This window comes from Pelecanus crispus, chromosome 1 (assembly GCF_030463565.1).
Source record: "Pelecanus crispus isolate bPelCri1 chromosome 1, bPelCri1.pri, whole genome shotgun sequence".
NCBI lineage: Eukaryota > Metazoa > Chordata > Aves > Pelecaniformes > Pelecanidae > Pelecanus > Pelecanus crispus.
In genome coordinates this window covers 212,093,383-212,360,462 of record NC_134643.1, presented here as the reverse complement: position 1 = coordinate 212,360,462, position 267,080 = coordinate 212,093,383, and the positions used below count along the sequence as shown (strand labels likewise).

The following is a 267,080-nucleotide window of genomic DNA, read 5'->3' as shown; positions in this document are numbered from 1 at the left end:
GACAGTAGTTGCTGAGTGACCTCTCCCTGTCCTTATCTCAACCCATGAGCTTTTCACTACATTTTTTCTCCCCTGTCCAGTTGAGAAAGGAAGTGATAGAGTGGCTTTGGTGGGCACTTGGCATCCAGCCAGGGTCAACCCACCACACAAAGTATCTTTAGCCTGTGCCAATATTCTCTTCAACAAGGAAAGTTATAACCTTATTCTGACTATCTATGAGACTATCAAGGAAAAGCTTCATACATATATGTGTTCATATATTTCAAACAGAAGGGCTTTGAGAAAGTAAAAGCCGTAATATTTTACACTTCAAATATATCAATCACTTCCCATGTTTAAGACTTAAAAATCTTCATATTTTAATGGTGATGTCTTTTCACACTACTAAGCATTATACCATTACTGTATGCATACTCCAGAATCACACTTAACTGTCTATCGTACAGTTACATGATCACATTAACATGTTTTACTCTCTGGGCCCATTACTCCATCAGTACAACACAAAGCAATTTAGATCTCCCCCTTCTACTTATAGCCAGATCGGGTAAGGGAAGGCAACTCTGACAGATCAGTGAACATCAGTGGTGAAACTCTTTACTCTCCCCTAGCTACAATTTTATGCTCCACAATTTTAGAATATCAACACGTTAGAACTTGTCATTTTTTTCCAGTACATCTATTAGCTTCAGTAACATAATGTTGTTTGTGTCCTGGAGTGTATGTGTGTGTGTGGTGGTGGGGGGGAAAGAGATGATGTTGACCAAAAGTGGTTTAATTCCAGTACAAGAAAATATATTTTTTCTTTGGAAACATCTTTAAGTCTAACTAGCACCAGTTATTTTTTTCCCTTTTAAATTGTTCCATATTACACAGTCTTTAAATAACTTTAATAAGGAATTCCTTCAAAATTCAGAAACGGTGCTGGATGATGCAACTCACGTTATCACACCAGTTTTCCTAGCCTTCAACACTTTTGCTTTGCTGACTGCCTGCTGACTGTGACCAGTAGAGGGCATTTTAGGACTGAGTTATGTGAGTGCGAAATGAAAAGACTAGCATTGCTATCAGAAACAGTAGTTCGCTCGCATTGGAGGAGTGTATGTTTGAGAAGCTTAATAAATATTTGAGTATAAATTGTAGTGTTTTCAACATAAATAGCAGATCCGTAGTACTTAATAAAATAAATGTCACATATGACATTTTACTTAAGAGCAATGTTTTCAAACTTGTTTATTTTGCATACACCAAACTATTGTAAAAATGATGTTTAGACAGTTAAATGCATAGACACATTAAAACTTTATATAGAATACACTTACAAAGCAGGGGGAACATATCTGCACGGAAGTCAATGGCTGAAAAATTCCATTTTAGCAAGCAAAATGCATATTTCAGCAATATTAACCATTTAATTATGTGTTCTTTATTTAAATTGTGAGATTTATATATCAGGTTAAAAACTGGGTTTACATATCAGCTGATTAAAACCATGTCATAAGTTCATATTTTCTTAAATGATACAGTTCTTCAGTAAAACCTTGTGAGTTTCAGATGCGGTTCTTCAAAATCACCTGAAAATCTGAATTGAATAAATATGATAATGTTTAATTCCCCAATTCCTACAAGTTAGCACAAATGGGAGCAAGTGCTGAAAGTGCAGCCTTACTGGATGGTTTTAGAAGGTGTACACCCAAATCTGTTCACCCAGCTCCATGCTCAATTACACTAACTGGGCTTTTCAAATGTGATTATTCAGTTACATGCCTTGATTTCAGTTTATAGTTCTACTAATGGTGCTTGTGCAACTTTATACAGTCTGTTTGGAGTCTCAAGCTACAGACTCAGCAGAGTCAGCCACAACTGTGCCATAATTAACTGCTTCCTCAGGTTACAGAGTTCTAGTTTATAAGGGTGAATGACAGAGCTTCCACCGCAGTTTCTACAAGCTCAGACTGAGGACAGAGGAGGGACTTCACTAGTAAAGTGATATCTGTGCTGTCACTGTACAAGGATGTTGTCTACTAGGCCCTGGGACAAGGTTTAGCCATGGAAGAAGGTATTCATCATACCCTTTCTTTAGCCATCTAAGATGTAGAAATTGTAATATGACCTAGCTCTCTGTGGCTGTCATCTTCCACTGCACGACAAGCCACCCTGTCAGAAGCACATATTCAGGATCATTCAGAATTGAAGCAATGGTACGAAACATGAATTCCCACATGCAAAGTATTATTTTGGGGGAAGAACAGAATTCAAGTTGCGAACCTTCCTAACTTCAATAAAATTGTTGGGTTCCCCCCTCATCTACTTTTAGAAGAGAAACAACAAAATATTTCAAGTTTTCATCATGCTAGTAATTTAAACAACCATTTAATGTCAGATGTGCTCTGAATAAATTCATTTAATGTCAAAAGTCTCTGGAGCCATAACAACTGTATGCTGGCCACCATCTGTGGTTGCACTGCTGGCTGGCAATTATTTGGTGAGGTGAAAGTAGCTATGTAAAAAAAGAAAAGTTTGTGACCTTGCTGAGTTTTCCACAGAAAAGTGCAGTTTTCCAGTCTACATATTTCCATACATTTTACCACCAAGAACCTGAAAAACCTGTTCTCATGTAAATCTGTCATGAAATAATACCACTTTTGGCAAGGCACACTCCTGGGGGAAATTCCCAGTCAAATGAGCACAGTGATACTGATCTAATGAAAAGAAAACTGTAATAATGACAGAGAGGAAAAAAAAAAAAAGGAAAAAGTCAAATGGCTACTCAAAGGTATACATGCCTGACTTTGGGGGAGAGGTAAAAAGGGCAAGGGGCAGAAAATACACACACACAAAAAAAAAAAAACCAAAAACAAACAATGAGGTGCTTCTCCCAGGGTGGTCTGCCTAAATGAGAAACCTGCTTAAGGTCACCTTCAAACTCCACCTAAACATTTGCCAGCATTTTTCAAAGCTACACCTACACTGTGCCCCTAAATCACCAGCACAAAAAACTTAATATGGATTTTCAGTCACTTGAAGTGACAGGAGACCATGGAGTTCACAGCACTGGATGAAATACTGGTTTTCTGAAGCTAAACCCTAGAAAAGTGATTGTAGTGGGAGGAAGATCTCTCAGGTGTAAGCTCACCTCACATTCAACGCAGTTTGCCTCCTGGCTGCCAGCGAGAGGGACTGTCCCACTCTCCTACCCACACTGGCTGTGCTTCCTTCACATCTAGTCTGGTGACCACGATGCCAGAGGGTGAGCTGCAGCCACTCCTCACTGGCAGGCAGCAGCAAGAACAGTCTGCTCCACAGGGGAAGATAAGCAGGAGCCAAGGATGACCATAGTACAGGCAATGTCCTTACCAACCAGGGCACAGTCCTGCTGCACCTGCATAGCAGTCCCACACACAGCATGGTTCATCCAGGCAGCCCAGTCAGAAGCAGAAAAGACAGCATCAGAGTGGAGACAATTCTAAAAGGGAGGTCTGAAGTCCATCCCAAAGACAGCACTGGAGACAATCAACATCAAACACAGGTCTGAATCCACCCAGTAGACAAGCCCACAACCTACAACACAACTTAGACAAGAATCAGCTGCCCAGGCCTAAGCTTAAGATGAGCTCCTAGACCAATGGGCTGCAACTATGGGTGAAGGTCCCAGGTGAGGCTGGTCAGGGCAGTTAAGGCATATTAGTTCTCTCAAGGCACTGACATTTGCATCGCGGAAAAATAAAGTACTAAGGAAGGCTGAACTGTCACTAGGAACGCTTGCAACTATAAGGACAAGTTACTTGGCTCTAGTCTCTTCAGTGTATGCACCAAGTACACTTCTGATTTATAAATTAAAATATCATTTGAAGAACTAAATTGATGAGCTTATCCTAGTCTCCTATTGCTGAAAACAGTAGCTAATATTGACACCCTGACTCCCTCCCACTCAAGTTTTAGGCAATGATTCATTAGGGAAATAATGGCAATAATGCACTGATTTATGTCCTCTTATCTGCTGGCAGATCTTGCCAACTGGAACTGTGCATTGATGTCTCACATCAGTGGTTGGAAAACATGATGAGGCATTTACAGCTGTCCTTTACCCCATGGTTAGTAAAAGAATAACAGACAACTGCTCTGTTAAACCTGAAGAATATGAGCCTGCTTGAGAGGACCTGAGTAATTGCCATAAAGGCAGGAGTTCAAACCAATGCAGGCAGACAACTTTATGGAATAAAGCTCCTCTGGGAGGGTGCATGTGTGTGTCTGCCTGTGTGTTGAGGGGAAGAGTTCTTCTAATCTGAGAAAGGAACAAACAACAGGTGACTGGTCTACAGTTAGATTTTTGGATACAAATAAAATTTTTGAGGAAGACAGGCTAAAGGTAGAAGAATAGAGGGGTCTGGAAATTCATAGGCAGGCCAATGGGCTTACATGACATTTCAGTGGTTCTTAATTTTCAGCCAAACAACTTCAGGAGGAAGACTAGGAACCACGAATCTCCAAGAAAAAAAAAGAGTCAAAGACAATTTCCAGAGGGATGAAAAAGGAGGTGTAAAGAGTGCAAGGTCTGTCATGGACACAATTTTAACTTCAGCTTCAAGGGACTTCGCTCTTGAAATGGCAGCAACTGTTCTAAGTTGGATGTCTAATTCACTCCATGTAATGGATAGGGCATGTACAGGTTTTGGAAAGGCATTCACAGCAAGCAGTATGCTGGGTATAGCAGTGACTAAGCTAGGGATGGATACAAGAATCTGACCAAAGATCCATTTTCTCATTGCTTTTCCTCCAGCATCTTACCATAGAGAGGGAGAAGGACTGAGATTTGCGAAGAAAGCAAGCAGGCACTTTGTGTCCCTGCTGGAGACTGGCACCTATCCAGCTCCTGAGTCTTCAGCCACCACACAGGCATCAGCAGGGTCGTAATTCTCTTTTCAAGCTGTGGGACCAGAGGGGTGCTGAGGTCACCAAGTCCTGCCAAATCACCTGATGCATCTCAGGATGCAACTGAGTTGTCAGTGTTGTTGATGCAAATGCTTTAATACCAGGATGTACCATGTAGCAGTTCTGCCAGTAGGCAGCTGCCTTCCTTGGCAATTTGGATCCTCACAAGTGCCCAGTCCTAGACAGAGATTACAGGACAGGACAGGTATCTACCCACAAAGCATGTCCTCAGGGAAATCAGACCATCACTTCCTGCTAGAAATCCAGCACAGCCTCCAGATGGATGATACCACTTCCTTCACCTAAATCTGGATGGAAAAAATCAAGCTACTCCCATTTAGATCACATCTGCATTTTGTTCCAAATGTCTTATAGCTCACTCCTCTAACAACACACCAACTTTCTTCACAGACTACCTACTGGTGTCTGTGGTCCTCTTAGCAGTCAGGGTCATCCTTCCTGGCGTTGTAACTCCAGACTGTTGGAGGACTTGGGCTTCATAGAAGCCTTCAGAGTACTTTGGTGTGAAAGGAGAGGTATGTCTTCCCATCAGCTCAAAGGTCAGGGCATGTAAGGAAGGTGGACACCAGGCTCTTGCTTTGACTATATGTAAGGAAGAGGGGAAGCAGCCATTAGGGACATGTGACAAGAATAATCGGAGCTGGAGGTCTTAGATTCAGCAAGGCACATGACTGCCCAACTCTGCAGGGGGTGGTGGGAGATGTGGGATGAACTCTGGACCTTGGGGGGCTGTCAGGGCACTTTGGTACAGTTATGCATCCAAATCCTTTGGGAGCTGGACTGCAGAAGATACTTAATTTCAATGTAAAATATATCTAATAAAACAGAACACAATACAAGGGGAAAACTTAAAATCACCCAAGATGCCAAATAACTCTGTGTAAACATGTGCCCTAAGAGGGTACGTTCAGATGAATCAATGAGATCCTATTTCTCAGGAATTAATAATAAAGGTTTCTTACTATGAGGCTTATAATTCTAACACTTTCAGCAGAGTGCAGTCACCACCTACTTCAAGAGGAAATTCAAACCATCTTACTTTGATCCATCAACATTTCCCTCTACCATGCCAAGGAGGCAGAGGAACAAAGCAAATGAGGAGTCTCTACTCCTTGCTTGTTGTGGGGAAATACATAAATTGGAAATAAAAACTGGAAAGTCTGAAGATATTACAGTAATAGAGGCCATAAAAAACAAGCTAAAAAGTCTTGTATTTCTTAAATGAGTCAGACTTTTTGGCAGCCTCCCATGTAAGTGGTGAGGCCCAAGACTGTTTACCTCATCAGATAGCAAGCAGACAAGAGTAAGTGATTATTAAAGATATAAAAAGCCCAACATGAGGTGGCAGCAAGGGACGGTCAAAAGCAGCCAGTCTCAGTGTAATGAAAAATATAAGGCAGACAGCCCACGCAGACACTGACTACACAGAGGTTCAAGGACTGAGAGTGTCACCAAACTGGCAGTAGTACTTCAGGTCTGTACAAATACACAGAACTCTAGCTGGACGTTGTTTCTCCACGTGTAGAAATACTTCTTTATATTAAACATAGCATTGGGATACCAGAGAAAACAGAAAATGTTAAGCATGTAAACCAAAAGCAGCAAAATCATGCCAGCACAGCAGCAATTTTATACACAATTACTGTAGCATATTACAGGTTTGGTAGCTGAATCAGCAGAGCTTTCAGAACAGAAACCCATGAAATGTAAATCTGTGTAAAGCTTATTTGCTATCCCCCATCACTTATTTTCTAGAGCTACAAAAATCTGTTGGTGAAGACATCTGAAAGACGTTGTTAGACATAGGGTTTTGTTTTATGGTGTGCTTTAATTTCACGGTTCTAACTTTTTGGTTTTCCATGGTAAAGATCACAACAGCAGTACACTAAGGAAACTTCTTTCTTTATTGTGGTGGCCCCTTTTTCCTGGATCATCTGATACTTTTCAGAAAATGGGAAAGCCATGTATTTTTCTGGTAGGTGGTGTACACCTCCATGGAAAAATCACATTGTTTGTTAACATCCTAAGAAAGTGTGACATTCACTATATTAATGTAGCTCTTGTTGTAGGTAATATTTCAAAAACATTTACAAATGTCCATAGAAAAACCTAGAAATACTGTAATTTCTTGCTCTAAAGACTAGAGAATGCTTACCAGTAGACAGAGAAAAATTTTCTCCTCAGTAAACCATTATTTGTGCATAAGCTTTTTCTGAATAAGGCAGAGAATATATGTTCAAATTAATTAGCATGAAATTGCAGGTTTTTTAATAGAAAATTAAAAATAAATCAATCAGAAACTGGAGATTCCAGCCTGAAATAAAGTTTAGAAAAAAACAACAAAACACCAGAAAAACAAACCTGAATTTAGCTATAGCTAAGCAGCTTGAGATGCACGGTTTTGCATTCATACCAAAAGAAATAACATATCAGTGCAGCTGATATATGCAAGGCTCAAACAAACAAAGCTCCTTAATACAGCACTAGAAGCAGTCATGTTTCTAGTTTATCTTGCCCAAGGGTCATCTTTTATATTTCCTGGAGTCAAAAAATAATGATTTTCTTTCCAATTAGTGTGAACTGCTGTCTGTATTCACCTGCTATATTGTTCTACTGGTGATCACTGGTTTGATGCATGCTGGCCAAGCTGATTCACTTTCAGAACTATCTATCTCATTTAATTTAAGGAAGTGAGAAAATGCCAACAGCTGTAAGAAAGGGATTACCTGAAACACTGAATCTAATTTAACAGAATTGTTTCCCCCCCCTGAATTTCACAGATAACTGTCAAAATAGCAATGGCACTAAAACTATTTTCAGGCATAGTGATTCTTTATAGTTACGCCTGATTGTTATGGCAAAAGAAGCAGCAAACTCCCCAGAGTTATAAAAATCACATGATTCTTCAAGAGCAGCCTACAGTTTTTACTAAAGCATTATTTTTACATAACAGAAGCCAAAACCAGCTTGACTTTACTTTTCCATGTAATCTATCCCTTTTTTCAACATTGTATACATTTGTCATCTTTTCCATGTTTTTTTAAAAATAACAAAAAGCAATATAGTATCTGACCTAAATCACATGGGTTTAGGACACATTAAATGAATTACAAACATTAAAACCATAGGATACATTAAATGAATTACAAACATTAAAACCATAAAGACATTTTAAGTAAGCTTTTTCAAAACTGCCTGAAAATTTAGGGCAAATGATTGTGTGTGTTGTCACTACAATAAAAGGAGACCTCACTATCTTAGCTTAATTTCCAGAAACTGCAAGTAGCAGGATAAAAACTGAGGTACTTATATGCCATTTCAGGAAACCTAATCAAAAAGCTTAGATGATCCTTCATGCAGGAAGCACCTACATGTTACCAGTGAAGTTCCCTGTGGTCCTAAACTAGAAGACGCCCACCACAGTATTTTGAAGTACGAGTCCTATAACGCAGTCTTCAAAACTCTTGCCTAAATTAGTGTTTAAGTTTCTTCAGTAAAATTTTCCGCGGCTCTCTGGTTTGGTTTCTGCACATACCCAGACTATCAATTGGCATGGCAAAGCAGGCCTATAGGTGCTTCTGTGCTAACCCTTATGGAAATAATCAGTTGTGTTTTTAACAACACAGATCGATGGTTCAGCTAAGCTAACGCATTAGAGTAGTCCGACTTGATTTCATTTTCCCCCATTTCCTGGCACTGGTAACATTTTTGTAGGGTTACTTCTGTGCTAGTGTGTCTTCCCTGATCCCCTGGGGTCAGGCCAAGGGGTGGGCAAAGGAAAGGGCAGAATCACGCAGCCGTGAGCAGGGGAGAGCACTGAACTGCCCCTTTCTCAGGAGCGAGCTGCAGTTCAGCTTAGATGCCACATTAACTATACTCGTGCGTTGCACTGTAGACTTGAGTAACAGATACAGACCAAATCAAGTGCTCTACCAACACAGTAAAACTAGTCCTTTCATAAAAGAAAATAAGACTAATTTTTTTTTTTTTTTTTTTTGCATTTCTTAAGCAACGCCAGTTCAAACTGACAAGAGTATTTTCTGAAAAGCAAGGGTATCCAGACTTCCAAGCCCTCCTCAACCTAAAAAGAGTTTTAAACTTTTAACCGTCTCCCTCCTCAGGAGCACTCCCTAACACAGCTCTCCCATCGTCCTGCAGCTGTGTTACGACCTCACAGCGCGCACACACAGCTCCAAACATCCTACACAAGGGGATTTGATTTTGACCTGTGCTCCATCATGTTCTGTACATTGCTTTCAGGGTCACTGCAGCATTTGTTTTTTTGTATTTAACATGTGATGCACGAAGCATCCTGAAAAGCAGTCTGCAAACTTCATATAGGATGAATGCTTTAATCGCTCAGATGTTCACTTTACCCCAGCAAAGTCTGAGGTTTTTTCCTCAGTATGAAAGCTTTAGAAAAGTGGTATGGGGACATTTGTGTACATTTACTCTTCAGAATTTTTATAGAAAATGCTAACCAGAAAACAAGCAGGCATTTTTGAATTTTAAATACTAGTTGCAGCTTGAATCAGCACAAAATTTATCCTTCATGGAATGAACACTAGCATGATTAAACCAATTCCAGGAGAATGAGTTGTTTTGTAAATATATGATAAAAAAGCAGATGCATTAGAGCCAGGGTTGGTGTTTGCTTGTATCGTCGTAGCACTTACAACCATCTGTAAGCATAATAAGCATCCCACGCACATTTGCAACAAGGAGACAATCCTTGACTGAAACAGTTTATAGCTAACGTTAAATTGGAGAAGTGAGAATAATGAGATTATAGGCAAGTGACATAAACAGATATGAAAACAGAAGTCTATGTTGTTTAGTTGCCTAAGGAGAGTTGAAGATCTACTCTAAAGTAAAAGCTGATACCATCATTCCGAATATTTTAGATGTGAATTAAACCACTGTTAAGGCACAAATCCACATGGAAAAAAATATCCACTAAAGATCCAGTTGTGAAATTAAATTAATAGTAGACAGGAAAGTGATATACAAAGAAGTGGGATAAGATGAGAAAGGTAATAGCTAGAAAGCAAGAGATCTGCAGGTGTGTGTGAAGATCCTGCCAACTCAGCATTCTGCTCCCCCACACTTAAGGCCTCCAATCCAGAGAGTGCATCCTAACAAAACCTATGACATGATAGAGATCACACCTTCAGGCGAAGATGCTTAAGTATAACAAGAATAGCTGTTTGTGGGAGGGCAGGAAAAATTTCCAACGCAAAGTAACTTCCTTTAATGAGTTTCCTGTTAAATAGGTAGATGATGCGACCTTCTGCCTACAAAGCTCCCAATCAACATTTTTTGTTCCGCATCACATAGCACCAGAGACCAAGTCCAGGGCATGTCCTTACTGTTAGAATCCACAGACAGGCCTTCTCTTTGGACTAAGCAAGTGTCGTGGTTTAACCCCAGCCAGCAACTAAGCACCATGCAGCCTAATGTGTTTTTCTCAATCCCTTTGGAAGCAGAGCGCAGACCCCAGTTTTCTTTCAATTGGAGGGGTGTTCAGTACACTTGGAATTGAATGCCCCAGGGGTGGAAGCACAGCCCCGCCGCTGGGCACCAAAAAAGGACTGTTGTGGTTTAACCCCAGCCAGCAACTAAGCACCACGCAGCCGCTTGCTCACTCCCCCTACCCTGGTGGGATGGGGGAGAGAATCGGAGGAGTAAGAGTGAGAAACACTCCTGGGTTGAGATAGAACAGTTTAACAATTGAAATAAAATAAAGTAAAATAGTAGTATTAATAATAAGACTATAATAATAATAGTAATAATAATATACAAAGCAAGTGATGCACAATGCAATTGCTCACCACCCGACGACTGATACCCAGACAGTTCCCGAGCAGCAATTGCTGCCCCCTGGCCAACCCCCCCCAGTTTATATACTGAGCATGACGCCATATGGTATGGAATAGCCCTTTGGTCAGTTTGGATCAACTCTTCTGGCTGTGCCCCCTCCCAATTTCTTGTGCACCTGGCAGAGCATGGGAAGCTGAAAAGTCCTTGACTGGCATAAGCAGTACTCAGCAACAACTAAAACATCAGCGTGTTATCAACATTCTTCTCCTACTAAATCCAAAACACAGCACTGTGCCTGCTACTAGGAAGAAAATTAACTCTATCCCAGCCAAAACCAGGATAGTATGGAAGACAGCCTTTTGGCAGAAGCACTACAGATTGGCATATTTCCCCTTGATTTTCGGATGAGAAATACTGTTTCTTGGGCATATGTCCATCTCTGGTTCTGTTTGGACTCTGTCCTGTCTCTCTGCCTCAGCAATCTGAAGCCATAAGGCTACCCTTTCTTTTGAGAAGACCTAAATTATGTGGTTGGAAGATTCTGCTACTGCCTGGAGGATATTGTTTCATCATGAGCATTACTATTTCACTCAGACCTCAAACTGGTTTTCCATGTTTCTGTTATCACAATACCGTATGATCACAGCTCTTTTCGTTGGCTTTATGCAATCATGTTTTTCATAAAATAGAACCTGTTCTTCATTAAAAGGGCATTACATCAGTTTATTTAAGCAGATGAGTGAGAATTGTACAATTTATCCCTAGTACTAATCTCTTCCACAGAATCATGCTCACACAATCACTAAATTTACCGAACTGCCCATGAGAACAAGAGACAATCACGATCAAGAAGCTGTAGCTCTAAATCCAAATTCAAAAGGTGTGAGTTAGCTCCGTTCTCTGTTGCAGGCTTCCAGTAAGACCTTGAACAAGTCATTTCAGTCACTTGCCTCAGCTCTCTTTCAGAATGGTACCTTACTTTCTCACAGCACTGATAAGGCAAAGCTGTGTCTGTGTAGGCTGACTACCTACTGCAGTCACTCTGCTTTTTTCTAGTATCCTGCATGATAGATATTATCAAAGCACAGCAGCCCGGCTTTCAAAATAGAGCCTCTAAAACAGTACAATCCTCATAAAAGACATCTGAACTTATTACACAGTAGCTTCTAAGAGATTTCCACACATGAGCCTAGGATAAAAGAGCCATTAAAAATATTTGTGTTGCGTAAGTCAAAGACATACTGGTAATTACACTACAAGCTTGCACGTGTACAGAATAAAAAATTATATTATTAAAACTATTAAAAACTTTACTGCTAGATACATGCACAATAGGGAAGGGTTCAGTTACATATGTGATCGTAGCTTTACAATTTCCCAGTCTCTTAAATACACAGATAATGGTAATGCTTCAAAATGTTTTCTTGAAAAGACAGACATAATTTGCTATTGTGAAACTCCCTGGCTGCATGAAATCCTACCACTCTTCTCATGAGCCATGAAGACAACTCAAAGCTCAGCAGGATTTCTTCCAAATCAGGGTTCCCACTCCTTTGCATCAGATCGAGATGCAGAAACTGAGTGATAAAAAATGTACAGCATTTTTCTTCAAGCACACTGAATGAGACCTCTCTTTGAAGTGGTAAGGATGTAGGAAGGGGAAACGTACTCGTTTGTCCTAGATACATAAGGTTAAACACTCACTCTGAGAAATCAGTGAAAACCTCTCTCTGCCACAGCAACCAACCACCCTTTCAGAGTTTCAAGCCACAGAAAATTCTTCATCTGCAGCAACTGAAGTACTTGGACGAAAGAGTTTGAGGTATTTTCTCAACAGAAACTTAAATAAAAGAAACACTGAAAAAAATCTTAATATGTGGGGAAAATATACTTTCTATTCCAGTAACCCAGTGACTTCAGCTCAAAATTCCAAACTAGGTCATCTTTGGGCAAAGACAGGTTACTCAATGGGTATTTGGGGTTAGAATGACAAGACCAAAGTAGCAGATGTTTAACAAAGCTAAAGTGATTAGATTCAAAGCCCACTGAAAACAGTCAGAACTTCCCTTGATTTCAATAGGCTCTCAATTAGGTCTAATTACACTTAACCTTTGAAAAGATGACCAAGAACTTGTAGCCTTGCAACACAAATGTTAGGATTTAGATTATGTTTTCAGTTCTTAGTGAAGCTGATAAACTCCCCATGGCTAGAAGCTATCAGTAGGAGATAAAATGGGACAATTCAGAGAGATGATGTAATCTAGAGATATCATACCCTGAAAAACAGGACCTAGGCAGAACCTTCACAGATTTGCTACTTTACACACAATTGGCATTACATAGGGACAAGGATGGACTAGACAATTTTCTAGGAAAAAATGCAAGTGCTCTATTATTTATAGCTTTTAAGAATAAATGAGACTGTTCCAACATTTAAGTATCCTTAATCCTAGCCATTTTTTCTAGTGTAACCTGAATCTCTCATGCTGCAATTTAAACCAATTATGTTTTGTCTAGCTAAACCGAACATGTAAAACAGCTACTTCTCTCCTCTTTCAAGTAGTCTTGTATCAGCCCTCAGTATTCTCTCTGTATACAACAAACTCTACCTTCCTTCAACATTTCCTCGTTTCCTAGAACTCTGATCATTATTACTGCTCCCTGCTTATCCCTCTCCACCTAGTCCACACTCTTCTTGAACCACCATACCTGAGAGGACAAAGCAGTCCAGCGGAGAGCTTATTGTTAAAACGGAGCTGCTACAAAATGTGCCTTTTCACCATGATATAACATTGTTAATTCAAGTTTGGCTTGTGAATCTGCTACAGCCTCAAGATTTATGTAGAACTTCTATTTAATATATATAATATAATATAATATAAAAACTTCTATTAAAAAAAAGTTGGTCCTTATCCTGTATTTGCACATAACTGTAGAATACTGCACTTATATTAATTATATATATATTATATATTTTTCTAAAATATATTCTATATATTTTATAACGTGTATTATACAGCAATATATCTAAAATATATTGTATATTATATAATTTAAAAGATATTATTTATTATATTTTTATATACGATTTTTTTTTTCAGGCCTTTTTTCCCCAGGCCACTTTCTCATTGGAACTACAGACCAATTCTCAATAAAACTGCAGAACCTTGCATCTTAGTGCCACCTACAAATTTAATAGAAATATTGTTTGCTTGAAAGGGAACTAAAAAAGTGGATGATTTTTGGACAAATTTTATTTTACAGAGTAGTCTCTTTCTTCATAGCAGTATTTCTTTTAGATGTGTTTCTGACTAGTAGGAAAGAATTAAGAATTATCTTTAGGGGTTGATCATTAAAAGGCAAATGTTATTATTCTAATAAAACAAAGACTGCAAAAGTAGTTAAATAGGGCAAGAGTCTTCAGAAAAGCAGATTTCAGCAGACAGGGAGATGGTAACTAAAATAATTTTGTGAAAAAATTTGAAGAAGAAAGGAATACAGGTCGGATTACTGAAAGATTATTTTGTAAACCAAACTATTCCATAGCAAAAGACAGATAGCAGGAATAGCAGAGATGATTATGGCTGGACATATTGAGAGCTCTTCAGTAACCTGAAGCAGTGAAGAATGAATCATACAAAACCTGAAAGCCAGGATGAACATAAGAAACCAAGGACATATTGATAAAAGCTAATATGTGAGGGGATGTAATGTGGCATAATTGGTTATATGAAAAAGTTTTAGAAGTAAGCAGTAACAGGAAGACAAAGGGAACAGTGAGGACATTACTGAGAAACAAAAGATGCTGAGAAAGTGAAATACCTAGAAGATGGAATACTAAACCCCTGGCATGGATTTGTCAAGCACGGAAGATATTCAGCCTGTTTAGTTTCCTCTTTTGACAGAATAAATGGCCTAGTAAATAGCAACGTGCAATGAACTTCAATGTTAGCATAATTTTTAAATGTTGGCCTGCACTGGCATCCTGAAGCACAAGGCTAATGAGTCTTAGCATCAGAGGGGTATACAAGCAGTTGGAAAAACTCACTTTTAAACAAGTAGTTCTCAGTAGCTCCCTGTCATGATGGGAGAACATTGCACAACTGCCAGAGAAATCTTTTCAAATTCAAATTTTCATCTATTGAAACCAGTCATGATGAAATAGAAAATACTATTGGTGAAAGGATCAGAATTTAAAATTATTTTGACAAATCAGTAAGATAACTAGCTTCATCTTACTGGGTTTGGACCAAATAGAAGAACATAATAATGTACAATTGTGAGAAAATAAAATACAGAATACAGAAAATATGGAATAAGAAACATTTAGCTAGATGGTGGGGACAGAAATAGGCTAGCGTTACAATGGTTTATACAGTGATGTCCTTCCAAAGAGCCATCTCCTTCTAGGATGCAATAATGGGAATGATCCTACTAATCCTACAAATTCTGCTTTGATGACTTTTCATGGGAAATTCTGTGTCTGGTTTAGGAACTACATGTCTAGCAAGAAACTAGAGACAATTCTTATTGGGGAAAAGAAAAAAAGGAGCAAGAGATTTTAAAAAGAGGAAGAATTTTTGGAAAAAGAACAAAAGGCAGGGAGTTAGTTTGTTCTAGAAATGAAGATGGAGGAGACATGGTAAAACTGTCAGAAAAAGGACTATAATCAATTGTTCTTCATGTCCAAGGGAGAAGAAAAAGAAAAAATACTATTGACAGTAAAGATTAAGGTTGGAGAAGCTTTTCAGCAGGGTGGTGAAACACCAGAAGATACTATCTGAAGAAACTAAGAAAATGTCCTTATTGAGAACATTAATAGGCAGTTGAGTTAGTTCTCAGGGATGGTTTAGGTACACTTGATGGAGCCTTAGAGAGGAAATTCGTACTGCGTGCTCCCTTTGATACTCTATAGCCTTAAATGTCTATGTTTTATGGGAAAACACACTGCATTAAAAATGTGGGGAAGTGAAGGAAGAGAGTCATTACAATAGGCAAATTACACAATATTCCTTTTCTAGTACTAGGAGGAGACAGCAACAAAATACATAATCTTTATCAACGTCTAATTTAATTTTAGAATTCCAGATTAGGAGCATCTGTTCCCTGAGGTAGCTGTCTTCAGCCAGTATCATTTGCATAATTACAATGCTAGACAAGGACCACATGCAAGCAACTCTACATTGAACAGCAAAATAGCCTAGCAGCAACTTCGATCACAACTTAATTTCCCATGGCTCTGAGCAACATCAGATAGTTTTGTGGGCCATGTGTACCACAGGTTGAGGACAGATTTCAACAGGTATCTTCTCTCCCTCTTCTCCCAAATAGGGGTCTATCATTGACTAGTGCTCCATTTTACATTACTGATATGAAGAATGAAATCTGGATTGGTTTACAACACAGCAAACTTAATTTCAATGCTTCCATGCTATTTTCCATTCTGAATTTTATCAGTTACATGAAGAATTACCCAGGTTAGCTATAATAGCCTAATTTAATTGGGTTTGAGATGTGTGACTTGTTTATTTTTAAATATGTTTGTAATATATTTGACATGACTATTAATACATTTCTGATTATACACTTTATGAAACTGCTACTAAGAAAAAGCATTTACAACAAAAAATGTGTAGGGATTTTTTTTTTTTTAAAGAAATGCAAAACCAACAGGACTTCAACTCAAACCAAACAAGTTACCCTGTAGATTATAGTACAAGGAAATATAGCTATTCCACTATCTACAGGAGGGCTACCCTGTTGTTCCCTTAATGTAATGAAAACATTATGAATTAAACAAAAAATGAAAACACTGATGAGAAAAGGACAGAGTTCAAAGAAAGTGCATATTTCCCTTGTTCACATGAAGATCTATTGTGCATTCATAGATGGAGCCATGAAAAACAGACTTCACTTACTATTTGATTTGGTTTTATACTAAAACAAGAAGCACTTTCCTACTTTTTGGCAGTAAACACTTCAATAACTTGGAAATTATAATGTAACTTACATATTTCAGAGGAAGAAGGGAAAAACCCATGTCATAGCAGTTATCAATTATACAGTAAATGGAAAAAAAGCTAAAACCAGAGTTTCTATATAAAGACAGAATAAGAATATGTTTAGCTAAAATATTCTTGGGGAGTTTAATGCTGCATTATATATCTTTTATGCGTTTGGGGATTGACTGAAATAGTTATCCCTAATTTATTCTAGTATGATCATTTTGCTGTAAATCCTCAAGGGGACACTACTATTCTACAATAGGTATTTTAGTAAACTTCCAAGTGTAGACAAGTTTATGGAAGTAACTTGCTTCTGGCCCATTAATCTGTCTGTTCCCCTACCTGTAAGAAGAAAAATATATTTCACTGAATGTATTTTGTTCTGAACCGGGCCCTAAACACCCAGAGTCATAGCTTGTGTCTTTCACCCTAGGACTGCTACTCAATGGCTTTCACATAAATTGCTTGACTAGTTTTTAGAGAAGAATGGGACTAGAACACATCCTTGTAGGCTTTAATCACTAGGCACAGAAATTATTCTTCTCTTATATGCCATAAAGAATACCTCTTCCCTGAATTCGAGCAGAACACTTATTTAGATCCATGAAAAAATACTTAAAGATTTAGTTCAAAATGGCATTTGTTGGGTGTTTTCTCAATCTTGAATTGCATTACTTTCTAAGTAAACTTTTCTGCAATTAAAGTTAGTTTTCAGGGGAGAGATCACTTTTGGTAAACCGGTAGTTCATGTGTCATGCAATATTTCTATCACAATGTTTAATTTGGCCAAGTCCAGATTTATCTTTTGGAACTCAATCCAGCCTCTTACTTGGCAAAATGCTTTCAATGCTTTATGACTGCCAAGAGGCTCACAACACTTGCCCTTTGGATGGGCATTTCAGCTGCGTTCTGTCCACACAGGGACGTATTAGCAATGGGCCTACCCTGCTTGTTACAAGTGCCCGCTGCCAAGAGTTGCTACTGAAGTCACCTCGTTTCTCACACTTGCTCTGCTAGGGCAGACCTAGCAGATCTCAACGCTTCCAGAAAAAACTAGATGACACTGTATCACAAAAAGACTTCCTGAGCTTTTTTTTTCCAGTTATCTGCTGAGCCAATCTAAATGCAAATTATGTGCCAGAGAGTACTGAAAGCTAAGGATTTAAATCTTCCAGTGAATGGCAACTGATGTGATACATCCAGGAGCTCCTCGCCCTACTGACTTTTGTGTCATATCTTACTGACAGATATAGCAACGATAAACTAATCTCTTTTTCCACTGAGTTAAACAGGATGCAGGTTACAATTACTACTTCAAATTTACAAATAGTGAGGTATGAAGATTAGTTAGAAATTAATAAAGACCTTTCCTTTAAAGATCTTACGTACCGCAAACCATACTATGAAACTACTAGCTGGAGAAAACGATGCCATCTCACTGCCTTGTATTCATAGGTCTGGTTCTGCTCCTGAAAACCAAGAACCATAGCAAAGACTTTATGCGTGATCCTCTACCAGTTATCATCTCCTGATGTCTGTTACCACTACACAGTATGGCTGCAATTGCTATCTAACTAGTTTTCATACAGTGGAGGGACACATGATAGAGAAGACAGCAGAGATGTCTGTCCACTTTCCCTCTCTTGCTCAGCTTTCTGTGCCATCTCTTCTACCACGATCTTCCAAAGTGACTGAGCTTCTTTCAGGTATCTTCTGTTATTCCTGTCTCTCAATGCCTGTACAGTCCGCAGTAACCAGAGAAATCCACTTTGACCCAAACATTGTGCAAAGGCATTAGCACAGGGCCGAGTTGAATATACCCTGCCTTCTAGCTCATCTAGCACCATGTAATCACCCAATGCTTATCTGGTGGAAACTTGCAGCCAGTTGACTAAGGGCAGGACCAAGATTTGCTTACATCTGCCTATAGCCTGTTTCTTCTTTCATGTTCAAAGTGATACAAGTGACAAGGCTAGTGAGGATGGCATCCACTTATGGAACCAGATTATGGATGTTGAAGAGTAATTCTGGATACCAATGTTAAAACTGAGCTTCCTCCTTTTCACCTTGATTGTGATTTTTAGAGTCCCATTGTTTACTTACTTACATCCAATAAACTACAGTAAATAAAATATCTAAGTTACTTACAGGATAATACAGACAAGAGGTATAACAGAATCCCAGCAAAGAATACGTGAATCAAATTTCAGTTGTTACATTTACTACCTCTCAGAAGCTTTGCTTCCAGAGTGAAAACTAAAGTATGGGGGTATTTCTCTATAGTATACAGACACGGAAAGTGACCCAAAGACTTTTCATGCTGAGTGGAGCTCCCTAAAGCTGTCAAGAAAAAATGTGAGGCAAGGCGTTCTCTGAAGTTTCACCCTTCTGGAGATGGACACTGTGAATGAAGACTGCAGGTACCTAACATCTAGTTTTCCCACTCTGTAGGCAAATGCTTTAACTACTAAGATATATAAATGAAACTGCCGGTCCTCGTTACCTTGCTGTGATTTTTAAGCTGCCACATCTACTGCTGAGTAGCCTTCATCTGCTCAGTCACTTGTACTGTATCAATCCCATCTGGAATTTGGGAGCTGCTTGTCTAAGTGTCTGTGACTCACGTGATTTTAGGCACCTACTTCTTCAGGTAAATGCTATTTTGAGCATACCAGAAGGCAGAACCACAGCCAGTTAGGGAATATTCAGATTCAACAGAGAAGTACCCAGGAGGCTTAAGCAAACACAGTGTAGGAGTTACTAAACATGATTTTTAATTTCAGCTTTGAACTTCACTGTTTGAAGCTTCTCCAAACCACTTGGAGCTAGCTTATATATTAAAAAGACTACAGTTTTTTCAAGAAAAATTATTGATCTGTAATTATTGATTGCAATCTGAAACACTGACAGGAATGCACATGTGAGTAGACCTTTGTGCACAGAGACCAATATCTCAGGATACAGCGATCTGTACATACTAAATTACATGGTTAGCTTCTAAACTATGATTTTGGCTAGCTACTCTCCTCCTCTGACAATGTTAACTTGCAGTAAAACAACCCAAAACAACAAAACAAACAGAACCCATTGGCAGCTATATCATTTAACAATCAGTTAACAACACGGAGATTTGATTCCAGAGACAGTAGTATCACTTTCAGTTTATACATACAAGGAATTACGAAACTTAAACTTGCCTGGTTCCTTTTTATTTATTTTCAATTTTTTTTTAATTTATCACTACTAGCCAATATAAACTTAGCATCTAGAATCTTAATTTAATAAGGAGAAACTGAAAACTTTTAATAGCATTTATCCTAGCAAGTTACTGGGAATCTTGACAATTCCCATGAAGAAACCAATGGGAAATTTAGATAAAACAAGATCTTTAGAGAAGCTAAAATGAATTCAAATACTCTCAAAAACTCTAAGTAATTGCTTGAGCGGCGTTTTCTATGCTATTAATATTTTCTGTGCTATATAGGTACAGAGCTAACCTTGTACCATTGAGCAGTTCAAGTGGGCTTACAAGCATCAGTGTCCTTGCATTCTTTTGCCTATAATCCCACACTCTCTCAAGGGAAAGCAGCAGTTTTCAGAAGACAGAGCAATGCCACACAGCTCTATAAGTAATTTTCCCATAATTGTGTATATCAAGGCAGAAGAAATAACAAGGAAGTTGGCAGAGTCTCTATTCTAAAATATTCCCCTCTAGATAAGAGACACTCACGGTCCTTGTCTGCATTAACTGCTACATTAACAGCATCTAACAGAGCTAGGTAAAGCCATAATTTTGAGGACTGCATGCGTAGCAATTTCCTCACTGTATAAGCAGGGGACACACGCTGCAGTAAGTGGTACCAACACACACCCCTCCTTTCCTCTTCCCAGGCAACCTAGCTAATAGGACCCAAGCATCCTCTAGAGTCAGAGTAGGGCCATTGATTGGAAATTATAGCTCCGTGTTTACATTTAAGATGAAGGAGAAATCTACAATAATTGATCTGACCTCATTAACATGTAAGATTTTAGGATAAGCCTAGAATAACAAACATAGAAGTGGATGAAACAGGACAAAGCTCCCCAGGATTCAGAAAAAAAAAAGTGTCTTACTTTTCATTCATCTCTTCACAGCTAGTGATAACATGAGGCTCACTCATTTACTAGAGCCTTCTACTTAAGGGACTGGTGCTTCTACCTACTTAGTTGTCTAAATGAGTTGTCATTCAGTATAGTTCACCCTCTCCCAGCATACTGTTAGCTTTCAAGAAAGATGCTTTTTGGTACATCCAGCCTTCTCCCCAGTTTCTCCCATCTTTTGAAGTCCTGAAACCTACTGTTTCTACTAGGGCCCTGTACTAGAATCTTCTCGGGGGGAAAAAAAAAAAAAAAGACAAATACAGTTATTTCCTGCTCCCTATAAAGCTTGGACCTTTTATACTTCCCAAATATACCTTCAAATACCTTGTTTTCTTTAGAAAGCAATAAATTACAGGGTTCTACCTAACTCCAACACAAAACGCGTACTAAGGCTTATCTTTTCATCAAGACATTTTTGTTAGTTAACCTCTCTGCAGGTGTGCCAAATCACCCGTTAACCAGATCCTCGTCCAGATGCAGCCATAAACACTCATTAAGCTCACAGGTTAACTATAAACCTTTTCTCTATCAGTGAAAGATAATGTAGGGTTGGGTGTACATCTGATCACATATTGCTTTATGAAACAAAGATCATTCTTAGCAAATCTCTTTCCTTAAAAATAAAAGGTTTTCTGAGAAAAGGGAATGGCTATACACATGAACGAGTAGGATTTTTACATGGTATCTGATATACTGTATGCTGGGAAATTCTCAGTTCAGCTAAGAAAGATGTGGATTACTCTGAGAAACATAAGGAACCAGTTAAATGGGTAATGGTAAGTTACTTTGAGGGAAGATGTCAGGCTGGAGGGAAGTTCTTAGTAAGTGTTGCAGAGTACACTATTAGTATTGGTCTCATTAATATTTCCATTCATGATCCTGATACCAATAGCAGCAATGTGGTTATGGAACTTCTGAAGATGAGAACATTATATAGTAAGAAATGAGTCATCCTGATTACCAGAATAATTGCTCTGAACTAAAATGCTAAGTACATGTTTTTGGGACCAATGAATATTTCTGCTCTAACTTTGGAATCTGCTGGTTGAAAACAGAGGAAAAGAAAGATCTATGTGACTTAGCGGAGCCACAGAAATAATTTCACCATGAAATAGACAAATACAATCTTCATCAAAGGTGTTTAGTGCAGTAGCGTAGTCTGCAGCAGCGTAGTCATTAATGTGGCTGAACAAGGTGTTGCGTCTAATTTCAGTAATCAAGTTAAAATGAAATAAAACTTGGAGATGTAGACAAGAACCATGAGAATGAGGAAGGAAATTAGTATTTGACTTTATGACAGAAAGCTTTGTTTTATGTAGCTGTCATATGGAAAGTTTAGAGGCGACATTATTGCATTCTAGAACTACATCCAAGAATAAACATGGTAAAGGACAAAGAATCTTTTCAGCTACAGGTGATGCTGAAGGAAGAACAAGTGTGCCTAAAACGACTCTGTGAATATACGTAGGCTGAAAATTAGGTTTTTAATAATGAGAAATATTCTGTTTGGAACATCCTTCCAGTAGTTCAACTGGATTTTAAATGAGGTTTATTAGTTTACAGATGATATTATTACATGCTACTGCCTGAAAAAACAAGAAACTAAACTTGTTAGCCCAGCAGTCCTTTCCAGTCTTATTCTTCCTATTACTAGAAAAAGAATTTGTCTCAGGCAACATGTTGATGAGCTGAGTTTTGTGATCACTGTGAATTAAGAGTCTTCAATGGGTCTATTAATATCAACACTGACAGCCAGCTCAGAGATTGTCCTGTGGGCAGGAAGTCTCAGCCTTGTAAAAACAAAGAATTTTTTTTTTTTTTCACTTCAACAAATTCTGCAGGCCACATGGTTAGAAACTGCAGCCTCTTTGCTGCATTTCTGACACAAAAATCTATCATGAATATGAAGAAGTGAGTTTTGACGAACGGTTAAGAAGTTTGAAGAGCAGAAATTGCATCAAGGAACTACAGCATGCAGCAGCTTTGAGCCTTCCCCCATTTTCGCATTAAACTGCATAAACACGGAGACTGTGAATGATTTGGTAGGAGCGTGTCCACGGCTAACAGAGAAGCATCGCAGTCTTCTTGAAAGCTATTTTTGGCAAGCAGTGGACTGTCCTGAAGTACAATTACTTTTATGGCCAGTTTTGATGGTTGTTTCCAACGGAGTTATTGCCGACTTGAAGATGTGTTTACAGGCAGCTCTCCTCAAACCCAGCACATACATTTGTACACATACTTGCATACTGACACGGTACGTCTGGAAAAAACACGCCACATAAACACACAAGGATCGTCCAAAGTGCTTCTGTTTGCTGCGATGAGCCCGCTCACGTACTCGGAAAGACAACTTCGCTGTAGCAACCGGGCTTGCCGTTTCCTGGTGCTCCTCTTCAGGATGGGTCTGGCTCAGCTCTGTGCCCTCACAGCAACCAAGCGCCACGGCAGAACATGGACGTGCCTATCTTTTCTATTTCCTTGGTCCCTGCCTCCTCCCAGCACCCAGCTCCCGCGGCGCGGAGCGCTGCCCTGCCCCAGGCCCGCACAGGCCGGCCGGGGCCGCGCCGGGCTGCCGCGGAGGGTGCCCCGGAGCACGGCCGGCTGCCGCCCGCCCTCCGGCCCAGCGCCCGCGGCTCCCCCAGCTGCGGCCGGAGACACCCGGCCGGCAGCCCTCTTCCCGCAGCAACGGCGGGCCGCTCCCCTCCACATCAGCCTCAGACACAAGCCGGCCTCCTCCGAGCGCACGGCTCTAAATACCCCTCAGCCTCCCTGCCCCCGAGGTGGGTCCTCCTTCCCTGCCTTCCTCCGCGACTCCCAACGCCCCAGGCAAAGGAGGAGGCGAGCGCCGGCCCCCACAGCGCCGTGCGGGCCCTCCCGCGCCTCGTCCCCCGCCGGGCCAGGCCGGGGCCGGGCCGAGGCGAGGCCGCTGGAGGGCAGAGCGCGGAGGGGGCGGCGGCGAGCGGGGGGCGGGCACTGCCGGGGCCGCGTCCCCGGCCTGTGAGCATGCCGCGCCGGCAGGAGGGCGTCCTCGGCCGGGCCGGGGGAGGTTCAGACCGAAGTTAGGGCCGGGGAGGGAGAAGAGGGAGCGCTGCCGGAAGCGGCGGAGCGGCGGCGGCGCTGGGAGCCCGCGGGCAGCATGTAGCTGGGTGACAGCCGCCGCAGCGCGCCGCCTCCGCCGCCGACGGCCGTCTGCCTCCCCGCCGGTGCGGCGGGCGCTGAGGGGCTGGTGCAGCCGCTCGGGAGCCTCGCCGGGGAGGCGGAGGGGGCGGCAGCAGCGCCTCGCCTCGCCTCGCCTCCTCTCGCCCGCTTTCCCCTCTGCCCTCGGCGCGGCCCTCCCTTCGCCGCCGGCCGGGGGGCTGCGGCCGCCGCCGCTGCCATGGGGCTGCCCACGCTGGAGTTCAGCGACTCCTACTTGGACAGCCCGGATTTCAGGGAGCGCCTGAAGTGTCACGAGATCGAGCTGGAGAGGACGAACAAGTTCATCAAGGAGCTGATTAAGGACGGCAGCCTCCTCATCGGGGCCCTGCGAAGTGAGTCGGGCGGCGGGGCCGGGGCGCGGGGGAGGCGGGGGCGGCGGGCAGAAGGGGCTTCTTTTGTTTGAATGGGCGCCGGGAGCGGGCTCCCCTGCCGGCAGCCGCTGGGAAGCGCCTCGTAAACTTTCTCCCCCGCTCCCTCCCCGCCGCGCTGCCTCGCCTCGCCTCGCCTCGCCTCGCCTGCGGCGGGGCTGGGTGGGTTTCCCGGGGGAGCGGGAGCGGGGGCGGCGCGGGCCCTGCCCCGGCCCGGGGGCCCAGGCGCGGCCGCCCCGGCGGGCTCAGCGGGCAGCGCGGGGGCGCGGCCGGTGCCGTGGGGAGCGGGCCGGTGCCGTGGGGAGCGGGCCGTGGGGTCCCGCCGTGGGAAGAGCCCAGCCTCGGGGCGGGGGGCTGAAAGTCGCGGTGTGGGTCGCTGAACGGACCAGGCGCTGCCGGGGTCGGGGGGGGGCTCGTTCTGGGTAGCTAACTGGGCGTCTTTAGGTAGCGGAGATGTCCGTGATAAATGGGCAAAGCAAGACGCTGCAGTGGATTTATGTGAAGAGAGCTGCTATTTCCCCCACCCCCTGTCTTTATGTCGTAGTTTAACTTTTATGCGTTTTGGAAGATTATGGAAGCAGAGATGAGGATGAGCAGTTTCGTGCTTTTAAAGCCCCGTGATTTGAGCGCTGACAGCTCGCCGGGGCGTGAAAATGGCCCTGACGCTTTGAAGAGCGTGAAGTGAAAACTAGGAATTCCCATGAACGTTACTAGACTTGGCTTGCCCTCCTCTCCTCTAACTCCTTGCCACCTGCGTCTTGTCCTTAAGTCACTTTGGAGCTCTCTTACCTGTTGCCCAGAGCTTTCCTTCAGGTAGAGCAGAGAAGTACTGTGCTTCTCGTGCTGCAAGGTGAGATACTCAAGGAAAAGAATCACTGTAATCCTTAAAAATACCTGCCACATCGACATGGTATGCTAGTTTTTGTAGGGCGAAGGGTAGCAGTATTGCTCTTTATGTGGACAAGGGAACAGGTGGTAGTATGTGCTCCTTGGCTCATAGGAGTCCTAACTGCTGCTAGCCCAGAGGCTAAACCCAAAGTTTGTCTCTACCTGCACTAGGAGGTCAAATTGTGAAGATTTTGTTTGGCCAACAGTAGGATTGAATGTTAATTGTACTTGTCCATGCATCAACTATATATGGTTTATTTACAGCATTGCATTTACATAAAGCAGCTATCGTCTTTTTGAGACTCTTCATGTAAGTGCAGGTATTTCTGGACACATCTCTCTTCTAGTGAGTAGCTGGATACAAATCTAGTATCTTATGTGAATTTGTATTAATTCACTAAATTCCTGTATCCATGCCCACAGAATGTGAGATGATAGAATACACAGAAAATGTGCATGTGTGTATATATAGCTAAAAACTCAATGATACAGTTTTCTTTCCAGAGCAAAAAAGTTTAGGTCTTTCTCTGCTAAATAGCTTGCTCCATGAAACAGGAAGTTTGAGCTTGTTTTAAGTAGTAAAAATGTAAGTTTGATAAAAACTTACTATTACAAACCTGCTCCTGTAAGATGGTGTGCACAAATAGTAGTGACAGGTTAGGATACCGTATGGGTACTTTTTTTGACCTGGACTAGCACTGGAGATTGACTGCTTTTTGTTCCAGGTCAAATATGAACAAATACAACTCTCCTCCGAAGTTGTCAAAGACAGACTGCTGTAGAAGGAATATCATTCGTGAGAACTAATTTAGACCTTGATTCTGAAGTGACTAATCCTATTATTTTTGTGAAGAATATTTGTGAGTCCTTGCTAGATTTAGACCCTGTATCTACATGTTTAACAATTCTCTCGCTCTTCGAGGAGAAGCAATATTTCTCCCTCAAGTAATGACTACTTAACTTGCAAGTTCTCCTGATTTTCAAAACTTTTTAGTTCAAATGTTACTGTGTTTGACACAATGCTTATTGTATTCTCTGTGTAATTTTAAGACACTGTGTGCTATAGTGTCTTTTAGCCTTTAGGAAAAAAAGGTCTGCTCTTGAGTAGTATGAAATATTTCTCCTTTTGTTCATTTCACATCCCATAGTTTTGTGACCATGCCTTCCACAGAATACTGCCTCAGTCAGTCCCTGTGTTAGGACAGCTGGGGAAATGTCTGGATTTTTCTCAACAAAATAAAAATCCTGGCTTTATGTTATATAGACTCTGGTGTAGATGCTGCAAGGACAGTGTACCTGTTATGGCAAGTAGCACTATTGTATTTTTCCTAAAGAACTTTTGACTCATTAGAGCACACTAGCTACTCCTGCTCAACTTTAAAATCAGTGGAGTGTAAAATACTTGTGCAAGGCTTTTTTTTTTTTTAAATTATTTTTAAAATTCTCTTTGAAAATCTAATCAAATGGGAGTAAGTAGTTGATTTCAGTGATGAACTCTTATGATTTGGTCTTGGAATATTTAATAACCTACAAGCCCTGGAGAACAACAGGCATTACTTACCATATTTTATCTCTTTAGGTGATCTAGGATTTTTCATTTACATAACATTTTGGAGGATCAGTTCTGTTGGGGGGGAAAAATCCAGGCTGTGTTGCAAAGCTTCAGTGGAAATGAGTTTTGGAACATGTCCTTCCTGACCATGTTCAGAGAGGAGACCGTGAGGCTGACTTAACGTAGTTAGAATACTATAATCTTTTAAAGTTACCTAAATGTAAGATATTATATGAAACTACAGTATGTGCATGGTTTTTTAGATGGAATTAAACTTCTATATTACAAAAGTTACAAAATGCTAATTTGTGCACAATCCAGTATCTAAGAAGTTACTGTAAAAATGCAATGTTTATAAATACCTGACAAAAGATTCCACATAAATTGAAGGTAAAACAGATACACTTAAAGTAGCATGCGAACGCTTTGCATTTTAATTGTTGGAGTGGTCCCAAGATAAGGTCAGACTTTATTTTAATGTGGTTTTGCTACGTTCATTCTGGAGAATGGTGCTTTCCAAAGCAGTATGTAGAGCTGTAATACTGTGCTCCATGAAGCAGCAGCTGACTATTATGAATGCAGTGAGAGCTGATAATGCTAGGATTGATAGCAAATCCTCAGCAGCCTTTTCCTAGTGTTTTTTCCCACTGTTTCCTTCTCTTTCTAAATATGTGAGATTCTGGGAGTACCCCAGAAGAGCACGGATTGTATGGTCCAGTTTAGTTAGGTGTTAGCATTGCATTTGTATGGCCATTGTGCCTCCTTCAGCCTTGTCCTACAATTAGTATTTGCAGTGAGAGACTAGAAGGATTTTCGTTCTTAAATCAAGCAGGGTACTAAATACATTACTATCTCTTGAAAGGCTTAGTTTGTGCATATAATAGATGTTCCTATTACATTAAAAAGTTACGTTTTAGTAGAGATTTAACTCTGTGTGTAGGCACAATTAAGTAGGGCCATATAGTTTTCTTTGGTGCACCTGGAGGAGGTTTTTCTTGTTAACTTATGAATTAGAAAAAAAAAAACCCAACCTTTTAAAAAACCCATTCTCCTGGTACAATTTGCCTTCTTGATTATTAGGTAACTGTTGATTTCATAACTTCTTCAGGCACCTAATTTAATAAATCTTTCAGATACATGTTTAAAGTGCATATGCTTAAGTGCTTCACGCAGTGAGGTCCCGCTGTAGCTGGACTCCTGAAGCAGAACTGAAATTTTTCCTTCTCATCGATTCCAACTTGTTCTCAGTTAAAACATCAAGTCTAGTCTTTCTGTACTTTTTGCCAGTAGTGTACTTCGTAATTTCTTTGTAGTTGCCTTCTGAAGAAGCAACCTAGTCTAGGGTATTGTCATATAGATTATATAGGAAGTTTCATTATAGCAATACTTGTATGCTTTTAATTTCCATAATAGGCCTACTGTTCTGCCAAAGTTAATGAATATTGTATTAAACAATCCAGAAAAGTAACATGCATCTTGTACAGGTGATCTCATGGCTTATTGCTGTGCCTTCAGTTTTTCCCTCTGATTTTTGAGGCCTTCTCTCTCCATCTTAAATCCTGTTTTAACAAGGTCATGTATTCAAAGATGAGTACTACATAAATTTTGGTTTAAATGGTTGAAAGTTCAGTGGATTTGCAGCTGTTTTAAGTAATGCTATACTTTTCAAAGTGTTTTAATATGATGCAAACTAATGCAGAGCTGTGGTGTAATAAAAATAGGATTTAACAGATATCTTTAGGAATTTGTAATTTAGCAGCAATCATTAGTAGTTTTATTTTACTACTTAACACATGGAGAAACAGAGAAACAGGCACAAGATGGAAATACCATCTTTTGTGGGGGGTGTGAGGGGATATTTTTTAACAGGGTTTTATAGAAATTCCACACAGAAAAGACTGTCTTGAAACTGGTTTGACATACAGTTTTCGGGGATGATTTTCTTCTCTCGTAAGCCTAATTATAAAAATACAGTGATGAACCTGGCTATGTATATGGAAATTTTGGGGGTTAGCTGGCTGGAAAAGAAAAAAAAGGACAAAATTACAGCATAAGAACCTATGATCTTGTTATCTCTCTTGGGACTTTTTTTTTTAATGTAAAAAACCCTCCTTTGTATCTTTCCAGAGAGATGCATTTTCCCAGATATCTTGGACTCACATATTTTCATAAGATTATATCTTTACAATGTCTTTTCCAGATTCTAACTGGAGCAGGACCGAGTTCATTGAATAACAACTGCTGAAGTTTGGTAGCAATCATTCTCTTTTATTAATTTAAATTCTAAGTAAAACAACTGATTCTTTGTATTCCCTATGTGATACTATGATGACGAACATGGAATTAAAAAAAGTATAGCTTCCTAGCAAGAATTTGAGAAATAACTCACAGTGCCTTTGAAAATTGATTGCTTTTAGTTGTTTTAGTCATATAATACAAAAATGCATAACTTGCCTTTCATGTTAGGGTTGGGTGAGTGGCAGGGCATTGCAGCACGTTACGTTTCTTAGTCTCTAAATACATGATTCCCCTATGAATTAGCAAAAAAAAGGTTTCCCACTAAAAGGAAGTTGAAACTTGGTAGTTGACATTAATGTTTTGAAGTCATCTGCTCCCTCGCTGTTCTGTTACTTCTGATAGGCATTTGTACTGTCCAGAAGCTCAACTTCTGCTGATGTCTGAGTTATCTATGGGCTACGGACGTAATTTTCAAAAACAATTCCAACAGTGTTCAGCCTTTTATGCAAAGATACTAACGATAAGGTGGTTCTTGGCCAGAGAAGGAGTTTAATTGCTTCCTCTAGTGTTTAAAACAGCTGCAGTCCATATCATATTTTCTTTAGCCAAATATATATGAAGAAAACAAATACTAGTATGTAGTGGACTGTCACAGAGCACAATATTTTCTGTCCATCACACGATGTTTCATTTTGGACCAAGAATCACTGCGAGTGAATTTCCATAGTCAGTAATGACTACTGTGTTAACTAAGTCCTTGAATGACTCAACATGGGTGTTCTTGTGCCTTAATATTGAAATAGGTATTCTTTAGAGAAATTTTGTAATTGGATGATGTCAGGTTACCAACGGAGTGGGTTTGAGTTTCAAATGCCATATGAAATGATGTCTCTGCTTTAAGAAAATGTTGCACAATTTTTTAAATTAGGATTTTCAAACATTTAAACTGATATCTGAAAAGGTCAGATTTAATCTGTTTCTTAGTGGGCCAGTTGGTTTGTTGTCTACTACATGCTTCATTTGCTCTGAATAAGATAAATGAATTCTATTAATAAGAGACCATCTGCTTCATGAATATTGTCTTTACTACAATGGAAAATATGATGCTATGGTCATGGAACTTGTACAGATCTCTTGGGTTTTCGTGGGCAGAAGTGCTACAGCAACTTGCAGTTTCCTGTAATAGTAAATAACTTCATATTCATCCTCTATGAAAAATACAGACAATACAGTCCTCCTTTCTACTGAATGATATGTAAAACAGTGCTATGTCTTTGCCTTCCTATTTTTTCCTATAGTCTCAAAACTGTAATTACAAATAAATTTGGAATATAGGAGAATTGAGTATTAGGATATCATGGATTTCCTTCGTTAAATCCAATCTCCCACTATTGTTACCTCATGTAGTCCCTACTTGTCAAACTCCATTTCAAAAAGGTTTTTATCCTTACTATTTCTGCTAGAAGGCCATTCTAGAACCTTGACTCTGAGGGTTGAGTAACTCATTAAAAAATTTAATCTGGAAATTCTAACTTGTTTATGCTCATTTTCCTTTCACTGCACTGTTGTTTACTTGGATTTGCTTGGGGAATAATCACATCCTTTTCCTAGACTGAACAAGCTGTTCTCATCCTCTCTCCTAAGAGCTTCTCTGTTTTTTTTGTCATTTTAGTAGCTCTTTTCTAAGCTTTTTTGAACTCGCTTTTAAATGTTCAGGCGATTAGAAGTAAAAGTAGGGGAAACAAAAATAGTATAATAATGTTCACAGGTTTGATCTTTACTCATCGTATTCTGTGAGAACATCGATCATTAAATGAAGTGAATATTTATGGTCGTCTTTTGACTATGTGGTGCTACAGATTCCTCAAGTGTATGATAAAAGGTGAAAAAAATCTCAGAACCTTGTAAGTAGTAGCAATGAAGTAAATATTAAACTGAAGAAAAATAGCTTGACCTTATTCCGTATTAATATGAGATTGAACTTCTGTTGGGCAGTAATCTAACCTCCCATTGACACCCTTTGAAGTGCAAATGACTTTCATTAGAAAAGTAATATATTTCACAACACATTATGAACTCTGGGCTATGTTACAGTATAGTTTTTGAGATCACTTGGAAGTTACCAACTTAAATCGCTTCCCCATCCTGAATTATGGAAACTTGTATTTCATAGGACACCAAAAGCTTAAACAACATGTTGTTGTTCTGCTGGTGTTTTGCTTAGTGTAATTCAGGCATGGGAAAATAGTATGGCAATTCTGTGTGTCTTCAGAAGTCTTATCTTCTTTTAGCTTAGTATTCAAAGCAGGATACAAGGTGCTGCAATGCCTAGGTCATATAGTTGGTTCTACTACTGATGTTACTTGGTATTTTGCAGGTTGCTTAAAGAAGAGGGGTTTGCATGTTTGTGCATTGTAGCGTCTGTTTTGCAAAGGTACTCTTGTTCACTGAAAGACATTATGTAAATGAAAGTAGCTATCGCTAGTAGGATTATTTTTCTTCTGTAAAGAGCCTTTAAGTCAAATAAACATCATGAAAAATAAAACAGGTAACAACAAGAGGATCAATTTGTGATTTTTGCCAAGAAAGGTTGGACCACGTGATCCTTGAGGTCCCTTCCAACATGGTATTCTATGATTTGATCCTGTGGAATTACAAGGACAAATAAGCATCTTATTTTAATTATTCTTTGCCTTTTGGACTTTAGGAAAATCTTTCTTTCTTCCTTTGGTTTCCTGTGGGTGAGGACACCTCAAACATTTTTTTTCTCTCCCTCCCCCACCTTTTATTTTCCCTGTCTTTCCCTCCTTTGCATAGATGTGTCGGTAATGCCTCCCTGCTCTGTGGTAGCAGCCAAGCTCTCCCAAAGCCAGGGTGGAAATGTTAAATCAGATTGGTCTCAACATCAGTTCTTGAACAATATTGAACAAAGACATTCCTCTTTTTGGGTGTTTGCAGCAAACCCTTTTCCTAGTTGCTTCTTATCTATACAGCTTCGGTGTAAGTTCTCATCTTCTTCACTGTAATTATTAAACTGCTGTTGTAGCTTGATATCATGTGCTTTACTGGTGACTAGTTGATTAGAGCTATTGTGGTTTTGGGTTTTTTAAAAGTAAATAAATCTTTTGCCTTGTATAAGAGAGATATCCACTGATCTGATGCAGTTTACCTTTGATAAATCTGTGTTGCCTTTTACCCTATTTTTCTATCAATTTCTAAGCTTTTAATTGTTATTTTCCTTCAAACAGTGTTCTAAATAATTGATTTATTTTAAGGTCAACCTAATGGAGCATTTTTGTTGGATCATTGTTTCTTAAATATAGGCATATATTTGCTATGTTATGAGAGCAGACTCCTCAATTCAATCAATTTAAAAATCTTGGGTACCAAGTCTTTTGTTTTCATGTGTTTGAGTTTTAGTGTTAAATTGTATCTGTCCTAACCCATGTTTGTGTTTATAGAGCTCATTCTTTTTCTTATTTGTGTAATAGTGTGATAATTTTTCATTTTTAATGTACTCATTCGTATGAATTTCTCCTGCTGTTTTCACACTGGTAGCACTGTTGAAGATTTAGGTTGAATATTAATTTTAGTTTGGATCATACTTTAATCTTTAGGCTGTATCTGTTTCTGTGTCATTACTGTGCATTGGCTGCCTTTGCTCTGTGTTACCTTTCGGCTTTTATAGATTAAAAAGCTGTTTCTCCTTACTTTGGAAATTCAACTTTGGTTTGTCTTTGCACAAAATGATAGTTTTCTAAGTATCAATGTGGTTGCAAAAATATCCTGAATTAGGCTGAAACTACCCAGTGTCTGGTGAGAGTGCCTAGGCTTTACTTGCGGCTGCAGGAGTGCCACAGCGTCACACTGGGAGCTGACTCGGCTCTTGTGCTGTTGGGAGTTCCACTAGTTTCTGGTACCAAACCTGGTTATCTTAACTTCTTAAAATATATCAATATGCAGGTATAGTTGAATACTGATTCCACCCTCCATCACCCCCTGCCCAGTGCATGATCCTCTGCTTGCATCTCCGTATCACTTCTTCAGTCAACCCTGATTTCGTGGCGTTTTATGGAGCTGCTGGTCTTGTAACTAACATGCAATTTCAAGGTAACTCATGTTGTACCTTTGCAGTTTCTCCGTATACAGTCACATCTAAATTCAGATTCCCTTAATTACTCAGATCTTGCTTTTCTGAAATGTGGAACTCTTGTTACAGGCTTCTTTCTTCCTCTTATTCTTCTGTTTAATTTTAAACTGAATGAGCATATGATTACTTAGGTTATTTTGTCAGACAGGTTTTTGTCAAGTTACATATTCATGAAACTTATCACAGTCTAGAGCAGTCCCTTACTAAACAAACCCGTGTAGGAAGGAAGGCTCACAGTGCATCAGGTGAATTGGGATGTGAATTTGCTTTTTCCCCCCCTCTACTTCAGAACTGTGGTCATAGGTGTTGTCTGCTGGATGTCACACTAACTGTGCAGTAATTTTGAATTCTTGTAGCTTCTATTCTAGCACCTCCATCTCTGCCCTCTCCTGTGAAGGGTGGTTGAGCTGTCCAGTAGTTCTCCCAGAACTTCTGACCAAAGGAGGTTACTGGAAAGCATCTGTCTGAAGCTGCATTTTGCTGGGTAGTTTTAAGTCAGCTTGACCGCTAAACAAACAGAAAACCCCCAGAGCCTGCCCCTTCCTTTTTTCCCCACTCTCAGACCTTGTTTCCACCCCTTTCTGTCCTGTAAGTGGTATTAGCTTTGCTATTTGCTCAGCTGTGTGCTCTACCAGATCAGGGAGCTAAACTAACTGCTAATCTTTGCTGCATGTATCCCAATTTCCTGATTTGGTTCATTATGTACCTGTGAAAGTGCTCATCCTGGCAGAGCACAGGGGAACCTGGGAATGGAAGTGATTGTGGAAGTTGGTGGATAGGAAGAAGAATAGGGACAGGACATTAAATTATTGTTTGATGGCAGTGACAGCACATCAAACTATAGCCAAAATTAATGTAAGAGTTTCCAGTGATAGCTAAGTCACATTTGTCTTGTCTTCTGTAATAATCCTATTCTTTGGAAACTAAAGAGGTGTGACTTCTGAGGTGTGCTCTTGTGGTGGGTTGACCTTGGCTGGCTGGCCAGCTGCCCACCCAGCTGCTCTCACTGCCCCTCCTCAGCAGGATATGGGGAGAAAATAAGATGAAAAGCTCTTGAGTTGAGATAAAGACAGGGAAATCACTTAACAATTACTGTTGTGGGCAAAACAGACTAGACTTGTGGAAATTAATTTAATTTATTGCCAATTAATAACAGTAGAATAATGAGAAGTGGACTTGGTAGTGTAGGTTAATGGTTGGACTGGATGATCTTAAAGGTCTTTTCCAACCTAAACGATTCTATGATTCTATGATTCTAAAAACACCTTCTTCCTCCCCTCCATTCTTCCCAGGCTCCACTTCACTCCAAACTCTTCTACCAGGATCTTCCCCCTGAGCAGCACAGGGGGATGAGGATTAGGGGCTGCAGTCAGTCCATGACACTTCATCTCTGCCACTTCTTCCTCTTCATGCTCTTCCCCTGCTCCAGCGTGGGGTACAGTCCTCCACTAATTGATCCAGCATGGGTCATTTCTACAGGGTACAGTCCTTCAGGAACCGACTGCTCCAGTGTGGGTTCTCCACACACCACAGCGCCTGCCAGAAAACCTGCTCCTGCACATGCTCCTCTCCATAGGCCACAGTTCCTGCCAGGAGCCTGATTCTGCATGGGTTCTGCATGGGTTCTCCATGGGCTGAAGCTTTCTTCAGAGCACATCCACATGCTGTGGCGTGGGGTCCTCCACGGGCTGCAGTGTGGATATTTGCTCCAGCATAGTGCTCCACGGGCTGCAGGTGGACAACCTGCTTCCCGACGATCTTCTCCACAGGCTGAAGGGGAATCTCTGCTTCAGTGCCTGGAGCACCTCCTGCCCTCCTCTGACCTTGGTGTCTGAAGGGCTCTTTCTTTCCTATTTTCTCACTCCTCTCTCCCAGCTGCTGCACAGTGGTTTTTAACTTCTCTTAACATATGTTATCACAGAGGCGCCACCAGTTTCTATGATGGGCTCAGCTTTGGGCAGCAGCAGGTCTGACTTGGAGACAGCTGGAACTGTCTGTGTCTGACATGGGGTCAGCCCCTGATGTCTTCTCACAGAAGCCACCCCTGCAGCCATCCTCCCCCGCTACCAAAACCTTGCCATTTAAACCCAATACAGCTCTTCTCCAAGTACTTCCAGTACTTCTGTCTTTGGAAGAGACACCTTTTGGTTCGTCTTCCATCAAGCAGCTGCCATCCAGATGTTTGATGACATTTGTTTGATGACAATTGTTTTGTTGTTGTTGATGGGGAGAGGTGAATTTATGAAAGGAAAGGAACAGGGGAATGAATTGTTTAAAAGCTGCTAAGGTTTGTAATTCTTTTATAATAAATCTTAGATGAGGTGGGCACTCAGCTGATCTGTTTACTTTTCTGTGAAAGATAGAAGTCTTTATGATGACCGTATCCTGCTTTCTGCAAAAAATACCAGGGCAAGAACCCAGTTGCTTCTGGAAAATTATCAAATATAAAAATAGTCTTCACTCTTCTTCCCCAAGTCCTCACCCTTGCCCCTGTCTCACTGCCGTGCAAAAAGAACACAAATTCTTGGTAAAACAAACAATAGGTAGGGTAGGGTTTCACAGTAAAGACATTTTCTTTTTGAGTCAACTAAGTTCTTTGGTTGCTAATTGGAAGTGCACAAGAAGGGATAACTGGCTGAATTTTAACTTTTTTTTTTCTGCTGCAGTAGTTAGATTCATTTCAAGAGGTGGCCAAATGTCAGTGTAAACATGTACTAATCAGTTCTGAAAAGCTGCGGTTCTTAAAAGAGCAGGTCACATTTAAATGAAGAACCAACAGATTTACAGTGTTGTGGTGGTGCATGCTTGTGTGCAAAAGCCTTCCTAGATTACTGGTGCAATAAGGGCCTTAGGAACATTGCGACTGCGCCATTCAGAAAGTGTACATTTCACTTCATGTCCATTCCTTGCATCTTCTCATCGTCTTCTGTCCTACCTTATTTGCCTTTAAGCTTTTGCTTACAAATGATGATGAGGAGAGGAGGGAGGGAGAACCCAAGAACTCTGCTTTCTTGGGATGTACTGTTTTTATAAACTGTTATGTTAAAACCATGAATATTGTAGAGGGGTAGTATTTTCCCTCTAAGGCTAAAATGACTTACAAGTTGCAGGAAGCATGCAGGTGGAACTTGCTGCTTTGAAAAAGACTGCTCCAAACCTGAGGTTACCTAGTAAAAAAAATTGTTCCCTTCTTGAACCTTTTCATGTCTAGCACTACCACTGCCTGTAAAACCAGCTGTATACCAATACTTGAAGAAAAAAATTGAAATATGCTTCCTTGTGCATCTTGAGAATTACTAGTTAGCCTAGATAAGGGGAAGCTTAGAGGGCTACGGAGGTTGCCTTCTTGGAAACTATGAAATAAGTAAGACTTGAGCTTTACTGTAGGAGAGGTAAAATCCCTTTATTTTGGGGAAAGGCAGAAATTGTGAGAACATTTGAGAGACTGCTGCAGCTAAAACCAACGTGTGTATGAATGCCTTCATAAAGTATTGTCAAATATTTTACCTTCTAATATAAGCTGTACTAACTTGTATACTTCTATAAAGAATCTGTTTTAGCATAGACAAAGAAAAACAATCTAATGGCTCCTTAATAAAGGAATAAAGTGATATAGTTAGCTTATAATAAAGATTTTAGTTTGCTCTGTGTACACAGAGATGCTTTTGTGAATCTTGTTTCGTGGTATGTATTATTCACATAAAAGTCTTATTAATAGCTGTCAGTCAGCACCTTCAAGAGTTGGGGATTTGCATTTCACAGTATCTTATGGGTTGGATTCTCCATCTGAGTTGTGCTTTGAGAAGCCAGACAGTGGAGACCAGGCAGAGGTCCAATAGTTCAAAACAGACCTGAGGAAAAGAACTGCTACCTTCTGTTGGTAACAGATCCAGTTAAACAGGACTTGGTTCAAGCCACAACAAAGTATGTGGGGTTAAAATAATCTTTGGGAATACTCATTTTTGATTAACCACATGCACGTACTTTTACTGAAATGTAATATGGCTAGTACTACTTCCCCCTGCCCCTCCCAGTTTCAGCATATTATTTTCCAAGCTTGCTGGTAAAACTAGGAAAAAATAGTGCAGTTTTGTAACCATCATGAATGCCTGAAGAGATGTTTTTTGACTCATAAACCTCCATCTAGGAATTACTACCTGGGTATATTGTACAGATTGGATATTAGGATATGTTACCTTAATTTCCTAAGTTTGTTCATGTAATTCAGTACAACTGAAGTAGCAAGGAAATGAATGCACTTTCAACATAGTTTCTCCTTGACAACTGCCAGTACTTTGCTCTAGTTTGTAGAGGGAATTCTCTTGCTGCTGCCTTTTGTTTCTAAAAAGTATGGTGAGACTTCTATGCTGGAAAAGTTGCTTTTCTTTTTTGAGCGTTGACAATAAAATCGTTAGAATCACAGCAAATGCCACTCTTTGTCCTTGCATAATCTGTTTGGGGACGTTTTCAACAAGTCAAGAAATAGCGAATGTGGCATGCCTACAGGCCAGTTAACACTTACTGTGAAAAGCAGCTGGTTGGTGGAGGAGGAGGATGAGTATATTTAATAAGCGGAACATGGCCTTGCAGACTGACAGATGCCAGAAATGTATGATCTCTGCAAGTATAAGTTGAAGGGTTTTATGGATATTTGCTGTATTTGTTACATTTATGGGTGTTGAGTCTGGTCCTGCTGCTTGTTTTCAGGAGAATGCTAAAAAATTGTGAAGGGTCAGAGAAGACCCTTTGAACATATGAAGAGCATATGAAAATGCTCAAGCTCCTTGGAAACTACAAACACCATAAAACATATATTTTTCTCAGTTGCTTAATCTGAAGAGAAACTTAAAAACTTATTTATATTGCAGAAAAGAATCTTGATGGAGAGTTTCTCTATCTAACAGACCAAGGCATATGAAGATCCAAATGTTGGCAGAAGCTATACAAATTAAGATTAGAAATGTGCAACTGTAAAGTTAGTAAGATATTTCCTTAAGACTGTGATGGTCTTTTCATTGCTGGAAACTCTCAAGTGTTTGGATTCCTCCCCCACCCACCCCCCCCCCCACCCCCCCAAGGTGCAGTCCCGTTCACTTATACCTGTTGGACTTGAAGTATTAAGTCCTGAAATTCCCGTTCAGTGGTAGCTGGGCACGTTGATGGCATTGGTTCCTTCTTGCCTTAGAAAGAAATGTTTTCAGTCTACTTTCAAGTCCTCACACATGTACATTCAAGTAATGTAAGCTTATGTGGAACTTTGAAATCTGGGAAGAATACATCCTTAAGACATTTTATAATTTAAGGTTTGTCATGTTTTAAAATGCTTTCAAGTGAGGCCTCAGATGGTTCCTTCTGGTACTTTCTTTACTTCGGTGTCGTCATTGTGATTTGAAACAGAGGTGTTATGCTGTAATAACCATCTTGGGGGGCGGTTTTGGTGGTGTGGTGCTGGGTTTTTTTAGGTTTTTATGTTTTTTTTTTCTTCTTCTTTTCCCCTTCCTAGTTTTGAATACTAGACTGGATGGCTTATTTTAATGTTTATACATGCATGTGCAAATATACATTGAAACAAAACCAAACAGTTGAAGTTGGTAATACTACCTTTATCTCCATGTATACAGACACTAAATAAATATGTTCAGTTCAAGTTGCTATGCTACAGGTATGTAAAGATAGCAAAACTAACATTTTTGAAAGGTCCTTAATGTTAGGAAAGTGGGGTTATGAGCTTAGCTTTGTTAGCCTGTTGAGATATAAATTGTCTGAAGTACTTCAAACATGTTAAAATTCTCATAGTTGTTGTATGTATGTTGTTTTGTCATCTACTACCATGACTGATTTAATCGGAAAGTAGACAGATACACTGATTTAAAAACATAGACATGTGTCTCCAAGCAAATTCTTGTAGGCATAAATGTGAGGCTTGGCAACAGACTTAATGAAGTTTTCTCACAAATACAGTTGGTATGGTTGGCTTTTTGCTGTATGAGCTTAGAGCTGCTGCATCTTCATGCTGTTTGGGAGCCTAAGGTCAAATGAGAAATCCAAAATATTTCATTTTATGAAGAGGGGTGTAGGCACAGCAGTACATTTCCTGTTTACATAACCAGATCTTCTTTGTATGCTGAGAAATTTCTTGATAACTCAAAAATGCTGCATGAGTGTTTCACTTTAAACTGTAACGTTTGTTGCTTACCTCGTTGAAGATGCCATTATCTGCACCCTAGCCAGTATGACACAACTTATTTTCCCGTGGAGAAGGGAACTGAGATGATGTTCATCTAAGTCTTACCACCTTTTGTTTATCCCTAGATTGCGGGATTGAAGATGAAAACGTTAAGGACGTATTTAAGCCATTTGTTTAGCATTTCTTTGTTCAGGTTTCATTGGGAAGTGAAAAAATACAAGTTTTCTAACAGGTACAATTTCCCCATTCTTTTTTCCCCCATACTCCAAGAGACAAATTGGTCCCTGGTCTAAGTAAATTTAACCCACAAATTCAGAGGATCCACACTTCCTTTGGTTCCATACAAACTGAAGAACTTGCGATTTTTATATTCTTGTACAGTATTGATAACTGTACATAATACTACTTTTTCTGTTTAGTGCCTTCTCTATGAATTTGAAATACAGCAAGTTAAAAATGTGATTATTCTTATTTTATTTATGTTGCCACAGCACAGCAATGATGTAATTCTCTGTTTTGTTGACTCAGTTCTTCTACCCTTGTCTCTTAATGCAACATATCCCAAATCTCCTTGGGAGTCATAATCATCTTAAAGTTACAAAAATAATGTTGCAAATCACATCTTTTTTTCCAGCAGCTTTCTGACAGTTTCCAAATCATTTGCCAGTAAAATATGCATTATGCTGTCACAATTCCTGTTGTCATTGGCACTCCAGAGCCTCTTTGATTTGTCTTTTGTGAGAAGCTACAGTTTTCAATACACCTTGAGACATTAAGACTATTTTACAATAAAAATTCATTTTCATGCCTACTTTTGTCACTTGTCTTGAGGAGTCGTTATGAAGCACTGAGTGTCTCTGGATTAAGCATCAATCTTGCAATGTTTTTTTGCATGTTTAATGTACCCGAAAGACTTTCATGATATTTTGACAAACGCTTCTCTTGTCCCTTTGTAAATCAAAATGGCACTTAAACAATGATATATTCGTACAAATGGAATTAAATACAAGTCAGCCGTGTTACTGTTACTGGTGAACACTAGTGGGCTGGGGAGCAATGTTTTAGTCGCTTGATGTTTTGGGGTATTTTTATTTTTGTTGTTTGGGGTTTTTTTTAGTTTTTAAACATACTAAGTGATTCCAATCTCAGTAGTTTTTTTTTTCCTCTCCCCTCCCCCCCGCCTTTGCAGGGTATGCAGGAGGAGCTGAGTACAGTGAATAGGGACAGGGACTATGAGGTTCTGTACCAATGGGAGTTGGAGTTTCTGCGTATCAAATCCCACGTCTGGATTCTTGGCAGATATAAAAATTAGACCAACTGAATGCCCAGTTCTTGCTTTCTTCTTGTCTTTGTTGTCCCACAGTAAAGTAAAGCCTGTGGTTTTGGGGGATTTATCTTCTTTAACTTCTGCCCATCTTTGTATGGGTAGTAATTTTGTATGCCCTGTCTTTTACTGTATGTATGCAGGTGCTGAGTAATTTAAGTGGCAATTAATTATCACGGGGAATTTCACTTCCATCTCAGTTTCTATATATGGCTTTAGTTTAAAATAAAGAAACATTATTATCTATAAATGTGTTTAAACACTGTTTTTAAAAAGTGGTTTGAATTTGTTTGATTTGGGTACTTCTAAAAAAGGCATTTTTTAGTGTAGGAGGGGGATCTTAAAACAGACGATTAGCACTTTTTTAATAAAATAGCATGGAAGGAGTTAAGCTTTTTTTTTTTAAGCTAAATAGATTATTCAGATAATACTTATTATCAAGGCAGTAGAACTTGTCATACTGCTATATGTCATACTGTCCAGTAGAAATTTTGTCATACTGTTTTGTTAAACTTACATTAAAAGTATGCTGGCTCTTTAAATATGAAGTATGATACTCCATTAACTCCTTATTCATTCCAATGTAAGGAATGTATTGTGGATTGTATTTGTGCCTCTGAGAAATTTAAGAGGAGGGATTTATGGTGGCTTTACTATTTGAGAGATCCAGAGCTACTGCGTGGAATTTGGTCTCTCCAAAAGCTAGTTTCTGCTTCTAAAAGGATGTCAAGTATATGGAAAGTTGTGGGGTTTTTTTTCATAGAATCATAGAATGCTTTGGGTTGGAAGGGACCTTTAGAGGTCACCTAGCCCAACCCCCCTGCAGTGAGCAGGGACAGCTTTAACCAGATCAGGTTGCTCAGAGCCCCGTCCAACCTCACCTTGAATGTTGCCAGGGATGGGGCCTCCACTGCCTCTCTGGGCAACCTGTGCCAGTGCTTCACCACCCTCATTGTAAAAAACTTCTTTCTAATGTCTAGCCTAAATCTATTCTTCTTTAGTTTAAATCCATTATTCCTTGTCCTGTCACAACAGGCCTTGCTAAAAAGATTGTCCCCATCCTTCCTGTAGGCCCCCTTTAAGTACTGAAAGGCTGCCATTAGGTCTCCTCGCAGCCTTCTCTTCTCCAGGCTGAACAACCCCAACTCTCTCAGCCTGGCCTCGTAGGAGAGGTGCTCCAGCCCTCGGATCATTTTTGTGGCCCTCCTCTGGACCCGCTCCAACAGGTCCATGTCCTTCTTGTGCTGAGGGCTCCAGAGCTGGACGCAGCACTGCAGGTGGGGTCTCACCAGAGCAGAGCAGAGGGGCAGAATCACCTCCCTCGACCTGCTGGCCACGCTGCTTTTGATGCAGCCCAGGATACGGTTGGCTTTCTGGGCTGCGCTTTTCATGCACCAGTATCCCCAAGTCCTTCTCCGCAGGGCTGCTCTCAATCTCTTCATCCCCCAGCCTGGATTGGTATCAGGGCTTTGTGCGTTTGAATCCAGGTGTCCTGTTAGGCTCCACAGCAGTCTGTGACAGTGAGCGGGGAGTTTCACGATTTAACTGTGCGCTGCAGGGGCAAAAGTTCTTCCTTTCTTGTATGCCTGCTGCTTGGTTATTTTATCTGATGATGGCAATTTTTGTTCTATGATAAATAATAACTGTTGCCTATATGCATTGCCTGTCCTGTTCATGTGGGTTTGGAGGTTTTTTTTTTTTTTAAAGACCTTTTTTTCTTTCTTCTTCCTTGCAAGTTTTGTTCCCCAGCTACTCTGAAAAGTTCTAGTCTGGTTAGTTTCTGCTTTTAAATAACCAGATCTGTCCCTCTGGTTGTCCTTTGTCGACCTTCTTTGTGCCTTCTTCATGGTAACTGTGCCCTTTCTAAGATGGATTGCAAGAAACTTCATGGAATAAATTAAGGCGTGAATGCATCAAATTACAGTATTTTCTGCTTTGTGCTTTCTTTTTCTAATAAGCCTTAATATTTTTGACTGTTGCTGATCATTGATTTGACACTGTAAAACAACTGTCTACAGTGATTCCAAGATCTTTCCAGAGTATTAAAGCTAATGTAAATCCCATCACTATGTGGATGTAATTGACATAATTTTTCTCCATGTGCATTAGTGTGCGCTTCCTAAATTTCATTTTCCTCTATCTTCTTACCTCCCTGACATTTAAGGTTGTGACATCCTTCCGCTGCTTTTCAAAAAAGGAAAAAATGAACGCTGATTATAAACATCTATATCAGCAGCAAAATATGTTACTCAGTGTTAACACCCTTTTCAAATCTGATCTCCAGATTTTTTGGTGGCTCTGATAAACAGTAAAGCTCCTTTGAGATCCAGAAAGGAATTATTTGGCAGGAAAGAGAAATGTCGATAGTGATAATACAGAAAATCTACTGAAGTTTGATTCCGTTATGAGAAGCTGCAACCCAGGCAAGCACTTATTGCTGTCTTTATGCACTGGCAGTTGCGAAACCAGTTTGGTAGGTCTATCCTGTGAGATTCCAGATCATTGAATATTTTACTGGCTTAAAGCCCACATTCTCTTGTGTTTCTTTTGAGATGAATGCTCTTGCTCAGCTGGAATATGCACTTTGCTGAGTTCAGTACATAGCAGAGCTGAAGCTTTAAGAGAAGAGCCTTGTGCTACCTTCCCTACAACTCTACTACCGCCCTACCTTGGTCCTTAAATGAAAACCTTTGTTTGGATTGTAAAATACTACGAGGGTTATGTAGGTTCCTAATGAAATTTTCAGGAGTATGGAGGAACAAGAGCTAAAAGCTCTTGAATTCTCACCGGAATGTGATTTTTCAGAAATATGTATCTCATCACTCAAAAAGCTGTTGTGCAAGCACCCCTTGGTATTCCTTTTTTTTTTTTTTTTTTTTTTTAATCCAGATGAGTTATATCCATTTCAGGGAATAGTCTTCATTAATGTCTTAGTCATTTTACTGGTTCTGGTATTGTGGGGTTGGTTTTTTGTTTTTGTCAATGAATAGAAACACTTCCTGACAATACCAATTCCAACTTATGAAGTATTTTAGAAGAAGTTATGTGGGATCTTTTTGGAGCTGTTGTGAGCCATCTCTGCTGCTGAATGTGAGTGCGAGGGCTCTAGGCAGCCACTTTTCTCTTGTCATTATGTACTGTTTGTCAAAATACTGTATTGAAACAAATACTTAACCCTAAAAACTGGTTTTGAGACCCTTGGCTTTTGGACTATTTCTCTTTCTCCATTACACCCTCCCTAGAAAAATAATAACCCACAGACAGAATGCATATTTTTATTTTCCTCCGTAACTTAATAAAGCTTGAGAGTGTCTTGGTAGTTATCTGCAAATATTTGAACGGACAACAGGAAGGGAGAAGTGATTTTGGAGTTGTTAGTCTGTGTTGTCTGAGGGATCTTCCTATTTACAAGTCACAATTCTGATGAATTTTTTATTAAACTGAATGCTGCAGGAGGGGCAGTCTACTCCCTGTAAATTATGCATTCAGATGAAGGCAATAAAAATGGTTACTTTGAGTAGCTGTTGTACAAGCAGGTAGGTTTTTGGAAAGTAAGATGACCATAGCATAGGAAACTAATTTTGTCCTGTTTGTGCACTGAAGAGGTTTTGGACTAACGTGAAGTTTCCCAGAAGTTGCAGAGAGAAACTCAGTGTTAGTGCTAGCATTTGAAAATGGAGAGGTATTTGAAAGGCTGGTGTGGGAGGGGTTCAAGAAGAAAGGAAGATCTTTGGGGGCTTCTAAACGAAGCAGAAAATGTCAGCTGGGTTTAGTCTTCAGGGTTCCAGACAAAGGGGAGAAAGTAAAACCATCTCTGATACCAGGGGTTGCCCAAACCGGGGCAGTTAAGGAAATACTAATCATGACAGTACAATATCCATGTTTCTTCTGTGCTTTCAGCAAAAGGTTAGGCTTCTATGCGCCCCCCCCTCCCCCTACGCACACACGTTCTGCTTCAGGATTCATTCTCAGGACTTGTTCTCCTTTGCAAGATACAGTCCTGAGGAAGAATTATATGTATTATGCCTTGCAGGGAAAAATTTGTTTTAGTAATTCCATACTTAAAAACCACACGAGACTTTCTCCATACCCTTGGGTGTGAACACCCAGGAGATGATGATGAATGTTATCTAGTAAGATAATTGCCCATTATGGCTTTTAGGTGTACCACTAGGAATTTTTTTGAAGATGTCAGAATCTTGTACTATTAGAGACTTAATAGCTCTGTTTATCTTTTAAAATAAAAAATTCCATAGCAAAAAGAGTGATCCTAGAACATTGTGAAAACATGTTCTGCAAAGGATGCAATTATTTATCAAAGTTAAATTTCAACATAAATACAAAAGTATATTATAAACATGTTCTGTCACTTGTGCATACAGATTCCTGCAATGCTTAATTAAGTGATCAAATGCTGGTTTTTAAAAGCCAGATAATAAATAAACTTTCTGTCTGTTACTTTTTAATGCAGACTATATACTCTGTCTCTAGTATCTCTGAGTTTGTTACAGCAATCTTCATTCTACACATTATTTCCAGTTAATGTTAGGTGTATCATTCTGTTACTGTACAGTTCTTATTGAAAGAAAAAACTGTATCTTGTATTTTTCAGATTATCTTTTGTTACCTTGAATGTTGTCTGTGTTGCATAGCCTTCTGCATTTAATTTTAAAATAACGTCAGTGATAAGTTTTATCATGAAGTGTTCTATCAGGCCCTGCTGCAGTCATGCAGACAATGGTGATAAGAAAATATTCAGGTAACTGTACTGTTTTAGACTATTGTAGTAAATGTACTCTTATTTAATTTTTCTTGCAATAATCGTTTACAGATACACCTGAAAGTTATCAGAGCTTCAACCTGTAAGTCTTAAGAAGCCAAAAGTGTCTCAAGCCCTTCTGCTTTGCTTATCTGTGGGGAGATGATGAAAAACAGAATGTGGCTCTTACACTCAGAAACGTGTTTTGTTTTTTTCATTCAGTAGCACAAACCCATGACTTTTAAAATCACTTTGTTAGGTGTATTTTGGAAAGCTGTATACCAACTAGTAAAGTTAGTGGCTGAATAATCTCTTAGCCACTGGCAAATTCAGTTCAAGAAGACTTCTTAAGCCAAAAACTTTACTAAATTTTGCTACTAAGGCAGAACTTTTGAGGGTTATGTAGTGGATTTTGTTTTTCTTTGATAGAAGAGAAGTTTCATTTTTCATGTTAGAAATAGGAGGAGGAAGGGGTAAAAAAAAAAAAAGGCAACCTGAGTGTCATTGCTGAGAAATTGGCACTGTAAGTCACAGTTTTTGTTTGACTTAGTTGGTGCTCTTTTTCTTAGTAACTGTGTATGTATCTTCATGGCCTCCAAAACCAATAGGAAAATAATGCTCAATGAGGCTATTTATGTCAAACCTTGTATTAGTTCTGTCATCCATATTATTTATGATTACTGCTTCTCACACTAATTTTGAGCCCAGTCTTTACCCAGTTTATGATTAATATTCTACAGTGGTCTTTTTTTATTTTCTCATCCAGCCTTTATGAAAATTGACAGCAGAACACACAAGATTAATTTATATATTTAGCTTGAGGGTATAGTATCAAAGTTAATCTTATTAGCTCTTTGGCTGCTAAGTAATAAGCATAACCATCTTGTATTGAGGTCGCTCTGATTATATCAGTGTTCTGCATTCTTGTCTGTGCAGAGTGGATCGTAAGAGTATTGTTTTGTATTGAAAGGTGCTTGTAAAAGGATTTAGCGAGTCTGTCTTTGTGAATAATTGGCTTGATAAGAGATGTTATGATACATTGTATGTTTAGGGAGCCGGAGAATCACAGTCCTTGATAGGTAAGCTATTACAACAGGCAGGAGGAGTCATTATGGTTGTCTTGACAATGTGTAGATTGGGGGTCCTTAACTCAGAAACAGTTAACAAACCAGAATGACTCCTTTCGAGAAACTATGTATTGCCCTACACGTTAGACCCAAAGATATCTGTAAAACCATCTGCTTATTGGATGCTGTAACTTTAAATAAAAGAATTAAAAATAATAATTAAAAAAATAACCTATTTAGTGCTATGTATTTCTCCTCTTGCAGCCAATATTTTAATGTGCTCTGTTTGGTTATATCAAGGAAGCTAACATGAATGTTTTGGGAAGAAGGTGTTTTACTTGGCTACTCATGCAGTCTCTTGAGTAATTCAAAGATCATAGGCTGTTCATTGATTCATATTTGCTTACCTGTTCAACTGGAGATGAAACAGGATTGCAGTCAATACACATTGAGCTCTGAAACGACCTTCCATTGCAGTTAAACACTTTACGTGCTCATGAAAAGAAAAAATACTGCTTTTGGAAAGCAGTGTCCAAAATCCAGACTACCATGTTTATGCTCTGTCATTTTGGTTCATATTGCTCGTTGTAAACAACAAGCGTTGCCTAGACTAACTGAAACTTTTTTCCCTACAGAGAATTCCAGTTCTGTTTTAAAAAGAATTGATGATTTCAGAACTGAATCCAGTTACAGAACTTGTTTGGTTTTAATCTTGCTAAGACATCCCATGGTTCTATGAAAAGTATAACTTCATGGAAATGTTCCCACTTGTGTTAAATGGAGGATAGAGAAGCCAATATGTTAAGTGCTGCTGGGCTTTTGAAATGGAATCTACAACTCCTTTAAGCCACTTCTCATTGAGAAAAAGATAGAGGAGGGTGCGCTGGACTGGAAATCCAGCCAGCCAACAAACTGGGAGCCATGCAAAGCCTGTGTTCCAAGTGCAGCTTCTTACGGCATGCGGGAGGGAAAATGATGTTATGGTGATGTCAGGGACATTCTGCAGTCAGTCTTTGGATACAGTCCTAGGGTTAAACACCAGATTTTGCTCAATGAGTACCTTAGTAACAAATATCTGGTTCAGGCACAGAGCATTTCTGTTTTTTTCTTCATCCTCCCAATGAATTATTGACTTATTGTTGACTTTTGAACTGTTGTGGATGGGTGGATATTTTCTAAAAGCATTGTTATCAGCTATTCCAGGGTTGTTTTGTATTGTTCAAGAAGGAATTTTTCCCATTTGTCCTGGAGAAAACCTGTCCGGGCTTCCTCTAGAACTTGTATGCAAGCAAAGCAGCTCTCTATTTTCTGTCTCTTCAGTATTCCTCTGAATATTGATTCTCGAGATTGAGCTATGATGAGGTTAAATTGAAATCTTTGTTAGTGGGAATTAACATGATTTTGCAAAAGAGAAATAAAATTCTGCAGCACCTGGAAACTAATGGAAACATTTCATATGCAGAAACCCTATATTGAAGTTATTCAAATGTAGACTGTTCTGATTAAGAAACATCAGAGTTTAATCATGCAAGCCTTAATTGTTCTGTCCTGTTTTTGTTTCAGTCTTCTTTTGGTTTTTTTAAAGATGCTAGCTGCTGCAGCTGGAGTAACTGGGCATTCTGTAGGGGCTGCATTAAATGGATCAAAACAAGGTTGTGTTGCCTTTTTTCTTCTTTTTAATGAAATTAGGGTTTTCTTCTCTCCTTCTAGTATAAAACTTCATTTTTTAAAATTATGCCCCCTTGGAAGAAAAAAGTTGCAGGTTTTTTGGGGACAGGGAAGTGTTAGGAGTTGCATTCTTTCCAGCTCTGGTTAGCATCTCCTGGTCTGAAGGAATGGCATCTGGAATAATGGGCATGAAGCAGGGACCCACAAGGGTCTGCCTAATCACCAGTTTAGTGTGTGGCCTTAGGCAGTCTTGCTTTCAGTGTCTCCATCTGTCAAATGGGGCAATGATGCTGCATATAACATAGAAATAGCCTTCTTTTACTGTCTTTGTAGACTTGGCTTGCATGAAGACTGAGATAATTCTGTGTCCATTACAGGATGTGGATGGTATGCAGTAAGCAATAGTGGGAGGAGGAGAAAGCAATACTGAACTCTGAGGAAAAAAACAAGTATTGAATAGCTGTCCACATAGTGGCCGTCCTCGTGCTAAGAACTAAGTTAGGAAAAGTTTTGAAAAAAGAGGGTGAAGATAATATGTGTGTGCAAGAACAGGGAAGGAGTAAAGCTGTATAATCAGTCTTCATTGAAGCCATTTGGGCTTGGTAGCCCGAATCAACTTTTGTCAACTATTTGTTTATTAACACAGTTATTTTTACTGTTAAAAGTTAATGCTTAGCATACCTCATAGCACAAATCACTAAACAAGTCCTTGCTGGTAGAACTTCAGCCTTGTAATATGACTAAAGGCATAGCGGTCCACCTCCTCTGGCTCTGGAGCAGTTAAAGACAATAGAGCCTCCAACTACCCATTGTCACTTATCCCCTGGAGAACATCTCCCATGGTTCAGCCAGCAAGATAGAACATCTTCATGTTCCTTAATTTTGCAGCGTTAACTCAGCTCTTCCTCCTTCGTTGTTGTCTGTTGCTAAAATAGGTGACCCTAGATAGGTGGTTAGAGCGTGCTTACCCATGGAGGTGTATTGGCTCATGCATGAGGGTGATAACCTTTTACTAGCAGATGGTGGTGATCAACTGACATGTCTTGAGTCATTCAAGCTATTGCAAAAAGTACATGGCCAAATCTTCCTACAAAGTCTGTAAGAATGACCATGCTGGGTCAGACCCGAGGCTTATCTGGCATTATGTCCTGTCTCTAGATATGAGTAAGTGCTGTGCTGTGAGTCCTATTTTGTCTCTCCTGCGCAGTACTGACTGCCTAGGCTACTGAATAAGAGCAGGCAGAATGTAGTGATGTTTCCGCTGCCTCTGGCAGTTTGGGGCTTGAAGATTTCCTGAGCAAGGGTTTATGTTTTTAATAGCTCTCAGTGGATTTTTGTTCTGTGAATTTGTCTAGTCCTTTCTTGAACCCACAGAAATTTTTAATATCCACAGCATCCGGTGGCAGGGAGCTTCATGATTTAACTACACATTTTACAAAAAGGCGTCGTCTTTCTTTATTTTGAGCTTGCTTCTTGCTATGTTAGATAGCTGTTTGTTTTCACTTTGGAAGAGGGAGCCACCTGTACTGCTTGTGATTTTGTAGAACTCTTACGGCTTCCCAGTTGTCTTTTTCAGGCTGATGACTGAGTGCATTTCTTTAAACAAGATATTCTTACCATTATTTACCTTTGCTTCATTTCCCTGTACCTCTCCCAGGTACTTTGGGATGGTGTCAAGGAGTACGACAAAATCTGTACATAATATTTAAATGCAGGGGTCTAATGGATTGATGGAGTGGCATTAAATGATATTTCTGTTCCTGTTCATTTTTCCCAATTCCAAATAATTACTAATATTTAATTTGATTCTTGACCGGACCCAAGTGTAGAGTAATGGAACAACCTAGTTGTTATTTATCTGGTTTAATGACAAGGTCTCATTTGTGAGTGATAATAGTTAGTTCAGAACTCATTACACATGCTGTAATATAAACATTACTGGTACTAATGGATGGTAAGAGTATTAATTAAAGGATATCACTCTGCCAGGAAGATAACAAGAGGATGTTGTCATATGTTCCTAAATCTTTTTGTGACAGGAAAGTAGAACAAAATTCCAGAGAATTAAAAATTGAAAAAAACAGTAAATGAAATATGTAGAAGCCTGGTTAGTCCTTCTTCCAAGTTATTTGACTTATGAAAAACTAGGCAGACTTCAACAGCAAACAAGATCATTAAAGCTTTTTATTTTTGTCTGAGAAGTTAATTAAGTAAAAGAGTCCAATGAAATGAATGTTAGGGATATTTCTCTTCTTCCTGTAAAATGCAAAGAGCCTGTTCTTTGAAATACTTTTGTATGTAGAGAGAAATTTAATATGATCACTGCTTTTTACAGGGCTTATTTCTTGCCCTCTTTGGCTGAATGCAATAAAGCTGGAAAGTATGTAAGATAAAAAAACTATTTCGTAACTGTTAAGAAAATAGTCACATGCAAATTGGAGTCAACTCCAAACTCCTTGGGAACACTTGATTCCCGAGCTGTACAAACAGGAGCTCACCTGGTGAAACAGATTTGTAGTTCTGCATTTCATTATTTAATGAAGCATATTTTGTTTGGCTGATTTTTTTTCCCCCCCATTATTAACATGTGGGTATTTTGGTAACAGATTTTTGAGTTTAGGATACTGCAAGTGATTGAATTCAAACCCTCAAAAATGTATCTTTAAGGCTTTTAAGTGCTTTCATGGCTCTCATCTCTGCATTTTCTGAGTTCCTTTCATATTTTGAAGGTAGAAGAGGGTTTAACTAGCATATTAAGCTAGCTGCTATATAAAACTGATGTGTTTGCTATCCATTCTCCTTAAGTAGTGAGAAGTAGCTATAGACATTTAGTGCCATTTAACTTCACTGAACAAAATCCTGCTTGATTTGGGATCTCAGTTCTGTCCTCCGTGTCTGGAAGTGCGTATCTGACTCCCTAAACAAATGTTACTTACAACTGTTGGCATGTGTGTCTGTGTTAGGGGAAAAAAACCCACACAACCCTGTTATGTGCAATATTGAAGTTCATGTGACTGTGATACTAGTTGTCTGATCAAAGGAATCTAATCAAGTGTTGTATTCCTGAGCTCTAAGAGCCTGAAAGAATTTCATATAGAAAGTGTTTCATTTCCTTTAAAGCAAAGTGGTAGTATTTTTTTTTTTTTTTAATGAGCTAAATATACACATTTTAATTTTTTTTCCCCTCTCCTCCTTCTGTTCTTACAAAACATTTTACTTTGTTGCCCAAGTGCAGAAAACTTTGCCAGGAAGAAGGGTGAGCAAAGCTTCTGTTTCCCATGACCCTCAACTCTAATGTTGTTCCAAGAGCTCACTACTTACAAATGCCTTGATAACTGCTTTCATTCCTTTCATCCCTCCCCCGCCATCCAGCACAGGCCAATGTGACCGATCCTCCTTTGAGCAGCTCTCTTTGCAGAATGGGGGAATCTACTTAATGTAAAAATCGTGGCACATAAAAGCATTTGAAGATCTATTGCAGAAATTTTTACAGCTAAAGATCTGCATGGTAATTTCTGCAGTGATTTATTCTTGGCTTTCCTAGAAGCAGTTTCTTAATAGCTTCCTGTTCGTACCAGAACTGAGTAACCCCATTTTTTGGTGTGGGTGTTTCTCCCCCCCCCCCGGATAGATATTTGGATAGGGGTAGTTGTGGGGAAATTGCATCTCATTCTACACATACACGTATACGGCACAGAACTGGCATAACTGATCTTGCCCAAATAGTCAGAACCGTGGCTCCTTACAAATGCATTGCAACGTAGGCTTTAATTGTACTGTGAAATTATATTATCATATATTGCTTTGTGTTTCACTGTCTGTAAACAGGAACATGCATTTTTAAAATTTCTGTGGATGCATTGTAAGGTTAAGAACAAACAGGGAAAACTGTATTTTAAAATACTATTAAAAGACTGTCCAATGCACCAATACCTTACGTTGCACTAGAAATCTGGGAATTCCCATGTTTTTACTGGCAACTCCTTGGTTGCCAGACAGGAAGTCATTCTCTGCTTTTTCAACCTCTGGCAGCATCTGCTTTTAGTTTCTCTGTCCTTTTTTTGTGGTGCTTCTTCGCCTGCTCACTGCTCGCCATCTGTGGGATGTGCCAGGAGGAGTGAGAAATGACACAGCAAGCCTGATAAACTGTGTTTCAGTGAAAGAGACTGGGGGGGTGGCAAGACTGGGCTGTGGACCCAGCTCCCTGGAAAAGGCTGACACTGTTCTGGGAAATAAACATTCATGGGGTGGGGGAAGAACATGGAAGATCATAAAAGAGCATTTAAAATCATCAGAAGGAGCAAGAGAAAGTATGTTGAGGGTCAAAGCAAATTTGCAGGGAAGAAAATTGAGGAACCTAGGATGGATAATGGAGTGGTAGAAAACTATGCAGGAGTTAAGTTAAAATGATATAGAAGAAGATGTGGAAAACTAAGGAAAAAGAAAAAAGGTGTAGGGGAAAAAGTAAACATTCTAGCTTTTTCCACTCATTTAGGATTCCTATATAATCTTACACTAAGGCTGCTGCTTTAAGTTGTTTGTCATTCAAATGACCATTGAAACAAACCTGAAATTAATTGTATTTGTAAAAGGGAGGAAAACTGGCATGTGTGCAGTGTTTGATGTTGGCCAAACAGTTCCACTTGGCTCTGTGTCCTTGAATTGGATATCTTGGTGTGCTATCTACATTAGTACTACAGACATCTGAAAGAGGTTGTACACTTACATCTGAGGTTTTAGAGCAGCCTTGAGTTACACCAACTTGAGATGTTGCACAAGGCTCTCACCAGTATTAATGTTAATATCCTTTTGTAGCGTGAGAATTAGTGTATGACCAAGACTACGTGAACAAAAGATTCATCATGTGGCTCAGCTACATCATCTTGTGCGCCACCATGACCCGGATTCTTTTGGTGTACATAGTAAGTTGGAGACCAGCAAACTGCATCTCTCAGGAAAGTGTAGCAAAATGTACTGAAAGGCAGTAGGCTTAGGAAAAGAATGGTATACAGCCCTCAACTGAAGTAAGCAACTTGAATGTCAGATAAATCTTTAAATGAGGAGGGTGAGAAGTGATTATGTACTGTATGTTATATCAGATGTAATCTTAGCTTCCTCTCAGGTATGTTTCATGTGCTTTACTGAGTGGTTAAAAAGTTAGGTTAAAGAGCTGAGATCTTCCCGATACAGAACTATAGAAAAGTGTTATCAGTGGACGCAGGGAAAATATTGGAAGAGTATCGGTAAGTGAGTACTGATTTACAGTTACTTGAGAATGGGGAAATATGCTTGTTTTCAAAGATTTATTCTTCTCTTAACAGAGAAGAAATATTGGAATATTCCAGTATTGGAAATATTGGAATCCTTACTGTGGATCTTGGTCAAAAAGCTTACTGAATGAAAATAAGCATATCTGCAAAACTGCCATTGTATAGAAAAGTTTTGGTTGAGTGTAATTTAGAGAGTTATTATAATATGCTACAAATAGTACTAAGGTATACCCTACAGCCAATCTTTATAATTTCAAAAGTAAAATGAAATCAAATGCTTTCTGAAACTTTTAGCCGTATTTGTGGAAAATATTCAAAAAATTGCAATTGGTAGCAAAGGAAAATTTTCTGTTCTGCTTTTAACCATGTGATTAGTCACTTGTAAAGGTTTTATTGTTGCATTAATTCTGTGAATATGGTTTGATGATTGGAAGGTTTAGACCCTAGAAATTCCCTGCATAGTCTTGTTTTCTAATCAAATGCAGCAGTATTGTTGAATAGTCTTATAAACTAAAATATTGAGAAAGAAAGGATTTTGTAGCAATGAGGTAATGAGAAATAAAATACAAGAATGTGGCAGTATCGAAACAAAATAAAATGACACCACTTAATATGGCAAAGAGCTATGAAGTTATACGTGTACCTTAACTTTAGAGAAGCAGATGTGCAGTACATACTGTGTGGTGTCTGCCACATTGATGGTTATCGGGCATACATTTTTAGTTGCATTTTCATTCTTTCATGTATTTATAACTGTGCGAAGTCAAAATGAGTTGGTCGTATAGACTTTACAGCTTTTGCATACTAAACTAAAATTCACTTCTTTCTGTTCTTCTAACTATGTGAATAAGGTTAGGTTTCCACATCTACAGACAAAGTGAGTTGGAGTATGGAGAGGAATAGTGAAAAGAGGGATGGAATATTACTAACATTGTCTTTTGAGTGTATAACGTTATTTGGTTCAACAGTTATGTGTCTGGGAAGCTTTAGTATGATTTTATCAAGTAAGCATGCAAATGTGGCCTAAAAAAATCCCCCTCTCATTAAACATCAGTGTTCTGTTCTTGGGGTGTCTTCTTCGAGAATGTGTTGGATTTAGTGCTTAACCATAGAGAAATACTAAGAATATCCAAAGTACGGTACGAGTTTCTAACATAAGGAAGTTGGGACTTAAAAATATTGGTATGAATAGCTATGAAGTTTGTAGAAGATACGGACTTTTCAACAGCTCTTGCATCATAGTGTTAAGAAAGTGGGGATTTTGTTGCAGTTGATCAAGGGGATTTCTCAGTGCTTACTAGAATGAGAAAGTAAATTGTCTGCTTTTCTCATGGAAATATTCACGAGTAAGAAAACGACAATGAAAAATTTCAAACTGCTATAGTGTTTTATTTAACCCCAGAGGAATGCAGCAATGCATGGGCTACATGTTGACATATTCTGCTGATGTCCTTTCCCTGGAGATTATGAGAAAGAAGTTAGCTTCCCTGAAATTAAGAGCAAAACTTTGAGCCTAAGGTGGAAAAGTAATGTGGGATTGTTGGGGTAGGGGGTTGCTTATTTTAGTTGCTTATTATTGTTCCATGAATAGCAAGTTGGCAAAGAATATACACCAATGAAGCTAGCGAATAGAAGGAATAAAGAGTTCATTGATAGCAACACTGGAAAGACTGTGTCAATACAGAGCAATGGCCCTTGTGCTGCAAAATCTTTGGCACTGGGCACTGGATTCTGTATTCCTTTGTGGTCTTTTCTTGTGGCTTCTTTAGAAGGCATTATGGGAAGTGGCCAGCATTAGCTCCATCTGCCCCTTCAGATAGCTTCTCCTCTGTGCCAGCTTGCCCTGTGTTTTGCCAAATTAAATTCTTCTGCAGAAATTTGGAAAAAATGTGATCACTCAGAAGAGGAGAGGGGTTTTTTTTTCTTTTTTTGTCATCTTTTCCTATGACAATCAGAAAAGTTAATTTGATCTACAAATTAATTCAGCTGAGAAATAAAGAATAACAAGTGTCTATGTATGTAAATAGTTTTGTCAGATAGATTTCTAAAAATAGAAGTGCCATGGACAATATTCGATGCAATGGTATAGGCTGTGAACCATGTGGTAGGAAAGACTCTAGTATTGAAAGCCACTTGAAACGAAAGATGGCAGAAGCTGCATCAGCTGACTATGCAGATTTTTGTGTGTGTGTGTTTAAAAGGCATCTTAACATGCATTTTAAATTGCTTTCTAACTATAGGCGATATGGGCATGTGTTAACGGTGGTGATGTTTTATTAAGCTGGGGTTACCTGTTCTGGCATCAAAAACCAGAATTCTTTTCATGTATAGTGGAGGGAATTAATTGCAGTACTCAGATACGTGCCAACATTCTCATGCTCATTGTTGCTGCTTTGGGCTGGTTTGTAAGTCCTTTACAGGTCCCTTTGTTCTGACCCACTGTCATACACATTATGAAATTGGAAGATTTTCTGTACATGACAATTACCTGTTGCTGTTGATTTTAATTTATTTTTCATTTTAAAGCAGTAGTGAGTGATGAAGAGTGGAAAGAGGTGAAAATTGTGAAGAAAATTCATTTTGGTCCTGTTTTCTGAATAAGACCAACAACTGTGAAGCTGGGATTTTTAATGAGAAAGCCCTTAAGGCAGGAAGAAATTTGAAATATAGTAGTGATATACGCAATCTTGTATGATCACTGCTTTTAACTGCTTAATCATTCATACTGCCTAAATATAATTGTACTGCCAGCTGCTGTGTTTACAGTCTATGATGTGGAAAAAGATGTCCCACTGTGACGTGTTCTAGTTACAATCAAATTGACTGTTGCAAACACAGAAGCTGTTGAAGTTCAGTGCTTCTCAGTGGGGTGTTCTTGTTCCTCCAGCTTATTTCTGGCTGTTGATATAGCTCGCCTCCGTGAAGCTCATTCTCATATAAAATAACAAAACCAAGGCAGTTCACAGTTCATCTTCACAGTAAAGAAGCATGTCATGAAGTTATTAAGGAGACTTGTATCTCACAAGTATTTTTCTGGATAAATAGTGTTTTACAGATTTGTATTTGTAATACTGGAAGCCCTTTTTTCACTTATATGAATTTTTAAATGTTTCCTTGCTTCTATCATTTGGTGTAGTAAGAACACTGCAAATCATGCTCATTGCTGCTGTTTCACAATAACAATGTCTCCATTATAAATATATTTTTTCAAGTGTTTAGATAACTTGGCCAGAAAAATTGTTTATAGGATGAGAGTTGCTTATGAAATAAATCAAGAAAATAAATTTATTTGTAAAGCAATTAAAAAAAACCCCCACAACAGTGTCTCATTTTCAGGTACTGAGGAGTAAAAGTCAATGAACTAGATAAAATGGCATGCTAAAATGCAGAGACCCATTTATCAAGTACTCTGGCAATATTGTTCAGTTTCTGCTGTGTTTTGTTCACATATTACAGCTCCTTAATGCTCAGTTTTGTTGAGTAGCTTGCATTTTAATAAACCTATATGTCAGTGCATGACCAAATGACATAGTTCATCAAGCATGGCACCGCAATGCATCTAGTCATATCTGGCAGCGGAGTCAAACTGCCCGAAGGTTTGAAACGCCGAAGGTGACTGTATGTGGTCTCCTTTCCAGTCTTCAACCGTCCTGAAATTCAGCTGAGTGAAGAATTGCCTCTAATATCCTGCCAGTTCAGCCATTGCCCCTTTGCTTCTGCTGTCTTTGAAGCCGTACAGTAATAACTAGCTTTGTGTCAGATCACCAGATATGTTGCTGTTACTATTTTAGCCAGAGTGTTTGAAGTCCCATTTAGTGCATTCCAGCTGGCGCTCAGGAGTTCATTTAGGCACGTTTAATCTTCTCGCTAGGTTTCAACTGCTATTTTTCTTTATTAACCCAGTGAACGATACCAAGCTTTTCTAGGATGATTGACACCAGTCAGGAAGAGTGTTGGTTATTGGAACTCCATTTGGTAATGAAGTCATCTTTGAAGGTAAACAAGTGGAAAGACTTTGGCTTTGATGTATTTGCTGAGAATAGTTTTTTGAAGGCTCTTGCTAAGGTAGGGATATGGGTCCTTTGCAAGTGCATAAAGTTTCTGCTTTTGGAGCTTGTTTGACTCCTGTCAAAACCTTGGGCTTTCTTCTTTTCTTCCAGTCATCAGACTGGCAAAAACAACCAACCAACCACCGTCTCACCCCAACCAAAAAAATTCTTTGTGCTTACCAACTTGTAGAAACTTTGTCAAGTTTCCTTATCTGTAGAACTTGATCCTTGCTGTGAAGGGCTGTGCCAAAACTAATATACTCGTTCTTTTGTCCTTTAGGTAATAGCATCCATCGTTTCATCACTTTGTTGCAATGTATAGTTCTCTTCTCCTCCTTAAGGCTCAATACAAGAATTTATTTTATGATCTGTTGAACAAATCTAGAACAAGAAAGTTGAAGAAGAATTCTAGTAATACAAAGGGACTGCATCATAGTTTTATCATCCTGTATCCAGCATGTAAGGTCCTATCTGAAGCCTAAAATAAGTTAATATATTACAGTCTAAATTAAATCCTCCTTTTTGGCAATTTGAAACAAAGTGAATCTTGAACAAACCTGACTTCTAGGATGATGCAGAAGGTTTTTTCTGTATTTGTATTGGATAAATATGTGTTAAGCAGATTAATCAAAAATATAAAACTTCAGGAAGAAGTACAATAGAGTAACACATTAACTGATTCCTCTGCGACTTTCCTGAATGGATGATGACTTCTGTTATTCTTTCATTAGCATTATGATACTGATGGCTGGTATTATATGTATCCATGTTTAATACTGGTGTTATATTCCTTTCTTGTGGTTAAGCTGCAATTATCCTTTTATTGTTTCCGGTGACATTGTAGTATGCTTCTTTTAGTACTTCCTCTGTCAGAGCTCCACAAAAAAAAAAAAAAAAAAAAAAAAAATCTTGCTGGCCAGTTGACTTGCTTCAACCCTTACTAAAACAGGCAACCCTGTCTCAGTTGTCTCCTTCCACTGACTGTAAGTAGCGTTTAGATGGCTACTCTTGACTGTATGCCTCACTGCAGAAACGAACGGAATCCTCCTTTGGAATTGGGAAAAACAGGGAACAAAAGGTGCAGGTTACTGTCGGAAAATAAATGTTAACAGACTTGCCGGTTAGAAATTCACCCCTCTGGTAACTGAGGGATAATAGGGTGCGTTTTCACTCTTTCACTGGCACCCAGAGAGATTATTCTGAGTGCCTACAGAAGAGCAGGGGCAACAACATTTATGGTATCATTGGGACTTTTGAGCAGCCGTCCTTCCCTGAATGATAGAGTGTACTGTCAGTCAATAAAGCTGATAAGGTTTTTACATAACTTAGAAGATCAGTTGACTCTGCTAAGTCAAATATCCTAGTTCACGCAGACTCCACGAAAAGAGGGACATGACTATCAAGATGTACATGTTAGACGCTGAGTAAGAGCAACTCTTGTAATGTCACATAGCTTGCCAATGATAAAAAGGTGATTTGTTTGGTGTAGTGATTTACCATCCTATGTGTGGAAGGAGCAGGATGTATTGAGGGCTCTCAGTGACATTAAGACTCTGGGACATACAATGATAAATGACATCTTGTAAAGCTGGACAAGGTCTCTGCTCCATCTCTCTGCTCTTTTCATTTTTTGTCCAGACAAGATAAGATGGTAGTGATGTCATGTGCCTCTTCTTGACTGGCAGTTGCTTTTAGATCTGATTTAATTCAGTTTTGAATCTTTGTATCTCTTAAAAGAGGCCTGCTTGTGGCACTAGTACTTTCTGTGATGAGGTGAATTTTGTAATCAAGTAAAGTGATGATGCTCCTAAAAAAGAAATTGATAAATACAACTAATTGTACCTCTTGGTCCAAAGTTGGTGGTTCAACTGCAATGTTGAGCTTTGAGTTCTTACAGAGTAACTCCTATTACAGACTCTAGGAAGCTATCCAAGTAAGCTGAAATTTTCTGTTGAGTAATATATATATATATATTTTTTTTTTTTAAATATTTGCAGGTAAAATTAACTTTGTACAGAACCTGTAAATTAGCATCACAGGAAACATCTGACCTTGGAACTTCATTTGATTCCTTGCTACACTGAACAGCTTTAACCTTAATATGGTATCTTCTAATACTTTCAAGCTTAGAATAGGTCTCACATAGAGGCAGAAATCTCCAAATGGTATCATTCCGGATGATCTTATCAAGATATCTTATGAGCTCTGTAATTCCTACTACAGTCTTCATACCCTCTATTTCCAAGTTAGGTTAAACATACCTCCTTCAGGTTCAAAATGTATAAGCATTAACACTGTCTGATTTGCTGACACAGTGAAAGAGATCAGCATCTGTGTATGAGTAATCCAGGATATAAAATGGAGACTCCACCTTGGATATTTTTATCATTTGTTTTCCTTTCCCTTGACATTTGTTCCACTGAGCCCTGCACGTGTGGAAGAGTGATAGGGGAGAGTCCATGATCCCTCATTTCCTTTCACGTTCACAGGGATGCTGGTCATCGTGGGCAGCTATTAGATTGTCCAGAGGAAATAAATCTGCATTCCTATTAGTGACAGTTAGTTTTTACATTTCAGCGTACTTGCAATATAGAATCTTTTTCATTGAATCACATTAAGGCCATGTTATTTCTTTTGGGATAAATTGGTATGCAGCAATTTTATAGAGGGGTTTACAACTCAGTGTAGTAACCTGGTGAAAGAGCCAACAATAAAACTGTGATTCTTCCCTTTAAACTCAAAGCATCCTGCTGCAAACAAATTCTAACAGCTGTAGAACAGTCAGTTACTTAGATATCAAAGATGCTGTATTTGTGTAAAACAGTGCTTCAGCTTAGAAAGATGTTTTGTTTTCATCTGTACAAACAGTAGCAAACACTTTGTGTTTAGCATCTAATTTATTAATACATTTAATAATACAATATTCATGTACAGCACAGTAGGAAATGCTCGGTAAGGGTGCAGTAATTCTGGGGAGCATTCTTTCCTGTTTTCCATCAAAACAAAAAAAACCTTTTTATCAAAAAGGTACAGAATTTGTTTACCCAATTCTTTACACCCTAGTTATTTATCAGATAAACATATGGAATTCCTTACTAATAAGAGAAAAAATCTGTTCATGTCTGCATTGTCTAAAGACTGCTGGTTCTCTTATTGGACTGATGCACTCTATAGCTGCATGTAAAAATAAGAAAGCAGCAGGCACTGAGTGAATTCAGGGGTAGGGTAAAATCCTGGTAGGGATTCTGTTGCTTGATAGTGGTTACCTTTAAAAAAAAATAAATTTCAGTCATCTTACTGTGTGGATTCTTATTTTGTAAGCTTTTCAACACTTACTTCATTTAGGATAGTGGAATGGTTCTTACTGTTGGAGATGGTTCATATTTAAATGACACTACTCTTTTTTTTTGTGTGTGTGTGTGTGTGTGTCTTGATTTAGGACATTAGGCCAATTTTTGTATTTTTATGCTAGGTTTTATTCCTGCCAGGAAAATTTTAGCTTCCTAATTTTGTGTCCAGCATTGAGTAAATGAGTATTTATGGCTTTACAATAACAGAGGATTAAGGGAATCACAGAATGGCTGAGGTTGGAAGGGAACTCTGGAGGTGGAGGGAGCCAGTGGCCCAGGACCAGGTGGCTTTTGAACATCCCCAAGGATGGAGACAGATACATGATGCTTTTGAAACAGAATTTATGACTTGGCTTTTGTTCATAACTTATCCTTACTATGACTTTTGGTTAGATTTAGCAGGTACTGGAATCTTAATAGCCAATTTTCTTAGCCTCAAAATAGATACCATAGATATGTCCTCTAGGACATAGAGAATTGTTGCTGGTTTTCTGGGCTCATCTGGACTGGTAGCATTTTTAAGTCTTGACTAAGTTAATTCCTTATCACATTCATCTCTGCATTTGTCATTAGTATACCTAAAAAAGAAAAGAACAGGTTTATGTGGTTACACTGATATTCTGTATTTATGATTTCTTTTTTTGTCGGAGTGTGTACAATTCTAATGAAATTTTATGCTTTGAAGTTTGGATTGCTTTGACATTTCTTTGGTCCGAAGGTCCACTCTATGTGATTCAGTGAAAAGAGAGCTCATAATCCATGGACAGCCTTGTTTGATTGGCAAGCACTTGCGGTTTATTTGGTTTTCCCTTCAATTTCTTTTTACAAAGCTTTTATATAACACTGTAAAATGTTTTAGTGTATTAGAATAGTTAGAATATAATTGTTTTGATAAGGTTTATGAAAGAAACTGTCGTGAGATTTATTTTAATCTTCAAACTAATCTGGCACTATTTTAAACAAGTGGTCTACTTACATATGCAATTTACCACTAGACATTAGTTTCTTAGAGTAATTTCTTATTTTTCAAGAAGTATAACAGTTCTTCAGTTGTCAACATCTATTAATGTTTGAAATCTGGCATCAGAGTGTTTCACAGATTTCTGGGATATCTCAGGTACTTTGGTTGTGAAATGGTGATGGGGATTTTTGAATGAAGTTACTGTCCAAAAAAGATACTAGAAAGGAAACTTTGTAAACAGAAAAAATGTTTCATGCAGAGATGCAGGAAACCTTGCTCCAGTGAAGTTGTAGTGGAGTAATTCTGATTTCTCTCTCTCTCTTTTTTTTTTTTTCTTTTTCTTTTTCTTGAATTTTAGATTTATCCATGGCCGTGCAAAAATTTTCACAGTCTTTACAAGATTTCCAGTTCGAGTGTATTGGAGATGCTGAAACTGATGATGAAATTAATATTGGTAAGTATGTTCTGTGCTCTGGTTGTAATAACATTTTATATTGCTTCTTATATATTTAATATGGTATCACAAATATAGTGGGGCAGTTGACAGGTTTTTTTTTTTTTTTTTTAGTGATGCTTATAAGAAAAATAGAAAAATTCCAATAAGTAGAAATCATGCAAGACTAAAAATACATGTCAAAACACTATGTCTTCATGATGTAGCTTGGTTCATTGTAGAGGAAAGTATTCAGCAGTACTTTGTCAACTGGGTCAACTGTGAATCTTCTAAATTCTGCTGCTATTTTTAATTTGCAACCACTTTTCATTGGGATACTAAAAGGTACACAAGTTTCCTATGAAATAACATAAGTCTGCAAAGGACACTTAAATGCCTAGTAAGACATGGGAAGTATTTAAGGGTCTAAAACCAGGAATATGTTCTTTACAACTTGTGCATTCCTAAGTATATAGTTGTCTGAACTTGCCAGTAAAATTTACCAGCTGCTTAACATTCTGCCTCTGCGCATACCCAGAACTTCTGCATTTGCAGAACTGAACAGCTCAGCTTGTCTCGAACAAGACTCTTTGATATCATCAGAATATTCTTCCCTCAGCAGACTAATCCTGGAAACATTTCCAGGATTCAGAAATTCATCCACTCTTTACTTCAAGGCATTGCCGTGGTTGCAGTGATGCTTTTGGGCAGTAGCGCAGCAGCTGGAGTACTCTAGCTCCTGTTGGTGAGAAACTTGGATTATAATCCATCTTCGGAACAACCAAGTTCAGTGTCATGAGTCTTACATACCACATGGCCCCCATGTCTCTCCCAAAACATCTCAGAGGAAGGAAGATGGTTGCTGAAGAGTAGTTGCTTCTAAAAATAAATTATTTGGCAGTACAAGAGGGAACGTAGGACTTGTTAGTATTTTTTAAAAAAGATCTATGTAATGCAGAGAGGAAACTCAGATTCAGGCTTTTCCAAGTGTATCTCTTGTAACCTATTTTCAAGTCTCCTCTGTCTTCAATATTTCCCTTTTCCTGACTGAGTTACTAATCATTGGACAAAAGGTCTGAGCTGCTTGCAAGGTTTGCCTCATCCTCACCCTACAACATTGTGATAGTTAGGAGACTGTCATCAAAGATGGCTGGTATTTGGTCACTGTCTTCCACTAATGTTTGGCGGGGGGCAGGAGCGGAGGTTTAATTTTACTGACATATAAAAGTAGGGGAGTGAAACCACTGAGCTGCTTCTACTCAGATATAAAACTGCATACATTCTTCAGGTATATCAAGATTGGAGAGAGACAAAAAATGAATGGTGTGTATGCGCTCTTTGGCATTCTACGTATTATTTCTTGGCTGTTAAAGTTAGCTTGTACGTATTTTACGCATTTAAACTAAATCTATAGTATGTCAGTTATGTGTCTTAGATTTGGTCAATAACTTTTTTACAGATATAGGTTTTGCATTTAAAATGAGGTGACTGAGGACAAAGACAACTTTCATTTTGCTTGTAACCTAAATGTAGCAAAGACAAGACATTTTATTGTTTGGACATTAAACAGGCATTTAAAACTATTTAGGAAAAAAACAGAGTTCATGAAGCTTGACAGCTGATTTATTTCACTTGGAGCTTCAAAGAAGGGATTTCTAGCTTCTAAAGCACCCATTGCCTGATGGATTGTCATGTACATCAAAGAAGCTTATAAGAGTAAAAGGTAAACTGACAGGAATCAAATTCAAGTCTAACAGAGCTTGAATGATACTGTGTGTTTTTATAGGGTAAGGCTCAATTTTTGATCTCCCTAGAGCAGTGACCTAGAATTTATCCATATCTTTAACATGCCCCAACAAGCTAGATGTTTGCTTATCATCAAAGACAGCTTTGTATAGATGAATCCTGCTCTCTGTGCCTCCGTCTGCCTTCACCTCCTTTTTTTTAAGAATATCTACGACTGTGCAGGCCACTGGGAAGTTTTACTTCAGTCTGCAGTGATACTCTGACTTGGTAAGTTTTGTACAAAACCACCATGTACATAGGGGCTTAATACAGGGACTACACTCTGAAGATTTTAAAATACATTTTTATTTCAAGCTTAGCATTGGAAATCCATCCTAATCCACTTTAGCATTGGAAATTCACCCTCTGAATAAGGCTTCTGTCAGGATGTGATTATTTCTGTTAAAAAAAAAAGATTCACCTTTTTTCAAAATTGAAATTTAAGTGGGGTGTGTTTTTTTTTTCCTAGTATTTGGAACTGAGTTGACAGCTCCATGAACTTTTTTTTGAGGCAATACTAGAGTTGAAGGTCTCTGTTCAGTAACTAAGCGCAACATTTTTTTTTTTCTTTTTTTGCCAACCTGATCTCTAATAACAGCATTGGGTTTTTTTTGCATTTCCTGTAACCTGTGCCTTTTTAGATGCTCTCTTTATACAACTCATCTATTCCAATAAGCCCATTACACAAAATACATGAGAAATATTTTCAGTTAAGCTCCATGACACACTCCATATAAACAGAATTATGATGGTGTTCTTCATATTTATTTTAATCCATCTATTTAATCCAGTGATTTATTTGGGGTTTTTTAATTTTCTTTTAATTCCTGTCTTTGATTTCTAATTTTTATGATTTCTTACTTTTTATTTACAAATGTTTAGTTCTTCCATAGAAGTAGTGGTGGTGTTTGACAAAAAAAATCTTACATGTCTCTTTGTGGCTATATAATGCATTTTAGGTAATATTTCCATGTTGCTGCAAGTTACCCAGATTTATCTACGTAGCCACTTTCAGATATAATGAGCCCAGTTTAGAGTCAGACATTTTGTGCATGGCTTGTAAGCTATTCCCCTGACTTTCTTGAATAAGCAGACTGGCTTGTTCCTCAAATCATGTAGAACTTCATATTTTTTAAACTGTGAACATCAAAGGATTCACGCTGTAAAAAGCTTTTTCAGATTTTCAGATATTTGGCAGCAAATTGGGTTTGGGAAACAGTGCTCCCCAGCTTTACTAGCTTTTCTCATTAAAAAATAAACGGCTAGCAACAATTGCCAGTGTTGTCTCTTCCTCTGTTTTGAAATGCACATGGCAGCATGTGATCTGCAGCAACACAAGGGCCATAATATTTGATAGGGCCATACTAATTGATAGTAGAACATGGATATTAGCTCCAGTTGCATGTGATTCAGCCAAGCTGTGATTTTTTTGTGCAATTGAAAAGTTATGCAGAAAGTGCCATCTTTAAAGCAAAAACAACACAATGAATGACAGTGAATTGTTAGCACTAAAAAGACATAGTAATGAAGGTTTGATGCAACTTACCCATACTCTAAGGAGGGTGTTGCTTCCTCCATCTTACTAACAACTGTGCTTTCCTCAGTCTGAAATAGCCAAGACTTGACAACACTTTGCCATTCACTCTTTTACACTTACCACCCTGCACGCAGTTACTCTCAGCCCCCTTTGCAATTTATATTTTGCACAAAGATTAAATACTTTAAATTGATAGTGAAAGAATGTAAAGGAGGTCAGTCATTTGTCATGCCCAGTGAGAGTTTTGTGCAAAATAGATGCATGATCTTCACATGTTTCAAACCTTATAGGTAACATAGACTGTTACACAGATGGGATAGGTGCAAAACCTATGTTTTTAATGAACAAGTGTCTTTCCCCTCAGTATACGCTGTGCAGGCATAAATTTTGCGAGGAGAAGGTTTGCCCAGCTCCTCCTTTCCTAATATTATCCAGCTTGTGTCACCTGATTCCTTCCACAGGAATCTCCCAGTTTTTATTCTCTTTTCTTCTATGTTATCTGGATTGTGGCTGATAAAGATGAAAACAATAAATATAGTATTTAACTCAATGGAATTCTGTCTTGTTTCTTTAACAAGTTCTTGTCTATTTTGTATTTTGGCTACTTATAGATCAGTGAGATTTAGTATCATTAGTGTAAGACCATGCTCTTCAGAATTAAAGGAAACCAAGACAAATAAATACATTCTGATATTCTGGTATTTTACTGTCTGTTTTTTGTTAGTGTGTGCTATTTAGGAAAAAGCACTGAAAGGCATATGTATTTCACTCTGTCACTGCTGGTTTTGAATTTTTTTTTCCCCTGAAGAGAATTATGACAGATGTTTCAGGTAGCATCAGATGCTTGATTTAGGAATGTAATAGGATTATGATGATCTATGAAATCATTATTAATAGAGCCACAAGGAATAGGTCAGAAGTTCTAAAATGTGGTATCTTTCCTTGTGGGAACTGAATTGTCCTCTTGCTGCTAGCAGTTGTGGCTCATGTGATCTTTGCTGACTCACACCTCAAGTTGTTCATGGGATTATTAAAGTTGCTAGCAACTAACCATCTACAAAACTGCTAACTCCTACCAGGCAATTGTGTTGTATACAGCAGTTAGTTTCAAGTTGAACTTTGAAAAGTCAACTAAAAAGTACTGGGGAGAAAGAACTTTAAAAAAAAAAAAACAAAACCAAACCAAAGCTTTAATAGTGGTTGTTTGTTAGAGTCCACTGCTGTGTTCTTAAGGCTCTCTTGTTTGAGTTGAGCAACGATTCCTCAGTCATCTTTTTTGCTTGTACTAGGCATCCACATACACAATGCTTTTGAGTTAGCAGCTGCTCTGCCCTCTTGGAGAGCCTGTCAGAGGACAAGCATCCTGTCATTCAAAGCAGCAAATAGCTCTGTCTTGGGGAAAATGTGTATAAAACTACACAAATAAGAGAAAAAATCAGAACTTTTCCCTCCCCCCCATCTCTTATAACAATGTAAAATTGGCATTAAGAGGTGCCCAAATCCAGTTTTTTTAATGGTACAAACTGTGCCTGAAATGCTCTATTAAAATTAAAAAAAAAAAAAAAAAAAAAGGAAGAGAATGTATAGGAGCTTTATGCCTGCTTAAAGTGTGTAGAGACAAATCTTCACAAATCAGTCTGTGGACATTGCAATCTCCAAGTTAGGAGACTCTTTCGGAGCCACTCAGAGGCTAATTAGGAACCTCAGAAGGTGGCTGTCAGGCTAGTCACAATTTCAAGCCACTCTGTGTTGTTTGTGGTGTGCAATGGCTTCTTGAATTTGCCTGTCTGTTTCAGAATTATTTATTAAATGCTGTTGAGACGCCTACGGTCTGAATCACTTGGATATCTTACAGGTCATCTCCTTAATCACTTGAGGTTAGCTTTGATGTTCGAGAAAGTTCTTTTTAGGGTTAATATTCTACCTACTTTGCACTGAATTCCCATTTGTAACCAGGTTTCTGAATGGAATTACCAAATACCATATACCAAATAAGTCTAAAATGAATTCCAGGGGCTTAGGTCTACTATTGCCTTACCCAAACCAGGGAAAGAGGAGGATCTTGTCACCTAACACCTGGAGGGCAGAGTTCCGGGGGTGGGTGTTTTTTAGTGTAGGCATCATCCCAATAACTTTTGTAGTGCTTGAGTTTGTTGACCTTGTGGAACATATTAGAGACAAGCCTATTTACAAAAGGTGTTTTTTTTAGATGGGTGGGGAAGGGTTGAGTCCTGAATTAGCATAGAAAGCTATTTGTGACTGAGAATGAATTTGCATACAAAGATTGTATGCTGTTTTTCCACAGTAATTACCTGCCTAAATTTGCCAGCTCTTTTTCCTCCAGTTGAAAGAATGAATTTTAAGATTAACTTTTTAGGTGACCTTCAAAGCAACTTTGCATAAGCTGCTTTTAAGATCTGAATCACAGGACAGAGTTCTTTGGTATTCCTATTGGACTATTTTTATCTACAAAAGTTAAACAGTAACAAATTATGGGAGGAACTCGGCACAATCAGGGTGTGAAATGCCTGAAGTATTTGTTTAAAATCTATTAAATCTGTTCCTACCATTAATTTTTTTTTTTAATCCCTGTTGCATATTTAAACAAATGCCACCTCTTTCCGGAACGCTATTGTTTCTTGACTTCAAGAAATGAGTGATTTTATGCTAGTGCTGGGATGGCATAGAGGCTTCAGAACACCAGGCTTCTGCACCAGAAAGAGAAGGCTGGCATTTTGTTGTCCTTGCTCTGGAAGGTCAAATGAGACTGACAAAGCAGGGAATAAAATAATGTTGCAATAGGCCTTTATCTTTGCAGGAGGAAAGGGTAAAATAAGATCAACAACACAGGCCTTATTTTTTCTTCTTCTCCAAGATACATATCAGAAGGTTGTTAGAATTTGCATGCTGCATTCCCTGTTACCTTAAGATGCGTATTCAAATGAAAAAAATTAGATTGGGGTGGCTGATGCAGTTACTGCCCTTCCTGTCTGTCCTACCCTTCTTCTGTAGCAAGAGTAGCTGGATGTGAAGTAGGACATCTCATGAGTCACTGCAGTTTACATCCTGGTATGCTAAGGGAGTCTAAATTTCATGCTAGTTCATTTTATTATATTGGACTGCAAACTGTGGTGTCTCAAACTGCCACTTGTCTTGGAGCTCATGCTGTTTACAGAAGGAGGTTGAGGCAGGCAATGGATAGCAATAACTTTCGTTGTCCTGGTGCATTCCACTAAGGAGATTAAATGAGTCAACATTTGATCTGAACAGCTGAGTAGACAAGTAGACAAGTCCATGCCATTCACAGATCAAGATGAAGTATCTGTTGTGTCCCTCTCACTAATAGTTTGATCTCCTGGACTCTTGTAGATGCATTCTAGTTTATTGTCCTCATTCCAAGCCTTCAACACAGCTCTTCTTCGTTCCTTCATCACTCAGGTTTGTTATTTCTAGAGTTGGGCATCCCAATGGAAGTATGAATGCCTGTGGGAAGACAGTCTGAGGACTAGAGAATTGCCTTACAGAGTTGGTTTGAAAATAACTGGTATGTACTTTTGTTGCATATAATATGCTTCTAGTAAAAAGGCGTAGCACTTCAGAGTTGTCAAGTTAGTTTACCTCTTGAGCAGTAGGCACTTGTTTTCAAAAACAGGTAGTGGTTTGATCAACTCAGCTTTGAGATGTTCATCTTCTGGTTTGAGCAAATAAAGTGAAGGATTTATACTTTCTGAAATCAAAATCCTTAGTAGAGATTAGAGTTTTAAGCACAGGAAGTCCTTGATCTCTTTGTAGGCCTAAATTCAACAAAGCAATTATGGCAAACCAAACAGTTGTTGAAGTATTTGGTGATATTTTTCCTAATTAAAGTGTTTCACCATTCAAGTAATAAATGCACTCAATTTTACAAATTGGAAAAACAGTATTAATGATTCTCAGCTGCATTCTGAATACGTGGCTTTTCCTTTTACTTCCCCTATTTCAGCACCCGCAAAGAGCCACACACAAATAAGGTTTGTACAGCTGGAAAGATTGAAATATCTTTTTTTTTTTTCCCTTCCTTTAAAGTATGGATGTGCCTCTGAAGAATCGGGGATTGGCAAGCCTGAAATATAGTCATAATTACTTCCAATTCCTTTGTTTGTGGAATGCTAGGATTGAATATTACTTTTGCAGCTTACTATATTGTATGTTGCCCAGTGGTTGCTTCCCACATTGTCTTGTTATTCAGCTGTTCAAAAAACTTGAGCATGAAGTAGCAATTGTTTTCTTAGAGTGTTCATAGTGAATTTATTTCATGATTCTTTCTAGTGGGATGGGGCGGGGGCAAAGGAAAGCAGGAGAGGATTGAAAGAATCTCTGATTTAACCAGAATCCACCTTTGATCTTACCTGTTTCTGAATATTCTGTGGCTTTTAAAGCTGTTCTTCCTCTGACAGGCTATGGATATCCGTCAACTCTGGAGAAGTCTGATCTGTTCAAGTCAAAGGTTAATGGTTAATTTAGTTAAGGTAAAGATTAATTGGATTAAAGGGACTTTTACAGCATAGGAAGTTATGCTGTTAGTTTCAATGGGTGCCAATTCAAGCCGTTAGAGTTTCAAAGTAGGTCTCCAGAAGCACTTTAAGGTCACTTCATACCTGTTGGACAAAAGATAATGTATTGAATATTGTTCCCCACACCGTGCTAAGCTATGCAGCTATGGAGCTCAGCCACAGGATGGCCGTGCATGTGGCTCCATTAGGTGGAAACGGGCTGATTTGTCTTTGGCAGATACGATAATTTTAAACCCTATTTTGTAGTGGCATAGAGAGGCAGTATTTCTTAATAACCAATTACTTAAACCTGTTATCTCTTTATTCTGTGAGAACATGGTGAAAATAGAAGATTATAGAAGCCTCCACTCCTTCACAGAACTGCAGAAGGAAAGGAAGACACAAGAAAAGTGTTTTACTAATTTGTGAAAGGGTTTTGATACAGTGGTCTGTGAGAGCAAATGACTGCCTGGGAGATCCATTCAGTCCCATGTTCCTAACAAAATGGAAGAAATTGCTTAGATGATTTAAAATGTTTCTGCTGTCACTTCAGGATGCCACATTTTGGGAGAGGTGCTATAGGCTAACAGAGTCTAGAGTGGGCTTTTTCTGCAACAGCTCTACTAGTGTTGTATTGAAAAATTGTGTTGAAGAATTCATGCTGCAGAAGATAGATAAATTTCCAAAGTGAATGATACTTTTTCAAAATATTTGCTGCTTTTATAATCAGAGTAGAACACTAACACAAGATAGATAGATTGTAGCTGTTTTATTAGTAATGTGTTAAAAGTGGTGGTGGTGTTTGAATAATTGTTTGGTGTAGGTTTGTTTTGGTTTGTTTTTACTAATGTACTGTGGGATAGACAGCCATTATAAACATTAAAAATCTTTCAGGACTCTAGGAAATGTCTTGCCCTTATTTGATCCATTTAGAATTTTCTACTTGTATTTGCTTTGTGAGGTCCTGCATGAGTAGGGCATGGCAATTTACTGATATTAAGTCAAGTAATTGGATTTATTGAAATTGTGTACCATTCCATATCTTAAGATTACCTCTCCAAGTATTGTGTTTGACAAGTGCTGAGAGTGGATCTGGAAATTCTAGATAACCTGACTTTCTTACAAGTTGTCTTGGTTTGCATATAAATGTGTGGCTTTTTCTGTAGACTTTTGTTGAAAAGGAGTGGAGTGGAAGGTGTAAATGTCTTGGCTCGAAGCATTGCTACAACTTTTGTACAAGTCTTGTATTTGTTTGTTTAAACATTTGTGACACAATAGCCACGTTTTACAGCAAAGAATTCTGGAGTATGATACTGTTTGTAACTGGATTTAGATAGTTATGCTGACAAAGGTTTGTTTCAATAAAATTCTCTAGTGGGGAAAAGGACTTCTAATAGCAGCCCTACATTTTATGCTTTACATATGTTTAGAAAAAAACCTTCATAAAATACCTTGCTATATTTGCTCATTAAGTTTTGCAAGATGAAAATACTTTTGAGTTAAAATTCCAGTTGCCTAGGATGGTATGTACCTATTATACTGTACTTGCAAACACATCTTGCAAAGCTTTGGGCTTTGATTAGGCTCAGATCTTGATTTGTTGCCTTACAGTGTTCACATATTAGTGTGCACTTTGAGGCACACGTGTATTGTGCTCAGACAGGAGGTTCCGATGTTACTGTGGAATTTGCTGGCCTCTTCTGCTGGTTTGTCTTGCCTTCATAGTGTGACAAAACCCAGAAGACTGGTCAGGGGAAATGCTTGTGCCTGGTATACGGCCAGCAATGGAAGGGCTTTTAAACATCTGCTCATGGGGAACACTCCCTAAAAAACATACAGGGTTTGAATGCCATAAACCAGGGAGACTGTTAGTGAATCTGTGATAGTTTCATTGCTGGTTTTGTCTTCATGGGGAATTTGGAGCACTTATTACCATCTTTCTGTCCTAATACTGCAAAGAGCCAATATGCTTCAAATTATGGTGCAGAGGGCAAAATGCCACCGCGTTTACTCTGAGTTTACACTGCTTTAAATCAAATGAAGTAGAGAAAAGCCTTGGGGTTTGTTTGTTTACTTTTAGTTGCACAGATTTCAGTAGCTGTTCTCTGATAAAGTTCTGTGCTTGCCAGTATATAGCGGAAGATGTGATCATATTTGGAGAACAATACGTAGTCCTTGAAACATAAATTTGGGCATAGAAGTCTTAATTTTGTCATTTTTCTTGCTTCCTCATTTGTGTAGATCCTGTGCAGAAGTTTTAAACCAGGCATTTTTAATCTCTGTGACTCTTTGTCTCTTATCATACTTTTCCTTCCTGATGTATAATGGATGTTTGGCAAATTTGGATTTATTTTTGTAAGGCAGCACACTTATTTTCAAGAATTGAAAAAATTTGGCAAAACACCTTTCCTCCCAGTTCAAGGTGGGAATTGCCACAGGAAACAAAATTACCACTGTAAGTTGTGCTCCCTGGGAGGATCTAACTCTTACAGCAACAGTTACTATTTATTTTTCTTATGGGCATGTCTGTGTTAAGTCAGGATAAACCATCCTTGACATTGTATGTGGTTTTTTTCTTTTTAATTTTTAGTTCATCAGAGTTGAAAATTCAAAGTAGGCAGAAATTAAAAAAAAAAAGAAAAAAGGTTTAAAGTAAGTAGAAATTGCTTCAAAATCTGAAAGATCGTGGTACTAATTGATTAAAAAAGCATTTGATTAAGCCCTTGCAGAGTTTACTTACTGGATTAGTTATGGAGCAAATAGTACAAATGTTCATTTATTGAGTCTGAAATTGCCTCACTTTGTCTACTCTAAGTATGTCTTGATTCTATCACAAGAGCAGTACAGACCAGACAGAGTTGCCTCTACCTTTGTGTACATTCCCAAGATGGAAGCCTTCAAGGAAATTTGTGGTTATTGGGGCTGTGAATTTAAACCACTGTCTGCTGGCAGAGTTTGCTGTCAATCTGAGAGTGTCTTTTGGGGTATTTCCATGTAATTTTAAAACCTGTACACTTGAATCTTTGCTTCAGCCTGTGTCTTTTACTACCAGAAGTACATCTCTTTGTATTAAAGGAAGGTACAAATAGCTTTTTTTTCCTGTTCTTATGGAGGTTGTGGTAAATGTAAACACAGGCTAAAGGAATGCATGAGGTCCTTATTAAAGATCTATAAAATCTGATACCCAGATTATGGAAGTAAGAGAAACCAAATGGAGGATAAGGCAGCTCATCCAGTATTAATTTTCCAAAGTAAAATGAGACTGAAAGCCCATGAAGAAATGAACCATTATCTTCCCATTGTAACTTCTTTTTCCACACTGGAATCTTCTATCATAATTTATCTTTTGACACCAATACTTGTCTTAAAGTTAAAGCACATCTGATGTGCTGTTAGCTTACAGACTGAAATTTACATAAATGCCTAAGCAATATTACCTTAAATCTAAACAAAAGAAAGCAGTTACCCTGTTTCCTCTAATATCTTGCGAATGAAACCCAGAAGAGAATGAAATTGGTAAGAAAAACAACGGTTTCAAATCCTGCACTTCTCTCCCCTTCTTTTTTCTTCTCTTCTGCTTTCTCAGTAAATACTACTTATGATACTGAGCTCAGTCTTGCAAACCGAAGTTTCTCCAAAAATGCTGCTACTTGGAAAGTGAGGGAAGTGGACCTAGGGTAAAAGTAGCAGAGGATATAGCAGCAGCCAACAAAAAATGAAAATGTGAGCAATAATTGGGAAGATTTAGCCAACATGTATTTGCCCAAATATAGCTTTTCTGAAAATCTGTTTAAAAAAAAAAAAAAACAAAAAAAACCCAATAAACTGTTTTCTGTAGGAATATGTTGCAGTTGTCTTACACTACTATTTTTTTTTTACTTATATTACAGTGATACTCAAGCCCAGTCAACATTGTTTATGAAATATTTATAAAATGCACAAATTACTCTTTATTTCTGTTTGCAGACTAAAGTGTTGATCCTGCAGCTTGTTCCCTTTGGGCTAAACTAATTCCATTTAAAGCTGTAGATAATTGTACACTTTTAATGTTTCATAGGCTTTATTCAGTAGAAAAAAAGGAAGAAAAAGAATTGTTAACAAATCAGTCCAGGCTGTGACAGTGGTAAAGGAAATCCATGTTGTATAAGATAAGGCTATATTTAAATTCATAGCCAATGTATTGAAAGACAAAGAGAATGGAAGGCTTTGGAAGCCTTATTTGAAGACAGTCCTCCTTTGGATTTACATTTTGGCATGTTGAAAACTTGCCATAGTGGTGACGTTTTGAGACATCCAGTTTAGTTATTTTCAGATATACACTACAGCTCCTATGTGGCTTTTATGATATCCACAATTCTTGTTAGGTAGAAAGTACTGAGAAAGCAGATTATTGGCTCTTTGTTCCAGATACTTGTGGTGGTCTGTCAGTGTTAATTGGAAATTTGTGATTTTTCTGTATGATCAGGAAACCATCTGTTGCTCCTCTTGTCCTACTTCCCACCCCCACCCCCCACATGGCTTAAAGCCACAGAAAGAAGGATGGAAATTTTATTTGATGTTGTGGTTTTTTGAAAAACTGCTTGAAATAGCATTTGTGGCTGCAAATAATGCTAGTCATTGAAAGCTCTGGAAATACGTCTGTGAATTAGTAACTATTTAATAATATATTAACTTTCATTTTAGAATTGGAAAAGAAAGTCTCTTCTCCCAGCACTCATGGATCTTACATTTATTCTGCTGTGTCACTGAAGTCTAGTAAACAAGTGTTAATCCTTAGGAAATTTCCTTATGGGTCTTAGGTCCATCTTGAATTCTGATTCGGTAATGTATTACTTACTGGGAAAAACTCCCTTGGAGGCTTCAGTTGAAGTTCGTGCTCAAGCATGACTTCAGAGCCTGCTATAGCACGTCTGTGCTAGACACGACCAGTTCTGGAGAGAGGATGTACTTGACTGACCTTCCTGCCAAAGTGTGTCGGGAGCAATGTACAGCACAGTCCTGGCATTTCCCCAGTCAGATCAGGAAGATACAAGGAAATCTCTGACAGGCTTGCACATTTTCACCTCTTATACAGCAAGATGTCGTAAGAACAAATGACATAGTTCTGTATGTGTATTTTTTCCATGCCGGCATTCATGTATCTGAAGATAGTGGTGATATCTGCTTAGAATACTATAAAATGTTGTTTAGTGTACTTTTAGAGTATTTAAAAATTGCCTATGCGTTATTTAAGACTGCATGTGTAAGTATAAGTTAAACCAACAGTCCATTTCACAGAAAAGAACATTTATTTTTATTCTGTCTTCCACGGTAACTTTCCAGTCTATCTTGGGTTGAACATTACCATCCAAAAACTTGGCTTTATGTCTTTGAATTCAATATTGGCCATATAAAACTACTTCTAGGTTTCATACATGTTGTTTTCCTTTTCTCATTAAATATAGGTGGCATCATACCTATTGTATGTAACATTTAGTAGTGCAGTGTGAACTCTACTCTTTAGCATTAAGCTAATTATTGACAGAGTAGCTTCAATAATATCCATAGCCATGCTGTTTTAAGGTGATACAGTCTCTGCACAAGTATATAACAAAAACTTCATAAAGTTTATGAAGTACATGGGTTTTTTTCCTATGAACCACTAGGTTGATTTTAATGCAGTAAACCAGAATTCCAGAGCATAAATGAGGCATATTTTTAATAATGCATTCTATAAACTCAGATAAAGAAATTTTTATCCTTTTTCATTTCTCCCTCATTCACTTAGTCCTACACTAAGCTTCAGTTCTCTTTTGATTATACGAGTATAGTTGTTTGTGGAGCTGTACCGTATGTTTGAAATGATAGTGATAAAAAAACCAAATTAAACATGCATCTTTTGGAAAAAAGGACATTGTTGATTTACACTGTTAAGGTTTAAGCTGTTGGTGCTGTTAGTTTGCTTCCTTATGAAGCAAATTAATTAAAAGAATTTTCATTTAAAAATAAAGAGGGTGGGTTTTTTCTTTTTTAAATAAAATAATGGGAGCTATTTCTCCTGAACAAGGGAAATTTTGCAGTAAATTATAGCTGGGTTGGGAACACTCCAGAGAAAACAGCTCACAACCTGTTTTAGTTGTGATGAATGAGACCACAGGTGTACAGCCGGGTGCATATGCAATTGTTTTTACTTGTTGGGCATTGCTTTTCACAGGCATCATTTCCGTCATGATGCCAAGTGTATCTTACAAGTCCTTTAAATAGCCCTTAAATAAAAAGCAGACTGTAAAACTATTTAGATTTTGTAAGCTAGTATCTCCTAATGACTTAGAATAAAGTATTAAGGCAGCACTTTGTTTTGCTTAAAATGGCCCACCAATAACAGTAGAGCTTTTTGAAAATAATTAAAAATACATTCGTATTTAATACAAATTAGGTTACATATTGTACTTCATATTATTGGTATGTTTTCAGAATTTTTTTCTTATCAGCACATTCCCATGACATTTCCTCTTGTAAAATACTTGACTCTTCCTCCGCCCACTCCCCTTTGTATTTACAAAGTTCACTTTAATTCTTCTCTCTATTCTGATTAAAAAAGGGGAGAAAAAAAATAAAAATGTTGTAGCATTAGTAAGAAAAGATTGTGAGGCCTGCATGTAATTCTCAGGCTTCCTGACAGACAGCAGTGGGCCAAGTCTGACGCAAACGGTTCTGATTTTTAAATCTTCTGGTTTTTAACGACGCAAAAGCACCTCAGATTATGAGTGTTAAATATTAGTTTGTTTCCTGTCGAGAGCTGGGAGTCCAGAATTAGGTGCGTGTACGCTGTGCCTCGGGGTCACGCTGCCGGGCCGGGTCCCTGCCCAGCTCTCCGGGGTGTCCAGCGGCCATGCGGGCGAGCCCTCCCGGCGAGCCTGGCGCCCCGCGGTGAGCTCTGCGCGGTGCATCCCTCGTCTGCCGGGCCGGTCCCCAGGTGAGGTCCATCTGTCACCCGTCTGCAGCCAGAGCGGGGCTGTGAGAAGAGGGGAGGAAGGGAAAAGTGTACGCTGGGGAAGGAGGAGTGAGGGCTGCCTTGCCTTCCCACTACCACCTCCCGCTGCAGCTTCCAGCAGAGGTGAAGTTCTCTGGGGACAGACCCTGGCTTTAACGAGGTCAGACTGAGTGGGGGATGTACGGGCAGATGGGTGTAATAACATGAAAGGCTCAGAAGTACTGCAGTGCTCATTGGTATCGTAGAGCTGGCAGGGGTAAAACGTTTTTTGACGTTACGTAGTGCCATTGCAAGGGCAGAAGAACCAGTGGGGTCACTGGAGACACCCATGTTGCTGAGCTCTGTGTACTGGACGTGCATCCTTCATTACAGTCTGAGTTACACAATGTACTTGTTCTCCCTGTGCGCCTCCTGAGCTGGGAAAGGATGCTCCATGGCTTCGTGGGCATTGGCTGGCACAAAAAGGGTGGGCGTGGGTGTTGGGCCGCAAACAGTGGAGGCATAGTCAGTATTGACGTGAAGGTGTCTCTGCAACGAAAGTGTCGCTAGGGTCAGGAGAATGGTTTGTCGTAGTGCTGCTGAAGAGTGTAGGTTTGTGCTCTTAGTGAAACTTTGGCCTTTATAATCCCCCCAAAGGTGGGGCAACAGGGAAGAGAATCATAGAATCATAGAATCATAGAACTGTTTAGGTTGGAAAAGACCTTTAAGATCATCCAGTCCAACCATTAACCTACACTACCAAGTCCACTCTAAGCCAATCAAGGGTAGACTAGACTAAACCATGTCCCCAAGTGCCACATCTACCTGTTTTTTGAACACGAAGAAGATGGAAGATGGAGACGGCTTCTCAGTCGTTAGCTGAGGCACTGTATAGGGGACATATTAGTACCTTTATATTAGTGTTAAGCATTGAGGAAAATACTGATTTGCACACTTACAGAACATGTTTTTATAGTTTTTTTTCTCTCTGTCCTGGTTTTGTTTAAATCCTAAGCAAAAGTTCTGACTTCGAAACTAAAAACCCCTTGGTTCTGCCTTGAAATTAGGAAGATGAATCAAAAGCTTCTTGTACTGTTCTTTCATTTTTTTTCTTCCTCCACACAGTTTCCAGTCATCCTTCTGCCCAGTTTCTGCTTCCTGCTGTTCTTCCTGTACTATCTCTTTGCTCCTAAAACTCTGAATATTGCCTGACCAGAGAGGACATTTTTTGTCTTCACAACTGTACTGCTTTTACCTGCCTGTCCCCCACCCTTTCTATCTGATAGATAAAGTCCTGCTCATACCTTGGGGCTGGGAACTGGCAGTATTTGTGCTTGGCTGTGGAAAGGTGTAAAGTGTTAACTGTCTCATTGCAGATGATGAAGAAAAAAATTTCATGAACCTGTGTTGTATTAAGGATGGTTTTAATCATGTGATCAGAAACTGAAGAGTACCATAAGGCTTGATGTGAGTAGGGAAAACTTAAATTTCAGTAGGTTCTGGATCTGCTGTCCTCACAAAGATACAGTGCTGGGTATAATCATTTCTCTTTGAAATAGTTCTGTCATTCTGAGTGGCTCCACAGTAAAAATGTGAAAAAAGGAGGGGGAATGGAGTTTTAACATGTGACTGCAGCAACACATCATCTTGCGGTTAAAAATGACCAATTATTTCACTGAAATAATCTGGAAATGATTTCTCTTGCTGGCTTTACTAGAAAGTCAGCTGTTTTTCTGAAATGCATCCTAATTCCCTGAATAGGTAATAAAATTCAAACAATATGTTTATCTAATTTATTTGAAAAGATTTTTTTTTTTTTTTAATGGTGGGTAAAGAATCACTCTGCCACATGTGCAAGGGATGAACTGGCTCTGTCCTGTTTTCTACAGGAAAGGATCATTTCTTGTTAAATTTTGGGGGATATCAGTGTGAAAATAAGAAATAGTTTGCCCATGTATGTTTGGTTCATGTTTATTTAGTTTTTAGGGTTTTGTACTGGGTATATAGATACTCTTGAATGTAACACTCAAAAGATTTCTTATCAGGTAATTTAACCAGTCAGTTCATTATCTGTTTCTTTACCTGGTTTTGACAGTTGGGATATTATGAGCTGACTCATGACTTATTATGGCCAGCAGAAGCAGGGAAGTGATCGTCCTCCTATACGTGGCATTGGTGAGGCCGCACCTGGAATACTGTGTCCAGTTTTGGGCCCCTCACTACAAGAAAGACATTGAGGTGCTGGAGCATATCCAGAGAAGGGCAACGTAGCTGGTGAAGGGTCCAGAGCACAAGTCTTAGACTAGTAGCTGAGGGAACTGGGGTTGTTTAGCCTGGAGAAGAGGAGGCTGAGGGGAGACCTTATCGCTCTCTACAACTACCTGAAAGGAGGTTGTAGTGAAGGGGGTGCTGGTCTCTTCTGCCAAGTAACAAGTGATAGGACATGAGGAAATGGCCTCAAGTTGTATCAGGGGAGGTTTAGATTGGATATTAGGAGAAATTTCTTCACGGAAAGAGTGGTCAAGCATTGGAAGAGGCTGCCCAGAGAGGTGGGGGAGTCACCATCCCTGGAGGTGTTAAAAAAATGGGTAGATGTGGCACTCTGGGACATGGTTTAGTGGGCATGGTGGTGTTGTGTTGATGGTTGGACTGATGATCTTAGAGGTCCTTTCCAACCTTAATGATTCTTTTCTAGTTTTACTTTCATTAAAAAATAATGCAACCACCAAGCCAGGAAACATGAAATTAATTATTACTTCACCCTTAACTGGTTTAGTGTTGGACTTGGTAGTGTTAGGTTAATGGTTTGACTGGATGATCTTAAAGGTCTTTTCCAACCTAAATGATTCTGTGATTCTATGACTCTAAGAGATTGAGTCAAGTCAGTGGATAGCAAACTTAAGTTCTTGATCTCAAGACATAACTGTGATAAAGGCTGAGCTGGTAAGTAACTGAAAGTCAGTAACTGAAAGGCTCAGCTGGTAAGCCTGAGTTGAGTTCAGAATTTTGTGCAGGAGGTCTAGAATTTCTTTTACTTAAAAGATGGCAAAATTTTCTGGTGTTTATGTTCTCAGGGAAAAATATTAAAGGAAAAAGCTGGACACCCAACTGGATGGACATTTAACTTACCAGGTGTATTTGCACTAAACAAAGAGCTCATGAGTAATAACGGGAAAAAAAGGATTTGTCAGCAAAGAATAACTTAGAGGTCAAGATATGTAGGTGTAGCAACTGTAATAGTTGCAAAAATAAACTATATAAGGTCTTGCAGAAGAAATTGGAACAAAGAGCGAAGTGTTCTTCAGCTGTTAAAGAGAGCAAGAAGAACACAACAGTGACCTCTGCAACGTCCAGATGGCATAAAGGATAAAAACTTTGGGTACGGTCCAAAAAACTAAGTAGCGATTCGTGAATGCTGACAAGTTAAGGCAAGCTAGGTGCTGGTTCCCTCTTAGAAGATACTGGACCATAGCAGATTCTCTAGAAAATGTACTTACTTCCTTAATTCTTTGAGAGAGGATGAAACCGTATTATTGGAGAGTGACACATTTTATAAAAACTCTTAAGAAGATGGAAGAATAGCTAAGAGGAGAAGAGTTCTGTTAGCATATCCTCAGCAGTGTATGTTGGTTAACTGTGAAGACTTTTTGAAGCCTGCTCTTTTGAGAAATTCTACAGTTTTGTTTCCTTTGGGGTTTTTTTTGGTCTTTAAAAGATGATTTAGATAGCTTCTCACAACAAACTTGAGGCAGTAGGATTTCTGAATCTGCTTTCTGAGATCAGAGCAAGAGCTACTTAGCTCTCTTCACACGATAATTCTCTGGCATTTTTGTTTGTGGAACTGTGATGCTGAATTCCGAACAACCCATATGCTCTTGAGAAAGTAATATAAATGGAAAGATAGATTTTTCTAGAGAGATTTGCACCGCTTGCTTACATGAGAATAAAGCCTTAAGAGTTTTTGCAATGTTTTCCCATTTCTTGTCCTCTTTTATGGGTTAATACTTTTATTATGTTTCTTTTGACATCCTCTGTAGCCCTTTGACTTATACTTGAAGACAGTTTTGAGCAAAGACTCTCTCACAGTTGTAACAGAATTCAAAGCTTGCTTGTAAATCAATTATCTGTTCTCATCACCTGAGAGCTTGTCCTTGCAAAACATAAAGCCAAAGAGCTGCTAAACCTAAACATTTGACATAAGTAATGCATTTCTTCTAAAATGTTGACTTTCAAATTTTTACCTGAATATTTTTCATAGTTCTTGCAAATTTGTTGTTGCACTGTAATAGGAGAAACTCAAGATTTCTTTGCAGCTTCTTTCTGCGAAAGTAAGTTTTGTGGCTGATTGTAGAATTCTTTAAGACTGATATTTGCACATTTCAGGAAAATCAGTTTGCCATATTCCATTTAAAAATTTATTTTTTAAATACTCTTAACGCACAGGTTATTTTCCTTTGTTTTTTACCTGCTCTTGACCTGCTGCTCACTTCAGTCTCTACCTCATTTAATGACTACTGATTTCAGTGAAGTACTATATAAGAACAGTGTCTTATCACTACAACTTAAATCCAGATAATGGTCTCATCTGGTGTTAAAATATAATGTTGACCAGGACATTCTTTTTCTTTGTATTCATTTCAGCCCAGTCACTGAAAGAGTTTGCTCGTCTCCTGATTGCTGTTGAAGAGGAGAGGAGACGACTGGTAAGTTTGCTGGCAATCATGCGTTGCATTGGACCTCTTTTTATATAAAATAGTACTTTTTTTCTATTCCTCCTGAAGTATTTGTTTTTTTATTATTATTTGTGTAATAGATGTTAAGTATTTCATAATCACTTGATTCTGTAAAGGCAGAAATGTGCTAGCACAGACTGCAGCAGTTTTTAATGGACTGTTCAGCCAAATACTTTTGTATCCATTTAGAAACTGTATTCTCACAATTTCTTCCCTCCTCACTCCCCACCCCGAAATAACCTCTGAATGCTGCTGTACTTTCCTTTCTCCCATCTTATTAGTCACAAGGCACAGCAATAAAGTGAACTGTAAACTAAGAGCTTATACTGGAAATGTAGATTGGTCTTTATATGTAATGAAATACTTTTAGAGTATTGTCCAGTGAATGTATACTAGTAATCCAAGAATATGATAAATAAGTGGTAAGAAAAGAAACCAAATTCATCACCTCTGAGAAACTCTTGCAGAGTACATCAGACTTGTCAGATTTGTCCTTTGTTATGGTATCTCACTCCCTTTGTTTCCATACTGATGAATCTACAGTATGCTTTCATTTATATTTCTATTCAGATGTAGCTTTGTTAAAGAATTTAAGTATATTCTTGGAGAAGTATTTTTTTTTTAAATTCCACATAAGCAATGAAATTATTTTTTTTTTCTTCCTTGGAAGCCAGTCATGAATAAAGAAGGGAGGTAAGGATTAACCTCAGCAGGGGGATTTTTAAATACTGTGAAAGTTTAACTAGCTCAAATCCATTCAATGACTATGTTTGTCCATGTTTTCTTTCCTCTTATGAGTACTTAGAGGCAAAGAAAACGATTTTCTGACTCAGATTGGAGGAAACTTATTAATCCAGGAAGAGTAATACAGAAAGTTCTCTTATTCCAAAGAGTAAATAACCATAGAATTGGTCTCCTGCTAGTTCTGTTTACATAAATATTTTAAAGTGGCAAAATCATAAACATTTATGTGGTACAGTTGCATAGTTAATATCACCTATAAACCTATAAAAGTGCAAATTTTTGCTTCATGCTAATTATTTTTTCTTGGGTAGATGGAAGAGTGAGATGGTGACCATTCAGTACTTATCACCTTAAAAGATGTTTACCAGAACACTTATTAATTACTTAGCTAAACAATGTTTCACATAAATAGTTTTCCAGTTTAGGTTAAAGGTTATTGTGAGCTAACTACTAGAAAAAGGAGAAGCAATGAGTAGGTAAAGGTTTTATTTTTCAAACTGGTTACTCTTTCATAATACGTATATGTAATTTACCTTGATTTTATCTTTCTTCCTGTTTCTTTTTTTTTCCCTCAGAGGAGTCACTCCCTTTTTCACTTTTAGAAGTATCTGGGCTCTCTGTGGTTTATAATTTGATCTTTCCATGTAAAATTTTACTTCATATCTTGTAGGAAGGCCATTAGAGTAAAAGGGGGAAAAATATTATTAAGTAAAAAAAGACCAGTCAGGTAGAAAGATACTTTTTGTTTTATTTCAGTGTGACTTCAGTGGGAATGCATGAATTGTATAGCTGAGCTGTTGGATCCCAATGCAGGGTGAAAGACTTGGGTGAGATTTCAGTCTCACGGAAAAATATTTTACAAATGGCTATAAGTTTAGTACAATGTCATCATCAAATCATTGTAAACAAAGTGGCAAATAGTGTTCATGTGTGGAGAAGCTGTTCTTGATGGGAAATCATTTCTGTCCAGCTGTTCACTGAGTTTGAAATAGCCCCATTCTGTTTGTTTTTCAGACTGAATGCTCATGCTGAGAGCATCGATTGCACACAGTTATGACGGTAGTGATATTTTAATAAGAAAATTCAGAGAACTTAGAATTTCTCTGGTTTTAAAAAGTTTGATCTGCCTGTTGGTGGAATTTAATTATTATTGAAATTAAGCTTCCTAAAATATTTGTTCCTGGTAGAGCCAAATGCAAAAATGAGAAGCTGAGGCTTGAAAAAATACATACACGATAAACCAGTCACACCTAGACCTCTACATAGTTACTGTGCCCATGCTATTCTTTAGTGATAAATTTTATAAATGAAAGAGAGAGTTTGGTCATCTTTTTTTCTGTTTTCTGAGTTTATGTCCAGTGCCACACTGTGATGGCATTTACATGATAGAGCTGCTTTCCATTGTGTGTTGTGCTGCGTTACTTACTGACCTGGCCCTAGGTCACAAAGTTCTAAATGCTCGGTAAAAGTAGCCAAAGGGTTGTTGCTGTACTAACTTCATACAGTCGTACAAACTGGAGATCCTGCTATGATGCGGCGTACTGACTTAAAAGATTGTGTCTGGTTTTATTTAGAGGCAAAAGACAGGCTCTCCTGACATTTTTCCCCTAAAACCCATTGATTTGCAGCTTTTCATGCTATAATGAATGTATTTATTGTATATTATGGTATACGTCTGTATGCTGTAAGGGCTTAGAAGCTTAAAACCAAACCAAAACAAAAAAGCAATACAGAAAGTATCACCTTTGTCGAAGATCATAGAATCATAGACTCGTTTAGGTTGGAAAAGACCTTTAAGATCATCCAGTCCAACCATTAACCTACACTACCAAATCCACACTAAACCAATCAAGGGTAGACTAGACTAAACCATGTCCCCAAGTGCCACATCTGCCCGTTTTTTGAATACTTCCAGGGATGGTGACTCCACCACCTCTCTGGGCAGCCTCTTCCAATTCTTGACTACCCTTTCCATGAAGAATTTTTTCCTAATATCAAACCTAAACCTCCCCTGAAGCAGCTTGAGCCCATTTCCTCTTGTCCTATCGCTAACTACTTGGGAGAAGAGACCAACACCCACCTCACTACAACCTCCTTTCAGGTAGTTGTAGAGAGCGATAAGGTCTCCCCCAAGCCTCCTTTTCTCCAGACTAAACAACCCCAGTTCCCTCAGCTGCTCCTCGTAAGGCCTGTGCTCTGGACCCTTCACCAGCTTTGTTGCCCATCTTTGGACACGCTCCAGCACCTCAATGTCTTTCTTGTAGTGAGGGGCCCAAAACTGGACACAGTATTCCAGGTGCAGCCTCACCAGCACCGAGTACAGGGGCACAATCACCTCCCTGCTCCTGCTGGCCACACTATTCCTGATACAAGCCAGGATGCTGTTGGCCGCCTTGGCCACCTGGGCACACTGCTTGTCTTTATTCTCCAGTTCTCTTTCTGCAGTTTTATACATGCCATCATAGAATCCAGAGGTCCCTGTGAGGGCCGGTGTGCCATGCTAGGTGCTGAACAGATCGCTAGTAATAAGAGTTTCCTGTTTTGACAAACTTCTGATTTAACTGTGAAACCTTCAAAACATTTTCTGCCTGTTTCTGAGGTAGTATGGAGCATTATGCATACGCTTGGATTCCTCTGCTAGAAGCACTTCAAGCCAGCCAATTTGCAGATTAGTGATGACTTTAGAAAAAGTTTTCAACTGACTGGAAAACTCAAGACAGGGCATGCAGGTCTTTAAGAATTTGATTTCCTTTACTTCTGCATAAAAAGAGAAAACTTGCAAAAGTTTAAAAAAAAAAAAAGCTTGTTCTTTGATATTTTATAGAAGGCTTGGAGAAAAGCAGCTAGTCAGTGTTGAGAGTATTTATGGATACACTTCATCATACCATTTACAACTTCCTTTTAATTCTTGATGTGTATGACAGTAAAAGACAGCATTGTATCAGCGAATGCTGGATGTACGGGAATATGGAATGACAGATGTTAATTTTACTTACCAGCTAAAGATCTTGTTTCCCTGCATTGAATTCTATATTATTAATTTATGAGCATGCATATGGGTGCATGAATCAGATTTGATTGTGGCAAGTATATATTCATATCCCCAATTTATTTCTCATCTGATGCCTATTAAATTGTTCATAAGTAAAATTATTTTTTTTGTTTTGGTGAGCACAGAGAGGTGTGTTGGAGTGCTTCCCACTGAATATATAAATTAAGTGTTTCCGATGGTCAAGGAAATAGTTTGAGAGGTGCTTAGCAAGTCTTCTGTCCTTCTTGCATAAAGAACCAAAAGGAACTTGTTTTTTTCTTTAGAAGCAGCTAATGAAACAAGATGATATGAACAGTATTACTGGGAAAAACACTGAAGTGTAAGGTTAAATAAAACTGTGTATCACATAAGTATTCTGTTGTGTAAAGCTTTACAGTCATTATTATTGGCAACAGTAATAATATGGTGATTATTATAAGTCAATTTCTTTTATCCTTGTCTTTTATTTCTTGATGCTAAAAAATTGACCGTTAGTCTTAGAAAAAACAGAGGTCATGCACCAAACATTTCCCGTTAAAAAGCAAATAAAGGAAAAAGTAACTCGTAAGACATCTTTTATGGTATACTGCTTTATGTTTGATATCTGTCATTTCATGGTGGTGTTAGTTTAATGATGCTGTTGGTAAATAGTGCATTAAAAAAACAAACCAGCCAAACAGCTCTGACTCTTGGGTTTTACAAGTAGCGTACCAATAGGATAAAAAGTCAGATTCGTCCCCATTGCCTTTCCAATGACTTCAGCAACAAGCCACCAGGGAATGTAAAATAATGAGCTCTATTTCCCAGTGATTATTAGGGAACAATAGAGATGCTCTAATTTAATTTCATGTGAATATTTGGTTCTATATCAAGGGAACTTACTTAAAATAATTTCCTTCCGCTCTTGCTGAATTTACATTGCTTCTGTTAAATAAGCGATATGCTTTTTTTATTTTAGAGATTCATGCATTATTTATGTGTCATATTCATTTGATATTGTTAGTAAACTTTATAACAAACAAAAATGTACTGGGAGTGATTATAAGATACTAATTCCTTTTCCTTTCATAGGATTATGCTGTGTTGACAACAAGAATAGATGAATTGGTTCATGCTACTGATTTCCTCTTCCTTGAGATCCCCTATCAATTTGAAGCATTGAATATGTTCTCTTGAGTGTTATGTTATCCTGAATGTAACTCCCTGATTATTTCTGAAAGTTTACTAAACCCTAAACTGAAATAGGCCTCTTAACTGCTACATTCTTTGCTGTTTACCCAAGTTTTTATGGGTTGCTGGCAAGTGATGAATGGTCCCAGAGCTTTTCTCTGGCATCGTGAATCAGTGAGATGTGTATGGTTACTTTGATTCCTGACCAATATTAAATACTTAAGGGGATAGTACAAAAATTCTGAAGTGGATAGTCATGTACTATGCTCAATGACTATTTTTCTTTGTAACATCTGTCTCTTTGTATCTTACAATCTTCATGCTTCAGAGAGTATCTCGTGGGCTTTTTTTGTATTAACTGGATGTTCTCATTGTGGTTCTGTATTTGCCCTCATACAAGGGGTCCGATGCTATCTGCTTCCAGGGAAGGCATCAAAATAGTCAGTTTCAAAAGCTGCACTTGAAGAAAAATAAATGAACTATTAAAGCCAGCTATCCACGGAATGGTACATAAAATCAGATACCAAAGGACACAGCATGTTCTTGAGCGAATTAACCTTTTCCCTATAATGTGAAATGAGTTACAGATTCCATCAGAAGAATAAGCAGTCTTCTATCCACAGGTGCTGCTTATTACTTAGTTTATAAAGGGGAGGAATCATAAAACCACATATACTAGCACCCTGAGACTGCAGAGCATACACCTGGCACTTTGGTTTACATGAGCACTCTCTTAAAATGACAAAAAATAGCGTGTGGCGGTGTTTTGATATACTTGGTAACTGCTTTCAGTGCTCTTCACCTCTCACACCAGTTTTGGCATTTAAATTAATCTCTTCGGTAGGAACCTGCCTGCGAGGAGACTGTCTGAAAGCATGTCATTACAAATGAAGGAACACCACCACAACTAAGAGGGTTTCTTCTCTTGTTTGTTTGTGTTGCCCCCCCATTTTTGCTGTTTTAAATTAATTAAAAAGCACCTCAAAGGTGGTTTTTGGGGGCTTGTTTTTTTTTCCTTACACTTAAGATGGCCTGTACATATCCTATTGAGCAATTAAGGTAGCACATACTATGTTGTTAACCTAACTTCTTTAGAAAGACTTTCTGAATTTGTGCATCAGACTAGTAATTTGGAAATACCCATTTCCTAAGTAACTGAGCTTTCTATTGAACAAGGACCAGTAAATCAGCATGGAATTGTTTTGTTATGAAAATTATTTTTACATTTATTTATGTATTACTCCCCTTTTATTCCTCCTACCCTGGTATAGTAGGCTACATATTGGATATTAATTGCAGAAGAAATCCATCTCTTTGGTAAATGGAATTCTGCAAGGTAGGAAAATACTAATTTGAGTGGTTTTGTTCATTATGTGGGGTTTTTTTGTTGTTGGGTGTTTTGGGGTTTGTTTTGTGTGGGGTTTTGGGTTTGTGGGCTTTTTGGGGTTGGTTTGGGCGTTTGTTTTTGAGTTGGTGTTCTTGGGGGTTTTTTTTGTTTGGTTTTGTTTTGTTTTGGGGTTTTTTTGGACCATCAGCTTACTGCCCACTGGCAGTCAAGCTAAGTTTTAGAAATCATTAGGAAAATTATTGAAAACAAATCACATGCCTTCATAACCTTTTTGGTGAACCACCATTTTGAATACTTGCTATATGCATTTCTGGTCAGAAAGCATTACATAGACTAGAGGAGATAGAGATATAGGCAACAAGGAAGGGTAGACACCTGGAAGCTCAGGATGAGAAAAGACTGTCTACAAGGAGGAATCTGAGAAGCTTGAGTTCAAATAAATTAGATCAATGTTATTTGGAGACCTGGGATTCATTAATTTCAATGACATATCTCAGCGCCCTTTAAAATTTTTGGCAGATCAGACCTACTAGTCCTCAGCAACAGGTTAACACTTCAGCCCTTTTTTTTCTTTTTTTTTTTTTCTTCCCTTGCTGATACAGTTGTCAGTCTTACTTCCTAAGAACTAACCAGAACAAACATTTCAAGTCTTACTTCAAATATAACTAAACATTTCTGTTACTACAACCCTGCTTGCTACCTGGCTCCCCCATTGCCTTTTCTCATAAGAGACTCTTCTGCTCCACTTCCTGATCTGAGCCATTTGCAAATACCATGAGAAATAAGTGAAAAGACAAAAGAAAAAAAACCACCTCATCCTTTGTTCTCCTGTTATTGACTACATCACTAGGAAATTTATTCTGTATGCAGGGTAGAGGTATCAGTGCCAAATCTCTATGTCCCCATCAGCAGAATTTTTTCATGCCTGGAAGTGGACAGGAAAGGCCTGCAGAGTAGGGCAATGCATCAGGAGATTATGTCCTAGTCCTCTTTTGCCTTCTAGACAAGGGAAGTTGGGATCTAAAGGACTGGTTTAGGAAACATCTACTTCTAAGAGCTCAAAAGGGTAGTTGCTTTGCTAGAAGAAAACCAAATCTGCAACATTTAAGGATAGCTGTGCCTCAGAGTGCAGAGATTGGTGGTTGCTGCTTCATCCCTTTTTACTGTAAACTGCTCCTGGAAGTCTTTGGACAAGCCATGGATACTTCCTAGTGTTGGAGAGCTTAGTAGAGTATCTTCAGCCTCACTGTCGTCCTGGTTCCTTTTCATCTTCCTGGAATTTGTCTCAGATCCCAAACTGTGAGAAAAGCAAGTTTTGTCTATACAGGTGAAATTTGTCTAACCTATGGTTGCATGTACACTGTAGTCATCTACATTTTTCCAGTCTAGACTGACATTGTGGAGTCAGTGGAGGGAAATGGGAACTCTTCAGATATTGCCAGCCTTAAGTAGAAGCTTGAAAAGTAAGTTACTGACAGTGTGTGCATATGTTTCTCTTCGGGACGTGGGTGTATTTTTACCTTCTAGATGGTTAATTTGGGCGAATCTTCAATTTTTGTGGAAGATGCTAGTTTATGCCATTTATTTTAGTTTATAGAATAATTTTTGCTTATGTTTTTTTTGCCTCTTCTGGAGAAAAATATGGTTTGTCATTACCATACATAATATAATATGAATTCTCATTTGTAAAATATGTAATACTGTTTTGTTGAGGCTTTTGCCTGTTAGCCTTGGAAATTACTGCAGAAGAGGGAGGATGTAGACAGCAGCAGTGTATGGTTTTTTGCTGTGTTTTAGCTCTCGAATGGTTGGAGTAACTGTACTACAGAAAAATGTAACTAATGAATGGTTTTCAGAACCAGCTTTCTGTCCCAAATCTGAGTCACCTTTGTGTCCCAACTACTGTCAATGTAAAAACTGGGAGGTAACTCAAGCGGAGTTCAGTGACACCTGGAAGAATGTTTTTGTGTTCATATTAATTGCAAATTTCTAGAGTATTTCTTGGACCACTTGAGAAAATGCCCAGTCTTCCTGTTGTGTTGGTACAAGTATGTGCGTAATGAACATAACTGGAGAAGTGATCCAGCTGGAAAAATAATTCCTTTGGCCCTGACTCTCTGTCAGCTCCTTCCCCTTACTTCGGTGCATGCAAAGAAAATGATGACTTTCTGGGCCAGAATTACTATCAGGAAGATAGTAATTTCTTTGATATAATTGCTATCAAAAAGATATTTGAACTACGCCTGGACTTGCCTACAGATGTTATCTGTGACCACTGTAACTGATAAATGAAAGCAAGAAGTGATAGCCACATTTCTGTCATGCAGGCTTCCTAGAGAGCAGATCTGCAACGTGATCCTTTGGTGTGTTCTTGTTGAGGGAGAACTCACAATGCCGCTTTCCCCCTTGCTGTGTCTTGGGCTAGAAGGAAGCCTGTTTGCTATCTTTCTCTGCACCACTCAAGTACAAAAATATACATGTTCAGTGAATGCTCCTTAGCATTTGTGCTCAATTAAAAAGAACCCCAACAACAGAGTGATAAAAGTAAACAGATCATGTTCTGTTATCATTAAGGTACTTTAACTTCAAATACCTATATGTATTCATGGAAATTTCTGAACTTTCCCCAAATGAAAAACAGATACTAGGCCAGACAATTTGAAGATAAAATTATGGGTGCTCTTAGTACAGAGCATTAGCTGTCTCTTTCAGATGACGCTGCATCAGCTTCATAGTTTTCTCAAGTAATAATGTCTAGGAATACATATGGAGCTCTTAGTATTACTTTTCAGTTTTATGCTTTGTACATTCCTAATTTGTTTAAAGTATAGTTTTAATTTCTCTAATAATTTTCATTCTTTAGAATAATTTATTCCATTATTTTTGTGGAAATGAAAAAAAAAGTCATCCTGTGACATTTGATTATGATAACATTTAAAAGATAAACTGATCTCACTAGAAACTAGTTGCAACTAGTCCCTCTCACATCCATGTTACTGCCCACCTGTTGACATCTGGGTTTGAAAATACAGATCCCTGTTTTCTTTAAGTTTGCAGAAAATACTTCTGGAATCATTTTGCTGTGACAATAATGCCATTAATACAGAATTTGCTCAGAGCTTTATGATGATGATGAACCTACTGTTCATGATTTGCACTGTGTTTCTTAGCAGCTTTCTTTTTTCTTCTTTCTTTGAAAATGTGAATTGTTTCCTACTGATATAAATGTCTACAGAGAAGAACTGTAGCATATGCAAAGCCTTTTGTACCCTGTCCTGCTGAGCTTGGTCATACATAATTCTGTTGCCTTGTGAGCCTACCAGTTGAGGAAGAAAGCAATCTAACTACTTTTAGAGACAGTCTTTGCAATTTTCCAGGATAGTTGTCGTACAGTTGAATTGTGACAAGTTATTTTCTTGTAGTAAACATTTTTTCTCAGAGGTGTGAAACTGTAGATGTCACATTTGTCTCTGCTGTTTTCTGTTGGCTGGCATCAAACTGGGAGCACTTGTCTGTCTTAATGGGATCAAGAGACTGTGAATAGGACCTGGGATGATTGTTCAAGAGGAAAGGAAAGGGGGGTGGAGATAAGGGGCTTCACTAGCTCTGATCCTTGTTTACAATACTTCTTAACACTCATGTACCTACAGCATCTTATACAAACAGTATACAAACCCTTAGTAAGAAGGCTTTGATAATTAGTATCCTTACAGTATTTGCTCTTCAGTTTTCTGCAGAGAATGGAAATGAAGAGAATCCATTTATTTTTAAGACCCAATGTGTGTTGCAGGAGTACTACACTGTAGATTAATGTAATTGATTCAGTTAACTTACAGTTTCTCCTGCTTTCTATATTTGGGGTGCTTGTATTTGTATTTACCTCCCTATGGATATGTGACTAGGAAGGTGGTGGTATGATTGCTCCTTATTACAATATAAAATTATTACAGGGAGTCTTTAATCTTTGGTCTATGAAGCATTTTATTAAAAGATTTAATAGCTTGCTGTACACAGTCCCATGATTTTTACAGTGTCCTGGTGAGCCGGCTTGGTGCCTTAGTAGCATTCTTTGCAGTTCTTAATTGACTAATCAGCAGTGACTGCAATAAAAATAGGAAGTGATTATTGAAAACCAGTCAGTAAAACAGTAACTCATGGCCAAATTTCTGAAAATTTCTGGTTTACTTTGCAGCATTTTTCAGTTAGGAGAGAACATTCACAAAATTATATTGGCTGCCATTCCCAATTTTGAGGAGTATCATAGAATCATAGAATGCTTTGGGTTGGAAGGGACCTTTAGAGGTCATCCAGCCCAACCCCCCTGCAGTGAGCAGGGACAGCTTTAACCAGATCAGGTTGCTCAGAGCCCCGTCCAACCTCACCTTGAATGTTGCCAGGGATGGAGCCTCCACTACCTCTCAGAGCAACCTGTTCCAGTGCTTGACCACCCTCACTGTAAAAAATTCCTTCCTTATATCCAGTCTAAATCTATTCTTCTTTAGTTTAAATCCATTATTCCTTGTCCTGTCACAACAGGCCTTGCTAAAAAGATTGCCCCCATCCTTTCTCTAGGCCCCCTTTAAGTACTGAAAGGCTGCAAGAAGGTCTCCTCTCAGCCTTCTCTTCTCCAGGCTGAACAACCCCAACTCTCTCAGCCTGTCCTCGCAGGAGAGGTGCTCCAGCCCTTGGATCATTTTGGTGGCCCTCCTCTGGACCCACTCCAACAGGTCCATGTCCTTCCTGTGCTGAGGGCCCCAGAGCTGGACGCAGCACTGCAGGTGGGGTCTCACCAGAGCAGAGTAGAGGGGCAGAATCACCTCCCTCGACCTGCTGGCCACGCTGCTTTTGGTGCAGCCCAGGTTGTGGTTGGCCTTCTGTGCTGCAAGCGCACCTTGTTGGCTCATGTCCAGCTTTTCATCCAGCAGTACCCCCAAGTCCTTCTCCACAGGGCTGCTCTCAATCCCTTCATCCCCCAGCCTATATTGATATCAGGGGTTGCCCCGTCCCAGGTGCAGGACCTTGCCTTTGGCCTTGTTGAACCTCATGAGGTTCACACAGGCTCACCTTTTCATCTTGTCCAGGTCCCTTTGGATGACATCTCATCCTCCTGGCGTGTCAACTGCACCACTCAGCTTGGTGTCATCTGCAAACTTGCTGACGGTGCACTCAATCTCACTGTCTATGTCATTGATGAAAATATTGAACAGCACTGGTCCTGGACCCCTGAGGGACACCTCTTGTCACCAGTCTCCATTTGGACATCGAGCCATTGACCACTACCCTCTGGATGCAACCATCCAGCCAATTCCTTACCCACCAAACAGTCCACCCATCAAATCCATATCTCCCCAATTTAGAGAGAAGGATGTTGTGGGGGACTATGTCAGAGGCTTTACAGAAGTCCAGATAGATGACATCCGTTGCTTTTTCCTTGTCCACTGATGCAGTCACTCCTTCATAGAAAGCCACTAGGTTGGACTTGCCCTTGGTGAAGCCATGCTGGCTGTCTTGAATCGCCTCCCTGTCCTCCATGTGCTTGAGCATAGCTTCTAGGAGGATCTGCTCCATGATCTTCCTAGGCACAGAGGTGAGGCTGACAGGTCGGTAGTTCCCAGGGTCCCCCTTTCTTCCCTTTTTAAAAATGGGCACAACATTCCCCTTCTTCCAGTCACCAGGGATTTCACCTGACTGCCATGGATTTTCAAATATCATGGAGGGTGGCTTGGCAACTACATCAGCCAATTCCCTCAGGACTCTGGGATGCATCTCATCAGGTCCCATAGACTTATGTATGTTCAGGTTCCTCAGGTGGACACAAACCTGATCTTCCCTTACAGTGGGAGGGGCTTTACCCCCCTGCTCCCCATCTTGTGGTCCATCAGCTCAGGAGGGCTGAGGAGAGAGGTTGCTGGTGAAGACTGAGGCGAAGAAGTTGTTGAGCACCTCAGCCACCTTCTCGGTCTGTTGATACTAGGACACTATTCTTGTTCATCAGGGTGGGTACACATTATTTAAACTTCCTTTTCTGGCTGACATACCTGTAGAAGCCCTTCTTATTCTTTGCATCCCTTGCCAAATTCAGCTCCAGCTGTGCCTTGGCCTTTCTGACCCCCTCCCTACACAGCCGGGCAGCTTCCCTGTACTCTTCCCAGGACACCTGTCCCTGCTTCCACTGCCTGTGCAGTTCCCTCTTGCTCTTTAGTTTGACCAGCAGGTCTCGACTCAGCCATGCTGGTCTCTTCCCTTCCTTGCCTGATTTCTTACACCTGGGAATCGAGAGCTCTCGCGCTCTATGGAAGGTGTCCTTAAAGATCTGCCAGCTCTGTTCCATTCCCCTGTCCCTAAGGACCGTTTCCCAGGGAGTCCTTCTGACTAACTCCTTGAAGAGCTGGAAGTTTGCTTTTCTAAAATTTAGGGTCCTGACTGTACTCCTCACTTTTCCCCTGTCCCTCAGGAGTGTGAACTTCACCAATGCGTGATCACTGCAGCCCAGGCTGCCTCCAGTCTTGTCTATCATCGAGACAGACAGATGAAATCCTTCCTTCAGTATAAGTACAAAATGAAGGGTTAGCTGGAAAGCTGCTTGCTAGTTCTTACTTTATAAATCCAATTTTTTCTCATTTTCATATATTTATTTCATATTGCCTGTGTTTCAATGCATTTGATCTTGCATGACAGGACAGCAACTTCCCAAAGTGTTTTGAGAGTCATTCACTGAGTAGCGTGGCTGGAATGAGTTTATTTTAATGACATTTTAGCCTTCACAGAAATGCAGGTAATTGCTATTTCAGCTTGTAGACGCTTTGACTTTCAAAATAGTCACTAACCAAGTGTCTTCTCAGATGACTATTGATAGAGAAAAGAGAAAGATGTTTGCACTTCTAAAAGTGTTTTAAAGGAACCTGAGTTTTGATGGATCAGCTAACTGTATAGCCTTAAATTTTTATGCATTTATTTTGTGACTGCCAAAGGGAGGGAATGGAGTTGCTCGTAGCAGAGGGTATGTACTGTACCCATTACTAGCCTGTAATAATGTCAGAACATGCTGTTATCTGACAATCTACCACTTAATTTTTTTTTTAATGGATTCTGCACTTTTTTGGTGCAGAATTTATCTGCACTTCTCCCACTAGTATGAGAAGAGGTACTTGATTCCTACAAAGAATACATTTTTTATTTTTTCTTCATCTAGTCTGATCTCAGGAATAGTTTGAAACCCCTGTATTTCCTGTTCTTATTCAGTGTCCTGGGAAATGTGATTTAAAATGGATAGCAATACAAGCACTTTATGTACCAAAGGGTATGTAGAAACAAAGATGCCTTTATTTAAAACAAACACACACCAACAAAAAGAAAAAAAAACCAAAACCCACCTTTTCACACAAAAGCACGTAAATTATGTTTTTTAAAGTCAAGGCAGCTTGATACTCTCCCTTGGGGAACCTGTGTAATCTGCATGGGCCCATAGTTATATTACACATGAAGATGTTTTATTTGAAGTGTTCTCATTAGGATGTTGTCTTAAGGTTTGCAGAACACTTAGATTGCTTCTTTTATTCTTTTCAAATGTCTGTAGAAGCTCAAATGATTGTTACTTTGACAAACTTTCTTAAATGCCTCTCTGCTGGGCAAGTGCTTTTACTTTGAACTGAGGCTGAAACAGATTAACAGTTTTGTCTGGTTTTTTGGCAGCAGTGCCAGTTTATTATGTACCCATTTCAGAAAACTGACCTGGCTAAAAGCAAAACAAAATAAATTTTTTTACTGGTTATTTTTCAACCATGTTGCCACAGACTGTTTCAGCATCAGAAGAACAGAGGGCAAAGGACAAAATCAAAGACAGCATGAAGAAGCAATGCAAGATCATTAAATTCTGTTTAAGCTAGCACCACCGCCAAATAAATGCCTGCAAATCTAGCTCTTGGTGCAACGTTTGTTGCAGCCATGCTGTTACAACTAGTTGTGGTCAAGGAAAGAGGTTATTGTTTTGGTGGTAAAAGGAAATTATAGTAGAAATCTGGAAGCCATGTCACATGGTCCTGCAGAAAGTTTTTGAATGATGGGGCCACAGAGTCTGGTAGCCTTAAAGGTCGAAATATTGTGAGAGCTTTTTCTTTGGATACCTGTCCTTCAGTAAAAGGCTACCTGTAATGAAAGCATGCTAGACTTTTTTCTCCCCCTAAGCTGGCTCTTACACTGTGTTGGTATCATTTTACAAGCTAAATGAGAACTTTCTAAACTGATTTATGTTGTTCGTCATATTTGCATGAGAGCAGAAAAAAGGCTAAGAAACCTGTATCCGATACTACTTCTAGCCCTTTTGCTCTAAATGTCTTGTCTTGACACATCTTATTCCATGTCCTGCATCCCTTTCTTAATTTTGTGTGCTGTTCCCAGCAGGCTCATTTTGAATTTTCACCACTGACAATTGGCAGAAGCTTCTAAATTATAGTTCTTCAGCATTTAAGGCTTAAATAACCTCTGAACATTTTACAGTAAAACTTTGTATGTATGTGGCTATAAAATTGTATTTCACAGTAGGAAATAAATTTAAATTTTTCTATAACTTCATATATTGTATTTTCATATTTCTTTTATTGTTTTGTCTGTTTTTTAAAGGAACATCTTGACCTTTTCCTGTGGCTGTAAGGAATTAGCCTGAACAGCTATATTGCACGTTTCTAATTTACTTTTTAAATTTCTGTTGGGATACCAGAACGCTGTACACAAACAGAATTAATTCTGTCAATAGCATGGACATATCAGAAGATTTTCTATGGATCCTGCACTTATAAAGGTTAATTTATCTCTGAATAGTTCAAGTCTATGGCTAACCTACCTTTCTTCAGAAAATATCTGAAATGTTCATACACGTGCTTGTGTTTCCTCAAAGGATACATACTTCCAGTCTTGGAGTTAACAGTTCCTGGGCATAGTACCATTACAAACAGCTCAGCTGACTTTGGCTTTATGCCTGGACATGTTCATTCATGAAATAGTTGTTAAAACAAAATACAACTTCCAATTACATTCATCTCTTAGAATAGCTAGTTTCCTCAGCACCAGCTTTTTCTTTTTTAAATTTTTTTTTCCTTTTTTTTGGAACAATGATTCTGGGGGTTCGGTCTTGTTGGTGCTGGAGAGATAACGAAGAGTGGATTGTTTGGATACTGCCATGGCTCTTGTATAAAGAACCAGACCGGCACAGAAGCAAAACATTTAACTATCAGAATGCCTTTCGCAGTGTTTTATTTCACAGCAGCTGTGCAATATAATGCAAAGTGATTCCAAATAATAACAGATAGTAGAGGTTAGTAGCTATTAACCCCACTTTTGCAGTTACTGGAATTGACCCATGGAGACCTGCAGTGAAGATGCTCTGGAGTGTCTGTGGATTGGCATGTGTTTACCACATATATATTCAGGTGCACCCATTTTGTATTTTAAGCAGTACTAGTAGTAACTGGTAAGACTTCCAATAAGGGGGACCTGCTAGTATAAAATTAATTTTATGGGCCTGTAATCAGATATTTGTTTCCAAGGTGCCTTTTCCCAAAATGACAAACCAAGAATAATACTTGTTATGATAATGACTATCATGAAAAGGAACAGAGTTTCCAGGTTTGTGTTTTGTTTTGGTCTTTTTTTTTTAATAATTAAAGGGTGCGGTTGTTACTGTCTTTAACATAGTAGCAAAAGTTACATTTGCAACCAAACTGGTAGAAGAAAATTTCACTAAAGATCAGTCTAGCACAGTATCCTAAAAGTGACAAAAGCTGTTATGGGACCATCAGTCCTGGGAAGACGGTGTCTCTTCAAAGCTGTGATAATGTAATTGCACTATCTGCTGTAATTTGGAAGGTCTGACTTCTAAATCAGCTTATAAAACTGTTGGGGTTAGTAGCACCTAAAATACAATACTGTTTTTCCCTACCATAATTATTAAATAGGTTTACTGGGTCTAAATATACTGGTAATAAAATTTTGATAGTTGATAACATTTATATTTAAACCACAGTCATGACAAATGGCTGTTCATTTACACTGCAATTTACACAAGCTAGTGGTAGTATGTCAAAAGTATTTTCATAAAGTTGTATGTAAGTAGTTTGTACATCCTTTACAAGCCTTTACAGTGTTCTGATAAGCCAAACAAATCACAGTAGCAGAAATATATTAATACTTTCATGTTGGTAGCAGTTTAAAAGCAAAAAAGATCTTTCTGAATTTTGACTCATAGATTCATAACAAGCCAAGATTTTTTTTATGGTATATTAAAAAAATATGCAGTGTATTTATTGTTCTAGGTTAAACACTACTGTAAACATTGTCAGAGTTTGAATAATTGTTCAACAGATTGTAGATACCTAAGCATATGTGTAGATAACATATGTATAATTTTGTCTGCTTCCATATTTGTGTATTTATCCTCTTACTATTACTTAGGCATTTTCAGAATCTGTTGAGTGTAAAAACAATGAGCTGATGAAAGAATGAGCTCAGGATCTGATACGGGGTTGGTTTTTTTTCAGATGGTCTCATTTGCATTTTTTCTGCACAAATTCCTAAAAAGAGGGAATTTTAACTTCTCCATTTGTACATTATTAGCAGAACTTCTGTTTCTTTGTGTGAGAAGTGTGTATGCTGCTTACCTCATCTAGCTAAGAAGAGGCAATCATCTGACAGGAAGAAATTGGGAGAGAATTTAGGCTGAATGTCAGGAAAACTTCCTCAGGATGAGCTACATTGTGAAATACTTTGCCAAGGAAAATAGAACTGTCTAAGGCACAAAAAGATTGAGCCAAGTGTTGGAAAATGTAATGTAGGAACAGAGTAAGTACTTTGTATTACTCAATAACCATGCATCTTCTTAGCCTGAACCATGGTTAATCAGATTGTTGTTAAGTATTGTTTAGTAACTTACTTCAAAGATGCTCATCATGCTAATGGGCTAAGAATACCATGTATTTCTCAAGAAGACTTCCACACTCTCTTTTTCAAGGTAGGGATTATGGGGGAAAAAGGGAAACAGTCAGGAGTTGGACAACCTCTATTTAATATCGCTTTTCCATTTGAATTTAGAATAACGTCATTAGCCATGACATTTTCCCAAGACCATTTTGTGTGAGGCTCTAAATGGATTGATTTTAGTATTTAGGAGCCTACATTTCTATGGAGAGTTCTATAGCTGGCCATTTTTGTTTGTTTGTTTAAAGAAAATAAATGAAAGGAACCACTAAGTCAAATATAACTTTTTCTGGCAATTTGGAAAATTTAAAATAAAATCATAGCTCTAGTATACATTTCTGCCAACATATTTTTATCCTTCACTGTTAAACTTTCATTTAGGTTTGTTTGTTTGTTTGTTTCAGTTAAAATTTTGGGGTGTTTATTCTTATTTTGGACTCAGAAGTTGCTGATGACATTGGGGCACTCAAGCTCTTGATCTCTTTTAGAAGTCTGTTGCTAAAGAACAGCTTGTCTGTCTGCCTTAATGTCTCCAGCTTCTGTCTAGGCAGAAGGCACCCACACTCTGGCTTTCTGGTTTTTTGAGGAAGGCATATTTAAAGTCAGTTTTAGAAATTCTGACAAATAAAGCTTTTTAAAATAAATGCTGTGGTGAGACTGACAACTCAACATCCCTTAAGGGATAATGTGTGCTAATTAAAAAACATTGGTTTTACTTTTCATAGTAAGTCAGAAAGTTCTTACTTTGATTGGTTAAGTGTTTATTTATTCTTTTATTGATTTCCAACTTTCCCTTTACATCGTAATGGACCTCACAAGGAGGCCTCTTCAGGGTGCATTCACTGCACTCTGGAGAAGTTTTGTTGACATCTGCACAGTGAGGGAAACAGGCCTGGCCGCAAAATTTACAGATCAGAATTTGGAAGAGCAAAGAGACAAAGTAATAAACATAAGGAACTGATTTGGGTGACTCTTAAGTAGGTCTAACAGCCAGAGTGAAAGTATCTGGGAAGGTTTAAAATAGGGACTTTGTAAAGTAAATCTTGTTGCTTATTTGCTAAGATTTATCTTAGTCAGATAATTTCTGTAACTGTTAATGCGTTGAATGTTAAAAAAAAGTAAAAAAAGCCACAAAACTCTCCACCAAAACAGAGATTCCTTCACTTCTTAATTGAATATCCCATCTCAGTTCAAGAAGGTTTGGTTTTGTTGTGTTTACTTTTTCTTCACCAGGAAAAAATATTTTTCTTGTGATAAATGTTTAAGAAGTGAAAGATGCCTGTAACATGGTAAAATATATACATTTACCAAAGTACTCAATAGAATAATTTCCCATTAAAAATGTTGTGAAGCATAAGTATACTTGAATTCTGGATCTATTTTTTCTTAATTAGTTCTGTGCTCCAATCATGCTGTTTCCTGTGTTTATGTAGCCATTTCCCCCTTGATAATATGTAATGTAAACATTCAAGCTGAGGATTTTTTTTGTTTGTTTGGAAAGCCATAAAGGGAGGAAAAACCAGAAAAGTTTCCTTCTGCTGGCTATCTGAAATGGCATTCTCAACTTGTCTTTTGCTTTCATTATGATTTGAACTCTCATCCTAGTCAAGAGACATGCACTGTTTGTATTAATGGTAGTGATAAAAAGATAAATACCCAAAGTTCTAAGTACACAACTGAACTGTTTTTCCTTCATTGTGGTTGTGCTTGCGATTACTTTATCTTTTACAGTTTTCACTGGGTTACAATCCTTGGAGTAAGCCATAAAAAGAAATGGTATTTCTTACCGGATGATTAGTTACTATCATGACCATATCAATTGCTGATTTATGTCTGTCTTCTAAACATTTTCAGGGGTTTGCTAAAGAAAAAGAGAAAAAAGAAACGGAGAGTTTGGTTTTGGTTTGGTTTGGGGTTTTTTTTTGTTGTTGTTGGTGGTGGTGGTTTGGTTTGGTTTTGGGTTTTTTTGTTCTTTAACACCAGGTAGTTCTTTTTCTTCCAGTGATATAAATAGTGCCTATATAGTGTAGATGGAATACACAAAGCAAAGGATTTCTCTAGTTAAAAGTGTCTAAAGTGCTGTGTTCAAGTTGTTGTCTGTCCTTCACCTCTGGATACAGGGTAGTTATTTTTGAACACCAGAATTTGTTGACAGACAGAAACTGATAATTCTGGTGAAAAATGGAAAACCAATAGGAGGAAAAGGGTGTAGCTCTTTTAGTTATGAAACCTACCAGCTTCAGTCATCTTTGTAATTCTTCATTGATCAGAAAAAGTTAAATGCATTCCTTAACGCTTTACATAGATGGAACCATGTATGTAGAAAATAATTCTCCTGACACAACTAAGCAGCAAGACTAAGAGACAGGAGAGAGTAAGAGAGATGGGGGGCAGAAGGGACATATACAGAGTTTCCAGCTCATGTTATAAGTGACAGTAGTGACAAAAACCCCGCTGAGCTCTTGCCAACTGAAGGGAAAACAGGAATATAGGACATAGACAAATCAGAAGTGTGTCCTTATGCGATGGAGTAGGTAGCATGCATGGTCTTTGTTATGTGAAATTATTTTGGGGGGGGGGGGGGGGGGGGGAATCACTAACTTCCTGAAAAGAGATGAATGAAAGCACGGGAGATACACAAATGGAGCCCCAGATGTGTGCAGCAAACTTGTCCCAGTATGTTATCCTCTAGTGGGCTTTTACAATCAATTACAAGGCATAAGTCAGTTGGGTTTTTCCCCTTTCCTTTTTAGCTTATTGGCCATTAGCTTCTGTTAATCTATTTAAAACTCCTGTAGGCTTAAGGTGTGAATATTTTTCACATAAATGAAAAATATTGGGGGAAGGGAAAACCTTAATGTACAGTGCTTTCTGCATTTGAATTTTACTTTACAATGGTCAATGCATGTAGTGTTCAGGTATTCATAAGCAACCAGGTTCTTTGCAGTGTCTACTCACTGCTCCAGCTCTTCCGATGAAGTCGCTGGCTGTAAGCGTGCCTGGCACTCTGGAGTCCTTCACTGCCTGTTCAGGAAAATGTGTTCAGTAATGGTTAACATTGCATTACGGTAAGTCAGTCCATTTAAAACCCCAAATCAATGAAGTAAGTGAAGAATAACCAGTTCACGCCTTTTGGCTTCTGATTTCTGAGCATACTGAAGATAAGACACTCCAATGCTTCGTAAGACAATCAGTACCTAGCACAGGAATTTTCGTAAACATGTTCATGTGAGAGTTTTCTAGTGGATCAACATATCGTAGAGTCTGACTGTGAATGTATTTTACCTTCCTGTTGGCCAAGAACTGTTTTCAAGTTGGTCTCTTCCTTCTGTGAATTATATGAAACAGTATCGGAGTCCCTCCTCCCCATTAATCAGAGACAGATTTAAACATCTTGCCCTTTAGATTCCTGACATTAACTCTTTGTAGCTGAGCTGAAGGAGTGATGGCGAGTCCCTCTCTAGGCAATCCCTGGGCACATTTGGTATTTTCATAATGAGGTCACATGTCCTAGGTTAAGGATTATTTTTCAATGTTAGGAATCCTGAGTTCTGCTTTTTGCCTTTAGTGCACAACAGTAGCTATGTTAGTTACAAGAAGGGTAGTCCAAACCTTCTGGCTTTTAAAGATTACTGACTCATGGAGGCGGTTTGCAGATTGTCCTGTTTGTTTAAAGCTATAATGAAAATTGTGCTATAATGAAAACTTCCTACAATGGATCTAGGTGCCCTATTTTAGATGTATAGCTGTGGCCTGAGAACCTGAATTAAAGATCATAGAATCATAAGAATCATTTAGGTTGGAAAAGACCTTTAAGATCATCAAGTCCAGCCATTAACCTAGCACTACTAAGTCCACCACTAAACCAATTAAGGGTGAAGTAATAATTACGTGTTTCTTGGCTTGGTGGCTGGATTATTTTTTAATGAAAGTAAAAACTGGGAATCATTAAGGTTGGAAAGGACCTCTAAGATCATCAGTCCAACCATCAACCCAACACCACCATGCCCACTAAACCATGTCCCAGAGTGCCACGTCTACCCGTTTTTTGAACACTTCCAGAGATGGTGACTCCACCACCTCTCTGGGCAGCCTCTTCCAATGCTTGAGCACTCTTCCTGTGAAGAAATTTTTCCTAATATCCAATCTAAACCTCCCCTGGCACAGCTTAAGCCCATTTCCTCTTGTTCTATTGCTTACTACTTGGGAGAAGAGACCAACACCCACCTCACTACAACCTCCTTTCAGGTAGTTGTAGAGAGTAATAAGGTCTCCCCTCAGCCTCCTCTTCTCCAGGCTAAACAACCCCAGTTCCCTCAGCCGCTCCTCATAAGGCCTGTGCTCTGGACCCTTCACCAGCCTTGTTGCCCTTCTCTGGACACGCTCCAGCACCTCAATGTCTTTCTTGTATTGAGGGGCCCAAAACTGGACACAGTATTCCAGGTGCAGCCTCACCAGCGCCGAGTACAGGGGGACAATCACCTCCCTGCTCCTGCTGGCCACACTATTCCTGATACAAGCCAGGATGCTGTTGTCCTTCTTGGCCACCTGGGCACACTGCTGGCTCATGTTCAGCCAGCTGTCAACCAACACCCCCAGGTCCTTTTCAGCCAGGCAGCTTTCCAGCCACTCTTCCCCAAGCCTGTAGCGTTGCATGGGGTTGTTGTGACCCAAGTGCAGGACCCGGCACTTGGCCTTGTTGAACCTCATACAGTTGGCCTTGGCCTATCAGTCCAGCCTGTCCAGGTCCCTCTGCAGGGCCATCCTACCCTCCAGCAGATCGACACTCCCACCCAATTTGGTGTCATCTGCAAACTTACTGAGGGCATGCTCAATCCCCTCATCCAGATTGTTAATAAAGATATTGAACAAGGCTGGCCCCAAAAGCCCTGGGGAACACCGCTCCGTAGTAAAGGTAGTGTTACAGGAACTTGTTTACAATTCTGTTGATCCATAAGTTGCTTGAAGTAGATATGACATGCTTCGTTTTCCAATTGGTTCAGTGGTGCTGTCAGTAGTAAAACACAAATATTTTATGCTGTCACTATAAGATAGTAGTCCTCTGAATACCAGCAGGGAGAGTTCTGAGCACCCCTGAATAACTCCTGGATACTTTCCTGCCCATAACCACTACACTCAAGAATCACCAACACCTTAAATTTTACCAGGGAGCAGGTAAAAAAGTTTTGAGCATTAATACGCATTGCATAATTCTATCAGCCTTCGCATGGCATCTCCTAGAGCACCTTACAGAGCCTAGCTAGGAGTTGAGAAGGTCTGAATAGCCACTGTGAGCTCCATAATTGTACAGAGGACTGGTATCCTAAACTTTCATATCAGTGCATGGATGCTACGAGTTTATTCTTCTGTTGCTGCTTAAGTAGCTGGAACAGCAACTGACACAGTAGGACAGGCAGGCTGGGACTAGCTTGCGCAGACACTGTTAGTAATTCAGCAAAGTGCTTTTCCTTGCATGTGCTTCAGTAATGCAAAGTTCAAGCAGCACTTCCACCCTCCAAACTTTTATTGTTAATGAGGGCCCTTTATTCAAATCTGTTTCTTGGCAAGACATACTGTGAGAGGAATGAAGTCAATTTTGTTAAAAGTTACTGTGGGAGGGCAGTAACAGCATTGTTAAAATCCATGTCTGGGCAATTCCTGTGATACCGTTCTTTGCATCCTAATTTCCCCATGAAGCCTAATTAACAACGTGCTGGTGTTTACATCTTAATTCAGTACTTGTGATACTTGGGATAGTGTTTGACATTTGGAGTATAGATTTCACACATGAGAAGAGCTGTGCAATTTTTTTTTATTATTATTTTTTTCAGGCTACCAAGGCAGAAGGGGAGAAATAAACAAAGATGTAGGGAAGAGGTTAAATTTTAAAATGAATCATTTTTGTATGATATTAATTTTGGAATTTTTTCCCCTACCACTTCAACTACATTATAAAGCACAACCTGTCTGAATTTGTTTGGGCCCCTTTCGTACACAGATGTTTCTTCTGGGGAGTATCTTATGTTTCAACAAAAGCAGGACTCCTTTGCCAGTTTGTATGCTGTGAGTGGGAGAGGAAGTTATGTGCTCACTCTGCAAGTGCTTTCAAGTCTAAGATCTGATGTCCTTCAGTTCAACACATGTAACTAGTGTGCGTTTATTAATGGTCATAAAACTAGCCATGCCCTTTAATAATTAAGCTGGATCTTTCTGTCTTGATACCAACCTCTGGCATTCAGTTTCTCAAGACCATTACATCCTACTAGTACAATCTAATTTTTATTTCTTGGGATTCTTTTCAGCTGCTTTTTTTCATTTCTCCATTTTCTTGTTTATCTTGTAAAATGTATTGTGTTGCCTTTCTTGAACACTATTTTCATTTATAGTATTTGTAGATTATAATAGCTAAAAGTATACATTTTGTTATGTAATCTCTTATTTTAAAAGACACTTAGAGTGTAAATTTTTGGTATAATAGTTTCATAAAAGAGTAAATATATTTTAAAAGTCTGTAGTAAAAACTTGAAGACATTTTTAAACATTAGCATCACATGGTTTTCCTATTGTAATCCGACTTTATAAAATACTATTGAATACGATGGTAGGAGGAAAAGATAGATTTTGACCTTATTTGGGTCAAATATTTGACGTATTTAACCTATTCATTCAATTATGTAAGAAGAAAATTAAATCTAGCAGTCTTTTGAGATTTGCAGTAAAATAAAGAATTATGAGAAAATAAGAGAATATCTGACTTCATAGATATATATGTTTATACATATACATGTGCATATGTATGAAGCATGACTTTTCTGTAATCCATTTTCTTAAGGCTTTGTTTTGTGCATCTTGCGGATGTAAAATAGAATTAACTTAAAGATGTTTGTAGCAATTTCACTTCAGCAGTTCACAATGCTTGAAAAGTGTGTAATATTCCTCTGAGAACAAATCTGCTTTCTGTACGGAGATGGCATTGTATTCTACAGTGTAAATAATTTTTAAGGCTGTCCGTAAAACATATTAGACATCCCATTGCCACTACATCTTATCAGAAGCATTTTTTTCCACTGGGTATGTGGCAGGTTTGTGGCCTCTGACTTTACTGTTAGTTGGAGTGATTGATAATATGTATCTGCTACACTTTCTTAACTCAGCAGGACAGTTTGAGCATCAGCTATTGAAATGTCTTTAACAGTAAATTTGGTTTGTCAAACCAGACCATTTAGTAGAAGGTGATTATAAAAAAATGCACTTTTTGTTCCACATACAAACAGTGAGAATTGAGTAGGTTCTTCTTGGTGCTGCTGTTGTTGTGCTTCAAGTATTAGTGATCTGACAATGCCCAAGAATCTTGTGCTTATGACCAAAACAGATTAGCATACAAACATTAAACCTTAACTACTGTAAAATAACAATAATTCTGGGAGTTTAAATATAATGATATTTTCTCTTTAAATATTTATAAGGCAACAAAGACATTTTAAGCTTCCTGCAAATTCTCAAAAGTGGAATTTAAAACAGATGGAATGAATATTTAGCTTTTCCCTCCAGAGACATCACAGGCAATGAATGCATTGAGTGAACAAGATAGTTAAAGGGAAACAGCATTAAAAAGAAGTATTAAATGAATGTGTAGGTGGCATACTTATCTAGATATGCCAAACACCATTTTTTCCATCTTTAAAAACTTTTAATACATGGAAATTTTGTGGCTAACTTTACTCTCTTTTGCCTGGAATGATAAGTTTAGCCAGAAATAATCTGCCTCATTATGCAAAACAAGAACTGTTGAGATGCATGTGAAACTTGCTGCTGTAACTTCATGGTACAATTATTCTCATTTAAGTGCTTTTTTTTCCTTCTCTGTGTGTCTTGTCATTCACTGAGCAATGTCTAAAATCAAAGTCCAGCCTTGCAGTCATTAAGTATTGTCTGTTATGGTTGTGGTTCATGAAGAGATGAACAACTCATTAAGAAAAATAATCATAAGATTCTTGAAGTCATTTATAAGACCTGTTACTTCCTGTATAGTTCTATTAAATATTTGTTCTGTTGGGAACTTGTCCTGTACTTCTGTAAGACCTTGCCATGAGGTAACATAATGATGTTCATATGTCTCTGGAGCAGCGTTAAGTGAATAGGGTCAGATGGTGGGAGCTTCTGATTTCTGAAGATCTGTTTTTTCTGTTGGTTTCCATACTCAGCTTCAGTGAGCTCCCTGGATGAGCCCTGTCTCTGTCAGACACCGGTTAGCTGCCACGCTCCAGAGTCAACTGGTGAATCTGGTGTCTTAATACCCATTAATGCCAGAAAGCGTGAGTAGCAGAGGCAGCATGCTGTCATGGGAATCTGTGACGTATTCCTGAGACTGAATGAAGTCCCAGCTTAAAAAGAAGTGATCCGCAATGACAAGTTTGGATTTTAACAGGCAGAATAGCCTAGATCAGATGAGCAGTTTTGAACGTACCTGTTTCAGCAGTCCACCCATATATTGGTTGGTGATAACTGTAATAACTATGCTAGAAATTAATTAAATAAAAGGAAATCAAGAGGTATAAAAATATTACTTCATTTTGTGCCTAAGAGTAAGGCATAATCTGTATTACCTAATAAAATAAAATCTAATTTATGTGTTCCCTATTTAGCCCCACTTCAGAGTTAAAATGTATTTGACTATTTTTTTCTTTTAAATTCTGCAGCAAGTAATTTGTTACACTGTTTCATTGGTTGTAGTACTTTGGTAATTTATTCTTCATCAGTTTGGGAGTATGACTGCATTTTAGTTCAGCTATTTGGTTACGTATTAGGAGTGCCATATACCTTTGTGAGTGTAACTTTGGACTGTGAAGTTAACTTGACAGTAACCTTTAGTGAATCCTGTAATATCTATAAAGTTTATGCTGTCTCTGCTGAATCTTGCTGCTTTCTGCTGAGTGAGAAGCGACTCTTCTGCCCATTCCCAGATTTCTTTGGGTTATTGCATAAAACTTTAAACGAGTTTGCAGTATCCCTGAATGATGGAGCAGCCTTAAGGCCCAGTGGCCCAGACGTTCATTTGCTTTCCTTTGGGAACATCTAAATAATGTTTTATTTAGGCTTTTTACATCTGCTCGGAATTATCTTCATGGAAGCAGAATAGCAAACTTGAGTTTGCAGAGAACCTGGCAATTGCATGATGTGATGCATCTTGTCTGAAAGGTGTCCAGGAAGCACAGATCACAGGAAGCATTTGCTCTTTTCTCCCTGCTGATTGGGAAGGGAAGCTTATGTGGCTGTATCAAGAGCAGAAACTCTGGATATCTAATGTTGAGTGACTGAGTTAATTGCCTGGTAAGTTCTTGAGACTCTGTACTGGTATCGTTACTGAGATGGTAATGTCCTCTGTCAGATCTTGCTGTTGGCAGTGCATGGACTGATTCATGAGGGGACACTTAAAAGTTCCCAGATTCTGTGGGGAGGTGGTTATTTGAACTCAAAAATACTTTTTTTTTCTTTCTCTATTCTCTTAATGCCAGTGCTCAGAGTTCATATTTCTCTGTTGTTACTTGGCCCCAAAGGAAGTTAACCAGTGTTAGTACAGAGTGGTCTCAAAGGTCCAGGGTTTTAGGGTCATTCACAAGACTTGTCTTCTGGGAGGAAGGAAGGAGCTTCTGCTCCACAGTCATTGCACACACAGAGGATATTGCTGCCTCCTTTCCTTCCAAGAGAATCAAGTTACTGTTTTTATGAAAGGTTGTACTGGACCTTGGCATCTTTGAGTGCTAAAGTACCATAAATGCTGTTGTTTGCCATAAAGATGGAGATACCACAAAAAAGGCAAGATGCTGGAGAGTGGTTGGGCTGTATTTGATGGGTGCTCGCTACGTTGTACCCTCATCTGAGAGAGCGGAGGTCGTCTTCACCTTGTTTAGGAGCATGTGGAAACAGCTCAGAAAGCATATGCTTCAACTTTGAGACTGTTGGGTGTATAATGAATGAAATGAGGTGTATATAAACACCTTGCTAATGATTCATGTACTGATTTTATGAAAATATTTTAAACTTAATTCTTTTTAATTACATGCTGTGCTTAAGAAGATAGTGGATAGTTTAAAAATGGAAAAAAAGAAGATAGTATGATGGAGTATTTCTAAAATGATGTGTACTTACTCATTCCTGCCAGTGAGCTCACAAAATGTATTGATTGCAAACTGTAATATTTTCTTCCTTGCCTGGTACTTGGGAAGGACAAAGGAGACTAACAAATGGGAGAGAGAACCCGAGAGGACCTCCTGGTATTTGATGTTCTCCCCAGCTTATGAGACAAGGTCGCATCTGGTTAGTGATCACAAAGATAGTTGCAGTACTCTCTGCAAGGTTTGCTTGTTTTTATACTGTACTTAGCAATCTTCTTAGCATGAGTGGGACTGTTTGTTCTTTGATTTCATTTATTTATTTTCTTTATTTTTTTTATTTCTTTTTCCCCTTCAAGTGCAGTCCTGGGAGTAATCCTTGAATTGGCTTCCCTCAGCAAGGTCCTTGGCTTTTCTTTGTTCCATTTGCACACAAAATAGTACAAGTACAGTCCTGGTGCTTATCATGCTTTCAAGAATGATAAAATGTTTCTTTTCCTTCTCAACTTGGGAATGTAATTTCTTTCTTTTAGTACTAGTCTCAGTTACAGTTGGTGTGATACTCTCTACCTAACTTGCCCTGTAGCTTACTTGTACTGGAGACTGGTGGAGAAAAAAGCTGGTGGAGTTAAAATTAACACCACATTGGTAGGCTATTAATTTTCTGATGGGTCTTATTCCCTCTGGAAGAGGAGAACAGTGTTTTTCGCAAAAAGAAATGAAAAAACTATGACCATGTGTGGGGTCTCTTTGTATTAAAGAGTAGTATCATTACCTTGATGTGTGAGAAAGATGCACTGCCTTGCAATATGCACAATAATATAAATTTCTGCAATAGCTTGCTTGAACTGAAGTGTTTAACAGAACTGAACCTCCGATTTAAAAAATAGCTTTTAAATCTTTATTTTCCCTTCTCCTTCAATCTCTAGTTCAGCAGCACATGCCTCCTGGAATTTTCTTTTTCATCTCTTTCCTTTTAAATTCCTGCAATGTCACCATGGTTAAGCATCGAGCCACAGGAAGGGCAGCAGGTCAAATTGAATGCTTGGCTAATTGCTGTGGGATTTGAATATATTGGGGAAATAAACTGCAGAGTTGGAGGTCTCCTACTTGCATGGAATTCACAGTGTCCTGAAGGAAGAAAGCCGCATGGGTGGAGGGGAAGAATGAAAGCTGGCTGAGCACAGGAGTGGCGAGCCAGTGCCTCCAGCAAAGGAGTCCTGCATGGGTGGAGTTAATGCAAAAGTGACTATTGAAGTGGAGAGCTCTGACGGTGTTAGGATCACTCTCTCCTACAGTCCCCACCTTAAGTTTTTCCATGCCAGAAAGATTTGAGGTTTGCAGGAGAATCTGGTCTTGGTCAGGATATGGGATTATCAAAATTCCATCAAAAGTATCCTAAACTGTCTCAGATCTTAAGGTCGTACCGATGATCTACTTTTCAAGATCAAATTTAGTTCTCCATAAATGAGGTCATGTGCTTTTCTAGCAGCACTTGCCTCTCTCTCAGTATCACTCAAAAAACTGGGTATGCCACCAGTTTCTTTTCAGATGAACCTTGAAGGATATCACTTCCCAGCTGAAGGGGAAGTTCAGGATCTCCTCCTGGTTCATACAGAAGTGGATACAGCATCTGTACTTGTCTCTAGCTTTGGCAATTTTTCATAGCCTGGAAATAGAAAGAGGCATGGATGGGAGCGGAATGGGAGTTGATAGCCAAGCATTAAAGTACTATGGCATCATTAGAAGACACAGAGGTAAAAAGAGAGACCGCTCTTTCTGTAGGACATTTGACACTTAAATATGGATGCTTCCAACAAAACCCCTATGTTACTTCATCTCTTCGAAAATAAGTATTTCTGTAATGGTAAGTATTTCTGGAAGTGAAAAAAAACCAGGACAGAATCTGATGGCAAATACTTTGAAAGCTAAAGCTTTCAAATCTAGTTTGTCCACTCACCCGTAATTAGATGTTCTGAGGGAAAAATGTATCAGGACAACTTTATTAACCAAGACCCCTACCAAGTAATTGCAAAGTCAAGATACAAGGAGCTGTTGATACAGGCCACAGACTGAAAAAAGTGTTTTTTCTGGCAGATCAGATGTTAGGAATTGCTAGGAATTAGGGGAAGGGTTTCAAATTAAATTATTTGGTTTTGTCCAGCAGAGCAATATGTTTCTACTTTAGAAGTGCATTACTATGAATATATTAGCTATGAGATTTGTTGCCTTCTTTGAATGAATTTAATTGGTATTTTCTAGAATTCTTATGCCAACATGAAGCAAATTAGTGTTTGTCAGCATTCAGAATTCATGAGTCATTTGGTACTTCAGGGAAATGAGTTTTATTACCCATATGTAAGTGTGATAATTCTGTGTTGCTTTGAAAAGTACTTGTAGCAGATTTGGAGCAAAAAATGCTTCCCAGATACCATATAAAAACCAAAAGTTTTTCATAGTTCAAGCATTTTACTGTAATTCAGATAAGCTTGATTTAATTCCTAATTCTGTCACTGCAAAAGTACCTCATTTGATCTTGTAATTGTCATCATCTGGCAATTGGGAATCCTGTTAACTTAATTCTCTTTGTGATCTACCTAGTCCTTAACCCTACAAATAAAAATACAAAGCTCAAAATGTGTTAACTGTTCTTGTTACTCCAATTCAACATTGTAGATTGCCAGGTGAAGCTCAAAGCTTGTAAAGCACTTCAGGGCTTAAAATTCCTGTGTCTGTATTGTTAGTATTTAATAGTGAATAAGTAGCTGCATCAATGTTTTAGTTAAATTTCTGTTTATATCCACTGGTCCTACCTAAGTAAAAGCAGATGAAGGAGAATGATGCATGTACAGTCTGCATATCATACACTATCCCAAATTCAGGGCTAGAAAACTAATTAGAAAACTCATTCAAAAAATTAACACTGACTTGAATTTAAGAAAATATAGAAATGGAAGTGTTCAGATATGTTTACAAAAATTTTATTCTTCCCTTTCTAACATGGTATAATAATTATGATTCTCATAAGGATATGCTAGTTGATCTTGAATTTTTTTTCTTCATTCTACTGATAATTGAAACTTCTAGTAACAAAGAAAAGTTTAAAAAATTGCTAGTTGAAAATGTTTCCAAGTATAGATATGGAGTTTCTCTGTGATGTGTGAAAACCACAGTTTAGTCTCATTATCGGTACATTAATTCAATTTCACAGCTAACTTCTGGAAGGAAGCAAGGTGGTTTGGAAAGATGGAAGATCATGAATCAGAAAAGACAAATTAAGGTGCTTCACCATGTTGGCTGGAAGGCTGTCAGAGCATATTCAAATGTTGCAGTTATGCAAACAGAGAATGACCTCATAAGTTGTCAAAGCTGGTTTAAAAAAAGTATATTCAATTTTTTAAATGTTTCTTTTTAAGTATTTTTTTACAAATTGAGTATGATTTTGGTGGTATTCATCTTAATGGTATTTTTATCAATAGTGCTAAATAGAGACAGTTATACGTACCGAAGTTAAAAAGTTGATTAAGTTTTTTAGTTTTCAAAAACCTGCTTCTTTTTCACTAGATCTAATATAGCGCGCTCAGTTGTCAAAGTAGTATTTTCCTATTATGTCTGCCTAATACTTGTCTAGCATCTTAATTAAGATGCCAAAAGACTGATGAACTGCCGTTAAGTTAAAACTGCATGATTCTTTTTTTTCCTATTCTTTTTCTGGAGGAAGACTGGTGCTTTTGCCAAACAAGAAACAATCACATTATTTGATTAACTGCCACATATTAGCCATGCTGGGAGCTGGAACTGTGTGGCATTCAATAACTATTGGATTAAGAAAGTATAACTTCTCTAAAGGTGTGACTAATCTGAATAAGCTTTTGAGGATAAGATCTGTATTTTAAACACAACATGGATTTCTGAAGTTGCTATTTACAGAAACCATTACATTCTTTTTGACATTGTTTGCCTGTTCCAAGTGTCTGTGATTTCAACCTAGCACAATAACTGAGTAGGAGAGGGATTATCGTCTTGTCAGGAAGCTACTCTGTTAGGACCACAAAGTGAAAATTTCAGATTATCTAAAGTAATCAGATTTCTATGGAAATGGTTGTGGGAAGATGAGATTCCTAATTTGGGGGGAAGGGAGGGGCCATATGCCAATTTGTAACCCTTAACAAGGAAACTCTAATGGAAAGTAATAGCAGTGACAGGAATCGGCAATGAAAGGTAATGAATAAATGCATGCATAAAGCACAAGTTCTTCTTTCTCTATAATTTTCAGTTTCCAAAAGCTAGGCACACAACCTGGTGGAAATCGGTGGGAATCTTTTCACAGCAGAGCATTCTGGATCTTGTAATACCAGCTGTTGAAATGTGTCTGCTGGGATTCTCTCTGGAACTTTGGTGTGTTTTCCCTCCCCAAAGCCAAAGCCCATTACTTGCCTAGTTCCTAGTTTTGCTGGGAGGTGAATTGCCACATCAGGGCTTTTCTCAGTATTAGCTTTCCACCCAGGGATGAGCTTGCAGCATGTTCTGTTGATGTGGCTCAGCAGATGTCCAGGCACAGACCCTGACTAGATGAAGCGCGTGACATCTTTTAATTAGCCTTGAGATGCCCACTGTCCATTCCTAGTTGCGTATATAACTGCGAGAGTGAGTAACATTGTGTTTCAGCCTAGTAAAGCCGCTTACTTCCCAGATGACTCTTCTCAGTGCCGTATGCTTCCTATGAATATGTTCTTCCACAGTGTTTGAAGCAGGATATTTTATTTGCTTTGCAGCAGCGTTGAGTGAGGCTGGTAGTAGTTTTGTTTCAGTCATTTTAAGGCTGTCAAGAGGGCAATATATGAAGTGAGGTCTCCTGGTGTGGTGTGGAGGCTGCCTAAACGTGGTAGCGTTGAGCAAAGGGAAGAGCCATATTGGGCTCCACGTAGAGTTAGTTTGAGTGGCAATGACTAGCAACAGGACTAGCAGCGATCACTGATGTCAGTAGTAACTACTTCAATAATACGAATGTCTCTCTTGATTGAACTGTGAGGTATTTAATATATTGTTGCTGTATATAGTAATGATTCTAAAAGGCAGAGAAAAAACTTACTTTTGTATGTGAAAAAGAAAGAAAACATGCATCCACACTTCTGTACCAGTGACTCGAGCAAACCTTCGTGATTTCTCTATGTGCCAAAAGCCATGTGCGTGCTCTGTAAGCTATCAAAACTTCCAGCTGCTGGTTCCAGATGTATGCACTGCAATTCTGCCTGATTGTGGACAAGTCATTTAACAGTTTTGTACCCCTGTTAATTTTAATCTGCCTTGCTTAATGATCCTTGGGATAGAGGTTATCTTTTAAGTTCATGCACTTTGCCTTGTAGAAAGTGTTGAGTCTCAGTTAGATTGCAAGGTGTTGCCTAAAATTCTATATATTTGGGGGAAATGTCCACTTGGAGAATAACATAGCTTTGTAGTCTGTTCCAGTCAAACTGATGGAGTATGTTGAAGGCAGTGAAAACACTCCTCCTCATCCTCAGTGCCTGATTTTTACTTTTAAATGTAGCCCATTTTGATCACTGCATTATTGAGCATGCCAAGTGTTGCCTTTGGTGTCTTGGACTTTTTTACATTAGGATGTCAGAGAGAGTCTTGACTTTTCCTGAAACTCTGCCCTTCTGAGAGATATGTGGTGATTCTGTGGTCTTTCGAATTGTAATGTTAGGTTTGGGAGGAAAGAAAATGTGTTTGTGTTTCAATGGGTTTATTCTATATGTTTATTATTACAGCCTTTTGGGAAGTTTTTGTGCTCAATTGACAATGTAACTTATCAGCTATTGTTATGGAAGAGTCACAAGAGCTGTATTCATTCATATTTGGCTTAGGTACGTGTTAACTTTGCCCAGACGTCCGAACCTGCCAAAGCCCAAATGTGGAATGTCATGAGTATGGTAAAGCTGACTGGTGAGGAGAAAAAAAGCTATTCATGCAGAAAACCTAAAATATTGCCTGTAGTTAGTATAATAGAATATTGTAATGTGTTTTATTATGCTTTATTTCCAGTGTGTTGGCAGTTTTCAGTTTCTTCTGATTTTTCTGCAGTAAAATCAATTCAGTTGGTTATTCTGCCTGTCCCTAAAAGGCATATGGTGAAGTCATGTTACCTTTTTTTAGTGAGTGGCATGATGGCATGGCTGGCATTTGTCTTTTGCAACATGTGTGTTTCCAGCCCAAATGACTAGGGACTACTTTGGGTGGTCGCTGCTGGGAATGGTCTTCAGAGAGGGGTTCCCAGGACTGGATTTACACTAAATAAACAGACGCCATGAGGGGAAAACTGTGATTCATTAGGAACTCTGGTTTAGGTTAAAGTGATAAAAATAGCTGCAGGACATCTTAAATTAGTTTAAAAACCAGAAAAGTGAAGGAATACAATCTAGAGTTTTTTGTAAATTGTCCACTTTTCTTTTTAGAGTTCTCTGCCTTACCCTCCTCTGTTCAGTATAACAAGGTATATTATCCAAAGAGATAGCCAAAAAGATTCAGCTGTCAAAGATTCAGATTCTGTAAACAGAGGCTTGTTTTAGGCAGTGCTGTCAGTACTACTATGTTTGTCATCTGTTATGCTAAAACATGTTCCTGGAAGTTTTTGTTTTCTATTCTGGTTTTAGGCAAGATGCAAGAAAAGGAAGTAAAATACCAGAAAGGCCTTCTATATATTGCAGATAAACTTATTGCATCATTCATTACAGTTGTTTTAGTTATTTGTGGAAGTGTTCCATAATAGACCAGTTAATGTGTGTTGTATGTTTTATCTAAAGAAGACATAATTATTTGACTTCTGCCCATACCCTCTTACCAGAATGTTACAGACGTGAATTTTTCAGTCCTGCACATTGGCAGAGTTACAGTGACTCCACTTTCTGCAAATACTCCGTATTAAGAAGATATGCTTTATGTTTAACTTTGCAGATCCAGAATGCTAATGATGTGCTAATAGCACCGTTGGAGAAGTTTCGTAAAGAGCAAATAGGAGCAGCAAAAGTAAGTGGCTGTGGAAACAATTCTTTTTCATTTCATGTTCATTTGAGTTTATCAGTGTGGTTTGAAGTCTGGACTGAAAACAGGCATTTGTATTCAAACATACTTGATGCCATCCTCATTAATGTATTAGTAAATTATACTGAATTCTTTGCTTCAGAGAAGGAGATGATTTAGAAATGGAGTTTAAAGACTGACTATATGCATAGGGTACAGCTCTTGCTACTACTGCACATTCTTACCATCTGGAGTTGTGCTCATCTTCTGATGTCTGCATTTACATTATGTTGCATCTTGGGTTAACCCAGAACCGCACAGAGGGTTCAAACAGCTGCTATGGGTGCAGCGGCCCGCAAGTGGCTGCTGTATGAAGACCAAAAGAAGTCAGCATGCTTTAGGCATACTCCCTTTCTGACTCTGCTTTCCCTCTCCACTTTACACTTTACACGGCTGATGCAGTGCAGTGTTTCATCTTCATATTGCCCAGAGATTTTCCCATGGTGGAAGTGCTCCAGTTAGTGATTTAAGCCAGTTCTCTGGTCTTAAGTGTTACATCTGTGTTAGAGAAACAGTGCAGGTTGTCTGTATACCAGGGTTCAGTAGTCAGCCCAGGAAATAGATATACTGGGGAAAAGGATGTTGGAACGAACTGTTGGTCTAGATGAGCTATTTTCAGACTGATCCTGGAGTCTTAAGTGCTTATCAGTGACTGCTTTGATCACAATCTCAGAGAGATGCATAAAGGCTGCAGTAGTCAGTTAGAGATATGGCTAATAACAGTTCCATCTGTCTACATAAATATGCTAGTTCTGAAGCATTTTGCATCTTGTATTAGCACTCATAACATTTTCTGGGAAAATTTCCATTTGTAAGGTTAAACGGGTACAAAAAAAAAAATCTCTTTGATGTTGTAGCTGAGGTTACGTTTGTGCTGTACTCAAACAAGCTCAGAAGAAGAACAGAGCTATTGGAAAGAGAGACTGAAGATTTATACTTTTTGTACTGCTATTGTGAATGTGTAGCAAACAGATGAGACTGCTTCCGCATAGGAACCAAGTAAATGTTTGAGAAGAATTTTTGCTGTGAACTTGAGGTCAGATTTCTCTGAAATGGATGTTCTTTACTCTCTTGCTTGATATGTTTTTGTGTACAACTGCGTTCTTCTCTTGTCCCACCCCTATGCTGCTGTGAGATGCAGGGCTGGGAGTTTATTTACCGTGCTGCACAAATCAGAATTTAATCCCAGCACAAAATTATTTTTAGTTTTCAGTAGGTTTTAGTTGCGTGGTTCAGTTCTTCGTGTTACCATTTCATTCCATATTCCTATAGTTTAAGGGATATCGTTCTTCTCTGCAGAGAACCCTCTTTGAAAGCCTAACCTGCCGTCCTGGTATATCAGAGACAATATCTGCAAGTGGTTCACAGGGCTCTCTGTACAATGGTATAAGACACTCATACCTCCTTTGAATATATCGCTCAGTAGATGACAACACATATTTAATGATCTAATTGAAGATGACTCCTTTGTTTTTTGAATCAGCAAGTACTTAACATTAAAGGCAGGGCACTACAGGACAGGTTGAGTCCTCTCTGTTTGGTATATCACAACAGCTGGTTTCTTTTCCATATCCCTTCCAGATAAAATACGGGCATTTGCCCATCTTATATAACTTGCGGAAACAGTGATCATTTTGACTTGTTTGCTGTCACACAACAGTGTACTGAATGAGTTCAGGAGAGAGCCTGGCTCAGCTAACTCTTATCCCAGTGTCTAATGCACTTCATTATGCAGTGCTCTGTGTGTTTGGGGCAGTCCAGGATACTGGCTTGACACATTGATAACATAGAGAGAGCTCTCCCAGCTCATTGTTTTATAAAATGTCAAATAAACTCGTATTTTCTTGCACTGCTCATGGAGTTCAACTGTCAAGCTCAAAAATGAGAGATTCAGATCGCCTGCATAACCCAGATTGCGATACAAACGTTCACCTCCAAATTGATTTTCATCAGCGGAAGCAATTACAGTTGGCCTTTAACTAAATGGAATCAAAACAAAGAAGTGGGATATTAATTACATTTAATACTGTTTTTCTAGTAATTACAAAATAGCAACATGTGATCTAGGAATAATGAGACCAGTATGAAATAGAGTAGAAATTTGGGCTTTCTGAAACTCATTGTTAGTAAAGTAGAGAACATGGTCAGATCACTCACCTCCACTTCCGTTCATTGGGCTCAACCCTTGAGCATTTATGAACTCTTAGAAATATGGGATGAGTTGAGCTTGGCAGTTATTTATCTGCAGTTAATGAAGTTTTGCACAGAGATTTGGCTCTTTGAACTCCTCTGGGGCGATCTGAACTGGCAGCCAAACAAAAAACATAGACTCTTTCTTGTTGGATTTCAGCAGCAAGTTTCACAGGACACTGAGAACGTCACTTTTTGTTTGAGGTGTTCTCTAAGCATGCCAGCTGTATGGACCATGTATCAACTGTTACTTTTTGCTCTTGAAATACCAGGTTTGAGCTGTTTTTTCCCCTAGTATTAACTTACAACAGTGGGTAGAATTATATTCATATCAAACCCAAACCTGCTCCTGTTTCTGTCATCCCTCTCCCCCCCAAAAAACCAGAACAGAAGCTAGAGGTGCAAGCATCTGTGATCAGCCTTATGCTGGGAGCCTGTACTTCATAAGCAGTGGTGAGTGTTGGATTCTCCCTCTTCTAACTGGACTTTGAAATTATTAGTTCTAGTACCCTGTTAGGCTGTGTTTCCAAATTTTTGGAGGAAAAAAATTATTACATAGTTGTGTTACCAATATACATGATAGGAAATTATATTAGGCACTACTGTCAGATTTTGGTGAGGGAAGGATTATGAGAGTGAGCGCTTAAAAGTACTTACTGGGCTTTTTTCTTTCTTTTCAAAAACACTGGATAAAATTCAGCTGGAGATAAAAACAAGCAATCCCCCACCATTCCACCACACACACAGAGAAAAAAAAAAAAGAGAAAAATCTTACAAATTAATGACAGTTTTCACTATGACAATCACCATTTTATTTGAGTAGTAAGTAATTTAGCAAGTTTTTTACTACCGTGATGAACTATGTAGGACTATCTGATTGTTGTGTTTAATATAGACAATGAGAATATTTTGTTCTTTCTCAAAACTGTATCAACTTTAGGCAAAAAATATGATCACAGAAATCAAAGAGAATATGGAGGATAAAATATATCCTGTTGACATTACAAAGCTATATTTCAAATACAAGGACAGCATAAACCCAGAGTGCAAAGTTCAAGTGTTTTTGGAACGTCACAAGAATAACATTAAAGACGAGTTCTTCACATGCACTTCAAAAACTTGAAGGTTTGCAACAAATTTGAGAAACGTTCCCCATAAAATATTAGTGTTTGTAATCAAACCAGCAATACACAATTCTGCATCACTTGCTCTTCTCGATTTATACTACTAACTCTTCTGTTTTTATTGCACATATTTCAGTTCTTCCTTTTCTGTACACACTCAGTTTAAATAAAGCTGAGTTCTCTCCAGAGACTACACAAACCCAGCTTTGCATTGGATAGCCTGTTGATTTACTCCATCTGAGTTTAAAAAAATGACCTCTGCAATTATTGTAGAAACGCGAGCAAAAGCCGGGTGAGGTAACTGGGAAAGGATTTCAGGCACGAAGAATTTTGCCTTATTTGGTAAATGTGGTTTGCAAGTCCCCAGCTGGTAACTTTGGTGAGATCATTGTGTGATGTGTTACGTACAGTAAGGCCAAACTTTCATGTTTCTTTTTATCCATTGAGTACAGTATTTAGCAATATTTGTTCCAATGTTCGTTGACCTTTAGTACAACTTAAATCAGATCAAAGACAACAGAAGCAATTTTGGTTTTAAGACTTAAAAGGAGAGTTTTGTTTCCTCCTTACAATTCCATCTGTTTGTTTCATAAAATTATTTATTTTGGCCAGGAGGATTATTTTTTATTATTTTTATTATCTAGTTTCATTCATTCATTCAAAGCTGTGGATTCCTTTCTACTTGGGAAACAAATCCATGTTCGCTGCTGGGATTAATTTTCCTGCATCTATGTTCACATCTATACTCACATGATGCAGGCATGCAGGAGCTGGCATGCTCTCTCTGTATTTTATCTGGATTGTCCAGAGGTTGAGGAGCATAAACCACACACCACCCCCACCCCCCCATTTTTTAAAGTCTGTCAGAAAGCTGTCAAAGCAGAGTTTTAGATAGCTATCTAAGATCAGTTAGAAATGCCAGAATGCCCATTTTGTGAACTGTTTTCCTTAGTAATCACATTATAATCTCTATATATAGATTCTATATATATCTATATATATATTAGTATAATAATCACATTATAGCACTTGTCCTTTAACTAAGAAAAATGAATGACCTTGCTCTAGTAGGTATGGTGGAAGGTGTTTCATCGTAAGCAGCATCTGTTACTCACGGTTTAGTACTTGTGTCCACTAGTTTTGGGATATTTTAATGTCAGTCTGAACCATAGAGGGGAGCGGGCCAGGGGGAGGAAGCAGAAATAGAGGCCAGGCCAGGTTAATTGATGGCCAAATGTTTTGAGTTAAAATGCAACACAGTTTCCTAAAAACGGTTACTACCAGAGTTACCTGATATCTTTTTTTGATAAGATAACTTATTCTGTAGGCAAGGAAATGCAGCGGAACAAACCTATTTCTATTTCAGCAAGGCCTTTAAAGCACTCTACATGAAACATTATAATTTAGTTTAGATGGGGGTTAGTATAAGAAACCCGATCTAGCTGAGGAACTGGCTGATGGGGAAAGGGCAGTGAGTTTTGTTTATGGGAGAGACTGTCTGGTTAGAAAGAAGTTACTAATTAGAAGATCCCAAGGGGCAATTTGAGATCAGTCTGTTGTTTTATTTTCAGTAATGACCAGGTAGAAAAAAAATCTGGTGTTGCTGACACAGCTTGGGGTTGCTGTAGGTTGGGGGTATTGCCAAGATAGAGGAGGAAGACTGGAGGATTAGGAAGAAAGTGTAAGATGAACTGACTGAGCAGGAGGAAATGAGGCTACTCAATGGTCATGACACAGCTGCAAACCAAAAATTCTGCTGTACCGATAAAAAGCTCAAGTGGCAGTCTCTTTAGGGATAGGCTTTAGGGATCTATCTCTGGTAGATAGAGAAGTACAAATTTTCTTTAGATTTCCTTTTACTTATATAAATCCTTGAGTTTTGGATTAAGTTTGTGAACTGTGAAGGAGTTGTAAATGGCATTTATAAATACATTTAATTCCAAGGCATTGGTCCTCGATCATTTTTATCTGAGAAATAATTTGGAATATGTTGTCTAATCTGATATTTTACTTAAACTAGTATGGACAGATGCAAGAGAAATTAGGAGGCTAAGCATAAAAAAATATTGGTTTTATAATGGTAAATTTTGTTTGTGACAGTTGTAAGAAAAGTTGAAAATTCAAAAAATTCTTCAGATTAAATGTTGTTAAAAATGTTTGTTATTTCATCTTGATTTTTGCTGTTTCCCTCTGGATTTCAGTGTCTGCATGTAGAGTCTTCTGTGAATTGACCCAGATCTTAACATTTGGAGTAGCTGGATTGTTGGTTTATTAGCTGCAGCTGTCTACTTTTCCCTTTGTAATTTGCATTTAATGAAAATGTGTAGTATAAAAATTATTTTAAAAATAGATCAAATGTGTTTTCACAAATATAGCTATTCAAATAAATTTATGGAAACAGGAAGCTGTGAAAGACCTGCACCAATTTGGTAATCTCTATTAAAATTATTTTTTTAAAAGTAGAAAATATTTGTAGAGCTAGGGTATGACTAGCCACTGCTTCTTTTACACTTCTATATGTGAAATATTTGGGAAGTTTCAAAAATAGTGGTGAAGAGCCTGGTGTGCACACACTTCATCTTTTCAGGCAGCCTTATTTTCTTCTGCAGAAAGCCAAACCATTAAGCTGGGAGATACCTCTGGCTGAGCACTTGGACCCAGAGGTTTTCTGAAGCGACTAACCTACTTGAGACAGCTCTGGTCATTCTGGAAATGCAGCAAAACTATTTTCTCATTGCAGTTTACTTCAGTTCAATAACTGTTTCATTCAAAGTTGAGAAATTTTTAGGAAGTTAACAGAAAAAAAAAGAGAATGAGAACAATCCTAAAAGCTTGTTTCATTTCTAGTGTATTTCTTTAAAAAATAAGAGCAAAACCTCAAATCTCATAACTAAAAGATTATGGACACAGTGATTAAAAACTGTCAGTTCAGTCCATTAACTGCAGGTGTTTGTTAGTAAACCAGTTAATATTATGTGCAGTGTGGTTTAATAAATTCTGTTAAATACATTGTTTGTTAAAAGTTAGTGTGATTAGCTTGAAGACTGACTAAAACCAGTTTCTGAAGCTGTGTTTTTTCTGCACTTTAATAAAATTCTAATTTGCATCCAAAAGAAAACAGATATAAATTAAGGGTAAATAAATTGGTCCTCTGTAGTAAATAGGAGATGTAATTTACTGTGTTCTGCCATAACATTTAAGAATTAAGGCTTAGAATAAATGTATTAATCAGTGGAATTGTTTAAGTGAGTATGCACTGTATTTTTGTTGGCAAAAAGAACCATTTATTTTTAAAAAATCTACACATAGTAAAACAAAAAAAAATAAAAAGGTAGCAAATATCAGCCTTCCTACTGGAAAACAACAAAAAGCATAAAAATGCAAGAAAATATGCACATTTTCTAATTAAATTAAGGCTTTTTTTCTTGCTAGTTTAAATCAGCCCACTGTAATCCGTGTCACAGGAAGGATTCAGGAAGGTTGCATCCTGACCCCGCACAGCTGCTAGAATCCTGCTGGACTCCTGAGCCACGATTAAAAGTATGAGCAAGGGCATTCACCTCCAAACTTAATTGCCAGTTCACAGGGGAACTGAACTTCTTATTGAGTGCTTCGAGGCACAAAGGCTCTGGCAAATATTTTCAATTTAAAAAAAAAAAGGCAGCTTTTCTCAGTCTCAGTAGGGTACAGTAGCTCCACTCGTCTATTATGTCCTTTCTAGCCTTGCTCTCAGCCGCAACATGGAGAGGATTACGTTCCACACCTGAAAAACAGGTCTCACGGTTGTTGATGAGACTCTTCAAGAACTTCAAGGAGGATTTAAGAGAAACAGAGGTGGTGGCCAATTGCCTGTGGCACAGAGCAGGGCCGGACCTGGAGGAAGCAGAGAGTTTAGTATTCTGCTCCCTGCACAAGGCCTCGGTCTTCATGCAGCTAGCCAAAGGCACCTATTCCCGTGCCTCGCATGCTCAAAATAAGATTCCACCCTGAATTTTGGCATCCTTTATCAAACCAAATTCATCATGTTTTCAGAAAGGCAGCTGCATTCTATTACCCTACAGGGATTACTTCAGAGTTTTGCTCGTGGATGTTATGTAGTGCCACAGCTGTGCCAAACACTTAAATCATGAGGCTTTTTACATGGATATAAATTAATCTGTTAATCTTATTCCGTTATCTGTTGGGGTTTTCTTCAGCAGTCTTGGGGAAAATGAAGATCTCTTTCTCCATCGCTTTCCCTTCTTCTGTGATGTATTTAAGATAACAGAGTAAAAATAGAGCTATTACATTTGGGCATTACTCAGATGACGTTGAGTCTATGGGTCTTTATTCCACACCTATGGTGGAGTTGCAGTTTCTGTTCTAAATAGAAAATCATTTGATTGGGACAATTGGCTGTATCGCCATAGGTTTCCCTCCGTCCGGTATCTTGTTCTGTCTGCGCAGCAGATTCTGCAGGGGCCTGGGAATATGCACACTTGCACTCTCTTACCATTGTAGTAATTCTGCTTTTGGCAAAAGAAGCTTCAAATAGCTCTATTCCAAAGCATAGTGGGTGGTAGTAGCTGGAAAGTATCACTTCTGTACTGTAAGAAAAGATGGGCAACATTACTTGAAACATTAACGTGTCTTGGTGTAGATACAGGAGCACCAAGAACTCCATCTTTCCACCAGATGAACCAGCTTCATTATTTTGGGATCTTTCAGGCTACAGTAGCCACCACAGAACCATTTGTTCCTGTGGAGCTTGCAAAGAAGGGGTGTTTTGATGGTTGTTTTAATGAGAAGATCATCCCTCCCTAAGAAGTAAACTGAGAGCACTGGTTGAGCTTACCACCACCACTGGGGAGGCATGACTCTTCACCCCAAAGTGATAGTTTGTGTTCCTTTATCAGTGTTGTAAGAGGGACTCTGAAAATAGATGCTTTCAAAACAAAACAAAATAACTTCTGACATTAACCCCAGACTGTTTCCTTTTTTTTCTCTATCTGTAAACAACACGGCTTCCAGCTGTATGTATTAATCTAAAAACTTTCTCATAGCACGCCTCGAGTTCTTCCGCCGATCGGCATTGCGGTCCTGTTGTGATGACGTGGAAGGTGGCGTGGGACTGCGGGCTGCGCTGAACGTGCTGCTGGCACGCTGTAATCAGGGATGTTGGCTGATTGGTTGGCATAGATGGGAGAGAGATTCCCAAAGAGTGTTTTTTAAAAAGAAATTACTATTTAAAAGAGAGATATTTTTATCTTCTGCTTTTAAAATAAAGCAGTGAGTATGTGACGTTGTAATCTAGTCTGTCTGACAGTCTAAACTGTCAGAATTGCTTTATTTGAGTGACATTATAGTCTTTGCAGCTTTTTTGCATTTTCTTTGTTTTAAGTGCACAAAGGAAGGAAGATAGTTGCTAACTGTGTGCAGATGAGATGGCCGCTTCATATACATTTCAGTTTACTGGCATACCAGGACATTACTGAAATACACTTCATTTGTGAGGGAATCTAGCATAGGAAGGGAGAACCTGAAATGGCAGTGTGCCTCCATAGGGAGAAGAGCAAGCCAGTGCGGATGGGAGGACCAGGGGTGAGGAGAGCAGCAACCTCAGGTGCGGGATGCCAACAAGGCAGCTGCTCAGGGAATGGCGTGATGGGAGACAGAGGAATGGAGAAAGAGAAGCAGCAATGGCAGGAAAGGGGCAGTGTTGGAGACCAAGGGAAGTTGACTAGTGTAATACAGTTTTAAAAATTGGATGTTCTTTTTGTAGTTGGGAAGTTCACCCCTTTGACTGTTACAATGAAAGCAAGTCTTGCTGTCAAGTGTGAAGATCATGCTACAAAAGCTGCCGTGCCTGTAGCAGCCTTGTGCTGTGCTTGTACTCTGCATAGCTGGATACCATATCATTATGGTATCATTTTTAGTCTAGTCTACCCTTGATTGGCTTAGAGTAGAATTGGTAGTGTAGGTTAATGGTTGGACTGGATGATCTTAAAGGTCTTTTCCAACCTAAACAATTCTATGATTCTATGATTCATTAGCATTTCTGTGCACTTATGTTAGTAACTATAGAGCCAAGTCTATCTTCTCTGTCCTTAGTGTGAGAACTAGAGAATAAAGAAAAACAAAGCTCTCTTCATTCTTGGTGCAGCATTGGATAACAGGTTGATATGACTACAGAACTTGAAAGGCCAACTTCTAGCTGTCTACGCATGGGTGGAGCTGAGATTTGTTGCTGCTTAGTCCAGGTGCTGGCATGGAAGATTAGGCAAAAATTGGAGCTGCCTGTTCCCCGTGATTAAGACCAGTTCACTTCAGTATTATCCATTGTAAATGTGGCTTATCTTCTGTCCGTGAAGTCCATATGTGCCACCGTTTGCATCAAAGAGTCAGCTACAACCCACCAGCCCTATGCAATGTTGTTGTGTTACTGTAAACCTTCTTTTCTTTCTGTTTGCCCCACTTTGTCATCTGAACTGAACTGAATTTTGGGCGTATGGAAATGAAGCAGAAACAATAAAAGGCATTCTAATTTTTTTTTTTTTAATGAACTTTAGGAAGCTCGGTAAGCTCACACTGGAACTAGATAATGAGAAAAATGTACTACTACTTTCTATTCATGTAGAGAAGGTCTCCTCTCCAGCCTGATTTTGTAAGCATTAATGTTAACAGGTTTCCATGGATAGTGTTGCCAGCTCAGTGACTTCAGCGTTTTGAATATTCTAAATCACAACGTATGTTATTGCTGATTGCCTGTTACTTTTGAAGAGTAGCATGCTCCAAATCTCAGTTGACTTCTTTCCTTTTATCATTGAAGTGATGCCTTAGGATTGGGTTGTGTCTTTTGTTGTCATTTACTTTCTACTCAGCATATATGGCTATATTGATTTCTAACAAATATCTGCATTGCTTTTGACATGAGCAGTTTATTACGTATGACTTTTGATGACGTAGAGAGTTATTTCAAGCTTCTTTCTGAATTCCTAGAGAGCATGGGTTGGTTACTTTTTTAAATCATTTAAGGTCACAAGCTTTTGTACAGGAACAGGAGACAATAAAACATTTTCAATTTCAGAAAACTCTTCTAAACTGCTTCAGAGAACAGTTTAAAAAGTCAGTTTCTGCTGTTCTAGGGAAATTCTTCATATCATTTAAGCAGTAACATGCTAATATCCGAAGTGAGGTATTCCAGCAAAAAGACTTCATATTTAGTAGACAGTAAAAACAATAAAACTAGATTATGTGTGTAGACTTACGAGTCCTGCTGTTTGGGCAGGGATTTAACAGATTCCCAGACATCTAGCAGCTACTCCTGGAATCGGCAAATGCCAAATAAACTTGAGACAGCTCTGCAGCTGAATAACAGGGAGTCTAATGTGTCCTGCTTTGCGACCTGCCAGTACTGGCAGGTTTGCATGTCTTTTCACAGCAGTGCTGGGAACTTTTAATATTTTTTTTCCATTTCAAGAGAGAATTTTTTAGAGAGAAACAAATGACATCCTGCAAACACATTTGTTAATTTAATAGTAACTGCTTCTTAATTTGAACAGAATTTTAGATCTCATAGAAATAATGAAACTTCTTTTCTGCCTTTTTTTTTTCTTTTTTTTTTTTTTTTTTTTTTTTTTTTTAGTCTTCACTGGTAAGTATCTTCTGTCTGCACACGTTTGATGGAATTAAATAGAGAAGTATTAGCAAATGGCTGTAGGATTCTCTTCTTCCAGGAAACACTTTTGAAAGTACCTGATATTTCGATCTGTTAAGGCAGAGGGGAAAGAAAATTTTCTTCAGAATTTCATGAACCTGAAAGTAAATTATCTCTTGCAGGGTTATTCAGTATTTTACACAGATGTGAACTCCATCCTAAACTTAAATGAGTTTTGGGTTGTTTAAAGTATGTTTTTAGTTTTATGCATAACTTACCTGATTTTAATTGAGGTTATTTTTTTAAACTGTCAGTTTTTAGTATCTGCTTCATAGCTTTAATGCTGCTAAACACTCTTGTGTTCCCAGTTTATTGCCTTGTTATACTTCATAGTTGCAATATGTTCTCTTTATTATAATTATTTGTGTCTTACACCATATTCTTTTCTGGATATTCATGGTTTGCATACGGTTGTTCTTTCTTAGTAAAGAATTGATTTAAAGATTTATAGTTGTTAGGACATTTAATTTTCTACATGATGCATTCAGCTTCAATGTGGAAGTGTTTTCACTAGCAGTTATGAGTAACATATGTCATAATTTATGACTGTATGAACCCTATTTTATATTGAGCAGCAATCATTTCTCTATAAACTATGATATAACTTTCTTCCACTTCATATTATTTGCTAACAATACATAAATGATGCCCTTTAACCTCCTAGCTTTTGCACAGATTTGGAGAAACCCTATAGCCTCACGATATGTTAAATTCTGATTGGGAGGAGAAAGAGGAAAGGAATTTTATATGCCCTTTTCTCTTTTCCTTTTGGAAAATCTCTTTTGGCCTTATCTTGAACTGTAAACATTCACATAACAAATCAAAATCTTTACCAAAAAGAAATCCCCCCATCCAGACATCTATCAAAATGCAGTCTGTGGTCTCAGATGCCTATGATAATTTCACTTTTATTACAACCAAAAAAACACCACCACCACCCCCAACCCACCAACCACCGCCATAAGAATTCTAAGCAAAACCTCAGGCAAAATAAAATGGAAGGTGAATTTATTTCTTTTCTCCTCAGAAGTTGTGAGACTCTGAGATCTCACATTTTCCAGAAAATCCATAGGATCTGAGCTCAAATCAGTCTTTCCAAGACTAAGTTGAGTTTATTTTTTAGTCTACAGTTCTACTTTTCTTAGTCCTACAACTTAGTAAGAGATGATCCCCCAAATTTACATCTCCAAACAAAATTCCAATTACTTTGTAGAAATACATTTTGAATTTTTGTTTGGAAGGTAATGAAAAAGGTGGCTTTGAAAAATATATTTGAAGTCTAAAATTCCAGCAATGAACCATCTCCAATGTGTTGTTAGAAAGGGGATGTGGCTTTATGGATCTCAGTGGAGTTCACCATTGCCTTCAGTTTCTTCCACTGGCAAATGTGCCTGACTCGATCTATATTTGAGTCTTATTATTGCATTTCTCTGCCAGTTTCTACAGTTTCTGCATCTCAGCTTGAGCTGGTGAGAAAAATATGTACTAATATTGGGTGGAGGAAAAAAAGAAATCATCACAGCCATGTTTCACAATGTTCACTTGTTTCCTAATTAACTGAGGGATTCTCATTGAAATTTGTTCTCCAAATAGTTTCTTTGCAATGTTTTCTATTTTCATTTCCTTTCCTGATCCTTTTAAAAGCACCTCTTACAAAACATGTTTATTTTATGGTTGCACAAGGGTATTGTTATTGAAAATGAATGTGAACTAAAAGCACAGGGGTTGTTTTGCTTTAAAGATTAGCATGTTAAAGTTTCAATATGAATTCTGGGACAAACAAAGAGTTAAAATACTTTATTTAGGGACAGATGTAAGATTTAGCTAATGATATGCTAATAGACAACTGTAACACCAAAAGTCCTTGCAACGGGAAAAAATGGAAAGAAATGGGAAGGATGGCAAAGGTTCTTTATGTAAAATTGAGAGGAGTAATTTATATAATAATTCTGAAGATACATATAACAATTTTGATGTAAAATACTGGACACAAAGTAGTGGCAAACTTAGACCATTAAAAAAAAAAAAGTGATTTCTTGATGTTCCCTCTAGAAAAGAGAAGTCAGGTTCAAAATACAATAACTCTTTCTGCTTTACATCAAAAAATAGAACTTGTGGTTGAGATTTGTAGGAATCACACCAGTGATTCGTTGCATGCATATGATTAGTTACAGCATAGAATCAAAATCTTTCTGAAGAGGAAAAAAATTATCTGACTCAATTGAGTCACCTTTTTAATAATTGATGTCTGATCTTTTCACAGCCATAGATTTCTGTAAAACAAGAGCGATAGGTGAACATCTTTTGAGTTAAACTTCTAACAGGCACATATATAATTAGTAGTATCTTGAGCATAATTTATTTTTGAAAAGATAATTTTCTATTTCTGGAGATGGTCTAATCAGTTTTGAAATAACACTATGGAGGAAAAGTAAGCAGAGAGAACAAAACCAGGTATTAAACCTGGATCCAGTATTATATGACTTGACTCTGTCAAGAGGGTACTGGAAGCTAGTAAGACTCCATTACATGCTGGAAGCTGAGCATTTGGTTACGGGCTTTCCTAACGGGGTTGTTAGAAATCTGAGCCATTTAAAACTGTAAATATTTTTGAACTGATTTAGTGACCTGCCTCACCTGAGAATGGTTAAACAACTATGGAGAGACATTCACAGTGCTTAGAGTCCGCTGAACTTGATCTATGCAAACGGTATTGATGACTTAAACATCAGTGTAAAATATGTCAAGGATTAGTGTTTTGTAATCTGTCTTTTTCTATTGCACCCTCTTAATTATCTCACATGTTTTTTTGTATTTTCTAGCTGATATTTTGACAGAAATTATTGATAAGCTTCTAGGGCAAAGAGGAAGAATGAGGATTACTTGCAGGAAAGATGTGTGAGGAAGAAAGATAGCTGGAGGCTGAAGGGAGTAAGAGACATAGTACAGAGGTCAGGAATAGCATTTTCTTAACGGCCACGTACCTTAAGCGTTCTGTCATGGCTGGTGCTGTCTGTTCTGGTAACAGTACAACACAAGTTTCTTATCCAGCCACATCGCTTTTCTCCTTGGCGTTTGATCTAATGTGGAATCTAGAGGCAGAAGCAATCCTCTGTCTCCTAAGTTTTGAGGAGACAGTTTTACATGGAAACTTTCTTTGTAAACCTCCTGGCTTGTGGAAAAGCAGGATTCTCGGTCTCACAGGCACAGATTGCTGGGACCAGGATTCAGATGATTAATTTGGGCAGCAGCTGTGTATAAGAGTGTTTTGAGGATTGCAGAAGAAGAAACTAAAGCTGGAATGAGGTAAGTCTGTGACTCCGCTTAGGATGCGCCCAGGCGCTGTGAGTCACCAGCTGAGTGTGTGAGGTGAGAGTTATCTTGGCATGAACTGAGTGTTTCTTCTCTTCCAGCAAATGAATCACCTACATCTGAGTGTATCTTGTTTTTGTTAATCTTTATGAAGTAAACAGTTTTCAGAGGCTTCAGTACATTCAAATATGTGGTTTTTACTGGCATAGCAGAGGATGTTTCAAGTGAAGGGAACTCACTCACCTGTTGGGGCCAGTATTTTCTAGACTTCCCAGAAACATGTCTGAGTGATCAGTACAGTGCCAGAAACACTGTCCTGCTGGCACTGCATCCTTATTCCCAGAAGTATCACCAAATAAAGACACTAATAGAGTCAAAACGGCCAAGTGATCTTTATTCTCAGCCTACTTCTGTTTATTCTCCTTACTTTGTCCACTTCCAGCTTTGAAGGGAGAAATTTTGTTGTGTTAAAATCTGGAAAAAAGGGAAGAAGTTAATAGGATGTGCTGCCCCTGGAAACACTGTGCTCAGACTAGAAGTTGTCCTGGTATCAAGGAAGCCCCAAATTGTTAGTTTTCTATTTACTTTAACTGATGCAAAAACTGTGAAGGTAGCGGTTGAGTGGATCACTGTTACAGCACAGAGATACAGTCTAGGAGGGGTTCAGCAGTGCTAGCAGAAGACCAAGAGAGCCTTCAAATTCTGCGTGTCCTCATGTATGGTGCCACGGAGATCTTAATGAAGCTTCATGTGAGATACAAGATGCCTTGCAACCACAATTAGTTCATCTGAATATTTTTTTTTGTCTTGTTCTTGGGGGTGTTGTATCTGTTTACATGTGATCATTTACTTTTTTTGTGTTTTCCTTTTTACATATAAACAGAATAGATAATGTGATATGTAATTCACAAGTTTTGTTGCAGATGTTAGCACAAAACATAAGCAGCTGGATTTGGTACACTGGGAACCACATTAGATGTATGAATGGATCCGTCTTAGCGTTGACATGCATTTGACATGCTGTATGATAGAACAGGAGTTATTTCAGATGGCCAGGTCCTGTTTTCACACCTTTCTCTTTGACTATCACCAAGCAGCTTAGACTTCAGACTCTTTTCCAGCTCTTGTTAGTAAAGGTTATGTTAATGTTAATGTGAGCTCAAGTGCCTGACCAGAGTTAGGATCATCCATTACCTGTATATCGGCTTGATTCTGAGTTCATGAGGCAAGAGGAATACCTACTACTCATATCAGAAATCTATTAGGGAAGGAACTGGTGCTGACCCAGCTGGGCTGAGTGAATCCCAGTCTGACACTGGTAGTCCTACAGGAGCTTTGCCCATGGCTCCCTGTCTCCTTCTTCTGGTCCGGCCTCTGAGGCAGCAAAGGCAAGCACAACGTCAAGCCCAGGTGTGCAGCAAATGTCCTCTGCACCCAGCCTCATTGTCAAAAGCCATAGAAAGTTACCTTCTGAAGTAGATGGTCTCCTGGATAGGGTATCCACCACTGAACTTCAGCCGCTTCTGACCAAAGGCTTCAATATTGTCATTAGGCAGAATCCTGTCCCGAAAAAAAGAAAGGAAAAAAAAAAAGTAATTATCTTCTTATTTTTCATTGCATCAGTTGAGTTTGCCCTTGACTTGGGGATTTCCTCGAGGTGGTGACTTTGCCACCAGTGTTACTTGGATTTTAAAATAGTTCAGTTAATTTTTTAGTCCAGCACCTTAACATCATTGTCTCAGAAGATAACACAGTATGCAAGTAACTGCACCTTTTATTCAAAAGATACATATCTGTGGTGTATGATCAACTGAACTTGATTTGTGTTTGTGACCAAAGGAGATGTTGAGATACTCAGGCTGGTCTTGCTTAATCATAAAGACCTGACACTTGAGTATTCCCCAGGAGAATGGGCTGTGGAACCAACCTGTGATTTCAGTCCTACAGAAGTTAATTTCTTGGCTAATCGGTCATTTGGCAAGTCCTGCCTTCTGCCTTCTCTCTCTCTTTCAAGAATGTGTTTGGGAAAGATTTTGGGAGGTAATTTGTATGCCTTCTTTTCCCTTTCTAGGCAAAATACAAGCTTTTCTTTTTCCTTTCTTCATTTTTGCCTTTTTTCCTCATATCTGCATAACTGCAATTAAATAAAGAATGGCATTGGAATTTTTCTGTACTGTAAATTAATATTTTGTTGGGTCAAGTGTCTTCCCTATGACATCTTTTGAAGATACTTCTGTTGTGAGGTAATGAGAACATTAGATGTTGCATATTTTTCATACTAAATATATTTCAACTTTTTGCAGGATGGAAAGTATACGATGTGTTTTATAAGCTAGTATAATTGCCATTGTTAACTTTAGTCACTGGAGCTGATTAGTAAGTGGTTTGTTGTTTCAGCTAGTTGATAAGTTTTCATTCATGGCATTAAATTCTTACGTCTATTTCTTACTTCTCTGACTGACCTGACTTTCCCATGATATGACAAAGAAAAGCAGGGTGGTGCTACAATGCAGGCTAGTGATTTGGTTTTTTATATAACAATTTCTAGGGAGAAAAGGGTCAGGAAAAGAATCATTACTGTTCTGAAGATGACCTGATGTTACTGCGTTATGTCCAGTAATTAGTTTTTCCACCATTAATAGCTTTTGCACATGTGTCAGTAGGACTGGTCATCTTGAGCTTTCTTTGTTTTCTCAAAATATTCAACTTGTTAGTCATTAGAAAGAATCATTAGGACTTACCTAAGATTGTAAAAGTCACTGGCAGAGGGTTCCTCTGAATTAGAGGATATAAATTTTAGAATTAAAAATTATATTTTTATCATTAGTAATACTCTGATGGGATATTTACTTTAATCCCTTCTCCTGTTTCCTGAAATTTGGCACTTCCTGAAAAATGGAAAAGATTTTGAAAAAGCTGTCTTTTTCTTAAATTTTAGATTTAAATTTCAGAATATCTGATTTAAAAAATTTTGAAGGATAAATTGTAAATTAGATTACAGAAAATATTTCTTAATTTACTCATGGCAGTAGCTTTCTTTTGTATTACCATGTGTTAAAGTAGCCTTACGGTTGAAATGTGAGGATTGTCTGGACATGATGGGAAAAACAAGAGGAGTGGGAAAGGAAAAAGGCAGGATAACTGTTTTAAATGAGACAAGCTTAAATATTCAGGCACATCAAAACATTATTGGAAACAGACTTTTGGACCAATTTCCTTTTGTAACCACGTATGTGCTTTTCCATCATCGTCATATTTTAAGAGTGTGGGTGGAAAATAGGCGTATATTAGTCTTAAATACAAAGAATAGGCCTGTATCACCATCAAATTTGTTACACTCACCTACCTCTTCCACAATGTTTTTATTCAGCAAAGTCAATGTGACAGGTGTGTACATTTATAAAACCTGCAGAAGATTATTTTGCATTAAATGTCTGCTTAGCAAGATAGAACCTACATAAAACCTCATCTATATTTATTATGGGAAACTATATGAGTCTGTTGTATAGGTTTATTATTTATGGGAAAACTCCTGCTTAATATTGCATTTAATAATTGAATCACTCTTCCCAGTATCTTCAGGTCCAGTTCAGAATTAAACCCTAAACACATTGGAACGAACAAAAGTGGCTTTATAACCAGGCATATTTTGGCACCTGTTCTTTCTTTTAATTTAAGTTAGCTGTGATATTTAGTCAAATACTTTACTTGGCAATGTTTTGTTTTTCAGGATGGGAAGAAGAAGTTTGACAAGGAAAGTGAGAAATATTATTCCATCCTAGAGAAGCACTTAAATTTATCAGCAAAGAAGAAAGAGTCTCATTTGCAAGATGTAAGCACTAAACACACCCTTACCCGGTTTCACATTTGCATAGAGATCATGATAACAAACTGGTTCTCTTCAAGACATGCTGTATTTTGTTAATGTGAAATTGTGGTGATTTCTTGTAGTCATGCTTCTTGTGAATATAAATTATTGAGTGGAATTAATATGACTCTAATGAATTAACTATTTGAACAAGACAATGTTCTACATGTCCAACTTCGTGTGCTTCAAGTACAGCTAACGTTTATTGACTACAACAACAGAATTATAATACTACAATAAAAATGTGACTTTTACAAGGTATATGTGGAATATTTGAAAGTCAAATAATTAATTGGTTTTTTTGCGATTTAATTCATTACTCAATGAAATTGTGCTTGTTTCACATAAATTTTAATCTGGGAGACTGAACTGAAACCACTTTAATAATGCTTTTTTATGCTGCTTTTTTCATCTTTTTCACCTTATTCTGAGATTGCAGCATTGTGCCCTGAAATTGTATCCACAACTTAAGCTTTGAAGAGTCTGTATGGCTAATTCTTTCTGCTAAAGAAACCAAAACATGAAGACTTTTAGTTTAACAGGAGGATGCCAGGGCTTTTCAGTACACTGGTAAAAATAATTATGATTTGTCTTTGAGGCAAATTACAGTAAAACCAGCAATTTGATATCAATAACACTTTGGGATTTCTACCAAAAGTAGTTAAAAATTAATTTGATGGGGTTACTGTTGTCACGGTGACTGTTAAATCATGGGGATTAGTTTGCTGATGGAGTTTTCACAGAAGATGTGACCATCACTCAGTCACGAATTGTAGGAATTTTTTCATGTTTAGCAATAATACTATAATTTGAAGTAAATGAGGGTTAGCAATTCAGAATTTGTAGTAACGTTTATACTCCTGAATTGTCACAGCTATCTATATAATAATCAGTCTTGATAACACATTAGTTATGTAGAATTGGTTAATTGTTCCATTTGTATGTCAAAGTTTTGTATGTACAGCTTTCACTTTTCCTAAATATCCTGTGTATTGATGAAGAAGCAGTTCTGTTAGAGGCTAAGCACCAGCTGAAAAAAAAAAAATTAATTTCTTACCAAAATGTGGAAAAGTGAACTTAAGCACCAATTTACTCTAGAACATAAATAAAATAAAGTGTTTTACTTGAGACGTGGGAATAATTATAGTCTAAAAACAGCAACTGAAGTGAAAAGTAACAACTGTGAATCTAATAAAATGTGGTAGAGTAACAATGGATTTGGCTTAAATATATAAACTAATGGAAAACCAGAGCAAATTTTTCCACTGTGTCCTTAAGTGACATCTCCTGGATTTAAAGTCTTGTAACCGAGGCTGAGTGTTTTGCTTTTCTGGATGCCCCACTTGTAGAGCATTTAGGGCACCACTTGTCATTTCTGTCTTCCCAATTTTTACACAGCTGTAAGTGTGCTGAATCAGCAACATAGACCCACTATAAGTAGAGAGTACAATAGCAAATCAGTACCAAAAATATTAACCAGGGAGAGTTTTGGCCTGTATCTGTATCATAAATAAAAGGAGGCCAAACACCCGTTCCTGGCCTGAAATCCAAGCGATAGCTGTTGACTCACATCCAGAGTGATTCGGCTGAGCCACATTTATAGCCCGTATGTCCAGGAAGAGTTCGCTGGAGCAGCCCACAGCAGAGCCAGGGCACGAGCAAAGAACGGGATGGTGCTGGCGGCTGGAGCTTTAGTGTTCAACGCAAGTGGAGGGAAGGCCTTGCCTCAAGCCGATGTCATGCATTTAGTGAGATGGGAATACTGTTTTTTGACTGCTACTGTCACACTGAAAAATACTTCTTCTTTTTTAACCCGCTGTTTCTTTGAATTGTTGAGGTTTCCTGGTACCTCATCACATTATGTGGGTTAAAGAGTACTGGAGCGAGCAAGGAGTAGTTCTGGTATTGTATTGGGCAATTTTACATATCTCACTCGAGTGCAATTGAGAGCACCTTAATTAGGCATCTAAAGTTTGATGGTCTGAACATATTCTATAGAGAGTGGTTTGCATATATTCATCTAATTGAAATGTGTTGGATATTTTAAGAGCCTGCAAGACTGCTTATACAGTTTACATAGACGATTAGACTTTTTTTTCCTTTAGCATCAGAGAAGCTTCATAATACTGTCTTTTCACTGCCTATGCAAGTCCACAGTGGAGCAGAAAATGGTCAGAATTGAGTGATGTGAAAAAGTTAATAAACTCCTGATTTTGTTTCTGTGAAATCTGTTCCAGAATCAGGCATAAATATGGAGCAAAGGCTTCGGTCTCCAAGCTTATGTGAAGTTCTGGTATACGTTTCAGTGGTATCCTGCATCAATGAAAATATTACTCGCTATAACTAGATACCATACAAGTAGAGACTCAAAATCATATCTATCAAATCTTTTTATTTTTTACATGCAGTTTGAAGTCATAGAAAAACATGTGAAAATCCTTTCAGCTTTTGAAACTTTAAAATCACTTTCAAAGTTGTTCTTGTATCTGAATCCTCAGTGTTCACACAAATTCATAAGCTTCTACAGTAGATATATTTTGGAAAGTATGATTTAGTCCCTGTACACTAGTGGTGATTATGGCCTTAATTTAGGAACCCATCCATATTTGAGGTAGCACTTGCTTGTCATAAGCATGATTACAACTACAATCTGCTTAAATGCCGTTCAGAATAGAGATGGATATAATTAGGTGTTTAAATACTTTTTCTGAGTTGAAGCCTGAAAGAGTGCGTTTCTACGACTAGACTCTATTATTTGCTTACAATTAAATGTGAGAGCTGAGGTCTGTCTCAAGTGCTTATTGACTGCACTTCTGTGAATGAGGGCTTGCTGGATCATGTCCCAAAGTAGTGACACCTGGTTCTGTTCAGCTATGTAGCATTGCCTTTGTGATATATTTTTTTGTGAAATAAAACTATTAACACAGAATATCAAAGGAAACGGTAGCTGAATGCACTATATGAATGGCACATGGCAGAGTTAATTCTGTGGTAAAGCACTCGATTACTGGAATTTTGAGTGCTTGATTTCTGCTTCATAATATTAGGTTTTGTACATAATTTCCTGATTAGTTTTTTATAGGCATGGGAAGGAAATGCTAGCACTGAATCATTTGAAACATATCGTTGAAGCCCATGCTTTGAAGTAGTGCTACAGGGAAGTGGATCAATATTGCTAAGAGCCTGTGTGGCCAAATCACGACAGTATCATGTCCTTAACTTAAAGAAGCAATGTTAATTGTATATGGTGCTATTGATGACCAAGTTCTGCCTGAAGGAAAACAGTACCTTTTTGCATTTGTACTGTTAAAAGTACTAAACCTCTTTTATGATGTGTTTGCTGTTTTAATGTTTGCCATCAAGCAAAGGCATCATCTAGCTTTTCCAATTTTCCTATAGTTGTTGTTTTTAAAGCCTGAATTGAACTAGAGAATATACAGAAGTATACTGCTATGTTTTAAGTGGCATACGTCAAAAATAGCTGAACTGTTTTTACTTGTATTGCCGATACTAGATAAAATTTCTTTTTGACCTAAGACCAAAACATAACTAATGCAGCCCAAAAGGGATTTGCTTGAGAAGATGATTTGTTACAAAGAAGGATTAATTAAAATGGAACCTACATCTCTTCTTTAGGTATTATCCACATACTACACTGCTTGTCTGTTAGGTCCCTCTCCCATGGCTTGTTTAAATTGAGAATAAAAGCCTATTACTCTTTTATCAGCTGGTAAGAGTTAGTTGTTTAGGCAGAAGACTTTGTTTTGGTTCTGGATCTTCACGTCGGGTGGTATTATTCAGGCACTTCTGACAAGTGTTGCCTTGTAGTTCTTGCACTTGAAAATTAAAACGTGAAAAGTGATTGATTTATGAGGTTAAGGATTTAAATATGTTTATATTCCAGGAGCTTGGGACTCACACCATGAAATAATAAATTGCAAGATGTCATTGTTAAAGACAGTCTATTTAAGAAAGAAAATACCTTCTTGGGAAGGTATTTGAAGCTGAGAAATAGATATATTTCAGTGCATGTGATTCTCAAACATTTCAGTAGAAATAGTAATCTTTTTGTCTCTCCTTATTTCCTATCATACTCTCTTCTATTTCTTTTTCTAAACTTTCCATATACCAGGGACACAGTTCCTCCTGCCACCTTTCTTTGTTTCCCTCCAGGCTCTCCTAAACACTAGAATATTAAAGTGCAAAAAGGAATAGGAAACCAAAAAGTCATGGGGAAAAGGCATGAGGCTAAAATGTGTAATGTTAGCTTCTTAAAACTGTGTTTAGCTATTTTAAGTAGGTATTCTAATTTTCAGGAAGAAAACTGAACCCCATGAAGCTTGTAAAATAATCTTATGGAAGATCTGTTCGTTAATGACAAAATCTGGTTTTAAAGCAATCATGAGAGTAAATTAATGTTGTCTATATTTCATTTTGTCTTTTAGGCAGATACACAGATTGACAGAGAACATCAAAATTTTTATGAAGCATCATTAGAATATGTTTTTAAAATTCAAGAAGTACAAGAGAAAAAGAAATTTGAATTTGTTGAGCCTGTAAGTTTTATGTTTTATTTTCTTTGGAATGCATGCATTTAAAGCTGAAAATTAAATTTAAAAATCTTTTTTTTTTTTTTTCTTGCTTTTTAAATTGCGGTCGCAGGTTGTTTGTATATAGACAGACATTAAGATCTTGGCTTGGGCACTTTCAATGTTTATTAAAGGTTTATGTAAGAGTATCATATCTACTGTGAAGTGAAATGTCTGATGACTTGGAGTGTGCATAACATTTTAATGGGACGACATGTAATGTTGAGTCTGTGCAACACATAACGGGTGTTTCCTAATACCATAGTTTAATGGCTGAAATTTTGAGCCAGTTTTGGGGTTTAAATAGTCCCTGTAGGCAGTGTACACATATGCTTTTCTGAGTTATACATGAAATAAAGTTAAAAATAAAGTTAAAAAAAAAAAAAGTTAAATAAAGTTAAATAAAGTTAAAAGGATAGGTAAGTTTATTTTTTTGTTGGTGGAGTCATTTGTCTTTAGTTTACTTCGCACATAAAAGAAAGCATATGTTGACACGCCATAAAAGAGGAAGATAAAGTTGTGTTTCAAAGTCCATATTTAGATCTGGGATTTTCTCCTGGACTGTTTCTACCTCCCAGCCCTATCTATCTTCTGGGTCAGTTGGTACCAAAAGCTGCTTCAGTATGATGTGCTAGCATATTTCTGTGGCATATTAGTAGTATTACTACTGTTCATGTCATACAGAACTAGCTTGCCAATTACTTTAGTTAGTTAGTACCTGTAGCCCTTGACAGAGAACTTCCAATGTCATCTGTCCCTTCCCATTAAGCGTACTGAGCATAGTAGAGCATCACTTGTGAAAGAGGAACATGACAAGTATAACTTTTTTTCTCTCTCCATGCCATCTCACAGCTTCCTTGTAACTAACCAAAGCAGCACTCTTGGCTGTGAAACTGGTTGAATTACATCTCTTAACACCCAATGTCACCAAGAGGAGCTTCTCAGATGCCTCCTTTCCGTGAGATGAGAATGTATTGTGTAGTGAATGTTTGACATTGATGCAAACTAATGAACCTGGATTCAGCAAGCAGTACTTACAGAAATCCTGTCTTTATGGCATGCAGCTGCCAAATCTTAGAGATTAAAACTTTGCTCGGATTCCTAAATAAGAACATTCTTCTACCTGTCACAGATTAATCCAGAGTGTCTCTACTTCTGCAAAACTCTCACATCCTGGAAAAATCTAGCAATCTTGACCTAGCTCTGACCCTGGTATAGGAGACTTTATGGTCCTTTAAAGTAACAGAAACTTTCTGTTTTGAGAAGACTTTGTACATCGGGAAATACTATTGTGCAATTGCATGTAGTTAAAATACGGCATCTTTCATCCTATGTGCTAGACAGAGATGAAAAATAAATTTGATTTTATGTATTTTAGCTGGAGATACCAAGCTTTATCCTTTTGACCAGGAGCTGTCCCCATACTATGTCAGCCATCACAGCAGCAGCTATGAATTAGCAGAATGAAAGAGCAATTTGTCAGTTCATCAGTGCTGATACTGAGCAAGCAAGCAGGGGAGGTTACTGGTAAACTCACTGTTGTGGACCTGAGTATTTTTGTCACCAGGTGTATAGTAGGTAAAATTTACTTTTGAGTGGATCAGTTGCTATCCTGTGTCAGATCAGTAGGCATTTTAGCCTGGTATACTGTTTATTTATTGCACACAGGTACAGGGAATACTCTGGTGACTGGGTAATGATAGCCCTTGCAGGCAGTGTCTTCTGACTCCAGGTGTGAATATTTTATAATCAATCTGAATATAAATGGAGCTTAAATTATAACATCAGTTATAAAATTTTGAACCTTCAAAATTCTTATTTTTTGTTTCTAGTCTGTTGCATACAACATGCTGGAATAAAAGCATTTACTAAAACCCATAAGGCAAAGCATGCCAAGTAAATTATAATACACATCAGCAATACTATGAGACAAAGAAAAAACAAAAGTCTTCAAAATAGGCTTCTTAAATTGCATAGTTTATGTGAGTGATGTTGGAAATATGAGCATGTGCTCCTAGATGCAAGTCCTTATCAGGCAAATACAGATCATGAATTTAAACTTTTTCTTGAGGACAAATTAGTGTTAAAATTTACTTTACAGCAAGTTGAACAGCAAATCAAAGTAAGTGAGAATAATTTCTGCTCCTAGCTTTGCCCTTGTGGGCCCAGAGAAGTTAGTCCAAACCAACTCAGCTTTCTGAGGATGTTAGGTTGTTAGGAGGAATACAGACTCCTTCCTAGAACTCCACTTTGTCCCTCAGCAATGGCAGGACTTCCTTGGCCTGTAGGAATCAGGGCACAGAGCTCATAAGCAGTAAACTATCTGAAATGTGAGGGTGGTCCATTAAATGTCATGAAAGCCCAGAAGTGTTTATTTGAAGGAAAAAAAAAAAAAAAGACCCAACCAACAAACCCTGCCTGTAATTGCATGCAGTTCCATGAGACTTCACTGTGGATGTTAAACTCAATTTCCTCTTGCTTGGATTTTCTACATTATTAACTACATTCACTTTAATCTGATGGATAAGTACCTTCTGGTGCTATCTACTTATAAATAAAATGAAACCAGGGAGACAGGGACTTCTGGCTGATGTGCTGCAGGCCAAAGGTTAAATTCCTCCCCTATCCGAAACCTAAGTACAGTCTTCTTCCTGTGAGAATGAAATGACCAGGCAGTCTTGAGGTCACCAGCTCTACATAAAAATAAATAAAGTCTCAAGAAGTAGTTGGATTTTGTTTCAGGTTCTGTGCTGAAATCCTCGTGGCACTGGGGTAGTGAGTAGCATTGTATTACGGAGTTCAGACCTCGCTTTTTATTGATGTGACTGATTAGATACTCAGATTGAGGTAACTAAGGCACTTGTTGAAATGAAAAATTGTTGGTATGAACACATCAGGCATTGTATGTGAAGTTTGGTGAAACAAATCACCTCTTTACATGTGAAGACCACCTCAAAATACATTCTGAAAATCATTTTTGAAAGAAAAAAAGGCTGGTTTTCTTTTCTTTATGGTTTAATATAAATCTCTTTAACATTATGAGCCTGCCTTTAGCAGGAGTGCCACTTGTAACACCAGGAACAAGAAAACCCCACTGCGAGCATAAGCCTAGGGCAAAAGTCCTTGGCTTTTAGATCTCCTCCGTGCAATGCTATGGCTGTGCCTGTCCTGATAGAAGTGGTTACGAAGATGTGTTAACAGCACAGGCCCATTGGGTACAGAGCGTTTTCTGATCCCTGTTCTTCCACCACTAGTGACACATACATAGAAGTGAATACCATCCTCAGTGGCAGTTGTTTCAACACAGACCTTGAATAAGCTGGTGTAGGACTTGCATAAAAAAAGCATATTTTTACTTTTCTTATATTCCTCTTTTTCTAAGTACTCAGAGAGTATTTGACCAAGAGAACCTCAAGGCCAGATACTCTGCAATGCACAACTGCTAGAATACCTGAGCAGTACTTTGACTAAAATGCATTTAGATTTTTCTCAGGGGTTTTTTGCTGCTGTTTTTTTGCTTTCTGATAAATTCAGCTTTGCTGCCATCTTGTGTTAAATATTTTCCTCCTCAGTATTTCTCCATGTATTCTGTAGAAGTGTTTTGTACGGTGGAAAATGGTTTTCTTTGAGTATTGAAGCTGAAATTTAAATGGTTTATAGTGCATTCTCCAGAAATGCCCTTTAAACTCGTCTTTAAAATTCAGGCATAAGCTGACATAACGAAACTTTCTCCTGCTAGTTCCTTTATTGTAATTTCGGTGTGCTCTAACATTCTGCTCTGGCTATGGTTTTGCTGAGTGCTCGTATTGCTCCTGTAGTACTTCTTTAGATGAAAGGGGTGGGTTTAGCAGCAGGCTCCTACTTACAGGTTAAGTTAGTCCACATCCTGTTGACTGAAACAAGTCAGAGTAAGCACAGGAGTAGTTATGCTGCTGTACCTGAAGGAGCTGTAGTTGGGGACGCAGATGAGTAACTGGATCTATCTGTGCACAGGGGCTTTGCACAGCTGGAGCCAGAGCAGAGCCTTGGTTGTAATTTACTTACTTATTTTATATTTTACTCATAAAAAAGGAAGATTAGGTTCTTTTTCTCTTTCTCCCCTCCCCTCCCCTCCCTTCTCTGCTCTTCTCTCTGCTCTTCTCTCTGCTCTCTTCTCTTTTCTAAATTCTTTCTACAATTACATTATAAACCTTAAAATTACAGAACTCTTTCTATCCATTTACATAATTGGAGATTTTAAGATAAATTGTTGTATTTGGACCTTCCTCAGAACCACTTGAATAACCGACTTGCAGGTCCAGGTCCTTAGCTGAGATAATGATTTAAACTGGGCAGATGATCATGTAAAGCTGAGACAATTTACACTTGACTGTGTTGCCTTCATTTGTTTGTTTGGTGGTGGGATGCGGTTCAGGAATTCACACCCATTGTAGAAGCCCCACAAAAAGTGGCTTTTATGCCCAAGGATCTTCAGGCTCCATGACCAACTTACTGGACAGGCATGGGCTTTCACCACTTTGGCCTGAGGCCAGGGTTTCATCTGATCCTGCAATACTAGTAAAAAACAAGGGGGGAGTCCTTCTCCCAGCTATGCCTTCACGCTTCTGTTTGCGCCAGTGCTGATGTTTATTAACCTCAAACTGCTTTAACTTACTAATGCAGCAAACCAGCAGGCTCCCTGAGGCAGAGATGCCTGCTGAAGGGCTCAGTAGTGCCGCAGCTGGCGTAAGGATGTGCAGGATGTGTGACAAAGCTGAATGGGGAAAAGGAGGAGGGAACGGGAAGGGGAGACCAAGACTTGAGTCTGGTAGCAGCAAGTCATCATGTTAGCTCCTCTGCCCAGAGAGCTGCATCCTTGATCTCTCATCTGTCAAGCTGTGGAATTTTGTACGTTAACGGGTGTGGAATGTCTTGTGATGCTGGAATGGATGGGGCTCTAAAATTGCAAAATACTATTTTAGCTATTCCCCTGAAATATGTGTTACCTTAGTACAGCAGTCTCTTAGTGAGCAATAGGAAAGAGGGAGGTAGAACAATTTAACTACGTTTCTTCAAGTAGGGCTGAGTGTAAATTTAAAGAAAATATAAACACAGTAAAAGCTACATTTTTAAGCTGTTTCACTTACCATAATCTATGGTACTGGTAACACGAAGAAAAGTGCATTAAATATGAATGATGGCATTTTTGTTGCCCGAGTCTAGGCTACTTCAGTAGTCGATGGAGAGAGATAAATGTTTCCATTGGATCATTCATCCCATCCTGAAAGAGAAGTCTGAAAAAGGAAAAAGAATTATGCTCTTGAATACCTGTGGTTTTTTACTAAGTTAGGAGGCAGCCTGGACAGCCAGTTACTTAGCCTAGATGATTAGCTTTTCAATGGCTGTAATATCCTAAGATAAATCTGTCCTGTTATAGCTTTTGTTATTGTACATTCAAGTTGGTTTTTTGTTGTTTTCTTTACTTGGTTGTATGTAAGCTAAATTATATGTTCAAAGAAAATAGTCCATAATAAAAAATTAAATGCTTGCTATTTAATAGCAGGTAAGAAGACTTATGGCAATATCAAAACATTTTTTAAATTTAGAACAGAATAAATTAGAAGGCTTTTAAAACTAATAGGTGGTAGGAATGCATTAATTCAACAGCTAAAATCAGCATTCAGAAAATCTAGTTGCACTTTTTACTACTTAAACATTATTTAAAAGCAAACTTTAAAAAGAATTTTCAGCTGGATACATACTGACTTCAGCTGTTCTGTTGGAGTCAGTCACAGACATACCAGATAGAGTTTGCATTTTGTTCAGAGCAGGAAGAAATAGTCTGGATTTCTTGTGTTGTATTAAGCTATCCAAAACATACTTTCAAGAGTCTCATTTGTAGAAAATAGGTCATAGCCCAAGCAATTACTATGAAGAAAGTGAAAAAATATTTTGAAGAAAAAAACCTTGAACTCTGAAAGTATGAATTTGGAAAATGCACACCATCAAAGACTCCAGCTGAAATACTGGACAAAATGTCTAGGACAGTGAATTAAATTATTATGGAAATGACAACTTCGTGACCCGAAAGCCTGTTTAACACCTCTTTTTTTTAACATCTTACCATGGATTCCGTGCTCAGCAGAGCTTTGCTATTGCCAGTCATGAAAGCTTAGAGCGTTCTAGGAGCTAAGACACAGAATGGTTTTTGCTGATGGTTTGCTGTATTTTGCTGCTGAAAACTAATAGAAAATCAACCGTCCTTAATTTTTTCTTTCTAATATTCACCTGAATAGAAAAATTGTGTAGCAGTTGCTAAGAACTATTTTTTTCACTATTGCAGGGAATACCTATTCCTTATAAGTTAGTTTATGTTCTGTTTTATTCGTGTTATATAGCATTAAGAGTGCATGTTAAAAATATATAATGCTTCTCAATTTTACCTTTTCAGCTCTTGGCCTTTCTTCAAGGATTATTTACATTTTACCATGAAGGATATGAACTGGCTCAGGAGTTTGCACCATACAAGCAGCAGCTGCAGTTCAATTTGCAGAATGTAAGGATGATTTGTATTTACACCATTTTGTTTGCTAATTTAATTTCAGGATGTTAAAGTAGACTCATAGCACTTTATTGGAGCTCTAAATCTTGCAATGTTTTAGTAAGCTGGAATGAAATTATTATATGAGTAGGCAAAAGTTATTTTTGGTAAGTTAATGTAATGAAGATTCCTGTGAACAAATAACTTTGGAAAAATTAATCTTCAAATAGTCAATTTGTGATTTCCAGGTCAAAATTTTGGGAGCGAGAACCAGAAAAGCAGGACAGCAGCCAAGTTTTGATTAGAAAACACAGCAGTCCTGATAGGTTTAAATATGTGTAAATGCTTTCCTGAGAGTGGGGACTGTCTTCTGGAGTAAGTGGATGTCCCAAAAATGCTCCAACTAGTATAGAATGACGCAGTTTGTTTCTTTAAGATCACATTTTGCCACAAAAAGCTTGTCCTTCTGTCTGCTAGCTTCCCACTGTATATAAAGCATACTTGGGAAGCCATGCTCTGGCTGTTCTCTGGATTTACTTTGTCTGCATCAGGAAACTGGTGGAGCCTTCCTCCATGGTGAGCAGCTCCCACAAGTGTTAAGTTCCACTGGAAGAAAGGATCTGTTATTTGTGTAGAGAGTTACTCTCAACTGAGCAAATGGATCTTTTGCTGTAGATTGGTCTGAATTTGCTAGTAAGAGCCATACAAGATTAACTGTGTCCAGAAATTCCGTAGCTTTCAGAAATAACAAAAACTCATTTAATCAACATACTTTTCCATTCATCATAACTGCTGTATACAAGTGTATATTTATTTCACTCTCTAACTCAGGTGTTGCACTTCCAAGGACATACAAGTAGGCAGATACAAAACAACTTTACACCTGATTTGCATTACAATCACTATCACTTGCTTTTAAGGCAAAAAGTGAAGCTCAGCCTGTTAATATTGGGCCAGACCTACATTTTTCATGACAAGTAACTTCAAAGTACAGAACAAATTAAAAAAAAAAAGTGAAGGAGTTCTATCATTTACTCCAAATGCTGTATTTTGGGGTGACTCCATTTCTTTTCTATTTCATTCTTTCAAGAAAAGATACACAACAGAAATTTTTGTAGCTCCACTGGAATCAAAGAAACTACAACAGTTTAGAAGATCTGACATCAGCTTTTGTGGATAATGCCTTGGCCACTGAACTTAGGGAATATGCAACAGGTCTGGGAGTACAAGAGCACTTTACCGTGCTCAACTACTATTCCCTGTGGGTTTCTGGAAAATAAAACACTTGACATTTTTCCTGGAGCATCTTGCTAATAGAGAGGCATATGTTGGCTCAAAGTTGGAAGACGACATTGCCTTAGCACTGTTAATGTAGATCTGCATTCTCAGGAGTACTGCACTCTTCCAGGTTTTGCTGCAATTAAACATGTGCGGCACACCTCTGTAGCCCCTTTCCCTTTATGTCTGTTATTCATATGTAGGTATAGATCCCATTTAAAACACTGCTTGGGAAAACAAGGCAAAACATCCTAGATGATTAACCTTCTCCTTTTGGATTGAAATGCAAATGTTCTCTGCAGAGCATCTCAGCCCCTTGTCCTTTGAAGTTCTTCAGTTTGCTACTAAGACTCTTTCAGATAAAGGCACAAGGGGTCAGTGTTGTTGCACAGCACAGTTTCAGTGAAAGGGTGAAAAATGTGCTTCAGTCCAGAGATTTATCTAATATGGCAAGTTCTGAGAGGAGCATGAGCCCACAGCACAGACCAAAACTGGCATTGTAAGTCAGAATATGTTAGTATTGTCCTGGTTTCGGCTGGGATAGAGTTAATTTTCTTCCTAGCAGCAGGCATAGTGCTGTGTTTTGGATTTAGTAGGAGAAGAATGTTGATAACACGCTGATGTTTTTAGTTGTTGCTGAGTACTGCTTATGCTAGTCAAGGACTTTTTCAGCTTCCCATGCTCTGCCAGGCGCACAAGAAACTGGGAGGGGGCACAGCCAGAATAGTTGATCCAAACTGACCAAAGGGCTATTCCATACCATATGGCGTCATGCTCAGTATAGAAACTGGGGGGGGTTGGCCAGGGGGCAGCAATTGCTGCTCGGGAACTGTCTGGGTATCGGTCGGCGGGTGGTGAGCAATTGCATTGTGCATCACTTGCTTTGTATATTATTATTACTATTATTATTATATTGTTATTATTATTATTTTACTTTATTTTATTTCAATTATTAAACTGTTCTTATCTCAGTCCAGGAGTGTTTCTCACTCTTACTCCTCCGATTCTCTCCCCCATCCCATCAGGGTAGGGGGAGTGAGCGAGCGGCTGCGTGGTACTGAGTTGCTGGCTGGGACTAAACCACGACAGTATCTATCTATAGAAACTGAATTATTGAAGGATTTTTTCAATTTCAGTATTAATTATGAAATAGTTAAACTTAATCTCTTCTTAAATATTATATAAGTAAGACTTGAAGTTGTAAATAGACTACAGAGGAGGAGGGAGATGTAAAGTTAGGCAGAAGGAACAATGTATTGTGATACTAATTTTTATTATACATCAGAGAAACATATACATGAAGATATAGTGGGATACAGTATATCATTCACTGCTGTTACACAGAAGTTTAAATTCTGGCTTTGGATCTAGATTCACAGCTTCCTTTTGCCAGCTGGGCTATCTACTGACTTGTCACTCAGAGCATCACCCAACCTAAGACTGAAGTGAAAGATGTAGGGAAAGACAAACAGAGGACAGTGTTCAGGAAAAATTGTGTTCAGCCTGTCTGTTGTAGCTGTCACAAGTACTCCTCTCCATTGCAATGTGTATTAAGGTCTTGGAGAACAGTTGATCTGAACTGCTGTTTCTGTTCTTAAAATTGTCCAGGTTAGAGCAGGAGTAGCTGTAGGAGTAGCAGAATAGTGGCGGACCAACAGCTCTTAACAGGTCACCATGTCCTAACATGACCTGTTGTCACTTTCACTGTTTCAGCTGGCCAGTGGCATACTTCGTATGTCCATTTGGCTTTGTTTTCTATAATTTGATTCAAAGTCCTGGCTGCTTAAAAGTAGTAATTAAAAATTTAACAGACAAACAGAGATAAGCTCTCACAATGGGGACATTCTTCCTTTCAATGGCATGTCCCTCTGGAAGGTGTCAAAATGGCGTGTGTTAAGTTTGGTCTGAACTGATACCTCACCCTAAGGTTATCATCTGAAAAGTTCAGAGAAGAATTTTAGCTTCCTTTCTAATAATAGCCTTTGTCTTCAAGAAGAAGATTTAACATGTGTATTATTATAGTACTGTGCAACTCCATGAATGGCCCACAAAAAGGGGGAAGTATTCACCAACATATAAAATCCTGAGAGTATCTCTCTGACTAGTCAGGATTACAGTCCATAAGATGACTTTGCAGAAACATTACAAAAATCTTCATTCTTTTCTGTTACCTGTAGGAACAAAGTGTTCAACATCTGGTGTATTAGTAGCAACCTATCAAACCTCTGGCACCTCATAATAATTCTCCTTTACTATACCGTGCTAGATGTGTGGAGGGAAACCCTGGCGTCACTGAATTAGATAGGAAAAAATGTCTATTTACATGCATATAGATACCAGCAAATATGAAAAACCCGCCTTTGTACCTAATTGTTTGCTTGGCCAGATGCCTGGTTAGGCACACAATATGTAGGACAGACACAGTCCTTCCATGTTTTTGGCACAGTTCTTCCACTTGTGACCTGTTTCTTCCCTAGCATGTCTATGTTACACTTAACTGTGGTGTTTGCATAGTCCTATCAAAAAACGTTCATGACAGTGCTGGTAACCTGACTGTTCTGGGTGTCAGCAGCTGTGGACGGTAGATAGAGATTACACAGTACATTTGTCTCTTCCTTGTGTGGAGAGGTCGCAGCCGTCTAGGGACATTAGCCTGGCATTAACCCAAACTCATGTTTTCTGCACTGTACTTCAACTGGTTCAGTGGGACTTACTGTTTCAGGTTTGGGGCTATGCTGTCAGCAGCTTCTAGTTTAGCCTGGCTTCTGTCTGTGTATCCTAGAGTACACAGAGAGAAGGCCTGCATCTGTCTGCAAAATACTGTGCGAGCATACCTAAAGTTATGAAATTACTTCCTTTCTGAGGTTAGTGACCTGCAGAAAGAGGATTGTTACTATTCTCAACTATGTTTCCTTTACACTTGTGTGCTTACGTTGAATTCTTCATTAGTGTTACTCCTAGGCTTCTAGAGCAGTGAAGAGTATTATTTTTTTTTCCCTTTTACGTCTCTAGCAAATGCTTCTGCTGGTCTCTAATACAGTCTCCTTGGAATTATTAATAATTAGTTCTTCATTGGTTTTTAGTACTTACATGAGATAATGTGGCTTTTTGTTTGTTCCTTTTTCCGGGTATTAGACACGGAATAACTTTGAAAGCACTAGGCAGGAAGTAGAGAGACTCATGCAAAGAATGAAATCAGCCAACCAGGATTACAGACCACCAAGTCAGTGGACAATGGAAGGCTATCTCTATGTGCAGGAGAAACGTGAGTAAAACAGGCGTACCTTTTAATTTGATTTGAAAGACACAGCAAAAAATGCAAGGACAAGAAAATGGTTTAGTTAGTAGAACAACACAACGGCTATGTGTTTGACCGTCTGCATTCCCATGTCAGACTTGACCCCACTTGACCTCAGTTTTGAGGATATCTTCTTCACTGCTTCTCTTTTGGATGATAACTTAAGAGACTACATGGAGTTATAGATATATGATTTTCCAAATAACATCATGAAATTAATCTTTATTCCGTATGTGAGCTAAAAGAAAGAAACCTCAATGCTTACCATAGTTAACCTCAGCCACTTTTACCCTCACTAGCACTGAAAGTTTTAAGAAGACCCTCTATGTTTTAATTGAGTAATAATGATAAAAGAAACCTGTGTTAAGTGGAAATTACACTGAGCCCTGCTAATGGGGGAAGGAGAAAAGGAGTGAAGCACTGGGCACATGCTGTGCTTTATTAAATAGTGAGAGGCCAACTTGACATCCTCTTCCTGAAAAGAAATTTGTTCATTAGTTCATTCTGGAGTAAGAATAACAGGGTCTGTAATGTCTGTGTCAGTGGGGAAGGTACTAGTTGTATATTTCCTTGTCATGCAGGTTTACTTTCCTACAACCCTCATCCCATAGGCTCTTGTCAAATTATGGGCAACTGGGTTAAATGTTTGCTATTCTTGAGAGTAAATCCTGTATGTATTTATTACTGATATGCATGGTGGTAAGTATGTTTTTTTGAAAAAAAAGTCACTAGGTCATAAATTGTTTTCATCCAGATGGATAGTCATGAGTAACAGATTAAAGTTGCAATGCAGGGTGCTGGCTATAAACTTTTTTTAACAAAAACCAGATGACTTCTAAACTCATCTAAAACTGCTTTGAGAGTGCTCATCCTTCTATATATGCTAAAAGAGTTAATGAAATGCCATCAGAGGAAAAAATTATTTAGAATAATTATAGATTTTATTTTGCTAAGTGAAAATAAATTAAAATATAAGAACAGAACAGCTAATTTCTGAGGCTGGATGACCAGTCAACTTTCAATTCATGAAGTTACTTTCCTGCAAAACGCAGGCAATGGGAGAACTTTCTCTGAGTCAGAGTAACAGACTGTAAATTTCCACATCTATGTTTCTGTATTGCCAGACATGCCACTTAGGTGATTGATGCAATCTCTCATATATCCACCACTTTTGTGGAAGGCTACATTTAGAACGCAAAGCCATTGTATCTATAGCAAAACTACTAGGTCTGTTTTTAACACCTGAACTGTTTACATTTAAAAAAACCCAAACACAAAACCCTTAAAATACATTTTTTTTTTATTTTATTTTTAAACTTAGAGCTCTTTCAATGTAAAAAAAAATTAAAAGGTCCAGATATACTGTACTTTGAAAAAATCAGTATCGTATTTTTCCCATTAGTAACTCCTGTCAAAATGAATTGGAAAATCACATGTGGATTGAAAGTATCATCTAGTCCTTTCCTATTCTGAATTTACACGGTAGTTACAATACTGCATTATATATATATGTCTTTTGCTTGCGGCAAAGAGCACGTATAAATACCTGTATCTAAGCTAGGTTAGCATCCAAAGTTTAAAATACCATTGAGCTTAAGCTCAAGAGGGTTTTGCGTTTAGATTCACTAAAGGTTCACAGCAATGCCTGAGCAAAGCTCTGGGTAATCCAGGAGTGAAAACATCTTCTGCATGAGAGATCCTATACTTTGCAGGAGGATTAAGAAGTGGTGTGGTGTGACCTCTCCAGGATAAGGCACTTAGGTGATTGATGCAATCTCTCATATATCCACCACTTTTGTGGAAGGCTACTTGGGGATCGCTGTACATTTCATGTATGGCTATCTGAATTGAAGACTAGTGAATCCCTAAGTACATTATACTTTGGTATTGTGAGTGGGTGCAGTTGCCAGTTTGTGGACACAGTCAGTTGTGCACCACTGTTACAGCCACCTCTTCCCCAGCAGAACCCTTTCCAAGGCATAAAAGGCCAATGTTTCTTGCTCTCTCTGCCAGCCAGAATTTTATCCTTCATCTCTAAACTACTGTTGTTTTAGAGTGCACTGTTTCTTTCCTTCCTTTCCTTTCATGTAATGAAATCACCCTCCAGTGTTCAACTATGTAAGATTAAATCTGTCACTGAGCCAATGCCATTCTACCCACTCCCTTAAGGTAACAGGTAGATCCTATGACACTACCAAAAACATTTGTTACCTTTGACAAGAACTGTGAAAGTAAAGGGAAATACACTCTGACTTCATGACCTTGTCCAATTTTCTGGATCTTATACCAGACTTCAAGGTTTCCCTCAGAGAAAGGATGTAATACTGAATCCTAGTGCTTCACCTGGGTTGATAAAATCTTCAACTATATTTCCTAGGTGGAAAAATCCTCAGGATCTTGCCTGTCTCCTCCCTGTCTACCCTAGTGAAATGCTGTTACCCATCCAGTTGCCAAAGAAAGTCAGTCTGCTGGAACTTTGTTGGGCAACCTCATCAAGCTGAAATATTTGAAAATTATACCTGAACAACACATTCAAATTAAAAAATTATGGGAGTTTTTGATTTTGTAGGCTACATGTGGATACTGTTATGTTTCATTTCTCTATCTAACTCCAACTAAAATAGTCATAAAATGCCAAATTAATTATTTTTAATACTGTCTCTCTTTAATCTAGGACCTCTTGGATTTACATGGGTAAAACATTACTGCACTTATGATAAAGGAACAAAAACATTTACAATGAGTATAGCTGAAACAAAATCTGGTGGAAAAGTGGTGAGTTGCACATACCTGAATACATACATGAGTTGTATATTCCATCTTTTATGTTAAGCATTCAGGAACTGTTAAAATAAAAAAATGTGATGAACAAAGCATAAGGCTGTTTTCATGAAGCGGTGCATGTCTTACATAGCATAGATAAATATTTAAGTAAAAATATTTCTTTTAAAAGGTATATAAACCACATATTTAATAACTTCTCTAATGTGGTGGTTCCAAATGCATAGGAACTCAATCACATTTGCACAGAATCATGGAATGGATGAGGTTTGGAAAGGAGCCATGGAGATCATCTAGTTTAATCTCAATGCAGGGTCGACCAGAGCAGGTTAGCGAGGCCTGTGTCCAGTCAGGTTTTAGATATCTCCAAGGATGGAGACCCCGCAAAACTCTGTGAGCAACCTGTTTCCGCATTTGATCACTGTAAAAAAGCTTTTTCTTAAGTTCAGATGGAATAACCTGTATTTTAGTTTGTGCCCATTGCCTCTTGCCCTTTCACTGGGCACCACTGAGAAGAATGACTCAGTTCACTCCTTCCCCTCAGATATTTATAGATAAATCACCCATATGATCCCCCCTCTCCAGGCTGAATAGTCCCAGCTCTCGCGGCCTCTCCACATCTGACAGATGCTCCAAGTCCTTAATCTCCTTGGTGGCCCTTTGCTGGACTTGCTCCAGTACATCCCTGTCTCTCTTGTACCGAGGAGCCCAGCACTGGACCCAGCAGTCCAGATGTGTCCCACCAGTGCTGAGCAGAGAGTGAGGATCACCTCCCTTCACCTTCTGGCAGCGCTCTGCCTGATGCAGCCCAGGAGGCCAATGGCCTTCTTTGCTGCAAGAGCACATTGCTGGCTCACGGTCAACTTGTTGCCCACCAGGACCTTTTCTGCCAAGCTGTTTTCCATCCTGTCAGCCCCAGCCTGTCCTGGTACCTGGGGTTATTCCTATTCACGATAAAAGTGCCGGCCCCAGTATCGACCCCTTGGGCATACCACTAGTGACTGGCTGCAGCTGGACGTCTGCTGTGAGCTCAGATGTTCAACCAATTTTCAGTCCACCTCACCATCCACTTATCTAGCCTGTACTTCAGCAGTTTGTCTATGAGGATATAGTAGGAAATGTCCTACTGTAGTAGGACGTAGTGTTGAAAGCCTGGCTAAAGTTGAGATAAACAATATTCTTTGTTCTTCCATCATCCACTGAAGCATCCATCACATTGTAGAGGGCTATCAGGTTGGTGCTGCATGATTTCCCCTTCTTTAAATCCATGCTGACTACTTCCAGTCACCTTTCTGTCCTTAATATGTTTGAAAATGCTTTCCAGGATTATTCACTCCATCACCTTCCCAGGGATCAAGGTGATGCAGACTGGCCTGTAGTTCCCCATCTCCTTGCTCTTCTTGAAGAGAGGAATAACATTTGCTTTCTCCCATTCCTCAGAAACTCCCCTGACTGCATCAGCCTTTCCAACATTATAGAGAGTGATGGTGGCCAGAACGAGGAGTTAGTCAGCTTTATTCTTGACAAATCTTTCTGTCTACATGTGAGAGTTGACAGAATTATATGATATTCATTCTGGCATGTAACATATAATCATGTTATATATGCAGATGTTTGTAAAGCTTTGAATTTAGGGAGTTTTCTGAAATACAATAGTTAAATAACAAATATGTGACAGAAGGCTATTAACTGTCTTACTTTATATACAGAGAAATTATTGTATATGTTCCTAAATAATTTTAATCCCTAAGGCATGTCCTTTGGATTGTTCATACAGTTAAATTTAAGATGTGAAGCCAAGGTATATCAGCATATTGCATGTGCTAATTTTGTTTTGTTTTGTTTTATAGAATGGCCTTGTCACAAGCTCACCAGAAATATTCAAGCTAAAATCTTGCATCAGGAGAAAGACAGATTCAATTGACAAACGTTTCTGTTTCGATATTGAAGTATTTGAGAGGTTTGAATTTTTTTCATTGTGTTAACAAATTGAAAAGAATTAAAAATAGAAGGACTTGCAACTGATATAATTATTCCTGTAATAGGAACATGTATTTCTCAATATGCTTGTATCCAGACAAACCAGGCTTTCCAGACTTAGTACTTATTTGTTCAAACCTGGTTTTCTAACAAAATTCTCTACATTGCATATGTGTTTTCTTAACTACATTACGTTTGCATGCAGATACAAGACAGATTCTTACAAAACCTGTAACTACCCTCTTTTAGGAATAGATCATAAATATTTTTATAAATACTTATTAATAAGCATATTCCGTACCAGTCTCTATTTCTTTGAGAAATGTATGATAGCACATAATTTGTCTTTTTTGAAAATTACTTCTACAATTTTTTTTCACTTATTCCTGGATATTATAACTATATAAGATAGATGAAAAGAGCTTTTCTGTATTTGAAGCATGTGTACACAGTACTTTGTAAAAGTATTTTTTTCAAGCTTGGGAATAAAGAGAAGTATTGAATTAATTTTTCCCTTAAAATATGATAGACTCACTTTTGTAGTTGTTCTCTTAAGAAATACTTTATGACTGTTACTGTCATTTTAAATTCCATTCAGAACTGCTGTTTTTACATGATAATTTTGAGGCTACTTCGGTACTTTGAAATATTATACATTGTTTTTCTAAAATAGACTTCTGAGTGAGTTCAGGTTTAAGAAATAGAAATTTTGTATGAACAAATGTTGAGACTAATTGGTCTCTTGAAAGCTCCTAAGCTTGAATTGACAGGTTGAGTTTGAAATTGGTAGTTGTTTCTTTCTAAGCAGAATTGCATTTTAGACACATCTGTGGCAGTCCCATTGTAACGTATTCACGAGTGTTGTCCCTTCTCTCTCCCTTACTTTACTAGCACATCCACAGTTCAACAAAACTGCACAAAACAATTAGTTTCACCTGCAGTTCTTCAAGTTCTCATCAAAGAGATAGTGATAGGCACTTTTTACGTGCTCTTTGTTCCTTTTGGTCATTTTGATTGATTACAAATGCACATGGCCTGTAAGTTAAAGGTACTGTGGAAACTTGGACATAAGATTGAAAGGGGAGTAGAATATAAAGTTACTTGGTCATTATTGTAAAGATATAACTTTCACAGGCTGATAGACAGTTCACTTTTCCAGTTGATTTTTTATTCGGCGGGGAAGTAGTGAATTTTCATACAAATCAGCAGAGGAGATGAGTAGACAACGAAATACCTAGAAATATTTGGTGGGAGTTCATATACAAGGGCGCCATTAATCTCTTCTGAATGTCATGTTGGTAAAATGTGGGTTTCCCCTGAGAATGAGAAGATGCAGTGGCTGTTACTGATGTCAGTAATGACTAAGAATGTAAGCAAGTTCACATACATTCATAAACACAGTACTGGAATACTGAGGATTCAAAAAGACTGTGAAAAGTGCTACATTTGAACTAATTTTAAACTCAAGACTTAATATTGTTTACTTGGAGTATAATGTTGGACATCACCTGCAAAATACAGAAAAGCTTTAAAAGTAATAGACATTAGTAAAAGATAAGTTTCCTTAGTAACGTGAGGGTATGACTTTTCATCATGAAAGAGCTCTATTTAAAAATGTGCAGCTACACCGGTCTTCAAAATGTTGTGGCAAGATTTTGTGGTTAACTTCTGTCTCCAAACACCTTATCCCACAGAGCTGATTCTCTCCTTGCATTATTATATGCAACATTGTGTGAAACATTATATAAAATACTATTTTATTAAAACATTGGAAGACCGTGCAGACTGATGTGCATGTCTCATTTCATGAAAGAATCATGATAACTGAAAGAAACCCTTGTGAACAGCTAATGGAGAACATGCACTGTGAGCCCTTCTAATTGACATAATTAATTTAAAATTTACTTAGGTGTTTTTCACACCTACATTCAGCTCAGACTTCTTGTAAAAACTATTCTAGAGGTTACACCATCTCATTACTACTGGAGCTATATAAAAAGGTAGCATCAAAAAGTGTGTTTCACCTTGAATGTAATTTTAATTTCTGAGAAATTACCAACTATTTCAGTAACTAGAGAGGAAGTTAAAGTTACTTAGTTCAAAATGTGTTTGAGTTGGTTTGGGCTTTTTTTTTTTTTTTTTTAGGAAACTAATATTGGGGGATTATAGTGTTAGATATTTCAGTGTTAAAACATGCTATACAATGACTGCAAACTTGGCTGACAGATTAAATCAGAAGCCTGCTTTTAGCTCTGGGTATCTCTAAGCTTGAACTAAAATGACACTCAGGAATTTCTGTTCTTTCTGTACATGCTGATCAGGGGACTATAAGTATAAATGCAATTTTCCAACTGAAACATTCAGCAGTAGTCACAATAGAAAGAAGAAGAAAAAATCAGTTTCTATTTCTAAAATGTTTTTGTGAAAAAAATTCCTATGTAAGAATCTGTGAGTGGGTAGCAAGATGGAATATTAAAATGAAAATAAACATAGAATTTAAGAAAATAGAAAAACAATTATACATCTTAATCTGCATTAACTGTATCTTTTTACACTTGTGACAGTAGATAGTAAATTAAATACTCAGCTTGGCATTTTTATGTATAAGGGCAGGGCTTGCTCCTCCTTGAATAGTTTGGTGTATGTGTGTGAACGCACATTCTGATATTTTATATTGTCCACTTGCTTTCTTGTATGCTTTTTAAATACAAGGTGACAATGTAGGTCCTTTGGAGGAGGTGGGAAAGGATGGTGGATTTTTGGTTATTTATTTTTATGACAGAAGATGAATACCTAGTAGAAACTATGGTGTCCTTTACTTGTGAACCTACCATAGAAAAATCACAGTTTTGGACAGTCTGCTGAAAGTTTTGAGCAGAGACACACTACACTGGTGTGGGAGCAGGATTTTTAAAATGGACTGTCTCTTGGGCATTCTATGTTGGCAAATCAGTGAATTAATTTCAAAGCATTTCTTAAAGAACTCATTTGCCTATGATCACAAATAGAGACTAATTCTTTGTATTTATACGTCTGTTTATATCATTATTCCAGGAACAAAGATCGAAATTGGTTCCCTCATCCCTTCACTGGTTCCCATGACTCTTTTTCTATGCAATGTCAAAGCTTCGTCAACAGAGAGGCTATGCCTCTTTTCCAACTTCTACCATAGTGGTTAGAGCACAGCCAGCAGAAAAAACTGGGGTTTTTTTAATCCTCTCAAATAAAAAATTCCTGCACCATGACAGTACTCAGCTCAGTTGGCTTTACATCTCTATACTTGAGATACTGTCTCAAAGTGCTCTTTTTAGGCAACCGTTTTAGGGCACTTTTCTTTTGACTAACTTTGGATATCTATTTTGGGATATGGTGACTTTTAGATTAAAAGTACCTACTCCATTTGCTGTGAAAGGAACGTAGATAACCAGCTCAGGCATAGACATACTTAGTCAAATTGAGCTGATGTATCTTGCCCTTAGGTTTTCCATCCTAAGCATCTCCCCAGTGAAAAATGGGTTGTATGGGATCCCGTTTGCAGGTGTATAACTCATCTTGCAATGTGGAGGTGCCTAATACCTATTAGAGGGTTGTAGCACTTAAGACTAGGCATCTAAAATTACATGTTGTAGTACCAAACTTTTAAAAAAACAGACCTGTTTTTAAATCTGGCTCAAAGTTACTGTGTTATGTCAGAAGCCATCAACTTTCTTTAACTTATCTCTGTCTTTTATGTATTCACTTCATGTCAGTATGCATTTGGAGTCTGACTTTGGATACTGTTTGAGAAAAATAAATTAGTAACTTCAGTATATGTGTATGTTTTTGACAGACCTGGAATCATCACACTGCAAGCTTTTTCAGAATCCAACCGAAAACTCTGGCTCGAAGCTATGGATGGAAAAGAACCAGTAAGGATATATTTTCTTTTTCTTTTCTTTTTTACAGTTTTGTGGCACACATATTAAAGAAAGAAGCTAGTATGCATTTCAGATACTCTGTTACAGTGCAGGCAAATACAGTTCTGTTCTTTGTGAGACACTATTGCAAATACGCAGTGAAGATAGGTACAAAGTGGAAAAGTGGAACTATTAGTGACTTTAAGCCTTTATTTATATATTATTATTTTATGTTAGGATATTTAATGTTTAAGTAATGTGATAGCATATTGTCTAGTAGAATTCATGGTTCAGATAACAACATTTGTGAAGTGGTAGCTTCTGCACTGGTAAAGACAAACTATCTTTTGGGCAGCACCATGGAGTGAAGAATTAGCAGCATCTTAACAGGCACTGCAACATGAAAAGAGAGTTGAAAGCTACTAAGAGACAGCCTTGTCTGAGCTTTCTTCCCACTGTTAGTCTGCTCTTAAAAGTCACTGAATGAGGGTGATACCAGACCTGTGTCCAAGGGGAAAAAATGTTTCATCAGTTTTATGAGATAGATGAGTGTTTTTACAAGCTTCTTGCTTGACTGAAACAGTACAGCAATTAGATCAGTAGCTGTATTGAAATTTAACCCATTTGGAGTCTGCAAATCTGACTTCTAACACATTTTAGGTGCCTATAAATTTAATGCTCTTAAATCCCTGGTCAGTCTAGAATCTCAAGGCCAGCCTGAATAGGTTTTTGGGACACATCCCACAGGCCCTCTGCCTTCTCCCTAGAGGTTAAGATGATCAGGTGTGTAAAACTGCAAACACAACCAAAACAGTGGATCTTGCTCTCTCCACCTGCTCAGATCCTAGCACAGGGCTGTTAACCTGGGGGAGTGCTGCGGGGTAAACATCAAGAGAAGGTGGAAGCCGAGATTGGCTTTCCCCCAGCAGCAAGCTAGTACACAGCATGTTGCAGCTAGCTTAAGAACTACCAACAAACCTGGCAATAAAGAATTTAAAGCAGAAACATTGACCTGTTGCCATTTTTTTTACAGATCTACACGCTGCCAGCCATTATTAGCAAGAAGGAAGAAAGTAAGCTCTTCATTTGTGTAGCATTACCAAATATTGCTAGATTTCTGTAATGTCCTGGTTCTGCACATGTGTGTGTGTGAGAGATTAATTATTTTACGTTTTCTTTCTATTGCTGTGAAATAACTGTTTGTTAGATTGCATGATTGGGTTACACAAAAGCACATCCTAAGCTGTGTAAACTGTGAGAAAGCCTTCAACTCTTGTATTACTATCAAACATAAATTGGAAGAAAAATTTATTGGCTCCAAAGCTACAATATGTTTAACAAATTTATAAGAAGTTTCTATCAGTAGTCTGTATACCTAAATGTAAATACATGCCAGTGTGTTGAAATAATATCCCTATATAGAAACATAGAATAATTTAGGTTGGAAAAGACTTTAAGATCATCAGTTCCAACCATTAACCTAACACTGCCAAGTCCACCACTAAACCATGTCCCTAACCACCACATGTACACATCTTTTAAATACCTCCAGGGATGGGGACTCAACCACTTCCCTGGACAACCTGTTCCAATGCTTGACTACCCTTTCGGTGAAGAAATTTTTACTAACATCCGATCTAAACCTCTCCTGGTGCAATTTGAGGCCATTCCCTCGTGTCCTATCACTTGTTACTTGGCAGAAGAGACCAACACCCACCTCACTACAACCTCCTTTCAGGTAGCTGTAGAGAGCGATAAGGTCTCCCCTCAGCCTCCTCTTCTCCAGGCTAAACAACCCCAGTTCCCTCAGCCGCTCCTCATAAGGCCTGTGCCCCAGACCCTTCACCAGCTTCGTTGCCCTTCTCTGGACACGCTCCAGCACCTCAATGTCTTTCTTGTATTGAGGGGCCCAAAACTGGACACAGTATTCCAGGTGCGGCCTCACCGGGGCCGAGTACAGGAGGATGATCACTTCCCTGCTCCTGCTGGCCACACTATTCCTGATACAAGCCAGGATGCTGTTGGCCTTCTTGGCCACCTGGGCACACTGCTGGCTCATGTTCAGCCGGCTGTCTACCAACACCCCCAGGTCCTTTTTGGCCAGACAGCTTTCCAGCCACTCTTAGAATCACAGAATCATTTAGGTTGGAAAAGACCTTTAAGATCATCCAGTCCAACCATTAACCTACACTACCAAGTCCACACTAAACCAATCAAGGGTAGACTAGACTAAACCATGTCCCCAAGTGCCACATCTACCCGTTTTTTGAACACTTCCAGGGATGGTGACTCCACCACCTCTCCGAGCAGCCTGTTCCAATTCTTGACCACCCTTTCCATAAAGAAATTTTTCCTAATTTCCAACCTAAACCTCCCCTGGCACAGCTTGAGCCCATTTCCTCTCATCCTATCGCTAACTACATAGGAGAAGAGACCAACACCCACCTCGCTACAACCTCCTTTCAGGTAGTTGTAGAGAGCCTGTAGTGTTGCATGGGGTTGTTATGACCCAAGTGCAGGACCCGGCACTTGGCTTTGTTGAATCTCATACAACTGGCCTTGGACCATCACATCTTTTTGATTTTAGGTGTATATGCACCTATTGCACATACACCGAGTAATGAAATGAGTATATTTAAAGATACTGTGAGACTTATTTGTAGAATTGTATTAACATTATATTAAGACATATATGTTATTAACATAATATTATATTAACACAAATATGTAAAAATAATTTAAATATATGTGTGGGTGTACGTATCTCAGAGAGAGAGAGATGTGTCAGATATGGACGTACGTCTTCATTGGAGGTATATTTGAGACTCTGGAAATCTAAAATTTAAGCCACTACGTGTGGGTTTTTTATGACAGTGTTTATTGTAATGGTGACAAATATGCTGGTTTAAGATCTTTATTTAGCTAGTTAGAGCAGTGAGCATTGAAGATACAACAATTAATGAGAAAAACATTCACTTGAAAATAAGCTCACTAATTAAAGTCAATAACAAAGATTGTTTTCCTATGTTAGCATTTTGTGAGCTGTTACATGCATGTGCAAAGAACAAAGAATGTTGTTGTGTTAAAACCAATGAATATATTCTGTTCATAATGTAGATTCTGAACTCTTAAAAGTATTTTCCTCAGCAGAGGGAAGGGAGTACGGTAATGTCATTTTAAAGCAACAAGCTTTTAGCTGTATGTACAGAGGGACTATTGATTTCTGAGAAAGACAGTAGAATATTCTTCTCCTAATGATACACTAGTGATTAGAAAGGTAAATTTTGAGTGCTAAGGATATATCTACAAGAATACTATTATAGAATAAGTATCATAATCTCGTGGATAGGTGTGTATCAGTCCACCTTGACTAACATGTGAATGTAGCTAAACACAGAGATTTTGTGTATTGAAAAGTTAGAAAAGAATTACCTGTTTTTCTTTTTTTATAGTGTTCTTAAATGAAGCAGGTTTCAACTTTGTGAGGAAATGTATTCATGCTGTAGAAACAAGAGGTTTGTATTAAATCACAAATTATGTATTAGATTATTATGAGTATTTGTTCTCAAATATTACTTTCATTAATTCTACATGTCTTACAGCTGTGTTTTGGAGTGTGTCCACCATTTAGTCTGTACTTTTCACATTTTATCTGTGTGCTTTACACTTAAAACTGTTGCCACAAGTTCCAGCAACAGTTCTTAATGTATTTAAGTGGGCTTTTTAAACATTTTCTGTAACTTCATGTTGTTTAGACAGCTTAATAAAGTTGCACACATCTTTAGTCTTTAATCTGTGTGCACTGAATTGTGCTTTCTTGTGGTAAAACTGTAGGGATCCTCAGCTCCCAACTTTGGCTTCTGGTGTGAAACCTGAAGACCAAAAAGTGGCATGAATACTCTCTGCTGGAACATCTTTTTTGCAGAGCATAACTCCTATCATTTTATTCACTCATTTTGCACATGGTTTTTCCATTTTTTTAAATGTTTAGAAACTAATTTTTGGTAGTGAGAATGTACAAAAAGAAAAGAATAATCACTGTATTGATGAGGTGATGTCTTGCAACTCACAGCAAGTTTTTAATTATCCCCTTTCAAATGAAGAGGTATGGCTGTATCATCTTCCATAAAAAGAGGTAATCTTTTCCTGTCCATCCACTGAACTGTCAGTATGCAACTCTCTTCTAATCCAAAAGCTGTGTGGTCTCTCTGTGCCACGTTGAGCTCAACATGAATTCAGTTTCTCAGGTAAAAATGTTATGTAGCTTTTGAATCACTGCTGACTCAGAACTTGCATTTTTTTGGAGGGGGGGAGGTTTCAAGTAAAACACCTAGGTTATCTAAGTGAGATCAGACTTGGAATGTTGTTTTCAAAGGAAAAGTGGGCAATTTTTAAATGGTAAGACCTGAAGTAGGGAGAAGGGAAGACTTTCAAATCCTGCTGATTTTAAAAGGCAGTTAAAAACAATAAAATTGTCATCACTGGAATACTGAAATACTGTGTTATGAATGTCACACTTTCAACATTAGTAGTATCTGTGCTATTACAAAAACCCCAACAATTGAAACTCATGGGTGAATTGGGAGTTGACTGTCTCTCTCTATTTTGCATGGGGATAACATATAAATTCTCAACTGCAGTTTTGCAACGGTGTACAGTATATGTTTTTATTTTGGGTACAATCATTATTTCTTCTATAAATGTCAATCACATCTTGATTGGAAGGGATGATGGTCTAAGCAAATATAGGTGCATAGTAATTCCGCTGAAGTCTAGGTAAGATAAACATGTTGATGTGTAATGTGTTGTAAGACTGCTTTTGGGTCTTATTTTTCACTTTTCGCAGCCATGTCCTTGTTGTTTGCTAATATGGTCAAAAGGGTTCTGTTAATGTAAAATTATGATTAGTGTATAGTATGGCATGGATTCAGTGGAATGCATTTCTCTATCCCAGAAGAGAATTCAGTAGGGTAAAGCAGTACTCAAGAATGTAATTGTACAATTTTCCATAAATACATTTAGATGTTTTGAAAACATACACCAAGGATGCATCAGCATATATTGAAATAACCATATTTTCATTATTTTCATTGTGCTTGTTTTCCCAATGTAGGTATTACAATCCTGGGGCTGTACAGAATAGGAGGTGTAAACTCCAAGGTGCAAAAGCTGATGAATACCATATTTTGTAAGTATCTGAAGTGAACTTTTGTCAGTGTGCAGCGTGTGTGCTGTGGTCCCTTTTGCTTTCACTGCTGTGCTCAGAAGAATGTGTCATAATATTTACAATTTTGTATGTTCACTTACTGCCACTAAATTGAGTTTGCAGTCTTAAGATGAGTGATCCATCTAACTGTTTTCTTCTGTGCGTTAGTGTTCAATTTCTGGATGCAATCATTGATATACATGAGTAAATTACTGATAAAATACATTTCTTCTTTTAGCTTTAAAGTTCTATTTATTGGTATCTATTTGGCATATTTCAGAAGTGTTCCAGAGCTTAGTTCTGTAACACAGCATAACTCAGTTTAATAGGTAGTTGTTTTAGTCTTTCACTTTTCCTGCTAATTTCACTCTCTGATGCTTGTGTTTGAATGTCTAAGCCAAATACATGAGTGATTCTCTGTTGACTTGGGCTTACTTTACACTTTGATACCGTGTGTATAGTTAATGTTTACAGGTACTAAATATGAGTGGTTTATACATAATTATTAATACTCTGGCAGAGATAAAAAATTCAAATTGATCAGATCAGTAGTTAACCTGGCTAATAAGTAATCACATGAGCTAAGTGACAGCTCCATTAGCTTCTGGTTTGTTGCTTTTCTAGTTAGTGTGTTAGTCAAACTATAACACAATCATAATTCAAATTTCTACCAGCCCCTAAATCTCCTCCTGATATGGATATTGATATGGAACTTTGGGACAATAAAACAATAACAAGTGGACTAAAAAACTACCTCAGGTAAGTATGCTGTAACAAATCCCAGTGTTTCTTTTCTGGCCCGTTAATCTTTTGCTTATTAATATCATATTACATTTCTTGTATCCATTAGCATGGTAATAATTGAGTATATTATTATCTTGCCTAATACGCCTATGATTATGTGTAATACTAAATCTAAAATTTGTCATACACTTTCTGCATTATTAAAATAGTCATGCCTTATATATATCACCCTAAATTTGGGAGAATTTAATTAATTGCATTGTTTGTATTTAAAATCTTTTACATTAACCACAAAGCATGTTCTGCTCAGTCTTTCTTTTCTGAGTCCCTTAAGCTGTGTACCATGAGGTTTCATGGCATCATTGTTGGAGCAGAATAAAAATCTCTGCAAAAGCATAGGTTTTTATCCTGTGCTGTTGTGTCTTCACAAACACAATATTCCTCCCACACTACATTTCCTCTTAAAATTTTTGCTAATAAGAGACAGAATTTTCTAGAATTATGGTACTTCCAAGATAACTCTTTTATGGGTCTCAATATGTAACATTCAAAAGAAATATAATAAAACGCATCAAATCCAGATGGTGGGTGTTCTATGCCTTCTAAAAATCCAGATTTCCTAAACTGGTCACCTAACAAAGGACGGCATCAGAAATCCCTATTCACTCTGGAAAATATGCCTAGGATTTATACTGCAATGCTCATGTAAACTTCATTGAAAAGACTGGCTTTGGTTGAAGAAATTTATAATACATCTTCAGAAGCACAAATCATTGTATATACTGTATTTGTGAAATTGGAACGTGAGCTAACAGTAGCTGTGTGTTTGTGTCTGTAAGGCAAATCACAGTCTGCTTTTCAGAGGATGACAGTTCTAGATCTCTCAGATCAGAATTTCAGTCCTAAGTTTCATCGTGTTTTTGCTTTTCTTGGGCAAAAGATCACTTCTGCAGCCCACTGTCCCATGTTCTGCATCTGTATTTATTCCCGTTCTACAGTATGGAAGCCAGAAAACACTGAGTGTCTGTGCTGAAGTCAGTGCCAGTAGTATTTCCCTTATTATCTTATATGGTGACACCAGATTCAGCTCAAAGAGATTTTCAGACCATGTACATGACTGAGTTGTATACTACTTGCAATCAGTCATCACTGATTTTGGTTTCCTACAACATACCAATATACATTATGTAGGTGTTGAGGGCTCTCATAATCACACCCATAAAACTTAAAAAGACTTTGAGTAATGCAGGGGTTTTTTACTTTCTTTTTAATATCTTTTACAACCAGGTGTCTTTCAGAACCACTGATGACTTTCAAGCTGCACAAAGATTTCATTGTTGCTGTTAGTAAGTAAAGTAATAAATATACCTTCATGGAAGTAATGTTGTTTCTAACCCTTAATCTCCTCAGTTACTATCCATATTTTTCTCCTTGGTCTATTATTCAGTGGATCCAGCCATGGATCTGCGTTCTTCCATGTCGCTGTATGTGACAGTACAGTGCCACATGAAAACCCTCAAAACAGAGAAGTCACACTAGGTGAAGCTGTTCAGTGGTTTGTTCTGATCTTTTTAGAGGTTCTGTGTGACTGCCTTCTGCATGTAATTTTGAACCTTGATTTATATGTTTGTTTGTTTTATATGGGCTCATAATTCTTTCATAGCATTCATCCTTACCCAGGGACCTTTATTTTCCCAGCTTGCGTTGAGAAACTGGAGGGGGTGATAATTATCTTCTTTTCACAAATGGAGTAATTAGATACGGAGATAGTAAGATTGTTTTTCTAACAACTGCAGTTTAGAATTTGAAGTTATTTCCCCATTTCCTCTTGCCTTGATAAAAGACACTCAAGAATTTTAGGTATTTTAAATGTCAAGGGGTAAAATCTTGGGTTTCACTGAAGTGGCACATAGGGATAAAATTGCGACAAATTTAATTGGTTCCAGTATCAGTGGTAACTCCTTTGGCGAGTTATTTGAAATACAGATTTTGGAATGTTGTAATAAATATAATCAAATTGTCCTCATTATTTTAAAGGCTTCTTGTGTTTGGCTTATTGTAATGCATGTGTGCATTAGCGTACAGGCATTGGTGCCATCTGTAGTCGCATCTTAGCACATGTTCTATTTTATCAACAATATTTGTTTTCTGTTTAATAGAGTCAGATGATCAGAACTACAGAGTTGAGGCAGTGCATGCCCTCGTGCATAAGTTACCAGAGAAGAACAGAGAGATGCTGGACATCCTTATCAAGCACTTGGTCAAGTAATTATTTTTTATTTTTCTCTTCGGTATTATTGTAAGATGTGATTATTTCTGCTTTAAATTTGTCAGTGTTGCTTAATCCATTCTCTGTGTTGAAACAATGCCACTTGAAATTACATTTAATTTCTAAAATGCTGTTCTCAACATAGCTGAAGCATACTCACCATAGAAACAAAATAAAAAATAACACCATAAAGAGTCACCAAGATGACCAACTACATTTATAAAATAAACCCACTAATGTTTTCTTTCACGTTCCTACTTATTACAGGAATTGGCACTAATTAAATTTAAGAAACATCTAAAACTATGCTAAGGTTGATAGAAAACACTGCTTTGAATCTGACTCAAGGTCCCACACTGTTTCAGAAATGGAGACTAATGTGATAATAATTGTCCTTCATGTTTGATCTTGTTTTTCTCTCTAACAGCACTGAAGTGTAGTATCATTTGAAGACACTAGTTTGAAGTATTATTATTTATATTTTTGATATCTAGATAAATGTCCAAACCCACGTTTGAATCTCCCTTGTTTTGTCAGCTCTGAATATTAATTAAATGTCAGGTGGAAAAGATTTTTTATTTTTTTGAACTGATGACCTTTTGTCTTCACTGAATTACACTTAGCATGTGCTGTGAGACAGAAAAGACAAGTTTTTATTCTCTTATTTCTCTCTATGTCACTAGCTATGATTACATACTATTACTACATAATAATTTATCCTGTTTCTGCATCAAATGTTTTTCATGTAAGTTTTACCAAATCTTTGGTCGGTTTTAACTGGTATTTGCTGAAGACTTTTTAATATGTATTATTCTTTCTGATTTAGGACGCTGTATACTTTTTAGTACATTTATCAGTGATCTGGGAATGTGAATACTGAAACAGCAGTTGTTCAGATAGGCCCACATGACTGAGATATGTAGAAGACATAAGAGAGGAGTCCATATTGTTTTCATTTTGTTCATTACGTCTCAGCTATTTTGCTTTTTTGATCACAGCCTGAGCCACAGCCTGCAGTAAGCTGTCTACAGTGGAGCCTAATGCAGTTTTGCTTCCTCTTATAGATGTGAGAACTTTGAAAATTTCTTTGATAGGAAATTCCTTAGCCCTAATAAATTATTTTTAGCCCTTTATGTCATTAGCCTCTGGAGAACTAACATGATAGGGAGCTGCTGTGTATGCTTCCGTGGCAAAAACTGATTAGGCAGACCTTGCATCTCGTTAGACATGGGGTGACCCAGAGAACCAGATGAAAGCAAGCGTTATAAGTTTCATTATTCACAGAGTTGTTTGATTAGCTAAAAAATGTAGTATCTACTGCTTTCTAACCCTCTAAAAAGTTAAAACATTTAATGAGGGATTAATGATTTTGTAAAAGCTGTGTGTCTGGAAGTCCCAAAATTAGAAATATATATTCATAGGAACTGACTTATTTCTAAACAGAATTAGTTATAGGCAAGCATTTCTTTCTTGACCTCTTTTTCTGGCCTCTTTATTCTCAATATGACCTAAGATGCATTTCCAAAGAAAAGCGTGCCTGCAGTATTCCCTTCTTTAATTGTTCTCTTTAACTCTTGCCTATCACATCTTTGATGCAATTCTCATTCTGGTAAATGTAATCTTATGGTTTTATACTGAAAACTTTCAGTTCTTTTCTTTCCAACATTCAATTCTTTTCTTTCCAACATTCAATTCACCCCTTCTAATTTCTTATATAATTTGCCAGCTGTTGTTTATGCTACCAATTCTAATGAGACTGAATTCAAAATTAGTCTCTTGAGTGTATTAGTTATCTTCCTTCCTCATCTTTTTCCTACCACTGTGTGGAGATTTTTCAAGGAACAAATGGCAGATAAAGTGCCTGATTTTATGTAAATGGGAAAATATGAAAAAGCCCCAACCTCGTGTTGCTTCATTCTTTTGTTTAAAATCCAATTTCAAAATGTGCATCCTTTCCCTGTATTTCTTGTAGCAGTTCAGTTCCTTTATGTATGCTTTTGTGTCTAGGTGAAACCTTTAACTATGGGTTGTAAAGTAAGGGTAATATTATTTTTTCTTGGTTTAGGTCTTAAGGTCTTTACGTCTCTGCCTACCTTGACTTTTAAGTCACTGTGCAAAATGAAACACTATCTAGATGATGTGGGATGTAGATCATACTAAAAACAAACAAACAAAACCAACAAATCCTGAAAAGCACCCTGTAGAGAGGTGATACTGTACGAGTGTATACTCGGTCAGCAGCTAGGCAAACATGGAAAGTTTGGTGTTATTTTCAGATAGGTAACTCATTTTTTTTTAAAACTTTCCTAGTCAAATTACCTGTCTACTTTAAAGAATAAATCATTCTTTGGTATGATTTAATAACACCGTACTTTTCTAAGGTAGATAGTCAGGAGTCTGCAATCTGGCAGTATCAAAAAATTACTGGTGATATATCTCAAGAAAGAGATTTTGAGGAGAAAGCAACTGCACCTTAATGAATGCCTTACAGCCAACTGAAATGCATGATTACCTTGGCCTGTATCTATTCAGTAGCCCAGCAACAGTAGGACTAGGTCAGGGGAAATTAGTTATCAAAATGATCCATTTACCAGCCTGGGTTTTTTTTTCTCTTTTGCAAGAAATTAGGCCTTTGAAATGCTTTGTAGAAAGTCTTTCTGGTTACAATGTTATTAAATTCACCATTCCTTTTATTAACCAAGCTACCAAATTTGTAACCAAGGAAACCTGAACACAGGACAAACATTACTTTCTGTCTTATGCTATAAGACTATAATGTTTGTGTAAGAGACCTTAACAGTCACTGTGCAGCACAAAGGAGGGTAACATTGCAAAGAGGTTGGGGTTTTTTTTAGGTTTTTCTAACAAACCTAGAGCTGAGTAATTCAAAATTCCATTTTCATTAAAATACTAGTGGACTTCCCAAACACCCCTTAGTCAACTAAGCCAAACATAAGATCTGTACGGAGAAAATTAGATTAAGATAATTGGCTAAAAAAGTGCCTTAACAAGGTAGTCATTTTCATGATATGGCTTCTAAATAACGATCTCTGCCAGCGTGTCTGTCTGAAGTAAAATTTTGGAAAGTTTTTTTGGCATAACTTAATGAAGCAACACAGGAAACATTTAAGAAGATAGGCATTTATTTTTCTGCAGTTTATAATCATGTTGTCTCCAATACAAACCCCTTTCCGATATTTCTCCTGCTTCTTGATGTAAATGAGGTCCTAAAACATTCCAGTTCCAAATATGAGGGTGGTAGTACTTCATTACAGAAGTAATTGTACAGTCTCTCTTACCTCTATACCAAGATAATTCTACTATTCTATTCATTCTGTGTATCATTAGTGCCTGCTCAACAGCGAGACTGAGAGAAATGTGTGAGTCCAGACATGGGTTTGATCCTGATCCTAACAAAATCCCCCAGTAGCCTTAGGAAAATCTCACAGTCTTTTTGTCACTGCCTTTTTAATTTTTGTAAGAAGGTAGTAATTGTGTTATTTGCTACCAAACTCTGACATCAGATAGATCATTTTGCTAATGTTTGTATAACATTTTAAGAACAAATCAAGCTATCTGAGAATATTATTGGAAGGAAAACATAGCAGATGTCTCCATAAACCTGATTAATGAAGGCTGTCAGAGAAAACCGGAAGATAAAAGTTTGCTCCTTCCTGCTAGTCTTCCAGTATTTTGTAGGTTTTACTGTTTCTTAATTTTACAAGGTACAAGGGTTATTTTAATTATGTAGGAAATGGCTAAAAATGCTCAGCTTGACAATGGTAGCAGATAGCAGTAAAAAGGAAGAGGAAAACGTGAACAAGTGCCTCAATAACTGATTCTATTTGGTAGCAGGTTCAGTAAAATTAAGCATTAAGGCAATTATCAAATCTTTACTTGGCATATTTCTCAGACGTGAGACAATAGGGCAGCTGTGAATGGGGAATCACTGGCAGTTATTTCAAAGGATTTATGATGATATGGTTTTTATTTGGCAAATCTTATTCGTAAGGAGAGAAAAGGGGCATTGAGGATTAGTGATTGATGGTTTTCATTTTACTATCTGCTAAGTTATTGGAAAACTAAGTTTCTCAATTCTACATTAAGAAGAAAAATAACAGAAAAGGTACAGTAAGCGATAACAGAATATACAGAAGTAAAAGGTTAATGTATTTTAAAGCCAGAAGACGTTTTTATGATCATCTAGTGTTATCTATACCACAGAAACAATGATTTCACTGACCCCATTGATCCTGTGTTTTCAACGCATTAATAAAGCGATCCTATTGCAATGTAAGTGTTTTTCAGTAACTAAGTTTCTTTCCTTTACATGAGAGCTAAGGTATATGGGTGACCTCCATTATATCATAGTATTTTCAGTCAATCCAACATCAAGTTCCTGTATAATCATTGGAGAGAGATAGGTACCTACCCTAAGACTCCTAAACTTTAGATGGTCTGGATCTCTCTGTGGAGACCTTCAAAGATAGTTGCTTTTCCTTGTCAATTATGTCAGGAACTGAAATACTTACTCTAGGAAGACGTGCTCATTATCCATTAAGTTATTGCAGGATGGGAGCCTTAATGGAAATACAGTAGTTGTACTACACTGCATTTTGACTCTAGTAAAAGTGAAAGTTTAAAAAATGTTTTTAAAGGGGAGCCATGAACTTGGGATCTTGTTAAAGAAATAGTCTTAACAGGTTTTTGCCTGTTGGAATTGTAGTTTAGCACAACTATTTAATTACATATTGTTTGTGTTCATTTAAAGGGTATCATTACACAGTCAGCAAAATCTAATGACTGTATCCAACCTTGGTGTTATCTTTGGACCAACTCTGATGAGAGCCCAAGAAGAAACCGTGGCTGCTATGATGAACATTAAGTTTCAGAATGTCGTCGTTGAAATTCTGATAGAGCATTATGAAAAGGTAGAAAGACATTATCTGACTGTTTTGTGATAAAGTGGAACTAAGATCTCATTTTCATTACCATCCTCAAGTTCTTAAGAATAAGAAAACTAGCATTTGTAGAAGGTCATTGATAGAAAGAATACCTTCTTCCCACCCCATGCTATGGATCTGTATTCCTAGCAAGTCCTTTGTGGCTCTGCAAGGTACAGATCCAAGGCATAATCTCCCATGCTTTGAAGGAGTTGCTCTGAATCTTCAGTTGCTTTCTGAAGATTGCTGTGTCCTTCTTATATCTAGAAACAGAATTAGAATGTCATAACTTTGCTCCCAGCTCCTCCATCTCTCTCATGCTAGCAGTATATGAAGGTTCAGTCTGGCTGAACGCATGGATTCTCCTCTGAGTGCATCAGGTCAGAGTCCTTCTGACCATTGCTGTCCTTTGGGGATACGCCAGCTGCACAGTGGAGATCTAGTCCCACCTAACATCATGAAACCCCAACCATCCATCAGTTCCTCTTTTCATGAGCAGCATCAATGTGGATTCCCACAATCCCCCATTTCTGTGCACTGTGTCATTTTTCATGTGTGTAGGTGCTAGATCAAAAGTAAAAGAGCAAAAAGAAAACTAATGTATCTTAGATGAGGTTTTATTCCTAGTTACAGGTTTTAAGCCCATCATGTCTTTGTGATTTAAAAGTTTCTGAATACTCTGGATCACACAAACTTCTCTGGGTGCTTCTTTTGCCTTGAAGAAAGGCATGTCCATGACTGCCTGGTTTATTTTGTTTTCCCCAAAGAGACCAGAGACAGCAAAGGTCCATCTCAAACTCTCCTGGAACATTGAATAAGAACTGTTTCAGGGCTTGAGAGGGAAAATCCATGAAATCTTAAACACTTTCAGTCACTACTGTTGCAGGTATCAGCTTCACTGAAAAGCCAAACTCAGATTTTATTTTATTTTAAACTATTTGATTTCAGAACTCAGCAGAACAGTCAAGACCTCCTTTACTTGGTCATCAAAAGAAATTTTATTTTTGGGATCTTTTGTTTATATAGATCACCTTCTCTGATGACTAACAAAACAAAGTGAAAAAACTTTGGGTTTCTTCCATTTCACGTTACTCAGCTAAGGGGCAGTTCCCAGTCAATACTGGGGTCCCCTGAACTGGTTGGTCAGTAAGTACTGACAGTACTGCTTGGTATCATCAGTTGTATTTCATAGGGACTCCTAAAAATTAGTATGATACTGATTAGCCTCCTTGCCTGTAACTCCAAAACATATATATTACATGTTTCCAACACTGAATTTCCCTTCCAGAAAATTACAAGCTTGTTCAATACAAAGACCATGGCTGCACAACCAAAATCACCCGTGCTCTATTTCTCTGTCTACAGACATATTTTTGTATTGAAGTGCTACTCACTAATGCCTAATACAGTATTAATGTACTTTAAAAGCATCTCAAGACATCCATTAAAGTATTTTCTACCTTCTGGTAGTATGTTTGCTTCCTTCCACTTCCATGAGTGGCATGGAGGTATCTTTTTATTGTTCACTTCATCTTCTTCTGGGAGTACCCTATTGATCGGGGATCTGGAAATCCTTGCAGAGATGTATTTTGGCGTTGCGTGGTATTTAACCTATGACACTTGGCCCTCTCTACACCATGGAAATTGGACACTTCTGATTCCTTCAGCAGCTTAACTGAATAGGCAATCTTTGTCTGTAAAACCTGTTCTCCATTCCACAGAACTAATTCCACTTCCTTCCACAGAATGCCGTAAGAGATACTCAGTAGAGTTTGCAGTCTACATTAGGAGGAATAGGTGAGAAAGGCTATCTGGAAGAAAACCATGCAAATATTTTGGTTATATTTTTTGCTTTGGTCCTTCTCCAAGGCAATTATCATTTTTACTAGAAGTATCCAAGAGGGTTTTTAGGGTCTTTCAAGACCTCTACTGCATGTGTCTTGGATATTGCAGAACAGGTGATAAAAATGAAAGTCACTCAAATTACTGGACTTTCTGTATTGTCCTTGCTGGCAAGCTTGCCATGCTTATCCGCAAAGAGTTCTTTAAAACCTCATGTGTACCTGTGTCAGATCACAGTAGTCAGATACCCTCAAAATTTTAGTTTTTTCTGCAGTAATGAAGTGCAAAATTGACCAGTGGTAGCAGTGGTATGTAAAAGATAAAAATCAGGAGATGCTCCAAACATAAAGGTGTTCCTCGCCAAACTTGACATGTTTGGCAAAATTTGTAATTTTGTAATTGTAATAAGTTACAACTATAACAAATTTCTGTGACATGCAAAAGCTTTCACAGGAACACAGAGAAAAAATTCAGTCTTTTGATAATATTTAAAAAAATGTGTTACTTCTTGGGCAGGAGTTGTTGTAAGCATGTATTGTATGTTTCACAATTTAGACTGTTAAATGCTTCTTAACAAGGGCTAGAAAATAAAACTATTTAAACAAATATTTTTATATAATTAGTATAAATTTTAATTACAGCTCAGTATTGTCATTCTTGGATTGTAAAATGAGATCAGAGCAAAGCTTATATTCTGTGAATTTACTCCTTTGTAATGTGTGAGACTATTACAGCATTAATTTCAGGTGCAGTGGTGAGGAAAACAAATGGATTAATAATGGAAGTGTAAGAGCACCTCTATTGTTTATGTCATTTATTTTCCCTCTTTTTTTTTTTTTTTGTACTCATGCAGATATTTCACACTGCACCAGATCCCAATATTCCTCTTCCCCAACCTCAGTCCCGATCAGGTTCAAGAAGGACAAGAGCAATTTGTCTCTCCACAGGTTCACGTAAACCCAAAGGAAGATATACACCATGTCTAGCAGACCCTGACAGTAAGTTTGTCCTTGTTGACTCATTATCTTCCTTTTTATGTCTTGTCTTTTAGCTTTCCTGAACAATATCCAGTACGTATTGTATTCCAATAATTACAAGCATAACAGATGGGGTTTTGTCAGCTTTTTAACCTCTGTGAGTCACAGCTGCACTGTTGAATGACTGCATTCCTTGCTTCTCTCAGATGAGGAAGGATGTTTGGCTTTAGGCAAGTCCTGTATTGTATACACTGTTCAAAAATCTTTTTTATAGTAAGTAGACTTTATATTCTAATCTAAATGCAGCCTGCTTTGAAACTCTGAGGAGTTCATTATATGAAGTTCACCTCATTTGCTTGTACGATGATTCTTAAGGTTGGGAAACTGTAAATAGAGTCTTTCCTCTCCTCCTTTAATAAATGTAATTTAGTCAAGGGCAGGAGATCAAAACTATTACTTGGCTTTTTTCACATGCATGAAACTGTGGTCATTGGTTCAAAGTTAGCCACTGCCTAGGTTTGCCAAAACCACTGAAACTTTCTTAGTTTTTCTGGAATAGAAACAAACTCTAATATTTTGGGGAGAAACAGTATACTTCTCATATGGTGTAGTGTTTAACAGCAGTGAGTTATGCATGTAATTAATTGCTTCTTAGAATGCTTATTCATTTTCATGTAAATGTGACTATTAAAAAGACTATTAAAAAGTTTTACTTCATTTTCATCTAGTGGGCCATCACTTTTTTACTCACTGGCTGTACCATTGAGAAGTACTAAAACTCTAGCAAAGATTAAATTGTTAACAGTTCCATTACTGCAGCAGACTTCCAAAAGAACTTCTGTGTCCCTTGGTTCCTCGAGGAGATTTACATGAAACTGGTACACTAAATTAATCCATAGTTAAGGTACATCTGTTCTTGAGGATCTGTAGTAATTCTTAAGTCTGTAATGTTAGGAAATGTATATTCTTGCACAGGTGCTGCATTTTCCGTATGTTTATATTACATGATTCCTGTCAGTGAGAGTTTAAATACTAAACAAGAGCAATAGCTGCCTACACATTGATTGCCAGTGTGAATGGCATGGGATCCCAAGTAAGAAATTACAAAGTAACCATCAGTTACGTTCACCAGACAAGGAACTGGGCGAGTTTCAACTGGTTTTCGCTGTGTAACTGCAATGAATGGATGCCAGCATAAAAAAGGGGCGTTTCCGTGCAAGTATTTTGCAGAACGTGTGTGAGCTCACACTTCATTCAGACACGTCTTGTGCTGGCAGCTGGATTGAAACTAGGTCCGACCCAGGGGTTCTCCACTTGTGCTTTGCTTATTAGCTCAAGTTCAGCACTTGCTACACAGGTTCCAGTTAAGGTCTTGCTTGCGTCTGGAAGGCTGAGGCAGAAGCAGAGGTATTCTTGCCAAATATTTCTAGGTGTGGCTGGAGACAGGCAAGAGAGAGCCTTGGCTTCTGGCAATAGCAAATCCTGAAGTACTAGGTGGTTTTAAGTCATCATTTACATGAAGCACTTAACTACAGTCTACTGACTACTTCACAGTCACCAAGGCGAAGGGCTCCAGAGCGGACGCTCGTGCTGGGGCACCCTTGCTGAGGCAGCAAAAAGCGCAGGGCGAGAGCGGGCAACCCAGCCCCCAGCCTAGAGCGGGGAAGAGCAGGAAAGGGCGAGCTGCTGACGTGCGGCAGCTCTGGCGCAGCGTGGGTAGGGACAGGAGTGACGGCGGCCAAACCCCCCACCTATAAAAGCAGCCCCCAGGGAGTGCGGTGACCAGGACATGGTGCATCCATTTGCGTGTCAGTTCATGCAGGGAAGGCCGAGTGCCCCTGCTCCTAGTTCCAAAGGGAAACTCAGGCAGTGGTCATCGCCATCCCAGGAGAACACCTGGCAGCTATGGTCACCACCCGCCCGAAAGCCTCCACCAGAAGGAATGCGGCGACCCAGACGGAGATCCCGCACAAACACACAGCCGTCCAGGTCGCCGGCTGCAGGGAGTGCCTGAGCCTGTCGCTTGTACCGCAGGGCAGCGGAGACGGCAAATGTCTTCGCTGTGAGCAGGTGGATGATCTGCTCAGCCTGGTGGCAGAGCTGAAGGAGGAGGTGGAAAGGCTGAGGAGTATCAGGGAGTGCGAGAGGGAGATAGACTGGTGGAGCCGCACCCTGCCCTCCCTGGGGCCAGGGCAGCAGGCGGAGGCCCCACAAGGAGCGCAGGATCCCCTGCCCTCTTGCTGGCAAGCAGAAGGAGGGGACCTAAGAGACGGGGGGGATGGAAACAGGTCCCTGCCTGGGGCGGCAGGCGAATCCCCTCCCGGCCTCCCTCACCTTCCCAGCTGCCCTCACACAACAGATACGGGGCTCTGGAAGTTGAGGGCCAGGCAAGCGGGGAGGGAGGTGAAGGGGAAGGTCCATCCAGGGGGTTGCCGAGGGCCAGTCAGTCACCCCCACGGATTATGACTGCCCCTGTTAAGAAAAAAAGGAGGGTAATTGTGGTGGGTGATTCCCTCCTGCGGGGAACTGAGGGCCCAATCTGCTGCCCGGACCCATCCCACAGGGAAGTCTGCTGCCTCCCTGGGGCCCGGGTTAGGGACATTACTAGGAAACTCCCCGACCTCGTGAGGCCCTCCCATTATTACCCGTTGCTGGTTGTACAGGTGGGCAGTGATGAGATTGCAGAGAGAAGACCTAAAGCAATTAAGAGGGACTTCAGGGCACTGGGGCAATTGGTTGCAGGATGGGGAGCATCAATGGCAGCGAAGAATGCTGAAAGGAATGGGAAAACTCACCTGATTAACAGGTGGTTCAGAGGCTGGTGCCGCCAGTGGAATTTTGGGTTTTTCGATCACAGGGAGGTTTACACGGCACCGGGCCTGCTGGCGGCTGATGGAGATCAGCTGTGTCCAAAGGGGAAAAGGATCCTCGCCCATGAGTTGGTGGGACTCATTGAGAGGGCTTTAAACTAGGTTCGAAGGGGGAAGGGGATATAACCAGGCTTGCTAGTGAGGAGCCCAGGGGCAGCATGGCAACATTGGGGGCGAAATCGATAGCCCAGCTCAAGTGCATCTACACCAATGCACGCAGCATGGGCAACAAACAGGAGGAGCTGGAAGCCCTTGTGCAGCAGAATGGCTATGACATAGTCGCCATCACAGAAGCATGGTAGGACGACTCTCATGACTGGAGTGCTGCACTGGAGGGCTATAAGCTCTTCAGAAGGGATAGGCAAGGAAGGAGAGGCGGTGGGGTGGCTCTGTATGTTAGGGAGTGTTTTGACTGTATAGAGCTCAACAGTGGTGATGATAAGGTCGAGTGCTTATGGGTAAGGATGAGGGGGAAGGCCAGCAAGGCGGATGTCCTGTTGGGAGTCTGCTATAGACCACCCAACCAGGATGTAGGGGTAGATGAAGCGTTCTACAAGCGGCTGGCAGAAGTCTCGCAATCGCTAGCCCTTGTTCTCATGGGGAACTTCAACTTGCCAGACATCTGCTGGAAATACCATACAGCAGAGAGGCAACAGTCTCGGAAGTTCCTAGAGCATGTGGAGGATAACTTCCTGACACAGCTGGTAAGCGAGCCTACCAGGGGAGGTGCCTCACTTGACCTGCTCTTTACAAACAGAGAAGGTCTCATGGGAGATGTCGTGGTCGGAGGCCATCTCGGGCTTAGCGACCACAATATGATAGAGTTCTCGATTCTTGGCGATGTAAAGAGGAGTGGCAGCAAAACTGTCACCATGGACTTCCGGAGGGCAGACTTTGGCCTGTTCAGGACGCTAGTTGGGAAAGTCCCTTGGGAGGCAGTCCTGAAGGGCAAAGGGGTCCAGGAAGGCTGGGCCTTCTTCAAGAAGGAAGTCTTAAGGGCGCAGGAGCGGGCTGTCCCCATGTGCTGTAAGACCAACCAGTGGGGAAGATGACCGGCCTGGCTAAATAGGGAGCTTTTGCTGGGACTCAAGGAAAAAAGGAGAGTCTACCGCCATTGGAAGAAGGGGCGGGCAACTCAGGAAGGGTACAGGGATCTCGTTAGGCTATGCAGGGAGGAAATTAGAAAAGCAAAAGCCCAGCTAGAACTCAATCTGGCCAATGCTGTAAAAGATAATAAAAAATGTTTTTATAAGTACATCAGCAATAAAAGGAGAGCCAAGGAGAATCTCCATCCTTTAGTGGATGCAGAGGGGAACATTGTCACTAAGGACGAGGAAAAGGCTGAGGTACTTAATGCCTTCTTTGCCTCTGTGTTTAATAGCCAGACCAGTCATCCCCAGAGTACTCAGCCCCCTGAGCTGGAAGACAGGGATGGGGAGCAGAATGGAGCCCTCATAGTCCAGGAGGAAGCAGTTAATGACCTGCTATGCCACCTGGATGCTCACAAGTCTATGGGGCCAGATGGGATCCACATGAGAGTATTGAGGGAGCTGGCAGAGGAGCTTTCCAAGCCACTCTCCATCATCTATCAGCAGTCCTGGTTAACAGGGGAGGTCCCTGATGACTGGAGGCTTGCCAATGTGATGCCCATCTACAAGAAGGGCCGGAAGGAGGACCCGGGGAACTACAGGCCTGTCAGCCTGACCTCGGTGCCGGGAAAGATTATGGAGAGGTTCATATTGAGTGAGCTCAACAGGCAGGTGCAGGTCAACCAGGGGATCGGGCCCAGCCAGCATGGGTTCATGAAAGGCAGGTCCTGCTTGACCAACCTGTTATCCTTCTGTGACCTGGCCTGGTAGATGAAGGAAAGGCTGTGGATGTCATCTACCTGGACTTCAGCAAAGCCTGTGACACAGTCTCCCATAGCATTCTCCTTGGGAAGCTGGCAGCTCATGGCTTGGACGGGCATACTCTTCACTGGGTAAAAAAACTGGTTGGGTGGTCGAGCCCAGAGAGTTGTGGTGAATGGAGTTAAGTTCAGGTGGCGGCTGGTCACGAGTGGTGTTCCCCAGGGCTCTGTTTTGGGGCCAGCCTTGTTTAATATCTTTATCGATGATCTGGATGAGGGGATTGAGTGTGCCCTCAGTAAGTTTGCAGATGACATCAAGTTGGGTGGGAGTGTCAATCTGCTGGAGGGTAGGATAGCCCTGCAGAGGGACCTGGACAGGCTGGATCAATGGTCTTGGGGAAGAGTGGCTGGAAAGCTGCCTGGCTGAAAAGGACCTGGGGGTGTTGGTAGACAGCCGGCTGAACATGAGCCAGCAGTGTGCCCAGGTGGCCAAGAAGGCCAACAGCATCCTGGCTTGTATCAGGAAGTGTGGCAGCAGACGCAGGGAAGTGATCGTTCCCCTGTACTTGGCACTGGTGAGGTCGCACCTGGAATACTGTGTCCAGTTTTGGGCCCCTCACTACAAGAAAGACATTGAGGTGCTGGAGCGTGTTCAGAGAAGGGCAACAAAGCTGGTGAAGGGTCTGGAGCACAGGTCTTATGAGGAGCAGCTGAGTGAACTGGGGTTGTTTAGTCTGGAGAAGAGGAGGCTGATGGGAGACCTTATCACTCTCTACAACTCCCTGAAAGGAGGTTGTAGTGAGGTGGGTGTTGGTCTCTTCTCCCAAGTAGTTAGCGATAGGATGAGAGGAAATAGGCTCAAGTTGCACCAGGAGAGGTTTAGATTGGATATTAGGAAAAATTTCTTCACAGAAAGACCAGTCAAGCATTGGAACAGGCTGCCCAGAGAGGTGGGGGAGTCACCATCCCTGGAAGAGTTCAAAAAACAGGTAGACGTGGCACTTTGGGACATGGTTTAGTGGGCATGGGGGTTTTCGGTTGATGATTGGACTGATGATCTTAGACGTCCTTTCCAACCTTAATGATTCCTAGTTTTTACTTTCATTACAAATGATCCAGCCACAAAGCCAGGAGGCGTGGGGTTGCTACTCTACCCTTAATTGGTTTAGTTGTGGACTTGTTAATGTTAGGTTAATGGTTGGACTGGATGATCTTAAAGGTCTTTTCCAACCTAAACGATTCTATGATTCTATTCTACATTGCAGGAAATTAAGGAATCCTGTATGGCATGGCAAAATGAGATACAGGTTTCAAACAGAAGGGAATGATAGAAAATGGTAGTAAACGTATCTCACAAATTCAGGCTTCAGCCAATCTTGCAATTTTCAAGGGACTGTTGGTCTGTAAAGGGGGAAAATGGGGCAATCTAATCTGGAATACCAGAATTTTTGCCAGAAATAGGCAGGATATTTCAGATTATTGTACCAGTGTCAGATCCACTATACAAGGCACTGATAATTGTGCCCATATCCATAGTATTGTGTGTGGTTATGGTCACTTGTTGCCAAGGATATTGAAACATGTGGAGGCAAAAGCAGCTGTATCATGGTGGTATCTTATAACTATTGTGTGATTGAAGAATATATATTTTCTGCTTTTTGTGAAATTTGTTAATTGTATCTCCTAGCTCTTGGGAACAAACCCTACTAGAAACCAATGTGTGACTTGCTAGACTGAATCCAGTGTTCAAGATAATTCAGCCTTCACTGCATTATAGGCCAGTCCTTCCTCAATTCTGATGAGTGTTCCTACCTTTATATCATCACATCATTTCATTAAGATATTCCCACTTTTAGTTGCAAAAGATTATTGGAAATATCATCAGTACAAAGATTGTTGTGTAGGTAGGTAAAATTCTGTAATATCAGTCTAATTAAAGAAATTCATCAAATGTTCAAGGTGTAAGGAATGAGTTGTCCTTCTGCAGGATAGATATTTTATGATAGGTGTGACAATTCAGAAAACAGGATATCTATAGATAGACTTATGGACTGGTCTTAGACTGCAGAGAACCTCAGCAGCTTGGTAACCAACATAAAATTTAATTCTTGTGCCTGCAAACAATACAGTCACGTATTTAAGAACATAAATGTCACAAGTATCACATTTGCCTTATCATGGAAATCCAGCGAGATGCTCACCGCAAAGATATTGCAGCATTGTAACTGTTGAATTGCCTAAGAATATTTATATTCAATCAGTTCTTCGAAAACGCAAACTTTTATGCGAAATATTTTGGCCTGTAGCCAATTACGTTCATCAGTTCTAAAGAAATATCCACAAAATGCAGCTCTTCCAAGGTTAAAGACAGGAATATGTGTGAAACTTAGAGTAACCAGATAGATATTTTTGTCTTAAGAATCACTGCCTCTGAAACCACAGATTAATGAATTTGATGACAGGTAAGTTACAGGGGGCTAAAGGTGGCATGAGAGAAATGCACATGATTAGAAAATGTAATTATTTTTTTTGTTTCCCTCTCTCTCCCCTCCCCTCCCCTCCTCTCACTCCTCCCTAGGTGACTCTTACAGCAGTAGCCCGGACAGCACTCCCATGGGCAGCATTGAATCTCTCTCTTCTCACTCCTCTGAGCAGAACAGCACTACCAAATGTGCGCCCTCGCAGCCCAGGGAGAAATCGGGAGGGATTCCATGGATTGCCTCTCCCCCTTCTTCTAATGGCCAGAAGAGTTCAGGCCTCTGGACTACAAGTCCAGAATCCTCATCAAAGGAGGATGCAACCAAAACAGATGTGGAGTCAGACTGCCAAAGTGTAGCTTCTGTCACTGGACCAGAGAATGCTTCTCCACCAACAGACCTGACCAAAAAGAGTTCTTACAGTCTGTCTGGGCTGAAAAGGTCTTCAGCATCTTCCCTCAGATCAATTCCATCAGCTGAAGGTAATTTCCAAGATCTTTTAGGACATCAGTGTTTATTGTGAGGCATCACAAAATAAGAGCTGCATCTGAAAGCTAACAATATCCATTAATCTTTTATGGTTTTTTTAATTTTTGTGGCATGTTCTTTCAGCTTTCAAACTGCTTCTGACATATTTCCATTGTTTGTTACCTGTACAGTTCACACAGCTTAAAAGCTATCAGTGTTTCTCAGAATTTAGAGTACTCTATCCTGCTGTGCCTCACCTAGACCACTGATTTGTAAGATTGCTGGTTTATAAGAGGAGTCAGTAGCTATGGTTTATCACTGTGTCAAAGGAATGGTTTGTTGCAACGTGATTGATACTAATCAAAGCTAGCAGTTCAATTTAAAAAGTACTAGGCTTAACATACCTAGTAAGTAACAGTTTTGTCACTCCTTCTCGATGTGCCTCCTTTTTTTTTTTTTTTGACAACTGCATCTCTTCAATTGACTGAAATAGGAGATTGAGGGAAAGGTGGGGGGTTTTGGTTTGTTTTTTCTTTAGTTATGGATTTTACAGTCAATGCCTTTAGTTGAGATAGGACTGGACAGATGGGATAAAAAGGTAATCCCTGGCATGAAATCTATGTCTGAAGTCCTGCTGATGGAATGGCTGCTTCCTTCTGCCCTACTTGCATGGTTTGTTATCCAGTACTGCAAGTACATTAGCTTGAACACAAGATTATGGCTGAATGGTCCTGTATATGGACATGATGTGCAGGAACAACTACAAGTTTGCAAACTCAACTTCAGGAATCCAATTTCAATGCACAAGTTAGGATGCCAGTCTTCCTCTTCAGACAAAGAAGGATGCTGCTTCGAAGAACGCCCTCAGAGCACCTAAGTTGAGCCTATGTTCCAAATAAGCCTGTAGACAAGGCTCCTTACAAGACAGAGAAGCTTAAACATAGCTTCTTAATTTAGACAGTTCTGCTAAATGCTGTTAGCTGGAATGCCTGTGAACCCTTGCTGTACTTCTGTGAGTACATGAAGTGATATTGCACTATATCGACAGCTATGTTGGAAATTACTTTAGAAGAAGCACCTTCTTGAAATCAGTATATTTGCAGTGTTTTGGATTATGAAGATTAACAGCTGGCACTGAAACAATGAGCTCCAGTGGATTGAGTGAGAGTGCTGAGTTGGCCACTGAGCTGTCAATAGTATAAGTAATACAAGTACAGGTAGGGTAAACGTGGTTATGTGCAAAGTCCTGAAAGATTAAGAAAGTTCTCTCCTCTCTGTGCCTATGGACTATACAGGCTTTTTCCTAAGACTTCCAGATATAAATTAGTGTTATATTAACAGTATTAATAATACAGAATAATAATTATCATTAACAAAAATTTATAATATAGAATAATACTGTAGATTAACAATATTAATATAGGTATTGTTTTTATATTTGGGGATCTCTTTATACTATGATAGCTTTTAAAGCATTATTAAGCATCTGTTGTTCTTGGGAATAACACAGAAATAGACGCAGTTGTTTTGCAGAATATATATGCAAACAAGGCAGCAGTCCACAGATAGATCAGCTTGAAGGACACATGTGACTATGCTTTGTATTCATTAAAAGGACTTTTTTTGTGTGCAGTACAGTCTGTACAGCTACAGATTTGTTTTATCAAGTTACAGTAGCAATTGTTTTAGGTAACTCATAATCATTAATTCCTAAGTATTTTTTTTTAAACTGGATGAGGCTTCTGTGGATACTGAAATATTAATTCTTACAAATTAACGTGGTCTGATTTCATAGTGGATGCTGCTTCGAGCAGGAATTTGGACTAGATGACTTCCTGAGATCCCTTCCAACATGAATTTTTTCTACAATTCTATGCTGTGTACTACTTTATAAATGTTGGTTTTATTGTCACTTTTTAGTGAATGTACTATCTAGCCATTCAAGTACAATGTAATTTTCACAATTTTAATGTCATTTCTTCATTCTTGCTGTTGGTCCTTTCTCCTGGCTTTCTGCCTGAAAGCCTGTTTCTTCTCTGTCGTAGTAAGTACTTTCTCTACCTATTTTGCCTCTTTAAAAAAACCCAAAACACAACAACAAAAACTTTACTTTGCATGTTACACATGTTATGAAACAACTTCAAATTAGCTTTAATATTCCCTACAATTTGGTTGTTTTCTTTAGGTAGCAAAAGCTGCAGTGGATCTATACAGAGCTTATCTTCAGCAGATACCAAAGATACACCAAAGGCTCCACCAAACCCTGATTTGCCTCCCAAAATGTGCAGGAGATTAAGATTAGATACTGCATCAAGTAATGGCTATCAAAGACCAGGATCTGTGTAAGTCATCAAGGCCCTTTGGAGACTTGTGTTGTTACAGTGTTGTCTACTATAAAGTGATCCTGTAGAGCTACATAAGTAATTGAAAAACCATTCATGAATACTTGATTTGCATATTTCTGTATTTGTGAATTATTTATCTAGCTTCATTAAGATGTAAACAAAGGAGACATGGCACAGTCTGTTGAAGTCAGTTGAAAGACTTCCATTGACTTCATTAAACTACAGATAAGGTCTATAATAAAGAAATGTATCTTTGGAAAGTGATTAGTATTATTATCTCTGATTCTTCTGGAATTTAATGTTTCAAAGAGCATAAATGCTACTTACTGTCCATGCTGTTATGTCAAGATCATCAGATCTCATTTGTGTAAGACCAAAATTGGAGAAAGTAAAAAAAAAAAAAAAACAACCCCCAAACCCCAAACTTCTGCTCTGAAATGTCTTCGTTTGCTGCATGTTAAATAGTTGATATCTTTGTTTTTTTCTAACAGTTGGGTTTGGGGCGGGAGGGGGCGCGTTTTGAAAGGAGGATAGTTCTAAGCAATAGAGGTTATAATTTAGCTTGTTGAGATTCAGGCTAGCAATGTTTCTCAATTGACAAACTTAAGAGTCAGAAGATCTTTGCTGTAGTCATGACTTTGACCCAGAATTTCTCTGTCCCCATGAACAAGTGATTTCTAGGTCTGCAGAGCACCAAGTTCTCTAAATACTGCAGGACTCGATTCAGCCTCTCCACTTTTTAAACTGGAAGGGATCATGGTAGTCATTTCACAGACTGTTGTGTCTTAAACAGAGAACCCTGCACAGCTCAGAGTTCCAGCATGATAGTGACAGACTGGCAGTAAAAGCATTTCCAATATATCTATCGGCCATCCGTGAATAGAATTTTAAATATAGGGTGTTGAGACTTCCCTTGCTGACTCAGCAAGGCACTAGAGCATGTGGAAGTCAGGCCCCAATTAGGTTATGCCCTTAAGAATTCTGCTGAACAGGGACTTAAATTCAGCTTTTGAATTTCTGCTGTTTCTCTAAGTGAATAATTAAAACAATTTTAAAAAATGTGTCCATGTCTTTAGATGATTAACAGTGAAGTTAGTCTGTTTTATTGATGGGCAAAGTATAAAGCAAGGTGGTGCTTTATTTTCAGAGTGGCTGCAAGAGCCCAGTTGTTTGAAAGTGCTGGTTCACTTAAACAAGTTTCTTCAGGACGGTAAGTGCTTCACAGTATTTAACAATTTGTAAAATCCTTTCTGTTTTGCTGGCTTCAAAGATTGAAATAGAAGTGTTGGAGCTTTGTTCTGTGTGTTTTGGACAGCATGCAAAATCTTTGTGGTTTATTAAACTCATCCTTGATCCAGAAGAAAACTAAATCTAATAGAGAATACCAGCCTATCTGGCTATTCTGTCACCTGGGGGAATCACAGTGACAGATGCTCAGGTTAGTGATCTGCTTAATGACACAGCTACAAGAGTAAATTAATAGGATTTAAATTAGGATGAGCGTGCTGTACTTATTCCATACAGCTGTTTGTATATACATGCTTTCAGCAGAGTAGCAGACATGCTAGTTTATGGTAGTTTGCTCTTGTAGGGAAGTCCTGAATAACAGCTGCTCTAGAAAGTTCAGGATTAACTTGATCAAGATTCCTGTCTTTCCTGTACCACCTTCCATGCCTCAGTACCTGTCTGGAGAAACTGTTGCCCTTTCTTCTTGGTAGTGTGCAGCAGGAATTATTTACTTTTTCTTTACAATTGCATGCATTTACTTGGTTGGTTTGATTCATTCTTATATTAAGTTAGAATGTTCTGAGGAGTGTTTGTCTAGGAAGCAGTATCTTCCTACACATTACTAAATGCCCTACAATTAATAGGCTAAGGCAGATAGTCAAATAAATACGTGTGCGAAAAAGTCTGTCTCTCTTTTCACGGTCCCTGCATTTCAGGATCTTTGAGACAAAACATATCTTTTTGTCCATCACTTTACTCACTAATACCAGGAACTGTTAAGCTTACTGGAACTGTCAAGCAATAGGAAAAAAAAAAAAAAGTTAATCCACAAATCCAAAAGTAATAATCTAAAGTAGCACAGCTGTAAACAAAGATGCCAACATGTGCTGAGATGTGCAGCAGTGGAATATGACTGTCCTCTCTGACAGGTCTAGCAGGGACAAGAAAGAGAAAGCTGACCTGCAAAGGCCCACTGATTTTGTTAAGAGAAGCAGCTTATGTGAATCAAGGCTGTTCTTGTTTTTTGTAGTACACAAACTGCAAGGTGACCAAAAAAGACGGTGGCAGGAGGGAAAGGGAGATGAAAACAGCAGGGCATTAATTTAAGGGAGAAAAGTATAAATGAAGAGATTGGAAGCCAGTGCCCTAAGCTGAGAGCAATGACTGCTTCAGCAGTCCTGCATCATTTCACCTCTACCACTGTTCCTTTTCTTATTTTGTATTTCTCTCTCCTTGTAAACTCTCCCCTGTTGTTCCCTCAGCGCCTGTGCCACCTGTATCTGTGTATAAAAAGCATGTAAGAAGCAAAAATCTGTCAAAGGAAAAATGTGGCAGTTTGATAATGGGTATGGAGAGCAGATAACAAAGCTGAAAACGCTGAAAGGCTTAATAGCTACTCTACTTCAGCCTTTCTAAGAAAGCAGAAGAGCAACAGTAACAAGGAGATGAAAAATGAGAGGTCAGCAGGCAAAATGAGGAAGAAATAAGAAGTAGCTCAGCTGTTCTTATAGTGCTGCTCAAGTCTGAGTAAGATTTTGCAATTCAGAGCCAGCTTTTATTACCTCTCATGCATGTTATGAACATGAAGGCTGAATTAAGGCTTTGGATTGTCTTTTTTTGCTCTGAAGTATATAGAAATCATTGTAACTACATCTTGATCCACTCAGTAGAAAGGCCTTCTGAGTTCATAACTCTACTATCTAATAAATATATGCAGGAAAGAGTGTAAGACGAGAAACTATTTTTAAGCTGTCTGGTTTGATACCAGAAATACTCAAGTCAAGATAGTGTTGAACTCTGTGCCAAGGGTAATTTACCCTGCTAAAAAACAACTAGTACTGAAATTTTAAGCTACTGCTTACCTATGCATTATAGTATCTAAGTAGCTTCATTCCTGCTTGAAGCATCTGTTGCCTGTTGCGGTCATTTGTAGAGTAGGTGGATCAAAAGTACCTATACAGCTTTGCAGTCTCACATTGTCATCTGTATTCCAGCACATAATTTTGTACGTGATGCTTTACCACCACAGTGGCCTGGTCTTACTTAATTCCTTCTTGCAAGTAGTATTTACAGTCCTGCTTTCTGATTGTGTATAATGCAATATCTCTATTATGAGTGTGTGACCCCTTTTTTTTTTTTTTTTTTAATGCTGGGCCATTATTTGACCTGGCTGTTTCCTCTCCTTGTATAAATGAGCACATGCCCCCATAGCACTACCAGTTTGAACAGATTTCTTTTAGTCAGAAAGGGAATGAGAGGCCACAGTACATGTTTCAGGATTGGACAGGGAAGACTAAAATGTTATGCCCTGTCCAACCTGTGCTCTCTTTTTCCAATTCCAGAATTACTTTGACTTCTCAGTCTTCCTATTCCTCCCCTCCTGACTTAAGTTTGTTAATCAACCATCTCCCAGACTGTGGTATTAAGCTACTGTGTACACTGAGACCAATCCCTATTGCTAATCTAGTATGTATTTGAAAGAGGAGAAGGAGTTTTCTTACTGCTTTCACAAATATTGCAGTTATCCAGCAGTCTTAGTAAGGTCTGAGGTCTCTTTATTGCAGTGTCTGTACAAAAATACACCAACATGTAATCCCTGATTCTGTCTTTTCTTGAGTTTGATTTAGCGGTACACAGAAAGTCAATATGTTTCTAACATAAAGTGAGAAACTGCATCATAAGAAGAAGGATTTTCATTAGCAAAGAATACCTAGAAAAATGGGAAGGAGTTGGTGACAGCAAACAGCTCTGGCTTGGCAGCAGGATCTCTAGGTGCTGGGCTGCAACTTTAATAAGAGTAGGCTGACAGTATGAAGCCCTGTAGACCCATGCTTCCCTCCTAACCATATGATTAAATGTCCTTTCCCAGTCATTCTTCTGTTTTTATCTTCATGCTATATTTTGCATTTCCTTAAACATCTGGGATGCCTTGCCCAGTCCAGACTAGTGTTTTCCACTCAGTCAAGCTTGGCTGTAAGTCTGCCATCTTCAGGAGTCTATAAACCTTTCTTCTTCTTGTAGGATAATATTAACTGATGAGTCATCTGAGAGACATTCATGTGTTTTCCCTCATTCATTCCTCTTCTGGCTTCTGTCTTTGTCTTGCTAGACTGAAAACTCATTAGAGCAGAAGCATAGTTTTAAAGCTTATTTATGACTTTTAAAATTATTATTATTGTTGTTGTTATTAAAAAAGCCTCAGGTGTTATTGACTGCATGTAGTCAAGCAAAATGGTTTATGATCTGATGAGTACTGACCCTTTGATTGCTAGTCGAAGTTTATCGTTACGGGCTCAAAACAAACAATAAAAAGTAGGGAAAGGGAAAATGCATTTTTTTTTCTCATCTAGAGTCTATCCAGTAAAGTCATGGAAAGAAGGAAGTTCTAGGAAATGTGGGTACCATTTTCTGAAGGTTTTTTTTTTTCTTTGCACTAAACAACATGAATCACACTCTTCTCAGATTATTAGCATGATCTTAAGAGAACCATAATAGATGATGGTGATATCACATGCTTTTTAACAGCCTTGTTTGCAGGGAGAGGAGCATTAACACCATAAGTAAGAATATCCATTTTCATAATCGCACACAAAAAAAAATGCCCAGGAACCTGCAAGCCCTTTTTGTTGCTAATGCTTCTAGCTGGATAGAGTTGAAGTGAGTAATAACTAATACAAGAACCTAAGTAATCAAATCAAGTGTGGAGGCAATAACCAGGGGCTTGAAAATTGCTCCAGAATTATGAGTAAATATTCACAGAATTTGTTGCTCATTATACCATCACACAGAGTTTGTGGATAACACTGGGATGTAATTACTCTGTGTCAGGAGCCAGGTGGTGGGAAGAATCCTGTAATTCACGAGCTTTTGAGAAACTGACTTCTTGGTACCTTGTGTTTGTGCATCTGTCTAAATGTCAAATGCTGGGAAGCTTTCTGTTTCCAGAACTGAGCAAGTCAGGGTCCATGTTTTCCTACCTTCTTTTTACTTTTAAGGTCAACATACTTGGATCAGGTAAAATTAGAAGCTGGAAACAGAATAGTTTAGTAGACATAAGAGAATATAGGAGAAAAATTGCATTTATTTTTCTTAACTTTTTCTAAGGGCACCAAAACCCAACATATTTCAAGAATAACTTAAATAATTCTGCCTCACATTTAAATATTGCTGTTCTGTTCTATTATTACCTTAAATGTCTTTGGTCATAGTATTACTCAGATGTCCCATTCTTAACATGGAAAACTGGCTTGATAGTCATGCCACTAAGTAAAATCAGGTTCGAAATCATCCCTGTGCTTTAGTAAATTCATTACCAATTATCTTACATTCATTGTAACTATAATCATTATTAACAGTTACTCTACTGTTTTATATGTGTAAAATCCATGATTATGCCACACAGGAAATAGCTGTTCTGTCAGACTGTTACTGACCTGGGTCAGTATAACTAGAACATCTGTAGTGCTCTTTGTTATATTGACTTTGAGGAAAAATTATCTTGAGATTAAAGAATTCAGTTCTGGTTTATGTGTGACCTTCGGTAAAGTAATCTAATCTCCCTCTGTATATTTTAGTATATATTATGTAGATTATTAAGTATAAATTTGTATATATTATGTAGAGTAATGAAACTTCACGCCTGTCTTGACGACTGTAGATGGCAAGTTCTTCATAACAGTAGGCACCAAGGAGTTGTCTTGGAAAAATGCTAAACAGAGCGGTCTACACCAGCCAGAAAGAAAGCTAACGTTTGAGCAAAGCAGACAAACAGAGGTCCAGTGCTCATGTTGTTCTAGTTAGCAGTGGGGATGTATCCAGAATGACAGTACTGAGAGTTGAAATGTTTTCAGCATCCTGAAAATAAGGTGCCTTTGGATATCCAGGCCATGACTCAAAATTCTTGACATCCTCTGGAAATCTCAGCCTGAGAGTCTAACTCTTGATGAGTCAGTTGGTCACTTAAGATGAAGGCAAAGCACGCCACTTGGTCTAGTCATAAGTCAGCTTCAGAGCATTTTCTTCAGAGGGACAAATCAATTCTGGAAAGCTCATGCATACAAACGTGGGAATGTGTCCATCCACTTGGACCCTTTTAGAGATTCAAATGAATGATGGTGTGCTAGTACTGATTGGTACCAGGGTACGAGGCCAGGGTAGAGAGGTGTTCCCGACTCTGTTTAGGAAGTCTGTCCCTGCTTAACCTCACCAGGTGGTGTGGAACTCCAAAGGTGAAGTGCCATGGGCCCCATTGGCAGTAAAATAAAATAAAATAGACTACTTATGCTAATGCTTATGATGTGGCACTATTATTAGTCTAACTTAACAACTCTGTTATCTCACTATTTTGGGAGAAAAGACAAAATAGATTACATGTCACTTGCATATACCCTCTCAAAAAGTATGCTAGAAATTTTAAACTTTACCACAGGTCGCATACTGTGTCATTGAGAGAAATCCTGGCTGGAAGGAAAGCTGAATCAGTAATGCCCCATCACATCATACAAAGATGAAATAATCAACAAGTTCATCTTCATTTGGTATAATGTGAGTTTCTAATAACTTTAAAGAAACTCAGAAAAACTGATGGATCATATAAAAAATTGCTTTGAGTATGTAAATTAAAGGAGAGGTGTTAGGTAAAGTGCAGGAATCTAGAGAAAACTCCAAATTTCCATCTTCATGTTCTATCCATCATTTATTTTGCATTTTGCAGAATCTTAGTGCTAGAAGCCATATCAAGAGATGACCTAATCTGTCCTCCTTCTCTGGGATAGAATCATTATATATCTAACTAGTTCTTTTACAGATATCTGTGTAGTGGCTTTTTTTTTTTTTAAAATGAATTTTTAGTAATGGGAAATCTTCAATTCCAGGCCTCTCCAATTTTTGGCAGTTCCAGTGCTTCACTATTCTAACCAATAGAGGGGTTTTCCAGCTACAGATTAAGAGATATAAACTTAGCTGTCTACCTGTGGGTGTCTTCATGTCAGGTATTATTTCAGGAAGTATTTCATTGAAGGTTTTGCTGCAGGCAGTGGAACCTGCTGAGCCGTTTGTTGCACTCCCAAGTAGGCATCCAGTGTAGCAGAAGCCACGCCTGGAAGGTCTGTGGAGCTAGGCACATAGGTTATTTATAGACATCTAAATTTAGGTGTCTGAAGCCGAAACCCACCCCAAACACCTAGTTTAAATCTCCCTTGCTGCAGTGTAATCTATTTAAGTACTTTTTGCAGTCAGCCTGGAGAACAGATTTCTCCTTTTCTGTCTCATATTTACCTTCTATGTATTATTTTCTTCCATAGACTGATCAACTGTATTTTCTCACAAGTCATGTTTTTAGACCTTTAATGATCACTTTTGAATTGTCTCCAGGCAGTCCATCACTTCCTTCAGGCAATATGCTCAATTCAGTACTCATTTGAATGACAACTTCAACTAGCATGAAAGATTCCTTTTAAAAGCTGTAAATTATATACCTCTTTAAACCTCTAAGTAGGATGTTGGTCTCTTTTCTGCAATAACATGCTTGTTAACTCCAGTAAGCTTGGAGTTACTGTCTGCTGTAATTCTACTCTTCTGAACTACTGTGTAACTAGTCATTACCATCCTGTATTTGTGCAACTGATTATTCCTACTCTTCCCAGGTTTTAATTTCATGTCTTTATATGTTTTTTCTTTTTATCTCATTTATTGCAAGCCTGTATTTTTTTCTTTCAGACAAGCAAAAGCCATGTATTCCTGTAAGGCTGAGCATAGTCATGAGCTGTCTTTCCCACAGGGGGCAATATTTTCCAATGGTAAGGTATATTTTACATTCTCTTTTTACATTAAAAAAATATAAAAAGCTGAACTGTATCCACAAGATAACAGAGCGTAATTCCATTTTCCACTCTCAGTTTTTGCCCTGATTTTTCAATTGCTATTGAATAAATACTGTCTAAATAAATATATGAACAGTATATAGGATCTTTCGACAGTGTTAATTTACTGTAAATATGTTTTGTTTCACTGTTTTGTTTTGCAGTGTATCCATCAGTGGAACCAGGCTGGTTAAAGGCAACTTATGAAGGCAAAACAGGACTCGTTCCTGAGAATTATGTTGTCTTCCTCTAGTAATCGTTAGTGGACAGCAATATCTTCATGGTATCCATGGTAACAAATAATAAGCACTATGATTTTTATCTGACACAGATATGGGATCAGCCGGTTAGCTGAGTGGTAGATTTCCTTCAGATACTGCAGCTGCAGGTTACACAGCTCCCTATCAACGGAACAGAATGTAATGAAACAGTTAACAGTTTCTGTACTGAAGACGGTACTCTGTTTAAATAACTTCCATTGTTTGCAAAAGGTTGTCCTGTTCTTCTTTTATGGGTAAGGAACACTAGAGCAATAAAATCAAAAAAAGTTGCCATTTAGCTGCAGACCTTCAGGTCCTAGGATGTTGCTCACAAAAGTGTGAAATTTAGAGGCAATGCACTCTATATGACATTTCTTGCAATCTATAGTTTTTAATATGGAAAAGTGTATTTTTTTCATAATGTAAGTAATGCTTCTATTGTGGTCTAAATTCTCCCTTAGAAAACTTGATTCTAAAATTAGTCCTAATCATTTCAAATAAGAAATGTTTTCCATAAATCAGAAGTTTGAACTTCTGTTAGTCATTGAGATTGCAATATGTTATAGAATTTATGCAACTGATAATGAAATGTTTATATACTGCCTGAGCAGTAAGTGCTCATTCAAAATGTGATATTTTTAATGAATGTTTCATTTAAATACTTCTTAGATTTATTTCCTCCTTTCTATATCAGTACAGATAATATTAACAATTTTTATTTCTATGACACCTGTCATTGGGATGACATTCTCAGTGTATCTCAGAACAACATGTGTAGAAAACAAGGAGATGCTGAATCTGGAATGATTGCTAGTGTTGTGAAGTGAGCAGTGAAAAACAGCAGTATGTTTTGAAACCTGAGAAAATTGGAACTGAGTCCTTTTCCAACTTTTTCCATTGCAAATAAGACAAATGGCATGTGAAGTAGCTAATTTTACAAGCTATGAATGCTGAAGGCTCCATGTAGCAATAAAAGTATTTAGTTTTATTTCTCCTGGTTTCTGCTAAACTACTTGACAAAGATTTCTCCCCTTCCACAGAATAAAAAAGCCTTACTTTTCAAAGGTTTTGTAAAGACACACTGATTGCTTCTGGTAGGACTGAAAAAAACCCCAAACTCAAAAAAACTGCAAAATGATAAGCAGCTTTCTAAATCTGAGCATCTTTCCTGCACATCTTGAGGGAAAGCATGCACTGCTTGCTTGGCTACTTACCATGTCCGACTGAAAGCCAAGATATTTAAGCTCTGTATTAGTAATTCTTCACCATTAGTGCTACAGAAAGAATTCACTGTTTCGTAGACCTATCAGGGCTTAGTTCTTTCTTCAGTAACAGCAATCAATATCTAAATCTTGCCGATTTCAAAGTTGTACACTACTTCAAGAAAGTTTAAGGAAGAACAACTGTTAGGACTAAAAACATCAGTAATCTTTCAATGGCTTCTTTTTCTTTCCATAGCCTTTTTCTTGTTTAAATTAGAAAATAAGATTTATTGCCAACATAAAGAAGCACATCAGAACCTTCTTTACTTGTATGTAGTGCAGGATTTCTGCAGAGCAATTCTGTGTTGGAATTCAGGATGGTGGCAAAAGCCTGCAGGATCCTTCTTCTTGCTAATTAAAGTATCAAGTGGTGATCAGGGAAGGAGAGAGTCTGTGAGAGCATCCTCCCAGAAACGGTCTGGCTTTTTGGAAGGGTAGTCTGGGTAAGACTGACTGCAGACAGTTGAGGACAGACCCCTTGAATTAATGACTGAGTGATCTGGCTTCTTTCTTCACTCTAAGCAGTTTCACTTAAGTCCTGAATCATGTTTCACTTCACCTTTAGACCAGACTGCGGTCAGCACATTGTGATGAAGCGTTGTTCCAGACTTTGTCACACACACTGAAGGCAGACACATGTGTGCTCATCTAATTTGCCCAGAGCAGATGTGAAAGGAAGTGAAGGTCTTTTCTAATCAGATTGAGCATTTCTTATTTTTAAGGCAAGCCAAGATTTCTTAGTGTAAGCTGTGCCTGAAACTGCCATTGCCCTGAGAAGATCAACATGGTTTTGGTTGTGTTTTTGCTGTATTTCACAATCCAAAAATTGCAGGATGTCAAAAGGCTTATCTCTGGTGACCTTCCCAGGAGTGCTGCTGCAGGCAAAAAAGAGCAGAAAGGGAGGCAGAGCTCTGAGCAGAGGCTGGAGGCCCAGCACACGTCTCATGAAGGCAGAGAACTGCAGTGCTCTGGGAAAAAAAAAAAAACCCACCACTTCTATCTGTTGCACTGGAGTCAGTGGCAAACGGACCTTTGTTGAATATCCTTTGATGACCTCACATACCTCATAGGAGGAATTTAATTGTTGTGAAATTCTTGATACTTGCTTTGCTTTACCCTGGTTTAAAAAGAAGGGGCTGGGGGAGGAAGCTAACTTTAGGTAATCTCACAGCCTTTGTACGTGTCTGGGTATTCTCCAATATTATGTTTTGAAACCAGCTGATCTGAGTGCAAGCTAGAGGACTCAAAGATGCTAAGTTCATTAAAAACTTTGTAAAAATGCAAAGTTCAGTTAGAGATTAAGTAAGTGGAGTCTGTTACGTGCTGAGGGAAAGGTTATAGAAAGACCTGGAGAAATCCCTGTGGAGGAGGGGTGTTCTGTCTATTCCCGTGCACTCATCTCACATTAGACACAAAATTGAATTGCAGAAGGCAACTTCATAAGCAACTGGATCCCATTCATTCTGCTGCTCACAAAACAAACCCGTATTTTCCTCTGTAGGACTCTGCACTTTTTCAGGCCCTTCTTCTGCCATGACAATCAAATAAATAATTTTAAAGTAGCTTAGATTTAAAATGGCATTTCCATCTGAAAAAGTTTATGCCTGTTCTTAATTACAGTTCACCACTCGCTCTCAGTGGAGTGAGTAGGGTTTTTCATTTTTTTGAAATATTTTATGTTCTTTCTGTTCCTCTGTTCTGTGGTATGTAACAAGCACTTTCTGTATAATCTCACTGCTGGGTTGTGGATGCCCCAGCTCTTCCCTTACTTTCCAGGAGGGAGCTGATCTCTACAAGAAGCTGTACAATGAACTGGAAAGTTAAGTAACTAGGTGTTCAAGGACTGAAATGCGGGAGAGAGCGGCACCAAAGCTTGTCTAATGGTGATACTCTCAGGCCTGACCAAAAATTCATTGTGATAATTGCAAACGATCGGAAATCCATATAACATTTAAATGAAGATATAATACCTTGATAGTGCCTTACCAGAAAATTAGGCAAGCTGAACTAAATTAGTTCATAGTATTGATTTACTGGTTTTTATGAAAGTCAGATTCACTCTACAAGAAAATGTTGCGCATTACAGTTGTTATTATCCTTCCTAAAAGGATGCAGCAGGTTTTTTTCCAAATATCACTGTAGAACTCAAGGTAGATGACACGTTGTGATTGCTGTTTTTGTTGTGGAAATAATGTCTGTACCCACAACTTATGTAATTAGCCATGTTTTTTCTTTGTTAAACATTTTGATACATGTTGCAGCACAACATGAATCAAATTAATAGTTTGAAGGACTGATATATTGTATGATAAATATGTAAAGTATATTAATATTTTATATTCACACTTTTTATTAAAGATGAAAAAATATTTTTGGTGTAATTCCTATGAGTTCAGTATTAAACTGTCCTTGCCGTATTGTGGCATTTAGAGTTCTATGTAACAAAACTCTTAAATTAAACCATAGCTATCTCTTATGTCCCTAACTAATCTATAAAGTTCATTGTTTGATTATTTCTGGAAAAAGATGATGCACAGATTTGCTGACCAGCGCTATTCTATGATAGTAATAGTAACTTATTTTCCTTTTATATATTTTCTGGTGCTAATTTCTTTTCTTTGCCTGTAATTGGATTGAATTGTAATGTGCCTTTAGGAAAGACATGTTAGGAGAGGTAAAGTTGCAAAATTCAGCAGTTTAGAACAATAATTACAACAACAAAAAAAAAAATTGTATGGCAGTAATTGGGGTTTTTTGTTGTTACATTTCTCCACTGGTCTATTTTCTACTTAATAAGGTTGCATCAGAATAAATAATGAAACTAAAAAGCATATTGTTCTTTATACTTCTTTTCCTAAGGCAGCAGTTTGTGCAATTTTGGATTGAATGGCAAGAAGAGAAATCCCAGCAGGGGAGCACATCCTCCGGGCTGGGGTGGATCTTCTCCACTGGTGGAAACTCACAAAGCTCTAGTGAAGTCAAAGACAGACCTTTGGCAATTTATAGTGAGGGTTTGCTGGCCAGAAGCCCCCAGAAAGTAAATGGAATATTCTGTTAATGGGGTAACATGATACAGCTTGGCATTATCCTTTCTTCCAGCAGAGTGCCCTGTATGAATCATTCAGTTACCAGAGATCAAGCTGTAGGCAAAGTTCAGTCTTGTTCTTTGTGGGCACGCAGTCCTGACAGCCACTGCTGCCGCGGCCCCTCCAGCTACTGCTCATGCAAAAGTCAGACTGTTGAGCAGGCTGTTCCAGTACAAGTTGGGAGGTCTCTTTTTTGAGTAAGATTTTGCATGGGCTTTGGGAGTTTGCTTTGTTTTGTCTTAATAAGGTGCTTGGTATCCAAACAGCTACTAATTCAATGTTGCAATTCAGTCACTGAAGATCATAGCATTGTTTTTCTTGTCCTGTATGTGGCAGTATTTAATAAGCCATTGGATTTTCCTCATTATTTTAAGTATAGGGAATGGTGCTTCAACCCTTGGATGTCTCAGCTGAAAGCTATTCTGCATCTGAGCTTTTCGCAAGTGTTTTATTGGGAATTGTCATTAAAGTTCTGGCACTAAAGACAGCACCATGATCTCAGCGCTACACGAGTTTCTGTTACAGCAAAGGGCAAAGCAGCTGAACAGGGCACATGGATAGTTTCAATTTGCAATCATATTTATGACAATTTTGGAGGTATTAGAGTTTATAGGGGTTACTTTAGATACTATATGGTATTTTAATACGAAAGTATATACAATCAATAACTATATATATATTTAATAAAGTCCTACTAAATTATCTTATTGAACTCTCTGTTTATTTTGTAGTGTGGTTTCAATAATTATCTGCACTCTGTATATATCTACATGTAAATAACTGGCATGACATGCATAAGCTGACTTGCAGACATAATTCTATGTTGTACTTTACACTGTATTTCAAAAATTTGCAAAAACATTTTTCAAAATAAAAAGCCTTTCTACACAAACTGGTTTCTTTATTGTTTTTAAGTTTGGGCTCTGGTTCACCCTTTTCTTCAAGTAATAACACTTCTGTGCTACTTCCATCCGTACCTGCATTTTTCAATGAAGTTGCACCCCTAAGGATGCTTTACGTAGAGGACATTGCTCCTAACGTTGAGCAATAGGCACGTGTATGAATGCTAGACAGTAGCGTTGCCTGCTGTCCTGGTCACGTGGAAGTCTCCAAAGATGTGGCTTTTGAGGAGAAGAAAATGACAGCTTGGCATGCTAGGTAACAAGAAGCACAACCCTGGTATATCAAAACATCATTGATGAGGTCTTTGCCTCTGAAAATTATCAGGTGGGCGGTTTGCTGGAGGGGATTTGGTGACCCGATTCCAACAGCACGGCCTGCAAGGGAAGTAACGTGGGTGGAGCGGTTTCTGCACGTTTCCTTGCATCCGTCCCTTTTCTCCAAGGCTTTTTGCCTCAGGGACCGGCAGCTTTTCTAGCCACTAGGAGGGAGTTATGTCCATTGCCAGCCATGCCCGAGGCAAGGGGAGCTGTGCGGTGGCCTGCCTCGCCTTTCTCCTGACGGGACTCCAAAAGCCCAAGAGGCACTTATACCCCTGAAACAATCGGCCTTTATTACAATGCTAACTAAAAATAACTACGTTTCTTAACCAAGGAAGATCAAACCAGCCAGCTGATAAAGTCTCCCTGCTCACAGCGCGGTTAGGCCTGGGTAGCGCAGAGAACGGCCCCGGGCTTGCCTGAGCCTCCCCGGGCGGCCTGCCTCGCCAGGGCGCCTCTGCCTCGCCCCCGGGCACTGCGCCTGCGGCTGCTCAGGGGGACAACCGAAAACAAAACATAGGTGCTGTGCCATAAATAAAAAAACGAGTTAGGTGGAGAAGCAAAACAACATGGACCCGGTGGAGAAACCGTCTTGCCCTTGCGTTGCTTTCTAACCACTCCTAAGTGAAACTTACTTTTCCTTCACAGCTCTCCATGCTTGAAGATTTTAAAGATAAAAGGAGTCTGTTTCCAGGAATCAAAAAGTCACCTGCAGCCTGCGGGCACCAAATGCGACCTGCACCTTGCTAAGGTCCTAGCATCCCGTGCAGTACGGGGCCAGGGAGAAGAAGGGTTCCCCCTGCCAGGGACCGAGGGACACAATTCGGCTGGCAAAGCCTCTTCGGGCTGTATCAGCTCTGCTGGAAAAGCCGGAGAAGAAGAGGGGCTGCGACAAGGGGGTTTAGAGCTGAGCTGTAACTTACCGCCCTTAAAGCTTACCCAACTATACCCAAGGTGGGCAGTAACAATTACAGTCTAAGCTGTCACCCAGAGACAACATCTGTGACTGACCCTGTCACCACTCGTCCCTGAAATGCTCCCCAGCACCACGGGGACTCCCGGAAAGAAGGTAAAGCCAAGGGCAGCAGCTGACTGTGGATGCCAGGAGATAGCTGAGCTGCCCTACTGCTCGCTGGTGCAGGTTGGGAGTAGATCTCAGCCTGCGCCCGCACTGTGACTGCTCCGTCTGGGGCCATGTCCTGGTTTCGGCTGGGATAGAGTTAATTTTCTTCCTAGCAGCAGGCATAGTGCTGTGTTTTGGATTTAGGATGAGAAGAATGTTGATAACACGCTGATGTTTTTAGTTGTTGCTAGGTACTGCTTATGCTAGTCAAGGACTTTTCAGCTTCCCATGCTCTGCCAGGTGCACAAGAAGCTGGGAGGGGGCACAGCCAGAAGAGTTGATCCAAACTGACCAAAGGGCTATTCCATACCATATGACGTCATGCTCAGTATAGAAACTGGGGGGGGTTGGCTGGGGAGCAGCGATCGCTGCTCAGGGCCTGTCTGGGTATCGGTCGGCGGGTGGTGAGCAATTGCATTGTGCATCACTTGCTTTGCATATTATTATTGTTATTATCATTATTATATTGTTATCATTTTACTTTATTTCAATTATTAAACTGTTCTTATCTCAACCTAGGAGTGGGGGTTTTTTTCCACTCTTACCCCTCCGATTCTCTCCCCCATCCCATCGGGGTAGGGGGAGTGAGCGAGCGGCTGCGTGGTGCTGAGTTGCTGGCTGGGGCTAAACCACGACAGGCCAGCACGTACGGCTCGATTCACCTCTGCCCTCCTCTGTCGAGGACCGTGAAAGCACGCGTGGTTAGAGCTGCCGCAGATGTCCAGCTCTGCGTAAGTGAGTAGGCATAAGGGGAAATGAAGAACGTGCGTTTTGATGGTTCACCAAAAATGATAGCTCATCACAGGTTTTATGTTAAAAATCTGAAATAAAATGGTTGTTTTTTCTATTAGAGCCTTCCGCCCTTTCCCATGGGGATGCAGGCTTCTTGGCTTTCAGATCCTCTGATCTGCAGGAGTGAACACAGACTGGTTTGGGGTCTAGACTAGGCCCTAAAATAGATCTCATCACTCATTTTTCCAGTGTCCATAGGGCCGTTTTAGGCATCATGGAATAACTAAGTGGATCTCCTGGTCTGCAGGCTTTATTGCTTGATAAGCCTATGACGTGGCCTATAGAGCAGTTGACTTGTTCAATAGTTACGGTATAAAACGGCGCCGGAGTGAGCCGCGGCAGTGCGGAGCCCCTGCAGCGCTCGGCCAAGGGGAAGCAGGATGCGAGCGGGGGTCTGCAGCCGCGCTGGCCGTGCCTCCCGCGGAGCCGCGCTGGCCGTAGCCCCCCGCGCTCGTACAGAGGAGAAATTTCAGTGATCCGAGGAAGTGGCATAGGCGTAGACTGAGCAGGCTGCAAAGTCAGTTCAGGTCCCAGTTGGGAATGTTTTCTTGTGAACTGGGCATGATTCATTCCTTCAAAACCCAGATGCCTTTCTAACACGGACACTATGCTTATTAAATATGGTAAGTAAGGTATTTGCACTCTTGTCTTTTAAAATTTTATTTCACGTTTATAAAGCTTCTCCTGTGTAATTTGGATTAAACACTGATACGGAAAGAAAGTATCGAAAGATATTCTTGGCTTCTTTTGCAACGGTTGGCTGCTTTTCTATTGTATTTATGGCAACAAAAAAAGCCAAACTAGCCTAGAGCAAGTGCCTTTGCCAAAGATCATGGTGTGCTTTTTAATGTAAACATGCAGGGATTCATGGGAACATTGAGTGACCTCCACAGCCGGTACAGAAAGGAGTCTTAATTCACTTGAAAGTACTTTGGTAATTGGAATACATCTTTCTGCCAGTATAATTGTGGAGCTGATTAGTTAGACTTAGCACGGGTGTATTTCATTTAAAATTACTGTTAATGGCTCTCGGGTGCCCTTAGAAGGGATTAGAGTCCCGTCTGAATGAAAAACATCAGCGATTTATTTTTGTTGCTGGTCATTGCTTTTCTCTTCTTACAAAAAAACACATTCAAAGGGAAACATGTGGCTTACCTGGACTGTGGGTGTTTTCAAAACGAGATTTGAAATGGCATGCTTTGTCCTATGATGGCCGTGAGCTCTGCCCGACCAGCCCGCGGCGGGCTGAGGAGGGGTGGTGGGCTCAGCCCATGGTGGGCTTGGGGAGGTGGATGGAGGGCGTGCAGCGTGTCCCAGCACAGCGTGGCTCGGAGCAGGAGCCACAGGCTCCAACCAAGCTCATTTGGGGGCTCTATAGTCCAGAGATGACCACATGCCCATGGCATTGCTAGGGAAACGTCAGCATACTCCGTAAGCAGGTGAGATAGCTGCACGGTGGGAAGCCCCATGAGAAACCTTTCAGAGAACGATTCACAAATCCGGGCAGAAGAAAGATAAGAAACCGGAGCTTGATCAATCTATACAGTGTTCCTCCAAATAAATTAACTGGCCTACAGGATAGAACTGGTTCCTAGAATGAAACAAATGCTGTTTGCAAGGACCTCACAAGAAGGTAACAAAGATTAGGGTTTCAGCGTGTCTGAGCTGGGAAGCTGAGCACAAAGCGCTCAAAACGGAGGCTGTGAAAGCAGTGACGATTGAGAGTCCTGAATTGCCACAAAACAAGCAGGATGCCTATCCGCAGGGAAAATCCACCAAAAAAACCCAAAAACCCGCACCTGGGGGCTCTGGTGGCACCCTCCATGGACACCTGAAGGAAGCAGGTAGATAGCAAAAGACCTCTAGAGAGATTTAGGTGCAAACAAATTGTGTTGGGTTGTAGTGATGCAAATATATCCTTACATAAAGCCGCAGCTTAAATAGTCATTTTAAGTTTGTTATTTCCTGCTGTTGCTGTTGGCTGAAGGATGCTCATGTTTGGTCCTGAAAAAGACTGTTTCTTTTCTGTAGTTATGACAAGTTGTGCCTGCCCTGGATGGGAAAAATGTTCATTCTGCACAATGTCCTTTCTCCTCTATTGCAGGCTCAGTATAAGGTACCACCCCAGACCATTCCTTGAGAAATTCGCAGTGAATGCCATACAAGTGGTTCACCCAGCTTCCAGCTGTGATTTGTAACACCATTTTGTTTTGGACCGGGTCCTTCTCTCCGCCCTGCCTATCCCCCTATAGTTCAGATGATGCAAAGCAAACAAGCACAATTAATTTTACCTTCAGAGCAATGCAGAACCAAGTTGTACAAACAGGTTCAGGTTCTGCCACCACTGAAGCCTTTCCTTTATATTTTTTTCTTGTCTTTATTTAAATGATCCCTTGAAATATTTCATGACTAAATGAACTGGGAAGCCAAATGTCCAGATATCTATAAGTGCATCAGCATGAGAAACTCAGGTGAATATTGTTGTGGTTTTTTTAGCTAACGCAATTAGCTTTGCTGGACAGTTTTTATCCAGAGGGAAAATCAAGAAAGGGTGTTTCTTTATCATGGTGTTATTTGTGTGCATCTCTCATAAACAGCTCATCTCCTCAATGCAGCGGGAACAAACACAGCTCTTTGCTTTTCACAACTTCTGAGGCACTCGTTCGGGTCAGCCTGCCCCTGTAGCCTTGGCTCGGTTTCATGCCTTCTCCAGCGCCGCAGCATCTCCGTTATTGACACATACGAAAGGAAGCGATGGTTTCATCTGAATTACTGTGTGGCAGGTTCTCGGACATGCTTATTTCTTTTACTTAGATAACACAAAATAGCAGGGCTGTCTTCCCTGTGAGCAGCAGATGATTTTGCATGAACTCACTGGTATGTTTAAGGGGAAGTTCACGCGTGCTATGCAGAGACGAGTCAGTCTCCGTAGCATTTCTATCATTATGGAGTCTGAGATGTTACAATGAAAAAACACCTTGTTTAGGCAGGCTGTTATTAGCTGAAGGTTAAAGCAAAGGCTTCTACCCCAAAGGGCTTAGACATCTCATTTCAAATAATAAGTAACATTATTTTATTCTTTATACCCTTCTATTACCATGTCTGTCAAAAAAAACCAAAACCCAGAACCATTTTTGAGCAACAGAGGTATGCATTCAGATTGAATTTGGACATAGCATATATATACGACGTCATTCCACTCAGAGAAACATCATTGCATAAATAAATAATTGGGGACTAAATAAAGGTACCAGTGCAGGTGTCCTCAACTGAATGTGTATTTAAATAGGAGCAGAGTCTTAAACTTTGACACCTTATAGTTCTTCAGTGTCTCAGAAACTGTTAAGACTATTTTCTTCCGTGTGCTAGCTGGTAGTAGGACTTCCACTTTAAAGAAATTCATGTTTATTTTTGTATTGACCAAATGCCTTCCACTGTTGTTTAATACTGCATGAAATATTTTGAAATGAAATTAATTTGGGAAAAAAAAACATCTATGTGGTAAACCCCAGCCCTGTCAAACTGTTCATGATGTGCACACGGAATACTGGTGACGTCTAAGAGGACGCTCAGAAATGAAACTGAACCATCACTTTCAAGATGTACTGTATTCTGTGGCAATAATGTGGAAAAGTATCCTTGTTGTTGGCGTGGTTAATGCTTCTCTGTTATTGATGATTAACATTACAGTGCATCCTTAGCAAGGGGTGACATCCAGACCACCGGTCCAGGCCTGAATTACCAGTGCTCCCTTAAAACGAGAGGGGAGAGAGCTGGTCTCTGCGGTGGAAGGAGCCCACATCGTGCTGCCCAGCCCGTCTGCTTGGCACCCGTGCCCCTCACCGGGGTCCGAGTGCCACTCCTTGCCCATTGCACACCACGTCAGAAAGCAGCGGGGTGGGAAGCGGGACATGTTTAGGATGAGGAAAGAATCACCTGGGCGCTGGAGTCAGTTCCTCAAATGCCAGAGGAGATGCTTCCTCGGCGCAGCCAAGAAAAGGTTGTGCCGGGCCAAGTCAATGACTGTGCACCGGCAGCAGGGGTAGAGCCTGCTCCCCCATGACCGGAGACTGCAAGGTGGACGCCGTCCTGCGGTGCGCTGCATCTCACACCTCGGCAGCCAGATCTGGCAGCGTCCGCTTTGGGCAGCGGAGAACTCCAGTTCTTGGTATGGACGCTGCAGTGAGCTCACGGACAGCCTCTGCGGTGTCTGGGGATGATTTGCTCTCAACACCTGGCTATAAAATATATATAAATAAACCATTACCCAATGTGTAGGTTTCTGTGCTAGTTGTATCTGTACTCAGATATATTTTTTTCTGATACAGAGCGGCAGCAGAGTGCCACGGTCTCTGCTCCCACATCAGCACCTGTAGCTGGTGCTGCTGTGCATCCACCTACTGCACTGCAGGTCATACTTTTTAATAAATTTTTCCTTTGTGTGTATTTATGCTGGAAGATCAGGAACATAACATATTTTTCTGTTTTTATACACTAGTGGTTTGACAGTACCTTCCACATAAGTAAAAAAAGTAGTTGTCTCCCATTCTTTGAGCTTTGTAGAGAGTTTGACTTGAGAAGAAAATGGAAAATACGGCTCCCCTTCCCATCTAGGTTTCCATTCAGTAAGTAAGCAGCGTGTGCTGTCTCTAACCTGGAGCTGCCAAAGTAATCGAAGTGAAATTAGCCTCCCGGCTGCGGCTCCGTAGGGCTGCAAGCACAAGTGGCTCCACCAGCCTGGTACTGGTGACTGCGGGTCCCTGTCCAGTCACAGCACGGTGCCGTTTGGTAGCTTTATTTTCCACTTAGTGGTAACCGAAGGCTTAAACACTTCTCATACTACTACAAAGTAAGCACATCTCCAATTTATTGGACATGACACAACATAGCCAGACAACACCTTTACAAAAATACTTGAAAGCTATTATTTCAGATGTACAAATATATAGATGCAAGTTCCTCTTCACTGGAAAATACAGAAATCTTATACAAGTCTCTTTTTAAAAAAAATAAAAGCAATAATTACAAACCATAAATTATGATCTTGAATGTTAAATACAGAGAAATACTAACATCGGTCCAAATACATCTCAAAGTTAAGGATTATTTGGCTTTCAACAGAATTTTCCATCAAGGATTACAGAGCCTCTACAAAGTGCTCATGCATTACACGTCCAAGTAATCCTTGGGAAAGAAAGTGTGTTGAGGGCAGGGCAGGGAGGGGAGAATAAACATTTTACAAATATGGGAACCAGGATGTTAAGTTTGTGTGAAATTCAGAAACTGCAGGAGATCATGTACTGCAAGAGTCCCCAGCCTGGCTTTTAACCCTTAGCCTGTGCTCTTTCACTATCATGTAGTTTTTCTTAAAATTAACAGCTGTCTTCAGGGAAGGTTTTAAGGAGCCTTAACCAAAAACTGTCCTAAAGTAGTATTTTCACAATTTCAGAGGTTTGTTGGGTTTTTTTAATGTCAGATGTTTATAACCTTGCTTTGTGAGCAGACAGACAAACACATGTATTACGAAGCTTGAGAAAGGATAGCCGTTTGTCTCCCAATGAAATGGAAGCTGGCTGCAGCCGTCACTATAACCTGCAGGTAACAGCAATCCCAATGCCGATGCTTTTGTGTAAAATTTTTGTAAGTAGTGAATTGGCCAGTGCACAATATTACTATATTGCAAGCTGAGCTTTGGGATACGAAACTTCCAGTTAAATTTTTAAGTGAAAAGCCTTGTCACCCTCAGCTGGCCAACCCTTCATGTGCAGCGGTGACAGTCCCAAAAGACGATATTCTCATCCGTTGTGCGTAATCATGACAGGCCCCAACCCATGGCTGCCACACCCTTGGGCATTTCAAGTAATGTGAAACTTTATCAGATTCTGCTGTCACATTTCTTCTATTTAATAGTGTATCATTTCTAGCAAGCATGTTGTACTTCATCTACAGAAGAATATGCTTAAGTGGAACAGCAAAATCCACATTTTACTGTTACAAGTGTTGCTGGGATCCGGGAAAATGGTTGGGAACATATTCATTGCTCTACTGAAGTCTTTGTCACGACTTTGAAAGGGTGATACCACATTTCAGATGCATCTCCAAATATTTCTCACAAACGGAAGGTTCCTACTTGTAACAGACTGCCACCCACTAGTTCAGTTCCTTCACCGAACATTTAAGTTGCGATCCTAACTTTTTCTGAGCTACAGGTGAATCAAAGTGCTTTTGATCGATGATGATGCATAAAGTGAACTATGATGATATTTTTATAAACGCATTTATACAAAGGACATATACTAAGCTGTCCTCACACACACACACACACACACGCAGAGGCTGCAGTTGGACACAGGCGTGCTAGAACCTAGATACAACTGCGTGTTTCCCGATGTGTGCCTCCATGTGTGTAATCTTAAACTAAGTATTTCAGCTCTGCATGCTCAGTGTTCCTTAGTCAGAAAAAGTACTGTGTGAAACACTATTATTCGTAGTGATGGCTTTAGCTTTACATTTAGATACCTTTGGTAATAGCTGCAATCAACTGCCTTTTAAATAGATGTGTCCGTTTTGGGGAATTTATAAAGTTTATGGATTTATGGTTTTCAAAGACTATATAAGACTCCTTGGAGCTTCCTTTTTTTGGAAACGAGTTAGAGATCCTATTAAATTTTAGTATACCATCAGCCTTATTTAGGCACTATATAATATAGTCATATACTCCTTTGAAACAAAATTCACTTTTAAAACTGCATAGTGATTGCAGATCGCTGGGTGTTTCTTTTTCAAGTACTCTAAGTAGAAGCATTTACGCATCTGTCTGAATGCACACAGCCATGTATATGTCTGTTTGATGCTCTCCTTATTCACGCTCCATGGAGCCTCAATGGACCTGCCGGAATAAATCAGTTTATTTGAACAACGCTATGATGAGAACATTGTTCTCAACTGGAGGTGTTGCAGATCAGAGTCTCAGACTGGACATAAACCAACACTACAGGGTATGATGTGTAAAAGCATTACTCTATTTTTATCTATTATATGAAAAACAGGCGTATGTGAAAACTGTACATCCAAGATGGAATGAGCAACTTAGGGTGATGTTCATAAAAGTCTCACCTGTGTAACACAAAGGTCTCTGTACCGGTCTGCCCAGTTATTTCTGACTTGATGCCAAAGATATTTGTTATGCCCACTAGATGCTTCTCATCCAATCCAGCCCCTTGTCTGAAAGTACACAGCTGTGGAGTTCACTGATGCAGAGCTCTGGATTCCTGTAAATTACAGATTTCTTTTTCCGCAACAGAGCAAAAAGAGATTTTAGTACTAAGCTGGCTGGGTGGATATTTAAATTGAGTTGTGGGAAAATGCAACAGAGTGAGACTATTTAAATGACACTGTGAGAACTTCCTCACTGATATGCCTGAATGCTAAATTGGTGCAACTATTGTACCTGCAGAGGTGAAAGGGTAATTTTGTTTTCATAGTCAGAAAAACATGATCTATGACTTGTGATGGTATTTTTACAATAAACACACCTCACACTGGCAAGAAACTGAAATGTTGCCAGTTTTAAATGATAAACTAGAATTAAATGAAAGCTCACCACTCCTTGATATCCTTTCTATTCTGTAAATACCTTGTACGGAGCACTCTGGGCCCAACCCAGGAAAAAAAATGCCTACATGTGAGCAAAAAAATACATCAAGAGAGGAGCACTGCTCATGTACTTGGGGTTATGCAACTGCTGCATTAGTTCCAACAGCACTGAAGGATTATTTTCTGAGGATTATTTTCTCTTTAAGATAAACAGCCAGCAAAATTTTAACTTGGTTATTATTATCCATGCAGTCACCTTTTACTGCATGTTTCTGGCCAAGCAGCTGAAAAGCTACAGTACCATTCTGCATGCAAATAATGTCAATCTAATAAATTAATAGCATTCATTGAAAAAAAAACCCTCACAAATTTTAAGATAAAAAACACCTAAAATATGACTTTTTTTTCCAAGGGGAAAAAGAGAACTAAATTAAAAACAAGCCCTCTGTTCAAGTCAGGTCATCATGACACAAAGCAGTACAAACCAATAAATCCAGCAACGCTGACAGTCTGGCCTGGCAGTATGCACACAGGCTTTTGAGCCATGGAAAGTTGGGAGGGCTTTGGATATTGGCTCGGTGGCTGCAAGCTGACTTATGGGAAGGAAAGAAAGGTCAGCGTGCCACAAATGGCGTGTCGGGCAAGAAATGCGTACTTGGAGTTGCGCTGCCGCGTGGGTGGAGTGCAGCCCCATCCTCTCCTGCTCTGGGGATAAACTAACCTTAGGTTTGTGCAGGTAGGAGAGTACAGGAAGGAAGGATCCCTACAGATATTACTGTTGATGCTACCAATATGTCACTGATAACTGAGATAAATACTTGGTTTTAGATAGGAACACAGGAAAGCAGCTGACCTTCCCAATAAAGATAATTGAGAGAGACATATTACTGTAAAACAAACAAAAAAAGAACTAAGGTACTAACGAAGCACTGACTGGTCAGAAAATACAAACTGAACTCTCAGCTTCTCTACTGTAGATATAAGACAAGAAATCGTAACTGCAGTGCAGCTGAGGGAACAGCTGGACTGCAAAAATACCTAAGCTTCAGTTTATTATGCACACATACAACTAGACCAATCCAAAGCCCCATGAAATCGATTGGAAGTTTCTCAGACTACATTTCCCTCTGTCATGGACTAGGTGTTAACAAACCCACATTCCCCTTTCCCTAAAGGCTGGGCAAACCGTTGATGCAGCTAAGATCTTTGAAAGCATGAGCCAAGCGTTTGACCTCTTCGAGCACAGCAGGTACAGCTGTGAAGCAACTTGGTGTGAAAGAGCGGGACAGCTGGCCGGGGCCGCAGGTCTCCTCTTCTCTGCACTGCATTGTCACAGCTCCCCAAACACAGCCGCCACTTCAACCTTCAACACAGTCCTTAAAAACCAGAAATGTGATGCCTCTACGAAGCTGAGTAACAACAGCAGAGCTCAAAGGAAACGGCTGACTTCATGGTTTTGTTTGTTTGTTTCACTGAAGTACTAGCAGAAGGCAACGCTGAAGGCCCTGGGTCAAAAATACCGGAACTGTACAGAATAGGAGAGGGTTAGCTTCAGGCATAGCTTGCATTATTTAGTGTAAGATGAAGAACTTCTAGTGATAGCTCAGACAAAAAGTTATGTCTGCAATCTGCAGAAGATGGAAAGCTTTCTAATTAGTACAACAGGTCTCATACCTTTAAAATGTAATCAGGCATATTGTTAATGTCGGAAAACAAAAAAGTCCCTCTGCCAAAACCTCTTATTTCTAGTACGCAAAATGCAACAGAACAAGATCCAGCATTGTTATGCCTTATTCAGTATCTTGAGAAGCACTACAAGATGTTTTATTTAGACCTATTTGTAAAGCTCACGTCAAAAAAATACCTTAATCTTTAAACAAATATTAATGCAGAGAAATCCAGACAACTAAAAAGCCTCATACTCTCTAAAAAACTTAAAGAAAAAAATAGTTTGCTGATGGCTCTCTGGACATTGCCGCAGTGCTGAAAAGCCACAGTACATGAGATTTCTAGAGGGAAGGAAGCAATCTTGTGTTTTGATCACTGTTCATGGTATCTGTGTAATCCGGAGGAAATGGTGGTATCAAAATGGAGACTAAAGGCAATTTTAGAAACGAGGCTCAAAGCTAGAAGTTCTCAAATTAAAACAGGGGTTTTTTTAACTTCAGACAATCAAGTAATGAATACAGGACTTTCAAATTCACATAGTAGCCACATTTAGCCAAACTTGTTCTGTCTTATGTACTACATTTATCATGACCATGAAGTTCTGGGAATTTTCTCTGTGAGTTAGAGATCTTTAGGAAATACAATTTGAAAATGTTTTTAACTTTGTTATCTATTCCCCAAAGACATCTATTCTTCCTTTTTGATTTTGCCTTTGAGACACGTATAGAGCATTGCAGACTAATCTGCCATATTTATGGGACACAGTGACATGGCAGCCACTTGGAACAAATTTTAGGTCTTGAGTAAAAGGCAGATGTAGGCTGATCTGGGGCATTCCCAAGGCAAGCATACTGCCTGCTCTGTGTTCCAGTTTCAGAATTAGGGTGTCAAGGAACAATTTTTAGTGTGGGAAGTTCCTGTTAACAGTTTAATCTAAACAGTAACACAGACAGTCTGTTTATTCAATGGTAAATCATGTGGCAATGCTTAAATTCTCAAAGAATGCATGAAAATATTGTTGTTGCACACAAGTGGAATGGTTGAAATGGACTTTTTTACTAAGCTCCATAATTACTGAACGCAAATACAAAGAAAAATAAAGAAAAAACTTCAACATGTAGAAATAAAGAATTTTGCGTTATTTATTAAAACATAATTGCTTTAAGGATCACAGTTAAAAGTCAGACTGTATTGAATATGAGAGAAATTGCTTGTCTCTGGGCAGTTAGAAATGACAAACCTAGTCAACTAACACAAAAGTCTGCTTATACCATTTTATCCAGGGCCTCATCTTTGCACCAACTCTAGTGGGTTTTGTACTACTATGTGGGAATCTCAAAAACGTCTTTATCCCCCCAGTCGTAATGTAGCTTCTTCTTGATTGGCTTTAGGAAATTGTAAGGATACCTTTACATCTCCCTTTAGTTGTTAGTTGTCCACATTTTTTTCAAGAATCGGGAGGTAATTTTTATGAACAAGTAACATCATTGATACTTTTAATGAGGGGCACCCTGATTTAATCAGGGATACTGAAATTATGTCCAGCGAGCCTTTGTTCATGTGACAAGGATACAGACCAAGCTACACACCATCAACAGTATGCCATCACACGACAGATGCATCCAACATATAACAGGGAAGAGCAAAAGCGTATGGCCACCATATACCCAAGTAGGACGCACCATTTCCTACACTGTTAGAGAATTGGAGTATCATTTTTAGTGACTGGCAAAATTTGTCGTATTTTAATAGTCTCATAAATTCTTCTTGGGCTTTATCTGTTTCTCTGTTGTTTGAATATATCAGCAATTTACTGCCTTAAATGCATGAGTTGCTTCACATCCATATCAAAGGAACAACCACCACCACATTATAATTTTTCAGTCGAACATTTCATTTCCATGGTAAAACATTACATTCTTCTTGAATGTATAAAGCTAATTTAGTCCAATTCCTCTTTTACAGTTACCCCAATTATAATGGCATGCCCTTAAAATATAAAATATGTAGCTCCACTAAATAGTACTGAAATGAGTCTTATGTGTATCAAAATGTTTGCAGTCATATTTTCCATTTCTTTTCGCATTTAATCTCACCATAATTTGATGTTAATGGCTGTTTGAGTATTCAGCATTGGAATTCAAAACATTAAGATTATTAAGAGTTGTAGTCAGTGAAAACATCTCTACTTTAAGCTTCTGAAATACAGAATTTTAAAGTTGATGAATTTAAGATTATAGCTAAGTGATTTAGCTTTGTAAGTGCTGAACTTTTAAGGAAAATAACAAAAACCAAAGCTGAGTGGGTTTGCATACATATTACTTCTGGTGTAATACCCACTGAAATTTTCCTAAGCTTTCCAATTTTTGAAGGAGAGCTGCACTGAATGGTGCGGTACAGTTCAGTATGCAGAACTCGGAGTTTCAATGCAGTATTGAGCACAGACACGAATATGAATGTATATTTTGTGGCTAGCACTTTAGTTACTCATGAAGGTATTGCAGTGACGCCTACTTAATCCTGGACAGCTGACTTTGAAAGCATATTTCTGTGAGGCAGATTAGTGAATAAAAAGTGAAATATCTGTGAGAAAATGTGGGCAATATTTATTTTAATTCCTCAAAAATCTGGTATTATGCACATGCCCACATGTACCCATGCACACAATGTACTAAAGTAAAAAGTTTACACCATGTCATATCAGAAATTTGAGAGCGTGTAATATGTAAGAAAAATGTATAAGATAACTGTTCTTAGAAATCTGAAAACTCTATTCATTGTCATTCTTATGCATGTCTAAAAAGCAACCTAGCCAAGTTTACAAAACATTTCTTATGACTGTTGTGATTTTTGCAGTTAAGGAATCAGGCACTCACGATATGTACACCAAGCTTAAATGGCTTGTGTATGTTACAAGTATAAAGCAGTAGGCAGGGTAAGTATGACAAATATACTGAAGTCCTGACATTGCAAAATCTTGACCAAAATAAACAAACAAAAAATGACCCAGAAATCATCTCTATGACAAGAGAAAAGACATTTCACTTTTTGTGAAAGAGAAGAGGTTTCACCATCCCTGCCAGAATCTTGGGTAGCTGGGCAGCAATGACCTCTGACATCATCTCGGGGAATTCAACACTCAGTGCACGGGACTGGAGAAATGTGTTCAGACAGAAGAGATGGAGCTGTTTCACTAGCTGGATTTAATAAAATACAAACATGATAAATCAGGCTAACAGTAATGCAGCCAGATAAACATGCTGTCAATCACTTATCTCATACAACCATCAACTGACATCATCATATACCTTCCTCTGTCATTCCTTGAATCAATAATGTGGGTACTTGTCATTCCCTATTAAGATATCCTCCCATGGCAAAAAGTCGTAAATCTAGCTAAATGGTATGTCATATAAAAACAGTGCCTCACTAATATTATAAAGTGTTATCATCCTCACTTATGGCATGCACCATGAACAATGGCAATTACTAAACAAGTATTCAATCTTTCATTTTATCCTCATGTTCAACACGTGCCTCCACGCCTTCTTTACTATATGCCATTCAAACACTGCTCTGAGGGACAGCATTCACTATTTCCTTGTGAGCTTTTCCACGGTTCTGGTTATGATCATATCTGGGTATGCCGCAAACACTAAACTCCATAGGTCCTCGTCCCTTGAAAGCAACTGCTCAATATATGTGACTACTTCACCTCTTCTATCTTTTCTGAGAAGTTCCAATTGTATAGTTTTTCTTTAAGACTCATAGAATCATAGAATCGTCTAGGTTGGAAAAGACCTTTAAGATCATCCAGTCCAACCATTAACCTACACTACCAAGCCCACCTAAACCAATCAAGGGCAGACTAGACTCGTGACGTTTATGTTATCAAACATTGTACTATTTCTGCTACTCTAGGCTTTAGTAACACACAGTCTCTCCAGTTTGATTATCTTTTCCTTGCATCTCCCATCACTTTTATCAGCCTGAGCTGAAATAGGGACTTGAACAAAGATACTCTATGGACCAAACACTACCCTGACCATCACTTTGCTGGGTATTTTGCAGCAAGCCTCACTCACTTCCAGTAAGGCTATTTTACTTAAGTATTTGAAATTAAGAGATTGACTCTACAGCCCAGCACTCAAAAGAGTTTTCCTCTGGAAGCTGTGACACTCAGATTGCCAATTATTACTACAGGTAAGGCAGGAAGACCTTTTATCCCAAGCAAGACTGAGCCAAACAGGTTCCTTGAGCACAGGGCTGCCGTGAGTATTATACTGGCCAGGACTTGTTTTTGCAAGTGAAAGGTGACTGACTGAACTCCATGGAAGGGTTTATCACTGACAGTGATGACTGCAGTCTGACTACCAGTAAATACTTAAAGTTAAGCTCCATATCCTCCCTTCAGAATTTTCTATTGTCTACCTTCACCTGTAAGGATGCTTTTGTACTTGTCTCATTCTCCTTTTGCTGGTATCTAAGATGATGTAATAGATAAATGGTGAATGTGAGTTCTATGGATAGCAGAAACTGATGGAGATGTTTGTGCAGTGGATCAAAAGACTCCAGACCATGATCCAAAGACTCCAGACCACCTGGTGAACCACATAATAATCAATATTGTTACCTCTCTTAACTCCCATAAATGGGATCCTCAAAGGGGTTTCTTATTTTCCCTGTCAGAAGGGGGAATTAGTGACAATGAAAGGTTTTACATGAATAAGAGAATCCATTCATGAACAATTAAAATAAAACGCAGATTTGCTGAGTGCAGAAGAATACAAACATGCAAAGATCACATCCTTCCCTGAACTCCTTGTGAGCTCCTCACAACCAGCACTGAACTCAAAAGCACTCTTCCTAAACTATCTTAGTGCCACTTCCCCAGCACTTGCTAAAACCGTCAGAAATGGCCCTGTACTTCTGGTTTTTGCCTCTCTTGTGGAGCTACACAAGCCATTACAAAACAATATTCATGTGGACAAAGGTTTATACAAAATGTCATTCCTCGGTTTTAATGGATGTTAAGCCAATAGGATACATGCTGGATTCTCAGAGATGTGGAAAGGCTTCAGCTGCATCTTTTAAGATACTTACAAATCTCTGATATTACCACTAGAGTTCTCAAAGATTACTCAATTCCCAAATATAGACAGCTACTGAAAAAATGGCATAGAATACAGACATAAAAGTAGTTGAACTAAGGTTGCAAAACCAATCTTGGTTGTCTTTCTCTAATTCTTAGTAGCCTGATTTTGCAACGTGAATTGCCTATTCTTTGCATTATTTAAATATCTTTGTGAACATGTATACACACACACACACACACGCCGCCCCCTACCAAAAACCATAACTGTGCTAGTTATGTTACAGAAATAATGATACAAAATGGTAGCATTCAAATGCATGTTTCTCAAATACTTAAATCTTGTATACCATATAATATATATACAATATATATTGATGCTGAATATATATCTATCCATTCACACAAATATACACACTAAAGCAAAAATGTAGGGGTTTTTCTTTTGTTATTTAGAAATGCTGACTAGCCACTTTCCATAAAATTATTTTTTAAGAAATACTAGTTCCTTCTTACATAAAAAGCAAAACACATTAACAAGTAGACTTACATCATGCATGGAATCCATCAGTTTGGTAAGTTGATAGAAACGTTGTGAGTTGGCCACAACGCCTTTCTGGCGCAAACCAATTGCCTTCACCAGTTCTCTAATGTAACTCGTTCTCATCTCATCAAATTGGCTTTGACTTCTTAGACCTTCCAAAGGAACTAAAAAGACAGTAACACTTGTGTTGCAATTTATTCTGAAGGCAATGAAAGAAATTTAAAGTATAGGAACAATTTATAGTATTTCACGCTGTGCAGTGCAATTCATTATTATATGCCAGGTACTTCTTCCCATCCAACAGTTACTCCACAAACAGTGATACAATTAGTTAAAAGGATGTACCAGCAACAGTCAGTCAATTGTGCTAACTGCTAATGTCTAGAAAGAGCCTTAAGCTTCAGCTACACCTGTCTGCTGAAAAGAAGATGGCCACAACAACCAGGCCTGTCCTTGAAGAAAAATGTTATAGACTGGCTCATGTTTACACTGCTGACGGTCAGCCCTCTTCATAGCAGACTTACGTTAGCAAGCTCTAGCTGGAGTACCTCAACATGGAGTCAAGGAATGAACTAACAGCTCATAAGTAGCATAGACAGCAAAGCATCCAGGGCTCAGGCCTCCTATTTGGACCTCTCTCACTTAACAGAATAGATGCAGAGTCATAAATGTGAACAGCTTTTAGAGAAATTAGCAAGGAGGAGCAAATGGTTGAACTCTTCTCTTAATGGTCAGCCATAAGGACGAAAATGAGGACACGAAGGGAACATTGAGAAATGAACCTGTTAGTGACTGCTAGTGGTAAGACCATACTTGATCACTGATGGCAAGTGTTGGTAGCATTGTAAGGAAACAGGCATGAGCTCTAGACTCTACTTTCCTTGATATGGCACTGTAATATACCAGTCTTACAATTTATGTTGTCAAAGGCAACTAAGAAATGTACTTGAAAACTTGAAGAAATGAAACTTGGAAAAATATTCCCATCTGGCAATCAAATCTAAATCCTCGCTTCGTTTAATGTATAATGATCATACATTAAAACACGGTCTTGTTTCAAACATACTGGTTTTGAAAGAACTGATAAATTTCTTCCCCTTTCCTTTCTCTCTTTTTCCAATGACATTTCACACTGCAACGTCACATTTAACATTTCATATTCTGACAGCAAGCATGAGGGGAAGGATTCACGTCACCAAACTTCAGACATTTTACAGTATAGGCATCTCCATCTGGGCTAGTTACCACAGCTTGCTGTAGTTTTAGTGGGAAAAATGAGGCAAGTCTTGGGCACAAGGCATGTTCACTGGCTTAGAAGTAGCTTTAGAAAGCGATGAATTATGCTGTAGAGATGCTTATTTTTCCCCACGGACTCTAAAAGAATGTCATGGGGACTAGCTCACATAGTTAAATAAATCACATGCTAGTTATCTAGGTATCTAGTACATCTTCAGTCTGGTATCAGACTATGACTAGTATCAGGCCACAACAGATTTCATTTGCATCTCTTAAAAAAAAAAAAATTGAAGCTTGGTTCATAATGACATTGACTTATTCAACACTGTAACACCTAACTTCCAGGTGATTTGTCACTTTCTGGAATTAAAGCATAAATATATGTGTGTGCTGACTCTCTGTACAATGCACTGTATTGTTAGACATCTAAGAATGGAATACTTAAAACAGAAGCCACCAAAAAAGCAGATGGCTGCACAGGGGTTGGACCCATTCCCTGAAAGAGAATTAGGTAGCAAACCCTGCACTGAGGGAAGCACTGCCCTCCATCTGGAAATCATAAACCCTGTTCTGAACTCAGTTGCTTAAGTCATGCCTGGTTCCTCAGAAGAAAGTAAGGGGGAAGGAGACGCTTCAAGCAAACAGATTAAAATCAAGTGTCCCTCACCTCCAGCCCAGAGACAGAAGTTCAAATCTCTACTCTACTTGAGTTAAGCAGAAGTCTCCTATTTCGTAGGAGACCATCCAAGAGAGGAAATGATCCAGTTTGCCACGGATGTCTCTTGCTCTGTGTCTCCTCAGACAAGTGAATGTCTGGGGGAAGGAGGGAGACACACACATACAGAAAATAGCAAGTTTACTTTAAAGACAAGTGTCTAAGCACTGAGATAGCTATGGAAGTCAGGGTCTGACTCCTAACTAAAACAGAATTCAAACAAAAATGAAAATAGAGAACAGAAATTGTGACTGCTTCCACAAAAAGTAGATTTATAACACCATATCTAATAATCATCCAGCTTTTAGGGATGCCATGTTAGATTTCTTCTGGCAGCTCATGGACATGAAATGCTGGACGAGGTGAACCTTTGGTCTGAACCTTAGTATGGCCTGTCAAGTCCAGACACACAAAGGAAGTATCTGAAAGTGTGCCTGTCACATTTGTGTCAAAGGTCTGAATGGAAGGGAAGAGTTCTGTTTTGTGGAGAATGCAATGTGCTTAGGAGTAATATAGGCAGGAATACTCACAGTGGCGAAATGTTATGTCATAGAAAAAGAATAGCTTAATTTTCAAAGCCTGGATGGTTCTGGGTATGTCTAACAGCAGAATTACAGACACTAATATCTTTTTCATATAAAGTGACATTTTGAAGGAATTTAGGGTTAGGTGGATGCTTTCCTTGACTTACGTCTCTAAAACAGCAGTTAAATCCTTACGTTTCCCTTGTGAATTAAGTTAAAAGATCTCTTCCATCAATGCATGGCCTCTTTCCCAGAATTCTGCAAAAGCACAATTACATTCCTGCCTAATCACGAAAAGTTCCACTAAGCTATTTATCTGAGTCAAGAATTACAATGTCTTACATGCACAAAGGCAATTTAAACACACGTAGCTCAAACGCTCCTTCCTCCTGAACACAGGTAAAGAATACGGATGCTTTTATTCAGTGGCAAGAACCCAGCCAAAATCTTACGCAACAAGATTTTGCAATTCCTCTAAATTAACAGTCTGGAAAAGTGTTAAGAGCTAAAACTGAACTTCCTAGATGCTTACTTCTCCCTTTTTTGGCATAGCTCTACTTTCTTAAATCATAGTCTTTCCAAGCTATTCATAGTATTAGTTCCTAGACGTATGTGGCCTCTGCAAGATGGAGCCCTATTTAGAATTGTTGGGGCACTACTACAACACAGCATATTACATACAGTAAATAAGGACCTGTAAAATGGAAACAATTACAGAAAATAAAAATGTTGGCCCACTTTTTGCAAAGACTAATTCTGCTTTCAAGACAGCTTTAAAACTGTCACAAGTACAATACAAAGAAAACTTCTAAGTCACAGCAAACTCAATGGAAAAACTGCAAAACCAAAAATACGCTAAAAATTAGGCTGAGGTTTCCATTCAGAATCAGAAATGTATCGAGACTGACATTTAATTATGTTTAATACAAGTTACTGTTTCTTCCAAATTATATAAAAAGTAAAAACCAGTTCATCTAAATAATAAATCAAACAGAAGACAGAATGAGAGACTAAAAGTTCAGACTTGATTTACTGTTAGTATATGAAAGCTTGAAATGGCCATACTTTCACATTTGAAGAGGATTAAGATGAATACCATGATGAAAATAAAAGTAGTCTTAAAAAACACTTTATAGCAACAATGAGGTTATATGTTTTTTTGAAAAGAGTTTTGTGGAATTATATTTATACAGTACCAAACGTTTACTAAATGTCTCAGCAACAACGGTTAGGTGTGTTCCTTTTCCCAAAGATCTGACAAATTGTTTTTTCCTATAAGACAATAAGTGCAGGAGAGAACAAAAAGCAAAACTCATCAGCACAGGTAAGAATATTTTCTTTTTTTTTTTTTTAAACTCATTTCTTGCATATATATAAATGTATCATCTTAAAAATTAGTTTCTGAGGGCAATGCAGTTGATAAAGAATGGTAGCTTAATGAATACTGTTTAACTAATGCACTTGTAAATGAGAGGGATTGGACCATTGCAATCATTTTTTGAATTTGATTTGAACTTCATGGGACAGAAATGGAGAGCTGGAATATCACAAATGTATCTAAGTTACACCGAAATTTAAAACTTCCCTCTAAGGTTCAGATAGACAAGGGAGTTCATTTTGTGATGAAAACAAAGTGGAAAACATTTAAAATAGGAACATATTCAAATTGCAACAAAACAACTGGGGTTATATCAGAGAGGGATTTTTGTCCACATTACTTTTATTGCTTTAGCAGAGTGTATGGTATTTTGCTATTATTTTAGTAATTTTTATGTTCATATGAGCTAAATTTAATCTTTACTGTTTATGCTCTGCTGAGACCAAGGGTTTTTTTAAGCATGAGCTTATGCAAATACCAGCTAAGTACAGCTTAAGAGGGAATAAATTTTAGTTCCTTATCTTTTACTGAATCTTTGTACAACCACCAAGCAGGTTATGCAGGATTTGCACATCTCTCCTCCAACTCCATAAGTGTGTAGAGAAACAAACTTCAACGCTCTTCCAATTACATTTCTCAGAGGTGCTTATTCTCATTTCTAATAGCACCTGTACCATATTAAAACTTACTATTTGTGGATTCATAACTAACAACTACAGCCTCAGCAGATGTACACTTTAGTATTTTAGAAAAGGGTTTGGAAGATAACTTCATCAACTACCACATTTCCCATTTAAAGTGGAACGCAGCCGTATGCTGATTCTTTAAAAGATGTGTTTGATCAAAAGTGACCACAGATTTGTTCTAGAGAAACAAACCAAAGAAAAACATTTCCATTTGTTTATATCTGTGCTAAACTTGACCTGTTTATAACTATAAAAAGTTGAATAAATGTTTAGTATTTTTTGCCATGTCCACCTCCCTAATTCTTTTGAGTAAGCATGCTTTAAGTTCTTGGCCAAGATAAAGCCCTCAGTCCTGACAATTTATTAAATATTTTTAAATATATTTCTAATGCTTGTAAGGTTTTTTTAATCTGTGTAGAGTCATTTAAGCTGAAGAGCTTCCAGGCAGAAATACTGCACATTTGATTTGAAAATGTGTAATACAGTATAGTTATATATCAAAAGGGATCCAACATTTTCCCAATGCCTTTACACAGAATAAACCCAACACTGAATCACAAATTATTTATTCCTTATAAACACTAGAAAAAATATTTTTAGTCTTGGAATACTAACATTCCCCCTAAAGAACTTTCAATTTTTTAAGTCAGATAGCTTAGCAACTGTCAGGTTAAACAACATGGTTCAAGACTCTTTTACTAGCGATATGTTACAAAGAAATTAAAGAACCTACTTGTGTTGAGAAGTAACAGTGCTTTCATACATAGGAACTCCTCTTGGCTAACTTGAAGTCTGACAAATTCCTGTGGAAGCTGCCACATGGATAGACACAGGGAATAGAACGATGATTCTTTCATCCTCTGTCTTACACCCAGAAAAGGTAAAAAAAATTAAAAAACATGAAAATAAAGAAAAGGAACATCTCCAGTACTAACTGCTTGAAGGAAGTGTCTTGTTATCAGTTTAATTACCACATTACAGAAATTGAAGAAAGAGGTTATAAATTTAAACAAGACGTTTATATAATTATAAAGAGTTTATAAATTATAAAAAATTTTCTGACTTTTTTGTACCTACACTAGTTTTTTAATCATAATGAATGTGCTATTATTTTGCATGTTTAATCTGTTACTCCTGCCCAGAAAAAGAACCTTGGAGACTATCAAAGCTGAATGCTAACCACCAAAGAAGGAGGTTTTTATTAACTGGAAACACCCTAATAATTAATTTGAAGTACATTCTTTTTCTTTTAGAGGTTGATAGACTTTTACAGTCTCTGAAAAGATTTCAAAGCATAAAATTGAAGATAAACCTGAAAGTTTATAGAAAACTTATTCTTAGGTTTTGCAAAAATGTCTGCAGCAAAATACTTTGTTGCAAATCTAACATTGTACTGCTAACAGCAATGATATAATTTTTTTAATTAACTTAGACATTGATACAGCCTTAGTTAAACTCCTCCAGAAGTAGGACAAATCACACAAGGAAATATATAAAACTGTTCCATTTTTTCTAGCACTTAAATCTTACTTTTCTTTTTGAGATTTTGGTATACTGAGTATATTTTATTGCATATATTTATTGAGAAGGCAGTTTTCAACTGAAATTACTGCAACAATAGCATTTCAAAGTTTGTAAACTAAACTGAATTCACTGTACGTTAACCTGAAGATCCAGTAACATAGGCTAATTTTACAAAGCTGCATCCCAATCCAGATGAATTAGGTAGAACGACAAGATTAAATTTTGCCTGTCCCCCTTACGAAGTTTCAGATCAGCATTCCAACCTGACTGCAGACAGTACCGTCAGCAATGAAAACAGAAGATATTTTCCGTGAATAAAATAATTCTCTCAATGCACTGAGTTTTTTTCTTCTGTTATTTAAAGTTTTACTTTTACCTTAAATGAAAATTATTTCAGCTTTGTTCAACATCTGGTATCTTGCACCAGCTCTTAAGTGACTTAAACACAGAAATTTATCTGTTAGATCTGAAAGGATGGGTTACTTCTATAGCTACTTTAAATATCCCTTCCTATTCTTCTCTGGTAGTCTCTATTCCTAAGTGGTATCTATGAAGGGTGACAGCAGCTTTCAGGGTATGTTTAAATGCTGTCCTTAGTCATGTTTTCAGACACTGCAAAATGTAAGTAACACTAAATCCTTGTAGGGTTTTGATAATAATTCATGAAACCATTGTCAAATTAACACTTCTGGCTTTATTGGTCTGAAATTGATGCTACCAAATAAATCATTCCCAAGGAGCACTACAACTCAGTTCATGAAATGACAGGTTGGCTGTGAAACTGTCTTTGGATTGTGGTTTCATGGTCATTTTGAAACAACTCAAGTGTGTGTTTTCCCTGTAGAAGGAATTTCCATTATCTCTTCCCTCCCCTAGGTGCGCACTCCTGCTATTCTGGCATCAGTGCCTGCATGTCCACGTGGTGAGTCAGACCAGGGATGACCTCCATCTGCTAATTAATGGCTTTTTCTGGGGTATTTCTCAAGCATATCATTTCCTTATCTGTTTGACAGTGCAGCCAGATAGTGTTTGATCCAGTTTAAGTGAAATCATGGGGTTGCATGACCAGGGCAGGAAGGCAGGTGGAGTTGGCTTTTTTTGGCTGTGTTCAGCACTTACCTTTGCTTAAAGTGATCATGAAAGTACAATCTGAGGCATCATTGTAGACAAGGAAGTTGCTTACATTTTACTGATCTAAAAGCTAACTTATTTCCCAATAAACAGTTGCAGCTATGATTTAGTGTGCCAGTTACTTTTCATGTCTTTGTTTATAATGTTCCTAATATGACCCCGATGAGATGTTCTACAACTAAGAGAAGGGTATGTTGTCAGTCCACCTCTTTCTCAATGTAGATGGACTTGAGCTGCAAACAAGAAGCTGTCCCTGAGGGATTATAATCACGGTTCATAAATCTCAACCCTATTCTTGAAGAAAGGCTTCTTCACAAGGTGGCAGCAGTGTTCCACATACAGGGTAATACCCCAAGACATAACATTACTGCCTAAAGCCATCTCACTCTGTGTTTCTTCTGAATGTAACCATGAGATATATGCTGAGACAGAATACAGTCGGACGTTCTCTCTATTTCATCCCTCCAAAGTATTTCAATTTGTACAGCATAATTAATACACATGGGAGAGGAAAGAATTCATTGTTCTATAAGCTCACAGTGATTTACAGTCATCTGGAAGAAAAAAGGTTGGGAGCTACAGGGCCAGATCCACTGAATATTTTCTATAAAGAACTTCACTGGCAAGAACATGCATGTCTGTAGATTTTAAATTCAGGTGCCTCGATCTTCTGCAAATCCACCGCTTAATCCTTCAACAGACATGTCTTACAAGAAAACCTGTTTAACTTTCATCTCACTTCATAGTAGTTCTTTTAGGATTTTGAGAAAAAATAACTAAGAAAAATGTATCAAGGAAAAATAAATAGGGAGATTAAATTATGTTTTACTGTTCCCTCCCATGTATTATAACCAAAGTATCTAAAACTACATCTCTGGTAATCTTAATTTGTAGAACTGAAAAACTCACAAAGACTGAAATGAAGATTATCTGAATTCATCAGCATAGTGAAGGAAAACCAAAGCTAACAATCCTCCCCCTCCAACCAGAAAAGAGCAGTCTCACATATTTTATCCTTGATATTAAAATTCCTTCTTGCTAAATTATTACAGTTTTCTAACAATAAATGCACTTTAGAAAGCAGAGTTTTATCAGTAAGTGTCAAAACTGAGCATTTTAGACTATATACAAACTATTTGCAAAACCTACCCAAACAACAATGATCAAAGAAAATCCTGCTTAGTTCCATTTATTAAACATTAACTCATGTCTTATTCAGATGAATTCAGGTAAATCTTCTGACAGCATCATTCTTTTTTTATGATTTTTCTCTTAGATAACTAAAATATTATTTGAACTCATTTGTTTGGCCATGTCAACAGAATATTTGGGCTTCCCACAAAACCCTTCCCAAAGTTACTGAACTTTAATATGATCAGAGGACTTTCCTCTGCTGTTAATTTTGAAACAGAACAAGTAATGAATGAAATCTTGGCTTAAATGAAGTCACATTCTCATTGACATAAGTCAGTTCAAAGTGTCATTCATATTATGCAACAGCAGAGTCTACTTACTCATTTAGAATCAGATCTGGTGCAAAATATAACATCTGACCACTGACATGTTTGTATGATCTCCATCCCATTGCAAAAACCATTAGACTCATCCAGGAATACTGGATGAGGGTTATCTGATCATCAATATGTAAATTCCGAAATCCTGGAAATTAAATTAAAAGTTAAAATATTTTATAATTCTTATTTAGACAACAGTTGAGTAGGTGTTCAGAGATTACAACTTTGAGCTATAAAACTGAGAACACCTAGAAAGACAAGTGTTTTTGGGGATGTAGCTCTCAGAAGTTTGTGAAGTTTGTATAATAACTGGGTATCTCACTTTTGATAGTTAACCTCTTGCCTTTTTGTTTTGATCCAATATTTTGAAATGATCAAACGAAAATTAACTTTAGCAGTCAGAAGTGACTATCTCAGGAAATAGGAATGATCTCATTTTCCTTTGGTAAAAATATGACTGTAACATGATCACTATAACCAACTCTTATTTAATATAGATAGCCTGGATTTTAGTATTCTTAACAAGAGATACAGTTGTAATACAACAAACATCCATATATGAATATCTTTCCTGCATTTAACTAAAATGAAGAGTATTCAGTTGTGTGTTTGCCTTTGATAACTTTTGTTCTTCGATAACTTTAAAGATTTCTATGAAGTATCTGAGTCAATCTAACAGCTTCCTGCCACTGAAAGCAGTCCTGTTCTTCGTTACCTGGTCCCGTTACCTCTTTCAGGCAAGCTCTGGCATTCAAGCCACCCCTCAGTGAACTGGTTCAGCTCATAGAGCCATCAGAAAACCAGAGGGTAAAAAAAAAAGGTTTGTTTTCATCTCACTTACTGAGATGAATCAGTTCAAACAAAGAGGTTTGACAAGCGCAAGCTGCAATGGGGAAGAGGAGCGATAGGGACTACCCTTTCCTGCAGCAGTGAAGTGTCAAACTGAGCTCACATGAAACTGTATTTCCAGGCTTGCTGGTCAATATATTGATTTTTATATATCCCAGGATCAGGTCCCTATGACCATACAGTGCATGTACATACATAACATGAATTTTTTTTGGAACCCAGTCTTGGATCTTCATAAATTCAGTTACTTCTCATTACCAGTCTATTTGTAAGCTGCTTAGTCCTAACTGGTACTATTTATTACAATTTTTCTCTGTTGCTTTCAAAAATTTAATTTAATAAGAATAAAGAATATGCAGAAATATAAACATTTTTTCATACCAAAAGAATTAATAATAGAGTAGGAGGGGTTAGGGTGAAAAGGCTGCTGTAACTATGACATACAGGAATTCTCTGGACTTCTGTTTTTTGGAGTGAGTCTAAATATTTAGATGCATTCCCTTAAAAGTGCCCTCCTATTAAAATGTATATGATTGGTGCATATATTATCTGATGAAGTGGAAGGTTAATGATTTTAGAGTTTCTTAAGAATTAATTAACAGGCAGACAAGAATATTCTCTTTTGACTGCTCGTCCTATGACATATTTACTTAACTAGAATTCACTACATATAAGAAGTGCTGTTACCTGGTAGCAATTTAGACCACTTGACTACACAAAGAAGTTGCCTCTCACAAAGATGATTTAGACTGGTCAGCAAGGAACTTGGTGTTTCGGGTTTTGTATTGTCATAACCAGCATAGACAACTTCTGGCTCAATGCCTCGTAGAACACTTATCATTGGGGGAACAAATTGTATTTCTTGATTTGGAGAAAAGGACAGCCTTTGGGTTAGAGATTGGCTTTCATCTTGAAGGGTTGCTGGCTGCTGGAGTGCGACATCTAATGTTCTCACAACCTTAATTTTGTTAAACTTTTTAAATTTTCGACCTGAAAAAGAAAATTGTTGATCTGTTAAAAAGAATTAACCAGAAACATTAATATTTTCCAGTAGTGCTGGATTACACTTTTAATCTATACAAGGAAACTAGAACGTTTTTCTGAGTAAGTTTTCTATTTTTGACTATTTATATAATTAAGAAATAATCATGGAAAATTCTTAAGAGTTTCTCCCTCCCTCTTCACTAAGAGATGAATGGCACCCACCCATTAAAATTATTGCCATGAATTCTAGGTTACAGTAACCTTATGAAGTGTTTTCTGGTTCAGTTCCCACTGTTGTATCATATGCCGACAGCTGAGCCAGCTGGCTCTATAATCCAGTTTCTAGTCAGTGTTAATTAAGGATACTGTTTCTTTTTTCTCCCTAATATTCAGAAACAAAAATGCTAGTAATTAATTACTACACACAGAGATTCCTTTCCACCAGTTCCATAAAGGCATTTCAGTCTCATGGCTAAATTCTATTGTAATGATCTGGACTGTAATATTTTCCTCCTGTTTACCAGAAAGAAAAGCAGAATTCAGGGGATGAGTGAAAAGCCAACAAATACTGTAAAACCACATGTCAACACTTAAAAAACTCTTCCTTTTCTAGAGAATAATTTTTCTTTCTCAGTATTTGCAATTCTTATTTCCATACTGCAGTGGTTTGAAGAACACTAACTAAAAAAAAAAAATAGTTGAACTGCCTTCCCAAAATAAGCACTTATATTACATCTGGTACAACTATGCAAACATACGGAGCTCTAGGTAGCAACTCTTCAAATTTCTTTCATGGAAACAATCTGGAGGTGCACCATGTAGACACAGAAAATCAAACCTTCAGAGGTTGAAAGACAAAAACCCTCAGTAACATCTTACCATATTACACATTTTTTAAAAAAAAAGCGAATCCATGTAGAGGTGGCTGCATGGAACACACGCACTATAAGTGGACCCTCAAAGGTGATGAAAACCCTGTTGGATCATTAAATTCCTCAGTTCTGCCAAACAAGTTTTGCTTAGTGAAAAAAGGGTGTCATAACAAATAAAAAATACAATAAAGATACTGGTATTTATGGTCTGATTTAGATGACAGTGGGACAGTAAGAGAGATGCAGTGTGACTGCAAAGAAAGGATAAATGATTCTGCCAACAAAGAAAAATAAAAAGTTTACATGTTTCAACCTTAAAGAAAACAATAAGGAGAAGGTTCTGCTCCAAGAAAATGCACAGATCACATAAATATTTTTACTTGTTGAGGTGCTTCATGCTTTAATGATAATAGAAAAATAGATGCACCAAATTTCACTGGATGAAAAGAAAAAACATACCTATCAAATTGCTGAGCCACTGAGAAACTGCATTATAAAATGGCAATATGCAAAAACCACTCTGTAAGTACAGGAGATGAAAGGTAATAGAAGCATAACATTATGCATCTATTTGGTTGAATTAAAGTCCAGTTTATAACATGTATATCAAATTGTCTTTTGAAAATGGTACTCTTATTTACAAGTGAAAGATTAGATAAGGGTACTTATCACATCCTAAAGGAAGGAGACAAAAGACTTCTCCATCTCTTACTGCCTTCTTTTTATTTTAGTTAAATATTGCCGCATTGTCAGAATGCAACCAGGGCACCAAAGAGGCCCTAGGACACTGGAGTAGGGAAGCACACCTAAACTTCAGCACATGCTCTGAATCTTTTCTCAACTGCTTATGGAAGGAATCAAGAGATGCTAGCATAGTCAGACTCATCTATTACCTTCTTCCTTGGAAAGTCCCTGTCTTCCAAACTACACACTAAAACAGAAAGGTTCGACAAAAATGGCTTTACTTAGGAACATGCCTATTCCATTTTCTTCAGGTGCTCTTTTATCATAGAAGACAGCAAATTTTATGAAAACCCAGTGTTTCCATTTTGGAAGACCTAGGATGCACACTTCAGAGAATTAAATTCACCTTTTCAAAACATTCATCAGTACATTAGTAGTATACCTTCAAGCAAGATTAATACATCAAACATGGAAAGATTTCTTATGCTATTTCTAAATACTGTATACAGAACAAATTCTATTACTTAAATTAATTATTCTTGAGGTACACTGGTATAACTGGAGGCAGAATCAATCCTCTTGTTTGTGAACCAGACAGGATTGAGCAGAAGAACACAATCTAAAAAGCCAAAATCTGCTTTTTAAAAAAAAGAATTTTGTGTTATCCTATAGTAAATATGCATGTTTATGCATACAAAGAAGTAACTTGTACACAAAGGTGCAAAACTTCAATTTAAATTTTAAAAGTATTTAAAATTCAAAGGGAGTATACTGAACAAAATTTCATGAAACACACTTTATTGATAGTATGAGTGATGGGCTCTTCAGCGACACTCATCATCCAGTGAAGTCAGGGGTCATACTCCCACTACCTTAACTGTGAGTTTAATTAGCTTAGTATCAAGTGCCCCAACAATCTTATGCTCATTTTATCACTTGTGGTATGAATACAAACATTTCTGATTAGGGACTCCTTAGTAAAGAACGAAACACAAACTTACACCTTACGTTACAGCTGAACCAAAAAAAACGCAAAAGAATAGACAATATGTTATGACAAGAGATCTAGGGCAAATTTCTATCTTAACAAAGCTATACATAGTCCTAAACATGCTGGGAATCCCCCACTAACTATTGTTTAGGCATGAAGGAAAACAGAAGGAACAATGCACTGGATAGTTCATAAATAATGATTTCAGGTATTTTCTGAAATAATGGCTTCAGATACTTTTACAGTTCAGAGAACAAGTAAAGAAAGAAACTAAACAGAGTGCTTATCACATGGAAATGTTAGGAGTTAATAAGTACCCATGTTTCCAAGTGATTAAATGTATCAGAATTAATGTCACGCTGGCTTGCAGAATTGCTTATGTGTTTATTTCTAATTATGTTGCTTAACAGCCACCAGTAAAGCAACTCCACTTGTTACCTATCTATTGGAGAGGCGACTAATAACTCACAGTAAACTTTCCCATCTACCACAAAGAGACCATGTCAAATCAATACAAACTCTTAAGGACATATGGAAAACAACAAAGACGTGACAATAGCTTAGTTTTTCAATTGCTGCTTACAAAAATATCCAATTTCCTGCTGTAAGATAAACAAATGTCTCCACTTAGTCTTATAATACTAATTATAGGACTAATTATTATACTAATACTAATCTCCTCTGGCAACTATTCATCTTAATATTAAAACCTGTCTGTGCATATTTAGACAGCACACCTTTTCTTTGTAACATTTTCATTAATTTGTTTTAAGATAGCCAACCACTCAAGCAGTTTCTTAGTACTCACAGTTCCCTTACCCTTGATTACTGTAAATAGCATGTGTCTATAGTGTTTGCACACTACATATACCTAGAAAACATAAAGAAATTTAGAAAATAAAATCTACTTAATCTCTTCATCAAATACATTATGATTTTCTCCTTCATACATAATTCTGTATTTTAATATTCTTTTAACTAGGTACACAGAACCATACTGCCAATCAAGCATTACTGATAGCAGACTTTTCATACTAAAATGGCTGGGTTTCTAGTAGAAGCCTAACATCTCACTATCCTTCTCCATACCCTGTAATCAGGTGAAAAATGTCAATGATTTATTATTCTTGACAGAACACTAAGGCTCTGACTTTAGGGTCACTATGCTCTTAAGTTTTGTGTAGGAGAACAAGCTGTGTACACCTTAGGAGGGTGTATATAAAATAAAGGAACAAAGCAGCAAAGCAGAAGTAATACATCTTGATTTTAATAAACCCTTTGATGCTACCTCAGAAAACATTACCTGGAAAATTAATTCACATTTGTCTCCACGTAATCATTGCAACGTGGACTGAAAGCTGACTGAAATAATGAAGAAAGTGGTACTTTAGCAATACAGCAGAACAAGGAATCTGTGATAGTCAGCCTGGGAAAATTAGACTCACTGATAGGAAATAAAAAAGCTGGGTATTTGTTTATTCCAGGTCCTGACACAGATACCTGCTATCCTACTAGGTAGAAGATTAGAAAGGAGATAGATTAACATGTCCAGTTATGAGATGATAAAACTCAAAGAAAATTAACACTCCCACAGAGAATAATAATTAAGGAATTATGAAATATATGTTTTCATTGATACTTTCTTTGTATATATTAAGAAAGAAGAAACAGTCCATATAGCGAAATCAGTTACTAAAGCTATTTGTTGCTATCCTATAATTTACTTACAGCTGACTACAATTTATTTTAAAACAATTCAGGCTCCTTTAATTGCTTTGAAATTAGGGTTGGAAAATGGAACTGTTGTCAACGTAATATAATATTGTTCTCTATCTATACAGTTGCCACTCAGTAACATTCAGTGGAAGATAAGTGTACTTCTCCCAGCAGTAAGTTTAATTTAATTACTGTAATGGGAGTCTTTAGAATCTTATAGTTAACATCTTGCAAAATCTTAGTCTTTCTCACCTTGATTAAGCAATGTTGGAGGTCTGCATTTAGTAACTGAAGGCTAGCATTAAGAAACTAAATAGCAGCAGCAAAAGAACAAAAGCATATCTATGTAAGTTCTGAATGGCAGAAACCAGAACATGCACAAAAAATCTCAAAATGTAATAGGCTGTAAACACAGGAAAAAGATTTGAAGTCCTGACAATTCTGATTTGTTAAAGATATTCAAGAATATATCCAAGTATGTAATTTTTTCCACAAATTGGAAATTTGCTTACGGACACTTACATCCTGAGGAAAATCATCTAAGTTCAGTAGTATCCCATATATGAATCATACTGTGTTATCAGCATGGTAAGTCATGGGTAGGAAATAAAGGAAGTATAACAAGTGGTCAAAGAGTAAAAGTAAGAAAGATGAGAGGAGAGTAACAATAGAAAGAGCATTATGGTTAAACAGTCTATCCTGAGTCTTTTTCTTGTTTGAATTTTAAATCCTCATTTACAAATAATATAATCTCACTCTAGTTTTCATCTTTTTTTGTCTACATTTGTCTTTTCTTCCCCTTTCAGTATTAAGCACTCAATTTCAATCTGCATAGAAAAATTAGCTTCCTAATCCCCCCATAACTGTTGACATCACTAAGAGCACCCAAAATACTACACTCAACCTGAAGCAGCTAAGAAAAAAACTAGAGATGCCACAGTCCTGGCTCCATTTGATATTTCCTTTTTTCCATTGCCTTGATGTTGTCATCTTCCTATTTGATGCCAGATCACTTCTTTCCAGAAGATGGGGTAGGTGGGGATATCAGGGCAGAGATCTGAGGAGATCCCATGCCCCTCTGAGAACTAGAGGAACTAGACTGGAACAACCTCCTCAAAAAATGGAAGACAGCTTTTATTAGGTATGTATAGAAAAGGGCTAAACGACACAACAAACTGGCTAGATAGAACAACCTACTTCTAAATACAAAGAAACTATTCACACTTGCTTAGTACTAGCTGAGAAAAAAGGTGATGCAAAGAGAAAGGGGAAGTTTTTACTCTCTTCATACATGATGGTAAAGAACTAAGACTCAGAGCACCTTTATCCTCAGGTTTTGGTTTCAAGTATGAGGACATAACATCCTCATATGAGGACACACAAATGAGGACATACCGTCTCACAAATATTGCTAGCAAAAGCGCCCAAATTTTTCTGTTTTAGGTACCTACACCCAGAACAAAATGTATATATTAAAAAACACTAGGAAAACTAGCATCCATAAATGTATGCAAAATGTAGAACGAAGTCAAGCCTTCTGGATACTTTTCCCATGTAGAATTGCTATGCAAAACAATGCTAAAGCAGGACTACGTGATGCTAGTGAGTCATCACACACTCTTCTCCTTGTTGGAACAGTGCTGCTTGTGATGTTAAAATACTTGGAGTTTAGTTACTGGTGTTATCCAGGCTATCATAAATGAAAATTCAGGTTAGATCATCATCGAACTCTTGGCTGTGCAAAACTCACAGCCAGGAATTAATTTTACCTGCATTAATTTACACCAGTTAGAATCACAGAATGGTTTGGGTTGGAAGGGACCTTTAAAGATCATCTAGTCCACCCCCCCTGCCATGGGCAGGGACACCTTTCATAGATCAAGTTGCTCAAACCTTGCAAGACAACCTTACAAGTTGCCCCAGACTTTATGAGACAGACATTGTATCTGCCACCTCCTCCTTTCCTGAGTCTCCATTCTTACCACATATTTTCTACAGCCCACTCTGGACCACTGCCTCCTTGGCTTTCTCCCCTACTAAACCTGGGGGACTCTTCTGCCACCTGGGCAAACAATCCTTCAGGTTCAGGGTGAAAAGTCTGCCTCTGTAGTAATACTGTTTCTCTAACGCACTCCTACCCCAGCTCTAAAACAATATTTCCCTCTGAGAAGGATCCAAAGGATATGTTCTCTTCCTTTTGTCTCTCTTCCCCCAGTCCAGTGTCACCAACATGCTTATCAGCTCCATGGTTTTTTTACTGAGAGGCAGTGCTGACTGACCAAGGTGCAGGAAGGAGGGAGAGACAGTAACACCAATTAGATTGGTGGCTTTCGTTACTCTAGCTCCAGCGCTGTGGGGTGAGAGTGACGCAGCTTGGAGAAGACACGCCAGAAGGACAAGATGTCATCCAAAGACACCTGGACAAGATGGAGAGGTGGGCCTGTGTGAACCTCATGAGGTTCAACAAGGCCAAATGCAAGGTCCTGCACCTGGGTCGGGGCAACCCCTGATATCAATACAGGCTGGGGGATGAAGGGATTGAGAGCAGCCCTGTGGAGAAGGACTTGGGGGTACTGGTGGATGAAAAGCTGGACATGGGCCAACAAGGTGTGCTTGCAGCCCAGAAGGCCAACCATATCCTGGGCTGCATCAAAAGCAGCGTGGCCAGCAGGTCGAGGGAGGTGATTCTGCCCCTCTACTCTGCTCTGGTGAGACCCCACCTGCAGTGCTGCGTCCAGCTCTGGGGCCCTCAGCACAAGAAGGACATGGACCTGTTGGAGCGGGTCCAGAGGAGGGCCACCAAAATGATCCGAGGGCTGGAACACCTCTCCTATGAGGCCAGGCTGAAAGAGTTGGGGTTGTTCAGCCTGGAGAAGGGAAGGCTGCGAGAAGACCTTATTGCGACCTTCCAATACATAAAGGGGGCCCACAGGAAAGATGGGGAGAATCTTTTCAATAAGGCCTGTTGTGACAGGACAAGGAATAATGGATTTAAACTAAAGAAGAATAGATTTAGACTAGACATAAGAAAGAAATTTTTTACACTGAGGGTGGTGGAGCACTGGTACAGGTTGCCAACAGAGGTAGTGGAGGCCCCATCCCTGGCAACATTCAAGGTGAGGTTGGACGGGGCTCTGAGCAACCTGATCTGGTTAAAGCTGTCCCTGCTCACTGCAGGGGGGCTGGGCTAGATGATCTCTAAAGGTCCCTTCCAACCCAAAGCATTCTATGATTCAGGGGTACAACACAGAACACAGTCCATACCGCAGCATCGCCTCTCCCTCCTCTCATCCTGCCGGCTGTTCCCTGGAGCTGCAGCACTATTGCTTACAGAAGATGAAGTACCAAGACCCAGCAACAGCTCCTCACTGGTTGGGAATTACTGATTTATATCACCAATAAAAGTATAAAATGGAAGAATGATGCAATGGCCTTGTGTGCAGAATACTCCAACTCCATACAACATTACAAGAGCTGAAAGCATACAGCTGTGCAATCAAAATGTCAGTCTGAAAACTACATACCCATTTTAACTTATGAATGAATACAGAGGAGCAAGATAATGAAATTATGCACATTATATAATGCCAGTTCTTCCTTCAGTGATAAAAAGCAATACATAAAATGCAGAGAGAGAGATGTTTGATGCACTAAAATAAATTCCATTAGAAAGAAATCAAGGTTCTGTCCTTCCTTTTTTTTTAAATTCCCTTTAAGAACATATTCTTTCTACCAACTTTACATAGCCATTTTCTTATAGTCTTACCCACATATTTTCAAGCTTTGTGCTGATCCAAAACTTGATATAGCTAAAGTTCTCATCAAAAATATGAAAAAAAAACCAGGAAAAGTATGCATCATTCCTGCATGTTACCACAGCAAAACTTGTCATGTGACTACCTGATCCTACACTATCTTCTCCCTGTAGGTTTTCAAAGGCATAGAGCTCAGTTTTGATTAATGTTACATAAAAAAAGCAAATCTGTTACAGCAAGTACTAATACAAAGACAGGAATTCCCGGCATCTAGTATGCAAAGTCTGTAGTGTTGGTGCAACCACTGCCTAGCTCTCTTCAGTGGAAAAGCAGGATTTTGTTGATATGTACTCAAAGCAATGATGGAGAACACAACAGAAGAGAGAGGGAGATAGTACTGATTCCTGATTCTAGTGTCAATCTCAATTTGTTTCTTCATTTTTTACCTAAATCTAATTTTCTGATCCAAAATTCTTCACAAATAGAAACAATTCCTGCCCTTGCAAGAAAATGAGTATAAGGGTACACAGTAGGAGAGAGATTCCTATAGAAAGGTATTTTTGTTTCAGGATTCCCAGACTCATTAAAGACTTACGAGGAATTTTAAAACATCAGGTAATTCTTCAAAAGAAAACATTTTAATATGGTTCTTTCCTTTACAGTATCAAAGTAATGTTGTTTAAACTCGACAGATTGAAGATAGTGTTCTTGACTGCCTATTTTTCTGGACCAGGCTTGAAAAGCAGCTCACCTCCCAGGACCATACCAGCTTGACAGCACTTCCGCAAGCGACATGCTGGACAGTTCTTCCTACGAATTTTATCGACTATGCAGTCATTTCTTCCAGCACATAAATAGTTGTGCTGCCCTGTAGGCAAGAGGAAAACAGGATTAATACGATGTTTTTTAACATGACAAAATTATTTCTGTGTATAAATGTTCCAAAAGTAACAGAGGATTCAAAAAAAGTATACTTGAACCACTAAAGGACTCCTTCATTTTATGCTAACTTTCAAATAATAGTGTTACTATTTAAACATAATAATTTATTTGGCCTGTTTAAGAGTGAAACTCCCCATCTACAAAATTCCAAAATAATTAGCAGACAGTATGAACTGCTTAAATTATTGTACTATCAATATTTCTTAAGCAAATCAAGCATGAGGACAGACCAATTTGTTTCTTTCAAACTTTTTTTTTTTTAAGTTATTGTTCCTGATTTTAAAAACCTTAAGTAAATTTTACTTGGATTGATGAGGAGTTTCCGACAGAAAACTGAATGAAGAAACTGGGGCAATGCAAAAAAAGAGCCCTTTCAGCAGAGTAAATTACCTCTGATGGAGAAGCAGTTTTGTACTAGACATGCTGAAATACCAGCTGAACAGATGCAGCCAACACAGCCAAAAGAGACAAACAGAAGGCTGTAACTTTTTGTTTAGGTTAGCTCTTAGTTTATTTTTTCATTCTGAAGGACTCGGTTAGAAAGAGCCTGTCATTACTGTATTAAAATGGAATCTTTTAAATGAAATTAGCTTCCAGCAGAGCAAAAAATTAAATTCAGCTGATATCTTGACATTCTTTTGAACACAAACTTCAATGATACTTCCAAATTTCACTTGAAGAGAATGAACAAAGTATACTTTTATACTTTAGTATAATACTGATAATTTCTGTGACTGATTTTAATTTTGAAAAAGTAAAAAAAGCTAAGTACATAAGTAAGAAGAAATCAAAGCTAATTTTCACATATCTTTCCAAATTAAGCCCACGTTTACCCTATAAGGTTTAACTTTTAAAATCCTGCCTGTTTGTGTACATCATCCTCTATTCATTTCTGTATTTTCAGCTTCTTACCAGTACCTAGCATGAAAGCATGAAAACAAACAAAAAAAAAAGTGTTTATTTTGAGAGCAACAAAATGGATCAAAAATGTATGGACAAACTACAGAAGCACCAATATCACAGATGCTTCCTTCATGGAATGTTGTGGATGTGGACCTCCAAATGTAACAGATATCAATACCAAACCTTTTAAATTTTCGCTGATTTCTAGATCAGTATTACTCTGAGTTAGCCATCTGATGTCACCAGTAGCAAACAAATCTGAGATGATTATTCTACTCAGATACTGTTATTCAGCTTGCTTTATAATCTTATTCTGTTCTTTCTCTGCACATGGTAAAATGAGCAACGGTTCACCAATACCTTTCTTCCACAGAAGAAAGACAAACTGAAAACGAATCCTCAGATGAAAATGCCAGAGAAAGAAGAACATTCTGTTCCAACAAAAGAAAAGAGCTAGTGCTAAACCATGTGTTTGTTTCCATGCTAACATTTTTTTTAGATAACTAATTTGCTTCTTACCTATACTCTTAAGAACAACTTGTCTGGTTTTAGTGAAAGAAACCTGACTGCCTGAAATTCATTTTTGTAACCGTTTCTTTTTTTTTTTTTTAAAACAACAGGTAAATAAAAGTAGTTGCCTCATGCATTGCCTGGCATTTAAAAAGTATTTAGTAATGCAGTAAATCAGAAGGAATTCTCATTTACTTTCTCCCATTAATTCTAATCCTCAGTTCCTCCTTACAGGAAACATTACCAAAAGTAACTGAATGAATAAAAATCTGTCTTGCTTTTGGCAGCAGATTAGGAAGCAAAACACTTACTTTGAACATGTCTTCCTTGGGATTATTTGTGTTTTTTCCTCATCTTGTTTTGCCTTTATTAGCTACAAAAGCATTCAGTCTTTTCATAAGCAACAACGTTAGTTTAACTAAAACTGTGAAGCATCAGATTATCTCTGCACTGTGGCATCTGATGTTTTAATGTACAGTTAATTTACAAAGGAACACTTAAGCATGGGTTAAGTTTTGTTTGTGGGTGTCTTGGTTTTGGGGGTTTCCTTTGGTCCCCTGAAAAGGTATCTCTTCTGGACCTCTTTTTTCGGGAATCCCTCGAGTCTACACAACATGGTCAGAGTCCATATAACCCATGTCAATTGCAAGACCAAAAAATCGACTATGTATTTCCAGTATGGCAGTAAATGCTCACAAGCACCTCACAATGCTGTAGGCATTCAAGTTGTACTTTTCCCCCTACAATGACACAGAAAAATGCTGATCTACCAAAGCCAATGCCATATTGTGAAATATTATTCTTCAAGTATTCAGAGAACACTGTCTATACATTCTAGAATGATGTCAGTATTTAGAATTCGCTCTTGATATCAATACGTGATTTGCATACTCAACACCCAAGTGCTCTAACTGCTAAAGGAGGCTAAGGAGTTTGGCTAGAAGCAGTAATGGCAACACTGTTCCTGCTGGAACAGGAAATTATCTGGAAAACCAGAAATTAATAGCTCAATTTATACTGTTACACATTTAAATAGCCTGTATTATTTATATAATAGTGGTTACATATTATGCATCTAAGATGAAGCATTACAAATCAAGGGTGCAATACACTGTAAAATTTTAAATTTACAGTTACACATTTAAGTTTAGCTACAGCTCTTAAAAACCACTTCATAACTTAGGGGTTATCAGTAGATCCAACTTCCACTTCAACTGAAAATGCATTAATTACTTCATCATTACATAACAACTCACAAACTGCTCATTATAAATCCAAGATTCAACAAAATTTTTCACATTTGCAAAACAAATTGTAAATGAATCACAGTTATGAAAACTACTCTTCAATGTTCATATGTTCTAGAGTTTAAGATTAGGCAGGATTAAATAATCTCTCTGTCCAGTGCATACCATGGAAGAAATGAAGTCTGTTATTGGAATTTAGGCACAGTAAGAATTTGCTTTGATCTTCAAAAAGTGAGTATTATTTAATTCCTATTTCATAAACTGTGTTTAAATATCTAGTAGAATCATAGAATCACAGAATGCTTTGGGTTGGAAGGGACCTTTAGAGGTCATCTAGCCCAACCCCCCTGCAGCGATCAGGGACAGCTTTAACCAGATCAGGTTGCTCAGAGCCCCGTCCAACCTCACCTTGAATGTTGCCAGGGATGGGGCCTCTACCACCTCTCTGGGCAACCTCTTCCAGTGCTTGACCACCCTCATTGTAAAAAACTTCTTTCTAATGTCTAGTCTAAATCTATTCTTCTTTAGTTTAAATCCATTATTCCTTGTCCTGTCACAACAGGCCTTATTGAAAAGATTCTCCCCATCTTTCCTGTGGGCCCCCTTTATGTATTGGAAGGTCGCAATAAGGTCTCCCCGCAGCCTTCTCTTCTCTAGGCTGAACATTCCCAACTCTCTCAGCCTGGCCTCATAGGAGAGGTGTTCCAGCCCTCGGATCATTTTGGTGGCCCTCCTCTGGACCCGCTCCAACAGGTCCATGTCCTTCTTGTGCTGAGGACCCAATGTAATGACCAATGACCTAATCTTTATTATGTCTTCACCTAGTTTATTTCTTCCATAAAGCCTCCATGATACTAGCATAAAAAGAAGCAAGAAAAAACCAAAATCCTGCCAACCCAACCCACCCATGAGATTATGGTGATAAAATTTCAGGCATTTCTTGATTCTGTCAACCACTTCCTTGTTTTCAAGACTACAAAAAAGCCACAGTCATGTCCTGAGCTTGAATCACATCTTCATGTGAGTTTTCCACTCTGCTCGCCTCTACCCAATCTCTCCCCAACTCCTCCCACCCCAAAGTGTATTCCATTCATTCTGATTCAGCTGCAACTTATTTGGAAAAAACATAAGGTTCAATTATATAGTGTTTTTCATGTTCTCATCTGTCAGGGATTTTTTATTATCTGTCATCTGATTTGATCTCGTCTCTATAGGTAAATCTGAGTCAATGTTCTCATCTGAAACTGTTTCTACCATTGTGCAGTGCTGAGAAACTGCTACTTGCTTGACTGTAATACCTAAGTGGCAGCAACCATCTGAAGGACAGAATGTGTAAGAAATGGAAAACGTGCCAAGTATTTGGTTAATTTCAAAATTATGGGACAATAGTTAGTTAGATGAAGCTGTCTGGAATGGTTTCATGGGATGCTGAAACTTTTATTTGAAAATACATTTGCTGTATCTCAGTCTTTAGGATCATCTATTTTTTTTCAACATGTGAGCGTTGCAGTTGCATTAAATGCATGTACTAACACAGCATCCAAAGACCACTGTCAAGATAAAAATCCTGTTCAATTGGTAGCTCATCATTCAGTATCTTTTATATGACTACTGTCATTGTAACTGGGAAAAAAAAAACCAGAAAAAACAGATAGTAGTCTAATCACTAGAGCACAGGTCAGAAAGTAAAGATTGATATTTGTGTTTCTTACAAAAATATGAATCTGGCAACTTTCTGTCAACTGCCACTTTCTTGGAAGTCCTCACCCAATGTTAAGTTTCCTATACATGTTTACTTTTTACCTCTTTTTGAAAGTGCACATTGTAGCTCTCTCTCAACATACCAACGTATCAGCTTGTGACCTAGATTTGATTGAGAATATGGAGAAAACACAGAAACGATTTAATCTGTTACTCATGTTCCAGATTCTTGTAGGATAGCATCTTTCTTAACCTCCATCAAAGTCCATTTGTGTTAGCAAAGGTGGAAGTCCTAATGCAAACAAGTAAATACAACTTTAGGTACTGTAGTGACTCCTGCTATACTGGCAGGTTTATATCAGAAAGTGGTCAAAATGCCAATGGTCCACATACACAAATACGATCACAGGTTTCGCTATCAGTAAAGCTGCACAGATCGTACTCCAGCACTGAGAACTTTTAATCCAAATACTGCTGGAAGTAGCACGCCCAGTGTCTTTAAAAACTGCACTATTAACTTAGCTCACTGACATGCTCTAAGTCACTTAAAATCACTCGAGTAAACTAGTAAGTTGCAGCAATTCTGCAGATGTGCAAAATATGGAAAACATAAGGCTTTATCTGCACCAGTGGTATCAGATGCAAGCCATCAGTTATCTGTGTAAGTGCATCTGTGCTGAACTGCTGCCACTGTGCCACCCCGCACAAAAGCAAAGCACTTGTTTGCAAACTCTCAGTTTGTCCTGTCTGCAAATAAAAGTACTTTTTCAAATCTTTTTTCTCTCTCCCATTTGTGATTCTGCTTCCCTGTATCACTCTTAACCGGCAATGCTTTCTTATAAAATCATCCTATGCCCACCACTGGAGGACTGTTCTTTGCAAAAAATATCAGTGTTTTATTTAGTATAGTTTTAGATTTCTGTCTAAAAACTGCAGATATCTATTGCATCTTTGTAAGTTATTTTATTGCCAAATGTCTCCCAATGTCAACTTTTTGCTTCCTGAGAGCTAGCCTCCAAGTTTTGCTCAATAATTTACTACCAATATGCTTTACCTCTTACAATATTTTTCAAAAGTACCAATTAAATCAATAGGTTTAAAAACCCAAAGGAATTACTCTTCTAACATAACTAGATTTGGAACTCCTTGTCAGGGGTTCTTGTGGAAGCCAGTAATAAACATGGTTTCAAAATAAACAAAACAGAAAATAGGCTCCATTAGTATACCTATAGGTTCCAAAATAGTATACCTATACTAAACATAATGGTGCAGATGTAGCTTTTGAGTAAAACTTCGACTTTTGCAAGCTAAGACAATATACTAGCGTAAGGATTAATCTGTACTTGCTCTGACAGTGAGGTTTTCCATAACCATGCAAACAGTCTAGCCTAGTTCATCATCCGAAATGGGAAACACAGCTAGCTTGACCGTTGCTCTGATCTAAATCAACCACTCTTCTATTTACACTGCTTCAATGTGCAAAACAGCAATTGTGGGCTGAATTTGCTTCTCATTATGTGGGTTTATGAGCAATGGTCTTGGAGAACTAGGAATCTATACGACAGAGTTTGTAATACTGAAAATACGCCCTTCATGTCCCTGTATGCCATTACGGGCCATTACAATCTCCTAGATTCCACACACCTCAAATAATATTTTTTAATTATTTAATACCAATTTCATTTCTGTGCTAACATTTTCTCTAAAAATAAAAAAGTCCCAGAAGTGAGACTTAAGACTCCAACCACTTAACAAAAAACCACATCCCCCACTGACCTTACCATGCACAATCTTTTTACAAAAAGCCAGTAGTTAGTGGGGGACTCACTTTTAATTACCCTCTTTGCCCACTGAAATAAAATTCTCATTTCCCAACTCCTAAGCAGGTGTCCTGAATACTACTCTGTAGTCTACAGTGGTATAAAGACCTGCTACTGATGTAAATCTGCTTCACAGCAAAGAATTTAGGATTCAATGCACCAAAGAGGTCAAAGAGTGGATAGCAGAGTAACTTGTCATAGAATCATAGAATGCTTTGGGTTGGAAGGGACCTTTAGAGGTCACTTAGCCCAACCCCCCTGCAGTGAGCAGGGACAGCTTTAACCAGATCAGGTTGCTCAGAGCCCCGTCCAACCTCACCTTGAATGTTGCCAGGGATGGGGCCTCCACCACCTCTCTGGGCAACCTGTTGCATCTTGTGAATATGTTCCATCCTAAAATCTTCTTCTAGATGAAATAATATGGAATTCCTTTCTTCATAATAATATAGTTCAAAGTAAAAACAATATAGAATGATTGCATCCCAAGTCATCCAAGAGCCTGGCAATCAGGGCTGCAAGGAGGAAAGGTGTGTTTGACTCCCTTCAGGCACTGGAGATGATGAAAACAGCTCTCAGATCCTGCGTGATTGCCTTGCCTTGTCTAAATACTCAAGGGCTGGGCTTTGTGATTGTAACAGATACTAGTAATTCCTTCATCTATGTGAAGCTACTCTTTCATTTCTTTGCCTTAATTACATGTGATGAAAAAAAGGGTTGAGTAAAAATGTTTTGTTCAAAAAGAATATAAAACCATAAAATGTTCATTCCTAAGTAAAACCTAGTATTTTTTTGTATCATATTTTGCTTTGGTGAACAGATTTACAAGTAATTTTTGACATAATTCTACTTACAACAAACTTTCGGTATTCTTCCACTCCATTGTCTGCTGGTTTTAAGCATGTAATCTTACAGTTCTCTGTGAGTTTTTTTTTTTTGTTAAGTGGACCAAACAAAATTGGCTTCTCTAGAAAGGAAGCAGCATTTTCAAACCACCATATATCTTGCACTGCTTTCTTTCTCTTCAACAAATCAGTTCCAATGTTTGCAACATCCCTGACTGACTCTTTCCTTCTCTTGTATCCTGATCTCAAAATCTTCCTGCCTTTTGCTGTGAATCCTGCAACACCACTGTCTTTTTCCTTCCAAAATCACTTCTCCAGACAGGAACCTGAGCACATGGGTTTTATGCTATCTACAAAACAGAACGATTAAATGTAGCTGTACTCTCTTCATTCATTTCTGGACAGAGCTAAAAGTTACAATACTGGTTTTTAATCTTTTTAATTTTCCCATCTGTTCCATCATTTCCAACAAGAAATAATAAAAAAAAAAGAAAACCAAAATGAAGCAAAATTAAGTCCTATTTCACAGAAACTATCATGAACTGCAAAATCAGGATTAGTATTTCATACTGATTTTCTGTTGGTTTGCTTAGATTATTCACCACTGCAACATCTTGAAAGGCATAAAGTCTTTGAGTCTAAATATGGGAACTGACAACAGTAAAAATTTTCCATAGCTAATACCTTTCAGAAGGAGATGCTGACTTCTACAAGTCAGTTATTTCAAGTTCTTTTATGGCACTGTGTCACAGTTACTCCCTGGTCACCATTTTTAAGTAATGAACTAATTCAGTGGTATAAATATGTAAAATGATGAAACTGTCAGCTTTTTTGTTTGTAAAGGGTCTATTTCTTATAAATATAGATCATGGGATTTGAACAAAAAACCTACCTTAAAAGCACTTCAGCTATTTCAGAGGTATACACTACTAAAGTACCATTTGTTTTTCTTCTTATCCCTGAGAGCTGTATTCTTCTACCAACATAAGAAACATCATATTTGCATTTCAGTCACCCCATCATTCTGATTGTAGTGAAAGTATTACAGCACATTGCCCTGATAAGTGTTTTCATATATATTTTCCTCTTATTCTTTGACTTGTCCTACAACTGAACCAATGGGACAGGGTCACTCACTCTAAGAGTAATAAAGGTAGAAAAAACAGAAACATTAGTAGCAGAAAAAGGCAATTTGCAAAAAACCAGATATTGCTGCCTGTTGGTCGAAACACCCAATGGACAACAAACTGCTAAAAAACCATAAAGAGGGGATTCATTTCACTAACTAGATTCTAAAGCATGGACATCCAGCAAAACAAGCAGCTTACACTCCCTTCTTGGACACGAGAGAAAAACAGGCACTTAGGATGCAATTCGTCTTGAGTAGATGCCTAAACTTTGGTTCTTTAATAGCCTGCTGCACATTTAAAGTAATTGGCCAAAATACGGATGTCCACATTGCAAATGCCTACAGCTTGGTGCAACAAATCCCACATAAAATATTGTCTTTGAGGATAAAGGAAGATGGTATCATAACAATTGGACAAGAATAGGGTAATATTCTCCTGGATCTCAATGCTTGCATCTAACTCTTTCTACGTTTTAACTACAAAAGATTCCAGGTTGTTGAAATGTGCTCACATGTTAACTGATATTAAGCAACAGCCACTGGTCAAAATGCAGGAGTTGCGACTAGGTATAACCAGGAAACCTCTGAAGTGCAGCCATGGATCACTACACATAATGGCAGATTGTAACATACAAATGACAGTCTGTTAAGTCTTTCCATTCAGTAGTTTCTAAAGAACCACCTCTTCCTAGTACATCATCAGTTCTGTGCAACAGATACACAGCTTAAGCATTGACACCATCAAACCTAAATATATTTTTAGTAGATTAGGTTTGACTATAAATACTTACATTTTATACACTTATGTTACATAATTTATAAGTATTTTAATACTTAAGTATTATGTTTATATATATTATTTTGTATATTTTTATATATAATACTTAAAAATAAATAATATTAAAAGTGTTTTATATATTTATTATATTTCTTTTATATACTACAAAAATGTATTAGCTACCTTGGTGATATGGGTGGGATTCGTATCACCAAATGCAGACAGTGTACATCCTCACCTGACACTCCTTTATATTTAGTGCTGAGATATAGGTAGAGTACTGTTATTTTCAACCCAAGCAGATATCTAAAATAAGCCAGTGAATTACTTTCTAGAAGTTCCTGTTTCTCTCCATTCACTGTAAAGTGAAATTAAGATGAGCAGCTCAGGTTACTCAGATTATGCACATGTAAAGTTAGAACAGAGGAGTATCCAGCAACACTGAGCAGTCAGTTGCTGGTGCTCTTTAAAGCATGCGGTTTTAGACTACCTGAAATAGTTTCTATTCCACCTGAAAAGTTGTTTAACGTAATATTCGATACTGTTTCTAAATGATTACATAAAGTTAAGCCAAAAATTTTAGTACTTCACATTTCTGCAGCTGATTATGTTCTAAGCCACATCTATGGGGAAACCAGTAATAAGTCACAATGAGAGCAGTAGGAAGCCCCGCATTAGCACAATAGCCAAAGCACGAAGCCAGAATGAATGCAATCTTAGCTCATTCAGTTGTTGTGCCTCATACGAATCAATTCATCAAATCAATGTTTGCTAAATGGCTGAACAACAAATACTTTTGAAGTCAGAAGTATGATGAAAATATACAATAATGTATCAGTACTGATCTCCTTCTTTCCCTTTTCATGATGCAAATTCTTTGCTCTCACAAAAATGACATTTCCCACTTGAATTTTAGGACCCTCAGTGAAGTAACTTTGTACGTTTGAATTTGGAAATACACGTAGCTTACTGTACAGTAACACATTTTGGTCGTGTGCAAAATAAAAGAGCTTTAATAATATTAAATGTATTAAGTGAAAAGCATTTTCATCTCTCAGCTTGCTGTATGTATGCTTTGTACGTTTGTGCGTTTTCTACTTCATGAAGCTTTCATCACTATTGTGTTTACAGTACCCGCTGTACCAAATTCTGATCCCACGATCCAGCCTGGAAAGTTGGATTAAAAATTGGAAATCCCTGCAGAGTTAGGAGAACAAGGAACTTTTTACATCTGCTTTATCAATTTCACAGGCTAAAGGGTCTCTGTAGTATTGCATTTCGCTCTGTTTTCAAAGAGGATTTTCTATCAGTGGTTGGCATTTTTTAAAATATTTGGCATACTGTGCCATTTTACATTCTTAAGCTATGGAAAAGCACGACTGAAATTTTCCTTATGCAGAGTATTTCACTACTTACACAGTGGATCACACTGTCATCACAAAACTGCCTATACATAACATGAGTCAGATAAACTTTATCAGAAAGTTTGGCTGAAGTCATGGTCAGCCTTCTTACTGGGTAGACGTAGCTCATCTTTAATTCCTCCACTTTACTCCACGAGTACCTCTCCAGTTACAGACAGTGAAAACTCTTGTAGAAACCCTACTTCCTGTCAGGTCAAGTTTGCCAAATTCAGGCGTCAGAGAGAAGTTCAAACCTTGTCAGCTAAGTGTTAGCTACTACATATAGTTGAGCTTATCCCTGATGCTACTATCTGTACAGTGCTGTTACTCTGAGCTTGAAGCACATATTAAAACCAGACAAATCTGCTAGATCTGCATTAGATCTATTTTATAATAGGGTCCCAGGTATTTAAACAAACCAAGAGTTAGTTTCTGACCCATCTGCTGTAATATCATGTATTTATGCTGGCCTCAAACTCTTCAGGTTCAGGCAACTACTTTTCATCAGATGTCAACAATATAAACAAAGCGCAAAGGAAGGCAAATGCTTTATATAAATATAGAACAAAAAACAAAAGTGGGACTTTATATAGGAAACACAGCACTTGAAATTTTTTTCAGGATTTACGTAATTTGAATGTTTCATTAGTGAAACTACTGCAAAGGAGACACTTTCCACAAGAAGGCAAGAATGCAAGCCACCAAGAAACCACGTTAGCAACAGTGTAACTCCAGACTCCAAAACTCTACACACTGGGTTCCTGTTCAGGACAGAAATTTTACCATGGTGCTACACAAGCATTTTGATCATGGCTGGCCTGCATGGTTTTACATGAAGGTATCTTTTTAAGACATCATTAACGACCATTTGACAGTTTAATGCTAAAAAAGTAAGAGTTCATTTCTTAATCTTCATTCTCCTAAAGCCCCATTAGAAATATTATACCTAGTATTTGTTACCATGAACTAGATACATTGGTAGCACTTAAAAAATGCCTGATCATCAACAGCAAATTACTTTGCAAATAGAGTAATTCTACATATGTGCATATGTGAAAGCATTTTAAATATTATTTCTGAATTTTTTTTGATTGGTAACTCCAAACTGCCTGTCACTCTCAGCTCACTGACAGGAATGGCACTACCCCATCAGCATACTGAATCCAATTTTGTCTTTTCAAATTTCATAAGTGAATAGAAATAACAGTAACTTTTGTTATTTTCATTACACACAAAGGAGATTTTTAAAGTATTTTAAAAGCCCTGTAATTTGTTTGTACAATACGTGAATAAACAGACTAGTAAATCATTTCTTTGTAAGGGACGAACGGAAAATGTACAACCTCTAAATACATAAATAAATACATAAATACATAATAAATGTTTCTTAAAAAAAAAAAAAATCAGTATTTTTGCCCCTTAGCTACATTTCCTCCTCCCCACTTCCAGCACTAACTTTTTTCATATCTGCTATACTAGACTTCCCCCAGAAAAGGACTTGCATTCTTGGTTAACGCACTTCAGGATTCTGCTTATAGTAAAATATGCTTATTGTATTAATACCATCCTTTTCTTTATATATATAGGCACATATGGGGAGCCAAGAACCCAAAAGACAGAAAATAGCTACCAAATCATATATATTTAAGAATTCATTGCCAACAAACATTCTAAAATAACATTTTCATCTTAGTGATCCTCATACAATTCTGACCCCCTGTTAAGCTGTATGTGTATCTGCTAGTTATATTCAAATGTATGATTAAATCATACTTAGTACAGAAACTTTTCTAGGTTCGCCTATACAGTTTTAAATGATTGTTCTGTTCAGTTCAGTCTGAGTATTTTAAATAAGTTCTGGTTTTATTTCAAAAAGATTAGAGATGAAAAATTGAGTTTTCTGGATAACATAACAGTCCATTTTATCCCAAAGGAAGCATTTAACTAATACAGTATTTTCCACACAATAGGGGAGAGTAAAATAAATGGTGTATGAATAGGACAATTTCTGTGAAAAAAATTACATAGGCTATTAGATTTGAAACAGCCAACACATCTGAGATTACAGAAATAATTAAAATAGAAAATAGACCTTTTCCAACAAATTTAATACCACTATATTATGTACCTTGTTATCTACACACTTGAAAACCTCATAACACATGAAAAAGATCTGGAAATATAAAAAATCCAAGCAGTAGCAAAAGCTGCCTATTTCCAATCATGTTTTAATTTCTCATAGTGATCAGTACTTTATGGAAAGTATATGAAAAGCAGAGTTTCAATCATGAGTTCTCACAATGTTTAAAACTTCATCTGTATGAATTACTATTAAAAAAAAACCACGTCTGTAGTAGTACTAAAAATTTAAAAAGGTAAATAATGCATTCTCACGCCAAGAAATGATGAGCAGGGGGACATTTTACTTAAGAAAAAAGTCTCAAATTTATACAATTGCCACTGAGAATTTTTAAACATTATTTTCTGTTGCATTTACAATAAAAATATTCTGTATCTTCTTACAGAAGAGTAATGTCACCTTTATTTCTGATAAGAAATAAACAAAAAAGTGCTTTAAGTCTAAATGAAATCAAGTATCTAATCATAAATGGGATCATTTAAATGCTAGCAATTATATTATGCTTCCATTAAAATAAGAAGTCCATCTCTTTAAGGAACTCTCTGTAGATTTGCACTTCCTACACAAAAACAGGTAACTATCATCTTCTCATGCCCACACTGCTCATGCTTGTCATTCTTCCCCATAAGATTCAATAACCCGTATTTTTTCTTATTATAGCCAGATAGTCTGAGGTAGTTGTCCATTCTCAGAATATTCTTGCTAAAAAACCCAAACACACTTCCTCACCATACTCTCAGTCTTTGGAATAATTTAAAAATGGAAAGTATGAAGTTGCTATGTAAAACATAAGCATTTTGTCTGTGTAACTGTGTTGACCTCTTATTTCTCTGTATGTGTATGTTCTTAATGTGGTTAAGATTCTGTAAATACAGACTTTGATTAAATAATCAGTGAAAACAACCTTAAGATATTCCTACGACCAATTTATATGCCTTCTTAACATCTATCATTAAAATATTTACGCTGAACAGTAATAAGATGTTTTTGAGCAGGTTCACCTACTGTACAAACACAACTGGATACTAGTTTGGAAAAAAGATGAAATTCCAAAGTGATGAAATCAAATTCAAATAAAAAATTACAATATTACTGTACAGGTGAAAAGTGAATAATAAAACATTTTAAAATGCGGCACTTGTAAATTACAGTACACTCATTCTTAAAACTTCAGCCCTCTGTCTTTTTTAAAAGTATATGGCTGAACCAAAGCAAAACATGTGAAGCCAAACCAAGAGACCAGTTAACACAGTCAGTGAAACTGAAAATGTATCCTCTAAGTGACTTAAGAGACAAGTGTTTTCCTTGCAACATAACACCTATGTTTCTAATGGCTTTCTCATTAATTCCATTAAATGTATTAGAGAAAATGAGGCACTAGCTCCAAAGTTCATCTAGCCCACCTAGTCTAGTGTTATCATTTTGCAATTACCTCGTATGTTAAAGGAAGAGCATACACTTAAAGTAGAAAGTAACAGCACAATGAAACAAAAAATCTAACTACATTATTTTGTGAAGCATTTGATTTTTCAGTAGTTCTTTTTTCATCTGAAGAGCTCTCTAAAGTTGAATAAACTATGTATCACAAGAAAACACACGATGCAATTTTTTATCTTAAGGAATCCTATACATTGAAACAATCCTTTTTTTAAGTATATGGAGCAGAAATTTGAATATCCTAGTTCTGATGGGATCAGATAAAAATCAGAAAAGGAGACAAAACAGAAAATGTAGAAGGATTTGTTTCACCTCTTCATCAGTTGAACTATATAAAGCAATCTACTCTTGTATTCATATTTAAAATCTCAGTGGGTATTTATGGACAACGCATATAATATAACCCCCCTGAAAAAAAATAAACATAGGCATTGCTACTGATTTATTAAACCTGCAGCTCAACTTTGTAATTTAATGGCTATTTGGAACAAAAGTCAAATCCATTTATTATTATCACTTTGACTTGAAATAGTTCAGTGAAACTTGAAATACTTCCATAAATCTCAGGAAGCCAAATTCTGCATCTTGCAAGCAAGAAAAAATCCACGACTTCGAAAACAATATGAAGCCAAAATAAATTCTTATCTGCCTATCATTAGTTCATACCCACAAAATCCTCCTTTGAAGAGCATTTACACTTATTAAAACAAATTGTGTAATACACGAGATTTTTCACAAAACTCTAACTACTTGGAAAGACTAACTGATAAATAGTAAATACTAAATAGCAAATAATGAAAGTAAAACAAATGATACTAGCAAAACCAATTAAGAAAGAATTTAGTTAGTATTCACTGTAATGTTTAAACAGAGTTGCCAAAACAAGAAACATTACTACAGCGATAACATTTTTACACATCAGCAATAAATAAAAAGTATGTCCTTAGCAGTGCCTAAAAAGATATATTTCAGATAATTAGGAACAATGACATCATATAGTACCTTCCATTGCCCTTTTAAAGAAGACTTTACAACTTCCACAGGTAAGTACTCCATAGTGGCAACCAGAAGCCTCATCACCGCAGATGAGACAAATCTTCTGGGGTAGCGATTCAAAACTGTACTGAGAACTTTGGCTGGTTTCTGTATCTGGCCTTCAAAAAAAAAAAGAATGAAGAGAAATTAAATATCCGGTTTTGCAACAATTAACTACTTACCTGTATTAACTGGGTTTATGCTAAAAACTTTCTTTTCAAATCTGTAATCAAGCTACAGAAGGGTAAGAAAAACATTAAGTATGACTGCCTTGCTGCTCAAGGGTTTGTCTCTACTAGGCTAAAAGGCACATTTGTAACATCTGCCTAATTAAACAGAAAAGTAGTGGGCAAAAAGCACAGTAGTATTTTAATCCATTTTAGCTAAAAGAGGTACAATCTAGGAACTCTGTTAAAATGTTCATCATCTTCAGATCAACAACTCCTGTGAGTTGTGACTGATGCTCTTTTTTTCCTGTACATGGAATGGTACAGACAGAATCAAACGAGGTCAATTGAATCTCAAAAGCCCCTTTCACATGGGAAATAACTAAGTTTCATCTCAGCCAGAAAAATGTTTAATATTTGTCACTTGCCATCCAGCCGCAGCATTCTCATCGACTATGACGGGCACATTGAGGACAGTGGAAAGTACTTCCAAATTTCTCTCACGGAAAAGAAACAGGCTAACCTACTTAAACCATTACGTTTACAAACCCAAGGATTTCCGCTGAAGGTGTAGCATCCTATGTACGTATTTTTGCACACGCTTCTAGGTAATGCACAACACCTTGGCATCATAGTAAGGCATTCCATTCTAACAAATCAACATACAAGTGTTTCAGTTTTCTTTTTTGTGTGAAATTAACTGCTTTTTGGTTTGGTGGTTTTTTTTTTTTTTTTTTCCCCAAATCGGGGACAATATTTTGGAGAATACTTGGGTGTTTATGAGTGTTGCCTCGCCGCCAGTGAGGCCAGCCTGGAGAACGCTCTGCTCCCCCTCTCTCGCTCAGACATCAGATGGCACTGAACCACCACAGCGACAAAACCGCGACCTCTCCCCGGGCGTTATCGTGCCAAAAAGATCCGAGAGGCGCCGGCTGCGAAGTTAAGGCTGCGCCGGTCCCACACGGACCCGGGAGGCCCGGGCGCGCCCACACAACGCAGAAATGGACCCGCCGCCGCCGTTACTGCCTCAAACGCGGCTCCGCCGAGTCAAACTTCGCCCGCCTTGGCGTCGCCCCTTGCAAGACCCCCGGAGCCGCCCGCCCCGGCCCCGCCGCCCCTCCTGCCGCGGCAGCGCGCAGCGCTCCGGCCCCGCGGCCCGGCCACCCGCCGCCTCCCGCCGCCGCCCTTACCGAGCGTAGCCGAGGTAGGGCGGGCACAGCGGGGGCAGGCCCTCCTTCAGCACCGCCGCCGGGAAGCCCAGGGGCTGGTGCCCGTTGAGCGCCAGGGGCGGGCAGAGGCCCGGCGGCGCGGCCGAGGTGGAGGGCAGGCTGTCGAGCGGCACCGCCGCCGCCGCCGCCGCCGCCGCCGCCGCCGGCCCGTAGGCGCCGGGCAGGAGGGCGGGCTCCGCCTTGTAGAGGACGCACTCCAGCGAGGGCTCCTGCCCGGCCCGCGGGGGCTGCGGGTAGTCGGCGCAGCCCGCCGCGGGGGTGGCCCTGCCGCCCGGATAAGGGGCGGGGAGGCCGAGACCCTCCTCCTTGATCTTCAGCGCGGGCTGGAAGTCGCCGTAGGCGAAGTGCCCCTCCTTGCCGCCGGCCGGCGGGCAGCCGTAGCCCGGCAGCGGCGGGGCGGGGGGCGAGGAGCGCGGCCCCGCGCCGCCGCCGCCCTCGAGCTCCGCCACGTCCAGCAGCTGCCGCGTGCGCGAGGCCAGGTAGGCCGAGTTGAGCGGCAGCAGCGGCACGTGCAGGTACTCCTGCCCCGGCTCCCCCGCCCCGGGCCGGGCCCCGCCGCCGGCCAGGCCGCCCGCCCCGCCGGGCAGCGCCTCGCCCCGGGGGGCCGCGCCGGGACCCGCCGCGCCGGACCCCGGCCCCGCCGGCCGCGGTTTAGCGGCGGCGGCGGCGGCCAGGGCGTCGCCGGCCGGCCAGAGCGGGGCGGGCCGCGGCGGGGGCTGCGAGGCGCCGGGCGCCCCCGGGGCGGCTTCGCCCGCCTTCTGCGAGGGGCCGCGGCTCACCGGGGCGGCGGGCGCCTCCGCCGCCTCCGCCCCGAAGAAGGGCCAGGGCGCCGCGGCCGCGACGGAGCTGCCATGCGCCGCGGGCGCCAGGAAGGTGTCCAGGACGGTGTCCAGGGAGTCCTTGTCCGAGAGGCAGCCGCTGCCCGGCCGGTACGAGAGGGGGCCCCGGTCCTCCTCCTGCCCCGGCTGCTGCCGCTGCCGCGGCTCTTCCTCCTCCTCCTCCTCGTCCTCCTCCTCGTCGCTGCTCCTGGGGTAGAGCAGCCCGTCCAGGGAGATGTCGATGGCCTCCGCTTCCCCGCGGAAGGGGTCTCGGCCGGGCTGGCCCTGCAGCAGGACCGCCCCGTCTCTGGCGGGCGGAGGCGCTCGGGGCTCCTTGGCCTTCACCTCGGTCATGCTGGCCCGCGGCCGGGCTGGACGCCGCTGAGCCTCCGGCCCGGGGGGCGGCCGGGCGGCGGCGGGGTGCAGGCGGCCGGGCGGCTGCTCACATCCTGCAGGCGCCGGCTGAGGCGGCGGCGCGGCTCCCGCTCACATGGCACTGCCTTCGGGGGGGCGGCTCAGCCCCGGCCCGCCGCCGGGAGGGGGGCGAAACGGAGCCGGGGGCGGTGCAGCCTAGAGGGGGGAAGCGAGCGGGGCGTGGGCGGGGGGCGGGAGAGCGGCGTCCCCGCCAGGCTCCGACGGCGGCTGGCTGCCGCTCGCTGCCCTCCGGCTCCGCTTTTCCTTCGACTGCTTCCCGCCGTCCCCGCTCGGCCCGGGCGGGCTGGCGCCGCGCCCCGCCCCGCCCCGCCCCGCCATCCCGTGCCCCTACCGAGGGGCAGCGCCGCCGCCGCCGCCGGGCTCGGGCTCGCCCCCCCGGCCGCCCGCTCTCCGCCTGCCGGGCCGGCCCGCCCCGCCGCTCCGCGCTGCCTCCGCGGGGCAGCCGGTCCCGGGCGCCGCGGCTTCCTCGGCAGCTTGTCCAGCGGCTCCTCCGCTCCGCTTGCCCGGCCCGTCCCTGCCGTCGCCCGCCGCGCCCGCATCCCCGTCCCATGGCCTCCGTCTCCCCGAGTCTCAGGCCTGCGCTTTCTGGCCTCGCCCCGCCGCCTGGCTTTCCCGCTGCCTCCTCATGCCTTTACCCCCACCGCTTGTGCAGGTGCCCCGTCCTCACGCTTCACCACCCCGAGAAGCGCAGCTCCGGACTGGGCACGGGCTGCAGGCAGCTTGGGCAGAGCGGAGGGCAAGACAAGCTTCACTCACTTGCAGTGACTACAGTGTGGTCGTCCTTTTGCCTGTTCTTCACCGTCCCCTTCAGACATTCATTGTAATTTTCAGGATTAAGCTCTGACCCAATTTCTATCCTGATACAACATCCATTTTCCAGTAGCAAGGAAACCACGGCATCGTAAAGCGCTTTACATGACATTCAGGGACCTCAAAGTATCCTCTACACCAGAGAAAGCACAAGGGTTTTGCTACAAAATGTTTAGAAAATGGGGCATTCTTTGCCTGTAGTATTTACTTTTAATTACTTTGTCAGGGTGAATGAGAGGATGTTTAAAATGGACGTGGTTTACAGCGGCTGGCTGGGCAGCCAGCAATAGCAAGTTACAACCCGGCCCAAGTTAGTTCTGACCAAGAAGCTGTCACCAGTTAATTGCTGCCTGGCATGTTGTGTAAAATGCTGGCTTTGTGGCAAAACCCATTCAGCTCAGTAAGACAATTACTAATTGGAAAAAAAAAAAACAAAACACACCCTTAATATAATTTGCAATATATTGCAGTCTCAGGAAAGCAACTTGTATTGAAAGTTACAAAGAATAAATTAGCGTAGGAGTAGTCCTCGTGACTTTGAGTAGAATCACTGTATTTTTGATTCATAGAGAAAGGTGCGCTGTTACATGCTCATTTATGCTCTGTAAGTATAACATGCTTTTCAGAAAAGACATCTTTTTTCAAAAACTCTGATCACCATGAAATAGCTGCTTTTGTTATTTTACTTTCAAAGTATTTTCAGACTGAAAAGGACAGCTTCTCGGGGAGAAAAACATAACTTTTTGAGATTATTTCAGTGTTCTGAAAGCTAACATCAGAAATCATACAGGGCAAGTTTATAGTAGCAGTGGCTTCACATAAACCTCTTTCAATGTGGTGTGTACTTTCTACATTATTCTTGGCAAAATACTACTGCTTCGAGAGTCTGCCTTTTATTCCTTTGAGAAGTAGGAGAAAATATTTTTTCATTTTCTTAAAAGAATTGTGGCATTGTGATAATAGCTAACATTTTAAAACTTAGATGTCATGTAGGCACCTCTAAATACATTCAGAAGGTTCAACAGAATGACGTACTTGTTATGTGTAGGAGTATTTCTTGAACAGCAGTGTCTGACACTGTTGATATTGCAGGGGAAAGAACTGTTTGACCAGGAAGTAGAAGAATTGAAGATGTCTTCGTAAAACCTATCAGTGGAACCGATGTTAGAAGAATGCTCTGAAAAGGTGCTAGCTATCCAGGTCTGTTATGACATGACATTAAAACGAGTAATTTGAAGTGCTTCTCTGGCTACCGAGTTTCTGGTTTTTGTGCTACAATATTTCTCCCTTCTCCCAAGCCTTCCTTTTCTCAGAAGAGACAGAAGTTCATCTCCAGCCCTGTTCATCTCCATGCTCGTTTTGGTTTTCCCCTGATGTTTTCATGCTTAGTCAGCTGGTTGTCATGTCTGCTTATTGACACTGTCTTGCTTTCTCATTTCCACTTCCCCAAATGCACACAGCATTCATGGCCTGCATCTTTACAGAAATATGCTCCAAAGACTTGTTTCCTCACAGTGACTTGCCTCCTCACTGCTGCTTCAGGACTAGGAGAGGTAAAGAGCCACAGATGGCAGGAGTCGGCAGGGTCCTGAAAGGAAAGCAGCACCGAGTAGCGTCCACAAGACCAGCTCGCTGCTGCTAATGACTTGTCTCCTAAAATTCTACATTAACAAGGCCATGTGACTGTAAATACCTGTAAACTCACCAGAAATATGAATGTTTACTATTTGCATTATTTGTATAAATGTTAGCAGTTAAATATTGTCCAGGTTTTCTGTTTTCCTTCCTAGTTTCATTTTTATGACCTGCCAAAGATACTCAGTTCTTTAATGGTAACAGTAATTATGCTGAATTGTCATTGTTTAAGGAAAACATTTTGGATTCTTTAGGACATTTTTTGCGTTTTGATTTACATTGGCTTCACATGATTTCTGTGAACTTTCACTGGAAACTTTTGCTATTTTCTTCATATTATTCTGTCCATAACCTTCATGCCCCATCCCTGGAAGTGTTCAAGGCCAGGTCGGATGGGGCTCTGAGCAACCTGTTCTAGTGAAAGACGTCCCTGCCGATGGCAGGGGGGTTGGGCTAGATGACCTTTAACGGCCCCATCCAACCCAAAGCATTCTATGATTCTGTGATTCATTTGTTTCCTTTTGCTGTAAGATTTTCTCACATCATTTGGATGCTTTCCCTGATATTGCTATGATATCACAAGTTTTTCAATAAGAACATTTCAAAGTGTGCCCTATCAAATGTATTGACATTGTAGTCTTGTTGTCATTTATTCATTTTGCTTTATTCAATTTGTTGTTGTGGCAATCACCATTGCAGGAAACCAGATTTTCTCACAGTATTGCCCCAGTTAATTTTCATTTACAAGCCATTAAAATTGAAACTGACATTTCCAATTCAGATCTAAAAATGATGTTTTTTATCTTCAGTAAGCTTTTACTGAAGATAAAAAATTCAAAAAGCAAACAGTATGAATAGATTTGTACTTCAGGATAGACCTATTTTGAACCAAACAGTAAAACATTGGAGGGTTGGATTGACACTATTGCATTTTTTAAAATTCAACCAGAACTTGCAAATGTAATATTTGAGGGCTCAGATTATTTTTGTGTCTATTTCCTTGTCCAAAAACTGTGGATGAGTAAAAGCTGCACTTAACTTCTCAGCTGTCTTGCTTTGCAGCACAATTCCTGTATAAAATGTCAATAGGAATAGTAGTAGAATTGTACTGAGAACTCTCATTGTAATGCTGTAGATTTGCATTTAATTTTTTTAAGTAGTTCCTGAGCCTTTCTTTGACCATTGAAACATTCAGCTGTGCACTTTTAAGCAGTAAAAATGTTTGATAGACCCTTCAAAATATTTCTAATGTTGTTGGTTTAAATAAAAAGAAAAAATGCTATATGAGAAACAAGAGCCTCCTCAAACACTACAAATATCAAAATCACAAACCTTTTCTATGACCACCTTTTAAAATAATCTTGAAGCATGGCCTGGAGGTTGACCAAATCTAAGTTCCATTTCTCAGACTAAAGTGTTCCATTTGTGTGTCAACAGCACTCCATATAAACAGTGGCATAAAGTTAGTGACTTAATGTTTAAATCTGGGAAAGGACAGACTGATTACACTAGAAAACCCAAATTAGTATCTTAGTCCATAGAGACCTTTCTTATAGTGACCACAACGTTGTTCTGCAGAGGCTCTTTGAGAACAGAGCTTAGAAGTTAAAAGTAATGTTTTATTTTTTCACAGTTAATCAATGCATGACAATTTTGTACTGTCATTGTTTAGGATATGATACAACCAAAAATGTGATTCACTTTTTATAAACAAAGAGGAAGAGAGGCTATCTGCTTCAAAGAGCTTACGAGCTCATGGTCAAAAAAAAAAAAAAAAAAAGCAGCTTGCATAAGGAGGGGATTAGAGGCTATAGGAGAGGCTTTTGGTTCTATCACAGAAATAATGTTTTTGTAAAAAAAAAAATTAGACTTCTGTAACTGCATTTTGCAATTCCTACACTACAAAACCCCCCGCCTTTTCAGCGTGTAGTGTAGAGGATAAAAAAATAGTGTCATGCAAATAACAGCACTTTCTTGGTATGTTACAGTTCTTGGAGATACATACTTCTGTGACTGCATCCCTATTCTGTAAATATTTAGACCCTTAATCAGCATGGTAAATTTCTCTTAAATTAGGATGCTAGCAGACATTAAATAATGCACTTCTCAGAGATCATCATTTTGAAGTACCAGCTAAGTCATGAAAGCACTTAAGACTAAGGATGTGGTCTGATCATAAATGTTCACATCTGAGCCAGGTGATTAGGCTTCTGTAGTCAGGTAAAAGTCATAGATATCTGTGGGGACAGTTCAGTTCGTCTTCTGGAGCTCTTCAGAGACACTTAATGTCTTCTTATTAAAGGTATAAAGGACTTCTGTGATCTGAAGCACTCTGATTAAGAGCCATGATTTTTTGGCAGTGCAATGTCCAAGATCACTGCCTAAAGTAAGAGGTCTGAATGGAGTCCTAAATCCTTAAAATGAAGTATCCATGTGCTCTACTACAATGATTAAAAACATTATGGGAACCATAGTTTTGGAAACTGTACTGTAAGCGTACTTTCTTTTCCCCTAAGCAAGGGCATGACACAATGTAATTAATCTCTGTGGTCTGTTATTATGTGTTTTGTTAGCTTAAGCTAAACCATCAGATTAAAAAAAAAGCTATCAAAATTGTTGGCTTACTAAATACAAGGCTGTCTTGAAACAAATGTAAATGCAAAAGGGATCGGCAAACAGCAAGATTTGTGGCAAAGTAAGCAACAGAGTTATAAAAGGAGATGAGGGAAAGGAAGCTAATCACAGTGCACATGACATTATTTCTTGCTCTTGGGTGCTAAAGTTGCCACAGGGATACTATCGATATGGGAGGTGAAGTGGGCTCTGGTACACTTTTATCTTTATAAATTGTCCAAAGGGGGGAAATAGATGGGTACTGAGTTATATTCATGAAAGTGATAGCTGCTTCTGGGAGAGAAGCCATGTATTTTATTTATTGTTCTTTGTTTGTACTTTGGCTAATGCTCACTGAACTGCAGAACATAATACTCTTGTAGCTGATAAAATAAGGAGTATGAGGAGGGAGAGAAAAAGAGGAGAAGAGAGATGCTGTCTGGTTTTACGCTCTACAGAGATTGTCATTGCTTGCTGGATGACATCCTCAAAAACTTTCTCGAATATTTTGTCCCATGGCTTTCAGTGAATGCATCACCTCGAGGTGTCAAAGGGCACATGCTGTGCATCCCTCAAGGTCTAGCTAGGAGACCTTTACCCAAACCCACCATCTTCCTCAAAGTAGCTTTGTTGCTATATTGTCTAGCCTCAGGACAAAGAAGTAAAGGCTGCTTTATATAAAATATGGTATTCAATTATCTGTATATATGAAATACATATTTCATGTAAATATGTAAAGTGGCTGTATACAGACAACTGAACCCAGTGCTGCTAGGTGGAATGAGATGAATTCCAGCAGCTCAACATTCATCATAGCCAATGTATTGCAACAAGTCTTGTTTTCTTGCTGGAGAGTAGGAAGTTGCAACCACTGATAGTAAACAGATGTTAGCATCTCTGAAATTCAGAAATAATTCTTCAGAAGTATTAAAACTAATATCCTGATTAAATTGTGAGTCCTAAATAATCATAGAAAAGAAGATAAAAACTGGATAGAACCTCAGGAAATTTACAAGTAAATTTGGAGATCCAAATTGATGTGAAAATGCTATTCAACACAAAGATAAAACAAGGGTTGAGCCTAACTATGACACTTAAGAGTTCATAAGCTGGATGTAGTAGAGCTGACCTTGGATTTGAGCTGCACCGTAAGTGGAAGTGGGCACGATTTTCTTTTACTTTTGTGTAACCTTTCCTGCCAACTTTAATTTCATAGGAGACATCCTTCCTATGCAAATTCAAATTGTCTTAGCAAGGGTTAATCTTGCATCTACTTATTATATTCCCATGTTTTTCTTCCTGTTTCTACTCACAGTCTAATTTCCCACCAGGGACTTGGTTGTCGATGAAGTCTCAAAGTTGACTCTTCAGCCTTAGAATCTTCACAAACTCCTCTGAATTATCAGTTTCTTTTAATAAACTCAGGTTAAAGGCATATATTATTTTTATATGATTAACAGTATTAATCACTTGCGTCATACTTAGCTATCCCAAAATTAATTGGAGATGGCTAAATGGCATCATATCAAGCATGTAAAAAGTAATCTGAGTTTCTTATCTTACTGTGTCCCATCACTGCTAGGTAAGACGAAAACATTGCTTAAAATTCCATTCGCTGTATAACAAATTTCCAGAGAGTTTTGGTTCTTATGGAGTTCCAGGTAAATTTATTTAGTCTTTATCTCTTTTTCTGTGTGTTGTTCTGGGTCCAGCTTTGTCTACACCTGCCTGACAAACCACGCAACTTTCCACAGATGCACTCTAGGAAAGCAGAGAAGCCCAATGTACCTGTACCTGGCTGCGTGCTTCTTGCACAAGTGTTTGTGCAACAGGAGGCAGGGAAAAATAAACTTTCTGTCTCAAACCAGTGGTGCAGGCAGGGCTAGGTTACACTCCAGAGTAGGCTGGTCAAAGCACTTGCAGAGACTTGAGTGTGAACATTTGCCTGATTCAGCCTTAGCTGGTATTTAAGTGGTCTGGGTGTCCAGGTGTGGGCACATTGGTTTTTTTGCATTTCTGTAGATGAACTGGTTTCAGTTAGATTACTCTTGGGTGACAAAAGAGGGATCAAAACTAAAAGCCCTGTTAAACTTTTATATTAGAAAAAACATGTGAAGTCAATAACCATAATACTACTTACAGCAAAAAAGGGCACTGCTTTGCGTTGGTGTCACCTGAGATCCAAATCTTCCTTTTCTTTCTTCTTTTGTTTTTGTTTAAATCAGAAAGTTCTTGTGTTCTTCCTTCAGTGATGTCCTTTATAATTTTATTTCCTAATTAAAGCTCAGTAATAAAATTATTCAAAGCTTCCAAAATATAATTTTACTTTTCCAAAATACATATGCCCCTTTGACGTGGTATAACCTATATAATCAATGCAATAGAATAAATCTCAAAAATCGTTCTAGCATTCTGCAAAATCCAATTTTGTATTAAAATAATAGTCTGCCATATAATCTGTGAGAGACAGAAGCACAAATATGTCTTTCAAGGCATTCTTCCTGTATTAAGATACAACATATTATACCTCTGCTGTAAAACTTTGTTGGATTAGATGCGAGCCTGCTCAGTCTCCTAAATGACAGAAAGGTTCTACACAAATACGTACATTTTAAAACGGCATAAATATTTTCCATATCTGTTCACCTTTAACATGTTCTATGTTAAAATTGCTTGGTTTAAAAAATGAGCTTTTTTTGTTGGTCATCCTGCCTCCCTAAAGGTGAGACCAAGCTACTTTCTGTACGTGAATAAGCTGCATTAATAAAACTGCTGTGAGAACAGGGGGCTACACCAACAACGGGAGTTAGGCTCTGGACTCTGCATTGAATCAGGACTCTGCGATCTTCGCTGGGTAAAAAACTGGTTGGGTGGCCGAGCCCAGAGAGTAGTGGTGAATGGAGTTACGTCCAGTCGGCGACCGGTCACAAGGCACTTGGCCTGTTCAGGACGCTGGTTGGGAAAGTCCCTTGGGAGGCAGTCCTGACAGTCAAAGGGGTCCAGGAAGGCTGGGCCTTCTTCAAGAAGGAAGTCTTAAGGGTGCAGGAGCGGGCTGCATGCAACGCTACAGGCTTGGGGAAGAGTGGCTGGAAAGCTGCCCAGCAGAAAAGGACCCAGGGGTGTTGGTTGACAGCCGGCTGAACATGAGCCAGCAGTGTGCCCAGGTGGCCAAGAAGGCCAACAGCATCCTGGCCTGTATCAGGAATAGTGTGACCAGCAGGAGCAGGGAGGTGATTGTCCCCCTGTACTCAGCACTGGTGAGGCTGCACCTGGAATACTGTGTCCAGTTTTGGGCCCCTCACTACAAGAAGGACATTGAGGTGCTGGTGCGTGTCCAGAGAAGAGCAACGAAGCTGGTGAAGGGTGTGGAGCACAGGCCTTATGAGGAGCGGCTGAGGGAACTGGGGTTGTTTAGTCTGGAGAAGAGGAGGCTGAGGGGAGACCTTATCGCTCTCTACAACTCCCTGAAAGGAGGTTGTAGCGAGGTGGGTGTTGGTCTCTTCTCCCAAGCAGGTAGCGATAGGATGAGAGGAAATGACCTCAAGTTGCGCCAGGGGAGGTTTAGATTGGATATCAGGAAAAATCGAATTAATGAATCTGTCATACTTGCTGTGTATATAGGCTCTCCTTAGCATGCATCAGATCTCAATATGGTACTTATTTAAACTTCCTGTTGTAACACTAATCTCTGTTTAGCTTTTATTTGCTCTTTCTAGGCCATGTGGTTGTCTTAAATTTCAGCCCAGAATGTAAAGACTAACTCTTAAGTCTTACTGAATTATTCATCGTCATTAAATTCTTTGAAATCAGAAATTATCCAGTTTTTCTTCATGGCTCCTTCACAAACAGATGCTGATTTCTCACAGTATTTTCTTTGATGAATTCACCAATTCATTTGGTTAAAGTACACTGAATTAAACAGTGGCTAAATTAAATTGTGTTGTAGTTACTCATTACTATAAGAACTTAAATTTGTTAAGAGAGAATATAAAGAATTTATACTGTGTAATAGTTAACATCTATGCACGAATGATTTGCTTGTTGAAAACAGTTATGTCTGTGGAAAATCAATTTTCCTAAAAATTTATAAAAACCCGTGCATGTGCAAATATGGAACCTCTTGTGGGTGGATAGTAATTTTCGAGTTTCAACCAGATGTATAACTTTACATTGCTACCAAGCTTTCATCTAAACATGCTTTTGGTCTTTTTGTGTCATCATACAATATATTACTGTTGCAAAATAAGTCTTCAATTTTTTGTCAGTGTTGAAATAACTCTTATCTTTCCCTCTGCTGTGTGTTGACATTCTTGGCTAGGCTTTGTAGATCGTGTCTTACAGTGTTCTTTGTCTTTATATTTAATGGATCAAATTTTCTCACTGGATAAGATAATTTTAAGTAATGACACTTGATTTATACAGTGCCATTTGAGGAAAACAGTTAGCAAGAGGAAGATTTACTTTGCTTGTTTTCTAATTTTAAGAATTTTAACAAAATAGTGTTTGTCTTCAATTAAAGTTTCCATAAATTAAATTTGTTTATTAACTCCTCCTCCATCTTCATCCCTGGGCGTGTGGTATAAGGGGAATCTAAGGAGGAAGGCAGGAGGCCTGCATTATTGCTGCACAGCAGAGTGAAAGTGTACTGTTGCAAATGGCTGAGTAACTTGGTTAAATTAAAAGCAAATTATTATCTCATGGTGTGGGAAGGTAGCATTTTTCCATAATTTGTAGGGAACAAGACAGGTACACGTGTGACAAATTTAGCTGTGTGGTGAAGAATGGGGTGCAATGTATGAGGATTAGCTATGAAGGTGTCCATGAGTTAGGCAATTCTGCAGTAGAAATGCTAAGATGAGAAGGAAGGTGCCCTGCGATGTTAAAATTAAGCAAAGACCAAGGTAGAAGTCATTCACCTTTTGAAAGGTGCAGTTCTATCCAGATGGTGTATAACAATAAAATCTACTCAAAGTATTGCCAATTGTTTCTGAATTGGCCAAGCTTAAAGAATTGAAATATAGACTCTGCATTTTGCATCAGATACTCGAATGCCATAAATCAGCATAGCTGCATTAGATCCAGTGAAGGAATTCAACTTAGAAACTGTCAAGGGACCAATATCCTTTCATTCTCCCAGTTCTGAAGTTCCCTTAAAGCATGTCGTTTAAGGATAATAAATGCCACGTCATTGTTTCCCAAGAAGCCTAGAAGACTCTCACATTTGTACCTTTGAGTCTGCATACTTGTCTAAATAGTAAACTGCTCTCAAGGTGTCAAGTGAAACCAGTGTTTCATATTTGACTGATCGAAGAAGGCTAAGTTATTCCAAATTCTCAGGAAAGGGAAAATGACTCCAAATTGAGAGCAGCAAAAAGATGGTCATGGAACCTAGAATTGGAGATTTGCCATGCAAACACTCAATTTATACCTCAGTAGATTTTAATTTATTACTCACTGTTCAGTAAAAAAAGAGCTAGAGAGTTAAGCCACAAGCCTGCTAGGCACTGGTTTGGACGTGGGATATTAAACAATGGAAAGTGAAGGGAAGATACATGCCTCAGACATGATGGTTGCTCAGCTTCTTAAGTGAATCAGAGCAAATTAAATTTCAGCACTGAAATTTAATATTACGAGATGCCCTTTATAAATGAAATCAATAGTGAAAGTTGTATAGAATATGAAACAAAAGAGGTCACCACTTTAAATGGGATCTTCTAAAAGATGAGAAGGTGGTCTAAACTACACAGGTATAAATTCTGGGCTATTTAACAGGTTGAGAAAACATTATTTACTACAGAGTAAAATCTTCAAGTTACATGAACTATTTTTATGTTCACATGAAATGACAATTGGAAGATGAGTCCCTCAACTAGACATGGAAAGACATAAAAGACCTGGTTACTTGTGTTATATTACACAATATATCATGAGTTGTATTTGCTCAATCTTTTTAGCACATTTGCTTTCTGAAATCACTCCTCTTTCTCTGGTCTTTCAAAACACAGTGTTCAGTCCTAGTTTTTAAGTAATGAAAAGTGACCCACAGTGTATTTGTGTGAAGGTGCTCTATCACAACATACGGAAAATAAAAAGCATGATGAGAGCTGATGTGTTTGATATGACAGTTATCAGTCATCTATATTCTCAAAAATGAAGTGCTGCATTTCCCAGGATAATAGATTATGTTGTTTACAAAACACTTTAATTGTCATGTGTCTAGTTATATTCACCCTTTTACAACCAAAGGGGGAAAATGAACGTGACCAAAGCCATCATGGCTGATCCAAAAGGAAATCTGAATTGGAGACACAGCTCTGTGTTTTGGGCATCATTACGAAATCAAAGCAAAAGCAGGTTTTGAGTAAGCAAAGCATAAACACAAAATCAATCTTAAAAGAGAAAATGATACTGACATATTTAGGTGCTTCTCATAGACTGATACATTTAACATGCTTTCTGTTACTAATGCAGGACTCCGCTTGTCAGAAAAGGTTTCTATCTCTGGTATAAACCTAAGTCAGTAAATGTTCCAAAGCGTTAGCATTCATTCAGAAAGTATATGAAGAATGTTCCATTTCATCAGACCATTAAAAAGCTTTCAAATAGTACAGAATGCAATTACCCAAATAAGAACCAGGTCACAGCACTAGAACTGCTGTCCTGACCCATGCAAAAGCAGCAGTTGGTTTTGGTTTTTTTTTTTAAATGGTGACTGATATTAAAGATGTGACATAGTGACTCAGTAGACATGTACACTGTGCAGGAGGGAGCTGGACAGGAGAATCAAAAGTAATTCTTAAGGTGAAAATTAAAAATGTGAATTAAGGCTTGCAGTTGTTTTTTTATATATTTATCACTCTCAGGCCCTGTACAATCAAGAATGCAAGAACTATGAGGAAAAGGAGCAAGTAATCAAGAAGTAATTTAGTCTATCGTAACAGTAAGGAAATGCAACAAAGAGAAGAGACTTGAAGTTTTTCCTTGTTTTCCTTTCAGTCTAGTGATGGCTCAGTGTAGACCATGGTCTGAGTTTTGGATTTATGACAGTTTGTGGCATTGTGAAGTGATAATAGTTTTTTTCTTAGACTGACCTTGTTATTTTAAAAAGACAAGAAATTACTCTCACTAGAAACTGCATTTTCTTATTGAAGGTGTTTGTCTCAAAGTTGATCTGAACAAAACCACCCAAACCTTTGTTGGATGCTGTAGTTTCCTTTTCATTTTAAATGTTTCATGGTGTAAGGCATTTGTTACAGCTCTCCCACTTTGAGATGTGGGAAAGCAGCCTGCTAGTTATGGAGACATAACTCATAGACCAGTGATGATGTGGTAGGGGCATAATACATGTTGAAAAAATACATGTACTGTAATGGAAATTATTTTTCTTCCTTTTTGAGTGATTGTCTGAGTGGATTGTTTTAGTCTTACAGATTCCTATATGTTTTATTCATCAGGAGAAAAAAAAAAAAAAGAAGAAAAAAAAAAAGAAAAAGGAGATCTGCCCAAACTGGTAGCAGGTCTTAAATATTTTAACAAAACATGTCAGGAGTTGAGGATGTAGAGTAAGCTCCAGGACACTCCTACACAAATCACAGAACCAGGAATACTCATTAAGTAAGCTCTATTTGTTGAAATAATGAGTAGAAATGTATTCTCTTTGTCTGCCAATCTCCTGAACAAACTGGAAAACTTTGGAAATGTCTTTGCTTTCTTCATACAAAAGGATGAATGCCCAACCAGAACTCATGTACAGTTTCATTTCACCTGGGCTGGGATAAATAATTGATGAAAAAACAGGAAGATGCATTGATTAATTAAAATCAAATCCAAGGCTACCTCATTAAAAAAAAAATGTGAATGACATTGCACGCAGGGAGATACTGCCCTTGAAGCAAAGGTGGCCAACATCATCTTGGGCTATGTGAGAGTGTAGCCAGAAGGTATAGGGAAGTGATCCTTCCTCTTGCACTGGTGAGACACATCTGGAGTGCTGTGTCCGGTTCTGGCCTCCCCAGTACAAGAAGGAGATGGATGTGCTGCAATGAGTCTAGTGGAGGCCACCAAACTGGTCAGGGGGCTGGAGCACACAACATACAAGAAAAGACTGAGCAAGCTGGGTTTGTTCAGCCTGGAAAGGAGAAAGCAAAGGGGAAACCTTATTGCTGTCTACAATCACCCAATCAGAGGATATCAAGAAGACAGAGTTAGATTCCTCTTGGTGGTGCACAGCAATAGGAAGAGAGGCTATGCACACAAACTAGAACATGAAAAGTTCTTCCAGTTAGTCTTTTTATTTTTTTAAATACCAGAAGAGTTTGCTCTGAGAGGCTGTACGTTCTCCATCCTTGGAGGTGTTCAGAACTCAACTGGACAAGTTGAGGGGCTTGGATTAGGTGGCCTCCAGATGTGCCTTCCAACCTAAATTATTCTCTGATTCTGCTTCTGTGACTGCCCTAGCACCTGACAGGTGGGGGTGACTACTTGATACACTTGAATGAAGATAAATGAAAGCTTGTATTTCTTTAAAGAGGTTATGTTGTGTGTATATATAGCATATTTAGACAGCTTATATACATGAACATATACTACATAAATTTAGGCTACACATACAGATATATATATTCTAGGTTAGGTAGAATTGCAATACATTACAAAAGCAAAGTATCACTCTGATGGAGAATTTCTTGCTCTTTGCTATGTAAAATGAGTCTAATACCATCAGATTTCTGCTATTTCAGCTGCAGTTTCTGTGTCAAGTCTACAGCATAAAGTATAGCATCCAAGTTACCAGATAGAGGGAAATGTGTCAGCCTATAGTGAAAGGCTGATCAGCTGATCAGCCAAGCTACACCTAACCTGTGGGTTCTTGTGTGCACTCTAAATACACCCTGAGTTCATGTCAGGATGAGACTGTGTACCATGACTCACCTGTGCCCTTTTTTCTATTGGAAAGAAACAGGAATGTGGGCAGAGAGGGAGCCACAGTATGATTCAGAAACTAGGACTGGGAGGCACACCATGGCATGTTACAATACAGTGCAGGGAACATGAGTACAAGTGCCAGAAATGCCGGGTCTAAATCAGCACTAATAGACTTTTCCGATTAAAGTAATGCCTGAGCTTCCTGATGATTTTGGGACCTAAGGAAATTGTGAGAAGATGTGAAATAACCCCAGAAACTTTATTTCACTTCAAAGTTTTACTAGGGTGCTTATGTTAGGTTTAATAATGGGGTAGAGTTCTAATGTGGAAATCTACTCCCGATATTTTCACATTAGTGTCTGCTGGTCCAGCCACATTATT

The 267,080-nt window shown here is 38.7% G+C and overlaps 2 protein-coding genes across 2 annotated transcripts; one reads left to right on the top strand and one right to left on the bottom strand.

Annotated features, from left to right (window-relative positions):
* Nucleotides 1-24,294: 24,294 nt before the first annotated feature.
* On the top strand, nucleotides 24,295-193,234 carry ARHGAP42 (Rho GTPase activating protein 42). The gene is made up of 24 exons (XM_075708404.1): nucleotides 24,295-24,448; nucleotides 62,306-62,401; nucleotides 81,828-81,889; nucleotides 116,247-116,318; nucleotides 134,425-134,526; nucleotides 139,008-139,118; nucleotides 145,582-145,686; nucleotides 150,085-150,214; nucleotides 152,922-153,022; nucleotides 154,879-154,988; nucleotides 158,838-158,916; nucleotides 159,938-159,977; nucleotides 162,357-162,419; nucleotides 164,018-164,092; nucleotides 164,785-164,869; nucleotides 166,142-166,200; nucleotides 167,014-167,119; nucleotides 171,895-172,054; nucleotides 174,762-174,906; nucleotides 182,183-182,563; nucleotides 184,735-184,891; nucleotides 186,042-186,104; nucleotides 192,839-192,918; nucleotides 193,146-193,234. Exons 1-24 carry the CDS (start codon nucleotides 24,295-24,297, stop codon nucleotides 193,232-193,234), a joined length of 2,625 nt encoding a protein of 874 aa, XP_075564519.1.
* Nucleotides 193,235-211,153: 17,919 nt separating this feature from the next.
* On the bottom strand, nucleotides 211,154-252,638 carry PGR (progesterone receptor). Its single transcript, XM_075727958.1, has 8 exons — nucleotides 251,428-252,638; nucleotides 250,038-250,189; nucleotides 234,935-235,051; nucleotides 225,869-226,171; nucleotides 224,333-224,477; nucleotides 220,897-221,027; nucleotides 215,631-215,788; nucleotides 211,154-213,185 (listed from the first exon to the last, which is right to left on the bottom strand). Exons 1-8 carry the CDS (start codon nucleotides 252,636-252,638, stop codon nucleotides 213,030-213,032), a joined length of 2,373 nt encoding a protein of 790 aa, XP_075584073.1. The 3' UTR covers nucleotides 211,154-213,029.
* Nucleotides 252,639-267,080: the final 14,442 nt, after the last annotated feature.

Bases quoted from the DNA above. Each gene is read 5' to 3' on its own strand.
- ARHGAP42 (XM_075708404.1), top strand. From the start codon at position 24,295: ATGGGGCTGCCCACGCTGGAGTTCAGCGACTCCTACTTGGACAGCCCG. The intron at 62,402-81,827 runs GTAAGTATGTTC...TATTCATTTCAG, and splicing joins TGATGATGAAATTAATATTG to CCCAGTCACTGAAAGAGTTT. The intron at 150,215-152,921 runs GTGAGTAAAACA...TCTTTAATCTAG, and splicing joins TCTCTATGTGCAGGAGAAAC to GACCTCTTGGATTTACATGG.
- PGR (XM_075727958.1), bottom strand. From the start codon at position 252,638: ATGACCGAGGTGAAGGCCAAGGAGCCCCGAGCGCCTCCGCCCGCCAGA. The intron at 221,028-224,332 runs GTAAGTAGACTC...TCTGGGTGTAAG, and splicing joins CCAGATCTGATTCTAAATGA to ACAGAGGATGAAAGAATCAT. The intron at 215,789-220,896 runs GTAGGTTCTTTA...CTGTCTTTTTAG, and splicing joins ACTGTTACTTCTCAACACAA to TTCCTTTGGAAGGTCTAAGA.